The 263,392-nt window shown below is 43.8% G+C and overlaps 4 protein-coding genes and 2 pseudogenes across 11 annotated transcripts; 3 read left to right on the forward strand and 3 right to left on the reverse strand.

Moving 5' to 3' along the window:
• Positions 1-13,149: 13,149 nt before the first annotated feature.
• On the reverse strand, positions 13,150-40,081 carry GTF2H5 (general transcription factor IIH subunit 5). Of its 2 annotated transcripts, none has more exons than XM_061207461.1 (3): positions 40,031-40,081; positions 39,108-39,180; positions 13,150-13,610 (listed from the first exon to the last, which is right to left on the reverse strand). In XM_061207461.1, exons 2-3 carry the CDS (start codon positions 39,140-39,142, stop codon positions 13,430-13,432), a joined length of 216 nt encoding a protein of 71 aa, XP_061063444.1. In that variant the 5' UTR covers positions 39,143-39,180; positions 40,031-40,081; the 3' UTR covers positions 13,150-13,429. The 2 variants fall into 2 exon arrangements, with proteins under 2 accessions (XP_061063444.1, XP_061063443.1); XM_061207460.1 differs by lacking the exon at positions 40,031-40,081 and adding an exon at positions 39,920-40,024.
• A 135-nt stretch (positions 40,082-40,216) lies between these two features.
• On the forward strand, positions 40,217-128,950 carry SERAC1 (serine active site containing 1). Of its 2 annotated transcripts, XM_061207105.1 has the most exons (17): positions 40,217-40,295; positions 86,270-86,368; positions 89,183-89,219; positions 91,802-91,938; positions 94,295-94,384; positions 95,619-95,750; positions 97,491-97,612; positions 98,617-98,745; positions 108,622-108,735; positions 110,569-110,731; positions 119,668-119,818; positions 121,130-121,271; positions 122,320-122,414; positions 123,653-123,750; positions 124,946-125,128; positions 126,290-126,433; positions 128,141-128,950. In XM_061207105.1, exons 2-17 carry the CDS (start codon positions 86,278-86,280, stop codon positions 128,275-128,277), a joined length of 1,965 nt encoding a protein of 654 aa, XP_061063088.1. In that variant the 5' UTR covers positions 40,217-40,295; positions 86,270-86,277; the 3' UTR covers positions 128,278-128,950. The 2 variants fall into 2 exon arrangements, with proteins under 2 accessions (XP_061063088.1, XP_061063087.1); XM_061207104.1 differs by lacking the exon at positions 128,141-128,950 and having other exon boundaries at positions 126,290-126,630.
• A 6,425-nt stretch (positions 128,951-135,375) lies between these two features.
• LOC133102179 (small ribosomal subunit protein eS6-like) lies at positions 135,376-135,904 on the forward strand (annotated as a pseudogene).
• Positions 135,905-144,827: 8,923 nt separating this feature from the next.
• On the reverse strand, positions 144,828-242,478 carry SYNJ2 (synaptojanin 2). Of its 6 annotated transcripts, none has more exons than XM_061206819.1 (27): positions 242,301-242,478; positions 208,578-208,664; positions 199,399-199,669; positions 195,478-195,703; positions 188,115-188,198; positions 180,094-180,155; positions 177,610-177,706; positions 175,749-175,921; positions 174,259-174,340; positions 173,379-173,528; positions 173,132-173,249; positions 170,458-170,649; positions 169,076-169,157; positions 168,285-168,425; positions 166,483-166,675; positions 164,260-164,418; positions 162,385-162,541; positions 161,271-161,388; positions 157,631-157,849; positions 157,465-157,543; positions 156,754-156,922; positions 156,121-156,294; positions 154,096-154,230; positions 152,166-152,278; positions 150,922-151,030; positions 149,202-149,353; positions 144,829-147,644 (listed from the first exon to the last, which is right to left on the reverse strand). In XM_061206819.1, exons 1-27 carry the CDS (start codon positions 242,425-242,427, stop codon positions 146,907-146,909), a joined length of 4,407 nt encoding a protein of 1,468 aa, XP_061062802.1. In that variant the 5' UTR covers positions 242,428-242,478; the 3' UTR covers positions 144,829-146,906. The 6 variants fall into 6 exon arrangements, with proteins under 6 accessions (XP_061062805.1, XP_061062802.1, XP_061062801.1 ...); XM_061206818.1 differs by having other exon boundaries at positions 173,132-173,297; XM_061206821.1 differs by lacking the exon at positions 144,829-147,644 and adding an exon at positions 148,577-148,720 and having other exon boundaries at positions 173,132-173,297.
• Positions 191,432-192,368, reverse strand: LOC133102294 (antho-RFamide neuropeptides-like). The gene is given in 2 exon segments (XM_061207246.1): positions 191,432-191,945; positions 191,977-192,368. Coding segments are annotated over 2 exon segments (906 nt in total).
• Positions 242,479-242,723: 245 nt separating the features above from the next.
• On the forward strand, positions 242,724-244,810 carry LOC133102162 (small ribosomal subunit protein uS7-like; annotated as a pseudogene).
• Positions 244,811-263,392: the final 18,582 nt, after the last annotated feature.

A 263,392-nucleotide genomic window follows, 5' to 3' on the forward strand; every position in this document is an offset into this window, starting at 1 on the left:
CACAGTATCCAGTCTTACATCCTCATAAAATTTTACTGCTTGTAAAATGTTAGAACATTATTATACATATTTTTAATTAATTAATTAATTATATTTTGGACTGCGTTGGGTCTTCGTTGCTGTGCGCAGGCTTTCTCTAGTTGTGGCGAGCAGGGGCTACTCTTCATTGCGGTGTGCGGGCTTCCCATTGTGGTGGCTTCTCTGTTGCGGAGCACGGGCTCTAGGCATGTGGGCTTCAGTAGTTGTGGCTCGCGGGATCTAGAGCGCAGGCTCAGTAGTTGTGGTGCACGGGTTTAGCTGCTCCGCGGCATGTGGGATCTTCCTGGACCAGGACTCGAACCTGTGACCCCTGCATTGGGAGGTGGATTCTTAACCACTGCGCCACCAGGGAAGTCCTAGAACATTATTATATTAAATACAAAGTTCTAAAATATGTTGTGTGAATATTTGTTCATTATTAAAGACAGTTAATTTTGCCATATCAATCTACCAGGCATCTTGAATGGACAGATAGGAACCTTACAGCTATGGGACACAACATTCCCTCTTGAAGTCAAGAGTAAGAAGCAGAGAAAGCTGGTCCTTGGCTAGAAGGAAGATGTGCTTGGAGAGGGGCTGGAAGGTCTCTGGTTTTAGCTTATTTGTGAAGCTCAGCTGCATCCCTGTCCTTGGGTTTTGTGAGTCACCTTGATAATAAATTCCGCTTTTTTTGCTTAATCTAACTGAATTGTATTTCTGTTAATTAGAACTAAAAGAGACTAAATTTATATGCTGGTGAGGAAACTTTCAAGTTGTTCAGTGCTTATTATGTGTCATGCACTGTAGCAATGCATGCTTTATCTTATTTAATCTTTAAAAATAACCCCATGAGGGAGGTATTATGATTATTATTATTACCTGCATTTTATGGATAAAACCACCAAGATTTAGAAATATTTAGTAATTTGTCCCAAATCACCATCTATTAAATGGCAAAACTGAGATTCAAACACAGAATTTTTGATACAAAAACCTATGCTATTAACCATTATGCTATACTTTATAGTTTATTAAAACAAATATAGGCATATTATGTACTAGAACAAAATATTCACATTGTAAAACTTCAAGGATGGAAATCTTCAAGGATATACAAAAGCAGACAAAACACTGTAAGTCCCACTGATCCATGGCCCAGCTTCAACATTTACCAACATTTTGCCAATCTTGGCTCACCTACCCCTCCCCACCCACACCTTCTAACTATGGTTAATGTCTTACAATCTTACAGTAACAGGGTACACTTGTCACAACTGAAAAAATCAAGATTGGTACATTTTATTAACTAAACTGCAGGCTTTACACAGATTTTCTTAGGTTTTACCTAATGTCCCTTTCCTGTTTCCCGATCCCATCAGGGATACTGCTTCACATTTAGTCATGGTGTCTCCTTAGTCTCTCCTGGTCTATAAGTTTCTCAGCCTTGCCTCGTTTTTCTTGGCCTTGATAGTTTTGAAGAGTGCTGATCAGGTATTTTGTAGCATTTCCTTAAATTTGTGTTTGTCTGATGCTCTTCTCATGGTAAGCCGGGGTTATAGTTTTTAAGGAAGAAAACCACAGAGGTGATGTGCCCGTCTCATCACATATAGGGGTACATGGTGTCAACATGACTTTATTTCTGATGTTAATCCTGACCACCTGGCTAAGGCAATATTTTCCAGGCTTCTCCATTGTACAGTTACTTTTTCACCCTGTCCAAATCTATTCTTTGGAATCAAGTCACTAAGTACAACCCACACTCATGATAGGGAATCACCTCCACCTGGACTGGACAGTACCTACATAAATTTTGATTTCTTCTGTAAGAAAGACCCCAAGTGATTTTAAAAGCTGAGAATCACCGATCTAAGCCAGTTATGATTATTCCATTCTCCTTTGCCAGTAAGTGGTCTAGGGATGGACATGTGTGACAATTCTAGGAAAGATTTTTCTCCATGATAAAAAGAAATAATTATACCAGAAGGAAGCTCTTCCTTGTTTCTGCAGGCAAGTGGAGCCTTCCTCTCCTTGTGTGGGTTGCTGCTGTGAGCATGCAATCCTTGGAGTGGCAGCCACCATCTTGTGGCCATGAGGCAATAAGCCAGGGACGGAAAGCCAAAGTTATTGGGATGGCAGAGTTAGAAGAGGGCTGAAACCCTTGAAACCACCTCTAGCCTTCTTGTTATATGGACGATTAAACTTCTTTACTGTTTATGTCACTTAGTTGCTGTTCTGTTACTTGAAGTCAAATGCATTTCCAATTGATGCAGGTGCCTCATCTTTTTTTTACAACTGTAGCTATCCTCCACATCTAGGACTTGTATCCTCCACATCTTACTCATTTTAAATGACTAAGTGAAGGACTAAATGAAGAAGCTATTATAATAACCATAAAACATCAATGTCTTTAATGCCCGTACACTTGGCAATTAGATTCTATACTTCCATTTCTTCTCTCAAACAAATACAATAGAGTTGTACGCATTCTGCCACTGGGGGAAAAATTTATTAGTATGACTAGTTGACAGCGGTAAAAATTTTTGACATTTATCAAGTTCAAATTGAAGTTTAATGCACATATATTTATTAATTTTTAGGATTAACCAAAATATTGCTAGTATGATTGAGGCAAATAATGGAATGCCTACCATATAGCGATGAGAACGAAAAAACTATTATATTATGCAACAGCATGGACGAATCTCACAAGTATAATGTTGAGTAATAGATGCCAGACACACACATACATGTTGCATGATTATATTGATATAAAATTTAAAAATAAGCAAAATTAATCACTGTTCAAAGTCAGGACAGTGTTTACCCTTGAGTGGGTAGTGACAGAAAGGCATTTCTATGAAAGGCTTCTGGGATGGTGATAATTTCCTTCTTCTTGATCATGGTGCTGGTTATAGAGGTATATTCAATTTGTGGCAATTCAGAGATTTGTACATTTATGACATGCACTTTTCTGTATGTATGTTATACTTCAGTAAAGTTTGCTTTAAAAATTTCACCCTGAAAATGTCTATCTCTAGCATCTTATTGATCAACTTTGGGAGCAGATAAACCTCTTAAGCAATGCTTATTTACAAACAGCACAAAATGGTTCACTATTTGTAGTAAAATTTAGACTGCGGTGGAAAGGACTAGCTTATTGCGGGAAGTCCCCAATTTATGACTGTCTTTGTATGTATAATAGCTCACTTGTAATTCAGTTGTTACAAACAATATTTTCCCATAGGTTCAGTGTTAGAATAACGGTTAGGGTAAATGCCGACTGGTAAGAATAATGAAGTGGAAATGCTATATGTTTCCCATTAAATACAGGCATATAATTACCCCTGTCACACATACACAAGACTGAAACAACTTTCAAAAATAAATATAAAATGATAAAAACATAATTGTGATTAAATTCCATTTTAAATCTATCAGATTAGTAAAAGTAAAGTGTTAGCAAGGATGTAGAGAAATAGGAATTTTCACATATTGTTGGTCAGTGCTAACTGATTCAACTATTTTGGAGAATAATCTGGCAAGATTTCTTGAAGTTGAAAATGTGCCTAACCTCTGACTCGATAACTCCACTTCTGGGAAATAATGTAAAAGAACACTTGTACAGGTGCAGGAGGACAGATATATTATATATGTGTGTGCATGCATATATAAACAAAGATGTTTACTGCAGTATTGTTCCTAACATTTGGAAACACCTAAATGTCCATCAAAAAAGGAACAGACATGTAAATTGTATGTATTCATAACTGAACAGTAAATAATAGCTATAATGAACTGAAACCACATGTATAATGTGGATCTCAAAATTAGTGTGAAAAGAATTACAGAATGATGGTTTTCATCGTGATACCATTTATGTATCGTGTATGTATAAAAACGATAGTAGATATCTTTTATGGATACTTACTAAGTAATATAAATTAAAGAAATGTGAATGATGATACATCAGCTTCCTGTTGTACTCGTACTGGGAGAGTGAAAACAGGATTGTGATTGACGAAGAGCACACAAGGGAATTCAATTCTGTACTGTTTTATTTCTTAAAAAAAATCAGAATCAAATATGAATGTTAACATTGACTAGTACATATATTGTTATATGATTCAATATATTTATGTGTGTTTGGATGCTTTCATACAAAGAATAAAAGAAATGAGGAATTTGGAATGAAGGAAAAGTCAGGATATGAAATTAAAAGCCTCAGCTAAATTAACACACTGAGATGCATATTATAAGACCTATATAGTTTATAGGGACAGTTAGCTAATTAGTTCTTTAGCAGTATCTGCAAGATTAAAAAACAAAATAAAGCAATAAAATAGTTTAGGAGGAATGCACCTTTGCTCTTGCAAAGTATTGAGAGGTTTCTCCTCTTCTGGGTCTTCAGTTATTGTGGGACAGAGCTTTGGCACTCAAAAGTGCAATCTGCCAAAGAGTAGCATTGACGCCACCTGGGAGCTTGTTAGAAACGCAGAATGTCAGGCCCCAGCCCAGACCTGCTCAATGAGAATTTGCATTTTAACAAGACTGCCAGATGGCACACTGAGGTCATACAGAAGCAGCAGCCCTCAATAGCATATCTGTCTAGATCATGACCAACATAATTTTATTCTGGAAAATTTTCAGAGTAGCTTTTGAACCAATCACCTAGAACAGCCATAGTTAAAGCTTTAGACACTCAAAGAACATTTACTTTTAGACAAAGGTAGCTTCTACTAAAATTTCCAAGATGTATTAATTGCAAATTGTAGCTGTAAATACCATATGATGTAATGGTTTTATAAGACTGAAACATCTCCTATGGGAAGTTCATCAAGATTTCTGTGATTTCTTCATGTCACTAAATCAATTTTGTTTACACATCTTTCACGGTCCTGCCTCTGCTCTCCCTGCTTTTCTGAATGAGAAACTCAACTTCTCTTCTTAATTTAACAAAATATATATTATATACATCCAGAGACCTTGTGGTAAGTGCAGATGTTATTGAGGGTTTTGGGGAGACAGAGGAGTGACTATTGTAATTACATAAACAGGTTAAAGTTGAATATTGGAGTCCCCCCTCAGCAAGACGCTTCCTGAGAACTGATATACTGACATAGCTTAATAATTTGTTTCACTAAAAAAATTCTGCCACATGTAAATGTAAATAATGACTAAAATATCTTGCAGTGAATTTATATTTAACCAATTAAGAATGCTGCCTTTACTTTCCTCAATCCAACCAAAGGATCTAAACCAGAGGAACTACCATCAATAATAAGATTCTGCAACTACTTTGGAAATCTAATTAGTGGATTTTAACAAAAGCTGGTTCCTTGTTGGATAGGCCCAGCCATTTCCTTGGCAGTAAAAGGAAACAGCTGTGCTGGGTGATTAGCCTACTGAAAACCAAATAAGACACAAAAACAAAACCTCCTACCCAAAGTCTCTTTCATACACACTGGCCAGGGGCTCTCAGCTCTGACTGCATTAGAAACACCACGGAAGGGAGCCTTTAAAAAATGCTGACACTTGGGTCCCATGCCAGAACAATTACATCTGAATAAGGGAGGAGGGGGGCACTAAGGACAGGTATCAGTATTTTTTGAAAGCTCCCCATGTAATTCTAATGTGCTCAAGAAAGCAGGAGAAAAACCTTCCTCTGAAATAGAAGTTCTGCTTCAAGTTTTTAACAAACAAAAGGTCATGAAAGATTAAGTGAAAAAGCCATACAGACTGAAAGTGAGGGGATGGAAAAAGATATTCCATGCAAATGGAAATCAAAAGAAAGCTGGAGTAGCAATTCTCATATCAGACAAAATAGACTTTAAAATAAAGACTACTACAAGAGACAAAGAAGGACACTATACAATGATCAAGGGATCAATCCAAGAGGAAGGTATAACAATTGTAAATATTTATGCACCCAACATAGGAGCACCTCAATACATAAGGCAAATACTAACAGCCATAAAAGGGGAAATTGACAGTAACACAATCATAGTAGGGGACTTTAACACCCCACTTTCACCAATGGACAGATCATCCAAAATGAAAATAAATAAGGAAACACAAGCTTTAAATGATACATTTAACAAGATGGACTTAATTGATATTTATGGAACATTCCACCCAAAAACAACAGAATACACATTTTTCTCAAGTGCTCATGGAACATTCTCCAGGATAGATCATATCTTGGGTCACAAATCAAGCCTTCATAAATTTAAGAAAATTGAAATCGTATCAAGTATCTTTTCCGACCACAATGCTATGAGACTAGATATCAATTACAGGAAAAGATCTGTAAAAAATACAAACACATGGAGGCTACACAATACACTACTTAATAACGAAGTGATCACTGAAGAAATCAAAGGGGAAATCAAAAAATACCTAGAAACAAATGACAATGAAGACACGATGACCCAAAACCTATGGGATGCAGCAAAAGCAGTTCTAAGAGGGAAGTTTATAGCAATACAAGCCTACATCAAGAAACAGGAAACATCTCGAATAAACAACCTAACCTTGCACCTAAAGCAATTAGAGAAAGAAGAACAAAAAAACCCCAAAGCTAGCAGAAGGAAAGAAATCATAAAGATCAGATCAGAAATAAACGAAAAAGAAATGAAGGAAACGACAGCAAAGATCAATAAAACTAAAAGCTGGTTCTTTGAGAAGATAAACAAAATTGATAAACCATTAGCCAGACTCATCAAGAAAAAAAGGGAGCAGACTCAAATCAACAGAATTATGAAACAGAAATGAAACAGAAATGAAAAAAGAGAAGTAACAACTGACACTGCAGAAATACAAAGGATCATGAGAGATTACTACAAGCAACACTATGCCAATAAAATGGACAACCTGGAAGAAATGGACAAATTCTTAGAAAAGCACAACCTTCTGAGACTGAACCAGGAAGAAACAGAAAATATAAACAGACGAATCACAAGCACTGAAACTGAGACTGTGATTAAAAACCTTCCAACAAACAAAAGCCCAGGACCAGATGGCTTCACACACGAATTCTATCCAACATTTAGAGAAGAGCTAACACCTATCCTTCTCAAACTCTTCCAAAATATAGCAGAGGGAGGAACACTAGCAAACTCATTCTACAAGGCCACCATCACCCTGATACCAAAACCAGACAAAGATGTCACAAAGAAAGAAAACTACAGGCCAATATCACTGATGAACATAGATGCAAAAATCCTCAAAAAAATACTAGCAAACAGAATCCAACAGCACATTAAAAGGATCATACACCATGATCAAGTGGGGTTTATCCCAGGAATGCAAGGATTCTTCAATATACGCAAATCAATCAGTGTGATACACCATATTAACAAACTGAAGGAGAAAAACTATGATCATCTCAATAGATGCAGAAAAAGCTTTCGACAAAATTCAACACCCATTTATGATAAAAACTCTCTAGAAAGCAGGCACAGAGGGAACTTACCTCAACATAATAAAGGCCATATATGACAAACGCACAGCCAACATCTTTCGCAAAGGTGAAAAACTGAAAGCATTTCCTCTAAGATCAGGAACAAGACAAGGATGTCCACTCTCACCACTATTATTCAACATAGTTTTGAAAGTTTTAGCCACAGCAATCAGAGAAGAAAAAGAAATAAAAGGAATCCAAATCAGAAAAGAAGAAGTAAAGCTGTCACTGTTTGCAGATGACATGATACTATACATAGAGAATCCAAAAGATGCTACCAGAAAACTACTAGAGCTAATCAATGAATTTGGTAAAGCAGCAGGATACAAAATTAATGCACAGAAATCTCTTGCATTCCTGTACACTAATGATGAAAAATCTGAAAGAGAAATTAAGGAAACACTCCCTTTTACCACTGCAACAAAAAAAATAAAATACTTAGGAATAAACCTACCTAAGGAGACAAAAGACCTGTATGCAGAAAACTATAAGACACTGATGAAAGAAATTAAAGATGATACAAACAGATCGAAAGATATACGTTCTTGGATTGGAAGAATCAACATTGTGAAAATGACTATACTACCCAAAGCAAGCTACAGATTCAATGCAATCCCTATCAAACTACCAATGGCATTTTTCACAGAACTAGAACAAACAATTTCACAATTTGTATGGAAACATGAAAGACCCCGAATAGCCAAAGCAATCTTGAGAAAGAAAAACGGAGCTGGAGGAATCAGGCTCCCAGACTTCAGACTATACTACAAAGCTACAGTAATCAAGACAGTATGGTATTGGCACAAAACTTAAAAGCTTTTGCACAGCAAAGGAAACCATAAACAAGACGAAAAGACAACCCTCAGAATGGGAGAAAATATTTGCAAATGAAGCAACTGACAAAGGATTAATCTCCAAAATTTACAAGCAGCTCATGCAGCTCAATATCAAAAAAACAAACAACCCAATCCAAAAATGGGCAGAAGATCTAAATAGACATTTCTCCCAAGATGATATACAGATTGCCAACAAACACATGAAAGGATGCTCAACATCACTGATCATTAGAGAAATGCAAATCAAAACTACAATGAGATATCTTCTCACACCAGTCAGAATGGCCATCATCAAAAAATCTACAAACAATTAATGCTGGAGAGGGTGTGGAGAAAAGGGAACCCTCTAGCACTGTTGGTGGGAATGTAAATTGATACAGCCACCATGGAGAACAGTATGGAGGTTCCTTAAAAAACTAAAAATAGAACTAACATAGACCCAGCAATCCCACTACTGGGCATATACCCTGAGAAAACCATAATTCAAAAAGAGTCATGTACCACAATGTTCATTGCAGCTATTTACAATAGCCAGGACACGGAAGCAACCTAAGTGTCCATCGACAGATGAATGGATAAAGAAGATATGGCACATATATACAATGGAATATTACTCAGCCATAAAAAGAAATGAAATTGAGTTATTTGTAGTGAGGCAGATGGACCTAGAGTCTGTCATACAGAGTGAAGTAAGTCAGAAAGAGAAAAACAAATACCGTATGCTAACACATATATATGGAATCTAAAAAAAAAAAAAAGGTTCTGAAGAACCTAGGGCAGGACAGGAATAAAGATGCAGACGTGGAGAATAGACTTGAGGACACGGGGAGGGGGAAGGGTAAGCTGGGATGAAGTGAGAGAGTGGTATGGACATATACACAATACCAACTGTAAAATAGCTAGTGGGAAGCAGCCACATAGCACAGGGAGATCAGCTCGGTGCTTTGTGACCACCTGGAGGGGTGGGATAGGGAGGGTGGGAGGGAGACGCAAGAGGGAGGAGATATGGGGATATATGTATATGTATAGCTGATTCACTTTATTATAAAGCAGAAACTAACACACCATTGTCAAGCAATTATACTCCAATAAAGATGTTAAAAAAAAAGATTAAGTGAAAAAGCAAGTGTAAAAGCAGTGTGATCTCACTGGGATGGGAGAGTGGAGACCATTTTTTATACTCTCAGAAAAAGGTTTGAAGATTGTCATTAAAATTTTAATTGTGGTTATTCGTGAATGGTGGGATTGTGGACGAGTTATATTTTTCTTCTTTTGCTTCCCTTTTCCAGTCTACCTGCAATGAATGTGTATTGCTCATAAAAAAGGTAACTTCAATTAAAAATAAAGATACCAGTGGACCTTATCTTCATTAAACAGGCTATGACAGGGAATAGTTTAAAAAGTATAATGTAACCAAAAATGCAGCAGCCAACATAAAGTCTAAGTTGGAAGCAGTAGGAAATAGGTTTTCCATAAAGTAAAATCAAGTTTAGGTTTTCATTAAAGTAAAATCAAGTTGAGTGACAAATTTGAAAAGCATTCCTGGAACAGAGACTAAAAGCAATGAAAATGAGGAGAAAACAACATAAAAAGTATTAATCATGGAGAATCAATTAATGAATAGGTCTTTCTAAAGAAAACAAACAGAATAGAGGTATGAAAGTTGTAACAGAAAATCTGTTCATTTAAAAACTTAAACAGAATCCTCCACAAAGTAAATAAACAAACCACCTGAATTTTGAGAGCTCAGTAAGACACACATATTCCAGGCAAAATTAACAAGGGATATACACCTTGGTTAACTTTTAAAATTTCAAAGAAATAATAAACACTATAGAGGAACAAAACAAAAACAAACAAACAAAAAGGATGGAGGGAGGGATTGGTTAAGAATGAAAGCCAGGTAGAAAAAGAACATTGGGTAAAAAAGAGATGAGTTCAAAGAAACTCCTGCAAACCAAGTGGAAAAAGTTATTCAAAAGAATAAAATCCAAACTGGACTCAGTAAATGCCTGAGGATGATGAGAAAAATGGCTCAGTTTTAAGAGAAATGGATTGTGACCCAGGAATTCTATCTAAGACTAATCATCGTTTAAGGATGGAGAGAGGAATGGTCTCAGAAAAGCTAACTGTTCAGGTATTTCCTGGCAATGCTGCTCAGGGACAGTTCTGAGATCAGTGCAGGTAGGGGGTCCCTGTTAAACTATCTACCTAATGTTCTTTCACAAGGAATTCCCCTCCTCCCCCAGCTGCCTGTTCTCGTGGGACTGTGATCATGCAAAACAAACCAAACGTGTGTGTGTGTGTGTGTGTGTGTGTGTGTGTGTGCGCTGAAAGGTCTTTCTTCCCCCTTTTTCATTGTGCTCTTCTAGATTCAAGGTAACTAAATTTCAGAACCATCTGCTTTACATATTTTAACTTATAATCATCCACACAATTTTTGAGGATAACTATTCCTGTTTTCACAGATGAAGGCTCAGAGGCACAGAACAACTCAATGACGTGTACAAGATCCCAGAGCTAGCAAGCAAGGAGCTGACATTTGGACCCCGGCAGTCTGGACTCAGGCTCTTAATCACTTTTCTGTAGTGAGAACAGTGTTTTTCAAAAGCTTATCAATAATCTTACCAACAGATCTTTCAGTGTGATCTCTGCTACAAATGAAGCAGAGCTATGCACACTTGAGAATATTTATTGACTATATTTGCAAGCTGCACCATTTCTTCATCTTTAAAACATACCCTTTTCCTATCTGTTAAGATGGTTAAGAGGTCGAATGAGTCCAGTATACTAGTTAAATCAGAAGGCATTATATCAAAGGTTTTATTTAGTTTCTTTAGAGCTAAGTGAGGTTTAATGTGTAACTACAAAATAGAGTAAGCACATTATTTACCATATTTCCAGAAAAGAAGTACAATTATGTCAAATCACCTCCATTATACATAATGTTAAGAGCAATATAATCATTAATAATTTTGACTGCCACCTATAGTGTTTATCAGAAATAAAAGAGAGTAGCCTTTGTTGCTTATTATCAGTAATGTTTAGTTAGTGTTCATCAAAACTGATGTCTCAATAAACATTTTTACATTAATTCTTATGCATACTTAGGATGCCTGGAATTTTAAAATAATCACACTAAATTTCACAAGGAAATTGGGGTTCAAAGAATACAGAAGTTTTGACCTTATACGGTATTAAAAAAAAAAAAACCTTTCTCAAGAAGTTAGTATAATTCTAAATATCACAATTTTAGTACATGGATATTTGCGACTGGTCAACTATCTCTCATAAATTAAAGTGACTCTTTTATGCAGTTAGAAAAATTTAAGTTAATACTACCTTTTCACAGTATTAAGGACTTTGTTAAAAATAAAAAGACAGTAGTAAATTTCTCCAGTACCCAGCAGCCAACATATCTCGTTCTAGACATCTAAAGTGTGCTAAATCGAATAATGTCAACCAGATTCCAAGCAGCAGAGCCTGGAGAAAATGTCACTTGGATATTTCCTGTTCTCTCCTAGCTTCTCTCATAGTTGGACGAGCTAACTCAGTGGCTCCAAGTGCGGCTCCCAGCACCACACTGTCCCATCTTTCTAATGTACTTCCAGAGAAAGATATCGAACATTTGCCCTAACTCAACTTTTAAACAATAAGGGCTAATGAAATAAAGATTTTCCTTCACTTAACACTCTTTGTACTCACTGTCCAATAGGCTTTCCAGTACCTTTTAAACTCTGAGATTGTAAGAAAAATTTTCTCTAAGTTTCATGTTAAAAGGTATTAGGTGACAAACGCCTAAGGCATGTTAGAAATTGATTTAGACATGCCTGAAATATAAGAGTAACATTTCAGTACAGCTGGAAATCCTAAAGAAATGTACTGTATTCAGCAAGTTTTAGTACCAGATGTACCAATAACTCATCAAAATTGTTTGCATTGTTATGTGAAAATCAAAATTGGGTAGTTTGAGTTACATGGGTGGGAACCATGATAAATATACCTATGGAAATTTCCAGCTTTAGAGAACGCATATGTAAGTAAGTGACTATGGTTCACAGATGCTCTGAATAAACACACCATAAGGAGGCAGGTAAAGTGGGTTTGATACGACTCCACCTAACATCATGAAAGTTATCTTTTCTCTTGAAAAATTCCCACCATAAGAACCCATCCTAGTACCACTATCTTCAGGAAGGGAAGCAAAGCCCCCATCAGTGTTATTGTTTCTGCCTCGATCAACCATAGAACTAGATGCAACACATTTTAGCCTCCCCCAAGATTGACTTTGCTTCTATCTGTTCCTACCTTTCTTTTTTAGACAAATTTAAACAGGGATTTTCATAGGGAATAAGGCCCAAGGAAAACTGACTTCTTAATAAAAGAGCACTTGCCTTGATGGGAAAATGTGACCAACAAAGTCTGAACAAGGAAAGAGGAAAGCTGCAAAGCAGCACATACCTTTCCCATTGGTTGTTTCTAACCCTCTGTGCTTTTAAAAAACTGTATTTTTAGGGAAATGTAAACTGCAGTTTACATTAATGTTACAGGGTTCTCGTCCACATCTTCTTCACCAACAGAGCTGGCTGGCATGCAGATACTATTTGTAAGGTATAAATATTACTAAAGTTCCCACCTTGGCATATTTATCTAAACAGTCTGTCTGTGAAGTTTCTAGTGGAAACAAAACAAACCATACCTACACTACCAAACCCCCAATTACTAATACGAATAAGCAAAGATAAATATCTAGGTGGTATTTAGGTTAGACTGATGATTTAAAAGCATATTCCATTATATTCTTAATGTATTAAATTGGCATTAAGAGGCAGGAAAACCAATTACATTTATATTTTAATAAAGGTTAATAAAAGCCAAATTACAGCCAACTGTTAAAGCTTTTTTCTTTTTTTTTAAATTCTAGGGTACACACAATGAAAAAAAACAGAACAAGAAAGTCAGTTCAGGGGCTTTCTTATGAACAAATGATATCACAGTCTTCCCTGTCGCATGCTTCTGAGCAATTCTGTAAATCTAATCGGTCACAGAAGACATCGAATGGTGAGTCTCTCACATTTGTTACTTTTAATTCCTAAGTGATCATTATCTAATATTTTCACTTCTGGGTAAGAGAAAAGGCATTTTGGTCCATTAATTCACCTACTCGCTCCTGAAGGACATTAACCAACTCTGCTATTACGAAGATGTGAGTGTCATCAATGTCTTGAATGATGAACTTCTTCCCTAGGGCATTTGACTCATCCAAGTACAGCAGAAATTGCTTCATGGCAGGGTCACTGTTGAGATAAACACATGATGATGAGACACCTTACTGTCAAGTTACCAGAGACCTGAACAATTAGAATTGAGCATGGAGAGTTTTAGGATAAGTTTTAAAGTTCTAAACTGTTAACCAATTCCTCACTCCTTCTCTGCCTCAAGTGTTGACGATTAACAGACACAGCTTCATTTTAGAACTGTTAGTGCAAGTTTAGAAGAAAGAGGCCAATGATGAGATTTTAAAAGAATAATTTGTCACCGACAAATGAAAAAGTAAAGCAATGTTCACAGCTTTGTAATTAATAGGGACTCGAAGCACAGCCCTGTTAACTGATTTAAAAAATGCCAACGATAGTGTTTGGCTTGCAGTAAATATTCAACATTTTTTCCCTTCCTTAAAATTCTGAACCTCCTAAGTCTGAACTATCATTCAGAAGCTTTAAAGGAAATTCTAACCAAATCTCTTTGAGAACAGTGAGTTCAAAAAGAGATCTAAATTCAATTCTATTTATTTGTGGTTTTTAGTTTGGAATGAATAGGACAGCCATAAGGGAAAGAGATAAAATTTCCTAGATTTATAGAAATGAGTCTTTTTTTATAAAAACCTGAATTACAACAAAGGCACACTTTAGATCTAATATAATATACAATACTGTGTTCAGCAAAAGATGAATATAAAAATGTCAAGTTGCATACAGATATTTTTAATTCTTAGAGAAAACATAATCTTACACAATCTTTTGGTTTCTTGAGGGATGTCAACATCAATTACAAAGATAACAATTTAATTCAAAAGAGGTCAGTGTAATTTACTGAAAACCATATACATTTTATTTCTTTCAAGTACAAACATAGGTACAAGTGAAGCTAACAAAGTAAAGGATTTAGTTCAATAGCTAAATGAGTATGGTTCATGGTATATATTAACTATGAATAAAGCCAAGCCTTCCTGAAAAAATGATTGTCTTAATTACTTGCAACAGCTTACCTTTAAAATAATTTTATTAACAATTTACTATGCTGTAAAATAATGTGAATAAATAAGTAGGTCTGCCCATGTCAGAAATGACATATTTTAAATTTAGTTTCTAGTATGTTTGCTATCTTAGGTTCAGAAAAGTTAGGTTCTATTGATCCACTTAAGTTTGGCAAAATTCAGTTAAATTCTATAGTTGCAGTATTAGAATGACCATACTTATGTGGGAAATTGATTTGTTCAGAAGTGGTAAACTTGCTCTTCTAAGTTTTATTCACTCATTCAATAAATTGAGTACCCATCATGTGCCTGGTGCTATTCTGGTCTGGGGGATTCAGCAGTGAAGAAAACTTACATTCTAGTGGTAACACTATGACAAACACACACAAAAACAAAGGAAGCGAATGAGAAATGGCAGTGACGACAGTGATATGATCTTGCAAGTTTAAGCAGGGGACTCGGGGAGGCCTTACTGAGTAGGTGATGTCTGAATACACATCAGAAGGAGGTAGTGAGCAAACCATGAAGTGACGTGGGGTAGGCCATCCTACGCAGAGTGAACGGCAAGGCCACAGAGCTGGAGAGGGGAAAGCGGAGGGGAGAGCAGCGGGATATGGGTTAGAACTCCATCTTGATCTAACTTACAAAATGACTTTAATTTTAAACGTAAGGATCATACTGGCTGCTGGGCTGAGAAGAGGCTGGTGGGTGGTGGAGGCAACGGTGGAAACAGGGAGACCAATTAGAAGGTGACTGCAGTAATCTTGACAAGACATAATGATTTGGACCTAGGTGGTAACAGGGAAGTTGAGGAGTGGCTGAACTCTAGATATACACCAAATGTAAAGCCCACATAACTTGCTGAGACTGGACTTGAGCTTTGAGAGGAATTAAGATTTCTGGTCTGAGCAAACGAAGGGCTGGAGTGGTCTTTCACTGAGATGAGGAGGAACACAGAAGAACAGGTGTGTAGTTAAGATCGAGAGTCTGGTTTTAGGCAAGTTACATCTGAGATGCCACCCAGGTGAAGAATTTGAGCAGGAAGCTGGATATACAATTCTGGACTTCAGCAGTGAAGTCCAGAATGAGGAGTAAGTCAGTCATCAATGTATAGATGGCATTTAAAGCCATGACAAAGGAGTGAGCAGAGCTACAGAGGAGAGTCCAAGCACCAGGCCCTGGATACCCCAACATCAAAAGGTTAGGAAGAAAAGGATGAACCAGCAAAGCAGACTATAAAATGACCACTGAGGTCGGAAGAAAACTTGAAGAGTACTGGAAGCTAAGTAAATGAAGGATCTCCAGGAAGAGGAAGAGATCAGCTGGGCCAAATGTTGTTAAGAGGAATAGCAAGAGAAGGACTGAGAGCTGACTACTGGGTTCAGAAAGTTACTGGACCTTTCCAAGAGCAGCTTCAGGACCATGACTACAGAGGACAGGGCCTGACTGGAGTGCTGTTCTGACTGAGAGGAGTGAAATCGGAGAAAGGGAATACATACACATCTTCTGAGAAATCCTGCTACAAAGAGCAGGAAAATCAAGTGGGAGCTGGAGACGGATGTGGAAGCAAGAGTTCCTGCCCCACACGGCCACCCACCTGGGGAGGGGCAGTGTTACAGCATGTTTGTAGTTCTGCTGGGAATGATCTAATACAGAAAGAAAAGTGGATAAAGTGGGAGAAAAAGAGGAAAACTGCTGAAAAGGTGTCTTTAAATAGGCCAGGGAGGCTGGGATCCGGTTCCCAAGGAGGGAGGCTGGCTTGAGACAAGAGAATAGACAAGTCACCCACAGTAAGTGTGAGGGAGGGAAGAGTATATGGGCCCAGGTCCATGTGATAAAGACTTGAGGACGTTCTCTTCTGGTTGCTTCCGTTTTCTCAGTGAAACGAGGAACAAAGAAATCAGCTGAAGTGAGGACGGGGACGTTTTCTGAGCTAAGAGAAGGTGAAGGTGTAGAATACCATATTCCACCCATTCTAAGAAGCACATTCCTCCCACATCTTAACATCTCCAAAATTGGGATGGGTCTTACATTTAATGGCATGTTACAGTACAACCGGCAGTGATTTTTCTTATAGGTACATAAAATATTGCTAAGTTTTAAAACTGATGAAATCTTAATTTGATGAAATCTAACAGCTTTATTAGGAAAGTGGGACAATAAATGGACTAGGAAATTTAGCTGGTTTGCAGGCTAGCATTAAGGCTCACATGAATTTAATAGTCATGCATTTAAAGTGAGACCAATCAGTATGTTTGTATGTTTTTCTCCAGCCATTAGAGTTGTGGAGGTAAAGGTTCAGAATAGGTAGAGAGCTGGATTGAACCCGACCTGGTTGGTGTGACTGAGAGGGGCAAGGGAGTTGAGTGTCTTTAAGAGAACGAGTATACTGATAGACTGGGTACGGAGGAAAGTGAGGATGCTGGGATGAGTCAGGATGGAAATGCTGGGAGAATCAACAGACTGCAGGTCTGGGAGAATCAAAGGAATTATAGAGCTAGGGTATTAGAGGGAGTGAACTGGAAAGAGGAGGTGGTGGTCAGAGTTAGATGCCTAAAACGGAGATTTTGAAGAGATGGCAGTATTGGTAGGGACGCGGGTAGGTGTGACAATGAGAATGAATGACTATGACAGGACAGAGAAAAGCTCATTGGAAGAAGAGGTCGGGGAACTGAGAGGCCAGGGTACTGAAAGGACTATACATACGAAATCGTTAAGAATTTATGGAGAACTCTTGAAGAGTGACAAGTAGCCTTCAAAGAATAACTTTCAAGGAAAGACTTGGGTGTTTGTAGATGGTTACAAAGAGGAGGATTAGTGGGTGGTCTTGTCAGATTCAGAACTGGGGGGTTTCTGTGGAAGAGGGAGGGAGGATTTCTGGAAGTGGCAATGAGGAACAAGGTAGATACCCATCCCATTTCTTGGCCCAATGGTACAAGAGGTATTAGAGAAAAGTCAACATAGCAGTCTCAGGGGAAAGCTAGGTTTTTATTATAACAACAACAAAAAAGGGGTATTGGGGGAAGATAGAGGGAAAGTTCTGAGAAGAGGCTGAGGATATAGGGGATTCTGCTGCTATCTTACTAGGTTCTAAGGGCAAAGAGGGACATGATGGGGTAGGGGTGAATTTAAAAGTCGATGGAGGGACTGCCCTGGTGGTCCAGTGGTTAAGAATCCACCTTCCAAAGCAGGGAACAGGGGTTCAATCCCTGGTCGGGGAACTAAGATCCCACATGCCACGGGGCAACTAAGCCCAGGTGCTGCAACTAGAGAGCCATGAACTGTGGAGCCCGTGTGCTGCAACTAAGACTCAACGCAGCCAAAAATAAATAAATAAATAAATACTTAAAAAAAAAAAAAAAGAATCCACCTGCCAATGCAGGCGACACGGGTTCAAGCCCTGGTCTGGGAGGATCCCACATGCCATGGAGCAAGTAAGCCTGTGTGCCACAACTACTGAGCCTGCGCTCTAGAGCCCGCGATCCACCAACTACTGAGCCCGTGTGCTGCAACTACTGAAGCCCACATGCCTAGAGCCTGGGTTCCACAACAAGAGAAGCCACTGCAAGGAGAAGCCCGCACACCGCAACGAAGAGTAACCCCCACTCACAGCAACTAGAGAAAGTCCACATGCAGTAACAAAGACCCAATGCAGCCAAGAATAAATAAAAATTAAAAAAAAAATTTTTTTAAGTTGATGGATAGAGCCATAAGGTAATGAGTGTCAAAGGAATGAGGGATGACCTGGAAGTCTGTAGCTTTTCGGGTGACTGAAAACAAGAAAAGTAGGAATACAGGGCCTGGGAATGAGAGTCTAAAGGCTGATAATGACATGAAAGGCAACAACTGCCAGTGAAGGATGGGAGAGACAATAGGGGTCTTTTACAAAGCAAGATAATATGGGACTTCCCTGGTGGTTCAGTGGGTAAGACTGTGCTCCCCATGCAGGGGGCCCGGGTTCGATCCCTGGTCAGGGAACTAGATCCCGCATGCATACCGCAACTAAGACCCGGTGTAGCCAAAATTAAAAAAGAAACAAGACAAAACAAAAATACAACCAAGAAAGATAATGTAATGGTCACAGATTTAAGCAGATACTGAGGATGTTAAAATTTACATTTGCAGTAACTCCCTAATTTTGGCAATTACACAGAATAAAAATTTAAGTAAGAAATTTTTGTAAAGCAACAACACCCTGTACATTGAGAAATTTCACTGAGGTAAACAATTTTATCAGTCATTAATATGCAGGCTGTGAAACATAAAAAGAGTTTAAAGAGCAATTCTAGAAAGAATCTGGGGGTAATGAAGCAGGCTGAACGGGGTTCTTTCAGATATTACAGAACTGAAAAGGGGGAGGCCCATAGGACAGGGAAACAAAGCTTCAGCTTCTTTAAAACTATCGTTTTCCTGCTCAAACAGGTTCTTTTGAACAGGTTCCTGCTCTCAAAGGTTTCTTTCTGAAACCTCAGTTGTTTCCCTATATTGCTCTGTGTCTATACAAATAAAAGGGGGGTGGGTGGGACAGGGGTGGAGAATTAAAGTAGAGCAATTTAAGAGTAGACAGGTGTGGCGGACAGAAAAAACCCCTCTGATTTAGTGCTCTACAACCAGGCTGCTTCCTCCCTTCCCTGCAAGGAGGGACTTGCCTTTGTCTCTCGTGTGGTGCCCACTTTACCCTCACAACCTTTATTGTGCTGAACTGTCTTAGACCCCACAAGAATTTCAATACTTTCTACAAAAATCACACACTCAGAGAGGTTGCTTAGAAAGATATATTTTAGGTGACAGGACAAATGATAGTTTTTTTGTTAACCTTTAATATAAATTTTGGGTTTAAATGGAACAATAATGACAAAAAACAAGGACATTGTAAAATCTGCTGTCCAAATGTGATACATTATCTTGTTACCGTTTGAGCGCAGTGTGTTCAGAGATGACACCAATTTATTCTAGTAATTGGCTGCTACTAGGAGGTATTAGAGATAGCAAGGGTTAAGTGGTTATGAAGACTTTTATCTCCAGAAAGTCTCTAAATAAAATAAATTTACATACTTTCAATTAAGTAAAAGCTGAACAACTGAAACCAAGAAGTGCCAGGGGACTCACATCTGTGCTTTTAACCAACAGGTCAGTGTTTTCAAAATTTTTGCCATTTGCATACTACCCTTGCCATTTTAGCCATCTCTTGTAACATCTGCACTACATATTACTCAATTTTTTTCTTTAAATTGCCTTTAAATCAACTAACTTTTCACCTTAACTTCATCTGGTACAAAATCACCAGTCATCTTGATGTTAGTTTTATTTTTTTCTCAGATAAATTAAGATGGTCATAGAAAAAGTATTTGTGTTCTATCCCTGCAAAATTTGTGCTACTCCAAATCATCTTGTACACCAACTGTACTCCCTATACCTGAGGAAACACTGCTAACACAAATGAGATGAGAACTTAGAAAATGATCAGTGACACACTGAAATAACCGCTTCTAATATCAATTGCTTCAATTAAACTTTTTGAAAGGAGATGGAAAGCAGTCAATTTGAGAATGAATTCTCAAGCATGCATTTGAAATGTAATCTGTAATGATTCAAAAAGACACTCAAAGTTTAAGGGATACTTTGCTAGTATATGTTGAGGGCCTGGACTATCTTGCCTGAATATAGGACTATTCTACATGGGAGTGTCTCTGGGAGAACCTGCTGGCAGGAAAAAACCCAAAACCAAGCGCCCATGTACATACTTGGTTAAAGTCCTGGGATCAGGGCTAGTGAGCGGAAAAAATGTCTTTGCCCTGGAAATGTAAAGGGCAGGTATTATCAACCCCCTCCTAAAGAACCTTAGTATAGAACTAGGGCACCTGCCAGCCGCTGGTGGGGGACTCTGACCCTCAAGGAGACAGGAGGAACCCCACAGTGAACCGGTAGAACGTAGGGGGACCGAGTGGGGGAGGAGAAGTGGAGGCCAGACAAGATCGGGGCCCCTGAGGCTGGGGAGATCAGGAGAGGCAGGTGGGAGGGACTCTCCGGGAAAAGCAGGAGAGGAGCAGAGGGTGATCGCCTGGCCCACTCGGGCCAGGGAGCCTGCTGAGCTCCCAAGCCACTCTCCCCCCCAACCAAAGCCCCACCCAGGCCACGTGGGTCCTGGGGGCATAGGAGGGAGGCCTGGGAGATCAGGAGTGGCAGGCAGAAGGGGCCATCCAGGAGGAGTGGGAGAGGAACGGTGGGCGACTGCCCTGCCCACTGGGGCCAGGGAGCCTGCTGAGCTCCCAGGCTGGTCCCCTGCGATCCAAAGTCCCCTCCAGGCTTCGTGGGTGCTTGGGGGCATAGGAGGGAGGCCGGGGAGATCAGGAGAGGCAGGCGGGAGGGGCCCTGCAGGAGGAGTGCAAGAGGAGCGGAGGGCATTTGCCCCGCCCACTCAGGCCCGGGGAGCCTGCTGAGCTCCCAGGTGAGGTCCCCTGCCCTCTGAGACCAGGGGTGGGGGGCATGCCTGGGGCCCTTCTGTTCCTTGAGCCTAAGCCCCACTCCCCAGAGCCCCCAGAGCCTTTTCCAGCCCTGTGGGTCCTGAGCATTGGCCCCGCCCACCACCCAAACCTCGCCCTTGCTTAGGCCCCGCTCTCCACATCCAAGGCCTTCCCCCCGCTCCCTTTTTTTTTCTTTTCCCTCCTCCTCTTTTTTACTATTGTGGTACTGATGTACCTTCCGGTTGTTGATTCTCCATGTTTTTATTTTTACCTCCTTTCTAACGTATCTGTTAGTTACCTAGTCTAATTTTATTTTTTACTTTGTTATTGTTCTCGATCTTTTTTTTTTTGGCCACCCACTTGGTTTGCGGGATCTTGATTTGTGAGCCTAGGGTCAGGCGGAAGCTCCTGCGGTGGGAGCGCTGAGTTCGAACCACTGGACTAACAGAGAAACTCAGACCCCAGGGAATATTCATCGGAGTGAGGTCTCATGAATATTCATCAGATGAAGTCCTCATCTCAGCACCAAGACCCAGCTCTACCCAACAGCCTACAAACTCCATTGTTGGATGCCTCAGGCCAAACGACCAGTGAAACAGGAAAACAATCCCACTCATTAAAAAAAAAAAAAAAATGAGACAGCAAAAAAATATGTCACAGATGAAGAAACAAGGTAAAAACCTACAAGACCAAATAAATGAAGAGGAAATAGGCAATCTACCTGAAAAAGAATTCAGAGAAATGACAGTACAGATGATCCAGAATCTTGGAAATAGAATGGAGGCACGGATTGAGAAAATACAAGAAATGTTTAACAAAGATCTAGAAGAACTAAAGAACAAACAAACAGAGATGAACAACACAAAAACTGAAATGAAAAATACACTAGAAGGAACCAATAACAGAATAACGGAGGCAAAAGAACGAACAAGTGAGCTGAAAGACAAAGTGGTAGAAATAACTGCCCAGGAGCAGAATAAAGAAAAAAGAATGAAAAGAATTAAAGACAATCTCAGAGACCTCTGGGACAACACTAAACTCAACAACATTCGAATTATAGGGGTCCCAGAGAATAAGAGAAAAAGAAAGGGTCTGAGAAAATATTTGAAGAGATTATAGTGGAAAACTTCCCTAACATGGGAAAGGAAATAATCACCCAAGTCCAGGAGGCACAGAGAGTCCCATACAGTATAAACCCTAGGAAAAACACACCAAGACACATACTAATCAAACTAACAAAAATTACATTCAAAGAAAAAATATTAAAAGCAGCAAGGGAAAAACAAAAAATTACATACAAAGGAATCCTTATAAGGTTATCAGCTGATTTTTCAGTGGAAATTCTGCAGGCCAGAAGGGAGTGGCAGGATATACTTAAAGTGATGAAAGAGAAAAACCTACAACCAAGATTACTCTACCCAGCAATGATCTCATTCAGATTCAACAGAGAAATCAAAAGCTCTTCAGACAAACCAAAGCTAAGAGAATTCAGCACCACCAAACCAGCTTTACAATAAATGCTAAAGAAACTTCTCTAAGTGGGAAACACAAGAGAAGAAAAAGACCCACAAAAACAAACAAAACAATTAAAAAATGGTAATAGAAACATATATATCGATAATAACCTTGAATGTAAACAGATTAAATGCCCCAACCAAAAGACACAGACTGGCTGAATGGATACAGAAACAAGACTCATACATATGCTGTCTACAAGAGACCCACTTCAGACCTAGGGACATATACAGACTGAAAGTGAAGGGATGGAAAAAGATATTCCATGAAAACGGAAATCAAAAGAAAGCTGGAGTAGCAATACTCATATCAGATAAAATAGACTTTAAAATAAAGACTGTTACAAGAGATAAGGAGAGAGACTACATAATGATCAAAGGATCAATCCAAGAAGAAGATATAACAATTATAAATGTTTATGCACCCAACATAGGAGCACCTCAATACATAAGGCCATGAAAGGAGAAATCGACAGTAACACAATAATAGTAGGGGACTTTAACACCTCACTTACACCAATGGACAGATCATCCAAACAGAAAATAACAAAAGAAACACAAGCTTTAAATGACACAATAGACCAGATAGATCTAACTGATATTTAAAGAACATTCCACCCTAAAGTGCCAGAATACACTTTCTTCTCAAGTGCACACGGAACATTCTCCAGGATAGATCACATCTTGGGTCACAAATCAAGCCTCGGAAAATTTAAGAAAATTGAAATCGCATCAAGCATCTTTTCTGACCACAACGCCATGAGATTGGAAATCAATTACAGGAAAAAAAAAAAGTAAAAAACACAAATACATGGAAGCTAAACACTACTAAATAACTAAGAGATCATTGAAGAAATCAAAGAAGAAATAAAAAATACATAGAAACAAATGACAACGAAAACACGATGACCCAAAACCTATGGGACGCAGCAAAAGCAGTTCTAAGAGGGAAGTTTACAGCAATTCAATCTCACCTTAAGAAACAAGAAAAAATCTCAAATAAACAATCTAATCCTACACTTAAAACAACTAGAGAAAGAAGAACAAAGAAAACCCAAAGTCAGCAGAAGGAAAGAAATCATAAAGATCAGAGCAGAAATAAATGAAATAGAAACGAAGAAAACAATAGCAAAGACCAAAAATACTAAAAGCTGGTTCTTTGAGAAGATAAACAAAATTGATAAACCCTTAGCCAGACTCATCAAGAAAAAAAGGGAGGACGCAAATCAATAAAATTAGCAATGAAAAAGGAGAAATCACAACTGACACTGCGGAAATACAAAGGATTATAAGAAGCTACTACAAACAACTATATGCCAATAAAATGGACAACCACAAAGAAATGGACAAATTCTTGGAAAGGTACTATTTTCCAAGACTGAACCAGGAAGAATTAGAAAATATAAACAGACCTATCACAAGTAATGAAATTGAAACCGTAATTAAAAATCTTACAACAAACAAAAGTCCAGGACCAGATGTCTTCACAGGCGAATTCTACCAAACATTTAGAGAAATGCTAACATCGATCCTTCTCAAACTCTTCCAAAAAATTGCAGAGAGAGAAACACTCCCAAATTCATTCTACGAAGCCAACGTCACCCTGATACCAAATTAGACACAAATCAATCAATGTGATGCACCACATTAACAAATTAAGGAATAAAAACTATATGATCATCTCAATAGATGCAGGAAAAGCTTCTGACAAAATTCAACACCCATTTATGATAAAAACTCCAGAAAATGGGCATAGAGGAAACCTACCTCAACATAATAAAGGCCATATATGACAAACCCACAGCAAGCATCATACTCAATGGTGAAAAACTGAGAGCATTTCCACTAGGATCAGGAACAAGAAAAGGATGTCCACTCTCGCCACTCTTATTCAACATAGTTTTGGAAGTCCTAGCCACAGCAATCAGAGAAGAAAAAGAAATGAAAGGAATACAAATTGGAAAGGAAGAAGTAAAACTGTCACTATTTGCCAATGACATGATACTATACATAGAAAATCCTAAAGATGCCACCAGACAACTACTAGAACTAATCAATGAATTTGGTAAGGTTGCAGGACACAAAATCAATGCACAGAAATCTCTGGCATTCCTATACACCAACAACGAAAAATCACTAAGAGAAATTAAGGAAACACTCCCATTAACCATTGCAACAAAAAGAATAAAATACCTAGGAATAAACCTGCCTAAGGAGGTGAAAGACTTGTACTCAGGAAACTATAAAACACTGGTGAAAGAAATCAAAGATGACATAAACAGATGGAGAAATATACCATGTTCTTGGATTGGAAGAATCAATATTGTGAAAATGACTATCCTACCCAAAGCAATCTTCAGATTCAATGCAATCCCTATCAAACTATCAATGGCATTCTTCACAGAATTAGAACAAAAAATCTTACAATTCGTATGGAAACACAAAAGACCCCGAATAGCCAAAGCACTCTTGAGAAGGAAAAACGGAGTTGGAGGAATCAGCCTCCCCAACTTCAAACTGTACCACAAAGCTACAGTAATCAAGACAGTATGGTACTGGCACAAAAACAGAAATATAGATCAATGGTACAGGAAAGAATGCCCAGAGATAAACCCACGCACATATGGGCACCTAATTTACGACAAGGGAGGCAGGAACATACAATGGAGAAAAGACAGCCTCTTCAATAAGTGGTGCTGGGAAAACTGGACAGCTACATGTAAAAGAATGAAATCAGAACACTCCCTAACACCATACACAAATATAAACTCTAAATGGATTAAAGACTTGAACGTAAGACCAGACACCATAAAACTTTTAGAGGAAAACAGGAGAAACACTCTTTGACATAAACCACAGCAAGATCTTTTTTGACCCACCTCCTAGAGTAACAGAATAAAAACAAAAATAAACAAATGGGACTTAATTAAACTTAAAAGCTTCTGCACAGCAAAGGAAACCATAAACAAGACAAAAAGACAACCCTCAGAACAGGAGAAAATACATGCAAATGAAACAACAGACAAGGATTAATCTCCAAAATATACAAACAGCTCATGGAGCTCAATAACAAAAAAACAAACAATCCAGTTAAAAAATGGGTGGAAGACCTAAATAGACATTTCACCAAGGAAGACATGCAGATGGCCAAGAGGCACATGAAAAGATGCTCAATGTCACTAATTATCAGACAAATGCAAATCAAAACTACAATGAGGTATCACCTCATGCTGGTCAGATTGGCCATTATCAAAAAATCTAGAAACAATAAATGCTGGAAAGGGTGTGGTGAAAAGGGAACCCTCCTGCACTGTTGGTAAAAAACTAAAAATAAAACTACCATATGACCCAGCAATCCCACTACTGGGCATATACCCTGAGAAAACTATAATTCAAAAAGAGACATGCACCGCAATGTTCACTGCAGCACTATTTACAATAGCCAGGACATGGAACCAACCTAAATGTCCACTGACAGATGAATGGATAAAGATGTGGCACATATATACAATGGAATATTACTCAGCCATAAAAAAGAAAAGAAATTGAGTTATTTGTAGTGAGGTGGATGGACCTGGAATCTGTCATACAGAGTGAAGTAAGTCAGAAAGAGAAAAACAAATACTGTATGCTAATGCATATATATGGGATCTAAAAAAAAAAAAAAAAAATGGTACTGATGAACCTAGTTGCAGGGCAGGAATAAAGAGATAGATATAGAGAATGGACTTGATGACATGGGGTGGGAGGGTGAAGCTGGGGCGAAGTGAGAGTAGCATCGACATATGTACACTACCGAATGTAAAATAGTTGGCTGTTGGGAAGTAGCAGCATAGCACAGGGAGATCAACTTGGTGCTTTGCGATGACCTAGAAGGGTGGGATAGGGAGGGTGGGAGGGGGGCTCAAGAGGCAGGGGATATGGGGACATATGTATGCATGTGGCTGATTCGCTTTGTTGTGCAACAGAAACTAACATGGTATTGTGAAGCAATTATACTCCAATAAAGATCTATTAAAAAAAAAAAAAGAACCTTAATATAGCTCCTATAAAATATGACTGTTAAAAAAAGTATTACACCATGAGAGGCCTACTAGAATGATGCAGTTAGCTATAAAAGAGACCATAAAATTAATCGGTCAGTTGGATAAAGTTGTCAATACCGTCTGTCCAATCAGAATGATAACCTTGGCTTAGTCAACAGTAAGCTATCCTTCCTGATAGTAAGGATAAAGATAGTAAAGATAGTATTGTGGATAGTATCCTTCCCACATGCCGCAGAGCAAATAGGCCCGTGCGCCACAACTACTGAGCCTGTGCGTCTGGAGCCGTGCTCCGCAACGAGAGGCCGCAACAGTGAGAGGCCCGCGCACCGCGATGAATAGTGGTCCCCGCTCGCCGCAACTGGAGAAAGCCCTCACACAGAAACGAAGACCCAACACAGCCAAAAATAATTAATTAAAAAAAAAAAAAAAAAAAAAGCTACGGACTGGAAGATAACAGTCACCTCATTTAAAAGCTACTCTGGTGGTGGGGGGGGAGGATAAATTAGAAGGCTGGGATTAACATATACACACTACTATATACAAAATACTGGATAGATAATCAACAAGGACCTACTGTATAGCACAGGGAACTCTACTCAGTACTCTGTAATAACCTATATGGGAAAAGAATCTGAAAAAGAATAGATACATGTATAACTAAATCACTTTCCTGTACCCCTGAAACTAATACAACATTGTAAATCAACTATTTTATATACAATAAAAATTTAAAAAGTAAAAACTAAAAGCTACTCTGATGTAACTTGCCAAAAAGGAGGCCTAGTGTATGAAACTTTTCTGTACTGAAACTTGAATTCAATTTATCAAGAAACTATTCTTATCCACTCTGATTCTCACTGTGGTAGTAGAGCTCTAAAGGAACACTAATAATCTGGAATTTAGGGTGAGATTACACTCCTTGGTTCAATTTTATTAACAAAATTCTTTCAGTAAACAAATATTTACTAAGCACCTGTATATGTATCTCAGGCACTGTTCTGGGTGCCCAAGAAACATTCTGCAGTGAATGCAGCCCTGCAAAGAATAAGAAGCAAAGGCTCACAAAAGATATACAAATGCTGTGAAAGAACAGGACAGCAGTTAGACTGGTTTTGCCTTAGTTCTTATTTGCTTTTCACATACAACAGAGGTTTGGAAGCCAAACCCATAAGGGCAAGACTGGTCTAATAATACCTATTTCTCCAGATTCTTTGCTGTTGTGCTGTAAACTGGCTGGAATTTGCAGCTGTACAACAAATCTTCCTTGCTGAAGCACTTGCCAAACCAACTGTGATAAATATCACACCACAGACATTTGTTGAGCATATGCTGCTTGCTTCGGTAACTGCTATGGTTGGCTAGATTCGGGAAAACTCTTGGTGTGAGGCTGGCAGTCGATAGTGGTGGATCCCAACAAAGAGGAAGTTTTCACCAATCTCATTTTGACATAAAAATACAGAAAACGTTAGACTGTGGTATTTGATAAGCCTTGGGAGGAGAGAACCTTATTATATCCAAGTACTTTGATTTTTCAATTCACTGATAGTTGGGCCTAAATGGCCAACATTATACTCTGGTTTATTTGCTTTTTTAACATAGATCTGTATTCCAATACACCTAAATGCTTCATATAATCTATGGATATTACGAGATAAGAAACTGACTTATACTGATACTGTATTATTAACAATTTTCTCTTTGGAATCAAATATAGACATGAGGGAAACTGAAGGACTTTAGTTACCATCATCCCAACATGTGCACCTACACATGAAGGAGGACCCACAGGCCCTGTCCATGCATGCCCTTTATGAATCTATTACTGCTTAGGCCTGGAGTCTTCTTGGAAGATCTGTATCTTTGGGAAGACAGTTACCCTTTAGAAAAATTGTGCAGGCTACACTTTAGACTTCACTTTGAAGGGAAAAATTAGTTTTGCAAGGATACTATCCATCTGAAAAATAAAATTTAAGTACACTGTAGTCTTGCTGCAAAACCATTCTCCATAGGGGAACTGATTATCAAACTTAAGCTGATTAAGTGCTTCTCAAACTTAAAATGCACTGTGTCAAGATCCTTTTTTTATGCACAATTCTGTATGCACAATTTATGCACAATTTAGTAGATACGGGGTGAGGTCTGAAAATTTTCATTTCTAACAAGCTCCAGATGATGCTGTTGCTGCTAGTCTGGAGAATACATGGAAAAGCAAGGTGATTAGCACCCAGGCAGAATTCAGAGGCTGGTAACAAGCAAACTAGCAGAGAGCTTGCCGGATCAGGAAAGAAAACTAAACCTCAGTTCCTCTTACAAATCTGTACTCTTTGTTCTTATGGCTAAACTGACAGTCTACCACTGAAATTCTGAGTTTCCCAAAGTTTTGCTCTTTAAAATGCAGCCTAGCATTATTAAAAAAAAATAAAATATAGGTGTAATACAATCCCAACCATCATTCCAAAAGGATTATTTTGGGACTAGACTAAATTATTCCAAGGATAGTCTCGAATAGGTAACAATAACAAAGAAAAAAATGGATGTGGGATGGGATTAGGAAGAGTAGCAAGGGGAGTGAAACTCTGTGATAAAGGAGTCATCACACATCATTAGGGAAGGAAATAAATGGTGTTGGACAATTATTCAGCTATTTGATCAAAAAAAAAAAAGGCAGCTAATTTAGATCTTCACCTCATAATATGCCCCTCCTCTCAATAAATTCTAGATGAATGAAACTCAAAATATCAATGAAAATAAAAATATGAAAACCCTAGGACAGAGGTGAATATTGATCAAATCCAGAATGAAGATTAACTTTAGAAAAATCAGAAGAAACAAAAGGGAAAAAACTGAGAGCCGACACTGTGTGTGTGTATCCTCTGTGTTAAAAATAACGTTAAAAGACCAACCGGGGGCTTCCCTGGTGGGGCAATGGTTAAGAATCCGCCTGCCAATGCAGGGGACACGGGTTTGAGCCCTGGTCCGGGAAGATCCCATATGCCGCGGAGCAGCTAAGCCTGTGCGCCACAACTACTGAGCCTGCGCTCTACAGCCCGCGAGCCACAACTACTGAAGCACGCGCACCTAGAGCCTGTGCTCCACAATGAGAAGCCACCGCAATGAGAAGCCCGCGCACCGCAACGAAGAGTAGCCCCTGCTCGCCTCAACTAGAGAAAGCCTACGCGCAGCAACGAAGACCCAACTCAGCCAAAAATAAATAAATAAATAAATAAAATTAAAAAAAAACAGACCAACCAGGAAAATGTTTTATTAATTATGACAAAGTAATAAGAAAAATAAAATACAAAAATTAGCTTAGAAGTGTTTTCCAAAAGACAACGGCACAGCATGCTTAGAACTTCTGGGATCTCAATCCGTCTCTTGGCTTTCCCAAGTGAACACCTCTCTCCTCTCTAGCGGTTTATTTTTATCAACATACCTTCTAGTCTCTCACTTTAAAACAATGAAAATAACAAGAACCAGAGTCCCTTAACATATCCTTCTTCAGCTACCGACCCATTTTTTTATTCCTTTGCTCATTATCACAACAAAACTCCTCCACATGGTCTCTACTTCCTTGCCCCCCTTTCCCTGTCCAAAGTACTCCAATCTGGCGTCTATCCCACCTCTCCATTAAAAAGCTCTCATAAAAAACCGATGGGGGGAGGGGCAAGATGGCGGAAGACTAAGACGCGGAGATCACCTTCCTCCCCACAGATACATGAGAAATACATCTACACGTGGAACTGCTCCTACAGAACACCCACTGAACGCTGGCAGAAGACGTCAGACCTCCCAAAAGGCAAGAAACTCCCCACGTACTTGGGTAGGGCAAAAGAAAAAAGAAATAACAGAGACAAAAGAATAGGGACGGGACCTGCACCAGTGGGAGGGAGCTGTGAAGGAGGAAAGGTTTCCACACACTAGGAAGCCCCTTCGTGGGCAGAGACTGCGGGTAGCAGAGGGGGGAAGCTTCGGAGCCACAGAGGAGAGCGCAGCCACATTGGTGCGGAGGGCAAAGCGGAGATTCCCGCACAGAGGAGCGGTGCCGACCAGCACTCACCAGCCCGAGAGGCTTGTCTGCTCAGCTGCCGGGGCGGGCGGGGCCTGGGAGCTGGGGCTCGGGCTTCGGTGCTAGCCGGGAGGGAGTCCGGGAAAAAGACTGCAGCTGCCAAAGAGGCAAGAGAATTTTTCTTGCCTCTTTGTTTCGCGGCGCGCAAGGAGAGGGGATTCAGAGCGCCGCCTAAACGAGCTCCAGAGACGGGCGTGAGCCGCGGCTATCAGCGCGGATCCCACAGCAACAGGGACGCAGAGGGAAAAACGGAGAGATTCCCGCACAGAGGCTCGGCGCCGAGCAGCACTCACCAGCCCGAGAGGCTTGTCTGCTCACCCGCCGGGGCGGGCGGGGGCTGGGAGCTGAGGCGCGGCCTTCGGTCGGATCCCAGGGAGAGGACTGGGGTTGGCTGCGTGAACACAGCCTGAGGGGTCTAGCGCACCACAACTAGCCGGGAGGGTGCACGAGAAGAAGTCTGCAGCTGCCGAAGAGGCAGGAGACTTTTTCTTGCCTCTTTGTTTCGCGGCGCGCAAGGAGAGGGGATTCAGAGCGCCACTTAAACGAACTCCAGAGACAGGCGCGAGCCGCGGCTATCAGCGCGGACCCCAGAGACGGGCATGAGACGCTAAGGCTGCTGCTGCCGCCACCAAACAGCCTGTGGGCGAGCACAGGTCATTCTCCACACCGCCCCTCCCGGGAGCCTGTGCAGCCCGCCACGGCCGGGCTCCCGTAATCCGGGGACAACTTCCCCGGGAGAGCGCACGGCGCGCCTCGGGCTGCTGCAACGTCACGCCGGCTTCTGCCGCCGCAGGCTCGCCCCGCCTCCTCCGTACCGCTCCCTCCCCCCGGCCTGACTGAGCCAGAGCCCCCGAATCATCTGCTCCTTTAACCCCGTTCTGTCTGGGCGGGGAACAGACGCCCTCAGGGGACCTACATGCAGAGGCGGGTCCAAATCCAAAGCTGAACCCCGGGAGCTGTACGAACAAAGAAGAGAAAGGGAAATCTCTCCCAGCAGCCTCAGAAGCAGCGGATTAAAGCTCCACAAACAACTTGATGTGCCTGCATCTGTTGAATACCTGAATAGACAACGAATCATCCCAAATTTAGGAGATGGACTTTGGGAGCAGGATATATTAACTTTTCCCCTTTTCCTTTTTTTTGTGAGTGTAGATGTGTATGCTTCTGGGTGAGATTTTGTCTGTATAGCTTTGCTCTCACCGTTAGTCCTAGGGTTAGGTCCGTCCGTTTTTTTTTTTTTTTTTTTTTTTTTTTGGCTTAAAAATTTTTTTTTCCCTAATAAATGTTTTCTTAATAATTCTTTCCTTATTTTCTATTTTTAAAAAAATTTTTAATAAGTTTTTTCATTTTTTTATTTTAAAAAACTAAAAAATTTTTTTTCTTAATAAATTTTTTCTAAATAATTTTTTTCTTATTTTTAGTATAAAAAATTAATAAATCTATTTTTAAAAATTAAAAAAAAATTTTTTTCTTAATAAATTTACTCTTAATAATTTTTTTTCTTATTTTTTATTATAATTGCTTTATTTTATTTTATTTTATCCTCTTTTTTTCTTTCTTTCCATTTTTTCTCCCTTTTATTCTGAGCCGTGTGGATGAAAGGCTCTTGGTGCTCCAGCCAGGCATCAGGGCTGTGCCTCTGAGGTGGGAGAGCCAACTTCAGGACACTGGTCCACAAGAGACCTCCCAGCTCCACGTAATACCAAACGGCGAAAATCTCTCACAGATCTCCATCTCAACATCAAGACCCAGCTTCACTCAACGACCAGCAAGCTACAGTGCTGGACACCCTATGCCAAACAACTAGCAAGAGAGGAACACAGCCCCATCCATTAACAGAGAGGCTGCCTAAAATCATAATAAGGCCACAGACACCCCAAAACACACCACCAGACGCGGACGAATCCACCAGAAAGACAACATCCAGCCTCATCCACCAGAACACAGGCACTAGTTCCCTCCACCAGGAAACCTACACAACCCACTGAACCAACCTTAGCCACTGGGGACAGATACCAAAAACAACGGGAAATACGAACCTGCACCCTGTGAAAAGGAGACCCCAAACACAGTAAGATAAGCAAAATGAGAAGACAGAAAAACACACAGCAGATGAAGGAGCAGGGTCAAAACACACCAGACCTAACAAATGAAGAGGAAATAGGTAGTCTACCTGAAAAAGAATTCAGAATAATGATAGTAAGGATGATCCAAAGTCTTGGAAATAGAATAGACAAAATGCAAGAAACATTTAACAAGGACGTAGAAGAACTAAAGAGGAACCAAGAAACGATGACAAGCACCATAAATGAAATTAAAAATACTCTAGATGGGATCAATAGCAGAATAACTGAGGCAGAAGAACGGATAAGTGACCTGGAAGATAAAATGGTGGAAATAACTACTGCAGACCAGAATAAAGAAAAAAGAATGAAAAGAACTGAGGACAGTCTCAGAGACCTCTGGGACAACATTAAACGCACCAACATTCGAATTATAGGGGTCCCAGAAGAAGAAGAGAAAAAGAAAGGGACTGAGAAAATATTTGAAGAGATTATAGTTGAAAACTTCCCTAATATGGGAAAGGAAATAGTTAATCAAGTCCTGGAAGCACAGAGAGTCCCATACAGGATAAATCCAAGGAGAAACACACCAAGACACATATTAATCAAACTATCCAAAATTAAATATAAAGAAAACATATTAAAAGCAGCAAGGGAAAAACAACAGATAACACACAAGGGCATCCCCATAAGGTTAACAGCTTATCTTTCAGCAGAAACGCTGCAAGCCAGAAGGGAGTGGCAGGATATACTTAAAGTGATGAAGGAGAAAAACCTACAACCAAGATTACTCTACCCAGCAAGGATCTCATTCAGATTTGATGGAGAAATTAAAACCTTTACAGACAAGCAAAAGCTGAGAGAGTTCAGCACCACCAAACCAGCTTTACAACAAATGCTAAAGGAACTTCTCTAGGCAAGAAACACAAGAGAAGGAAAACACCTACAATAACAAACCCAAAACATTTAAGAAAATGGGAATAGGAACATACGTATCGATAATTACCTTAAATGTAAATGGATTAAATGCTCCCACCAAAAGACACAGACTGGCTGAATGGATACAAAAACAAGACCCATATATATGCTGTCTACAAGAGACCCACTTCAGACCTAGAGACACATACAGACTGAAAGTGAGGGGATGGAAAAAGATATTCCATGCAAATGGAAATCAAAAGAAAGCTGGAGTAGCAATTCTCATATCAGACAAAATAGACTTTAAAATAAAGACAATTACAAGAGACAAAGACGGACACTATATAATGATCAAGGGATCGATCCAAGAGGAAGGTATAACAATTGTAAATATTTATGCACCCAACATAGGAGCACCTCAATACATAAGGCAAATACTAACAGCCATAAAAGGGGAAATCGACAGTAACACAATCATAGTAGGGGACTTTAACACCCCACTTTCACCAATGGACAGATCATCCAAAATGAAAATAAATAAGGAAACACAAGCTTTAAATGATACATTAAACAAGATGGACTTAATTGATATTTATAGGACATTCCACCCAAAAACAACAGAATACACATTTTTCTCAAGTGCTCATGGAACATTCTCCAGGATAGATCATATCTTGGGTCACAAATCAAGCCTTGGTAAATTTAAAAAAATTGAAATCGTATCAAGTATCTTTTCCGACCACAACGCTATGAGACTAGATATCAATTACAGGAAAAGATCTGTAAAAAATACAAACACATGGAGGCTACACAATACACTACTTAATAACGAAGTGATCACTGAAGAAATCAAAGGGGAAATCAAAAAATACCTAGAAACAAATGACAATGGAGACACGACGATCCAAAACCTATGGGATGCAGCAAAAGCAGTTCTAAGAGGGAAGTTTATAGCAATACAAGCCTACATCAAGAAACAGGAAACATCTCGAATAAACAACCTAACCTTGCACCTAAAGCAATTAGAGAAAGAAGAACAAAAAAACCCCAAAGCTAGCAGAACGAAAGAAATCATAAAGATCAGATCAGAAATAAATGAAAAAGAAATGAAGGAAACAATAGCAAAAATCAATGAAACTAAAAGCTGGTTCTTTGAGAAGATAAACAAAATTGATAAACCATTAGCCAGACTCATCAAGAGAAAAAAGGAGAAGACTCAAATTAATAGAATTAGAAATGAAAAAGGAGAAGTAACCACTGACACTGCAGAAATACAAACGATCATAAGAGATTACTACAAGCAACTCTATGCTAATAAAATGGACAATCTGGAAGAAATGGACAGATTCTTAGAAATGCACAACCTGCCGAGACTGAACCAGGAAGAAATAGAAAATATGAACAGACCAATCACAAGCACTGAAATTGAAACTGTGATTAAAAATCTTCCAACACACAAAAGCCCAGGACCAGATGGCTTCACAGGCGAATTCTATCAAACATTTAGAGAAGAGCTAACACCTATCCTTCTCAAACTCTTCCAAAATATTGCAGAGGGAGGAACACTCCCCAACTCATTCTACGAGGCCACCATCACCCTGATACCAAAACCAGGCAAAGATGTCACAAAGAAAGAAAACTACAGGCCAATATCACTGATGAACATAGATGCAAAAATCCTCAACAAAATACTAGCAAACAGAATCCAACAGCACATTAAAAGGATCATACACCATGATCAAGTGGGGTTTATTCCAGGAATGCAAGGATTCTTCAATATACGCAAATCAATCAACGTGATACATCATATTAACAAATTGAAGGAGAAAAACCATATGATCATCTCAATAGATGCAGAGAAAGCTTTCGACAAAATTCAACACCCATTTATGATAAAAGTCCTGCAGAAAGTAGGCATAGAGGGAACTTTCCTCAACATAATAAAGGCCGTATATGACAAACCCACAGCCAACATTGTCCTCAATGGTGAAAAACTGAAACCATTTCCACTAAGATCAGGAACAAGACAAGGTTGCCCACTCTCACCACTATTATTCAACATAGTTTTGGAAGTGTTAGCCACAGCAATCAGAGACGAAAAAGAAATAAAAGGAATCCAAATCGGAAAAGAAGAAGTAAAGCTGTCACTGTTTGCAGATGACATGATACTATACATAGAGAATCCAAAAGATGCTACCAGAAAACTACTAGAGCTAATCAATGAATTTGGTAAAGTAGCAGGATACAAAATTAATGCACAGAAATCTCTTGCATTCCTGTATACTAATGATGAAAAATCTGAAAGTGAAATTAAGAAAACACTCCCGTTTACCATTGCAACAAAAAGAATAAAATACCTAGGAATAAACCTACCTAAGGAGACAAAAGACCTGTATGCAGAAAATTATAGGACACTGATGAAAGAAATTAAAGATGATACAAATAGATGGAGAGATATACCATGTTCTTGGATTGGAAGAATAAACATTGTGAAAATGACTCTGCTACCCAAAGCAATCTACAGATTCAATGCAATCCCTATCAAACTACCACTGGCATTTTTCACAGAACTAGAACAAAAAATTTCACAATTTGTATGGAAACACAAAAGACCCCGAATAGCCAAAGCAATCTTGAGAACGAAAAATGGAGCTGGAGGAATCAGGCTCCCTGACTTCAGACTATATTACAAAGCTACAGTAATCAAGACAGTTTGGTACTGGCACAAAAACAGAAATATAGATCAATGGAACAGGATAGAAAGCCCAGAGATAAGCCCACGCACATATGGTCACCTTATCTTTGATAAAGGAGGCAAGCATATACAGTGGAGAAAAGACAGCCTCTTCAATAAGTGGTGCTGGGAAAATTGGACAGGTACATGTAAAAGTATGAAATTAGAACACTCCCTAACACCATACACAAAAATAAACTCAAAATGGATTAAAGACCTAAGTGTAAGGCCAGACACTATCAAACTCTTAGAGGAAAACATAGGCAGAACACTCTATGACATAAGTCACAGCAAGATCCTTTTTGACCCAGGTCCTAGAGAAATGGAAATAAAAACAAAAATAAACAAATGGGACCTAATGAAACTTAAAAGCTTTTGCACAGCAAAGGAAACCATAAACAAGACCAAAAGACAACCCTCAGAATGGGAGAAAATATTTGCAAATGAAGCAACGGACAAAGGATTAATCTCCAAGATTTACAAGCAGCTCATGCAGCTCAATAACAAAAAAACAAACAACCCAATCCAAAAATGGGCAGAAGACCTAAATAGACATTTCTCCAAAGAAGAGATACAGATTGCCAACAGACACATGAAAGAATGCTCAACATCATTAATCATTAGAGAAATGCAAATCAAAACTACAATGAGGTATCATCTCACACCGGTCAGAATGGCCATCATCAAAAAATCTAGAAACAATAAATGCTGGAGAGGGCGTGGAGAAAAGGGAACACTCTTGCACTGTTGGTGGGAATGTAAATTGATACAGCCACTATGGAGAACAGTATGGAGGTTCCTTAAAAAACTAAAAATAGAACTACCATATGACCCAGCAATCCCACTACTGGGCATATACCCTGAGAAAACCATAATTCAGAAAGAGTCATGTACCAAAATATTCATTGCAGCTCTGTTTACAATAGCCAGGACATGGAAGCAACCTAGGTGTCCATCATCGGATGAATGGATAAAGAAGATGTGGCACATATATACAATGGAATATTACTCAGCCATAAAAAGAAATGAAATGGAGGTGTTTGTAATGAGGTGGATGGAGTTAGAGTCTGTCATACAGAGTGAAGTAAGTCAGAAAGAGAAAAACAAATACAGTATGCTAACACATATATATGGAATCTAAGGGAAAAAAAAAAAAAAAAAAAGAGGTCATGAAGAACCTAGTGGCAAGATGGGAATAAAGACACAGACCTACTAGAGAATGGACTTGAGGATATGGGGAGGGGGAGGGGTGAGATGTGACAGGGTGAGAGAGTGTCATGGACATATATACACTACCAAATGTAAAATAGATAGCTAGTGGGAAGCAGCCGCATAGCACAGGGAGATCAGCTCGGTGCTTTGTGACCACCTAGAGGGGTGGGATAGGGAGGGTGGGAGGGAGGGAGATGCAAGAGGGAAGAGATATGGCAACATATGTATATGTGTAACTGATTCACTTTGTTGTAAAGCAGAAGCTAGCACACCATTGTAAAGCAATTATACTTCAATAAAGATGTTTAAAAAAAAAAAAAAAAAAGAAAAACCGATGACCTCCAGTGTGCCTTCATCTTACCCCACCTCTCATCAGCACTTGACACAGCCCACTCGCTTTCATCAACCATTCCCTTAGTTTCCCTCCTACTTCACTGGCTTCACTGACAATACGATTTATTGTATTGTCTTTTTTCATACTAGAGCTTCAAATTCCAATGTGTATTTTAGTACCTGGCGAAATACTTTGGGTATAGAGTTAAGAAATTAATTTCACCTGTTTCATTTTACTTTTTAGTGTGTCTACTAGAAAATTTAAGACTACATATGTGGCTCACATTACATTTCTACTGGACAGTGCCGCTCTAAATGCCAGAGATTCCTAGGGTTTGGTCTTGCTCCTCCCCCAGCCTTGCCATCACAGAAACAGTACGGTCATCCACATAATGGCTCACATTAGAGGCAGAAAAATGTAGACAGCAGTAATTTCAGACAATGGGAGTGTCCACTGGGCAGGATTCCCAAACGAGACAGAGTTGTTTGGTGGGGCAAACAAATAAGTGGAGACTGAGCAAGACTGGTCCAACAGTTCAGATTCTCAGACTAGGCATAATTAAGCCCTACATTAGCTTTGAGGAGCTCAACTCTGCCCATAGTTTCTAGTTTCTCCTTTGGAATGTGTGCCTAGCTTAAGAAACCTTCAACTCGCTCTCTTGTTTTCTTCTCTTTTTTACAGACCAAAGTTTGTGTGACTTAGGCAGACCCTAAAATTCTAGTCAATCCCTGACGATTTGAGAATACAAACACTGTTCCCCTAAAGAGGGTTAATGTAACAAACATGCTGCCGCTGACCAAAACTTGTTGGAAATAATGCCAGTTACATCAATTCAACAGAAACACTGAAATCTGGCACCAGGAAGAAACTTAGCAACAAAATCTGTCCCACTTGATGAACTGGGAAACTGGGAGATTGGGGTTGACATATATACACTATTATGTATAAAATGGATAACTAATAAGAACCTGCTGTATAAAAAAATAAATAAAATTCTAAAAATCAAAAAAAAAACCCCATCTGTCCCACTTGTTATTAAGTAAGAAAAATGCAGTTGAGAAAGCTGAAAGACTTGATTCATTCAAATCTTAAGAACAAAAGAAAAAAATGGACTTTGGAAGGGATACACATACAAATCAAGATTCAATGTGCAGATTTAAAATTTGTTAAGTATCAAAACTACTAACCATTCTATAAGCACTCCTTTCAAGACGTTGACCATCTTTTCCCAGTCAGAAAGTGCAGATGACCTTAAAAATGCTAATAAAAGGATAAGGTGACAAAATACAAAAGCATCAACTTCAATATCCTTTGGTGATTTACTTCTGAAAAGAGGCAAAAAATTAAATGCCAAGACTAAACATATAAGTCTATGAAAGACATAAAGCTAACATTAGGAAAACATACAGATATTCTGATCTTTTAGCAAAATTAAAATGAGCCTATTGGAATATTAACAATGCATAAATCTTACTTGCAAACAAATTCTGCCTGCTGTCAATCCTAATGAAAGCATGGGCCCTAACTCCACAGCAGTGTCCCCAATCCAGGTTTAAAACATGTCCACTAATCAAAAGATTTCTTTTCCTACTCAGGAGTATGATAAAAGGTAATATCCTTGGAGACAGGAATCACAGGATGGTAGCTCTGAAAGGGGACTTAAAAATTATATGGTGAGTCCGACCACCTAGTTTTACAGATGAAATGGAGCGAAGAGATTAAGCCGCAGCTCCCGGCAAAAAAAAAAAAAAAAAGTACAATCCATGCCTCCAGATCTTGTGTTCCTCTCCCAAATAAAATATGTTCCCCAATGATGTGCGCTTGAAGGAAAAGAACCCACTCAGCGCACGCCAAGTTAACCCTTCTTAAACTTCTACACTTGGGTACCGGGCAATGCCTCCCCGAAGGAAATCCACCATTCAATTCCCGCGGGGCAGCCGCCCGGCCTCGTCAGAAAGGGCCCAGAAAGGGAGCGGAACACCGCCCTATACCCCCGCACCTGTAAGACAGGCTTCTGGGACTTTCCCCCTCCTCCTCTTTTTCTTCGAGACCCCTCGACCTTACAGGTACCCCACTCTCCCCTCTTGCGCCAAGAGCCGACGCCACGAACCTCCACCCACAGCTCCAGCAGCGTTTCAGCATCGCCGACAGACTGCGCTTGCGCCGGTTACGTCATCGCGACAGCGACGGTCTCGCGGGTGGAGCGCGCCGGCGGGAGGCGGGGCGCAGCCTGGGCTGAGGGGGCGGGGCGGCGTGCAGTGAGGGCGGGGTTACGTGCACCCAGCCGCTGGTCGGGGGCGCGCGCGGGCTGGGAGCGGCGGAGAGTGGTGGTCTCCCTGCCGACTTGGGGGCTGGCTGAGTCCGCGTGCCGGCAGGTAGGAAGGGAAGGCTGGGCTCGTGGGGGTGGGCGGGGGCCCTGGCGAAGCCCGGCACGGCGGGGAGTGGGGAGGGCTGCGACGGGGCGCGGCCCCTGACTGACCCGCTGACCCGCCGCTGGGCGTGAGGTGAGGGCCTCTCTCGCAGCCTCGGCAGCCCGACTCTTCTTTCCCGGTTGCCACCCTTCTCTAGTTACAATCCAAGGCCCAAAGAGCACCTGCCGGTACCTTTAGCCCGGGCGCGGTGGTCACGGCAAGACGATGAAAATGAGCAGGAAACAGTCTCCTCGTTTAAATCCGAACCTTTCAGACGGTAGCGTCTAGCTGTGACCCGAGAGGTTGAATAGATTGAATGCTGATAGGTCCTCCAAGACCGGTAATTGTCATATTAAAGTGAAAGACCCAGAGTAAAATAAAATTACTCTCTTCCCCAAATTCGGATCTGTGGTCTAATAGAGCTGTCTGTTTCTCCAGTTGGTTTTACCAGTGGAGAAATGAGGTTCTTGCTTTCTGTTCCTTAGATGAAATTGTACTTCTCTAATTGTGTGTTCATGTGATTTACGAACCTAGCTCTTCGATTTATTTCCCTCTTTGTGTTTCAAATCTTTCCCGTCCGGTTGGTTTCCATATTGTTGTGCATGCTCGCTCCCTCTCTCTTTAATCTGACCCAGGTGTAGTTCTTCCCAAGTATATTTTCTTTTTTTTCCTTCTTGAATGCATTCTCCTCCTTGACGGTCTCATCACTTTCATCACATCAAACCTCCATTCTTGTGCTCCAGGTGCTGGCCTGATGCCTGCACTTTAATGACCTGTGAGAACTCTAAACTTCGCCTCTCAAACTGAACTAGTTCTCACTCCACCCTCACTTCAAAATCTGCTTTTCTTCCTGTATTTTTCCAAATCATCCAGGTTTAAGACCTCATTTATTTATTCAGCAGACATTTTGCGCAATTACGTGTTACACAGACCCTATTCTAGACACTGGGGATACAATCGTGAACAAGCAACTAATTATAGTGGGGGAGAGCGACACTAAAAATCAGTTAACAAGAAGGTTAACTGATGTGAAGTTATAAAGAATGACTGGGAGGGGAGGGCTTCTTTGGTTAGGAGGTCATCAGAAATGGCCTTCAGTTCAAGCAGATTTCTGAGTAAAACAGTAACTTCTACACACCAGCAAAAACTAACTAGGAATTTTAATAATAAAAAAGATACTATTCATAACTATATTAAAAACTGAAGGTATCTGGAAATAGATCAGACTAAAGCTTCATAGTCCTTTAAGGAGAAAATTATAATGCTCTACTGAAACACATAAAAGAAGACCCAGGTAAATGGAGAGATATACCATATTCATGGATAGGAAGACTCAGTATCATAAAGATGTCAGTTTTCTCCAATTCTACAGATTCATTGCAATTCCAATTAAAATTGCTGTATGGTTTTTCATGGAACTTGACATGCTGAACCTAACATGTATATGAAAAGACAAAGCACCCAGAATTGCTAACTCAATTTTGAAGAAAAATAAAGTCTCTTCCTCCCAGATATCAAAACTATAAAGCCATGATAATTGAGACTACTGTCTTAATTACTGGTATTGGTTTAGGGACAGGAAAGTAGACTCATAGAACAGAATAGAGAGCTTAGAAACACGTCCGCATACATATAGAAGCTGAGTATAAAGTTAGCTTTGGTAAGCTTTGGTATTACAAAAGCACAGAGTATTCAATAAATGATGCTGAGATATGTGATATCCATATAGATTGAAGACAAAATTAGATTCCTACTTCACACCATTCACAATAGTAATTTCCAAATGGATTGAAGACCTAAGTGTGAAAGACACACATGAAAAATATTTAGAAAAAAATATAGGAAATATAGGAGGCTATCTTGTCTCTAGGAAAGATTTCTTTTTTGTTTGTTTTATTTGGGTTAAATACATGTAACATAAAATTTACCAATTTAACCACTTTTAGGTGTACAGTTCAGTGATATTCATGTTATCATGCAACCATTACTACTACCTATCTCCAGAACTTTTTCATCTCTCTGGGAAGGATTTTTTAAGCTACAAAAGCACCATTGAGGATGCTGTTGCAAATGAGAGATGATGGTGACTTGCACTAGAGTAGTAACAGTGAGGATGGAAAAAAATGGCTGGATTTGGGATATATTTTGATGGCAGAGAACAAGAATTGTGCATGGTTTGGATACGAGGTGAGGCGAAAGCAAAGAATCAAGGACAACATATGTGTTTTTTGCTTGAGCTCTGAGGTAGATCATTCACCATGTATAAAAAACCATTTACTATTTGTTTGGTGCTGATGAGGAGAATGAGAGGAGGAAGAGTTCGGGGAGAAAAAATAAAGAATTCTGTCTTGGACAGTTAAGTTTGAAAGGCCTGTTTTACATCCAAGTGGAAATGTTCCAGTAGCTGTTGGATAGATGAGTCTGGAAAGATTGTGGCTGGAGGTACAACTTTGGGATCACTAGCATATAGATATTTAAAACCGTGATGTGTTAGAATTGGATTTGGCTGCATTACATAGAAAATATAATAATGGCTTAAATATGCATATGATTCTATAGGTAGGCAGGCCACAGATGGTATGGCAGCAGCTCTGTGATCATCAGGGATTCAGACTCCTCTGTCTTGCTGTTCTGCCATCCTTAGCATGCTACCTCATGATTGAGATGACTGCTTTAATTCCAAATGCCAGCTGCTCATAGCAAGAGGGAAGCTTGATGAAAGGCACATACTTTTCTCTTTAAGGACGCTTCTCAGGTGTTGCATATGACACATCCACTTAAAACCCATTAACCAGTTCTTAGTCAGTGACACACTAACAAGAAGGAAAGATAGGTGATGTAGTCTTTATTCAGCTGTGTGCCCAGTGTTTTATAGAGTTAAACATATATCTGCACTATGACCCAGCAATTCCACTCCTAGATATTTACCCAAGAGAAATGAAAATATATGTCTACAAAATGACTTGTATCAGACTGCTTGTGGTAGGCAGAATACTGGCACCCCAAAGATGTCCATGCCCAAATCCCTGGAACCTGTGAATATGTTACATTACAAGGAAAAGGGGACTTTGCAGATGGAATTAAGGTTACAGATTTTAGGGTAGGGAGATTATTTTAGATGTTCTGGGAGAGCCTAATGTAATCACACAGACCCTTAAAAGTGGAAGAGGAAAACAGAAGAGTCAGAGATGTGGCAATGTGAGAAGGATAAGCTGTTGTTGGTTCTCAGATGTAAGGGGCTACCTGCAAAGACTAGAGGGAGGGCTCTGAGAGTGAAGGGTGGCACTCAGACAACAACTAGCAAGGAAACAAGGACCTCAGTCCTGCAGCTGCATAGAACTGAATTCTGCCAGCAGCCTGAATGAGCCTGGAAGTGCAGTCTCCCTCAGAGCTTTCAAAAAGTGATACAGCCCAGCTAACACCTTGGTTTCAGCCTATGAGACTTAGATAAATTTAATCTAAAATGGTGTCTAGGAATCTGCATTTTAATAATCTGCAGATAATTTTAGGGTGACATTTAGAGAAACACTGGTTTACATGCTGATCTTCAATAACTTCATCCAAAACTATGGTTTCAATTAATAATATGTGCTGATGACATAAATCTATATCTATAGTGTAGACCTCTCTGCCGAGCCCACATAGCTTAATGGACATCTTTCATGAATATTTTACAAGAACTTTCATCTCAGCATGTTGAAATTGTGAATTCATCCTTTCCCTCAAATCCATTTCTCTTCTTGTATTTTTCTATTTTGATAAATGTTATCCCTTATATACTCAGTAATCCAAACCAGAAACAGAATCATACTTACCTCTTCCCTTTTACCCATTCCTCTCCGTCTCTCACCCAGTTGTTTATCAGATTCTTTTCTCTTATTATCTCCTTAAGTCTGTTTTTTCTTGATTATTCTCAGAGCTACTGCCTTAATTCAAGTACATGTTTCTCCTTGATTATTGTTAAAAGCCTCCCTATTGGTTCTCCCCATCTCTACTTTAGCTCTTCTCCAACCTATTTTCAATCTTGTCAAGTTTTCTAAAGAAAATTTTTTAATCTTATTGTTCTATTTCTTAAAGTTAATCTCCCGTCAGCCTCCATAACTCAGGGTAAGCTTCATACTCCTTAATTTAGCTAAAAAGGACTTTCGTGATTGACTGGCCCCTGCTTTCAACACTCCTCTGTTAGTAATCAACAAAATGACTTGACATAAAATCAGTAAGGAAGAAAACACCTGAAAAGCACCATCAACTAGCTTGACCTAATAGTCATTTGTAGGTCCCTCTACCCAGCAACAACAGAATATACATTCTTTTCAAGTGAGTATGGAATATTCATCAAGAGAGACCATATTCTGTGTCATAAAGCAAGCCATGATTTAAAAGAATTGAAAATATACAAAGCCTGTTCTCCAACCACAATGGAATTAAACTAAAAATCAATAATAAAGATACCTGGAAATTCCTAAATATTTGGACATTAAATAAGATACTTCTAAATATCCCATGGGTCAAAGAGGAAGTCACAGTGCAATTAGAAAATATTTTTAATTGAATGAAAGAAAAAAAACAGCATATCAAAATGTGAAGGATGCCGTCAAATCAATGCTTAGAGGGAAATTTTTAGCATTAAATATTTACATTAGCAAAGAGGAGATTTTAGATTAGTGATCTAAGCTTCAATTTTAAGAAGCTTGAGAAAAAAGAGCTATTTCAAATCAAAATAAGCACAAGGCAGAGACTATTAAGAGCACAAAGCAATGAAATTGATAATGGAAAAACAGGAGAGTAACTCAATGAAACTAAAACCTGTGTCTTTGAAAATATCAATGAAATTGAGAAATCTCTAGCTAGACTGGCTGAAAAAAAAAGAGAGAAGAGACACGGATGTAGAGAACAAATGTATGGACACCAAGGGGGTGAAAGCAGAGGGGTGGGGGAGGTGGTGGGATGAATTGGGAGATACTGGGATTGATATATATACACTAATATGTATAAAATAGATGACTAATAAGAACCTGCTGTATAGCACAGGGAACTCCACTTCACTGTACAGTAGAAACTAACACAGCATTGTAAAACAACTATACCCCAATAAAAAAAAAAAAGAAAATGGTGAGAGAAAAAAAAAAAAAGACACAAATCCTCAAAACTCAGGAATGAAAGAGAGCATGTCACTTTAGACCCTAAGACCTTAAAAAGATAATGTGGGAATCCTACTTAAAACTTTTTAAGGAAGAAAGAATACAGTTCTACATAAACTCTTCCAGAACATAAAAGAAGATGGAACACTTGCCTACTTATTTTATGAGACCAGCAATACCTTGATGTGAAAACCAAAGACATCACAAGAAAACTAGAGATTAGTATCTCTTGTGAACATAGACACAAAAAATATTAACAGAATACTAGCAGGGGCTTCCCTGGTGGCTCAGTGGTTAAGAATCCGCCTGCCAATGCAGGGGACATGGGTTTGAGCCCTGGTCCGGGAAGATCCCACATGCCATGGAGCAACTAAGCCTGTGCGCCCCAACTACTGAGCCTGTGCTCTGGAGCCCGCGAGCCACGACTAATGAAGCCTGCGTGCCTAGAGCCCATGCTCCACAGCAAGAGAAGCCACCACAATGAGAAGACAGCGTACCACATGAAGAGTAGCCCCTGCTCACCGCAACTAGAGGAAGTCCGCGCACAGCAACGAAGACCCAATGTAGCCAAAAATTAAAAAAAAAAACAACTAGCAAATCCAAAACAGTATTTAAAAAGGATATTGTATCGTGACTTAGTGAGGTTTATTCTGGGAATATTAATCAAGGAAATGTATTATATTAACAGACTACAGAAACATCATATGTTCACCTTAATTAATGCACAAAATGCTTCTGACAAAATTCAGAATAGAAGGGAATAGAAGGGAATGTCCTCAAAGAGAAAAAGGACAGCTACAAAGAGTCTACAGCTAACATCATCCTTAATGGTGAAAGACTGAATACTTTTCTCCTAAGATCAGGAACAATACAAGGATATTTGCTTTCACTACTTTTATTCAGCATTGTGCTATAGGTCCTAGCCTGTGAAGTAAAGCAAGGTAAAGAAATAGAAGGCATATCGATTGGAAAGGAAGAAATTGAACTGTCTCTATTCACAGGCAACATAACTGTCTATGTAGAAAAATCCAAAACAATCTACAAATAAAGGTCCCAAAATTAATAAGTGAACTTAGCAAGGTCACAGGATACAAGGAAATACACAAAACTCAGTGGTTTTTATGTACTAGTAGTGAAAAACTGGAAATTGAAATTAAAAAAAACCAAATAATTATTTATAATTTTACTAAAAATCATAAAATACTTTGGTATAACTCTTTAGAAGTATATGCAATATTTGTATGCTGGAAATTACCAAACATGTGAAAAACATAATAGATGATTGAACAAATAGATAATCCATATTAATGGATTGGAAGACTCAATCAAAATTTCAGAAGAATTTTTTTGTAGAAATAGACAAGCTGATTCTTAAATTTATATGGAAGGGCAAACTGGAGTAGCAAAAACAATTTTGAAAAAAAACAAAGTTCAAAGATACACACTACCTGATTTCAAGTCTACTGTAAATATACAGTAATCAGGATGAATGTGGCATTGGAAAAAAGGTTGAGTCAAGGTATAGATCAGTGAAACAGTGCAGAAATAGACATGTATACACACGGTCAGTCAATTGATTTTTGGCAAAGATGCAAATGCAATTAAATGGGGAAACAGCAGTCCTTTCAACAAATGATTCTAGAACAATTGCATATGCATATGCAAAAAAAAAGAACCCTAATCTATAACTTTCACTCTATACAAAAATCCACTCAGAATGGATCATAAACCTAAATGTAAAACCTAAAACTGTTAATTTCCTAGAGAAAAGTATGGGAGAATAACTTGGTGACCTTGGATTAAGGAAAGATTTCTTTTATGACACACCAAAATCATGATCCATAAAGTTAAAAGTTGATTAATTTGACTTCATCAAAATTGAGAACTTTTGCTCTTTGCAAACACATTTAAGAGAATGAAAAGACAAGCTGTAGGCTGGAAGAACATACTTACAAATCATATGTCTAACAAAGACCTTTTATCCAGAATATATATAAAGTACTCCCAAAACTCAGTGATAAGGAAACAAACAACCTTATTAAAAATGGGCAGGGGGCTTCCCTGGTGGCGCAGTGGTTGGGAGTCTGCCTGCCAATGCAGGGGACACGGGTTCGAGCCCTGGTCTGGGAGGATCCCACATGCCGCGGAGCAACTGGGCCCATGAGCCACAATTACTGAGCCTGTGCGTCTGGAGCCTGTGCACCGCAAGAAGAGAGGCCGCGATAGTGAGAGGCCCGCGCACCGCCATGAGGAGTGGCCCCCGCTTGCCACAACTGGGGAAAGCCCTCGCACAGAAACGAAGACCCAACACAGCCATAAATAAATTAAAAAAAAAAAAATGGGCAGGGACTTCCCTGGCAGTCCAGTGGTTAAGACTCTGCACTTCCACTGCAGAGGGCATGGGTTTGATCCCTGGTCGGGGAACTAAGATCCCGTGTTCCACGTGGTGCAGCCAAAAAAAAAGGGCAAACATTTTTTTACAGACTCTTCACCAAAGAATAAATAGAGATGGCAGATAAACCCATGAAAAGATGCTCAACATCACTGGTCATTAACAAAATGAAAGTGGGACGTCCCTGGCGGTCCAGTGGTTAGGACTTTGCCTTCTGATGCAGGAGGTACAAGTTCAGTCCCTGGTTGGGGAGCTAAGATCCCACATGCCTCGTGGCTGAAAAACCAAAAACATAAAATAACAGTATTGTAACAAATTCAGTAAAGACTTTAAAAATGGTCCACATCAAAAAAAAAAAAAAAAAGAAATGCAAGTTAAAACCGTAATGAGATATTACTACACACCTATTAGAATGCATAAAATTAAAGTGACTGACCCTGTCAAGTGTGAATGAAGATGCAGTACAACTGGATCTCTAATAATTTACTGGTGGTAATACAAAATGGTATATCCATTTTGGAAAAGTTTGGCAGTTTCTTATAAAGTTAAAATACATTTACCTTATGACTCACATCTAGGTTTTTACCCAAGTGAAGTGAAAACTTATGTTAACACAAAAAAATCTGTATGCAAGTGTTTATAGCTACTTTGTTCATAATCACCAGAAACTGAAAACAAGCCAAATATCCTTCAGCTGGGGAATGTATAAACAAACTAGTATATCCGTACAATGGAATGGTACTAAGCAATAAAAAAAATGAATTACTAATACAACAACATGGATGATTCTCAGTTGCCTTTTGCTAAGTGAAGGAAACCAGACTCATAGGCTTCGTACTGTATGATTTCGTTTATATGACATCCTTGCAAAGGCAAAACTATAGTGACAGAAAACAGATCAGTGGTTTCCAGAACTAGGTGTGGAAGAGATTTGACTACAAAAGGGGACAGAATTGTTTGGGTTGATAAGAATGTTTTAAATTTTGATTTGATGGCATTTATCAAAACCTTAGAGCTGTACATTTAAAGGGTTAATATTACTATGTCTAAAACACCTTAAAAATGGAAAAAAAAGTATATGAACAAAATTTTTTTATCAGGGACTTCCCTGGTGGCACAGTGGTTGAGAATCTGCCTGCCAGTGCAGGGGACACGGGTTCAATCCCTGGTCCGGCAAGATCCCACATGCCACGGAGCAACTAGGCCCAGGCGCCACAACTACTGAGCCTGCGCTCTAGAGCCTGTGTGCCACAACTACTAAAGCCCACGTGCTCTAGGGCCTGCGTGCTGCAACTGCTGAGCCCATGTGCTGCAACTACTGAAGCCCGTGTGCCTAGAGCCCGTGCTCCACAACAAGAGAAGCCACCACAATAAGAAACCTGCACACTGCAACAAAGAGTAACCCCCCACTCGCCGCAACTAGAGAAAGCCCATGCACAGCAGCGAAGACCCAATGCAGCCATAAAAAAAAAATTTATTTTATCACTTTTTCCTCTGAAACTGAGAGGCAAACCTGTAGCACTCTTGATAGACAAGTTAGGGCCACTGATTTTCTAGAGGTCAGTATATTAAGAAACACTGATGTGGGCAATGGGGAATTATTGAAAGATTTGAAGCAGGGGAATAATGTGCTCAGATTTAAGAAGTTACTTTTACTTCCAGGCAGCATCCTCTGCTCCTTCCATACACATGAAACTTTTAGTTAGGATGCAGTGAAAGAACTTGGAATTGTGAGAAGGAAGAGAAGAGGAAACTCAGGAAAAGTTGTAGCACTGAGGGAATGCTTGAAGCAAGTTATAGGATTATCAAAAACTGATAGGAGACCTTAATTACTTGGACCTTATGTGCAACAGAGTTAAAGTCAGCCTAGCTTAAAGGTGATTGTCTTGAAGGTGTACACTTTCAAGGAAATAGGGACTAGCAAATTTTTTCCATTAGACTATAGAAACAGCATGAAAACTTTCTTTTACCAAGAGCATTAAAGAGTGGAAATTGGAACTCTGATTAAAACCACTTATGGTTGTGGGGTTTGAATTCACACTGTCCTCATAGTGCTGGGAACCCAGGTTGAGAAATCCAGAAATTTGTAATACCTGTCATACTTTGACCAAGAAAGTTTAAAACTGCTGTGTGCACAGTTGGCCCAGAGCACATAGGACTCCCACAGAAAATATACCCACTGAAGATGAGCTTTCAATCAAAGATTACAAAGCATATAGACAAACCACCGTGAAGGATAACCAGCCCTAATTATTAGAAATAGTGGTTCCAACAGAGAAACTTTAAAATAAGTATGTTTAAAGTGTAAAGGAAGGTTTAGAAACCACATGTATCAGTTAGCTTTTTGCTGCACTGTAAACTATTCCAAAGCTCAGTTACTAAAACAACCATTTTATTATTGCTTATAAGTCTAAGGGTTGAATATGGGTTTTGTAGGGTCAGCTAGGGGCTGGTTAGCTAGAGAATACCTCATATGCCTGTCAGTTGGTGCTGGCTGTCAGTTTGTACTGGTGTTTGGGCAAATGGGGATATTCAGCAGCATTTCTCTTTTCATTCAGCAGAGTAAGCTGGGCATCTTTTCATGGTGTGGTCACACAGTTCCCAAGAGCAGCAAAGACAGAAGCCTCTGTGTGCAAGTGCTTCTCAAGTCTCTGCCTGCATCACGTTTCTGTTGTCTTATGGCCAAAGTCAGTTGTAAGGCTAGTCCATAGTATGGGAAGGCACTAGCAAGGAACATTCACATAGGAAAAGGAATAACTTGTGGCCATTTTTACAATCTGTCATAATTTAGGACAGAAACAGAATAGTGTGTAAAAAGAGCAGGCAAGTGTGAAAGTAAGCCGAATAGAAGTTTTAGAAGTAAAAGAAAGTTATTGAAATAATCAGTAGATGGATTGAATGGCAAGCTAAATACAGCTAAATAAAGGATGAATTGGAAGATAGATTTGAGGAAACAATCCATAATGCATGTCAGGGACAGAAAAAGGTAGAAAATATGGAAGAAGCTGATATTTGGAGTACAGAGTAAGAAAGTCTAACATACATCTAATAGGAGTAGCAGAAGGAAAAAATAGAATGGAGCACACCAAATCCTGAGCAGTATGTATAAAAACAAACCCATACACAGACATAAAATAGGGACATTTAAGAACATCAGAAACAAAAGATCTTAAAACTGGCGGATGAAATAAAATAATCATGATAATGATAAGTAATATTTATTGAGCACTTAACTTGGAATACGCACTATTCTGTGTGCTTTACATGTATCAACTCATATAATATTTATAGTAACCCTTTAAAGTAGTCATATTACTACTGCCATTTTGTAGATGAGGAAAGTGAGGCACAGAGAGGTTAGTTAGCCCATAATCATATGTCTAGTTGTGTTTTAAAGTGTACTCAGGATTTCTTTTTAATCATGGATGGTAAGGTGACAGACACAAAGACAGCTGCCTTGAAAGAAGAGTTTAGTGTTGTTTCCAAGAAGAGGGGATGTGCCATGCCATGCACAGCCACATGGGGAAACATTAGGGTTCCTCAGTGTAGAAGGAGTGAGGGAAACCATGGGCCAGAGCCTTTGTTGTGATTTTCATGGGAAGGAATGGATAAGACAGGATAGGCAAGCTGAACAAGTTTAGGGTTGGATAGATTGAATAATTTTGGCAGCCTCTAGGCTGTAGGGGAGGTCCCTAGTTGTCTGATACCTGGCCCTGGGTTGATTCAGGGTGAAGGGAATATTGGCATGGTGTATGATAAATAAAGGAGGCGTTGCACAGTAGAGACTAAGGATTGGTTGGTTTGCATGTGAAAGGTGTGCTCAGAAGCAAAATTCTTTGCAGTTTCTAAGACTTAGCTAACCCTGGAAGGGGCAGTCACCTCCTGGGTCCTCAAGGCCCCGAGATGTCAGAGCATCATAAAAGACACAACTAATATAGGTTGTTGGTGGAACTGGACTTGAAACTAGGCAGTTTGGTTCTACAGAGAATATTATAAACCTCTTTATACTTTGCCTGCAAAAAAACAAAAAGTAGACTTACAACAGATTTCTTATGAGCATCAATAAGTATCAGATGAAATGTCACTAGAAGTAGCATGAACATGCTTAAGGAAACCTACTGTTAATTTAGAATTCTAAACCCAGCTAACTATATTTTAGGACAGAGTGAAATGTAAAACATTTAATTAATTTATTTTTATTGAGGTACAGTTGATTTACAATATTATATTTGTTTTAGGTGTACAACATGATTCAAAAATTTTTTTGAATTTTATTTATTTTTCTATACAGCAGGTTCTTATTAGTTATCCATTTTATACATATTAGTTTATATATGTCAATCCCAATCTCCCAATTCATCACACCACCACCATAACCCCACCACTTTCCCCCCTTGGTGTCCATATGTTTGTTCTCTCCATCTGTGTCTCTGTTTCTGCCCTGCAAACCGGTTCATCTGTACCATTTTTCTAGGTTCCACATATATGCGTTAATATACGGTATTTGTTTTTCTCTTTCTGACTTACTTCACTCTGTATGACAGTCTCTAGATTCATCCATGTCTCTACAAATGACCCAATTTCGTTCCTTTTTATGGCTGAGTACTATTCTATTGTATATATGTACCACATCTTCTTTACCCATTCATCTGTAGATGGGCATTTAGGTTGCTTCCATTTAGGTTGCTTCCATGACCTGGCTATTGTAAATAGTGCTGCAGTGAACATTAGGGTGCATGTGTCATTTTGAAATATGCTTTTCTCTGGGTACATGCCCAGTAGTGGGATTGCTGGGTCATATGGTAATTCTATTTTTAGTTTTTTAAGGAACCTCCATACTGTTCTCCATAGTGGCTGTATCCATTTACATTCCCACCAACAGTGCAAGAGGGTTCCCTTTTCTCCACACTCTCTCCAGCATTTATTGTGTGTAGATTTTCTGATGATGGCCATTCTAACTGGTGTGAGGTGATACCTCATTGTAGTTTTGATTTGCATTTCTCTAATAATTAGTGATGTTGAGCAGCTTTTCATGTGCTTCTTGGCCATCTGTATGTCTTCTTTGGAGAAGTGTCTATTTAGGTTTTTGGCCCATTTTTTGATTGGGTTCTTTGTTTTTCTAATATTGAGCGGCATGAACTGTTTACATATTTTGGAGATTAATCCTTTGTCTGTTGATTCATTTGCAAATATTTTCTCCCATTCTGAGGGATGTCTTTTCGTCTTGTTTGTAGTTTCCTTTGCTTTGCAAAGCTTTTAAGTTTCATTAGGTCCCATTTGTTTATTTTTGTTTTTATTTCCATTACTCTAGGAGGTGGATCAAGAAAGATCTTGCTGTGATTTATGTCAAAGAGTGTTCTTCCTATGTTTTCCTCTAAGAGTTTTATAGCGTCCGGTGTTAAATTTAGGTCTCTAATCCATTTTGAGTGTATTTTTGTGTATGGTGTTAGGGAGTGTTCTAATTTCATTCTTCTACATGTAGCTGTCCAATTTTCCCAGCACCACTTATTGAAGAGACTGTCTTTTCTCCATTGTATATCCTTGCCTCCTTTGTCATAGATTACTTTACCATAAGTGCGTGGGTTTATCTCTGGGCTTTCTATCCTGTTCCATTGACCTATATTTATGTTTTTGTGCCAGTACCATATTGTCTTGATTACTGTAGCTTTGTAGTATAGTCTGAGGTCAGGGAGTCTAATTCCTCCAGCTCCGTTTTTTTTCCCTCAAGACCGCTTTGGCTATTTGGGATCTTTTGTGTCTCCATACAAATTTTAAGATTTTTTTGTTCTAGTTCCGTAAAAAATGCCATTGGTAATTTGATAGGGATTGCACTGAATCTGTAGATTGCTTTGGGTAGGATAGTCATTTTCACAGTATTGATTCTTCCAATCCAAGAACATGGAATATTTCTCCATCTGTTTGTATCCTCTTTAATTTCTTTTATCAGTGTCTTATAGTTCTTTGCATACAAGTCTTTTTTCTCCCTAGGCAGGTTTATTCCTAGGTATTTTATTCTTTTTGTTGCAATGGTAAATGGGAGTGTTTCCTTAATTTCTCTTTCAGAATTTTCATCATTAGTGTATAGGACTGCAAGAGATTTCTGTGCATTAATTTTGTATCCTGCTGCTTTACCAAATTCATTGATAAGCTCTAGTAGATTTCTGGTGGCATCCTTAGGATTCTGTATGTATAGTATCATGTCATCTACAGACAGTGACAGTTTTAATTCTTCTTTTCCAATTTGTATTCCTTTAATTTCTTTTCCTTCTTTGATTGCCGTGGCTAGGACTGCCAAAACTATGTTGAATAATAGTGGTGAGAGTGGACATCCTTGTCTTGTTCCTGACCTTAGAGGAAATGGTTGGTTTTTCACCACTGAGAATGATGTTTGCTGTGGGTTTGTCATATATGGCCTTTATTATGTTGAGGTAGGTTCCCTCTATGCCCACTTTCTGGAGAGTTTTTGTCATTAATGGGTGTTGAATTTTGTCAAAAGCTTTTTCTGCATCTATTGAGGTGATCATATGGTTTTTATTCTTCAATTTGTTAATATGGTGTATCACATTGATTGATTTGCGTATATTGAAGAATCCTTGCATCCCTGGGATAAATCCCACTTGATCATGGTGTCTGATCCTTTTAATGTGTTGTTGGATTCTGTTTGCTAGTATTTTGTTGAGCATTTTTGCGTCCATATTCATCAGTGATATTGGTCTGTAATTTTCTGTTTTTGTAGTATCTTTGTCTGGTTTTGGTATCAGGGTGATGGTGGCCTCATAGAATGAGTTTGGGAGTATTCCTTCCTCTGCAATTTTTTGGAAGAGTTTGAGAAGGATGGGTGTTAACTCTTCTCTAAATGTTTGACAGAATTCACCTGTGAAGCCATCTGGTCCTGGACTTCTGTTTGTTGGAAGATTTTTAATCACAGTTTCAATTTCATTACTTGTGTTTGGTCTGTTCATATTTTCTGTTTCTTCCTGCTTCAGTCTTGGAAGGTTGTATCTTTCTAAGAATTTGTCCATTTCTTCCAGTTTGTCCATTTTATTGGCATAGAGTTGCTTGTCGTCGTCTCTTAGGATGCTTTGTATTTCTGTGGTGTCTGTTGTAACTTCTTCTTTTTCATTTCTAATTTTATTGATTTGAGTCCTCTCCCTCTTTTTCTTGATGAGTCTGGGTAATGGTTTGTCAATTTTGTTTATCTCCTCAAAGAACCAGCTTTTAGTTTTATTGATCTTTGTGATTCTTTTCTTTGTTTCTATTTCATTTATTTCTGCTCTGCTCTTTATGATTTCTTTCCTTCTGCTAACTTTGGGTTTTGTTTGTTCTTCTTTCTCTAGTTCCTTTAGGTGTAAGGTTAGATTGTTTATTTGAGATTATTTCTTGTTTCTTGAGGTAGGCTTGTATTGCTATAAACTTCCCTCTTAGAACTGCTTTTGTTGCATCCCATAGGTTTGGGATTGTCGTGTTTTCGTTGTAATTTGTCTGTAGGTATTTTTTGATTTCCTCTTTGATTTCTTCAGTGATCTCTTGGTTATTTAGTAATGTATTGTTTAGCCTCCACGTGTTGGTGTTTTTTACGTTTTTTCCCATGAAATTGATTTCTAATCTCATAGCGCTGTGGTCAGAAAAGATGCTTGATATGATTTCAATTTTCTTAAATTTACTGAGGCTTGATTCGTTACCCAAGATGTGATCTATCCTGGAGAATGTTCCGTGGGCATTTGAGAAGAAAGTGTAATCTGCTGTTTTTGGATGGAGTGTCCTATAAATATCAATTAAATCTATCTCATCAATTGTTTCATTTAAAGCTTGTGTTTGGATGATCTGTGCATTGGTGTAAGTGAGGTGTTAAAGTCCCCCACTGTTATCGGGTTACTGTCAATTTCCTCTTTCATAGGTGTTAGCAGTTGCCTTATGTATTGAGGTGCTCCTATGTTGGGTGCATATATATTTATAATTGTTATATCTTCTTCTTGGATTGATCCCTTGATCATTTTGTAGTGTCCTTTCTTGTCTCTTGTAACATTCTTTATTTTAAGGTTTATTTTATCTGATATGCTACTCCAGCTTTCTTTTGATTTCCATTTGCATGGAATATCTGTTTCCATCCCCTCACTTTTAGTCTGTATGTGTCCCTGGGTCTGAAGTGGGTCTCTTGTAGACCGCATATATATGGGTCTTGTTTTTGTATCCATTCAGTGAGACTGTGTCTTTTGGTTGGAGCATTTAATCCATTCACGTTTAAGGTAGTTATCGATATGTATATTTCTATTACCATTTTCTTAATTGTTATGGATTTGTTTTTGTAGGTCGTTTTCTTCTCTTGTGCTTCCCACTTAGAGAAGTTCCTTTAGCATTTGTTGTAGAGCTGGTTTGGTGGTGCTGAATTCTCTTAGCTTTTGCTTGTCTGTAAAGCTTTTGATTTCTCCATTGAATCTGAATGAGTTCCTTGCTGGGTAGAGTAATCTTGGTTGTAGGTTCTTCCCTTTCATCACTTTAAATATATCATGCCACTCCCTTCTGGCTTGTAGAGTTTCTGCTGAGAAATCAGCTGTTAACCTTATGGGAGTTCCTTTGTATGTTATTTTTCGTTTTTTGCTTGTTGCTTTCAATAATTTGGCTTTGTCTTTAATTTTTGCCAATTTGATTACTATGTGTCTCGGCATGTTTCTCCTTGGGTTTATCCTGCCTGGGACTCTCTGCGCTTCCTGGACTTGGGTGGCTATTTCCTTTCCCATGTTAGGGAAGTTTTCAACTATAATCTCTTCAAATATTTTCTTGGGTCCTTTCTCTCTCTCTTCTCCTTCTGGGACCCCTGTAATGCGAATGTTGTTGCGTTTAATGTTGTCCCAGAGATCTCTTAGGCTGTCTTCATTTCTTTTCATTCTTTTTTCTTTATTCTGTTCCGTGGCAGTGAATTCCACCATTCTGTCTTCCCAGTCACTTATCCGTTCTTCTACCTCAGTTATTCTGCTATTGATTCCTTCTAGTTTATTTTTCATTTCAATTATTGTATTGTTCATCTCTGTTTGTTCTTAAATTCTTCTAGGTGTTTTTTCTTTAATTCTTCTAGGTCTTTGTTAAACATTTTTTGCATCTTCTTGATCTTTGCCTCCATTCTTTTTCCGAGGTCCTGGATCATCTACAGTATCATTATTCTGAATTCTTTTTCTGGAAGGTTGCTTATCTCTACTTCATTTAGTTGTTTTTCTGGGGTTTTATCTTGTTCCTTCATTTGGTACAAAGTCCTTTGCCTTTTCATTTTGTCTATCTTTCTGTCAATGTGGTTTTCCTTCCAGAGGCTGCAGAATTGTAGTTCTTCTTGCTTCTGCTGTTTGCCATCTGTTGGATGAGGCTATCTAAGAGGCTTGTGCACGTTTCCTGATGGGAGCGACTGGTGGTGGTTAGAGCTGGTTGTTGCTCTGGTGGGCAGAGCTCAGTAAAACTTTAATCTGCTTGTCGGCTGATGGGTGGGGCTGGGTTACCTCCCTGTTTGTTGTTTGGCCTGAGGCGACCCAGCACTGGAGCCTACCTGGCTCTTTGATGTGGCTAATGGCAGACTTTGGGAGGGCTCATGCCAAGGAGTACTTCCCAGAACTTCTGCTGCTAGTTTCCTTGTCCCCACAGTGAGCCACAGCCACCCCCTGCCTCTGCAGGAGACCCTCCAGCACTAGCAGGTAGGTCTGGTTCAGTCTCTTATGGGGTCACTGCTCCTTCCCCCTGGGTCTCAATGCGCGCACTACTTTGTGTGTGCCCTCCAAGAGTGGAGTCTGTTTCCCCCAGTCCTGTCGAAGTCCTGCAGTCAAATCCCGCTAGCCTTCAAAGTCTGATTCTCTAGGAATTCCTCCTCCTGTTGCCGGACCCCCAGGTTGGGAAGCCTGACATGGGGCTCAGAACCTTCACTTCAGTGGGTGGACTTCTGTGGTATAAGTGTTCTCCAGTTTTTGAGTCACCTACCCAGCAGTTTTGGGATTTGATTTTATTGTGGTCGCACCCCTCCTACCATCTCATTGTGGCTTCTCCTTTGTCTGTGGATGTGCGGTATCTTTTTTGTTGTGTTCCAGTGTCTTCCTGTCGATGATTGTTCAGCGGTTAGTTGTGATTTGGTGCTCTCGCAAGAGGGAGTGGGCACACGTCCTTCTGCTCTGCCAACTTGTACCAGTCTCAATGATTCAAAATTTTATAGAGGATACTGCACTTATAGTTATAAAATATTGGCTATAATCCCTGTGCTGCACTGTATATACTTGTAGCTTATTTATTTTATATGTGGTAGTTTGTACCTCTTAATCCCCTACCCCTATCTTGCCTCTCCATATTCCCTCTACCCACTGGTAACCACTGGTTTATTCTCTATGTCTGTAAGTCTCTTTTTTGTTATATTCACTAGTTTGTTTTATTTTTTAGATTCTACATACAAGTGATAACATGCAGTAGTTGTCTTTCTGTGTCTGATTTATTTCACTAAGCATAATACCCTCCAGGTCCATCCATGTTGTTGCAAATGGCAAAATTTCATTCTTTCTTAAGGCTGAATATTATTCCATTGTATATATATACCACATCTTCTTTATCCATTCATCTGTTGATGGACACTTAGGTTGCTTCCATATCTTGGCTATTGTAAACAATGCTACTGTGAACATTGGGGTGCATGTATCTTTTTGAATTAGCATTTTAGTTTTATTTGGATATATACCCAGGAGTGTAATTGATGGATCGTATGATAGTTCTGTTTTTAGGTTTTTTAAAAAATATTTATTTATTTGATTGCATGAGGTCTTAGTTGCAGCAGGCAGGCTCCTTAGTTGCTGCTTACCGGCTCCTTAGGTGCGGCCTGTGTGCTCCTTATTTGCGGCAGGTGGGCTTCTTAGTTGTGGCATGCATGTGGGATCTAGTTCCCTGACCAGGGATCTAACCCGGCCCCTCTGTATTGGGAGCACAGAGTCTTAACCACTGCACCACCAGGGAAGCCCCTATTTTAGTTTTTGAGCAACCTCCTGACTGTTTCGACAGTAGCTGCACCAATCTACATTCTCATCAACAGTGTATGAGGGTTCCCTTTTCTCCACTTCCTTGCCAGCACTTATTGTTTGTGTTTTTTTTGATGATAGCCATTCTGACAGGTGTGAGGTGCTATCTCATTGTGGTTTTTATTTACATTCGTCTCATAATTAGCGATGTTGAGAATTTTTTTACATGCCTGTTGGCCATCTGTGTATCTCCTATGGAAGAAACATCTATTCATGTCTTCTGCATTCTTTAACTGGGTGTTTTAAAATGTTGAGCTGTATGAGCTGTGTATATATTTTGGATATTAACCCCTTATAGGTCATATTATTTGCAAATATTTTCTTCCATTCGGTAGGTTGTCTTTTCATTTTGTTGATGTTTTCCTTTGCTGTGCAAAAGCTTTTATATTTAATCAGGTCCCAATTGTTTGTTTTTGCTTTTGTTTCCTTTGCCTTAGGGGACAGATTAAAAAAAAATATTGCTACAATTTATGTCAAAGAGTATTCCGTCAGTGTTTTCTTCTATGGGTTTTATGGTTTCAAGTCTTCCATTTAGGTCTTTAATCCATTTTGGGTTTATTTTGTATATGATGTTAAAAAATGTTCTAATTTCATTCTTTTACATGCCTTTACATTCTTTTACATGTAGTTGTCCAGTTTTCCCAATGCCAATTATTGAAGAGACTGTCTTTTCCCCATTGTATATTCTTGCCATAGATTAATTGACCATAAGTGTGTGGGTTTATTTCTGGGCTCTCTATTCTGTTCCGTTGATCTACATGTCTCTTTTGTGCCAGTACCATACTGCTTTGATTACTGTAGCTTTGTAGTATAGTCTGAAGTCAGGGATGTGATTCCTCCATCTCTGTTTTTCTTTCTCAAGATTGTTTTGGCTATTTGGGGTCTTTTGTTTCCATACAATTTTTAAATTATTTGATCTAGTTCTGTGAAAAATGCCATTGGGATTTTGATAGGGATTTGATTGAATTTGTAGATTGCCTTGGGCAGTATGGTCATTTTAACAATATTAATTTTTCCAGTCCATGAATATGGTATATCTTTCTATCTGTTTGTGTCATCTTATGTTTCTTTCATTAGTGTCTTATAGTTTTCTGAGTACAGGTCTTTTACCTCCTAGGTTTATTCCTAGGTTTTAAATTCTTTTTGATGCTATTGTGAATGGGATTGTTTCCTTAATATCTCTTTCTGACAGTTCATTGTTAGTGGATAGAAATGCAACAGATTTCTGTATATTAGGTTTGTATCCTGCAGCTTTATTGAATTCATTAATGAGCTCTAGTAGGCATCTTAGGAATTTCTATGTCTGAAGTGTCATGTTATCTGTAAACAGTGACAGTTTTACTTCTTCCCTTTAGTTTCGGTTCCCTTTATTTATTTTTCTTATCTGTTTTCTGTGGTTAGGACTTCCAAAACTATGTTGAATAAAAGTGGAGAGAGCAGGCATCCTTGTCTTGTTCCTGATCTTAGAGGAAATGCTTTCAGCTTTTCACCATTGGTGTGATGTTAGATGTGGACTTGTCATATATGGCCTTTATTATGTTGAGGTATGTTCCCTCTATACCCATTTTCTGGAGAGTTTTTTTTTTTAATCATAAATAGATGTTGAATTTTGTCAGAAGCTTTTTCTGCATCTATTGAGATGATCATATTGTTTTTATTCTTCAGTTTGTTAATGTGATGTATCACATTGATTGATTTGTGGGTATTGAAAAATCCTTGCATCCCTGGGATAAATGCCACTTGATCATGGTGTATGATCCTTTTAATGTACTGTTGGATTCGGTTTCCTAATATTTTGTTGAGAATTTTTGCATCTATGTTCATCGGTGATATTGGTCTGTAACATTATTGTTTTGTGATATCTTTGTTTGGTTTTGGTATCAGGGTGATGCTGGCCTTGTAGCATGAGTTGGGAAACATTCCTTCCTCTGCAGTTTTTTGCAATAGTTTGAAAGGGTAGGTGTTAACTCTTCTCTAAATGTTTGGTAGAATTCACCTGTGAAGCTATCTGGTCCTGGACTTTAGTTCATTAAGAGTTTTTTTTTTTTCTTTTTTTTTTAAATTACTGATTCAGTTTCATTACTTATAATTGGTCTGTCCATATTTTCTATTTCTTCCTGGTTCAATCTTGGGAGATTGTACATTACTAGGAATTTGTCTGTTTCTTCTAGGTTGTCCACTTTATTGACATATAGTTGTTCATAGTAGTCTTTTATGATCCTTTGTATTTCTGCAGTGTCAGTTGTAGCATCTGACTTCTGTTTTTATTGAGTTGGACCCTCTTTTTTTCTTGATGAGTCTAGCTAAAGGTTTACTGATTTTGTTTAGCTTTTCTAAGAACCAGCTCTTAGTTTCATTGACTTTGTCTATTGTTTTCTTAGTCTGTATTTCATTTAAACCTGCTGTGATCTTTATGATTTCTTTCCTTCTACTAATTTTGGGTTTTGTTTGTTCTTCTTTATCTAGTTCCTTTAAGTGTAGGGTTAGGTTGTTTATTTGATTTCTTTCTTGTTTCCTGTGGTAATCTTTTATTGCTATAAACTTCCCTGTTAGAATTGCTTTTTCTGCATCTCATGGATTTTGGATCATTGGGTTTTTGTTTTCATTAGTCTCCAGGTATTTTTCTGGTTTCCTCTTTGATTCCTTCAGTGATCCATTGGTTGTTTAGTAGCATATTGTTTAGCCTCCACACATTTGTGGAGGTTTTGTGCAGTTTTTTTTCTTGTAGTTGATTGTTTTTTCTTTTAATAAATTTATTTAGTTATTTATTTTTGGCTGTGTTGGGTCTTTGTTGCTGCATATGGGATTTTTCTAGTTGTGGCGAGCAGGGGCTACTTTTCATTGAGGTGCGTGGGCTTTTTCTAATTGTGGCGAGCAGGGGCTGCTCTTCATTGAGGTGAACGGGCTTCTGATTCCAGTGGCTTCTCTTGTTGTGGAGCATGGGCTCTAGGCGCACGGGCTTCAGTAGTTGTAGCTTGTGTGGACTCTAGAGCGCAGGCTCGGTAGTTGTGGCGCACGGGCTTAGTTACTCTGTGGCATGTGGGATCTTCCCGGACCAGGGCTTAAACCCATGTTCCCTGCATTGGCAGGCATATTCTTAACCACTGCACCACCAGGGAAGTCCCTTGTAGTTGATTTCTAGTCTCATAGAGTTGTGGTCAGAAAAGATGCTTAATCTTTTAAAAAATTCACTGAAGCTTGTTTTCTGGTCTGGCATGTGATCTATCCTGGTGAATGTTCCATGTATACTTGAAAAGAATGTGCATTCTTCTGCTTTTGGATGGAATGTTTTATATATGTATATATAGTCCATCTGGTGTAATGTGTCATTTAAGGCCAGTATTTCCTTATTGATTTTCTGTCTAGATGATCTCTCTATTGATGGAAGTGGGATGTTGAATTCCCCTACTATTATTGTGTTACTGTTGATTTCTCCCTTTATGTCTGTTAATATTTGCTTTATGTATGTAAGTGCCCCTATGTTGGGTGCATATATATTTATAATTGTTAAATGTTCTTGGATTGATTCCCTTATTCATTATGTAATGTCCTTCTTTGTCTCCTGTAACAGTCTTTGTTTTAAAGTCTATTTTGTTTCATATAAATATTGTTACCCTGGCTTTCTTTTCTTTCCATTTGCATGGAATACCTTTTTCTATCCCCTCACTTTCAGTCTTTGCATGTCTTTAGATATGCCATGTGTCTCCTGTAGGCAACATATATACAGGCCTTGTTTTTGAATCCACTCATCCACTCTGTGTCTTTTGATTGGACCACTTAGTTCATTTACATTTCAAGTAATTATTGATACGTATGTCTTTATGGCCATTTTGGTAATTGTTTTTAGATTTTTTTTGTAGTTGTTTTTTGTTCCTTTCTTATTCTCTTCTTGTTATTTGATGACTGTCTTTAGTGTTTTGCTTGGATTCCTTTCTCTTTTTTTGTGTGTGTATCATAGATTTTTGGTTTGTTGTTATCATGTGGTTTATGTATAACAATCTATATATGATGTGTGATTGTTTCAAGTTGCTGATCTCTTCATTTCAAGAGATGTGCCTATGATTAAGCACAGGGCTTGAACCCGTGTCCTCTGCATTGGCAGGCAGATTCTTAACCACTGTGCCACCAGGGAAGTTCAGGGAAGGGGTTTTAAAGGCAAGGTGAGGGAGGGGGCCCTGGGGAATGTGATCAGCTTGTGCACAATTTTCTGTTTGGTAGGTGGTGAGGTGACCAGGTGAGCCCCCAGGGCTTAATCATAGGCCCCTGTGCCTATGATTACTGTTTTTGACATCATATTTTACATCCAGTTGTTTTGTGTATCCCTTAACTGCTTATTGTGGATATAGATGATTTTACTACTTTTGTTTTTTAACCTTCCTATAGCTTTGTGTGTGGATGATCTGCTACCTTTACTGTATATTTGTACCAATGAGCTTTTTCCTTTTGTAATTTTAATGTTTCTAGTTGTGGCGTTTTCTTTTTCGCTTAGAGAAGTCACTTTAACATTTTTTGTAAAGCTGGTTTATATTTTCTGGTTATTATATTATATTATATTTCTCCTGCCTCTGTGGGAGATTCTCCAAGATCAGCAGGTAGGTCTTACCCAGGCTCCCTTCAAATTACTGCTTCTGCCCTGGGTACCAGAGGGCGTGAGACTTTGTATGTGCTGTTTAAGTGTGTGTTACTGAACCAAACTTGGGTCCACTTGCCTCACATACAGCAAACCTAGTCTGCTGACCCAGGTTGTGGTGAAGGAAAGTACAGCATTTATTGCAAGGTACCAAGAAATGGTCAGAAGACCCTAACTCTGTGCTGGCTTTCAGGGAAGGTTTTTTGGGTTTTTTGGGTTTTTTTTTTTTAATTAATTAATTAATTAATTAATTAATTAATTTTTGGCTGTGTTGGGTCTTTGTTGCTGCGCACGGGCTTTCTCTAGTTGCGGCGAGCGGGGGCTACTCTTCATTGTAATGTGTGGACTTCTCATTGCAGTGGCTTCTCTTGTTGTGGAGTGCAGGCTCTAGGCGTGTGGGCTTCAGTAGTTGTGGCACGTGGGCTCAGTAGTTGTGGTGCACAGGCTTAGTTGCTCCATGGCATGTGGGATCTTCCTGCACCAGGGCTCGAACCCGTGTCCCCTGCATTGGCAGGCAGATTCTTAACCACTGTGCTATGAGGGAAGTCCAGGGCAGGGGTTTTAAAGGCAAGGTGAGGGAGGTGGCCCTGGGGAATGTGATCAGCTTGTGCACAATTTTCTGTTTGGTAGGTGGTGAGGTGACCAGGTGATGCCCCAGGGCTTAACATTAAAATATCTTTTTCTTAGCTTGCTATATCCTTCTCTTACAATAACACTTCTGTAAGAAAAATGAGAGAATGACTGTCAGAAAGAGAGCAGCCTTCTCTTTAATAAAAATTTCCCACGGACTGGAAAAGAAGAAAACCAACTGATGATTCCTGAACAGTGTTTGCATAGTCTCTTGTTAGTTGCACTATTCTCTTTCCTCCCTTGTCTACCATTATCTGTACTCAGTGGAATTCTTTAGCACTCTCTTGCAAGACCTGCTGGACTAGTTCAGATTTTTCCTCCAATCTGTCCTCAGGCCAGCTGTTCTCAACTTACACAGTAGAGTGAGGGGTTGGGGGGTTAGTTCCAGTTCCAGTACATATAGTCATCTACATCAGTGTTATCATACATTTATTTTTTTACATTACAGTTTCCTGACTGTACCATAATTGCACCAAATTCCTGTGTCATTCATACTGAAGGCGTTATTGTTACAATACCCATCAGATATAACGACTGTCTCATTACTGAATTTTTCTCAGCAGAACTTTCCTTTTCCCATATACCATATGTTATCTTGTATGGGGGTCTTTCTTGTAGGCCAAGTCAGAGTGGTCTCTGAGTCCCACTGGGTTTGAGGGCAGAACCAAATGTTGCTTTTCAAAGTGCAGCTCAACATGGAGACTGGCGTCCACATGTGGGGCACAGCTTCTTTATTCACCAGGGCCCAGTGGCTTCCCATAGGCAGTATGTGCTGTCTCTGGAAAGTGTTCCTGTCCCCTTTGCCTACCAGTTGTACTACCTGATATGGCCCCTTTTTATTAATCCAGGGAGCTGAGGCCGTCAAAGTGCAGTGGTGTAACTTACAGTTACTGCTCAAAATATCCCATAGCCCAGGGTGGGGCCATAGGTTTCCCAAAGCTTGGCTTCCTGGCTTTCTGCACCCCAGTATAGTGGACCATTGCTTACATGCCACTTTGGCTTCCAGTTGGATCAGCATGCTCAAAAAGCTTTGCTGGGTGTTTACATAGGCCTGTTCCCAGAGGTGGTACTTGGCATTTTTGCCATTATTTTCTAGGTCTAAATGAGAGTGTGAAAGAAATGGGTACTTCAGTTCCAGAGTAGTGTAATTATAGTGAAAGAGCAAAGTAACTTTATCTTGAGAAGGAGTCACAACTAGCCTCCAGGATCAAACAAAGGCAGGGTTTTGGTACACAGATAATATGACTTTCCTCCAGCAACAGAAAAATTACAGTCCTTACCTTAATGTAAGGAGCCATCCCCTTTGTTTCTTACTGTTTCTTCTAAAGAGGACTTTAAGATCTGTTAATGGCTTTCAGCAGCAGTTTTCTCCTTTATTGTGGTGATGGGCAAGAGGGATCACCCCTTCACTTGGGAGTGGATCCAAAGCTTAACATCTTCAAGTTTAACAGAAGAGTTAGTTACTAGCAAAACCTGATAAGGCCCTGCCCACTGGGGTTGTGGTTGGTTTTCTGGGAGTACTTCTTTCCAGGTTTTTCAAAGCTCCCTGTTCCCCAGGTTTTATCTGATGGTGGGGGAAATCTGTAGGGTACTTAATCCTGTTATTGGCAAATCTATGAATAGCATTCAAAACTAATTCCAGTGTTTGTACATAACCTCATAGTATCTAATTCTTTTACTTCTGATCAGAAATTTGGGGCTTCCCTGGTGGCGCAGTGGTTGAGAATCTGCCTGCCAATGCAGGGGACACGGGTTTGAGCCCTTGTCTGGGAAGATCCCACATGCTGCAGAGCAACTAGGCCCGGGAGCCACAACTACTGAGCCTGCGCATCTGGAGCCTGTGCTCCGCAACAAGAGAGGCCGCAATAGTGAGAGGCCTGCGCACCGCGATGAAGACTGGCCCCCACTTGCCGCAACTAGAGAAAGCCCTCGCACAGAAACAAAGACCCAACACAGTCAAAAATAAATAAATAATAAATAAATAAGTTTAAAACTATTAAAAAAAGAAAAAGACTCACTGTTTAAAAAAAAAAAGAAATTTGTCTGCTTAGCAACTCAGAATAGAGGAATGGTCTCTCGTACAGTATCTCGTAAGGACTCAATTGGAGTCTGCTTCTAGGGGCCACCCTGATTCTAAACAGTGCAAATGACAATATTTTGTCCCATGTTAAATCAGTTTTTTGACAGATTTTGTCTATAGTCCTTTCAAAGTATAATTCCTCTTCTCCATTTTCCCAGTTGACTGGGATCTCCAGGATGCATGTAAATTCCATTTTATTCCAGGTTGCTCTGAAACCCCTTGTGTACTACTGGCAACAAAAGCTCATCTGTTGTCACTCTGAATTGAGCTGGGGAGTCCAATCCTGGGAATTATTTCTTTAAGTAGGGACTTCACTCCTCCAGAAGCCCTTTCTGTCTGACACAGGAGTGCTTTCACTCAGCCTGTATAAGTGTCTACCATTACCAGTAGATAACGAAAGTTTCCTTTAATCTTGGGCATAACCATGAAATCTACCTGCCAGTCTTTCCCTGGGCTTCCCCCCTCACCACCCACCCCTCCTGAATTCCATATGAGGGGGAGGAGGCCTATTTCTGGTGTTATTTTTAACACAAGTCGAGTACTTCTGTATAACCCTTTGAACAGTCCTGGACATAATAGGTCCTTGAATAAAATCTTGTATCCATTATAGGGTGGCATCCCTCCCATAGTGGTTGTTCTGATGGAAAGAACTAAGCACTTTCTTCCATTAAGCTTTCAGGAATCAAAACCTTTGCTTGGTTATTAACCAGCCGCATTCCAGGTTCCAAATGGGTAGGGTTGAATCCCTTTTTAACAACACAGTTAACAAGCTTCATATAATGGATATACTAAATTTTGCCCATAACGAAGAGTAAGTTTATGTGATACGTTTATAAATATTGATTGCAACTAGGTAACAAAGCAAGTCTCCATAATTCCAAAGAATCTATGTCATATAGCACAATAAAAAGATAATCTTTAGAAATTTTGTATGTTTAGAGACTAAAAACAAACTAATCCATGGATTAGAGAAAATCACTGTGGAAATATCAGGACTTGTGAAATTGAAGTAAAGCAAAACTTAGAGTGGAATTTATGGTCTTAAATGCATTTATGAAACAGCAGGAAATGCTCATAATATGTTAAGTATTACTGAAGAAGTTGCAAAAAGGACAGAGTGAATCCAAAGAAAGAAAGAAGAAAATAGTGAAGAGCAGAAATAGAAAACAAAACAAAATAAAATAGAGATGCTCAGCAAAAGCAGTAGATGATAAAAATTAATAAATGATTTTTTTCTATTAATAAGCTTTTAGAAGACTGCTCAAAAGTAAAAAAGAAGAGGCACAAATAATGCTAGGAACAAAAAAGATAGGCAATTTTGGGATAGAAAGATCATAGGAATAGCATGAACAGCTTTATGCTAATGATTTTGAAAACTTAAATGCCCATTTTTTTGAAAAATAGATATTATCAAGACTAATTCAAGAAAAAAGAAAATCTAAACTAGTAATTTTAAAAATAAGTGACTCTGGGACTTCCCTGGTAGCGCAGTGGTTAAGAATCTGCCTGCTAATGCAAGGGACACGGGTTCGAACCCTGGTCCGGCAAGATCCCGCATGCTGCAGAGCAACTAAACCCGTGCACCACAGCTACTGAGCCTGCGTTCTAGAGCCACGAGCCACAACTACTGAGCCCACACACCTAGAGTCCGTACTCCACAACAAGAGAAGCCACCGCAATGAGAAGCCCACACACCACAAGGAAGAGTAGCACCCACTCGCCGCAACTAAAGAAAGCCCGCGCACAGCAACGAAGACCCAATGCAGCCATAAACAAACAAACAAATAAATAAATAAAATTAAAATAAAAGTAAAAATAAGTGACTCTAAAAAAGAGGCACATTAGCAACCAAATGCAATATGTGGACCTTGTTTAGATCCTAATTCTAACAGACCAATAGTGCAAAACAAAAGTTTATGAAATAATTGAAACATTCGTTGGATATTTGATGATACTAAGGAATTTTTTTCAAGGGGGACATAATGATGGTTAATTTTTTTTAACAGTAACATTCTACAGTATTTACAGGTTATATATTACATGACATTATGGATTTACTTCAAAATAATTGAGTGTTATGGTGGTGGAAAGTGCATGTGGGTTACAGTATAGATTTCACTGTTCAGTACCATAGCTGCTAGCCATGTGGGTATTTAAATTAAAATTAATTAAAATATAAAAGACTGAAATTTCAGTTCCTCAGTCACATTAGCATATTTTCACACTAGTGGTGCAGATATAGGAAATGTCTACCATGCAGAAGTTCTATTGGATAGAGCAGGTATAGATGAAACAAGATTGACCATGTGTTGATAATTTTTGAAGCTGAGTGATGGGGTTGAGTTTATTATTCTGTCTCTATTTGTGTACATTTGAAATTTTCCATGAAAGGAAGAAACAAAGACAAACCATGCATGACCTTTGTGGAGAAAATTACAAAAGATCTAAAAGAAGAATTGAAGATACACTTTTCGTGAATGGAGGCACTCCACATGATACCAGTTCTCCCCAAATTAATCTGTAAATTCAATTCAGTTCCAATAAAAAACCCAGTAGCGAGGGCAAACAGCAGAAGCAAGAAGAACTACAGTCCTGCAGCCTGTGGAACAAAAAACACATTCACAGAAAGATAAACAAGATGAAAAGGCAGAGGGCTATGTACCAGATGAAGGAACAAGATGAAACCCCAGAAAAACAACTAAATGAAGTGGAGATAGGCAACCTTCCAGAAAAAGAATTCAGAATAATGATAGTGAAGATGATCCAGGACCTCGGAAAAAGAATGAAGGCAAAGATCGAGAAGATGCAAGAAATGTTTAACAGAGACCTAGAAGGATTAAAAAACAAACAAACAGAGATGAACAATACAATAAGTGAAATGAAAACTACACTAGATGGAATCAGTAGCAGAATAACTGAGGCAGAAGGATGGATAAGTGACCTGGAAGACAGAATGGTGGAATTCACTGCCGTGGAACAGAATAAAGAAAAAACAATGAAAAGAAATGAAGACAGCCTAAGAGACCTCTGGGACAACATTAAATGCAACAACATTCGCATTATAGGGGTTGCAGAAGGAGAAGAGAGAAAGGACCTGAGAAAATAATTGAAGAGATTATAGTTGAAAAATTCCCTAACATGGGAAAGGAAATAGCCACCCAAGTCCAGGAAGCGCAGAGAGTCCCATACAGGATAAACCCAAAGAGAAACACGCCGAGACACATAGTAATCAAATTGGCAAAAATTAAAGACAAAGAAAAATTATTGAAAGCAGCAAGGGAAAACCAACAAATAACATACAAGGGAACTCCCATAAGGTTAACAGCTGATTTCTCAGCAGAAACTCTACAAGCCAGAAGGGAGTGGCATGATATATTTAAAGTGATGAAAGTGAAGAACCTACAACCAAGATTACTCTACCCAGCAAGGATATCATTCAGATTTGATGGAGAAATCAAAAGCTTTACAGACAAGCAAAAGCTAAGAGAATTCAGCACCACCAAACCAGCTCTACAACAAATGCTAAAGGAACTTCTCTAGGCAGGAAACACAAGAGAAGAAAAGGACCTACAAAAACAAACCCATAACAATTAAGAAAGTGGTAATAGGAACATACATATCGATAATTACCTTAAACATGAGTGGATTAAATGCTCCAACCAAAAGACACAGGCTCGCTGAATGGATACACAAACAAGACCCTATATATGCTGTCTACAAGAGACCCACTTAAGACCTAGGGACACATACAGACTGAAAGTGAGGGGATGGAAAAAGATATTCCACACAAATGGAGATCAAAAGAAAGCTGGAGTATCAATACTCATATCAGATAAAATAGACTTTAAAGTAAAGAATGTTACAAGAGGCAAGGAAGGACACTACATAATGATCACGGGATCAATCCATGAAGAAGATATAACAATTATAAATATATATGCACCCAATAGGAGCACCTCAATACATAAGGCAACTGCTAAGAGCTATAAAAGAGGAAATCGACAGTAACACAATAATAGTGGGGGACTTTAACACCTCACTTACACCAATGGACAGATCATCCAAACAGAAAATTAATAGGGAAACACAAGCTTTATATGACATAATAGACGAGATAGATTTAGTTGATATTCATAGGACATTTCATCCCAAAACAGCAGATTACACTTTCTTTTCAAGTGCACATGGAACATTCTCCAGGATAGATCACATCTTGGGTCACAAATCAAGCCTCATTGAATTTAAGAAAATTGAAATCATATCAAGCATCTTTTCTGACCACAGTGCTATGAGATTAGAAATCAATTACAGAGAAAAAAATGTAAAAAACACAAACACATGGAGGCTACACAATACGTTACTAAATAACCAAGAGATCACTGAAGAAATCAAAGAGGAAATCAAAAAATACCTAGAGACAAATGACAATGAAAAAACGATGATCCAAAACCTATGGAATGCAGCAAAAGCAGTTCTAAGAGGCAAGTTTATAGCAATACAAGCCTACCTCAAGAAACAAGTAAAATCTCAAATAAACAATCTAATCTTTCACCTAAAGGAACTAGAGAAAGAAGAACAAACAAAACCCAAAGTTACCAGAAGGAAAGAAATCATAAAAATCAGAGCAGAAATAAATGAGATAGAAGCAAAGAAAACAATACCAAAAATCAATAAAACTAAAGGCTTGTTCTTTGAGAAATAAGCAATGTTGATAAACCATTACCCAGACTCATCAAGAAAAATAGGGAGAGGACTCAAATCAATAAAATTAGAAATGAAAAAGGAGAAGTTACAACAGACACCACAGAAATACAAAGCATCCTAAGAGACGACGACAAGCAACTCTATGCCAATAAAATGGACAACCTGGAAGAAATGGACAATTTCTTAGAAAGGTATAACCTTCCAAGACTGAAGCAGGAAGAAATAGAAAATATGAACAGACCAATCACAAGTAATGAAATTGAAACTGTGATTAAAAATCTTCCAACAAACAAAAGTTCAGGACCAGATGGCTTCACAGGTGAATTCTGTCAAACATTTAGAGAAGAGTTAACACCCATCCTTCTCAAACTCTTCCAAAAAATTGCAGAGGAAGGAACACTCCCAAACTCATTCTATGAGGCCACCATCACCCTGATACCAAAACCAGACAAAGATACTACAAAAACAGAAAATTACAGACCAATATCACTGATGAATATGAACGCAAAAATGCTCAACAAACTACCAGCAAACAGAATCCAACAACACATTAAAAGGATCAGACACCATGATCAAGTGGGATTTATCCCAGGGATGCAAGGATTCTTCAATATACGCAAATCAATCAATGTGATACACCATATTAACAAATTGAAGAATAAAAACCATATGATCATCTCAATAGATGCAGAAAAAGCTTTTGACAAAATTCAACACCCATTTATGATAACAACTCTCCAGAAAGTGGGCATAGAGGGAACCTACCTCAACATAATAAAGGCCATATATGACAAACCCACAGCAAACATCATTCTCAATGGTGAAAAACTGAAAGCATTTCCTCTCAGATCAGGAACGAGACAAGGATGTCCACTCTCACCACTATTATTCAACGTAGTTTTGGAAGTCCTAGCCACAGCAATCAGAGAAGAAAAAGAAATAAAAGGAATACAAATTGTAAAAGAAGAAGTAGAACTGTCACTGTTTGCAGATGACATGATACTACACATAGAGAATCCTAAAGATGCCACCAGAAAACTACTAGAGCTAATCAATGAATTTGGTAAAGTTGTGGGATACAAAACTAATGCACAGAAATCTCTTGTATTCCTATACACTAATGATGGAAAATCTGAAAGAGAAATTAAGGAAACACTTCTATTTACCATTGCAACAAAAAGAATAAAATACCTAGGAATAAACCTACCTAGAGAGACAAAAGACCTGTATGCAGAGAACTATAAGACACTGATGAAAGAAATTAAAGATGATACAAACAGATGGAGAGGTATTCCATGTTCTTGGATTGGAAGAATCAATACTGTGAAAATGACTATACTACCCACAGCAATCTACAGATTCAATGCAATCCCTATCAAATTACCAATGGCATTTTTTCCAGAACTAGAACAAAAAATCTTAAAATTTGTATGGAGACACAAAAGACCCCGAATAGCCAAAGCGGTCTTGAGGGAAAAAAACGGAGCTGGAGGAATCAGACTCCCTGACTTCAGCCTATACTACAAAGCTACAGTAATTGAGACAATATGGTACTGGCACAAAAACAGAAATATAGATCAATGGAACAGGATAGAAAGCCCAGAAGTGAACCCACACACCTATGGTCAACTAATCTATGACAAAGGAGGCAAGGATATACAATGGAGAAAAGACAGTCTCTTCAAAAAGTGGTGCTGGGAAAACTGGACAGCTACATGTAAAAGATTGAAATTAGAACTCTCCCTAACACCATACACAAAAATACACTCAAAATGGATTAAAGACCTAAATGTAACACCGGACACTATAAAATTCTTAGAGGAAAACATAGGAAGAACACTCTTTGACATAAATCACAGCAAGATCTTTTTTGATCCACCTCCTAGAGTAATGGAAATAAAAACAAAAATAAACAAATGGGACCTAATGAAACTTAAAAGCTTTTGCAAAGCAAAGGAGACTACAAACAAGACGAAAAGAGAACCCTCAGAATGGGAGAAAATATTTGCAAATGAATCAATGGACAAAGGATTAATCTCCAAAATATATAAACAACTCATGCAGCTCAATATTAAAAAAAGCAAACAACCCAATCAAAAAATGGGCAGAAGACGTAAATAGACTTTTCTCCAAAGAAGACATACAGATGGCCAAGAATCAGATGAAAAGCTGCTCAACATCAGTAATTATTAGAGAAATGCAAATCAAAACTTCAATGAGGTATCACCTCACACCAGTTAGAATGGCCATCATCAGAAAATCTACACACAATAAATGCTGGAGAGGGTGTGGAGAAAAGGCAACCCTCTTGCACTGTTGGTGGGAATGTAAATTGATACAGCCACTATGGAGAACAGTATGGAGATTCCTTAAAAAACTAAAAATAGAATTACCATATGACCCAGCAATCCCACTACTGGGCATATACCCTGAGAAAACTATAATTCAAAAAGACACATGTACCCCGATGTTCATTGCAGTACTATTGACAATAACCAGGTCATGGAAGCAACCTAAATGCCCATCGACAGACGAATGGGTAAAGAATTTGTGGTACATACATACAATGGAATAGTACTCAACCATAAAAAGGAACGAAATTGGGTCATTTGTAGAGTCGTGGATGAATCTAGAGACTGTCATACAGAGTGAAGTAAGTCAGAAAGAGAAAAACAACTATCGTACATTAATGCATATACGTAGAACCTAGAAAAATGGTACAGATGAACCGGTTTGCAGGGCAGAAATTGAGACACAGATGCAGAGAACAAACGTATGGACACCAAGGGGCAAAGCGGCGGGGGTGGTGGTGGTGGTGGTGGTGGTGGTGGTGGTGTGATGAATTGGGAGATTGGGATTGACATATATACACTAATATGTATAAAATGGATAACTAATGAGAACCTGCTGTATAAAAAAATAAGTAAAATAAAATTTAAAAATTTAAAAAAGTAAAAATGTAAAAGATTGCCAAAAAAAAAAAAAAATCCCAATAGCCAAGATAATCCTGAAAAGAATGGGGGCAGGGGTACTCACTCTAGAACCTGTCAAGGCTTATTTTAAAGGTATAAGAATTAAGAAAGGCGTTATATTATTGCTGCAGGGTTAGACAAATGTGTTAGCAGAACAAAATTCTCCAGAAATGGACCCTAGGTAGATTAGACCTTGGTGTAGGGAAAAGTCATTTCTGATCAATGGGGAAACTGGTTTAGTAATAAATGGTCTTGGGATATTTGATTTCTAGAGTATGATGATTTGACTTTAGACATCCTGGGTTTTAGGTGTTTGTGGTGCTTCCAGGTGCAAATGTGCATTAGGCAGTTGAATATATGTGCTTAGCAGAGAGACTTGAATTAGTTATAGAGACTTGGGAATCAAAAGCTTACAGGTAAAGCTTTGTGATGAAAACACTGAAATTACTTAGCACGAGAATATGACATGAGGAAAAAAGAAGAGCACAGGTGGAACCCACTGAAACACTAATATGTAAGGGCTGGGTGGAGGCAGCAGAGACAACTGTAAACTCAGTAAGAGCAGGGAGTTGTGTTGCTTTATTCACATCTCAGGTTTCCATCCCTGACAGGTGGTAGGTGCTCAATAACTGAATAACTGTTTGTTGAATGAGTAATAGGATGGAACAGCCAGTAATAGGGGAATCAAACTAGAAAACCAGGTGTCATAGTAGCTAGAGGAGACAAAGAGGGAGTAGTCAAATGCTTTAGACAAAGACAGTAAAATGGTGACTGAAAAGTGGATTTAGCAGCAAAGATGTCACTGGTGACCTTGGGGAGGGCTGTTTCAGGGCTGGAGGAAGACACACTGGGGAAAGAATTGAATAAGATGAAGTCTCTGTCCTCATGGAGCTTCCTTTTTTTTTTTTTTTTTTTAAATTTATTTATTTATTTATTTTTGGCTGTGTTGGGTCTTCCTTTCTGTGCGAGGATTTTCTCTAGTTGCGGCGAGCGGGGGCCACTCTTCATCGCAGTGCGCGGGCCTCTCACTGTCACGGCCTCTCTTGTTGCGGAGCACAGGCTCCAGACGCACAGGCTCAGTAGTTGTGGCTCACGGGCCTAGTTGCTCTGCGGCATGTGGGATCTTCCCAGACCAGGGCTCGAACCCGTGTCCCCTGCATTGGCAGGCAGATTCTCAACCACTGCGCCACCAGGGAAGCCCGAGCTTCCTTTTTTTTTTAAAAGATCTTTATTGAAGTATAATTGCTTTACAATGGTGTGTTAGTTTCTGCTTTATAACAAAGTGAATCAGTTATACATATACATATGTTCCCATATCTCTTCCCTCTTGCATCTCCCTCCCTCCCACCCTCCCCATCCCACCCCTCTAGGTGGTCACAAAGCACCGAGCTGATCTCCCTGTGCTATGTGGCTGCTTCCCACTAGCTATCTATTGTACATCTGGTAGTGTATATATGTCCATGACACTCTCTCACCCTGTCACATCTCACCCCTCCCCCTCCCCATATCCTCAAGTCCATTCTCTAGTAGGTCTGTGTCTTTATTCCCATCTTGCCACTAGGTTCTTCATGGCCTTTTTTTTTTTCCTTAGATTCCATATATATGTGTTAGCATACTGTATTTGTTTTTCTCTTTCTGACTTACTTCACTCTGTATGACAGACTCTAACTCCATCCACCTCATTACAAACACCTCCATTTCATTTCTTTTTATGGCTGAGTAATATTCCATTGTATATATGTGCCACATCTTCTTTATCCATTCATCCGATGATGGACACTTAGGTTGCTTCCAGGTCCTGGCTATTGTAAATAGAGCTGCAATGAACATTTTGTTACATGACTCTTTTTGAACTATGGTTTTCTCAGGGTATATGCCCAGTAGTGGGATTGCTGGGTCGTATGGTAGTTCTATTTGTAGTTTTTTAAGGAACCTCCATACTGTTCTCCATAGTGGCTGTATCAGTTTACATTCCCACCAACAGTGCAAGAGTGTTCCCTTTTCTCCACACCCTCTCCAGCATTTATTGTTTCTAGATTTTTATTTTATTTTTTTTTATTTATTATTATTTTTTTAAACATCTTTATTGAAGTATAATTGCTTTACAATGGTGTGCTAGCTTCTGCTTTACAACAAAGTGAATCAGTTACACATATACATATGTTGCCATATCTCTTCCCTCTTGCATCTCCCTCCCTCCCACCCTCCCTATCCCACCCCTCTAGGTGGTCACAAAGCACCGAGCTGATCTCCCTGTGCTATGCGGCTGCTTCCCACTAGTTATCTATTTTACATTTGGTAGTGTATATATGTCCATGACACTCTCTCACCCTGTCACATCTCACCCCTCCCCCTCCCCATATCCTCAAGTCCATTCTCTAGTAGGTCTGTGTCTTTATTCCCATCTTGCCACTAGGTTCTTCATGACCTCTTTTTTTTTTTTTTTCCCTTAGATTCCATATATATGTGTTAGCATACTGTATTTGTTTTTCTCTTTCTGACTTACTTCACTCTGTATGACAGACTCTAACTCCATCCACCTCATTACAAACACCTCCATTTCATTTCTTTTTATGGCTGAGTAATATTCCATTGTATATATGTGCCACATCTTCTTTATCCATTCATCCGATGATGGACACCTAGGTTGCTTCCATGTCCTGGCTATTGTAAACAGAGCTGCAATGAATATTTTGGTACATGACTCTTTCTGAATTATGGTTTTCTCAGGGAATATGCCCAGTAGTGGGATTGCTGGGTCATATGGTAGTTCTATTTTTAGTTTTTTAAGGAACCTCCATACTGTTCTCCATAGTGGCTGTATCAATTTACATTCCCACCAACAGTGCAAGAGTGTTCCCTTTTCTCCACACCCTCTCCAGCATTTATTGTGTGTAGATTTTTTGATGATGGCCAATCTGACCGGTGTGAGATGATATCTCATTGTAGTTTTGATTTGCATTTCTCTAATGATTAATGATGTTGAGCATTCTTTTATGTGTCTGTTGGCAATCTGTATATCTTCTTTGGAGAAATGTCTATTTAGGTCTTCTGCCCATTTTTGGATTGGGTTGTTCATTTTTTTGTTATTGAGCTGCATGAGCTGCTTGTAAATCTTGGAGATTAATCCTTTGTCCGTTGCTTCATTTGCAAATATTTTCTCCCATTCTGAGGGTTGTCTTTTGGTCTTGTTTATGGTTTCCTTTGTTGTGCAAAAGCTTTTAAGTTTCATTAGGTCCCATTTGTTTATTTGTGTTTTTATTTCCATTTCTCTAGGAGCTGGGTCAAAAAGAATCTTGCTGTGATTTATGTCATAGAGTGTTCTGCCTATGTTTTCCTCTAAGAGTTTGATAGTGTCTGGCCTTACACTTAGGTCTTTAATCCATTTTGAGTTTATTTTTGTGTATGGTGTCAGGGAGTGTTCTAATTTCATACTTTTACATGTATCTGTCCAATTTTCCCAGCACCACTTATTGAAGAGGCTGTCTTTTCTCCACTGTATATGCTTGTCTCCTTTATCAAAGATAAGGTGACCATATGTGCGTGGGTTTATCTCTGGGCTTTCTATCCTGTTGCATTGATCTATATTTCTGTTTTTGTGCCAGTACCAAACTGTCTTGATTACTGTAGCTTTGTAATATAGTCTGAAGTCAGGGAGCCTGATTCCTCCAGCTCCATTTTTCGTTCTCAAGATCGCTTTGACTATTCGGGGTCTTTTGTGTTTCCATACAAATTGTGAAATTTTTTGTTCTAGTTCTGTGAAAAATGCCAGTGGTAGTTTGATAGGGATTGCATTGAATCTGTAGATTGCTTTGGGTAGTACAGTCATTTTCACAATGTTGATTCTTCCAATCCAAGAACATGGTATATCTCTCCATCTATTTGTATCATCTTTAATTTCTTTCATCAGTGTCTTATAATTTTCTGCATACAGGTCTTTTGTCTCCTTAGGTAGGTTTATTCCTAGATATTTTATTCTTTTTGTTGCTATGGTAAATGGGAGTGTTTTCTTAATTTCACTTTCAGATTTTTCGTCATTAGTGTATAGAAATGCAAGAGATTTCTGTGCATTAATTTTGTATACTGCTACTTTACCAAATTCATTGATTAGCTCTAGTAGTTTTCTGGTAGCATCTTTAGGATTCTCTATGTATAGTATCATGTCATCTGCAAACAGTGACAGCTTTACTTCTTCTTTTCCGATTTGGATTCCTTTTATTTCTTTTTCTTCTCTGATTGCTGTAGCTAACACTTCCAAAACTATGTTGAATAATAGTGGTGAGAGTGGGCAACCTTGTCTTGTTCCTGATCTTAGTGGAAATGGTTTCAGTTTTTCACCATTGAGGACAATGTTGGCTGTGGGTTTGTCATATATGGCCTTTATTATGTTGAGGAAAGTTCCCTCTATGCCTACTTTCTGCAGGGCTTTTATCATAAATGGGTGTTGAATTTTGTCAAAAGCTTTCTCTGCATCTGTTGAGATGATCATATGGTTTTTCTCTTTCAATTTGTTTATATGGTGTATCACGTTGATTGATTTGCATATATTGAAGAATCCTTGCATTCCTGGGATAAATCCCAGTTGATCGTGGTGTATGATCCTTTTAATGTGCTGTTGGATTCAGTTTGCTAGTATTTTGTTGAGGATTTTTGCATCTATGTTCATTAGTGATAGTGGCCTGTAGTTTTCTTTCTTTGTGACATCTTTTTCTGGTTTTGGTATCAGGGTGATGGTGGCCTCATAGAATGAGTTTGGGAGTGTTCCTCCCTCTGCAATATTTTGGAAGAGTTTGAGAAGGATAGGTATTAGCTCTTCTCTAAATGTTTGATAGAATTCGCCTGTGAAGCCATCTGGTCCAGGGCTTTTGTTTGTTGGAAGATTTTTAATCACAGTTTCAATTTCAGTGCTTGTGATTGGTCTGTTCATATTTTCTATTTCTTCCTGGTTCAGTCTCGGCAGGTTGTGCATTTCTAAGAATCTGTCCATTTCTTCCAGGTTGTCCATTTTATTGGCATAGAGTTGCTTGTAGTAATCTCTCATGATCGTTTGTATTTCTGCGGTGTCAGTGGTTACTTCTCCTTTTTCATTTCTAATTCTATTGATTTGAGTCTTCTCCCTTTTTCTCTTGATGAGTCTGGCTAATGGTTTATCAATTTTGTTTATCTTCTCAAAGAACCAGCTTTTAGTTTCATTGATTTTTGCTATTGTTTCCTTCATTTCTTTTTCATTTATTTCTGACCTGATCTTTATGATTTCTTTCCTTCTGCTAGCTTTGGGGTTTTTTTGTTCTTTCTCTAATTGCTTCAGGTGCAAGGTTAGGTTGTTTATTCGAGATGTTTCCTGTTTCTTGAGGTAGGCTTGTATTGCTATAAACTTCCCTCTTAGCACTGCTTTTGCTGCGTCCCATAAGTTTTGGGTCATCGTGTCTCCATTGTCATTTGTTTCTAGGTATTTTTTGATTTCCCCTTTGATTTCTTCAGTGATCACTTCGTTATTAAGTAGTGTATTGTGTAGCCTCCATGTGTTTGTATTTTTTACAGATCTTTTCCTGTAATTGATATCTAGTCTCATAGCGTTGTGGTCGGAAAAGATACTTGATACGATTTCAATTTTCTTAAATTTACCAAGGCTTGATTTGTGTCCCAAGATATGATCTATCCTGGAGAATGTTCCATGAGCACTTGAGAAAAATGTGTATTCTGTTGTTTTTGGGTGGAATGTCCTATAAATATCAATTAAGTCCATCTTGTTTAATGTATCATTTAAAGCTTGTGTTTCCTTATTTATTTTCATTTTGGATGATCTGTCCATTGGTGAAAGTGGGGTGTTAAAGTCCCCTAGTATGATTGTGTTGCTGTCGATTTCCCCTTTTATGGCTGTTAGTATTTGCCTTATGTATTGAGGTGCTCCTATGTTGGGTGCATAAATATTTACAATTGTTATACCTTCCTCTTGGATCGATCCCTTGATCATTATATAGTGTCCTTTGTCTCTTGTAATAGTCTTTATTTTAAAGTCTATTTTGTCTGATATGAGAATTGCTACTCCAGCTTTCTTTTGATTTCCATTTGCATGGAATATCTTTTTCCATCCCCTCACTTTCAGTCTGTATGTGTCTCTAGGTCTGAAGTGGGTCTCTTGTAGGCAGCATATATATGGGTCTTGTTTTTGTATCCATTTAGCCAGTCTGTGTCTTTTGGTGGGAGCATTTAATCCATTTACATTTAAGGTAATTATCGATATGTATGTTCCTATTCCCATTTTCTTAAATGTTTTGGGTTTGTTATTGTAGGTGTTTTCCTTCTCTTGTGTTTCTTGCCTAGAGAAGTTCCTTTAGCATTTGTTGTAAAGCTGGTTTGGTGGTGCTGAACTCTCTCAGCTTTTGCTTGTCTGTAAAGGTTTTAATTTCTCTATCAAATCTGAATGAGATCCTTGCTGGGTAGATTAATCTTGGTTGTAGGTTTTTCTCCTTCATCACTTTAAGTATATCCTGCCACTCCCTTCTGGCTTGCAGAGTTTCTGCTGAAAGATCAACTGTTAACTTGATGGGGATTCCCTTGTGTGTTATTTGTTGTTTTTCCCTTGCTGCTTTTAATATGTTTTCTTTATATTTAGTTTTTGACAGTTTGATTAATATGTGTCTTGGCATGTTTCTCCTTGGATTTATCCTGTATGGGACTCTCTGTGCTTCCAGGACTTGATTAACTATTTCCTTTCCCATATTAGGGAAGTTTTCAACTATAATCTCTTCAAATATTTTCTCAGTCCCTTTCTTTTTCTCTTCTTCTTCTGGGACCCGTATAATTCGAATGTTGGTGCGTTTAATGTTGTCCCAGAGGTCTCTGAGACTGTCCTCAGTTCTTTTCATTCTTTTTTCTTTATTCTGGTCTGCAGTAGTTATTTCCACCATTTTATCTTCCAGGTCACTTATCCGTTCTTCTGCCTCAGTTATTCTGCTATTGATCCCATCTAGAGTATTTTTAATTTCATTTATTGTGTTTTTCATCATTGCTTGGTTCCTCTTTAGTTCTTCTACGTCCTTGTTAAATGTTTCTTGCATTTTGTCTATTCTATTTCCAAGATTTTGGATCATCCTTACTATCATTATTCTGAATTCTTTTTCAGGTAGACTACCTATTTCCTCTTCATTTGTTAGGTCTGGTGTGTTTTGACCCTGCTCCTTCATCTGCTGTGTGTTTTTCTGTCGTCTCATTTTGCTTATCTTACTGTGTTTGGGGTCTCCTTTTCACAGGCTGCAGGTTCGTATTTCCCGTTGTTTTTGGTATCTGTCTCCAGTGGCTAAGGTTGGTTCAGTGGGTTTTGTAGGCTTCCTGGTGGAGGGAACTAGTGCCTGTGTTCTGGTGGATGAGGCTGGATCTTGTCTTTCTGGTGGGCACGTCCACGTCTGGTGGTGTATTTTGGGGTGTCTTTGGCCTTATTATGATTTTAGGCAGCCTCTCTGCTAAAGGATGGGGCTGTGTTCCTGTTTTGCTAGTTGTTTGGCATAGGGTGTCCAGCACTGTAGCTTGCTGGTCGTTGAGTGAAGCTGGGTCTTGATGTTGAGATGGAGATCTGTGAGAGATTTTCGCCGTTTGGTATTACGTGGAGCTGGGAGGTCTCTTGTGGACCAGTGTCCTGAAGTTGGCTCTCCCACCTCAGAGGCACAGCCCTGATGCCTGGCTGGAGCACCAAGAGCCTTTCATCCACACGGCTCAGAGTAGAAGGGAGAAAAAATAGAAAGAAAGAAAGAAAGATAGAGGATAAAATATAGTGAAGTAAAAGAAAGCTATTATAAAGCAAAGCTATACAGACTAAATCTCACCCAGAAGCATATACATATACACTCAAAAAAAAAAGGAAAAGGGGAAAAATTAATATATCCTGCTCCCAAAGTCCACCTCCTGAATTTGGGATGATTCGTTGTCTATTCAGATATTCAACAGATGCAGACACATCAAGTTGTTTGTGCAGTTTTAATCCGCTGCTTCTGAGGCTGCTGGGAGAGATTTCCCTTTCTCTTCTTTGTTCGCACAGCTCCCGGGGTTCAGCTTTGGATTTGGAGCCGCCTCTGCGTGTAGGTCGCCTGAGGGCGTCTGTTCCCCCCCCAGACAGAACGGGGTTAAAGGAGCAGCTGCTTCGGGGGCTCTGGCTCACTCAGGCGTGGGGAGGGAGGGATACAGATGCGGGGCGAGCCTGCGGCGGCAGAAGCCAGCGTGACGTTGCACCAGCCCGAGGCGCACCGTGCGCTCTCCTGGGGAAGTTGTCCCTGATCACGGGAGCCTGGCCGTGGCGGGCTGCACCGGCTCCCGGGAGGGGCGGTGTGGAGAGTGACCTGTGCTCGCACACAGGCTTTTTGGTGGCGGCAGCAGCAGCCTTAGCGTCTCATGCCCGTCTCTGGGGTCCGCGCTGATAGCCGCGGCTCGCGCCCGTCTCTGGAGCTCATTTAGGCGGCGCTCTGAATCCCCTCTCCTTGCGCGCCGCGAAAGAAAGAGGCAAGAAAAAGTCTCTTGCTTCTTCGGCAGCTGCAGACTTTTTCCCGGACTCCCTCCCGGCTAGCTGTGGTGCGCTAGCCCCTTCAGGCTGTGTTCACGCAGCCAACCCCAGTCCTCTCCCTGCGATCCGACCGAAGCCCGAGCCTCAGTTCCCAGCCACCGCCCGCCCAGGCGGGTGAGCAGACAAGCCTCTCGGGCTGGTGAGTGCAGGTCGGCACCGCTCCTCTGTGCGAGAATCTCTCCACTTTTCCCTCTGCGCCCCTGTTGCTGTGGGATCCGCGCTGATAGCCGCGGCTCACGCCCGTCTCTGGAGCTCGTTTAGGCGGCGCTCTGAATCCCCTCTCCTCGCGCACCAGGAAACAAAGAGGGAAGAAAAAGTCTCTTGCCTCTTCGGCAGCTGCAGACTTTTTCCCGGACTCCCTCCCGGCTAGCTGTGGTGCACTAACCCCTTCAGGCTGTGTTCACGCCGTCAACCCCAGTCCTCTCCCTGCGATCCGACTGAAGCCCGAGCCTCAGCTCCCAGCCCCCGCCCGCCCCGGCGGGTGAGCAGACAAGTCTCTCGGGCTGGTGAGTGCTGCTCGGCGCCGAGCCTCTGTGCGGGAGTCTCTCCGCTTTGCCCTCCGCACCCCTGTGGCTGCGCTCTCCTCCGTGGCTCCGAAGCTTCCCCCCTCTGCCACCCGCAGTCTCTGCCCGCGAAGGGGCTTCCTAGTGTGTGGAAACCTTTCCTCCTTCACAGCTCCCTCCCACTGGTGCAGGTCCCGTCCCTATTCTTTTGTCTCTGTTATTTCTTTTTTCTTTTGCCCTACCCAAGTATGTGGGGAGTTTCTTGCCTTTTGGGAGGTCTGACGTTTTCTGCCAGCGTTCAGTGGGTGTTCTGTAGGAGCAGTTCCACGTGTAGATGTATTTCTAATGTATCTGTGGGAAGGAAGGTGATCTCCGCGTCTTACTCTTCCGCCATCTTCTTCTCCCCCCTCCCGAGCTTCCTTTTGATCGTTAAGAAAGATCAGTTTTTAGGATAGACCCTTTTCATCTAGAAAATTCTGTGATTTTGTATTTTAAAAATAAAAAGAGGAGTGGGACAGAGAAGGGAGCTTTTCTTCTCTCATCATTTCTAGCAAAACACACTCAAGAGTAGTAAATACACTTTGGGGTAGGAGAAAAGGCTGTGAGTCTGTATTCTGTTTCCAGGGCTTAGGGAAAAAGAAACATCCTAGTAAGAAGAAACAGATGGCAGCAGTAAAGGGAGGTGAGAGAAGTGGCAGTAGCTGGAGGGCATTTGGGTAGATCGAGTGTTTACTTTTTTTTTTCCAATTGTTTGTTTTTGTGTTTTGATGGGAGAAATTGGACATCCAGTATTTAGTGGGGAGGAGTAGAAAGAGCTGATAGAGAGGGGGGAGTGTGTGAAGATTAAGAAGAGAAAGATAGATAATGAATCAAGGTCCACATGGAAGGGAAAAAAATGATATCTAGAACATAGATGGTACATTTCCCTTCGAGAAAGGGATGAGACCTTTTCTCAGAAATAGGAAAGAACAGTGCAGATAAAAATCCATTTGGAATCTGGAAAAGGCGATGCAGATAAAGATATGAAAGTCAGCCAGGGTAGATTTCCTGTGATATTAGAAAGCTTAGGCTTGAGGGTTCCTTACTTGCATGGGCCCCTGTGAGTGCTAGGAGTTACTAGGAGTTGTAATGTCTTAAGGAGGGAGGAACACCAGAGTGTAATCCTGAAGTATTTCTATGTAAGCATTTCTGACAAATTAGCTAATGAAATCCCAGAAGAAAGGTATCAAAATTTCTGAGACTCCAGTAATTTATTGTGATATCTTTTCTCATTCTAAATCACTTTCATTTTAGTACCTAATTTGATATTTGTGGTTTTGTGGTTTTTTTTTTTAAAGGAACCTCCCCTTCCCCCACTATTTGAATAAATGTTGATTCCTTCAATACCTGGATCAGTCCCTGCTTGTAGGTATGGGGGCAGAAGTTGAGGGAGTTCAGAGTCGTAATTTTCTGAGTGAAATAAGAGACAAGATCATTTGAAAAGGATGCAGGTAGGGTAGGACGCTTGGCAGAGTATGTGGATGTTTAGAGCAGTCATCATGGGGATGAGAAGAGAACTGATTAGGGATGGCAAAAGTCATTCTGAGAGCATGCTCGCAGTTTGCCTTTTGTCCCCCTGCCCCCAGTTTTGGCTGTCCAAGTGTAAGAACAGAGAGAACACATATTTCAGGTTGGGGCTGCAGGATAGTAGAAGGAGGAGGGCTCTGGTATGTTGAGGAAGCAGGTAGAGAGAGAGGTTGAAGTGATGCACCCCAGAGTCGAGGCTGGGTGGGGAAGGAAGTACAACCATGGGACGGATGCTCACCCCCAGAAAGCAAGGATGGATGGTTTGTTGAGGCTGGAGAGCAGTGAACTGGAGATAGTCAAGACGCTGAGAGAGTTGAAAGAGAGTTAGAGTTAGTTTATTCTGGAAAAAGCTGAAAGAGCCAGTGATGTCATTTGAGGAAATCTAGAGGGAAATAAGATGAGGAAGTGTATTTCCACTGTACTCATTCATATCCAGGACTTGGTGGGAGGGGAACCTGCTGGCGGGTGGTTTGTTTAAGTTAATACCGTGAAGGTTTTTAGGCCAGAGAAGTAATAGTAAACAATATTCGTATAATGTTTTATAGTTGACCACTTTCATAGTAGTTGTCGGGATTGAAGGAAGCAGTAGATTTTTGCTCTGCATTTTTGTTTTAGTCAAAAGTTTTCATGTAGTAAGTAAAATGAAAATCTATACATAAACTCTTAGTTTACATTGCATTCTGCCTTGGTTTTATAAGCATCTACTTCGTTGCTGTCTTTGTATTATTTTTACCATTATCCTGTGTCTCATAGAGAAGTAGCGGCAACCCTTTAAACAGTGAGAAAATAAGATACAATGACCTTTAAAACAGTGACCTTTACAAGTTTATGTTGCCTAAACTAGTTTGCTTAGTCATCACTTGAGGTACTAGAATTACAAGAAAAAATGTTTAAGCTTTTTATTTTGTGTTATTGCTAACAGATTTTCTTACACATGTACACCAAGCAGTTTTCCCCTTAATCCCTGTAAAGCTGCCAGAAGTTTTTAATGTATTAAACCAAAGACCATTTCTCACATGAGTTCCTCAAGGCATCTTCTTTTTTTTCTCTTATTGCAAAAGAAAAAAGAAGAAAGAAACGTCTCATCCAAAGACAATCTACGATTCTAGAATACTGAGTTGTTCTAGAAACCATCGCATCATATTTAGATCATCTTTACTCAGTTGATGAAATAGTTGAGCAAAAGGATAGTGATTAAATAGTTGGGCAACATCTCCTTCTTTGACAGGATGCCAACAAGTAACGATTAAATTTCAAAGATTTTAAACAATGTTGGGTACCATCTTGAAGGCGTTGGAGAAAAGCTAAACACTTCTATGGGTCCTAAGTATATCTTCCATTCAGAGCTGCTTTTCATTTCTGTAGGGACTTCAGTCACTAAAGATAAATATATCTATCTATATGCATATATATATTTTTAGAAGGCATTAAAATTTTTTTGATTCCTATATTGATATTCTGGTTAATAATCTCTTTTCCTTTTTCCTACTAATCATTGTTCACAGTTGGACACAGTTTGAAGAATAATCATCGAGGTACTAGCAAAATACTATTCTAATAAGTCTGCTTTAAATTTTTAAGGGAGAAATTTTTTCCTTTAATTGAAAACTTTTTTTCCAGGTCTTGAAAAATCTAACTCTGTGGGCAGTCTACTGTGATTATGACATGTTCTTATAGTTAAGAGAAATGTTTTTAATTACATGCTAAATTAAATGTGTTATAATTGTTCTAAGCACACAGAATGTCCCTGGCTGCTTATTGCATCATCTGTTGCAGAAGAATGGGAACCTCAACTCCTCCGCCAAAAAGCACCACACACTGGAGAGATGTCAGTGAGTACAGTTTAAACAACAATATCTTCTTGTAGAAACAGTGATAGAATTGTGGTTAAGTTTCCAGGGTTGTCCATAAAAACTTATTTAATCCATGATAAATCTCAAAGTTGTTTGTCTTTTCTGTACTAAAGGTTCACCCCAAATTTGTACGCTCAGAGCCATGCATACTTTTTCTTGGGAATCTTTTCCCTCCCCTATGTTTCCTGTCAGATTCATACTCATTCTTTTAAACTCAAGTGCCACTGCATTCTTATTCAGCAGCCATTTATTAAGCTTCTGTAAAACATGGTGCCAGGCACATGTATTAGGTTCTGGGAATTCAGTGGTGAACCAGGAAGATGTTTTGCTTGCCCTACAGGAACTTAGGATCTAGCACTAATCTACTGTCTTTATTTGTAAATCTTTATTTACATTACTTATTACTAATCTTTATTTGTAAAATGAGAATATTGGCCTAGGCCATCTTTCATTCATTCTACTATGTGCCAGGTACTATTACTAGGCCCTGAGGATACAATATTGAATAAGATGAAGTCTCTGTCCTCATGGAGCTTCCTTTTTTTTTTTAAATTTATTTATTTATTTATTTTTGGCTGTGTTGGGTCTTCCTTTCTGTGCGAGGGCTTTCTCTAGTTGCGGCGAGCGGGGGCCACTCTTCATCGCAGTGCACGGGCCTCTCACTGTCACGGCCTCTCTTGTTGCAGAGCACAGGCTCCAGACGCACAGGCTCAGTAGTTGTGGCTCACGGGCCTAGTTGCTCCGCGGCATGTGGGATCCTCCCAGACCAGGGCTCGAACCCGTGTCCCCTGCATTGGCAGGCAGATTCTCAACCACTGCGCCACCAGGGAAGCCCGAGCTTCCTTTTGATCGTTAAGAAAGATCAGTTTTTAGGATAGACTCTTTTCATCTAGAAAATTCTGTGATTTTGTATTTTAAAAATAAAAAGAGGAGTGGGACAGAGAAGGGAGCTTTTCTTCTCTCATCATTTCTAGCAAAACACACTCAAGAGTAGTAAATACACTTTGGGGTAGGAGAAAAGGCTGTGAGTCTGTATTCTGTTTCCAGGGCTTAGTGAAAAAGAAACATCCTAGTAAGAAGAAACAGATGGCAGCAGTATAAGAGGAAATAAACTGGCTGCTTCCGGGGAAGTCCAGGAAGCCATCTTGGAATGAAAAAGGTCCCAGAGGGGTTGCACAGTCAAGAAGCTCTGTGTGTCACAACTTTCGATCTAATCCCTGCAGATTTTCTGGAACTGTCCTCTTTCCTGTGCTGGAACCACTGGGTCCTAGAGTTTGGGAGGAATTTCCATCTCCTTTGGCTGATGCATAGGGAAGTTGATGGAGGAAAGTTCCTTATCCCTCAGTAGGGAGGAGAAATGTGTTCTTGGCAGCATAAGTTGAAGGTCTGAACAAAGGGCTACCTACCTCTATACATCCAACAAATTATAGGTTACATAGATATTCATGGGCTGCCTGCAGTCCCTAACCATCATGGGTAATATATTAGTTAACATTGTGTTCAGTACATATAACAGAAACTAGACTATAATGGCTTAAATTAGTAAGGTTTTCATTTTTCTTACATAACAGGAAGTCAAGATGGAGACAATTTAGGGCAGGAACCACAGTTTAGCAATTCTCTCGTCTTCCTGCTCTATTATCTTATTGTCCTCATAGTCACAAGTTGTTGCTGAATCCCAGGACATCAAGAAGGCAGAAAGACCAAAAGCCATGTTATGAGGCTTTGTCTTTTTATTTGGGGAGGGATCTCTCCCTATAGACTTCCATCTATATCTATATGTTTATATAGATGTATTACATCTATATATATATATATGTATATATATATTGGCTACAGCTGTGTTGCACGGCCAGCCCTAGCTGCAGAGGAGTCTTTAGGTAGTAATCAGGTATCTTTGAATATCTTTAGGTAGTAAAGAAATTTGAATATCTTTAGGTAGTAATCAGGTTGTGTTAGTAAGAATTAAGGGGCTTATGTGTATTGAATAGGCAGCTAGCTGTGTCTGCCACTAGGACATTTTTTTTTTTAATATTAAAAAAAATGTTTTCCAAGTTCCAAACAAAAAATTTATAAATAAATTTGTAGGATGTAACCTATATTTTTTTTAAAGATTTTTTTGATGTGGACCATTTTTAAAGTCTTTATTGAATTTGTTACAGTATTGCTTCTGTTTTATGTTTTGGTTTTTTGGCTGCGAGGCATGTGGGATCTTAGCTCCCCCCCCGAACAGGGATCAAACCCACACCCCCTGCATTGGAAGGAGAAGTCTTAACCACTGGACCACCAGGGAAGTCCCTAACCTATGTTTTAAATGGGACTACCTATATATTGGCACTTAACCACCAATTATAACATAATTTCTTTGGGAAGAATCATTTTGTGTCCCACTTCACAAACATAATTCCTTAATATAGTCTTAGGTAGTGATATGGAGAATTCTTCCCATTCCTTTATTTAACTGGTTGTGAACTAAAAAAAATCAGGACAGTTAGCTGCCTGGACATTGCATTCAGTGAAAGCACTTTAGGCCTGGCAGTATCAGTAGTGCAGCAAAACGAGGGTTTCTTACTGATTTAGTGTGGAGGATGGCAGAGTAAGAAGAGGTGGAGGAAGGGGAGAATTAGTATGAAATATAGATTATATTTTGGACTCAGGGCTTATTGGTTCATTTTTGGTATCTGGGAATAGGAAGCCATGTGTTGATAGTAAATGATTATATTAATGGAAAAATATCAGTTTTTCCAATTGATATTCATCACATTGACTTTTTTTTCCCCTTTCTTTTTGAAGGAAATATAATAAAGTTTACTGGATCACTTATTTTAGGGTAAGTGTCAACTGTAAAATATTAACTGGCTTTATGATACTACTGTTTGAAATCTCAGTGGAAGTGATTTACAGGTAGCATGGGGCAGTGAAAGGGTATAGATTTTGGAATCTGTAAACATGTGGATTCATCACTGGTTAATCACTGGTTCTACCACTTCAGTGTTGTCTTGATCCAGTTACTCTAACTCCTGAGGAGTGTTTTCTCTTGGATCGAGGTGTACGATGGGGATTCTACCCACCTGGCACTGTTTCTCTGAGGGAATCACTTGGCATGTACAGAGCAGGCACTCACTAATTAGCTTTCACACACCTAAAATCACATCTTGTGTTAGGTTATAAAGAGGGTGAAGAAGGTAAAAATCAACTACAGTCGGAATTACTTTTGAACACCCTTTAGGTCACCATAAAGCTCTTATGAAAGGAAGTTGAGGTTGACTGAGAAAACCAATAGATTGACACTCTCGTCTCAGGCTGTTTCAGAGGCACCTGCTTAATGAATGGAGTGACTGTCTTCCCCAAAATCGTTATTTTTTCATTCTCTTTTCTTTCCTTTTTTTGGGGGGGGTGGCGGGGGATATATATGTAAAGTTTATGTCTAATACTGTTCTAGTGTTTTTGTTAATAATATTCTTTTTCATTAGTATAAATATAAAATCAACTCTTAGATGCTAAAATGATAAAGGAGATATAGTTGGCATTTTATCCAAATACATACATTTCTCCATGACATTGTAAGACAAAACATATTTAGATGATTTTTTCCTTTGACTCATTCCAGGCAAAAGATAAATGTATATTCTTTTCTATAATGCAATTTCTTTGTTTATATCACAGTTATATTCAGGAATATAGTGAAAATTAATCACAATTTCTGGTAAAGAATTTTGTCTTTCATGGAAAGCATGATAAAAATACTGAATAGATTTGTTCTTTTTGGCTGCTCAGATAGATTCCCCAGGAGAGGTGATGATTCTTGAGAGCTTTCTCTCTATTCTTCTGGTACTGGCCAGTGTCTGGCCTTTCTGTCTTACTTGCTTTTGCTTTAGGGTGGGAAGCTCAGAAAAAGACTTCATAAAACTGTTGTTTCTAAGTTGTGAATCCAGACAGAGTGCAGCCTTTGTGTCTGGATTTAGTGTAGGTCAATCTGATTAGGGGAAAAATCCTTCATTTTAGGATACACAACATTGTATTTCACTTTTTTTTTTCTTTCCAGTTTTCTTTTTTTTTTTTTTTGGCTGCATCGTGCAGCTAACAGGATTTTAATTCCCCAAACAGGGTTGAACCCGGGCCCTCGGCAGTGAAAGTGCGGAGTCCTAACCACTGCACGGAATTACACTGCAGTAATACAGGAATTCCCTGTATTTCACTTTTTAAAAAAAATAAATTTATATATTTATTTTTGGCTGCGTTGGGTCTTCTTTGCTGCACGCGGGCTTTCTCTAGTTGCGGCGAGCGGGGGCTACTCTTCCTTGCCGTGCGTGGGGCTTCTTATTGCGGTGACTTCTCCTGTTGTGGAGCACGGGCTCTAGGCACACGGCCTTCAGTAGCTGTGGCTCGCGGGCTCTAGAGCACAGGCTCAGTAGTTGTGGTGCACGGGCTTACTTGCCCCGCAGTATGTGGGATCTTCCCAGACCAGGGTTCGAACCCGTGTGCCCTGCGTTGGCAGACAGATTCTTAACCACTGCGACACCACTGCATCCCCTGTATTTCACTTTTAATATTTGATTTTAGGTATAACTCTTAGGAGAGGAGAAATTTTCATATGCTGGTGATAAGGAGTACAAATTGGCTAATCTTTAAAAAAAAACAGTTTGGCATTATCTAGTAAAGTTGAACAATATATACACTTTCAGAAAGTCTGTAATTTTACTTCTAGATATGTATCCTAGAGGAACATATACACATGCATACAGTGTAGATGTATACAATGTGTAACAGTATTATTTGTAATAGACTCAAACTATCAATAGAAATTCCCTAAATTGCCCGTCTGTGGTAGAACGAATAAATAAGTTGTAGTATAGCTATACAATGGATGAATCACATACCATGTGAAAATATAAATGCATGAACTCCAGATACATGTAACAACATGGATGCATCTCACAAACAGAAGGTGAACTAAAGAATACATACAGTGTGATTCCATTCCTGTGAAGTTCACAGACAGACAAAACTAAGCCCCGTTGTTTAAAGGTTCATGTTTAGGTGGTGAACTATAAAGAATAGCAAGGATATTACTATAATAAGACCCAGAATAATAGTTAGCTATAGAGATGAGAGAGTGGGTCAGGATCAGAGAGGGATGCGCTGTGGGCTTCTGGGTACTGTTAATATTTTGTTTTTTTTTTTGCCTGGGTATGGTATTGCAGCTATTTATTATTATTTGTAAGCTGAAATGTGTGTATACATTTATACATATATATGTATAATGTATGTTATATGCACATTACTGTATATACGTTATATTTCCCAATAAAAAAGAAAGAAAAAGTTTTACAAAAAGCTTAATAAAAAAGAGTGGCTCCTGTGTTATATTTAGATCATATATTTATGGTGAATTTTTTGTTTCTTTTTAAGAGGTTCTTTATTTATTACATATGAAGTTCTGGCCTTGAAGAAGTCTTTGACATTAGATACTCAAGTGGTAGAAAGAGAAAAAATGAAGTCATATATATATGTGCACACAGTTTCTTTAGATAAAAGAGAAAATCACGGTAAGTTTATGGTAAAGTAATCCCATTTTTGTGAAAAATGGAAGCTACTTATTGAATTTAAAAATGAGTAGGAATATAAGTTGGTACAAACACTATGGAAAACAGTATTGAGATTCCTTAAAAAATTAAAAATAGAACTACAATAGAACCAGCAATGCCACTCCTGGGTATTTATCCAAAGAAAATTCTAAAAGATTATGCACCCCTCTATTCACCGCAGCATTATTTACAATAGTCAAGATATGAAAGCAACCTAAGTGCCCATCAGTAGATGAATGGATAAAGAGGATGTGGTACATATATACAATGGAATATTACTCAGCCATAAAAAGGAATGAAACCTTGCCATTTGCAGCAACATGGATAAACCCAGAGGATATTATGCTAAGTGAAATAAGTCAGAGAAAGACAAATGCTGTATTATTTCACTTATATGTGGAATCTAAAAATAAAACATGAATAAACATGAATAAACAAAACAGAAACAGAATCGTTTCTACAGAGAACAAACAGGTGGTTGCCAGAGGGATGGGGGTGAGGGGAGGAGAGAAATAGGTGAGGGCGATTAAGAGGTACAGACTTCTGTTTACAAAATAAATGAGTTATGGGTATGAAGTATGGGGAATGTGGTCCATAATTATGCAATACCTTTGTATGGTAACATAATAACTGGACTGAGCGTGGTGATCGTTTTGAAATGTATAGAAATATGGAATCACTGTGTTGTATACCAGGAGCTAACACAGTGTTGTAGGTCATTATACTTCAAAAACAAACAAACTCATAGAAACAGAGATCGGGTTTGTGGTTACAAGAGGTGGGGCATGTGGGGGAAGGGGAATTGGAAGAAGGTGGTCAAAATGTACAAACTTGCAGTTATAAGGTAAATAAGTACTAGGGATGTCATGTATAACATTAATAAATATAAATGTAAATGTAATTAACACTGCTGTATGTTATATATGAAAGTTGTTAAGGGAGTGAATCCTAAGAAGTTCTTATTACAAGGAAAACATTTTTTTTCTTTTTCTTTGATTTTGTATCCATATGAGATGATAGATGTTCACTAAACTTGTTGTGGTAATCATTTCATGATGTTTGTAAGTCAAATCATTATGCTGTTTACCTTATAGTTATACAGAGCTGTATGTCAATTGTATTTCAGGAAAACTGGAAGAAAAAAACTATAAAAAATAAAAAATGAGTATTTAAAGCACAATATTAATAAAATAGGTTCAGCTAACTCTACAAATCACCAAACCCTATGAGAACCAAGTTCCTAAAGAATTAATTGAAGATCAAATTTTGGACTTTCATATTTAACCCAAATTTTCAGCTCTCCTATAACTAAGTCAGTTAAAGACTAGCCAGCTTTTTTAGTCTAAACTTGGAGTTCCTCACCTTCATGAAGACTGTCAGTTCGGAGGCCGGTCCTCAGTTTAGCAAGCATAAAAACATGATTTTGTCACTGAGCTCAGAGGTATTTTTGCTCTAAGGCATTTATTCATGCACACTAAACTCATGAGATGGATTCACAAGTATGAACACCAACTTATTTACAGAGGGAAAAAATCTGTCGTTAAGGCTGGAAAACCTGTCTTTACTAGTCAGAACACTCCCCTTCTCCATATTTTGGTCACATGGAAACCCAATTGGTAATCAGACGATTGCTTGGTGAACATGAAATTTTAGGGCAGAGGAGTATCTTTTCATCAGGATATGGGTAGCTTGGTGAGTCATCACACTAGATTTACAGCTGCCTGTTCTACAGTGTCAGCCAGAATGACCGTGCCTGTGAGCACTTTACATTCCCTGAGTGGGCAGGCTCTTCTGCTCCCCTGTCTACAGCTATTTGTATCACCACTCTCTCCTGTTTGTGTTTATTGTTACTTCACTTTCCTTATTTCAACGTGCCTTTATCGTGTGTTACAATTTCAATTACACAGATAATTTTTATAGCATATAATTTACCTATATAGTAGAGCTTAATCTCATTAGTAAGGTATCTCTAAATTTCACTTTGAGAGTGGTATTTTTAAGTGACATTTTCCTGAATGTAGTTAATCCCATGTTGTATATGAGGATTTTTGTTAGTTTTAGTTAGTGTTTTTGCTTTTGTTTTGATTTTACTTTTTCCCTGACTAGGAAAGCAGTGGTTCTTTTGGGGATCTAGAGTTCTGTGTTCCCCTAATGGTTTTAGTTGCTTTAAATAGTGATAGTAAAAAGAGAAAGATGCTGTTTTATATTTTCTTTTTGAAAAAATTGGGGTTTAGTTTATACATTTTTTTCTTTGAAGTATTGGAGCATAGCATTAAGAATACCTACTTGGTTTTATTTAAATTTGTAATCATTTTAGGAATCACCTACCAGGCAAGAAAAGAGCTTCACAAAGCAGTAAGAAAAGTATTGGCAACATCAGCCAGGATATTACAGGGTCCATTTGCTGGTAAGTGTCACATATTTAACTGAGACTCCTTATCAGTAATCTGAAAGTCATTCGATGATCAACCTGAGATTTTTTTCCCCATTTATTATACTAACATTTATTATAGCTATGGAAAATTGAGGAACATTATTCTCTTGGGCTATATTTAAGGGCTTGATGCCTTGGACTGTTTTCTTCCTTCTATCTTTATGGATGCATTGTTGTTAGATAGTTGTAAGTAAATATTGAGACTCTCTTGATGAATATTTCAAAATTTAAAATTTGTTAGAAAATCACTCCCATGCTTTCTCATAATGAGAATATTGCATCAAAAATGTAGATTTCACAATCAGGCAAATCTGCATTGTGAAGCTAGCTACAAAAGAGCTGACCTGATCTCTTTAAAAAGTTGGCATCATGAAAAAGAAAAGGTGGGAAAACTTTCTAGAATTAAGATACTAAAGAGACTTAATCAAATCCTGTTTTTTAAAAAACCAACTCTAAAGATATTTTGAGGACAATTGGAAAAATTTGAATATGGAGTTGGACTGAATTTTAGATGATTTGGAAGATTTTTGTTAGTATTCTCGGGTGTTAAAATGGCATTGTGATTATATAGGAGAATGCAGGCTTATTCTTAGGAGATGCATGTTGAACTATGAAAGGGTGGAATGTCATTATTTCTGCACCTTTCTTTCACATAGTTCAGAAAAAAATACACACACATCCTGGAGAATTCCCTGGCAGTCCAGTGGTTAGGACTTCACACTTTCACTGCTGAGGGCCCGAGTTCGATCTCTGGTTGGGGAACTAAGATCCCAGAAGCCGTGCAGCATGGCAAAAAAAAAAAAAAAATACACACACATCCATATAGATTAAGCAAATATGGCAAAATAATAACATTTATTAAATCTAGTTGTGGTAAGCATGTGGATGTCAATGTATTATTCTTTTAATCTATCCCATATGCTTGATATTTCTCATAATAAAAAGTTTTTTAGGGAAAAGGAGCCCAAAAAAAAGATCTTATAGTGAAAGCAACATAATATATAAAACAAAAGCACATACATAATATATGTAACAAATAAAATAATATGACAGAACTGAGAACAAACCTATCAGTCATTATCAACACCTGGAGATGGATATAACTTTCCTATTATAGATTTCAAATATTTATAAATTACTGTCTTAAATGTGAGGATGAAAATGTTGTTTTAACTATTCACATTGTCTTTTTTTTTTTTTAACAAAGACACCTTTAGTACAATTGACGTAGAAGATCACGAATGTGCTGTGTGGCTGCTCCTGAGGAAGAGTAAGTCCGATGACAGAGCAGCACGACTGCAGGCTGTGCAGGAAATGTCAGAGACCCATCACTGGCATGGTAATGAAACCATCTGAACACATGGCACACCATCAGCTAGCTCTTGATTTCTGATGTAAAAGAGAAGGGAAGGAGATATAAAGGAAGGAAAATAATTCAGGAAATATTAATATATGTAAAAAATATTTTCAAAAAAATTTAAAAGAAACTCCAGTGATAGAGAAAGTGTAAAACCTGCTGGCCTGGTAGTCGTATTGTGTTTGGTAAGAACACCCTCAAAACTGAGGTAGATATATTTGTATAACTTTCTACCAGAATGAACTTTTACTTGATTGGAGAAACTCTTGATTCTGATAGTTATGGCCTAATGTGTCTGTGTTTTTTTTGGTTCCTATTTAATAAAATATATTTTAATTGCTGGCTGCATCAAAGTTATATTTGCATTCACTTTGACAGTCTGTTTGGCTTTAATACTAATACTTGGTCAAATGTGCCTAATTTGCATGTGTATATTTGTTTTTTAAGGAAGATTTTAAATATTTAGTTGTATTTAAAATCGCAAGTTCTGCAGTAAAAGTACATGAGCAAGAGATCAGATCTGCTCTGAGTACAGGGACTAAAGTATGCTTTGTTAGTAGAGTCATCTTGTAAAAATGGGTAAACAAAAAAGAATAATGTTTTCAAAGAAAAATTTAGTCTCAGAATAAGATCTCTGTCTTCATACAAGTTAATTAGTTTGATTGAGTGGTGGCTATAATAATTTATAATAATTTGTAATGTAAAAATAAGCTTATTTAAGCGAGTGGAGACTTAGAATAAAAATCTGTTTCAAAATCTGCCTTCCAGGACTCCATTTCAGACTTCTACTGTATCAGAAAAATCAAAGTTGGAGCCCTGGCATGTAGATTTTTTAAAAGTCCCCTACTTGATTCTGAAGAACTCACCCAAGTTATATAGTGCTATTATTAAAAAATGTCTCCTTCAGTGGCTGCAGTTTTTTTTTTTGATACATGTCCTTAGTCCATTTGGGATGCTATAACAAAATACCTTAGACCGGGTAGCTGATAAGCAACAGAAATTTATTTCTCACGGTTTTCTGGAAGCTGGGAAATATAAGATCAGGGTGCCGGCAGATTCTGTGTCTGGTGAGGATTGAGGGAGCTCTCTGGGGTCTCTTCTATAAGAGCACTAATCCCAGTCATGAGGGCTCCACCATCTTGACCTAATCACCTCACAAAGGTGCTACCTCCAAATACCGTGACATTGGGGATTAGGTTTCAACACATGAATTTGGGAGGGACACAAACATGCAGTCTATAGCAATACATAAAGAATAGAATGGTGAAATCATGAAGGCTAAAACAAAGTACTACTGTCTGGAACCTCAGATTATTCATGGGCTTCATGGAATGCCAAAGCACCATATAGGTACCAGGGGACGACAGATTTAAACGGAACTCACCTTTTTTGAGTAGTGATCAAAATAGCTTTTGGATGATGGAATTTTTTTTTTTAAGGACAAGTTAAATTGGTTCTGACCTATCAGTTTCCACGTTTGAGGTTTATTTTTTTCAAAAAGGTTAGTTTGATTGTGATATATCTAGATATATGTTGAGAATTATGAGATCAGTCATGGAAATGTTGGATATTTAGCTTACTGGTATTGTAAATGCAGTTGCAGTTAAAAAAAACTTGGGAAATTTTGAATTACAAACTTGTAGTTTAAAAGTTAAGTTGGTCATTTAACCTTTGAAACAACCATAAGCTAATTTGGGTGCTTGCAATATACTTTTACAATAGATTACCAGTATAGGATAATTGCTCAAGCCTGTGATCTGAGAACTCTTATTGGTCTGGCACGAAGCAAAGATAGTGATCTTCGCTTTTTTCTCCGCCCACCTCCTTTACCATCTTTAAAAGAAGTAAGTAAATAAAATAATCCAGTGAGTAAAAAATGTTTAATATATCATCTTCACTTTGGGTGCAAAATAACCATTCAAAAAGCAGTTTGTTGGCTACTTGTCACAAGCAGGTAAACTAGGGTGTAAACCTGCAATTGTAGTTTCCATTCCAAGATTTCTTGATTCCACAGCAGGTGCTGTTTCTCCTAAATTATTTTCCCCTATGTGGAGTTGGGAGTCTCTATACACCAGAGGGTGGCTTCTTAGCATATCAGCATCCATAAATTGGTCCTTTGTTCTAAGGTTGCTATAGAACAGTTTTTCTCAACCTCAACACTACTGACATTTTGGGCCAAATAATTCTTTGTTGTTGGAAGCTGTTCTGTACACTGTAGCAGCATCCCTGGCATCTACTCATTGGATGACAGTAGCACCCCCGAGTTGTAACAACCAAAAATGTCTCAGATATTGCTGAATATTTCCTGGGGTGCAAAACAGTGTCTGGAGAACTACTACATATAGATATTAATGTACTAATATACATGGATATTAACTGTTAACTACTAATATAGATATTAGAGCATGTTCCTTGAGCACTTTTCTCAGACTTTTCTAGAAAATGAAAATCTGAAAACTTGCAATCCGTCTTTGAAAAATAGAAAAGCAAATTATTCTAGATATTAGTTATTAGAAAAAAATCAGATAGGAACAAGTTCTGCATATTAAAAAGCCAGCTTTAGTTAGAAAGAATGTAATAATTGATTTTGAGTCAAGATGTGAAGTAGCCTATGAGGTGAAAATCTTGAGCTATGCTTTGCAATAGGTCTTTCAGATTGAGTTAGCAGACATGAAATTATAGAATTCAAAATTAAATGATTCTCTGCTTACCAGGGTGGTGACTGTTTTCAAGACTAAAAGCACTGATTTACCTCTCCTGTTTTGTTTTGGCTTTGATTCGTTGGGTACTTTTTGTTATACTCAATTGTTGAGTTTAATTATGAAGAATTTCTTTTCCTTTATTTCAGGATTCTTCCATTGAAGAAGAGCTCAGACAGTTGCTGGCTTCTTTACCTCAAACAGACCTAGATGAGTGTATCCAGTATTTTACATCTTTGGCTCTGAGTGAAAGCAGTCAAAGTCTAGCTGCTCAGAAGGTTAGCTCATTTATTCATTCAGTAAATATTTTCGAGTGCCCACTTTTCCAAGATATTGTGCCAGGGGCTCGCACTTAGAACTTCAGAATAGTCATTCATCCATGAACTGAATAAACATACTGATTCCTGGTTGTGTGCCACACAATGGGCTAGGTGTTCAGGATAATGGGGAGACAGGTAAATAAACAAAGTCACAGAGTGTGTAAGAGAGATACAGGTTACTCCAAGAGCCCATCACTCGGTTTAAAAGACCATTTTAAAAAGGCTTCATAGGAAGTACTCTGAAGTCGCATCTTGAAGAATGAATAGTAATTGGCAAGGCTTTAAAATATTACCTCTATGTTGGTGATGCCTAAATTCAATATCTCTAGCCCTGTGTTCTCATCTAAGCTCTAGATTTGAATATTCAACCTCCTTCTTGACATCTCTACTTGGATGTGTAATAGGCATCCCAACTTTACATGCCAAACCCACCCACCCTCTGCAAAGCTCTTCCTCCTCTAGTCTTTTTCATTTCGGTAGAGGGCAGAGCACCCACATAGTTGCTTAAGCTAAAGCCTAGGAATTCTTGATTCCTTTCTTCCAGGTTCACCTAATCAGCAGTTACTGTGAGCTGTTCCTTCAAGTATACCTTGAATCCCTTTGTCTCACCACCTTCACTGTAGCCACTTACTCCTGGCCACCATCATCTCTTCTTCGTAGTGTCCTGTTCTTTCATCTTGCTTTCTCTTCTTCCTTTCACTTAAAAATAATTTTAGAGTCTCTTTCACAGTCTTTTATTATTTCAGTTTATTGGGGGTTAATTCCTGTTTGTGGTGGCACAGACTCCCCCTTATGTTATATTGTAGATTAACATGTGTTAATCATTTTTACCGTGAGCTTATCTTTAGCCAGATTGATTGTTTTCTATGGGAGTCCCAAGCACCTCAAATTCTAAATTTATCTCTACAGAGCAGTTTTTGTGTTCGCTTCTTTTGGATACCCTAGGAGTTCACTGTTAGGGACTAGTTTTTTATATTGATTCCTTAGTTTGGAATTTCTGTAGCACATAGGTAGTATAAATTCAGATATATCTATGGATGGCAGAGTCTTAGGATTGTGATTTCTCACTCAAAGCCCCAAGCAGAAACAGGCTTCTTGCTTTCATGGGCTGCTGGACAGAGTTTTTCTAGACTCTCTTATAGACAAGGAGGCAGTCTTTCCAAGGTTCTGCCTTTATATAGGGATCTCACATCTAGCTCCCATAGAACGTGAGACTCAAAAGCACACCTTCTGCACTGAACAAGTGTTAAAAGCCCATCCTGAGGTGCCTGCGGGAATTTTACATCATCAGCTACGTGCTTATCGCTTCTGCTGAATGTTCTGTTTTCAATTCTAGCACCCAAGGGTTTCCCTTTATTTATTTTTATTTTCTTTAGAGGTTGACTTTGTTATATTTTATTTTATTTTTTTAAAGATTTATTTATTGTTTATTTATTTTTGGCTGCATCGGGTCTTAGTTGCGGCATGCAGGATCTTCATTGAGGCATGCAGGATCTCTCATTGAGGTGCATGGGCTTCTTCTCTAGTCGTGGCGTGCGGGTTTTCTCTTCTCTAGTTGTGGCATGCAGGCTCCAGGGCGCATGGGCTCTGTAGTTTGTGGCATGTGGGCTCTAGCTGAGGCACACGAGCTCAGTAGTTGTGGCACGCGGGCTTAGCTGCACCGCAGCATGTGGGATCTTAGTTCCCTGACCAGGGATCGAACCTGCGTCCCCTGCATTGTCAGGCGGATTCTTTACCACTGGATCACCAGGGAAGTCCCCGAGCTTGACTTTGTTTTAAAATAGCTTTTGTTATATATTATTAAACATGTTTGTCATGGGAGGTGTTCACCTTGTCAACTAAAGAAAAACACACAACCTAAAGTTGTGAGTTAAGTTTTATTCGGGGGACCTTACTTAGGACTGTAGCCCAGGAAACAGTGTCTCATATAACTCTGAGGAACTGCTCCAAAGAGGTAGGGGAAGAGCCAGAAATATTGAGTTTTTGTTGGAAAAAAAAGCCACGTAGTTGAACATCATAGATGACTGCTAATCACAAAGAACAGACATCTCAAGTTAATGATTTTATGTAGGGGAAGATGCAAGAGTCTGGGCTCTGTGAAATTATTCCTTAGGTATGTATCCTAACTACCTAGGGCCAGTATTGAGCACATAATGTTTCACGTTTCCCTCCGTCCTGAATTCCCCTCAGGCACACGGCGGGTGGGGGTGCTGCCGTGGCTGAAGGCTTGATGGCGGGCGCCATTGTTTGTTTTCTGTAATGGCAGGCTACGTTCTTTGTCCACAACTGGAAGCCAAGTTCACCATCTTGCTGGATCCAGAAAGCTTCCTTATCGTGTCTCCATCACCTCTGTGAGCTACAGACACCACATCAACCTCTAGCCTCCAATTTATCTCTCCAGTTCTGTGTCCTCACAGCAGCCAGAGGGATGTTTTTAAAAACACAAGTTAGATCCAGTCATACTCCTGCTTGAAGCCCTCCAAATGGCTTCTCATTACATGTTAAATCTGAGCCCTTTACTTTTTGTGATCCAGGCATGGACTGGCCCTTGTTTACTGGTGTGCCTGCCCCTGGGGGTGGTGAGAAGATTGACGGGAAGGTGCCACTAGGCACAGTTACAGAGTGTAAAGTTTGTTTGGTGGCAAGGAGTCTGAAAACTGAAGGAAACCGTGCATTAGGTGAGGAGGGCACAGTGTCTGCAGTGTCCTCAGAGCTCAGAGTGCTCCACGGGAAGCTCCACTCCTTTGGAATAAGGCTGCCTTCAGATGGGAAAAGGCGCCCCTTCTGATGGAGGTGTTGGTGTTCTCTCCCCACCTCTTACTTCCGTTGACGAGATGTGAATACCCGGCAGACAACTACCCACACATAGCAGAGGGCTTCTGAGTGAATCAGAGCAGCGTCCTAGGCGTAGCATCCTAAACAGACTCCAACCCCAGCCCGCCCGAGGGCGATTACTGAATGCCATTATTCTTGTGGTATCATTTCAGCAAGACTTTTGTCTTCGTAAAATATCTCTTACATCTCTAAGAGAAATCAAAACAAATTATAATCACTATTACTATAATAACTAATCAACTCAGTGAGGAGAAAGTATTTTATCAGTAAAACAAATCATAGTATTTTATATTCTTTTACCAATTGAATTGCCAACTAAAAATTGGCACTTGCAATCTGCCTCTACAAGGATTAAGTCACTGGCCACTGCAGCCACTGACCATCAACACACCCTGAAAGGAGTTCAGGGCGGAGATTGGGAATGAGGTGATCGGTGCTCTGGGAAAAACTGGCAGGACAGGCCTTCAGGTAGTTAGACACTTTCAGGAGAAGATTTTATGAGCCCAAGTTCTTGCATCTCCTCATATCTAGAAAAGCACTGAAATCGTTAGTGGTGACAACTGCTCCTCGTGACGAGCAGCAAGCCTCTGCCAAAATGTGTGCTTGACAGCACGTCCCCCCTTCTCTAAAATCATACATAATACTGACCTTTCCCCCTGACCTCTTTGGAGCAGTTCCTCCGAGCTGTCTGAGACGCTGTCTCCCTGGGCTATAGTCCTCATTTTGCCCCAAATAAAACTCAACTCACAACTCTCATGTTGTTCATTTTCTTCAGTCAACAGAATGATTAGTCTTTTCCTCACCTCTGTTTTTATGAGAAATTAGGGACATATCAGTAGATATGACTTCTCTAGTATACTTTTTATAATTTCTCCTTTCGACCATGTCTTGGAGTCGCTCCAGTGAAGTGTAGTCGTTGTTTTCCTTTTGATGCTCAGAGCGCCACTGCCTGGCCACCAGAACCTGTTCCTTAGGCTGACCTCATTATCCTTTTAAATTCCATCCCCAGGGTGGCTGTGAGAGCACCTTTGTCTTCTGAGAGTAAGATGTCCCTGGCTCTTCTGGATTCTCCTGCCCTACAACGAGCGTCAGCTGCTCCTGCAAGGCATCCCACCCACTGCCCTCTCCCACTGCCGTCACTCACTTCTCTCCTCGCTCCCGTGCCATAGCCCCTGGTACCTGGCCTGATGTTCCTCATTTTCAGCACAGAAGATGTTCTGCTCATTACTATTCAGTTACCATCCCTCTGCCTTTTATAGTGTTCTGTCACCTTCTACAGTGTTTCCTTACCTTTTGCTAAGTGAAGAGGAGAGTGGTTGAATACGCTATGCCACTTCTTTTCTGCCCAGAAGTCATGGCCTCAGCCTGCAGTTTAAAGAAGGAGCACATCTTTAGTTAGTTTAATATTGAAATAAATATTTAATTTCAGTTCTGAGGTCCCATCTCGTCAGATCAGTAAGCAGCTCCATCGTAGTTCCTCTTATTTCCCCACCCCCTCCCCAGTTTAGTCAGGCTCCGGATTTTTTTATATGCCTGTAAGTTGGGGATGAAGGAGTGGGAGGAGCATCCATCTGGTTTTTAGTGATCTGATCAGTTTATGACAGACCTGTCCCGTGATAATCCCCAGGCTCCCTTCGAGTGGAGAGAGCTGCTTCTGTACAAAACTGCTCACGTGAAGAGCTTCCTCTGGGCTTTAGCAGATAGCCTACAGTTATGATTGGGTTTAGAGCAGGGCTTCTTAACCTCTGTACACCCAAAGGTGCATCCCTTTGGTGATTTGGTAAAGTCTATGAACTCATTTCTAGATGCATAAAATACAGTTCATAGCATTACATGGGAAACCAATTATATTGAAATACTGTTATCAAAATAAAAAATTTGTAACATAATTAATATATGTACTTCAATTTCAAACTTAAAGAATTGCAACAACCATACATTTCACTAGATTTGCCAGTGATTCATATTTTATCCCATTTGTTTTATCATTCCCCATTTACTCTCCCTCTTTCTATAGATATATTTTTATATGTCTGTCTACACACATTTGCTGTTTCCACCCTGAACCTTTTGAGAGTTAGACGCAGTGTCGATTTTAGGTCACCAGTGTGAGAAGGTGCAGTTGGCGTGCAAAGGAACGATGAGCATAACGTTCTTTTCAGGTAGCTGCAGCAAGTGATACGTGGTGGGGAAATAGCTGCGCTTTCTGTTGTTGAGAGTCACACAGACTGCTGCTGTTACTGTGGTTTATTGTCTATGTTTATAATTGAATACAATGAAAAATTTTAGTTAAGTGTTAGGAAAATAAAGATGTAATTTTTTCCCAGCCAAGCTTACATCCTCTCTCCCCTGAATTCTATCTACCCAGACCCTTAAGGATGACCTGGGTTACAAACTCATGCTTTAGAATGAACGTCATTTACACCCAGTTAGTTTGCACAAGTTGCAGAGCTCTAAGGTTTTAACTTTTTATGAAGAAACACAGAGATTAGCTCTCACACATATTAAAACAAAGGGACCCACAACCACAACTAGAAGCAGTATCAAAATTCCCCGTCCTCCCTGCTCCCCACCCACCCTGGCAATGATTTGCTTTCCCTCCTTTTATTCTTTCTGTTCATTGGGAGAACTGGGTCAGTGAGAGTGAAAGCACTTCTCCCACATCTGTCACCTACTCCCACATCTAAAGCCTTGGTAGCTCTCCAAGATCTGCCTGGGAATTTGTTGACTGCAGTTCTGGTGGGAGGCCGAGGGACAGGCCGGGGTGGTCCTTGGTCTTCTACTATTCCAGATATTACTATCAAGATCGCTCCTTCTTTGATGTCAGGATCCGGGTTTCAGTCTTGTTTTGGTTTTTGTTACCATCTGGACACTCCCCATCAGTCAGCTTGTCTCCAGTTTCAACATCTGTTAGAGGACCTCAGGTGAATGTGACCTAGAGCCTAAGGATGCAACCAGGGATGCAGAAGTTTAGACATTTTAGATTGTGATTTCTTTTTGATCTAATGTGGCAAACTGCCTGGAGTCAAGAGAACAGTGGGTATGGTGCATTGAAATGATTTCCCATCATAAAGCTTTTGTGGTCTTGGCTAAGGACAATCCAGCTAAAAGCTTGCATTTCTAGTATTATCATCTTCCCTTGTAATTTCCCAAAGTCTCTCTGAAATCAGCTAAGCCATTAAGGTCTGAAGTCCTTGCATCAAGACACTTCTAACATCCATCTGCATAAGTATAGCAATGGGTTGTGATTGAGAGGAAGATGCCAATAGATGGGGTTTAAGGATGGGAGATTTCTTTAATGCCAGAGGATTTGGAAACCTACAGAGATGCTTACACAAAACAGGAGACTATGCAGCTTGCTTTCAGAGGGATGGACAGGCTTCCAAGGTCCTGCAAGTTCCTCATGATGTACAGCTGCGCAGATCAAGGATTCCTTCTGTTGGGATGAACCCATCATTGTCATCTGCGAACTCCCTGTACCTTCCCTCCTTCCGACTTTGGTTATGGGTAAATCTGCTCATCAAGTGTAAGTAACAGAGACAAAGCAAACCCAGCTCATTTCTAAGTGTTTGTAGGAGAATAGATAATTATTTTCAGACGTTGCATCTCTTAGCAGGCCTCAGCGTCAGCTTGCCTGACTCTGTTTCTTTACCACCTTTCTGACCCTCCCCGCCCCTCCCTCTCTCATGCACACTGTGCTCCAGCCACACTGGCCCTTTCTTTCCATTCCTTAAACTTGCTCATTGTGTATCTACTTGCGTTCCCTCTGCCTGGACTGCTTTGCCACCAGCTTGTCACATGGCTGCCTCCTTCTCGTCCTTCAGATCTCTGCTTGTCAACTCCTTCCTCTTTATCTCAAATGTTTATTGCATTTATTGCCCTTCATAACACTTTTCCCATTCTGTAATTATTTTATATATTTATTTGCTTGCTTATTTCTGTTTTCCTCTTCTGTTTTTCTCTTTCTTCTTCTGATTTCTCTTATAATCTCCCCAGTACCAAGTACAGTACCTCAGACACAACATGCTCGCAATAGATATTTATTGAATAATGAATGGATGAATCATGACATTGCTAAAAGAGCCAGCTGTACACAAACTTATATATACTTAAATAACAACTGGCATATTTCTGTTGTGAATCAAAGCATTTTTGTATGACAAAGAAAAAATAGAGATAGCTCTAAGGGTTATGTTTAATTGGAAGGTAGATTATATGGTAAGAAAATACCTATTATGTATTAAATTATTTGGCTGGTATAAACCTGTTGAAATGCATTTGAAAAATACCATGTTAACTCATAGTAATGTTGTGTCTCTGAGTATCATAATAAGAAAATGATACGTAAAAAGCTTTGTTATACACCTATAATTAATATATAATATGGATATAAGTTCTTTTACTAACTTGATTAGTTGACATTTCCTTTTATGCTTTTATTATTATTGTCTCCTTTTAATTTTTATGCCTTACCCATTATTATTGTTTTTAACATTGTCACTCTCTCCATCTCTTCCTATGGATTTCTTGGATCCTTAAGAAATTGTTTTTCAGTATATCTTAATCCAGTGATAAAGAAGCAGTACCCATGTATATTTACTTTTGTGTTAGGAGTTAGAAAATACTTTGTATGACCACACTATGAATTTATACATTTTATTTATTCCTTTTTGCTTATGCTTCTTACTGCCACACAATTTGCCAGTTCATAAATAACTTAAAGCTGTGCCAACAAGGATAAAATTGGAACTGCACTCTTATATCCCACTTTAAAAATGATCAAGAAAAATGAAAATCCTGGATCGTTTTTCTCTTCCTTGGAACATTTAGGTTGGAAAGAGGTCAGATGAGTTGAAGGTGTGATGTGAGGAGAGGGGTTTGGGGGAGGCAGGTTGTGGTGGTTGGTTTTTAAGAAACATTTCCCACCCCCCGAAGCCCACCAGCCCACCCTCTACCCTCGTCTCTGCTGCAGGAGGCAAGGACTGTCAGTGAGTTAGTCCTTCCCAAGCCTCCATTTATTTTATTTTATTTTTTTAAATTTTATTTATTTATTTATTTATGGCTGCGTTGGGTCTTTGTTTTTGTTGCTGCACGCGGGCTTTCTCTAGTTGCGGCGAGCGGGGGCTACTCTTCGTGGCGGTGCGGTGGCTTCTTTTATTGAGGAGCACAGGATCTAGGCGTGCAGGTTTCAGTAGCTGTGGCTCGTGGGCTCTAGAGCGCAGGCTCAGTACTTGTGGCACACGGGCTTAGTTGCTCCGCGGCATGTGGGATCTTCCTGGACCAGGGCTCGAACCCGTGTCCCCTGCATTGGCAGGCAGATTCTTAACCACTGCACCACCAGGGAAGCCCCCAATCCTCCATTTAAATAGCATGAATCTTTGAGATCCAAGCATGTTTAAACTCAGAAAAAAAAGATTATTGTATCAGAGAAGACAGCATGAATAAGAATTATAGAGTGGCCAAACATTTTGAACATTTACTAGGTTTACTGAACCATGAACCCTATAAATTAACTCAGAATGCAGAAACTTATGGACTGTATTTCCTACAGGAAACACTGGGCTTTATATATACATTTTTGAAAGACAGTACCTTGTAGTTGTCCTCTTTTGCCAGCAGGTGGTCTGTGTGCACACAATTATGACCCCTAGTTCAAATACAAAGCACTTCAAAAGAAGATACAGTAATAAATCTTCCTTGTATCTCCCCACCCCAATATACACATGTAGTTAACACACTTTTTTACACAAATGGTAGCATATGGTACACACTCTTCTGCTCCTTCTTTTTCTCACCTAAGGGTTTATCTTAGAGACTGATGTATATCAATATATGAAGAGACTCACATAGCATTCCATTGTATAATTGTACCATCCTTTATTTAACCAACCCCCTATTGAAGGACATTAGGGAGCTTCAATCTTTTGTTCTTACAAACAAAGCTGCAATGAACAAACTTGTACTTGTATCACTTTGCCAGTGTGTGAGTGTCCTGTAGGATAAATTGTTGAAGGGCATGGGCACTTGTAATTTTGACAGCTGTCGCTAAATTGTCCTCTATAGAAGTAGCCTGTTGATATTACCAGCAGCAGGGTAATGAGAATGTCTATTTCCCCACCTGTCTGATAGATGTAAAATATCCTTTCTTATCTATTTTAGAGGCATTATATTTCTTTTCCTAAGAACTGTTTATCACTGTTGCTCATTTTTCCATAGCCTTGTTGGTATTTTCTCACTGATTTGTAGGAGATTATTGCATGTTATTGATCTGTGGTAATAGCTGAAATTTTCTTTTCCCCATTTATTCTTAAAATATGTTTTAATATCTATTAAGACTAGTCCCCACCACTCTTCTGTTTCATAATTTTCCTACCTCTTCTGTTTATTCTTCCATGTGAACTTGAATTTCAATTTAAGAAGAATTAAAAGCTCTCTCTCTTGTTTTTCTGGCCGCGCCACGCGGCCAGGGACTGAACCCGACCAGGGACTGGACCCAAGCCATGGCAGCAAAAGCGCCAAGTCCTAACCACTGGACCGCCAGGGAATTCCCTTTTTTTTTTTAATTAAAAGCTCTCTGATCACTGTTATCATTGTCTTTATTCTAAATTTTTCCAGTAATGCCTTTTCTCTTATTTTGATTGATAGATTTTTAAGTAGACTCAACGGGCATAATCTGACACTAGAACATTATTTGTTCAGCTCTGGGCTTTTCTTACTGGGTAAAGATTTATGTGTTAGTCTCCGTACTTTCAGATAAGAGGACACAGAGGAAAGAATTGAGAAAATCTCAAAGATTGCTCTCTTCTAAGAATAATTCCATATGTTTTCTAGTCTAGCAACAGTTTGCATAATGAAAGTTCCCTGTAAGTTTCCAGAATATTTTGAGTCTTACATATTAGTTCTTTCTAATACTGTATATAGTACAGAGATTTTTTTTTTTGTCAAACAGAAAATATTAGACACTTTTTTCACTAAGAATTTTAATTATCTCACTTTCAGGGTGGTTTATGGTGTTTTGGAGGAAATGGACTTCCTTATGCTGAAAGTTTTGGAGAAGTTCCTTCCGCTACAGTGGAAATGTTCTGTTTGGAAGCTTTAGTAAAACATTCTGAGGTAATTTACATTTTCAAAATATGGTTTACTTTTTATGATCACATTGAAAAAATTATACATGTTGGTTCATTCAAGGGAAATAATTCTCATTTTTTATAAAAGAAAAAAAAGCTTTTCGCTTGTTTTTAAAGTTCTGCTTTTTTCTCAATTGTCAGAATTGATAATCATGATTTAGCACCAATACATGAATTTCACTTTTGCTAAGTATTTCTAAAAATGGATTTAATCTTGATTGCACATAAAGCAACCTGTTGTCTAAATATGGCATTTACCTTTGTGTTATGCTGTCTTGCATTACCTTTCTCAGATAATTTTTACAAATAATATTACCAGGGAGTTAATTTCCAGTGAAATATCTGTGAAAGATGTGTTAAGATAGAAAAAAAGTAAATACTTGGAAAAAGTATTTACTTGACCGTAGTCTTGATTTTTAACCATAGCATACATATGTCAATGATTTAAAAATTTTTTTGGCATTATGACAACTTTTCTAACATGATCATAGTTTGATTTTAAAAAGAAAAAAGCAACAAACTTTGTGGTGCTCAAACATTAGTGCATAAAAATCATCCAGGAAGCATGTTAAAAATGCACATTCCTGCTCACCTCTAGCAATTGTAATTTAGTAGATGTGAGGTGGAGTCCAGGAGTTTGCATTTGTAACAGGCATCCCTGGTGAGGCCGATGTAGTTGGTTGATCCCACATCATGAGAAACACCATCCTAGAGGTTCTAAACGCTCCAGTTTAATTGGGAACCATTAGACATGGCACAAAAGCATGGTGCTTTCTGGTCACCTCAGTTCCCACGGGTGGAATTAGGAATCGAGCACAAAGCAGAGTCATTAGTGTGGTAACACACTAAAAAGGGAATGTGGGAAAGTAAGCTTGATTTTTTGTGACTTATGACTGATTTCTGAAACAATAGGTGCATCTGCAGTAGAATGTCCAGTGCATGGAATGTAATAGTTACCTTTCCAGAAACTTCTCAACATATTACATATCTCACTTGATATATGTCTAAAAGGCATACTTTTAAAATGCATGTAAAATGTGGTAAAATTTAATAAAAATTTAGAGAGTGAAAATCATTGCATATACATGACATGATATCACATAAGTGATAAAACTAAGTGCTGGGGAGAGGCAAGCCTGTGCTGGTGACCTTGGCAGACTGTAATGGCTTGTTGGTCAGTTATGTCACCTTACCTTAATGTATGTATTTCCTTTGGCTTTCTTTTATCTTTTCTCCATTAAAAATTCACATCCCTCTTTCTTTCTTTTTAATTTTTACTTGATCTTCCTCTTTTAAAAAAAAATTCCAACTCTTGAATTTTAGGAGAGCCCCATAGCTGTGGGCTTGTGTGGGGTAGTGTGTAGGGCCACAGATGTTGCTTATCTCTATCTGGGAGTTCTTGTAGGCAGAAGCAAAATCTGCCACTTACACAGGGGGATTATTTCCTGTTATCAGGTGGCACATTTCTCAAGGGTAGAGAACCTTTTAAGGTAGTTTCAAGCCAATCAAAGTATCAGTATAAATTGAACCAATTCTGTAATAACGACATTGTGGTTACATCCAACCAAGAACTAAGCAGAATAACTTTAAGAATAAAAATGTCACAAGTCCTAGTGGCCTTAATTTTTCAGTGATTTTAAAGCACTTCCCACACAGATAGGGGTTTGCTTATTTATTTGAGCTGAGCTGAGAGTTTTGGGGGGTCTCTCTGGGTCTCTTCCTTGAGCAGGAGCCACCTGGCTGCCCACCAGCATGTTGTGTCACCTGGTTAGTGAATTTGTGCAACATAAAGTGAGCTTTCATTAATTTATTGTGCTAGATACCCACACATTGTGATAAAATTGAAGCAAATGGAGGCTTACAACTACTGCAGAAGCTGTACCAACTTCACAAGGACTGTCCTAACGTACAGAGAAATATAATGCGTATCCTTGGAAATATGGCTTTGAATGAACACCTTCATTCTACTATAGTTCGCTCAGGTAACAACTTTACATACTGAGTATTTTGGATCCAGTCCTTTGTTCTTCTCCCACCTCCACTCCTCATTCATGCTATGCTAATTTTTCAATAGGCTTAAGACTTTGCTTAGGGTTAGTTTTGGGTCCTTAGAGCATGTCATTTTAGAAGGGCAAGGAATTGCTTGAGACGTGGATAGTCCACACCTAAGATAATCAGTGTGTGGACAGTCACAGGAGAGCAGTTTTTGCCATGATGACCATCTAATTGTTTATATTATCTTTTATATGATCTGGTTAACCAAGAGGCATAGTAAGACTAAAAAGAAGTCCACTGTATAATTGATTTTCCCCCTTGCAACTAATAAACCACCTGTGGGGAGTACTTTAGATGAAAATTCCTGCCTGATCCAGTCTTTATCATGATGGTTGCACAATGACGATTTTCCAGCTGCAGCATCCCTTCCTCGTTTACTTTTCAGCATTTGGCATTCTACTGTAAGCAAGAGCTCTTCCCTCTCACTCCTTCCTTCTCTCTTTCCTTCCTTTCTTCCCTCTCCTCCCTCCTTTCCTTCTCTCTCCCTCCCTCCCTATCAGTATGGGCACATGGTTTCCTGTTTTTTAATAGTTTACAACTTACTACTGTACTTAATAATTTGATGCCAGGTTGTCTCAGCTTTGGTTAGTAGGAGCCCGGCAAACTGGCTCCTGTGTCCTTTGATATGCCCACATCATTTTGGGAGGCATTCCTTACTTTCCAGTTTAACAAGATGTTCTAGGCTCATTTCTTCAAAGAATCCTATTTCCTTTTAGTAGAGAATGATTTTTAGAGACCAAGATCTGGGTACTGTCTAGATGTGCTTATTGCTCCTGGGGTGTCTTTGCTTCTGGGCTCAGTGGAAAAAGCAGGGTGATATATACAAATATATGTACACATATACACAAATAAATATACATACCTATATGCACATATACATGTATATGTTCAACAATATTTATTAGAAACGATGAATTTACATTTTTTTCTTGTATCGCTCTCTGTTTTTTGGTTTTTTTTGAATTTACATTTAAGAGTGTCTTGATCAGCGGAAGTTTTTAACTTGCTGAAATCTGATTCGGGGATCAGCAGACTTTTCTATAAAGGACCACATACTGTATTGGTTTAATGTTCCTCTTTTTTTATAGATTATTAAGGTAGAAACTTCGATCACTTGATTTTAACCTTTTTTCTTGTTTCAGTTAATCTATTGCTGTGTAACAGACCACCCTAAAACTCACTGGTTAAAACAGTAGTCATATATTTTGTTCATGAATCTGAAAGTGGGGCAAGATTCAGTAGGGAGGGCCTTTATGTGCTATATGCAGCATCAGCTGGGCAGCTCAGCTGTGAGATGGAGGATACATTTTGAAGATTGCTTGCGCACATGGCTTGCAAATTGGTACTGGTTCTCAGCTGGGAGCTCAGCCGGGGCTGGGGGCATTGGCTTCTTTCAACACTCGCCTTGGGCTTCCTTAAAGCCTGATGACTGGGTTCCAAGGGCAAATGTTCCAAGAGAGAGACAGGTATAAGCTCTTTTGCCTTTTATAATCAAGCACTGGAAGTAGGTTTTGCCATAATTTATTGATTAAAAGTTAGTCACTAAGGCTAGCTCATATTTGAGGAGAAGGGATTTAGAAGGGGTTTAGACCCATCGCCTCTTTAAAGGTTTTTTTTTTTTTTGATGTGGACCATTTTTAAATTTATTTATTTATTTATTTATGGCTGTGTTGGATCTTTGTTTCTGTGGGAGGGCTTTCTCTAGTTGCGGCAAGTGGGGGCCACTCTTCATCGCGGTGCGCGGGCCTCTCACTATCGTGGCCTCTCTTGTTGCGGAGCACAGGCTCCAGACGCGCAGGCTCAGTAGTTGTGGCTCACGGGCCTAGTTGCTCCGCGGCATGTGGAATCTTCCCAGACCAGGGCTCGAACCCATGTCCCCTGCATTGGCAGGCAGACTCTCAACCACTGCGCCACCAGGGAAGCCCTACAGTTATTTTCTAATATAAGTATTTAGAGCTGTAAATTTCCTCTAACCTGCTTTAGATGCATCCCTCAAATTTTGGATATATTGTATTTTCATCATTATTCAGTTTGAAATATTTTCTAATTTCCCTTATGATTTCTTCTTTGTCTCATGGGTTACTTAAAAGTGTGCTGCGTAACTTACGGCTTTCTAGATATCGTATGTCTTTGATTTCTAGTTTAATATTCCATGCATTCAAAGAACACACCCTGTAAGATTTTAGTTTTTGGAAATTTGACACTTATTTGATGGCCCATTTTATGGTCTATCTTGGTGAATGTTCTATGTGCACTTGAAACGAAGGAATATTCTGTAGTTGTTGGATGAAGTGTTTTATACATAACAGTTAAACCAAGTTGGTTGATCGTATTATTCAAATCTTCTCCAGATCTTTACCGAGTTTTGTCTAGTTTTATGAATTACTGAGACGTGTTAAATTCTTCAACTGTGATTGTGAATTTGTTTCTCCCTTTAGTTCTATCAGATTTTTCTTCCTGGTGAATTGTTCTTTTTTTATTATTAAGTATTGTCTCTATCACTGGTAATACTCCTTTTCTTCAAGTCTGCTTTCTCAGGTATTAAAATAGCCACACTGGCTTTTTTTTTTATGCTTGCTGTTTGCATTGCATATCTTTTGTCTTTTTCCCTTCTTTTGCTTTCATTTTTCTGTGACTAAAAATAAGTACATCTCTAAGACAGCACATACTTGCATCTTTTAAAAAAAGTTCAGCTTGATAATCCCTTTTAATTGAAGTGTTTTGTCTCTTTACCTCTAATGTAATTACTGATATTGTTTGGTTGTGTCTGTTGTCTTGCTCTTGCAATTTGTCCCCTCTCTGGTTTTTGTTTCTTTTTTTCTCCTTTAGAGTCTATCTTAAATTCATATTATACCATTTTGTATATAACGTGAGAGTCTCACAACAGTATAATTCAGTTTATACCCTCTGCCATCCTTTGTGGTATTGTCATAATTATAGACCATAATATGTTATAGACCACACATGTTATAGACCTCACAATATATTGTTGTTATTTTTGTTTTAACAGTCAAGTGATATTTAAAGAATATAAGAAAACTTTTTATTTACATGTTTATAATATACAGCGCTCTTCCTTCATTTCTATCTAAATTTGCATCTGATATCATTTCACTTCAACCTAAAGACCTGGATCTGCTGGCAACAAATTCTGTCACCTTTCATTTTCTGAAAATGTCTTGACTTTGCCTTTATTTTATTCTCCAGGGAAAGGTTATTTTCCATGGATAAAGAGTACTTTGTTGACAGTGTGTTATTTTTTTCTGTTAGCACTTAAAAAATATCATTCCATTCTCTCTCTCTCTCTTCTTTTTCTTTGACCCAAGCCGAACATCAACCTTTTATTGATAACAAAGCAGCAATTTGGGGGCATGTTTCCAAGACACCAAGAGCAGGCTTCTGTCCCCATGCTCTGTGTTTGTGTGTGTTTGTGTGTGTGTGTGTGTGTTGTCTGATGAGAAGTCTCTTTTTATGCCCACTTTTCTTCTCTTATATGAAATGTGTCTTTTTTCCTGTCTTCTTTTTAGATTGTCAGCAGTTTGACTATGAAGTGCCTAGTCTCTTTTTATATTTATCTTGCTTGGGGTCTGCTGAGCTGACTGAATCTGTGAGTTGACGTGTTTTGATCAAATTTGGAAACTTTCCAGCTTGTCTATCTTTAGATATTCTTTTTTTGTCCCTTTTTCTCTCTTCTTTCCTCTTGGGACTTCAATTATGTATATTAAATCTCTTGATTCTGTTCCACAGGTCATTGAGACTCTGTCCATGTCTTTCCAAAAATTTTCTTTGTGCTTTACCTTTCTTTTTTTAATGTATTTTTTAATTGAGGTGTAGCTGATGTACCATGTTGTATAAGTTTCAGATATACAACATACTAATTCACAATTTTTAAAGATAATACTTCCTTTATAGTTATTGTAAAGTATCAGCTCTAGTCCCTGTGCTGTACAATATATCCTTGTAGCTTATTTATTTTGTACATAGTAATTTGTACCTCTTAATTCCTTACTCCTATCTTGCCCCTCCCCCCTTCCCTCTCTCCACTGGTAACTGCTAGTTTGTTCTCTGTATCCGTAAGTCTCTTTCTTTTTTGTTACATTTGCTAGTTTATTTTTTAGATGCCACATATAAGTGATATCATACAGTGTTTGTCTTTCTGTTGTATCATACAGTGTTTGTCTTTCTGTTGTCTGACTAATTTCACTAAGCATAATACCCTCCAAGTCCATCCATGTTGTTGCAAATGGCAAAATTTCGTTCTTTTTAGGGCTGAGTAGTACTCCATTGTGTATATATATATATATATATATATATATATATATATATATATATATATATATATACGCACACACACTATATCTTCTTTACCCAGTCATCTACTGATGGACACTTAGGTTGCTTCCATATCTTGGCTATTGTAAACAGTGCTTCTATGAACATTGGGGTGCATTTATCTTTTCAAATTAGTATTTTAGTTTTATTTGGATATATACCCAGGAATGGAATTGTGGGGTCATATGGTAATTCTGTTTGTAGTTTCTGAGGAACCTCCGTACTGTTTTTCACAGTGGCTGCACCAATTTACGTTCCCACCAACAATTTAGAAGCGTTCCCTTTTCTCCACATCCCCGCCAGTATTTGTTAGCTGTGTTCTTTTTGATGGTAGCCATTCTGACAGGTGTGGAATGATAATCTCATTGTGGTTTTGATTTGCATTTCCCAATGTTGAGCATTGCTTCATGTACCTGTTGGCCATCTGTATGTCTTCTTTGGAAAAATGTCTATTCATGTCTTCTGCCCATTTTTTAATCAGGTTGTTTTGTTTTTTTTTGATGTTGAGTTGTACGAGCTGTTTATATATTTTGGATATTAACCCCTTATGGGTCACATCATTTGCAAATACTTTCTCCCATTCAGTAGGTTGTCTTTTCGTTTTGCTGATGGTTTCCTTTGCTGTGCAAAAGCTTTTAAGTTTAGTTAGGTCCTGTTTGTTTATTTTTGCTTTTGTTTCCTTTGCCTTAGGGGACAGGTCCAAAAAAAATATTGCTATGATTTATGTCAAAGAGTATTCCACCTATGTTTTCTTCTAGAGGTTTTATGGTTTCAAGTCTTACATTTAGGTCTTTAATCCATTTTGAGTTTATTTTTGTATATGGTGTAAGAAAATGTTCTAATTTCATCCTTTTACATGTAGCTGTCCAGTTTCCCAGCACCACTTATTGAAGAGACTGTCTTTTCTCCATTGAATATTCTTGCCTCCTTTGTCGTAGATTAATTGACCATAATTGTGTGGGTTTATTTCTGGGCTCTCTATTCTGTTCCATTGATCTGTATGTCTCTTTTTGTGCCAGTACCATACTGTTTTGATTAATGTAGCTTTGTAGTAGAGTCTGAAGTCAGGGAGCATGGCTCCTCCAGCTCTGTTTATGTTTCTCAAGATTGTTTTGGCTATTCAGGGTCTTTTGTGTTTCAATACAAATTTTTAAATTATTTGATCTAGTTCTGTGAAAAATGCCATTGGTATTTTGATAGGGATTGGATTGAATGTGTAGATTGCCTTGGGTAGTATGGTCATTTAAACAATATGAATTCTTCCAGTCCCTGAACACGGTATATCTTTCCATCTGTATGTGTCATCTTCAGTTTCTTTCATCAGTGTCTTATATATAGTTTTCCAAGTACAGGTATTTTACCTCCTTAGGTAGGTTTATTTCTAGGTATTTCATACTTTTTGATGCAGTGGTAAATGGTAAGTTGTAAGTGGTAAATCCTTAATTTCTCTGACAGTTCATTGTTAGTGTATAGAATGCAACAGATTTTTGTATATTAATTTCGTATCCTGCAGCTTTATTGAATTCATTGTTGAACTCTTGTAGTTTTTTTGGTGGCACCTTAGGATTTTTTTTTGTATAAAGTATCAAGTCATCTGCAAACAGTGACAGTTTTACTTCTTCCTTTCCAATATGAATTCCTTTTCTTTTTCTTATCTGATTGGTGTGACTAGGACTTCCAAAACTATGTTGAATAAAAGTGGAGAGAGTGGGAATCCTTGTCTTGTTCCTAATCTTAGAGGAAATGCTTTCAGCTTTTCACCATTGAGTATGTTAGATGTGGACTTGTCATATATGGCCTTTATTATGTTGAGGTATGTTCCCTCTATACCCATTTTTTGGAGTTTTTATCATAAATGGATGTTGAATTATTTTTATTTTTTTAAATAAATTTATTTATTTTATTTATTTTTGGCTACGTTGGGTCTTGTTGCACATGGGCTTCTCATTGCGGTGCTTCTCTTGTTGCAGAGCACAGGCTCTAGGCATGTGGGCTTCTGTAGTTGTGGCTTGTGGGCTCTAGAGCACAGGCTCCATAGTTGTGGCACATGGGCTTAGTTGCTCTGCGGCATGTGGGATCTTCCTGGACCAGGGATCGAACCCATGTCCCCTGCACTGGCAGGTGGATCCTTAACCACTGCACCACCAGGGAAGTCCCCTGGATGTTGATTCTGTCAAAAGCTTTTTCTCCATCTTTTGAGATGATCATATTGTTTTTATTCTTCAGTTTGTTAATGTGGTGTATCACACTGATAGATTTGAAGATACTGAACCATCTTTGCATCTCTGGGATAAATCACACTTGATACATGGTGTATGATCCTTTTAATGTATCATCGAATTCAGCTTACTAATATTTTGTTGAGAATTTTTGCTTCTATGTTCATCAGTGATATTGGTCTGTAATTTTATTTTTTTGTGATATCTTTGTCTGGTTTTGGTATCAGGGTGATGCTGGCCTTTTTGCGTGAGTTCAGAAGCGTTCCTTCCTCTGCAATTTTTTGGAACAGATTGAGCAGGATAGGTGTTAATGCTTCTCTGAATGTTTGTTAGAATTCACTTGTGAAGCCGTCTGGTCCTGGACTTTTGTTTGTTGGGAGTTTTTTTTATTACTGATTCAATTTCATTATTGGTAACTGGTCTGTGTACATGGCTGAAGTATAAAATCAAGTCACAGGCCAGTAGGAATAATATAATTCCATTTAGGCAAAAAAAAAAAAAAAAAAAGCATATGGAGCTATAGTGTATATGTATAAATTATAGGTATGTAACTGAATTTTTAAAAAGGTTTGGAAGGGTGTCCAGCAGACTTTTAACTTTGATTACTTCTGAGGATATAAGTGGGAATTGGGAAATGATGGGAGTGCTAAAGTGGGATGTTCATTATTAAATGCTATTTTTGTTTGTTTATTTTTACAATTAAAATGTATTCAGAAGTTATGTAATTAAAAAACAGTAAATATTTAAGAAAGACACAAGTTTTCCAAGGAGCATTAGGTGAAGCATCTCAGGCATTGTAAAAATACTTTGCCAACTAAAAAATGCTGTAGAAATGGCTTGTGCCATGCTTTCTCTTGTGTTTCCTTTCTTGTGACTCCATTAAAAATAAAGCCATATTTTTGTACATACCAGTAACATACTTGTATATCTCTATAGGTAGAATTTTAAAACATTAATTATTATAAAGCATTGTATAACAGATTTTGAAGAGGGATTTTCTAATATTACAAATTAGAATATTGTTAAAGAATTATTGGGTCTGAAATTTCTTTTGGATTATTAAATAATGGCCTCCTGTCATCACAGTGATTCTCAGCACTTTTGCCACAGAAAGTGGGAGGATGACACGAGGACAAGCTGCTCTCTATTGAGCACCTGCTGCGCTTGGAAATGGCAGTTTTTATGTAGATTAACTTATTAGAGCCTTCCTTCAGGTCAAATGAGCCACGTAACGTGACTGAGTTTTCATAGCAAGTAAGCAAGGGACAGAAATTTGAGCCCAAGTCTCTCTGACCTCAACGCCCATATTTTGTTTTATTTTAAATTAAATAATACATGAATAGACTCTCATTGTAAATACTTCGGAGAACACAGATACAGCAAAAAATCAAACCCACCTTTATACAGAGCCCTCCCCAACCCCAACTCCCTCCTAAGAGGCAGTGACTATTTAATAGTTTGGTGCCTCTTTGTAGATCTTTGTGGGTTTGTGTGTGTGTGTGCACGCACGTGCACGCATAAGCTTTGCCTACATATTTATGTTCATAAAGCAGTACATTGTTTTAAACAACAAAAACGTAAAAAATAAATGAAATTGTACTGCACAAAGTATTTCTTTGTCCCCCTTTAAGAAATAGTTTTTCCAAACTGTTACATGTAGAATGGATAAACAACAAGGTCCTACTGTATAGCACAGGGAATTATACCCAATATCCTGAGATAAACCATAATGGAAAAGAATATTAAAAAGAATGTATATGTAGGTATAACTGAGTCACTTTGCTGTACCGCAGAAATTAACACAACATTGTAAATCAACTATACTTCAATTTAAAAAAATGTTTTTCCTTCCTGAACCTCAGGTTTTATAAGATTTTTGTCTGTCAAACAAGTTCATTATTAAGAAACAACTTACTCATGTGTATTAAGGGCTGCTAATATGACTGCCAATCAGAATGAAATAACTAGTGTTAACTCACTGAGTTTAATAATTTTTGCTAAAGCAAAATATGACATTTTCTTACCATTTGTGGCCTCATCTCTAGTAATTACAACTTTTGTTAGATTTTCTAAATAAAGAAAATGGCTCTTAACCTTCGTTGAGATCCCTAAGGAGTACCTGGCTGGGGACATCATGGCATTGTGTTGTGGGACCCAGAGGGCCTTAGGGAAGAATGTAATTGTCGTGGTCGGGCTTTTTCTTGTAGACAGATGCTGAGGTTTGCCTTCGTCCCATCATTTTCAGCCTGAAACCTCTCAACAGTCTGAGACGGATTAGTGCTGGTGTTTAGGGAATATGTTCTTTTCACCAGGCTGGGTTTCCATACTGGTAGAAGCAATAAAGTCCCACGACATTATGGAGGCCTCACATGCCGCCAGAACCCTGGCTAATCTAGACCGAGAGACTGTGCAAGATAAGTACCAGGACGGCGTGTACGTGCTGCACCCCCAGTACCGCACAAGGTAAGAAGGCAGGGTAGAGCCGCTTTGTCCCTGTGGGGACGTAATGCTTCGAGGGCTTAATATTCTAACTTCTTTCTGCATAATTTAGATAAGTTAAATACCTTACAAATAAGTCCAAATACTTTATTTACTGAAACAGTTTGCCCCTAATAACCTCAGAAGAATTGCAAGCTGTCATGAAAGTATGGAACTAGCTAAATTACCAGTGTTATTTTATACCAGCGGCTTACCTTCAGGAAGGCTGCATTCACCTTTTATAACGTGTCTCACATAAACTCTGTAATGCATATTTCTTCTTTGTTTCATTACATTTTTCATATAAATCTAAGTTATTAACTGATTAGGGTTGTAGAGGTTGATCTAGATGAGAAGGAGCTAGGACATTATTATATTCAGGCAACCACATCAGCCTGGGCCTAGAACTCAAGGGACTAGAGAAAGGTTAGGCGAGGTTATAAAAGCATGTATTGGAAGGAATAAGTTGTAATAAATTTGACTCATACGCCTTCTTAAGGTTATTTCTTTTTTTGTTTGTTTTCTTAAGGTTATTTCTGGTCACTATTTCCAGTTGTATCATTGCTAAGACAATAAATATAGAAAGGACCACAATGAAAAAATTACACATTTCTTAGCTTTTTGTCAGGCACTTTAATACCTCAGAAAATAGCAAGAACTTTTTTTTAACTTGAAAAATAGATTTCCTGGTTAATTCTAATTTGTAAATAAAATAATATGGTAATGTATTTTATATGTGTTACATAATTGGGTGTGTATTATAAATAGCTTACAAGTAATATACTATTGCAAATTTTTTAAACGTCATATACAAAGAAAGAATATGTTACTTTAAAATCTCATTTGCTCTGTTTCTGATAAACATCATTTTCCTTGATAAAAACAATCTTTTTCATACATACTGAGTTTGAAACTACACTAGCATATGATTTAATTTCTTAAATACTTCTATTGATTTGTGTAATATTCTCATGGAACTCTTTGGAGGGTAATCTATGACATCTGTCACTTCATTGATCATTAAGCGCATTACAGTTGATTCTGGTTGGTCTGCCTGCCTAGCTGTGTTTCCATCCTTACAGAGAGAGCAGTGAGCACACTGCATATATGTCTTTGCCAGAACTCCTTTAGGGCTCCTCAGCAAACCTGTGCTTATAAAGCTTGCCTTAATCAAGTTTATTTTATGTCATATAACCCTGCTAAAATAAGCACCATCCAAAGAGAGTGCTGTGTAGATTCTTATCAAAGTAACAATGCATTTTTTCTGCTTCTTTTAAAAACTCTCTCCCCTGTTAGTCAGCCCATTAAAGCAGATGTCCTGTTTATTCACGGCCTTATGGGAGCAGCGTTCAAAACGTGGCGCCAGCAGGACAGTGATGAGGATTTAACCGAAAAGGTTTCGGAGGATGAAAGCAAGTACACAACATGTTGGCCCAAGGTAAGGAGGCGGCCACCGCTGGTAGGCCACCCTTGTCCCGACACACTGCTGGGTCCCCGGCCTTTAGAGTCCTCATGGTGACGTGCTTACTTTTCTCTTTTTACCGGGATTTTTTTTCCATGTAGTTTTTCTTTTCCTTAGGGACACTTATGTTACATGAACAACTGGGCTTATCACTCTGTGTTGTATAATTTAGGGTACATTCTATGACTCTAAAGAGTATTCTGTTAAGTAAAAAACGGGCAAAGGGCAAGGGCCAGTAATAGTTCACTTCCATGAAAAATATAATTCAAAAACTATATATATATAATTCAATAAATAATATATTAATAACAGCTGGCTAGTTCTGTGATTTTGATAATTATAAAAATAGAAAGACTTTGAAGAAGTAATTCTGCTTTGGATGTCTTTGACATTATTTCTTCTAAAGAGCCTAAACTTTGGCATTAATTTATTGAATGAAATCTATCTGAAGCTCAGTGAACACTGACGCTGTAAATATGTATCAGTAAGTAGCTCCTGGGGCTTTGCCCCACCGCTGCTTGTCCGCCTGCACAAGGGCTGGTCAGCAGAGAGTGGTTGGCGCTCTTTCTCTGGTGACACTGAAATACGTAGACGACGATAAACCTCGGGTCCACAGAGGCAGAACTGTGACTGTAATTAGTACCTGAGTCCTCAGGTCACATCTCCAGCCTCCGCCACACTCTTCTGTCTCTCCTGAGATCACAGCTTCCTGTTAAACGCTTTCAAAAAGCCAGTTTGATCTAGACTCCAGAAACAGGCCCTGCTTTTGGCTATGGCAGATTAAAATTGAGAATATTCTCTTGAAACCTGCCTAGACCTTATGCAATATCACCTTATGAGCAGAGATATAAAAAGATAAAATGCTGGAGTTATTTTTCTAGTCACCTTTACACTTTACTCCAATGCGGTCTTTTACTAGTTGTCAGTATTACAAGAGTCCTTAAGTTACCAATTTCAATTGCTAGGAAATAAGTGGAACAGTGGAAATTCATATCTTCCCTTTTGTACCTTTTATTTTACGTAGTCGTGGTTAGCAAGAGACTGTCCCGCTCTCCGAATTATATCTGTGGAGTATGACACCAGCCTTAGCGACTGGAGAGCAAGGTGCCCTATGGAAAGGTAACAGAGGGGGAAGGGTCCAGGCCACAAATGGGCCCTCTGGGATGGAGGGGGGTTTTATCTTTGAGGCCACAGACAGGATTTTCTTATGGAAAACTAACCTAACCTTTTTTCTCTTCCTTCTAGAGGAAGTTAGCTATAAATAATGAAACTGTATAAGGCTTAGATATAGTGTCAATGTTGGGCTCCTAACATGGTTCACTTAAAACTATTCTCATAGTAAGGACCATGGATGCGAGAGCAAAGTTTCCTTAATTCCTGGAAGTAAACGTGAGGCTTTTGGCTTTTGTGTTCACAAGCATACCACCTAAAGGAAGCCAAGAGAGACGCTGAGCAATGTAGCCTCCTTATGTCACTTGTACATCGTATGTGCCAATTGCATATACAGGAGAGAGCGCTCGATTTCTGGGCTTCAGGACCTAGACTATAGCCAATTCTGCCTTTGACTCACTAGCCATCTTAGGTCATTAAACTGTTCTGGGAAGTCTGGTCTACAAATGGAGAGAGTTGGTCTGATCTGTGTTATCAAACTGAGTGTTATATATGAATGACCCCACCTAGGTGCCAGAGGAATGGTGCTGAGGGTCAGTGGGCAAGACCCCGGGGCTCCTTCCCCAGTTCACCCAGAGGAGCTCTCATAAACCTTTATTTCAAAGAAAGGATTCTCCAGGTACACAGTTTAAAACTACCAGACCAGACAGCTTTAAAGTTCCCTTTTAGTTTGAAAATTACTTATTTGAAGTCTGATTCTAATAGCTTTGTGCTGTTTCTAAGTAACAAACCAAAATGATGAAAGCTTAGTGTTTGTAACATAAATACAAGTAGAACTAAACAGCAATGACAGCTGACTCCACAGGTGAACTCGCAAAGGACGGCATGGTCTCCGCTGATCCTTGTCTTGTCAGGCCACCAAATGAGGAGGGACGCACACCCTAAGTGGTGGGGGCAATGGGGAAAGACCCAAGTTTGACCCGTGAAAATTGCCCGATACGTATTAGATGCCTAAACAATGCTTGTTTCGTAAATATTCCCACCTATGCCAGTGTGACTAAGTTAGAAATGGGGAATGAGCAATTGCAGGAATCAACGGGAGAGAATAGAGGTATTCCTGACTCCAGAATGTAGCGTGTAGAATTGGTCCAATAAACAAAAGATCTTGCCTTAAAAAGTGGATAGCAAAATTGGGGCAAGGGGAATCAATAGCCTCCTGTCATACCCACTGTTTTCATTTTGTTCAGAAAGTCCATTGCATTCAGGAGCAACGAACTTCTGAGGAAGCTCAGAGCTGCTGGTGTTGGGGATAGGCCAATGATTTGGGTATCCCATAGCATGGGAGGTAAGTATGTTTCATTGTTGCCAAGCAAGCATTGTGAGGTTGTCAGCCATGCGAGCTCTCTGTTTTATTTAATGGTAGCCCTTTTCCTCCCTAAATTAATGTTTTTGGCTATGGCTCCTTCCATGCTATTTGTTTTTCTAGGAGGGGACAACTAGTAAAAAACCATATAAAAAGAAAATGAGTTTGACAACTTAATGCTTTCATTAAGCACTAAGCATGATAACGAGTAAATATCAGAAGCTGTCCATGGCGTATGTAAGCCCAACTTGTAAATATCTCTCAGCATTCCTGGCTGGTCCCAGGGCCCCCCCTTTCTTCCCTGTTTCTCCAACCACCGCAGAGTCCGTCACTGCCCCTGTGCCCACAGCCCCAGCCCCCTGCATGCCTGCTTACCCCTTGCCCAAGCCTCCAGAAGTGGCGGTGTGATCACAGGTGTCCCCTCTTTGGTCCCAGGGCTTGCTTGCTAAGCCACATCCCCTGCTTCTCCCAACCCACTCCCAGTCCAGTGCTAAATGTTCACCATCCACCTTGCAGAGGGCCTTTCAGCAGCCCTTGGCCTAGTTTATCTGATGAAATGCTCAGGACTGCTGACTCTTGAGTCTGGGCTTTTTGCTGAGAGAAAGGTGGAGGTAGCCCTTTGTATCCTCAGAGACCAACTGTTACCATCCATGTTACCTTTGTGTTTCCCTATCAGCTCCAAGCCCAGGTTGGGGGACAGAAAAGAAGGTGCCTTCCTAGGTGCATTTTCCCACAGCAGCTTTGTTTTCTCCCCAGTGGATATGTGAAACTATGTGTTTTTTAAATATTAGTACTGTCCTAATGGAGTGGTCATTAGTGGGCTGCTGTGGGTAGGTGGCGAGGCTGGCTGCTGCGTACACACTTCATTGATGGACACCCAACCTGCAGTGCCTAACTCTCTTCTCTGGGAGAGTGCATCCTGTGATGTAACATCTGCTTTACAAATGAGTTTCTAGAATCTTACCTGTTCGTAGTCTTGTGCTATATATTTTAGAGGATTGGGAGCATTACTAAGTGTTAATATTTTAAGGCCCTGTTTGTTGGACTACAGAGAATTATTGTTTAAACTTTTTTAAAGAAAGCATCTCTTTTTCTGTATTTCTTGTTTGCCTTTTTTTTTTTTTTTTAATAAGGGAAGGAAAATAGCTGATGCATTGTTTTTCTTCTCTATGGCTAGGTCTTCTTGTCAAAAAGATGCTGTTGGAAGCCTCTAAGAAGCCAGAAATGAGTACTATTATAAACAATACCAGAGGAATAATTTTTTATAGCGTCCCTCATCATGGATCCCACCTGGCTGAATACTCTGTTAATATTCGCTATCTTCTCTTTCCCTCTTTGGAAGTCAAAGAACTCAGCAAGGGTAATACTTTTTTTCAAAAGGGAATTGGCATTGTATTAACACCAGTTATACAGGAGAAGGAGGAAAACAGTTTTGACTAACAGTTTTAACTTGACTGTATTACCTCATTTTACTATTTGTACATCAATTGTGTTTAGACTATCATGGAAACTTTTTAGTTTGGGGTTAATTTTTCTTTGATACGTTCCCTTTTTGTTCTTAAGCCATTATCTGCTTAAGAAATATAACAATTTTAACACTATCTTAAATAGTTAAAATTTTAAAAGTTACATAATGTTTTGCATTGTGTTATTCCAAATTACCAAAGAACTGCTCTTTTCCACAAGTTTGGAAAATCATCAACTGTTAAAATATACACGAGCTTTAAAGATATTCATATTAATTATAAGGCACTATACTTGTTTGGGGTTAATAAGCATCTTCTCTTTCTCTGGAACACCTGTTAATCAGAATTTTGGGACCCCTGGCTTGAGCTTTAGTATACCATTGTCTTTTTGCTCCTATGTCCTTTGTTCTGCTTTATGGAGAGTAATTGGACTTTATCTTCAAACCTTTTGTTGAATTTGATTTTTTTGCAGTCAAATTTTATCTTCCACAAGCTCTTTCTTGTTCTGTGATCCATTTTCTTTTGAAATCATTCTAAAGATACTAATTAGAGGGTTTTTTTTTTTTAAAGTGTCTTCTGTGCCCAGGTTTTCTGTTTGCTCACCTGGTCTGTCTCTCTTAGGTGGTAGGCTTTCCTCTAAGACCTGGTGCTTCTTGGTCGCCCTTTGATACTTGAGGATGGGGGACAGGAAGGGGATGGGTGCTCTGTGATTATAGACAGACTCTGTTGATGGGAGGCTGTGCTTCAGAGTGCATGTGGAAGTGCCAGCCAGCACACCAGGGGACCCCCCTCAGTCCCACACACCAAACTGCCCTGGGTACTGCTTCTGGTCAGCCAGCAATGTGAGAAAACTCTCCCGCTGACACTGGCCTCTAAGTTCTAGATTGGTTTTAGCCCTTTTCTCTCATCTTAATGGCTTCTTAGGAAGAAGAGAAAATAAGCCACCGTCTTGAATCAGAACCCTAATTTCCTCTCTAAATTTGGAAGGTTGATGCATTTTATTACTAACTAGATAAACAGAACTTGTTACAATCTCGCTCTCTATAATTTTACAGATTCTCCTGCACTTAAAACACTACAGGATGACTTTCTGGAGTTTGCAAAAGATAAAAACTTCCAGGTGCTGAGTTTTGTAGAAACACTACCAACCTACATTGGTAGCATGATTAAACTCCACGTGGTGCCCCTGGAATCAGCAGGTATTCACTCTTTTGAAACTTGTTTGTCCTTAGTTTTCTGGTTGGTGGTAATCATAAACGTCAACTTTTATATCCAGTTTCTCAGTTTTAGGAGACAGTTCTATGAAGATTTAGATTCTGTTATTCTTTTAAGCCATAGATTAAAACTTCTCTGCAAACGTTTAACCTTGGCATTCCCCTTCCCTCCTCTTATTTAACTGATTAGACAGCAAAGGTTAATTGGCTAACTCTGCCTTAGCTCGCAACAGTGAAATCTGCTGCATTAAGGTAAGAATACAGAGCTTTTCTATCAGCTAGATTAAAAGGAGCATTTCGTTTAACAGATTGACAGCTGCCTGCAGGAACCTTAAAGAAATCAACTACAGGTGTGGAAGCTTAGTAACTAACTGGAAGATTCATGGGGAATATTCAGGCAACAAAGACGCTGAAGGAAAACACTAGTGTTCAAGTTCAGTCTCTTCCTAATCCTGGGACTGAGGGAAATGACCAGTATCTGCTACTGTAGAGCACTGTAGTCTACTGTAGGCTCTTTGAGGGCAGGGCCCAAATCTCAGTTCTCCTTATAGCCTCCTGTGTTACTCTGAGCACAGTAAATAGCCCATACATTTCACTCCCTGAAATGCTTTCCCCTCACCTGGCTAACTCTTTAGTTTGCTTGTCAGACCCTTTTCTGATCACTTCGGGGGCTGGGTCAGGTGCTGTCCTGGTAGCACGCTGCCGTTACTGGGAGCTCCTGGCAGCCAGGCGTGGTGCGTACCTGGAGCGCCTGCCAGATGGTTCTTCTGTCTGCATAACAAGTTTTGTCCTACTTCATTATTTATTATCTATATAAAATGAAAAAGGCTTGATATCCTATAGTGGAACCTGAAGAGACTTTACCTTAAAGCAATATGCCATAGGGTGAGGAATTGCTGTTTGGTAGTTGAAGAACCTGAAGAGTTCAAAGAACAGTGGCCAGTTTTCTTTTTTTAAAGATGACTTTGGGAGCTTAAAGCAAAATTAATATTGTGGACCAGCTGCTGATTGATAGTGACATAGCCTTGTCATAATTCTGTCCACCCCTTCTTCTGTGTCACCAGGTGGCCTGTCTTCCTTCATAACCACCAGCTGCACTTCCTCACCTGGCTGGCCTCACTAGTGCCTCCTGTCACTTCCATCTAGGTGGACTTGGTTAGGCTGAAACATCAAAAACTCAACCAGATCTCTCAAGCACCACATCATCTCCTTCCCTGGTAGAGTGAGCATGGAGGGTTGGGTATAGTAGGGATTCCATGTGAGACGTTCCCATTCGTTTCATCAGGGCAAGGGAGCTCATTATCAAGTTTCTAGTATTAGCTCTAGAAATAGAAGTGGTTCAGAGAAGTGTGGAATAACTTAGTAATAACCTGCAGTGTGTAAACGTTTTGAAGGTGACAGTGCTCAGGCTCTGTTCACTATTGAATTAGGAAGTAGGCAGCACACACACAGACTTTATGAGAAAAGCATAAAATTATAATTACACCTACTGAGACTCCATTCTTTCTTACGTGATTAGTCAAATGCAGTTTAGTTACAGTCAAACTTTAAGTAAGTTCCTTTATCTCTTAAAAGAGGTTCTCTATCATAACCAAATCAACATTTACAGCTACCCATTTGGCCTCTTTCACTGTTGACAGGGGGCAGCTTATATTTTTACCTAAATTTTATTGACATTTTTGTTTTCTTCAGATCTAGGCATTGGAGATCTAATTCCTGTGGACGTTAACCATTTGAACATTTGTAAGCCAAAGAAAAAGGATGCTTTTTTGTACCAACGTACCTTACAATTCATCTGTGACACTTTAGCCAAAGACCTGGAAAATTGACAATTGTCTTCTTCTGTTTTCACACATGAATACAGTGCAAGAAACGTGGTGTTCTCTCTTTTTAAGCTCTACGCAATCATGCAAATGTAGTCATTATGGCATTAATGTGGCCTGGAGTATGTTGCAGGCAACAGAATATTGTTCTGTAAAACACAAACCCAGAAGTGGCAATCACAGAAAGAAGCGCTAGACTGGATTCTTCTGATTTAAAAAACTTCCATATGTGCCAGTTTATGTTTTGCAGTGTTGTTCCTGGTGATTGATTGATTGATAGGGAGCAAGCTGCTATGGCTAAAGGATGTGATCTGTGACTTTTGTCATCTGTGACTGTCCCTGGCTCATGCTGGGAGCAGCACTGATGGCTTCTGCAGGGAGAGCCATCACCAGTTTACCACAGAAATGCCTGTTGGAGGGTACCTAAAATGGAGAGAGAATGAACTTGAACATAAAGACTCCTCTGTTTTGGGTCAGGGTTTCCATGTGCTGTAAGTTTTTAAAACTTGTCAGTGTAAACCTTTGTGTAACATGTTAGCTTTGTTACACGCCTTGTCATCCATGGGTCATTTCCTTGTAAGTTTTTATTTTCATGTTGCTGAGAACAAATATTTCTCTTTTTAAAAAATTTCTAGCCTATAATAATTCTTTTCAGCCTGTAGCTACCTAAACTTTTAATTTTTCCCAGATAAGAATAATAAATCCATTATTGAGCAGAGTGTGAAATAAAACTATTCTAAGCCATTATGTATATATTAGCAATACTTAATATCAAGATTCTCAGATTCTTTTTAGCTAAATAAAGTATACCATTATTTCTTGCTCATTAGGAAATGGTATTAATTCGTCTCCAGCATGTGAGAAATAGGAAATCATACTGATGACTTTTTTTTAAAATAACAGCATTATTGAGATAAATTCACATACCATAAAATTCACCCTTTTAAATGCACAGCTCATTGATTTTCAGTGTGTTTACAGAGTTGTGCAACCATCACCACTATCTAATTTTGGAACATTTCATCATCCCTCCAGATAACCCCACACCCATTAGCAATCAATCACTCCTCCTCTCCTCTCCCCCAGCCCCTGGTAAACACTAATCTTCTTTCTGTCTCTATGGATTTGCCTATTATGGACAATTCATATAAATGACAAGTTTTTAAAAAATTACAATACGTGGCCTGTGTGTCTGTCTGGCTTCTTTCTCTTAGCATAATGTTTTGAAGGTTCATCCATGGTGTAGCATGTGTACATGTAGTAGGACTTCGTTCCTTTTTATGGCCAAATAATATTCCATTGTATGGATGTACCACATTTGTTTATCCATTTATCAGCTGAGGGACATTTAGGTTCTTTCAATGTTGGGGCTGTTATGAATAATGCTGCTGTTAACATTCATGTACAAGTTTTTGTGTGGACATGTTTTCCATTCTCTTGGGTATATACTAGGAGTGGAATTGCTGGGTCATGTTAAGCTTATGTCTACCATTTTGAAAATGACGGACATTTGTAGAATGGGATAGTCAAAGCTAAAACGAGTACAGCATCTGAAGGTAAACTGGGGGCATCAGTGAACCTCAACAACATCTAATTGTTTAATTATGCAAAAACCTAACAAGTGACTTAACTACCTGTTTTGTTATGTAGCTATAGAGTGTGCTAGTTAGCTATCAACAATAAACTCTAGCTTAATGGGATCACGTGGGGAGGGGCGGGTAGATAGGTTTGGTTTGTTTTCTTTTTCTGTTTTCCATGAACCATGGCTGGAACATCTGTTCATTAACTTAGAGTAATGAAATGAAACCCCACTTCGTAAAATCTCAATGTAGCCATTATAGCTGTGCTTTAAAAATAAGGTCTGGGAGAGAGATCCAGTGTACTTCTGAATGACTATAGCTTTTCAGGCAAGTCACTTACCATTTCTGTTCATTCTGTTTATGAAATGGATATGATGTATACAGATTCACTTCATCAGTCTTGTAAGATTTAAGTCAATAATGTTTTAAAAATAATCATCACCTGAAAAACTCTAAGAACACAAAGTATGAAAACATATACATTTGAAATAGTTTTAAACTTAGACCATCAATAAAATGGTTCTCCTAGTTCAATCAATCAGCCTTGTTTAAATATCCTTTCTGGAAAAAATTTCAAATGAAGCTTCCTATTACCTTTCCCCTCATGGGAAAAATCTCTTTAAATGATCTATCCAGGAAGGAAATAAACAGAATACAGGTGTTAGCAGACTACTGAAAGCAAGCTGTAAATAAAATTCAGATGAAAAATTAATTATCCTTATCTATAAGCCCTTCACTTCTTTCTGATTACGTTGCCAATCCTAAAAGTTAAGAGCACTGAGTCCCCCCTTTACTCCAGTGTTTAAATGTCACCACAGAGAGAGTCAGACTACAAACGGAGGATCACGATGCCTTTCTTGACTCCATCTCAACCATTCACCCAAGGTCACAGCAACAGGCATAATATGGTGGAGGACGCGGCCCTCTGCTCAGGTCGGGGCGCCCAGGGTAGTGGATGCCAGCACTGGTTTCCTGTTGTTGAGAAAGACAGCACAGTCACAGAGTGACGTGCGTTCTCTCTTTTGAGCTTGGCTCATAATTTACAGTGCCCCTCAAATTATTTCTAATTCCTAAAATTTGACTTTTAGGCATACCCACCTGAATTTTCATCTCTTTGTAATATTAAATATGTTAATGTATGGTTTGGCTTTTATTGACATTTGGTATAAAAATTATGTCCATGAAAAAAATTTAAACATGTTCAATAAATGCATTTTAATGTACTCAGTACAACTAATTCTGCCCTTATATTAATGTTGAACACTCCCCAAAGCTAATCACTTAAAATCTATTAGAAATTTATTGTATAATTATAAATTGCCTTAATAAAGCAGAAGATATAAAAAGGCAGCTTAATATCCAAGATGTTTCCAAATTTAGAAAAAGCCATTCTTGTAAAAATTCCAGTTCTTAATCCGCTTTTAGCTTGGCCTTGGAGTTTAGAAACAGTGTCATGGAATTCAACACCTGGTTCCAAAGTTTGGAAACACTAAGCTTACTAGAACCTTTGATTTTTAATTTAGTCCAAACTATTTCAGGATTGTTAAAGCTAATTTATAATGAAAGCTGGATACGCACTGATTCCTAGGATCATTAGAGAGTGCTGGATATGAATGTAATCTCTGAGCATAAAAAGCTTTGGGTATGTATACATCTAGATAGGTTTTAGAATATTTTGACATCTGGGATTACCAGATTAAAACATTTTTGAGAGTTCTGGACCAGGATGGTGACATAGGAGGCTCCTGAACTCGCCTGCTCCACAGACACCAAATCTACAGCTACACACGGAACAGTTCCCTCAGAGAGAAGTTCAGAAACCAGCTGAGCAACTCTTACACATTGGGTGAACGAGAAAATGCCCATGTTGAAATGGATAAGAAAGACTGAGACATACTGTCAACCATAAATCTCACCCTTGGCACAGTGAGATACAATCAGGAGGGAACACACAACTCCCAGCTTCTGCCTGAGGAGTGAAGGGTTTGGGCCCAACGTCCAGTGCCCCAACTTTCAAGTCTTCCACCTGAAGGATGGACCCCCCCAAAACACCTAGCTTTGAAAGCCAACAGGGCTTGCATCCACAAGACCCACAAGACTATAGCAAAGAAAGAAACAGTTCTAAATGGGCTTGCAAGGACTCACAGTGGCTCTCCCCCCAGGGCTCAGCACAAGGGCAGCAGACAGAAATGCCCATCTCCCAGCCTTTTCCTGAAAGATGCCCATTTGCTTATCTGAAAAGCTGCAGCCTGAGGGTCAGGCTTCTAATTTAGCACACATCTAGAGGATGACTGTGATCTTCCCTGGAGACCAGGGAGACTGGTGGTTCTGTCTCTGTGTTCTCCCTCTTGCCCACTCGAGGTTGCTGGTGTCTTCCTGGAAGGAGCTTCGACACATCTCTGGTGCCCTGGCTTTTGTGGCTGTTACCCAGGCAGTGCACCTCTTGATTACTTGCCTCTGATGGCCAGCAAGCCTTGTGTTTGTGGATCCCACAGGACTGTACAAAGAAACAGTTCTATCCCCCTATTGCTCAGCACAGAGGAAGCAGACAGAAACACCCATCTTCCAGTCTTTCCCTGGAAGGGGTCTATTTGTATACTTGAAAAACTGCTGCCTGAGGGTCCAGTTTCCAATCAGCCTGCATCTAGGTACTGACTGAGAATGTTCCCTTTGGAACACTGAGAGGTCTTAGCAGAACCTCAACTCCTGGGAGCCACTAAAAACAAAGGCGGCGGTTCAGACAGTCACAGAGTTTGAGAGGTAACCAAGAGCTTGATGGGCTGAATCCTAGGTCTAGGTCCAAGAGCCAAGAGCTTGATGGGCTGAATCCTAGGTCTCCTACACAAGACCACTCTGTCAAGACTGGGGACTTCCCAGGTGGCGCAGTGGTTAAGAATCCGCCTGCCAATGCAGGGGACATGGGTTCGATCCCTGGTCTGGGAAGATCCCACATGCCGTAGAGCAACTAAGCCCATGCGCCACAACTACTGAGCCTGCGCTCTAGAGCCTGCGACCCACAACTACTGAGCCCGTGTGCCGCAACTACTGAGCCTGTGCACCCTAGAGCCCATGTGCTCTAGGGCCCACGTGCCACAACTACTGGGCCTGTGTGCCGCAACTACTGAGCCCGCGCCCTAGAGCCCGCGTGCCACAACTACTGAGCCCATGCGCCGCAACTACTGAAGCCCACGTGCTCTAGGGCCCGCGTGCCACAACTACTGAAGCCCATGCGCCCTAGAGCCCACACGCCGCAACTACTGAAGCCCATATGCTGCAGCTACTGAAGCCTGCGCGCCTAGAGCCCATGCTCCACAACAAGAGAAGCCACTGCAATGAGAAGCCCATGCACTGCAATGAAGAGTAGCCCCTGCTCACCACAACTAGAGAAAGCCTGCATGTAATGAAGAGCCCCCCCCCCAAAAAAAAAGACTGGGAGAGGTGGCTATTTTATCTAAGGCACAGAAGACAACACAGAGAGTCAAGGAAAATGAAGAAACAGAGGCATATGTTGCAAACAAAAGAATAAGATGAAACTCCAAAAACAGACCTTAATGAAATGGAGATAAATAAGTTCCAAATAAAGGTCATAAAGATGCTCACCATGGTCAGGAGAGTAATGCATGAATAATGTGAGAATTTCAGCCAAAACATAGAAAATATAAGAAAGAATCAGAAATCACAGAGCTGAAGAATACTGAACTGAAAAATGTAATAGAGGGGTTCAATGGCAGACCAGATCATGGGGAAGAAAGGATCAGTAAACTCAAAAAGAGGGCAGTGGAATGCATCCAGAGGACAAAAAAAAAGAATGAAAAAGAGTGAAGATAGCTTAAGGGACCTATGGGATACCATCAAGCGGACTTGATACTTGCATTATAGAGGTTCCAGAGGAAGAGAGAAAAAAGGGTCAGAAAGCTTATTCAAAGAAATAAAGGGTAGAGTCTGTCATACAGAGTGAAGTAAGTCAGAAAGAGAAAAACAAATACAGTATGCTAACACATATATATGGAATCTAAGGGAAAAAAAAAAGGTCATGAAGAACCTAGTGGCAAGACGGGAATAAAGACACAGACCTACTAGAGAATGGACTTGAGGATATGGGGAGGGGGAGGGGTGAGATGTGACAGGGTGAGAGAGTGGCATGGACATATATACACTACCAAATGTAAAATAGATAGCTAGTGGGAAGCAGCCGCATAGCACAGGGAGATCAGCTCGGTGCTTTGTGACCACCTGGAGGGGTGGGATGGGGAGGGTAGGAGGGAGGGAGATGCAAGAGGGAGGAGATATGGGAACATATGTATATGTATAACTGATTCACTTTGTTGTAAAGCAGAAACTAGCACACCATTGTAAAGCAATTATACTCCAATAAAGATGTTTTAAAAAAATAAAAAAAAAAAAGAAATAAAGGGTAAAATCTTTCCTTAGCAGGAATCCCAAAGGGTTCCAAATAAGATGAATTCAAAGAGCCCCACAAACTTTGCTGTACACTGGAAACTAACACAACATTGTAAATCAACTATACTCCGATAAAAATTTTTAGAAAAACAAAAAAAGCCCCAGGGAATTCCCTGGCAGTCCAGTGGTTAAGACTCCATGCTTCCACTGCATGGGGCACAGGTTCGATCCCTGGTCAGGGAACTAAGATCCCACAAGCCGCACGGCAGGGCCAAAAAAAAAAAAGAGCCCCACACTAAGACACATTATAATTAAACTGTCAAAACAAGGAGAGAATCTTAAAAACAGCAAGAGAAAAACAACTTGTTACGTACAAGAGGACCCCATAAGACTACCAGCAGATATTTTGCAGAACTTTTGCAGGCCAGAGAGGAGTGACACAATATATTACAAGTACTGAAAGAAACCAAGAATACTCTACCTGGCAAAATTGTTCTTCAGAGCAGAAGGGATGGAGTTTTTCAGACAAGCAAAAGCTGAAGGAGTTCATCACTACCAGACCAGACTTACAAGGAATGTTAAAGGGACTCCTTCATGCTGAAATGAAAGGACACTATTTAGTAACAGGAAAACATATGAAAGCATAAATCTCACTAGTAAATGTAAATATAGATGGTCCCCAACTTACAATGGTTCAACTTAATGATTTTTCGATTTTATGATGGTGCAAAAGTGGTGTGCATTCAGTAGAAACCGTACTTCAAATTTTGATCTCTTCCTGGGCTACCAATACATGGTACGATACTCTCTTATCAGCCACATGATCACTAGGGTAAACAACTGATACACTTAAAACCGTTCTGTACCCATACAATCATTCTGTTTTTCACTTTCAGTATTCCATAAATTACATGAGATATTCAACACTTTATTATAACATAGGCTTTGTGTTAGATGATTTTGCCCAACTGTACGCTAATGTAAGTGTTGCGAGCACACTTAAGGTAGGCTAGGCTAAGCTAGCAGATTTTCAGCAGGTTACGTGTTTTAAATGCATTTTCAAATTACAATATTTTCAATTTACGATGGATTTATCAGGATGTAACCCTGTCATACATTGACCCATGGCCATGTCTGCCTGCTACTAAGTAAGAGGCATTCTTATTACAGATCAAGGAGGACTGGAGAAAGAAAGCACAGATCTGTACAGGGTTGCACTGCAGTTGTCAATCTGAGTGTTCTCAATTTGGTCATCATAAAAAAATGGGGAGAAGGATATTCCTGGACTCATTAATACTACTGTGCCTTGTCACCTGGGGCCCAAAAGAGTTGGTGGAATCCAGAAACTTTTCAGTCTCTCTAAACAAGATAGCGTTTGCCCGTATGTTGAGAGAAAGCCCTTAAACAAAGAAGGTGAGAAACCTGGGACCAAAGCACCCAAGATTCAGTGCCTTGTTACTCCACATGTTGTGCAACACACACATTGGTGTATTGCTCTGAGGAAACAGTGTACTAAGGAAAATAAGGAAGAGGCTGCAGAATATGCTATGCCTTTGGCCAAGAGAATGAAGGAAGCCAAAGCAAAACGCCAGGAACAGATTGCCAAGAGATGGAGGCTGATGTCTCTGAGAGTTTTGATCTCTAAGTCTTGAGTCCAGTCAAAAATGCAATGTTCTAAGAGTAACGAATAAATAAGATCAGACATCAGAAAAAAATTGTATGGAACCACAAAAGACTCTGAATAGCCATAGCAATTTTGTAAAAGAAAAAGCTGGAGGCATCACTCTTCCTGATTTCAAACTACATTTCAAAGCTATAGTAATCAAAACATGGTGGTTTGGCATAAAAACAGACAATAGATCAATGGAACAGAATATAGAGCACAGAAACAAACTCAAGCACATATGGTCAATTAATTTATGACAAAGGAGCCAAGAATACACAGTGGGAAAAGGATGGTTGGGAAAACTGGACAGCCACATGCAAAAGAATAAAACTGGACCACTATCTTACACCATACATAAAAATCAACTAAAAATGGATTAAAGACTTGAACTTAAGACCTGAAACCATAAAACTCCTAGAAGGGAACAAAGGTAAGCCCCTTGACACCAGTCTTGGCAATGATTTTTTAGATTTGACCGTAAAAACAAAGGCAACAAAAACAAAAATAAGCAAGTAGGACTACATCAAACTAAAAAGCTTCTGCACAGCAAAAGGAACCATCAACAGAATGAAAAGGCAACCTACAGAATGGGAGAAAATAATTGCAAATCTTATATTTGATAAGGGGTTAATATTTTAAAAATATAAAGAACTCATTCAACTCAATAGCAAAAATCAAACAATATGATTTAAAAATGGGCAGAGGAACTGAATATTTTTCCAAACAAGATATACAGTGGCCAACAGGTGCTTAACATCACTAATCGTCAGGCAAATGCAAATCAAAACCACAATGAGATACCCCAATACATCTGTTAGAATGGTAATCATCAAAAAGACAAAGGATATCAAGTGTTGGTAAGGATGTAGAGAAAAGGGAACCCTGCACACTGTTGGTAGGAATGTAAATTGCTGCAGCCACTATGGAAAACAGTATGGAGGTTCCTCAAAAAATTAAAAAAGAACTACCATACGATTCAGCAATCCCACTTCTGGGTATATATCCAAAGGAAATGCAAACAGGATATTGAACAGACATCTGCACTCCCATGTTCATTGCTACATTATTCACAATAGCCAAGGTATGGAACCTAAGTGTCCATCGATGGATGAAGGGATAAAGAAGGTGTAGTATATATATACAGTGGAATATTATTCAGCCATGAGAAAGAAGGAAACCCTGCCATTTGCACCATGGTTGGACCTTGAGAGCATTGTGCTAAGTGAAATAAGCCAGACAGAGAAAGACAAATACTGCATATTATTATCACTTATATGTGGAATCTGGGGGAAAAAAAAAGTCAAACACATAGAAACAGAAAGAGTGGTTGCCAGGGCCTGGGTGAGGGGCGGGATGGGAAATGGGGAGAGGTTCATAAAAGGGTACAAAACTTTAAGTTTAAAGTTGAATAAGGTCTGAGGATCTAATATAAAACATGGTGAAATGGTGGCTATTGTTGATAACACTATATTCTATTGTATAATTGAAATTAGCAGAGTATAAAACTTAAATGTTCTTATCAAAAAAGGAAAAGAAAAAGAAAAAATGTGTGAGGTGATTGATGTGTTAGTTAACTAGTGGGAAGTATTCTTCCACAATATATACGTATATCAAATCATCACAATGTACACTTTAAATATCTTAGTTTTATATACCTCAATGAAGCTAAATTTTTAAAATTTTAATTAAAAAAATTTAACACAGTGAAAGCTTCTAAGAATTTTATTCTGTTTATTCTCCCTCAAGTCCATTTCAGGTAATTCATTACATTTCATTTAAGTAGGACCTTTTTCAGTAGTTTTGACTTCTCCTCCCCATATATGATTAATTACCAAATGCTGTCCACTCTACTCCAAAGGTCCCAGAATCCTTTTCCATTTCTACTGCCCAGACTCCAGTTCAGATTTTCACATTTGGCCTGGACTGTAATACCCTCCTAATTGGTTCCTCATCCTAGTGATAAAATAGAACTGTAATTCAATGAACACATTTTGAGTACTTACGCACCAAGTGTTGCTTTATATAAGAATACAAGGTAGCTTTATTAGCCATATTTTAGAGATAGGAAAACCAAGCATTAAAAAAAAATTCATAAAACTGGCCCAAAGTCTCAAAGCTAGTGAGAGTTAAGGTTATACCCAGGTTTTATTTTAAAATCTATGCATGTGCATTGCAATATAGTCACAGAAAGTTTCAAACATTAACTTTAAAAACTGACAAAAAGGGACTTCCCTGGTGGTGCAGTGGTTAAGAATCCGCCTGCCAATGCAGGGGACACGGGTTCGAGCCCGTGTCTGGGAAGATCCCACATGCCGCAGAGCATCTAAGCCCGTGCGCCACAACTACTGAGCCTGCGCTGTAGAGTCCACGAGCCACAGCTACTGAAGCCCGTGCGCCTAGAGCCTGTGCTCCGCAACAAGAGAAGCCACCGCAATGAGAAGCCCACACACCACAACGAAGAATAGCCCCCACTCGCTGCAACTAGAGAAAGCCCGCGCGCAGCAACGAAGACCCAACACAGCCAAAAATAAATAAATAAATAAATTTATAAAAATTAAAAAATTAAAAAAAAAAATACAAGGTTGAAATATCTTCAGAAATAAGAAAATATTCAGTGACTTAGATTTTAGAAAGTGCCAAAAATAGCTTCTCAAAGGAAGGCTGAAATTAGATTAGCTACCACCAAAGATAATTAGTGAACTGGAAGAGAGGTCAGAAAAATTTATCCAGAATGCAGCACAGAGAGACAAAAAAGATGGAAAATACAGAAGACTAAGGATATTGGCAAGTAAGACGATAACAAATTCTATGTTTCATTTGAGTACCAAAAGGAGAAGAGAAAAAGCATGTCCCAGAGGCAATATTTGAAGAGAGAATGGTTGAAAAGTTTCCAGAACTGATGAAAGGCACCAATCCACATATTCAAAAAGTTCAACTAATTCAAAGCAGAGCAAATAAAAATAAATTCACATCTATACACAGCATAGTGAAACTGCAGAAAAGCCAACACAAGAGGAAAACCTTAAAAGTAGAGTAAAAAAGTGTAAAGGAATAATAGTTAAGATTGCTACTGTTGAGAAGTCATCAGTCAATGGAAGCTAGAAGACTCCTGCAATATTGCCAAAAACCACTCCCACCCTAGAATAATACATTCAGTAAAAATAATAAGTCATTTAAAATATTAAGATAAAATAGATATTTTATATAAATTAAAACTGTACCACCAGCAGACCTTCATTAATGGAAATGTTAAGGGATGTACTTCAGGTAGAAGGTAAATGAATGATCTAGCCAGAGGTGCTGAGATTCAAGAAATGTAGAGTGAAAAAAGAGGCAACTATTTGGATAAAATAAATGAACACTGACTGTATAAAACAATAATAATGTCTTGAGTAGGTGTTAAAATATGTAAAATTAAAATACACAGTAACTACAGTTGGGATGGTATAAATAGAGTTAAAGTTTTCCAAAGTCATCACATTATCCAGGAGGAAGGTAAAAATAATGATTAAATTCTGAAAGTATAATGTTAATAACACATGTTGTAATTTCTAATATAACCAATAAAAATGTAACCAACAAAAATAGAGTATAAGGACTTCCAAATTAGGAGAGGACAAAAAGAGGAATGATAAAAATTCAAAAGAAGGCATGAAAAGACGGGAAAAGAAACAAGAAACAGAGTAAAAAGAGAAAACGTAAGATTGGATGTTAAATTTAAGCCCAAATATAGCAATTACTATATTAAATGTAATGGACTAAATACCCTAGTTAGAAGATAAATATGCCAGGCTAGATAAGAAAACAACACTCAATTATATGCTGTTTATAAGAGACCATCTGAAGCATGAGGGCACCAAGAGGTTCAAAATAAAAACTACAGACACAGTTTACTTTCCTGGTGAACTCTACCAAAAATTTAAGGAGGAAATAATTTCAATGTTATCATATTCTTTCAGTTAATAGAAAAGAGTGTACTCCCCAACTCTTGAGGTTAGTGTAACTTTGATACCTAAACCATACAAAGTCAGCACAAAAAAGAGAAAGTTAACAGGCCAATCTCACTTAGTAACATAGTTGGCAAAAATCCTAAACAAAAATATTGACAAACTAAGTGCAGCAATATTTTAAAAGATAATCTTTCCAAGTTGGATTTATACCAAGAATGCAAGGTTGTTTAGCATTGGAGAATTGATCAGTGTAATTCGCCATACTAACAAACAAAAGGAGAAAAAAAATCAATCATTTCAGTACACGTAGAAAACGTCTTTGATAAAATTTAACCACCATTCATGAAAAAGATAAATTTAGTAATCCAGAAAGAGAACTTCCTTAATATAATAAAGGGTGTCTAAAGAACAAAAAACAATAAACATCATACTTACTGGCAAAAATATTAACATTTTCCCTTAGAGAAGAAGAGTAACACAAGAACGCCTATTACCCATGTTTTTATTTAATGTTGTACTAAATGTCCTAGCCAGCTCTGTAAGGCGAGAAAAAGACATAAAAGTTACAAGGATGGGAAAGGAAGAAACAAAACTCATTATTTGCAGGTAACTGTCTACAAAGAAAATCCAAAGAATCCACATACCCCATATTTTATCAATTTAAAGACACATTAAATACATTTAACATCTCTGTGGGTGGGCTACATCTCACAATAGATGAGTCATAATTAAGTTGGAAGCCTTCTGGCTTAGTCTGTTCAGGCTGCTATAACAAAACACCACAGACTGGGTGGCTTATAAACAACAAACATTTCTTTCTCACAGTTTTGGAGGCTGGAGGTCCAACAACAAGACAGCAGCATTGTCACGTTCTGGTGAGGGCCCTCTTCCTGTTTCACAGCTGAGACCTTCTCACTGTGTCCTCACAGGGTGAAAGGGGTGAGGGATCTCATGGGGTCTCTTTTATAAGAACACTAATCCTACTCGTTAGGGCTCTATCCTCATGACTTAGAATGTCCCAAAGGCTCCACCTCCTAATACTATCATCTTTAGGAGTTAAGTTTTCAGCATATGAGTTTTGGGAGGAAACAAACATTCAGACCATAGCACTTTCTTAAGACCTATGTGGGAAAAGAATCCAAAAAAAGAGTGGATATATGTATACGTATAAACTCATTCACTTTGCTATGCAGCAGAAACTAACACAACATTGTAAAAAAACTATACTCCAATAAAAATTAATTTAAAAAAAGAATAGCATGTAAATGTGTATCCCATAATTGATGGTATATTGAAATACAGTAAATTGTTAGATTTTTATGACAGTTTATATAGAAGCAAGGTTGTTTGATGCAGTCAATACACAAAAAGCTTTTATATTTAAGTATACTAGCAAAAAATAGCAAATGAATTTTAAAGTAAGAATTATTGTTAACTGTTAGATAAAACCATGGTATTAAGGTTATAAAAGAAAATGTTATTTAGAGATAAGAAAGTATTTAGGAGTCAAATATCATGATAGCAGAATTTTAAAAAAAATTTCAGCAAAGGAAAAAAATAAACCAAATATTGCAAAATGTTAAATTACTATTAAATCCTGGTGATGGATATATGAGAGTTCAAACTATTCACTCTGATTTCACGTATGTTTGAAAAATTTTGTAAGTTAAAAACTTTGAGAAACATTAATGAAATACTTAAGTGGAGAAAATACCATGTTCTTAGATTGAAGGGTCAATACTGTAAAGATGTCCATTCTATTTCATGAAGTCCCAGTAAAAAATTCCAATAGGTTTTAGTTTTTAAATAGGACTTGATGAATTGATTCCAAAATTTTTATATGAAAATGCTAAGGATCAAGAATAGAAGGGCTTGGGGGCTTCCCTCGTGATGCAGTGGTTAAGAATCCGCCTGCCAAGGCAGGGAACAGGGGTTCAAGTCCTGGTCCGGGAAGATCCCACATGCCACGGAGCAACTAAGCCCGTGCGCCACAACTACTGAGCCTGCGCTCTAGAGCTCACAAGCCACAACTACTGAAGTCCACATGCCTAGAGCCCATGCTCTGCAGCAAGAGAAGCCACTGCAATGAGAAGCCCATGCACCGCAACGAAGAGCAGCCCTGGCTCATTGCAACTAGAGAAAGCCCGCGCACAGCAACAAAGACCCAACACAGCCAAAAATAAAATAAATAAATTTATTAAAAAAAAAAAAAAAAGAATAGAAGGGCTTGTTTTACCAGATATCAAAGAAATAATACAACATGATATTGACACAGAGATTGACAGGTAGACCAGTGGCACAAGAACAGAGAGCCCAGGAAGCAGAGACTCTGTAATGGCAATGTGAGCAGCTAAGGAAACCTCTCCCCCAGAGAAAGAGATCTATTAAACTAGTCAAAGGTAGCAAAGGCAATCATTCAAATGTCTAGAGATTGATCAAAAGACTTAAAACAAATTGAGAAGCCTTTTATTCAACAAAATCTAAGGATTCTCAGTAAGAACAATGGGAGGCCACTGTATTAGAGTTAGAACTAGAGCCTGCACCCATCCCCTGACAGAAGTGCCTTCCAGAAAGACCTGTTCCACTGGGGGACAGTGGAACGAACACATTGTATGTCACACACCACACACTTTTTTACCCTACAACTAAAAAACATTTTTATTTTGTATTGATGAAGTCACTGGAAAACTCAATCCTGCACTTGACCATGGAGCAAACCTCAATAAATTTTAAAAAGTAGATGTTTATCTAGGCCATATTCTCAGGTCACAATCCAATAAAATTAGGAGGAAACAATTTAAAAATGCCAAACAAACTCTTAACTATTGGAAAATTGCACAGTCTCCCTTGAATCAAAGAGAAACTAAAAGCAAATTACAGTCTAGAGATTAATGAAAATGAGACTATTTCATGCTAATATGTGTAGGGTGCAGTTAAAGTTACAATCAGGGGAAGATATATAACCTTAAATGTCTTTATTGTAAAGCAAGACTAAAAATAATGAAACCCAGTGCTAGCTTTAATTAAGAAATTAGGAAAATAACAAAACTAAACAAAAAGTAGAAAAGGATGCAAATTAAAGATAAGTTGAAGTTAATGAAAAATGTTTTAAAAACCGACATAACAAAATAAAAATAAACAATTGAAAGGATATACAAATACCAATGTTGTTATTTGAAAATGTCAAAAAAAAACCCTGGGTAACACCTTGAGAAACCCAATTAAGAGAGAGCAATGGTTTGTTATTTAATAAATGGTATAGTATAACTATCACTGAGGAGGATGTTGGACCCCCTACCTCACACCATTTATAAGTGATGTTCCAGGTGCTCTGAAATACTGCTGTTAGCCCAGGCGAAGCCTGTAATCTTAAGCACGCTAACACTCAGATTTATTTAGGTATTTTTGCCACCTACTACTTCTATTATCTACATACACAGATAAAAATCCTAAAAATAAAATCCTAAACTGTCATTTAAGGTGCTCTGAAAGTCTTTCCCATCGGCTCATTCTGTCCATGTACATAAATCCACTTTGCTACATGTCATATTCTTAATCCTCTTCTCTCAAATCTCCCCTGGCCCTCTGTTCACAATTAATCACTCTCTCATTTGTACTCTCCTACCTCATGGAGATAGAGCTGATTATATAACTGCAAACAGTTTGCCTTGTATGAGAATGAGTTTCAATCCACGACCTTGGGAAAGGAAGGTACTGTAACCAGCCGTTTCCTTCTTCCCCATCCAAGTCCCAGGCACTCAGATTAAATGAATTCAGTATAGTCCTTACTGGTCAGGAAGGACTGGGCATCTTTACAATGTGGAGATTGTCAGTATATTCTTATTCCTGAAAGGCATCAGAGAACATTTATGACCTAAATTTTGTCTATTAATTAGCTAAGAACAAACCTAGACAGAACTGGAAGATCGTTTACTCCTTTCTCCAGTCTTCTATGAAGTAATGTACTCAAGCCACCCCAGCAGTCTAAGTTTGCTATAAGATCCTATAGAAAATGAATCCCAATCTCTCAACATTATAGCATAAAGTTATTATATATGTTATGGCTGTGGTCCCTGCTAGCAGCCTTCAACTCATAAATTCTGAACCAAATTATTACTTTTATGTTGCTTCAACTTAATTTGATGGTTGAAATAACTAGTAATCACACTTCATCCAGAATAAAAGGCTAGCCAAGGAAGATATCCCAAGGTTCTCTTCATATCTGAAAAGAAATAAGCCACATTAAAAAAAAAAAAGATAAAACATTTAATAAGTTTTTTTTTTTTTTTTACAATTTCAGTACAAATTATCACTTCAAATAAACATTAGGGTTTTTATTCATTGCTAGTCATCCAGTAAGATCCAATAAGTAATTTCTACAGTCCTTTCTAATAGAATTACTTCATTATAAAGCAAATGTTTTAATACATTACCTTGCTTATACACAGGTCAGGAGAATTTTAAGTGTCGTGAACTTCAACAACTTTAAACTTTTACAGGACTTTCTTGGGCAGATGTCCTTGTTTCAATAATTTACTGGAACAAATTTTTTTTAATTGGCAAGAAGTCCGGGAAGATTATACTGTAAAAAGAGAATCTAATTGGGGTCAGGGAGACAATGCTGAATTGTAAAGTCTGTGCCTAAAATACTGTGGTGAACTGTAACACCTTACAGAACAGTAATGAAATAAACTGCAAGGTCACAATAAAAAGGCTGGTGTGGGAACATCAAAGAAAGATTAAAAATAAAAACCACGGAATGAAATTCCCAGGATGGCAGCTGTTCATTGTCGAGATCATTCAACCAACTCTACTGCTAACCTAGGAAAGATACCCACTGTTAAGCACTGATTTAAAAAATAAGGCAATTCCAATTGTCCTTTTTTTTTTAAAAAAGTGAACATTAGTACAAGAACCTTACATATTATCAACTCAAAATCCAGTCTGTTATTCATTAAATCTGAACAGCCGTGAGCAAATAATATTCATTTCTTAATGTTAAACTACTTGTAATTTTTCCTGTGACCTGCCTCAATACAGTTCTGTGTGTTAATACTTACTGTCAGATTCTTAAGAACTATTTGAGTGATGAACACCTATCTTAAATGAAATTCTGTTCTCTGTACCATTTATTGGCGATTTGCTATCTAGAACAAAGAAGAAACCTGAAAATTAAGCACTGGAAGCAACTTTTGTGGTGCTTACTTTCCCCCTGCTTTTCTGACTCACTGTTACATAGCTATGCCTTCAAATTCACCTCCTTTTTAGTAGGAAAAGAGGTTATGGAGAAAAGAGTGTTTAAGAAATCTTCGATTCCATTCCCAACCATGCCCTTTAGAAGTGACGCGAATCCTGGTAAATGATTTACCTTTCCAGAGGCTCTTACCCATCTCGCTTCCTTTCTCCTCCTAACGCTCTCAAGGATCACGTTGTTTACTTCTTGCATTTCTCAGAGAGGTAAAAATGATATAAAGCATGTAAGTGCTAGAGAAGGCATCCTAATCAGCTAAGGCTAAAAACACCATCTTTTACTACTGGTTAACTACTCGTATTATCTATTTATCTCTATGGGTCACTAATATCTTTTTCTTTTATTAGTTTTCAGATGAAATGAGATACAGTTTTGTTTTTGTATAATCTGTAATGTATCTTGATAGTGGCAATGAGAGTTAATTCTGAAATCCCAGAGGTCTGATCAGTAAAAGGAGCCTGCCATCCTAACCATTAGCTTTGAGTACAGGAATGCCCTGGTCACATTAGGGATAACACAGAACCGTTGTTGTATGATTCTATGACATGAAAGACTCCTAAACATGGTATGTGGCACACTGAGATTTTGCCAGTAAATTTCTTATCAGCAAAATTATGATATCTGCTCCAAATGAGTTCTAGGCCTTATAACATTCTTTTAAAAATGTAAAGCAGTATGGTGATGTCATTTTTAAAAACTGAATAGGTAAGAAGTGGTGTTGGAAATGTACAGGAAAAAAAAAACCTAATAAAAATGTAGATAAGCTAGCTCAGAATATCCTGAGGTTTCTTATATATGGGGACATGTGGTACTCTCCTTCCTGAAGCCATAGCTAGGTAGACCAGACTAAAACAAATATTCTTCAAATTATAATAATGAAAATCAGTACTTATATGTACCAGTATGAGTTTTCACATTTTGTTCTTTTTCTGAATATGGAATATAAGGAGAAAAAGAAAGCCATGAGGTTTTATTTAATAGGGAATAGAGAGTGTGTAAAAACTGGTAGCACACCAGAGCTCAGGACTGTAGCAATTTACGGGACATGCAAAGTCTAAGACATGGTACAGGAGACTTAGGCAGTTGGAGCTCAGGTGAAGCTAATGGTATATGCTCCGGAACCAAAGCAGGGAATGACACCATCTCCCCCAGGACGCACACATAATCACGGCTAATATACATGTACATAAATAAACACAAGGGCTCCCAGGAATGTACAGTCTAATTTTTTGGTTGACCTATTTGCTGCTTCCTACTCTGATATCTTTTTTAACCTGGTGTCAGCAGCCAGGTACAGCTCTTAATGGTCCCAACCACCTTTTAGTGGAATCCTTACACTATGCATCAACCTTCAGGTGGGTCACCAAAAAGTTATTCCAAATCTGTAAAATACAAACAATATTTAAAAAAAAACTCACCACATACAAACATAACTTGAAAAACCGTTTAAAATTCAATGGGAGGGAACTTCTTGGGCATTATCGGCCAAATTCTCTTTGCTAAAATCCGTATACTGAATCCACCCGGAGGTTTCTCACACCCTGAGAGGAAACTTAACATGCACAAGTCTGGAATAAAACATATTTTGGTGGCTGAATAATAATCTTACTGAATAAGAGACACAATTTTTGGAAACTACACAAGAGTATCAATGTTTTTTCAGTGTGCCTTTAACTAGATGTCTCTTTCAACTGGGGAGTTGAGACCAATGGGCTTTCCCCTGTTAAGGTGAGGCCAGGGGGAGAAGGCACACATCCTGTGGGAGAGCTGCTGTCGGAGTTTCCCAGTCATGTTTTCGCCAGTGGGTCAAACACCTGCAGCACCGTCCTCTTGTCCTTGTCACTGGTTGTCACCCAGGGACCGAAGTCGTTTTGTCTGTGCTCCAGTGGCAGCTCCTGGGCAGGTGAGGCACTGACTTGCTGGGGGGCTGCGTGTGCTCTTCCGAGGTTCCTGTTCCCCGAGTCCAGGGGGTCAGGGCTCTTGGGAAGCCAGGAGGTATTCAACAGGTTACGGTGGTGGAGAAGGCTCCAGAAGGGATCCTGATAATCCTGATAATCGCCGAGGAGGGGGGCGGCCTCTGACTTCGTGTCCTTGGTGCCATCGGCCTCAGGGCTTGCAGGTGATGAAGGGCCAAGGAAAGCCGGCTGGGGGAAGAGCGCGCCCCCAGCAGGCAGGGGTGCGGGGGGACAGTCGCTGCTGGGGCTGCTGCAGGGTGGCCCCTGGAGAAGCTGGCAGTTGCTCTGCAGCCCCTGCAGATGCAAGGCCGCCGGCGCCGCCTTCTTCCTCCGCGGGGGCACCTGGGGCACGAAGGGCGGGGCCTCCGGAGGGGGCGGGGCGGCCGCGGTCGGGGCCTCGTCCGGCGCTGGCTTCCCGGCGGCGGCGGCGGCACCTTTCCCGGGCTGAAGTGTTCTCGGTTTGGGAACGGGAGGGACTGTCGCTAGAGGAGGGGTGTCAAGGCTCGTCTCCGGGGGCCCGATTGTAAAATGTACGGCCTGATGCCCAAACTGTTCTTCCGGTGACGCGGGCTAAGAAAAGGCACGACAGAGAGCGTCAATAAGCAGCCCGCCCCGGGGAGCTGGGAATCAGAGCACACAGACGCTGTCCACAGGCGAACAGAGGAGGGGACAAGCGGACATTCTAGCAAATTCAGGATTTGAGAATGTCTGGGATGCGGGAGTGTGACCAGGCAGGAAAGAGCATGGGAGAAACACACGTATCAAGGAGGACCAGCAGATCCGATGAAATATGAGTGGGAGCTTTCAAACCAGGGCCCCCATGAATAACCTGAAACAAGTTTCTGTTACCTAGGAAACGGGGTGATGCTCTTCCTTTATTAACAGCGAACCTCTCTGAAAACTTTTCTTCGAGGCCGCAGCTTTGATAATTCAGTCTGTACCACACTAAGGTGAAGTAGCTTATGTCACAGCATTAAGCTAATAGAAGGACTAATGGGTATACTTGCTCCTTGAATCTTTGATATTTAAATATAGAAGAATGGAAAATTTCATACAGGAACTTCACTTCCTTGGTTCTGATTCAAAAGGATCACAAAGAAAACAACTGCATGAGGCCAGAGGAAGCTTTTGTAAACACACGGCTTACGGTAGCTTAAGCGTCCGCATTTCAGTATTTCCACTGGTTCTTTAGAAAACTAGCTGCAAAAACAACCCTTTCTCCGACAGCCTTTTACTGCAGCTCCTGTGCAGTGGGTGGGGAAACTGAATCCATTTCTGCCCCTGGCTTTGAAGACAAAGCGAGAATAGGGAAGAGGAGGAAAGAGGTCTGTTGTGTAAGGAGGCGTGGAAAATAGGCAGATGAATGTGCAGACGTGGGGCAGCGAGCAACCCAGAAAACACAAAGCAGGCCCTGTAAGAACCACGCGCCCAAACCACGCTCATGCTTTCTACAGGTGGAAAAGCAGCCATTCTGTAATGACCAGCCAAGGGATTACCAGGTGTCCGTGACTAGCACACTGAGCTCAAACGGAAGATCCAGATGTCTCTAGAGGTGCCAGTCTTTGGGCTGCTACTGTCCTGACAAACTCATGTCTTTGAAGCAGCAAGCAAGGCTGAGAAGCTTGAGAGCGAGAGCAAAAAACAATCTGCAAGAAAAGTGGCAAGAAAAGCTGTCGAGCCTCCAGGGTCCGGGGCCGCACAAGCGCTTGTCAACATGGCCAATCCAGGAACGGGTGATTGTTTTTCTAATGCAAATAAAAATCTGTACACGTCAAACCGTGGGCATAGGACACAGACCACACACAAATGGGAATCACTGGGACACTTGGAATAAAGCACCCCACGGTGGTTCGGTTTGGGAACTGAAATGGAACATTTGGGCAGCGTGATACCGCCAAGCTGTTCCCGTCTTGGTGAGAAATTCCCAATGTTTCTGCTCAGCTTGAGCCAAGAAGCAGCAGGGATGCGAAGAAGAAAGCGATTGCTGGGCATTTTCCTCAAGGATGGGGCTGTGTCTGGGACTCGTGAACACGTATAAAGAGACCAGACCCGTCGGAGATGTAATTCTTATCCAACAAGACACTTGAGCAAGCCAGGAGCAAGAGGCTTGTGCAACCAGCTCCTTACCTTTCCTGTCCTCCTCAAGGCTGGCTTCTTGATGGCAGGAACTCTGGGTGCGGGCCGACGGGGCAGGAGTGGGGCCACCCCCGCTGTGGGCTCTGGTTTGGAAGGTCCCTGGTCCCTCAAGGCTGTGGCATTTAGGGCTTCTCCTGGGGTGCCTGAAACATACAATTGCACGGCTAAAGTGTAAAGGACAAGGCATCGAATTATCCTTATTCTAAGGATAATTTACTAATGCAATGTATTTCTTTGCTATCTAAAAATAAATCTTTGAAGGTTGTCAGGACCCACCAGCTAGGTTTGGCCCCCAGCTTCTCATTCTCACCTTCTCAACAGGGATGGTGATCTAGGGTCTGTGGAGGGGAGGATCAGTGAGGCCCTGACATCACGTGCAAAGTTTAACGTGTCCCTGTGTTTCTCAGGGTAGATGACGCAAAACTCAAAATCTCAGCAGGGCCCATGACCAAGAAAATGTTAAGTTGGGACCCTGGGTAGATTTCAAACCTCAAACCTCTGCATCTATAGACTTAAAAAAAAAAAAGCTTTACTGCAATGTAATTCACATACCGTAAAATCTACCCTTTTTAAGGATATAATTTGGTGGTTATTAGTGTAGTCACAAAGTTGTACAACTATCACCACTATCTAATCACCAGAATATCTTCCATCACCCCAAAAAGAAACCCCACACATTCCCATGCTACTGTGGGTAGCAGTCACTCCCCACACCCTCCTCTCTCCAGCCCCTGGACTGAGAGTCAAATATATTTGACTATTCTGGACACTGCACATAAATGGAATCACACAATACATGGCCTTTTGTGTTTGGTTTCTTTCACTTAGCACACTATTTTCATGATTCACCCATGATTTAGCATGTGTTAGTACTTCATTCTTTTTATGGCTGAATAATATTCCATGGTATGGATATACCCCATTTTATCCATTCATCAGTTGATGGACACTTGGGTTGTTACATCCATACAATTTGAGTTATTTTTGTTAATAAAAAAGAAGCCATGGTGTTATCCTACAACAGTGTTTCTCAGCCTCTTAATCCATGCCCTCCTTAAATGTTGTTTGGGAATTCCAAATAAATTAAATACCTGGACTAAAAGCAAATCAGGCAACTGTAACTGCATCTGGCTTTCCAGAGGGCATAATTTCCCCTCTTCAAAAGAGATTCTAGTATAAAATCGCAACAAAAAACCAAAAAATGTTAGTAACCAGTGATTTTGAATGCACAGAGGAGATTCCAAGTTAAAACATGGTTAACATGGGCTAGGTGAAGTAACAGCAACAAAAAATTAACAGGCAGTATGGCAGAGAAGAGGCCCCTGCCTGATGGTAAAGAATCTACAATTGCTGGCGATTTAAAAAAATAGATGTTTTGCCTGAAAGAGGACGCCTACCTACCTACCTCTTTTTACAGAGCTAGCAAAATGAGTTAGCGCCTCTTCTAAAACTCGTGTTTGTTTATTTCAGTCTCTTCCTTAAGTGCTGCTTAATAATCTTGGGATTATTTTTACATACTTACTGAATTTTAAATATACAGTTTTAAATGGACAATAAGTCTTAGTAGCTGAATTTTATAAAATGTTGCTAAAGGGGACTTTCACTGAATACTGCCTCCAGAAAAAAGAGCGTTTTCCTCTTCTAGGCCCCGTTTAGTAGGAAGACGAAAAGAAAAGCAGAATTGGCAGGAGAGCCCCAGGGGAACGCCCACCTCCTCTGGCTTCCAGGAGACATCGGATTGCTGCTTCCGCCTCCTGAGCGTTGGTAGTTTTGATCTGCTTGACGTTATAAGGCTTACTTATCCCAGTCCTAGCTTTGGGCTTGAGGACAAAATCAGGAAAAAAAAAAGCATATTAGCGCAGGTAGGAAACAGCCTCACCTGGTGAGTTCTCTGCCTACCGATCTGTACAGGAGCGTGAAGTTGACAGAGCTCCTTCAGACGGTGATTAAAACACAATGCCAACCCAAACCGCATCCCTCAAGCCTCTTCCCCCCGCCCAGCACACACATATCAAGCATGGGGGGAACACAATAATGTTTAGACGACCCTCGTCTCCTAAACTGGACGATTCCAGGATTTTGCCATGTGAACAAACCATCCTCTATCTTTATTTCAATAACCAGGTAAAAGCCAGAAAGCATAGTCAGAAGCCACTCCTTCCACGGTCCAGCGGAGTCATTAAAACACTTTTCCAGATGTTTTCTCAAAAGTGCTCTTTCTACCTCTTCGCTTTTCTGCCTCTTAACTGAGACCTCTGAGTCGCCTTTGAGAACCTGCTTTCATTACTACAAACCACTGAGGTCGAGTCAACCGCCTACTTCCGCTGTGACCGTGACCACCGGCTGGCCCAGCTCTCCACACTCTCTTGGGACACGTTAGCTTCCACCCAGCCCCCCTCCCTCACCTCTAGTCCATTGACCTTCACCTACCATCTTCTTTAGATCTCACAGCCATCCTCCGGAACTCCCCGCCTCTAAAACCCTACACGACTGTTATGATTACTAATGTCCCTACTGCGTTATTTAGGTCCCATTAGATCTCTTTTTAGCCTCTTCTCTGAAGACAACTGATCTGAACTTCTCTTATTTCCCCCTTCTATCAGCCCCTGCTCTATACACCAAGGTCAAAGGCAAGCATCGGAAGGGAGAGAAGCAGGTGGGTCTGGAAACCAACAGTCCCTCCCTGAAGGGGCACTTGGGAGTTTTCATCAAACGTGATTTTCTCTCTCACGCTCTGTACAACCATTTAAAAACCCTATAAAGGGCCTGGTACTAAGTTATGGGGTTTGGGGATGAATGGTGGACAGGCAGAGAGTTAAAGAGATAGACATGTATATATTCACTGAAAAGAGGTGATCCTGCACGATGTTAGGGGCTGAGGATGAACCACGGGGCAAATCTCTTGGGTTTGAAATGCTGACCCATTTCGCTATGATCTGAATACAGAGAACTCACTGCTTGCTGAGGTGCTCCTGGCAGAAGTTTTGCTGTCTGCAAAATCGAATACTGCCCGTGGGTGCCAGAGGAGATGGACACATCCGAGGCTGACTTTTTCACCATTAAACCAGCTGTAAAGACCAAGGAGGGCAGAGTCTCAATCTCAGTGAAGTCGCAGCTGCTTCGATGCAAATCCCCAGCCAGCTGAGAGCAAGGTCACAGTTAGGGTCTGAGTACATCCATGGCCTTTGGGGATTCAGAGGCGCTACTGAGTTTCTCTTGTGATTCTCTAATAACTTGGCCTTATTAATGTAGATTCTCTGGAGAAGCACTGTTTGAATGAAAATTTTAACCTAACATCCTGGGGGAGTTAAATCTGATATAAACTCTGATCAATCATTTTTAAGTGGTTTAAAATACACTACTGTTATTAGGACCAAATTTTTAAAATACTTTGTGGGCAAAATCTAACAAAAAAAATCCCAAAGCAGGGGAATAAGTTAGATTAAATAATACCTGCAGCCATTAACAAATCATGTTTTAGAATAACAGTTAATACAGAGACATTAGATGAAACACAAATGACCAAACAAAATGGACACTAATTTTGTAAAAAAAAAAAAAAAAATGAAAAATTGTGTATAGAGGACTTCCCTGGTGGTGCAGTGGTTGAGAGTCTGCCTGCCAACGCAGGGGACATGAGTTCAAGCCCTGCTCCGGAAGATCCCACATGCCGCAGAGCAATGAAGCCCGTGCACCACAACTACTGAGCCTGCGCTCTAGAGCCCATGAGCCACAACTACTGAGCCTGCGCGCCTAGAGCCCATGCTCCGCCACAAAGAGAAGCCACCGCAATGAGAAGCCCGCGCACTGCAACGAAGAATAGCCCCTGCTCGCCACAACTAGAGAAAGCCTGTGCGCAGCAACGAAGACCCAGAAATAAATAAATAAATTTATTTTTAAAAATTGTGTGTAGATATAGATATATCTAATTGGAAAAACGATGGAAATCTTTTGGTTAACAACTATTATCTCTAGGTAGGTGAAATTAAAAACTTTTATTGTTTATATTTATCTCTTTGTAAATCTCTACAATAATATAGGACATAAATTTGTTTTTTATTTATTTAATATTTTCTTTTCTGAGTATCAACTCAGAAAAGTAAAAAAATACGCTTAACAAGTCATGTGTTTCTGGCTTGCCATTGATTACTATTGTGCTGTAAGCCAAGATGAACCCAATTCTGAAAGTATAGTCTTAGAAAAATGTTTACCGTCACACTGGGGGGGCGGGGGACGAGGAGAAGTGAACAGTGGAGGTAAATAGAAACTGATCAAAAGCATGGCATGACTTTATTTCAGATTGCTAAGGAATGTCTCATGGACAAAGCACTGCTTTTTCTGAGGAGCCAGGAAGAAAAGTGCTATCCTGAGACCCGGGCTAGGAAGTGCTGTTCTCAGCAGGCTCGGGCTCACAGACGGCAAGCCTCCTGCTTAGAGGTGGGTGTGTGGTCACCTTATGGGTCAGAGCACCTGGGCTTACTCGAGTCCTCATATGCAGAGAGAGGGTGGGCAGCAGTCCAGGAGAGAAGACATGGAAAGAAGCCATGGGGGGTGGGGGAGGAAGGAGCTCCAAATGTCCCTAGCTTGTCTGTGGCCCCAATTTTCCATCCCATAAGGTTTCAAACTGAAAGCAGCTTAAAGCAAAAGCACAGCTACGGGAGGACGAAGAACAGCTTTATAAAGGACTCATGTGATTTGCCGTGAGAAACATAGCTATCTCTGATATCAAACTTGCCATGGATTTAAGACAAAAAGGAGCCCAAGGAGGGGAAAAAAGCACTGTGGAAACTCAAAGGCTAGATTCAGAGCCGCTTGTGCAGTAGCAGGAAGTACGCAATTATTCCCAGCAGGCATCGTGGTGAGCGGAAAGCAAGCGAAGTCTTACTTGGAGGGGGGGGTCTCTGCGGTGGGTGAGGTGGCCGAGGCCTGTTGGGAACCGACAGAGACCGACTTGGAGAGCGGTGGCGGAAGTCCCCAACTGCTTCCAGCTCCTGCTTTAACTCCACCAGCTCAGCATCATCTGGAGGACATGGCAGGGCGGGAGTCAGATGAGTCAGACTCAGGTCTGCAGGGACCCGGCAGTGGCAGGAACTCCTCCCACAGGACAGCTTCAGGGTCCCTCTCTGCTGGCATGGGGGACGGGGGGAGGGTACCCAATGCCTGCTTGGAACATTCAGTGAACCGTGGACAAGGTGTGCTGTCCAGACACGAGAGACACTGAAATATTTTAAAGTGTAGGCATGCTTTCTTCTGAAATAATCCACAAGACTTGCACACAGAGTAGATAGTTGAAAACCAGAGCCCCTCATTCTTAATACCTCATTCTGAAACAGGACAAGAGTTTTGGACTTGAGAATATTTTCACTTCTCTGCCAGCAGGGCAGCCTGCGAACCCCTTGCCAAGGTCCAGCTCATTCAAGCCCCAAATCCTACAGCCCATGCCAGCTACTGCCCAAGCATTCGCCATCCTGACTCACCCTGCAAAACCCTTCTAATGCTAAGAGGGGTGTGGGGAGGTGACGGCTTCGGTTTTATTACACGTACATTTATTACATTTAAATTCAGGACAACTGTAGGTCTTCTCTCCCACGCTACAACACACTCTGATTCATTTTATTTGGGCTCATACACCCCGTCCCTCAAATCCAATAACTCAGCCTCATGTGTCTCTGGTGTTCTGTTGGGGGCAGGCAGGATTTCTCCTGAAGGGAGTGCCTGAACGCCCTATAGCACTGAGGAGATGTTCCCTTGACGTCCACCAGGGGGCAAGGCTGCTCACATGTGAGAGCCCCATGCTGCTCTATTAATTCTTCATTCCAAGGGGCACATCTGCCCAGCCCTTGAGAGGATGCCTGAATGATGGCCACCCTGGAGACGACGACTGCTTCTCGTCTCAAGAGCACATCCCTCCAGCCACTTTCACTCCAGGGCAGGAGCCCTCTGGACGTGCAATGTGCAGAACCCCCTGGATTCCCTGATGAATCCAGTCCCCAAACCTGGATACACGTTCCCAGTCACCTGCGGAGCTTCATGAGTCGCTAGATTTCCAGGGTCCCAGCTCACACCTGCCAAACCCACATCTCTATGACGGGGCTCAGCAACCTGTAAGTTTAAAAGCCCCCTCTGGTTCAATGCAGCCAGGCTACTGACCAGGTTTGGGACCAAATACAGTCAAAAAGGCTTGGGGGTTCTTTGTACCTGTCCCAGCGAAGTACCTTTTCTGGGAAGCATCTTATTGTCAACTCTGTTCTCAGCCGCAGCTCAAAGGGTCCTGAGACGTGGCTAAGCCCCTGCACCTGCTCTCCTCCAAGGGGGAGACACAATGTCCAGCAGCTGGAAGGCACTCGTGGCTATGGCTGAAACTGAGCTGAAGAGTCTGATGCAGAATATGAAGTACTCTGCTCTAATAATCTAGGGACCTGGAGCTCAATCCCAATGACTTTCAGTCCCTCTTAAGTCTAAAATGACATAATGATGCTAAGGTGTAATATTACTGTATAATAATATAACAGTATATGAATGTAACCAGACACCAGCAACTCAGGACATAGATATTGAATATGTCTCTTATGGGATTGAATCAGAAAAGTTTTGGAGAGGGAAAAAAAATCACAAATGTAAAGCCAGTTCAGAGCTATGACAATTTAAATTGCACAGAGGAAACTAATGATCATGAATCCGGTATGTTATAGGGGTACCAGTTGTTGGAAAAAAATAAAATCACTAGAGGAAATCAGTGTGGCGGCAGCTGGATTCCTTCTCAGAGCCCAGTTTTCACCACTTGCTGTGACCTCTTTTACCCCTTTGTTCATGGGCCATGCATACTTGATGGCGGCATTATGTGATGCCCGGCTGCTGAGACAGTGATCGCTATACCAGAGGTGATTTAGAAAAGGAAGGTCCAAGCTACCTCTGTAGGTTGGATGCTGCTTCTTTTTGGTGAGTGCCGGTGACCGGCTTGGAGGCGCCACTGCCATGGAGCTGGGGGCATCGGCGAGCTCGTCTCCCCCCGCTTCACTATCTGAGACCACAGGCTGACTCAGTTCATCCACCAAATAGTCTTCGTCGTCTTCGAGAATATCCCCTTGGAGAAGGAAATGTCACAGCAAACAATTAGGGGGAAAGGGCCTAGTCTTTTATCTGTGGGTCTGTTTCAACATCGAGGCCTGTGGCTTGTGTCAGGACACACCTGAGGCACGGCCACCAGCAGCCCAGGGCACCCATGTGGCAGCAGGGCTGGGACCCCAATTCCATGGATGCCTGAGACACAGGACAAGCCCACAGCCCTGACATCCTCCAAACTGTCTTCAGTGTAATTTTAGACACCTCCCTTCTTACTTGTCATTGCGTGCATCACTCCTACCTGTGAATACCACCCAACTCTGGCATGGAGAGTAAGCCTGAACTTAAGCATCCTCTCTGACCTTCCCGAGGGAGGGTCTCAGAACAGATCCTGAGGCTCTCGTGTAGGTTGCTGGGAGAACGTCTCGCCTGCCCGCCTCACCCTACGCACCGGGAAGTCCTCACTCGCAGGATGACTCACCTTCTGACTCATAATCCAGACTCGTGAAGTCGAAGTTTTCCTCCAGCAGACAGGAGTTGGCGGTGGGGGACACAGAGGCCACGCTGTCCCGCTTTCCAATGATCTCCTCTTGCAAACCTTTCAGCCAGTCCTTGGTCTTCGGTCTAATCTTCACGGCTCTGCCTTTCACCTGTGAGGACAGAGAGGCCACCTGTGAATGAGCGCAGACGTCAGACCCTCTGACCCCAAAGCGCTTCTCGCTCAAACGCATGCATCGGGAGCCTGGCCCACCTTCACTTTGGCCAAGAAAAGCCGAGGGTCTAGACCTCAGGCAGGCCCAGCACAGCTCACATTTGGCCTGAAGAAAAGTTGAACTGTCACTTTTCATTCCATGTGAACTTAAAACCAGGATATTATCAAAACAGAAACTACCTATGAGCTGCATGTCCCAAACCACATGCTCTGAAGAGAAGGGTCACAACACTCCCATGGGAGGGTGTGAGCGCAGACAGACCCAGTAACACAGGCGGAGCTGTGCTCCAAAACTTGCTTTCTCCCCAGTTCTGCGAGGAGTAGACACCTCGACGAAGCTACCAGAATCAGATGCCGGAATGAAGAGGCCCACCTCCCGCCCTCCTGTGGCGTCTACACCCGCAGACCCGGCCACATGAAAGCACAAGAAGCCCACGGCGACAAGCAGCCCCGCTCCCCCGGTGACCAAGCACAACTCACCTTCATTCCGTCCACATCCAGGACGCTGAGCGCCGAGTGACTGTCTGCAAAAGTCACCAGCATCTGCCCTTGGTTGATCCTGGGAGAAATGAGATTTGCCAGGTCAGCCCCGGGATCGTGCCCTCCAGCGAGGCGCGCACCAGCCCCGCGAGGCGCGCGTCCCTACCTGACAAGCAGGATCGTCCCGTAACTGCCCAAGGTCTGCATGAGCTCCGTGCGCACATCCTCGGGAAACTCGTTTTTCTCTTCGGAGGTTGGCGACTGAAGGTTGACGACGACAGTGGCGTCCCGGGGGCCCTGGAAAGAGGACACTTCCTGGAACACCCTGTCCCGAGCACCCACATCGACTTCTTGCACTTCCACCTCCACGATGGCCAGCACGGGTCTGCGTCAGACACGGAGGGAAGACGGGCACTGTTAACTCGGGACAAGACAGCCCCCAGCCCCGGCTCCGTCCCGACTCCACTGTCAACAGTAAACCTCCACCATGACACAGCCTGTGTGTGTGGCCCCCTGCCCCCGGCCACGGGCCCCGGAACTAAGCTCTCCGGTCCTGGGGTTTCAGTCTGTCTTTCCCTGACCTTGGTATTCTCTTGGCATTTCTATCTAAGGATGATGTGAGAGAAAACCACACCAGCCATGAGCAAAGCTTCTTTACGTGCAACCCCAGGACTGCCGAGGATGCAGAGAAGAGGGGATTCTCCCTGGGCTAGGGGTTCAAGTTTTTTGGGGGGCTGTTTGGCAACTTGTGTTAGGAAACTCAAAAATGTTCATCTTTTGACCAACGAGTCTCAATTCTAGAACTTTGTTCTAAGGAAATGACCAGATGGTCAGACAAAGATTTATACACGAGGTTGATCATTACAGCACTGCTGATGGAAGGGACAAAGCGGAAACAATCTAACTGTCCCAGGATAGGGAAAGCGTTAGGTTACGATGCAGCCACACGACCATATGCCATGCACTCATTAAGAATAATGTTGTAGAAATCTATCTGACATACACAGAAAAACAGATCAGCAGGAAATAATGCAAACCTTGTTGTAATTTTTATACAGGGATGGGTTTACTCTACAAAAAATTTAGAAAATCCTTTCTTACGAAGATTATGTAATCTTATTGAAGACATTTACAATATTAGGTGGAAACAAAGCATAATACAAAATAGCATATAACACGGTGGCAACCTTTAAAACCAGGGAACACTGAAAAAATTAAGAGATATGGGTGGTAAATCAGTAGTATCCCCCCAAGTTCATATTACTATTATTAGATTTTTTTGCCTCTAGAAGCAAGAAAAAAGAAGACGGAGACAAATCTGACACAGTAATATGCGCTGAGGGTTTTTTAAAACTTTTTGTGGGAGAAAAACTTTCCTGAGGAGCCTCATGTGTTAGAAGCGGAGCATCTCTGATGAAAGTGGGTGCGGACACGGGAAGGCAGCCTCACTCACTCAGCAATGAAAAGGGACCAATTACTGACACACCAGCAACTGGAAGAAGCTCCAGAGTATCATGCCAAGTGAAAAAAGCCAGTCCCCCAATTCTGTTCCATTTTATAACATTCTTGAAATGACAAAATGCTGGAAAAGGAGAAAAGAGGAGTGGTTGACAGGGGTTAGGGAGGAGTGGGAGCGAGGGAAATGAGGGTCCCCGTGGTGACAGACGTTTTGTCCCCACCATATCGAAGTCAATATCTGGGTGTGACACTGCGCTGTAGATTACAGGGTCTTACCGCTGTGGGGAGCTGGGTAAACGGTGCACAGGATCCCTACATTATTCCCTATAACTGCATGCGAATCTGTAACTACCTCATAGTAAAAAGCTTAATTAAAAAAATTAATGTAGCAAGTAAGAAAGCAAATGATAACAGTTCACATAACATAATCCTAATTTTCTTATCCACATTTAAACATCTATAAGCTTGTGAGCTTATAGCATGAGCACATACTACACACAGGTTAATGTTTCGGTGCAAAATGTACGTGGAAAATGCAGTGGAAAGACACATAACGAACTGTCACCAGACATGGTCTCAGAGCATGGGACTATGGATGATTTGTCTGTGTGTATTTCCCCTAATTGTCAAGAACCAAGATGTTCTGGTTTTGTAATTAGAAAAATCAATAAATGTCTAAGATGCGTCTCAAACCAGGATGCTCAGATCCGCACTTCCCAGTCTTCCCAGCTAAGTAAATGCTACTTCATCCTTGTAGCTGCTCAGGCCAAAAACTCTGGAGTCATCCTCACCTCGTCTCTCTCACACCCCACATCTACTCCATCAGCCAGTTCTGCTGGCTCCACTTTCAAAACCTATCCAGAACCCACCACTGCTCACCATGGCAACCCACGACCACCCTGGTCCAAAGCCACCCTGTCCCTAGCTTCCTCCCTGCCTCCCTCCTTCCATGCTGGCCCCGCTGGAGTTTCTTCAGGTGACTCTGTTCTAACCTGGCCACACAATGCCACTGTGCTCAGAGTGAAACCCAATGTCCTTTTTATGGCCCACAGGGTTCCACGCAGGCTGATTCTTGCTCATCTCACCTCCTTTTCTGAGACTCTTCCCCTCACTCTTCTCTCTCCAGCCTCTCTATTCTCCGAACTCCTAGGTGTTCACTCCACACTCCGGCTCTGGAATGCTCTCTCCCTGATACCCACATGGCTCACACTCTCATTTCCTTCAGGCCTCGGCTCCAAGGTCACCAGAGGCACCTTCCCTGAACACTGGGTATGTAATAGCACCAACCCCTTGACTGACCCCGGCCACTACTTTTTCTTTCATTCATGGCACTTCTGTTTCTTGTCTGTCTGTCCTCACTAGAAAATTCCTTGAGAGCATGGTATCATCTGTTTTGTTCACTGCTTATCCTCAGTGCCAGGAACAGGGCCTATATATCAATATAAGGCCCCCCAATAAATACTGGTTAAGTGAATACTTCTAAATATACTCCCAAACTAGCAAACCTGAAAGTCATACATCTGTAGATTTCCCCACGCTCATTTCTAGGTATGTATTTGCAACAGCAGCTTTCTCAAGAAATCAGAAGCATCTAAAGATTTCGACCTAGTGACTGACCCACTGCTCACCACCAACTCTCTTTCTTAATTTCTATTCTTGTAAAAGTTGAAACTGACATGATAGTTTTGGTAGCAGCCGTGGGAAGGTCAAATGCCATCTTCTGTCTTTAAAGATGTTCTACAAGAATAACCTCCCTCTGTGGCCAGCCCCGGTGCATGCCGAGCTGACAGACCTCTGCTGCTGTGTTCCATCCTTAATCCACAACGCACTAGGCCAAAGCAACAGCTCAGAGTATCAAAAACCCTGAATGCAACACTGTAAAAACCCTATGGTGTTTGTAACAATAAAACATTGGAAAAAATATTCACCGCTAGATGAATGGGTAAATCGCGTGGATATATTTAGCGGAATACTGGATAGCGGTTACAAATGGAAGAGTCAGATCTCTAAAAATGACGTGACTGTATCTCAAAAATGGTAACAAAAAAAGCAAGTTGCACAATGACATAATTTATCAGAATTTAAAAGACATAAAATACCACAGGTTGTGTCTTTGCAATTTTCATAAAAGATGTTACCTATGACATGGAGCAATGACAAAATGCTAACAGTGATTAATTCTTAGTGGTAAGTACACAGCTACTTGTCATACTGTTCTTTGCTCTTTACTGTGTGTCACACACGCACACACACGCATTCGGATGGGGAAGGCGGGTCCATTCTCTGCGGGGAGCAGCCGACCCTGACTTCCTCAGCAGAGGATGTGCCCACGGTAGCCAGGACCATACCTGTGGTCAGACGCTTGCAGCTCTGCTCGGCCGTAATACTTGAGGGCACCAGGAGACCAGGCGTGTCTGACTTTGGTGTCAGCGTCCAGATCGTTGTCTAGAAGGTTGAGTTCTCCAGCTACTCACGGGGATTCCAATCAAGAGACACACATACAACACAAAATTGTATCAACATACATGAATGCCGATTACAGACATGTGCACCAGGGAGCCACGTCACGGACCACCTCCTGTCTCAGACTCAGTCGTTCTAACCCCTTGGACTTGAAACCCTGTCAAAGTGGCCTTGGGGCCTGGGGTAAAAACTCCTCCCCAGCGGGCAAACTGGGTGAGAACACAGAAATCGCTGCTGTGGGGATTTTGCCTCAGGCCCACGGGAAATAGGAGATCTGTAGCTCTCTGTACAGCAGGAGATGCAGAGACTAAGAACCTGAAGGCATCCAGCCTCTTGCATAGATGTCCACAAAAGTGATCTGAACAAAAATGCATCTTCTCAATCTGCAGGTGAGATTTCTGGGCTTTGAAATCTCAGCATCCGTCTCACCAGAAAAGCTTAGTTGTTTATGTATTAGTTTATAGGCATTCGAATTTTAAACAAACTGCACTTCCTAGCTGGGTATCAATAATTGTTCAAAACATGATAGACCACTAATTGATAAAAAAAAAAAAAAACAACTCTCATCTTTCCTGTGTCTTGCTCATATTTGATTTGGAATTGGGGCTTTAAGCAGATAAGATTTCAGCTGAACAAAACGGGCTGGAAAAAAGGCATGAGTGTGAGAGGCAGAAGTGCCAGAGAGGAAGAGCTGTGGCCTCTCTCCTCATCCCCGCCGGGAACAAAAGGTGGCAGGGTGGTGTAGGGGGACAGCCATGAGGCAGGGATTGCGGGAGCCAGGAGCAGAGTCTCTAGAAAGAAGCCAGAGGGGAGCTCCCCCAAAATACAACTCCTGAAGCTTAGGGCTAACATCTGGGATGACTTTTGTGTAGTTCTGGGTTATCAAGAGAATTGTTATTTATATAACAAAGAGCGCTGGACTAAAGGAAAGTGATCTTCCTTCTATGGTACTGATCACTTGCCCTCTTCCAGCTCTGAAAGCGCACACATCTCAGGCACCTGTTCTGTCAAAAGGATGCCTCTTCCTCCACCACAGGACCCTGTCCGTCCAGGCCGGGGTGCGGCATTTGTCACTTGTGTCATAGGCAGCAGAGCCAACGTCATACTTGTAGGTGGGTCCAAAGTCAATGGTGCCTTCGTGAAAGTCTTTAAAAATCTGTTGGGAGAAGAAGTCACAGGACCATCTTAGTTCTCCTAGATCATGTACATTACATGCCAATAGAAGGCACGTTCCAGAGTGTTTTTTATTCCTAAAGTAACAGAAGCTATATCATATTTGCAAATATGTCAAAAACTGGACATATGTGTGCCTTTTAATTGGCCAAAAAAATGATGATTATCACTTTGTTCTGCTGACTTACACACCATTGGGTCTCCCACCAACCTCAGCACCCTATCTGTCACACGCCTGCTTGTCAGCGCCCGGGTGACACTGACAGGCACAGGCCGAGGGGAACGCCTGGCCCAGCCCCGGCAAGGCCTTGATCCATATTTGTTAACAAAACCAATTGGGTAAAAAGCAGCCCAGAGCTGAAGTCCGGCTCTCCTCCGTCTTCACTTAGCCCTGGTCCAGCCCTGATGCTGCGGGAAGACCCAGGAACAGACATTCATTCAGGGCCCGAGGGGAAGGGTGTGGAGAATATTGGCAGGAGGAAGGAAGAAAGACCCTTTGCAGGAAGGAGTGGTGTGGCTACTCTGCCCTCTGGCCACCCCCAGCGACCCATGTCACTGAGGGGGCATGACAGAAAACCTCGAGGAACATCCAGATCTCGCTGCAGGAGGAGCCTTAACCTCCCTGCCTGCACCATCTAACCCGCTGCATTTTCACCAGGTAAATGGAATTTAGCTGTGCCTCCCTCCTCTCAGCCTGTCCTGCTAGGAAGCAAACATGCACCAAAACAACAAACAGTTTCATGTGGAAGAGAAGATAAGTTTTGAGTCATGTGGAGGCCAGCCAGTGTGACCCTGAAGAACTGAGGACAGATTCTATAGTTGAATCTTCCCTATTACATCATGGCCTAAGGAGGCACTAAGAGACCACACCAGGTCAGGGAGGGGAAGTCTCATCGGAAGCGTGACAGTCTTGGGCTCTGTCATGCCTCTGTTTACTGACTGTGTGACCTTGGACACGTTGGCCTCAGTCTTCTTATCTATAAAATGGGTGTGATACCTAATCTGTAGGATGGTCTTGAGGATTATGTGTACAAATTGGCGTGTAAAGTGTATTAGATCTTGTTAGTGTATTAAATTAACTTATTTGTTAGTATGTTCACTAACAAGAAACAGAGATATCACCAAAATAAAATGTTTTGAGCAGAATCTAGCGTGCCATTTGCTGGTTTGGTGTACCTGACACACAGCCGTCCCTACGAGCGTCACCCTGAGTACAGGGCACGTGGACTGCGTACATCACACCCACCAGCCTCACCGGCCACGTGCTCAGATGCTGACATGCGGCTGTCTGAAGCAGCTTGGACTCAAACTGAGCACAGCTGGACCAGGGCTCAGCTTGTGCGAAGGAGGAAGGGACAGCTGACCCCCCTCCAACCACAGAGCATGGGCAGAGAGGCTCCTGTCGCCCTGAGCTCCTGCGGTGGCTTACGTGTGTCCAGTGTCCTTTCATAGAGCAATGGCCCCTCTGGCCATGAGAAGACACAGACCCTGACCGTGGCCACCGAAAGGAGGAACAGGACGTGAGTGTGGATGGACGCTCACGTTTCTCTAACTTCTTACGCCAGACACCTTTTTTTACCATTATCAGAATCAGTTAAATTCACGCATGAAGCTTAATTCGCGAACGCTAGCGTGTACATTTAGCAGAAGCTATTCCATGTTGGAGCAGGTGTTAAAAACTATTTTAAAAGCACAACTTACTTTTCCACTTGATTTCTGTAGCTGTAGCTGATCAAATTCCAGGAGCTTCTTCCAGTCTTGGCGTTTAACAAAATAGAAGACTTCTTCGTACGTGAGATCAATGCGGTAGTTGAAATCGCCGCACCAAAACACATAATCGTGAGAAAAAATGTTTCTTCCCTAAGTCATAAAAAAAAAAAAATGATGATTCGGCCCATTGCAAGGAAGGTGGGAGAAGGGAGAAAAATAAACGCACCATACAGATGATAAGCAGATGTGTTTTTCTCAAAATGTTACTTAAGAAGAAAAGTCTGCTAGAGCATCTCATTTTTCACTAATCCCATAAACCTATTGAGGGACTTTCACATGGCTTAATTTTTAAATTTTAAATAGTGTTTTCGAGTGGTTTGGAGAAAGCTCCAACTCTAACAGAGGGAGCATGACTACCGATATTGGTATTTACTCTGCCGAGCGGATCTCCACCATCAGGATGTACCCCTGCTTTGTTACATCTGTATCCTAAGAAGAATTGCCCGAACATTCAGTGTTAGGAGAATGAGGTTTAAGAAAATAAGTATAAATGCTCAGGACATGCAACTTCGTAAAACCTGGTGGATTTCATACACTTTCATCCTGTGATCCTCCAGCTCTCTCTCTCTCCCCCTCCCCCATCTTGCCCCGGGCAGCCCTGGAGAGCTGTGGCATCTTCCCCTCCCTTCCCCGGGAATCACAACAACAATAGCAGCACGGTATCAGCTGTCTACAATGCTGGGCTCTGTTCTGGGGCACACTGTCCTCCCAGCAGCCCTGTGAAGCACACACTAATGGCTCTCTTACAGATTAAAAAAAAAAAGTTCAGAAACTTAGCTGAAGGTTACACCGCTAGTACATGATAAAGACAAGACACGAACTCAGATCTGCCAAGCTCCAAAATCTGTTTCTATTATACAAAAGACTGAAATTATCACAGCCAAATAAAATAAATGTGCAGAGCTGCACTGCCTAATAGGACATTCCGCAGCGATGGAAATGTTCTCTACCCGTGCTGTCCAAAACAGGAGCCTCCAGCCACGTGTAGCCATCAAACACTTGAAACGTGGCCAGTGTGACCGAGGGATTTTTAGTTTTATTTAATGTTAGTTATTTTACATTTAAATAGCTACTTGTGGCTAGTGGCTACTCTACTGAACAGGTACAGAGTATTAACTTATAGGTACCGTCAATATTTCTGTTGAAGAAAGCTATAGTATAAACCCTTTAATTATTTTAAATGTGTCCCATGTTTGCTGCTTTGAAATAGCACTTTTTAAGTAAGAAGGGTTGGACTTTTCTTTTTTAACTACACAGACACACAAAGAAAATATTAGCCCTACATAATCTGGAAAACTACAATTGCAAATTTCCCAACTCATTTATTTTTTAATCCAAGAAATAAAAACTCCAAGGATTACAGCACTTCTTAATGAAAACTAAGGAATTTTTGCCTTGAGGGCAGCCCAGTGAACAGGATGTCAGTTTTAAGGGATCTGGCCTCACATGGAAGAGCTCCGTGACCCAGCCAACCTTGTCTCAGGCATGGGCAGAATGTGTGGCAGGAACGGCTAAAGTCTACCCTCACTGCTGGGAAATAGGTGTCCGCACCAGGCTGAAGGTGTGCGGGACCATCATCTATGCACAGAAAGGAAAACATTCAAATCTTAATTTGAAAAGATCCCCCGGCTTCAGAATGAAAACCTCTGGACCACCACTAGAGGGAGGCATGACGCATGGTACTGGCAACCGCGAGACCATACCAGGATCCAGAGCTCCTGAGCCAAGAATTCACTGGTTTCAAAAACGTGTATTCTCTTCTGAGCCACAACAGAATGTATGTGTGAGTCTCAAGAAAACCAAGTCTTATACTGGTTGGATTCAAATGTTCTTCACCAACTTGGACAAAGCATGGACGCACTGGTTTTCTTTCCCCATTCCACACAGTTGCATTAGAATAAGAAAACGCAGGCCACATCAGGACATTCAGGAAACGCACAGAGATACGGGAGGCGGAACACTCCTGGGCCGGACTCCCTGCTCACCGCTCTTGCCGCACCCCTGGTCACATCCCCGCCGCCAGTGCTGAGCCCCCAGGGGCAGGGACCCTCCTACGGTCGTATCGCCACCGCCTGCCCGTATTAGCAGCTCAGAAAACTGTGTGTGGGGCTGACCCGAGCAGGGGGGCCTCACACGCCTCTGCCACGCTCTCACCGTCGGGAAGCTCAGCCTCTGGGTGATCTCCCTGTAGTCCTCGTTCCTCTCCTTCACCTGGGACTGCCCGGCCGTCAGGTGGCTGCACACGAAGCAGAAGCTGCTGCCGTGGAACTGGAAGCGGATGGCCACGGCGCCCTTGTTCCCCGCCTTTCCCCCCATGCCCGTCTTCACTGTGTCAATCGCCACGTCCCTGGAACAGAGAATGCACACGCGGGGGGCCTCTCAGGGGCTCCGAAGGAAAAGCATGAGCAGCTTTGCTACAGAGAAGATCCGGGCGGCGGCACAAGGCTTGCGGATCTGAGAACCTCGAAAGCCTCAGCTCAGAGGCTGGTCCATCCCATCTTCAGCGGCCAGGCCGCACAGGGACAGGGGGACTGCCATCAGCTCCGCATCACTCCTGACCCTCCTTCTCATCGTGGGCAGCTGCCCTGTGGGAGGGCTGGAGCATCCTCTCCACGGCCCCAGCTCCGAGGTGCTCACTTAAGCACCCCACAAAGCACCGTGGAGATGAATCACCTCCACCCTGGCCCTCCGCGTCCGGTCTCGCTGCTGCGGCAGAAGCAGCATGGAGTCCCCCGCCCCCGACCCCATCCCACACGGCTCTTCTGCAAAGTACAGGGCGTGCCATGAGGTAATCAACACATTTTAAAAAACAGGAACCATCCAGTTATCTATGCTGGGCTGGGCGGGTGGTTTCCAAGCAGACGCCTGGCATTAAAATGCCAACTTATAATGCACACAGGTGAGTGCGTAGGTCCACAGGACCAGGGGCCGAAGCCTCCGCCTGCTCCCTGGGACTGTTACCCAACAGACAAGGTACGGGGATAACCTGCCAACAGTGTGTGAGCTTGAGGCTAAAGGGACACAGGTGGTGGGACCTTAGTTGGCACCTGGGAAATCCGGAGCCCCTCGGCATCACTCCCTTCCTCATGTTCTATCTCTGACCTCTACCCTAACCTCACCTTTACTCTGACCGTAACTGACTTTTACCCACTCACTGTGGACACTGCCAGACTGTCACAGCAAACAACTGGGGGACACAGACTTTAACATTTCCCAAAGGTCATAGAAGAGGATTATGAGCACAGAGCACAGTCTTGCTCTCCAAGTATCTCTTTGTCTGGTATCGGCAAAGAGAAAGACCAGAGGACGTTCCAACAACATGAATGAGACCAGGGAGCAATGTGAGGCTATGAGACAGTTGAGGGGAAAGGGATGTTCCTCCCAAACCTTAAAACCCCCATGCACGCACACATGCACACATGCACACACACACACATGCACACACACACACAGAGACACGCACGGGCTTTCCTAAAAGACACGCTTTTCCTAAGCTTTTTCCCTTTCTGACATTCACAAAGCTGTCACTTTGGAGACCCAATAATGGGGTGACAGTGGTAGAGGCTTTCTGCCCACACATCTTATTTAGAATTCTTTTAAAAAGAGACTAAAGAATTGGCATTTCCTGATGAGTTACCCAGCTCTTGGTCAGAGGTTTCCTGTCTAACATTTCAGCAAGGAATCCCTTTCCTTGTGCAAAACTGAGCCCTGGTGACAACGATCGTGAAACACTCTTTCTAAAAGGGTCCAGCTTCCTGAGCTAGAAGGTTCCCACTGTGGCTTTTTAAATGCTAGACAATATTCTATTCAGCTTGGTTTTTCCTTGGGGGTTTTGTTACATTTATCTAAAATAATGGCAGGTCCTGATTCCTGTTGCAGGAAGGGGGTGGGGGGAAGGAAGTCAGAATCAAACAATCCCGTGTTCCCCCAGATGTTCGTAAGCGAAATGTTCTTACCTGATGAAGGGGACGTGGTACGGACGTACAAAGATATAAAGACAGACGCCCACCAGCTGTGCCGAAGTCAAGAGAATATACCTATGAGAGCGTGAGATGGCTTTCTGAAGCTGCTCACCCCACATCTTCCTGTTGGTGGTACTGGAGAAAAGAAGGATGCTGTTTAGCGTGAGCTGGAAGCAGGCTCTCCCACCTATAAACCCCTCTAGCCCTTAGTTGGTTCTTTATTGACGTCATGCTGCCTGCGCGCTCCTGCATTAGTGCCATGTGAGCCTTAATCCCTGCAATGGGCTATCCCCATATTTCTGGTTGTGTTGTACACATCAAACATGTGCCCCACCCAACCCCTGCCACCTGAACCCCAGCACAGGGCCTTGCTCATAAGACCTCCATAGAACCAGGTTTTATTATTTGTTCAGAAAGTGCCTTGAAATGGACTAGGAAAGAAAGAGTCCAGCTGACCTCACACCAAATGTTAATCCAGTGGTTTTCTTTCCTTTGTACTGGTTTCTTTCTTACACTCGCACACAGGAAACGTGAGTCAGCCCCCGCCCAGCCCGGCCCATGCCCTCGGGGCTCACACATGCCAGCTCGCAGCGTGAATCACTGGACACGTGGCCGAGGCAGCAGCACCCATGGAGTACAGAGCCTAACTCCCCCTTCCTTCTATTTCCTTAATCAGCAAAGAGAGAGGAAGGGAGAGGCGTACGTCTGTGAGGACGAGGCGGGAGCAGTCAGAAGTGCAGAGGCTCCCCGCTCAGGATCCCACCCCACCACGCCTGGCCGCCTACCTGGCGTTGACGATATTCCCTGCGCTCAGTTCCACCATCTCTTCAAACCCCACGGCAAATATGTCAGCTGGGCTGCTGTCATCTGCAGAGCAAGCAGGAGACGAAGGAAGTCAGACCCACGGAGGCCTGTGCTGGCCGACTCGTGGGCCGGCCGTCCCATGGCCTGGGTGACGCCTCCAGACCACGTGGTGAGCTCCACGCGCCGACCTCCCTCCAGCTCCCACTGTGCCCACGGCTCTTCCCTGGCTACATCCTGGGCGCGTCACTAACCTCTCCAAATTCTGCTGCTTGCTCTGCAAAAGGGACGGTAGCGGCCACCTCGCAGGGTGGTCGTAAAGCGTAAATCGGAGAACACATGTAGAGTGCCTGGACCGATAACTTCCACACGCAGCCGACCCACCCCCCCAACCAGACCCTAAGTTGCCAGGGCGCAGCACTGGCTCATACTTGTTTGTGTCCCTCAGTACTTTTCACAGCGCTGGGCCAGCCTTGCCGGGATCATGTCTGACTGTGGTCCTGTCCCAGGGCACTGTTGTCCTGGTGGTCAGAGAAGGGGACATCCAGCCCTGCTTGGGACCCGCTCTGATGAACTCTGCCCCAGAAATGCCTGGTTTACAGGAAGCACGGCGAGCAGAAGTGCTGCTCATCCATTCTCTCTTTGTCCCCTTTAACAGGGAATCTTAGGTTAATAGAAGCCCTGCAGCTACCTGCTGCCTGCCTCCAGATGTGTCCTGACACTCAGCTGCCTGAGGCATCCCAGCGACTCCGAACAAGGTACTCGAGCTACCCTGCCCCCAACCCCCTGCCACATGCGGACAGATCACAGAGAGCGGGGACGGGGCTCTGGGCACCGTCCGGACAGCTGTCGATCAAGGTACGTAAGCAGAGCTGACCCCGCCCTCCACCGCACATCAACAGGCAGGGAACCCGACCACGAGTCTTTCCAGAATCCAAGTGAGCGGGAAAAAGCAAAACCCCTACATAAACGCTGACTGGAGAAAAAGTACGTGTTCGAATCCTGACTTCCGAGGCCATTAAATATTACCTTGCACGATATAAGACAAAAGGTGAGGTGTCAGCCTCGGAATTGTTTTATTCTTAAAAGGTACACAGGGAATTCCCTGGCAGTCCAGTGGTTAGGACTCCACACTTTCGCTGCCGAGGGCCTGGGTTCGATTCCTGGTCAGGGAACTAAGATCCCGCAAGCCACGGTCAAAAAAAAAAAAAACCATGTCTGTGGTCTAACTTTCCACAGAGCTTTCTAAACATTCCAAGGAGCGAGAAGGCCAAATACCCAACTTCCCAAGTCCACCTGCGGACGAGGTGAGACGGCGGCCGGGGCCGGGGGTCTGCACCTGTCGTCCTGTCCCGGCCACGCTCACCCTGGGATCCAGAGACTCCGGAAAACACGGGCGCATCCAGCAGCCAGCCAGCCAGCTCGGCAGTGCCCAGCAGGTTGCTCCTGAACTGCTTCCCGCCATTCACATTCCAGGTGCCCACGGCAACGCGCACCGGCTTGAAATTCGTGAACTCTGCCTGGCGCTCTGACATGGCTCGCAGGATCCTGGGAGTCACTGTTGGGGGCACAGAAAGGGCATGTTTGCACCCCAATCCCCATGCACCCCCCCCCCCCGCAGAAACATGGCCAGGCTCTCTGTCAGAGGGGGATGCACGATCCCATCTATACGGACCAATGGATGCTCCTTATAAAGGTGCTAAGAGGCTAAAAACCACCCACGAACACTTTCCTATGGCACTTCTGCCATAACGTCCCCTCCACACCCTTCCCCCAACAGAGCCACAGAGGCTGTGACATCAGATCACAGGGAATCTCATCCTCGGCGGTCACTCCACGATCCCGTGGGAATTTAACTAAGGGGACACTGCAACTTTCCATATTAAATATATACACACAGAACTTTAAGGGTCTGACACCCATCTTTGCATTTTCCACCTTCCAATCCGCATGCCTGAAATGTTTTGTTTTACCTCAGACTTAAGCCTTTAAAAAATCATTACTCTGAGCCAAGTCCCTCCTCTAGATAGCCAAAATATAGTCCATTTTTTAAACTAGGGATTTAGCCCAAATATCTATCACATTTACTTTGCTATGAAATAAGACTCACTGTACTACTCAGAGCTTCTTTCCACATTTATTGAGCTGGCCTTGTTTCCAGGGTTGACACAAATGTCACCTTGGCTACCAGAAGCCAAATAGGGGTTCCCCCAATGATGGAAGAAAAAAAGTAGAAAAGGGGTATGAAGTCATTTTAAGCATGGGCAAACTAATTTTTCAAAAACACCAAAAATTTCTAAACCAAGAGTTATACATTTTTATAAGGAAAAACACTGGGTCTCCCCTTCTTTTCCATGAGCCCTATAATGTTTACAGGCTCTACGGGATAAGATGCCACTAAAATTTTCCCAAACAAACCTCTAGCTCACTTACATGTGGAATCTTACACACACACACACACACACACACACACACACACACACACACACACAATGAACTCATAGATACAGAGAACAGTTGTCAGAGGTTGGGGTGCGGGTGTGGCGAGGTGGGTGAAGGTGGTCGAAAGGTAGAAACTTCCTGTTAAATAAGCCCTGGGAATATAATGTACAGCGTGGTGACTACAGTTAACAATACTGTGTTGTATATTTGAAAGGTGCTAAGAGAGTAGTTCTTAAAAGTTCTCATCGCAAGAGAAAAAATTGTAACTATGTGTGGTGATGATATTAACTAGACTTACTGTGGTAATGATTTTGAAACATATACAAATATCGAATCATTATGTTGTATACCTGAAACTAATGTAATGCTATATATCAAATATATCTCAAGTAAAGAAAAAAGAAAAAAGAAACCTCTAGCGATTGAGGGAACCATGACAGTCTTGCCCCTGAGGAGTGGAAGGTGTCCTCATCCCTGGGAGATTTCTACAGGGTCCTGGGGCCGGAATAGAAACAGGAGGCCACCCTCATAGAAGACTCCCCACAAATGATACCTGACAATGGGAATAAGAACCCTTTCAAGCTGAGAAAGATTCCTGGATGACTTAACACTCAAAGACATTGACTCTGACCCCTGTGAACCCCTCTCCACTTCTCCCCGCCTCTCGGTTTCGAAATGGTGCAAATTAAGAAAGTAGAAGAGTGAGCTCTCACGTGAGTCCAGAAAGCACCGGGAACCACAGTGACAGCTGGTACTGTGGACACATTTTTATCTTCTGTATATTGTGGTGTCTGACCTTCTGGCTGGGGAGAGACTGCCCCTCCCGGGGCTAAGCCAACTCTCAGACTCAGCCAGAGCCTGTTACACGCACACAAGCCACCCAGAGCCGTACCTCCTCCTTCTGGCCGGCACACCCCGGAGGTGATGTTCCTCTGCCTTAATCATCCTAGGACCAGGTCCCATCCAACTAGAGCCCATCACTAGCCCAAAGCCCCCACGGTTACTCAAACTAGCCAGTCCTACACTTTGCCCAGCCTTCCCTATGGAAACCCCAATAAAGGCTGTGGCCTAAGTGCCCTTCTGTCTCCTGACCACCCTGGCGTTTTCCATGTGGTCCCGAGTCACATTTCTAGGACCTGTGAGTGTATTAACTTTGTTTTTTCCTGAGCCTCTCCTCTGCCTCCTCGTGTGGCTGCACCCGGCTGAGCATCTCCTAAAATACGAAACACAGCGGCAAGCTGCTTAGATCAGCTGGTCAGACCATGCGACTGATCACGCTGGGACCGTAATAGAAACAGGAGGCCACCCTCATGGAAGACTCCCCACAAATGAGAGTTGGCAGTGGGACCAAGAACGCTTTCAAGCTGAGAAAGATTCCTGGAGGGGTTAACATTCAAAGACATGGACACTTTGAGAAGTCAAGGATCAGATCTGAGCACAGAAGCTCCCTCCCGCTGCCCCGCAGCTCAGGGGGGTGCCTGCCACCCACCATCTTGGATGACGTGAGGGGTGGGAAGGCTGGCTAGCACCCCCCAACCACCGCCCTCTGGATGGCAGGGCAGCCGGACGCCTCCCCAGGCAGAGCGGGAGCCCCTCACCCAGCAGGGCCTGGTTGTCCAGCAGCATCCTTCCTTTGTCCGCAGACTCTTCAGCGTAGACGTCCCCGACCAGCAGCAGCTTGATGGCCTCCTGCTTCACCCCGTCGAAGAAGTTGGACTGGATTGTGCGAGACACAGACCGGGCCCCGTCCTTCAGCTTCCCCACCTGCCACGGGCCGGACGACAGGCCGTGAGAGGGGCCTGTACAGGCACCACCCGCCCCCCGCCCCCCATGGCCTGCCCCTACCTTGGCCTTCCCTTCCAGGGCCCGGCTGCCCGTGAACATCTTGCTCAGGCTGTGCCCGTTCAGAGACCACATGGCTTTGAAGGACTCCACGAAGCGGTCGGCAATGGGCTTTGAATTCAGCCCTAGGCTCTCAAGCTGCAGGGGGAGGACCTGGGAGAGGAGAGGACAGTGGTCACCAACTTCTCACCCGGAAGCTGCCCCCCAGGCGCCCAGGGGACACCACCAGGCGCCATCCCCATGAGTTCCTCCTCAGAGGATCGCTGTGGGTGACTCTGTGCCCCCCAGAGGACAAGGCACCCTCGCAGCAGAGAACGGGGCTTCTACAACTCACCCAACTTTATCTATACTTCACCCAGCCCTCCTCTGACACCCTCCCCTCTCCCTCCCCTACACTACCCGCAAACAGGACAGCAAGGGATGGACGGCAGGCAGCGCGGACCCCACTCCTCCTCCCAGCGGTGAGCCAGGAGAGGCCACCCAGGCAGCAGACCACAGGCTTCAAACTCCCTCCCAGGCTTCAAACCCAGCCTCATCTCAGGCAGTCTCACCCCGCCTTCCTCTAAGGGAGCATTCACAAAAATCACTACACACGGCTACCGTTTCTCCTTTGGGCCATGGTAGCACCTTTGGGCCACCATGTCTGGGGTGCATTCCAAAGAGTGGTGAAAGCGTGCCTGCGATAGGCCAAAGGCACATCATGGCATTGGCAAGCCAGCTACCCAGGGAGACCTCTCTCTAGATGCCGGACACATCACTGCCCCCTCCCCACAGTGGGAACGTCAGCCCAGCGAGGCCTCCCTCATCTTGCCGACAAGGGTGCTGAGCCCAGCCCATCCCCCTGAAGGCACAGGACAGGACACAGATGGCCCGAGAGACAGACCTCGAGGGCGATGAAGCTCTGCACCGTGTTGGTTCGGTCCAGGCAGTCGAGACAGTTCATCCGCAAAGTGCCTTTCTGAAAACTTCAGGAAACAACACACACAAGTTACAAGTTCTGCTGGAAGGAGCACTGGCCGTGGCACAATGGCCCATCTGAGTGCAGGCCCCCAAGGAACCTCGTCCCGAGAAAGAACCCCCCACCTCCTCCCTGGTAGGCCGCCTGCCAACTACAGCCCACCCGGGCAGCCCAAAGCCACCAGAGTTACTCAGCCCGGTGGATCCTAAGCTGTTTGTCTTTCCCACGGAAACCCCAGCGGGGGCCCCCCAACGGTACCCGGCGCGGTGGGTCCCAGCACTGCTGGAGTGGTGGCCAAGCCCAGAACGCGCTCTCGGCAGCCTGCACACCAGGGCCGTTATAAATAGTCAAATCTCGTTATCACCATAGTTACGTTCTAGAAAGTTGCGTGAACTGTTGGCGAATGAACTTGTTAGCAAAGCAGCAAACGCTGAGTCACTGCTCCTGGGGGGGCTATGTTCCCGTGAGCCTCTGCTCACGTATTTTCATCAGCTAATCAATATATAACCTTGTTTTATGTGTGTCTCTGTTTAAAGACACCTAATTTAATATATATTGTTGATTCATCCACAGTGAAGCCTTGGCCATCAGCGCTGTAACTCGTGCCTGAACGAAACTTCTCGAACACACGTACTCTCTCCGTGAGGCACGTCACACCCTTCTTGGGCTTAGGACCCTGGACAGCACTTAGCACCACACCTGGGGGGCATTTTAAACAGTGAAATCTCCGACAAGATGCACAAAGAAGTGAAAATGTGGCACCAAGCAGATGGCACGGGAACACCCGTTTGCAGGGTGAGTTGAAACAAGCAGGCCGAGCGGGGCCTGGCCCCACCTCAGCCGGGAACACGCACGGCAGGCGCCTCAAATTTCTCACTGCTCTGAGCAGGTCTGGTGAATGACCGTGAATGCTCCAAGAGTTCGATTTTGGGGTCACAAATAAGCTTTAGCAAGTGGGCAAATCTGCAAATATGGAATCTGTGAATAATCAGCATCAACTGTACTGATCTGTGGAAACCGGACTTCCTTCTCCTCCACTCTGAGCAGGGAATCCACACCCCAGTTCCCTTAGGCAATCGGGTTTATGCCAGCTGCCCCCCTTCACTCTTTCTAATTTTCATCACAGTTCGGATGATAAGTTGGATGGTCACCATGGCTCCACCGTTTAACCCGGTCCCCGCCATCAGTACATTTTGCCAGAAAACCGTGATTTATCAACTGCTCACAAAATTCACAAGCATCTCCGATTGTGGGAAGGGAAAGGAGAAGGCCAGAACCCAAGGTGCCCGATATCACCGAGCCTGCGGCCCCAGAAACTGCAAGCGTAGGAGCAGCGAGGGAGGGCATGTTCCCGGGAGAGCCCCTGACACTCGGCAGCTCACCCGGCGGGAGGACAAGATGCAGGCGAGACTCACCGTGGACTTACATTCTCGCCCCTGGCGAACACATCAAAGTCATCCCAGTGCAGCTTCAACTGTGGCCTCAGCAGGTTCTCCAATTTCTCTAGCTTCCCGCCTTTGGCAAACTGATGGAAGTCAAAGTTGATCATAGGCGTGTCGCCGGCGTGGCAAGAAGCCCAGAGCAGCTTCTGAAAGGGGAAGGAAGGGAGAGGGTGGCAGGGCATCTGAGCGGCCAACCGTGTCACTCGACACGGTGCAGGGCTTAGCGTGAAGGCTTACGGTGGACCCGGTGGTTTACCAGCCCTGACCCGGCAAGGGCAGCACAGAACAAAGACCCTCGGGACAAAACCACGAAGAGTATCTTGCCTGCAGAAGGGCAGAAGGTCCACCTTGGACAAAAGACAGCCAGAGTGGGTTACAGGCTGCCCATGCGTGGACCTCAGCGTGGCAGAGCTGACAGGCTGAGGGAGCTCCTTCCATGTGATACCCCAGTTGGGACCATGACCCAGGTCTCTCCAGGTAAGGTCCACCTCTTACCTCCTACCTGCCCAGGAGTCTGGTCTCCCCTGCTGGGCCAGAGGCCTGCAGTCATCTCCTGCCTTTCCTGCGCAGGGGCCCACCAGCTGATGGGGGCGTGCGGAGGACACCTTCTCCCCAAAATCAAGGCATAAAGGGGAAAGATTCTCGAGGGTTTTTTTTTTTTCCCTTCTTCTTCTTTAAAATAAGCTGCCAACACGGCTGCCAAGATGGGTGGCAGTGGAGATACTTCTCAAGCTTGTTGCCAATAGCAACAAACCAAACAGGAAAAGCAGGTCTGGCCAAGTGAAACTGGCCACCAGAAAGTCTCAGCTCCAAGCACATGGCTTTCCTAAACAGAGGGAAATGAGCACCCAGCTGGATTCAGCTTCTACTGGCCAGGGGCCAGGACCACAGGGAACACTCTTCCCGTGAAGTGAGGTGTGACTTCAAACTCTCTCCATAAGGGGCTTCCTTGAGCTCTGAACAACCACAGGGTTTTTTTCCCATTCAGCAGGGAACATGGGCTGCTGGGAAAGGACTGTGGAGGCCCACAGCCCACAGCTCTTTCTGCAGCTTGGTCTACAGTAGACCGAACACACGTGGGAGCACTTGGAACGGAGAGATGCAGGTGAGGTGGGCGGAGTCTTTTGCTCACTGCTCCCTCCCCGCCCAGGGTTTCTCCATGCATCTCCCTTGAACGTGTGCCGGAAGCCGCGGGGAGCCCACAGAAAGCTGGACACAGGAAGCAGCTTTCAGGGGCAGCCCAGACAAGGATGGATGACTTGAAGGCTCCAAGTTCACAGGAGGAAATTATCTAGGGTTGCTTGCTTTAAACCGAGCAGGGGCTCTGAAGAGCCACATAGGCACAAGTGCCCTGCGGGTGTCTATGTGAACGTGCCAGAAGGTGCTGGCCAGCAGCTGGGCCAGACCAACAAGGGAAGAGGGAACTCCGGCTCCCTGAGCAGGTCAGGGATGCACGGGGTGAAGCCCAAACATACGTGTGCACGTGCATGCATGTGTGCGTTCACGCATGTGTGTGCCCGTCCAAGAGAGCCAGGGAAAGGCCTGGCCATCCCAGGTGGTCGATGCCCCAGTGGGGAGCAGTGGAGGAAATGCAGCTGGAGATGGGAGATGCTTTGTTTTCATTTTGAGCAAATTCTCCCAACCATTGCTTTACAGAAATTAAACTTCATTTGTCAGTAGCCCAAATCACCTAATGCTGAAGCTCTGATAGAAAAAGTCTCCCCCAACATGGGGAAAGCAGGGCTGTTGTCCCCAGTCCCCATGGAAGCCCGCCCTGAGCAGGGGCCCTTCGGCTCCCTCATTCCCTGCCCCCCCAGGCAGGGAAGCCAGTTACCTTGAAGGCTCTGTTGAGTACCTCCTCTCCGCCTCTGCTCCCCAGCAGGTTCACGACCACTTGCTTCCCATACTGCTCCTTGAGAAGCACCATGTGCCTGCAACAGAGCAGGGCCGCGCATGATGCCATGTCCCCGCGACACACACTGATGGCCCCGCCCTCGAGGGGACCTGCCAGGCACTGGAGGTCCTGGACGAGCTGTCCCGCACGAAAGGCCAAGAGTACACAGCACATCAGACTTCTACACACACGTGGCATCAGGTGGAGGATATGCTGGACTTTCTATAAAGTCCTCCATTAAATCCAGAACAGCTAATCTGGCCTTTCATTAACAGAGCCTTATAAATGTGACGTGCGTATCTCTGAAGTTAATCCACTTCACTTGGTACCTTTCTCAGAACTAGAAAAACTGGTAGGAGAGGAGGCATCAACCTCAGGGCCCAATGTGCTGCATTTCATGATGTTTAACCTTAACCAGAAGGTATAATGAAATTTCAGTCTTTAGGAAAATTCTTTGTATACCAGAGACTATTTTTAAATACATATGTTGAAATAGCAGGGAGAGACTCTAATATTTATCTTTTACCAGCAGCTTTTGAAAAGTAACTTTATAATTTTAATACTGTTAGAAATATTTAAACGTAGTTTTTAAAAAAAGGGAAAATACACAATGCAAAAAGCAAATGTAAAATTAATTTAATACTGCAATCTTAACGTCTAAAACAAGAAAAAAATAACACACCACAATGTTAAAAGTGGTAGAATTTTATGTGATTTTAAGTTCTTTCCTTCTTTAAGCATTTTTTGTATTTTCCAAATTTCTACAATAACATGTTTCTCTCATAAATGGAATTTTTTAAAGTTAGTTATCACAAAAGAACCATTTTTAGCCCAATAAGAGAAAAAGGGACTCTCTTACTAACTTGGAGGGACAGCACTGTGTAGAGGAATGTGGATTCTGAAGTGGGCAGTTTATGTCCCTCTGCAGACAGCTGAAGATGAGCCGCCCGAGGGCTCCGCCCCCATGAAGAAGAATTCTCCCAGGGCCATGCTCCGGGCAGCCCTGCCCTGTCTGCAGTCCCTCCCAGGGGGAGGATGCAGGGCTGGATCAAATCTGGGAGATCAGGGCCTCCTCACAGCCGGCAGGCTGTGCACCGCCCCTGGAGCCATGCTATGTGGCAGCCCCGGGGGAAGGTGCCGAAGAAACCACACGCGTGGCCTGGCCCCGCCGGGCTCTTTTGGTTCCTCCTCCCCGGAGAAGGTGCATCCTGGCCTGAGGTCTGACAGGTGCAGACAGAGCAGGCCCTGCTCAGTGGGGGAGTCTAAGCTGCTCAGCGCTGAGTGTGCCCTGTGTGTAACATGCTAATTAGGGGGGCACAGGTGGGCTGGTGTCACCAATCTTAAGGTAACTAAGAAGGCTGCAAGCAAATTTAAAGTCCAAATGAAGCTTCAGCTAGAATGATTCAAACATTTAAAAAAATTACTTTGAGAAGTATTTTATACCCATTAAGATTATTTTAAAATTAACATTTAGAGTTAAAAAAACAAATATTTTAAAAAGCTATTAACTATTTCAAGTACAAATTACCAAGAGTTCAGGTTAGCGATGGCTTAAGCGAGTTGTAGAACAGTAAGTGTGTAATGATCCAATTTGTGTTTTAACAAATGAACTACGGGGGACTTTCCTGGTGGCGCACTGGTTAAGAATCGCCTGCCAATGCAGGGGACACGGGTTCGAGCCCTGGTCCGGGAAGATCCCACATACCGCGGAGTGACTAAGCCCGTGCGTCACGACTACTGAGCCTGCGCTCTAGAGCCTGTGAGCCACAACTACTGAGCCCACACGCCACACCTACTGAAGCCCATGCGCCTTGAGCCTGTGTTCCGCAACAAGAGAAGCCACCGCAATGAGAAGCCCACGCACTGCAACGAGGAGTAGCCCCCGCTCGCCGCAACTAGAGAAAGCCCGCGTGCAGCAACGAAGACCCAATGAAGCCAAAAAAAAAAAGAACTATGTATAAGCCAGAATTTTTTCTAGAATGACATATAGAAAACTAACTAACAGTGGGAATTGGCAGTTAGGGTACTTCTACTTCTTCCTTTATACCTTTCCACACTGTGACTTTTTAAAGCCTGGGAATATGTTACCTTAAAAACACAAACAAACCAGCTTAGAAATATCCTATAGTTTAGATGATCCCTTATTAACCAGGACAAATAGATAAAGCTTCAATGCAGAAGGAACTGATAAGATAAAATAATTGCAAAGTGTTACCTGAGCATTTATGAATGAACCTTCAGGGAAACCTGAGAGCAAGTAAAAATTCCATTTTGTAAGCTGCCTCTTTGTATAAAGAACCAAAGTAAAAGGCAGATTCAGATTCCAGATTTGGGGTCTCCCGTTTCCCATGGCACCCTGGCTCCTGTACTACTGTCTGATGGGAGGAAGGACAACAGCCTTAGGATGCGGCCGGACGACCCTACCTGTCGAAAGCAGGGGCGTTGGCTTCCAGGCCTCTGTTGAGTCTCAGATGATGGGAACCCACCTAAATCAAAGAGAAAGGACACCGGTGACTCCTCCCACCCTGCAAACCCAGTACGCGATGGCCTTCCCACTCGCCCTCTTGCTGCCAGCCAGGCCACAAGCAGCAGCCACTCGGCCCCTCCATGGCCCATTCACAGCTCAGGACGGCCGGGCCCTGAACGCAGGTCCTGCAGCCTGAGTCCGGCTCTGCTTCAGCCCCGTCCTAACTGCAGCATGGACCACGCCGGCTGGGTTCTTCTACAAACAGAAGACAAACTTCAGGGTAAGACCATGAGGCCCACATCAGATCCACAAACCCTTCTGTGGTGCAGAGGTGAGGCCAAGCCAACCGGGAGAAAGAAACCGCTTCCAGCCTCTTCTGCAACTCCAGGGATCTTGACTGCCCCTAAAATCTGAGCTGTCATAACTACCTGCAAACGACTTTGCCTTATTGTTTAGAACTACCTATTTAACACTGGAAGCTTAAAAAACAAACTTTAAACTACATATTGTTATTGCTTGAGGGGACTCTCTCTGGACAGATCTGGGACAATTTGAACGTCGAATAATGTAAGGACATAGGGAGGGTGGGAGGGAGGGAGACGCAAGAGGGAAGAGATATGGGGACATATGTATATGTATAACTGATTCACTTTGTTATAAAGCAGAAACTGACACGCCATTGTAAAGCAATTATACTCTAATAAAGATGTTAATAAATAAATAAATAAATAAATAATGTAAGGACAGCAGTGGATTATAACCTGATGAATAAAATAGGAATCCATGAATCTATACAGATCAGAGCTGGATGGATGGGTGGATGAGTGGATGGATAGATGGATGGGTGGGCAGGTGGATGGGTAGGTGGCTGCCTGGGTAGATGGCTAGCTGGGGGGCGCATGGGGGACAGGGAGAAGAGAGGGTTCTTCCTTACAGAAAATACCAACTGATAAACATGGAGGGAGTGGTGGAAAATCATCATCTTGTATCAATCATAGTAAAAAATTATTCAGCAAAAGTCATCCATTGACCATAAATCTTGGGGGAAAATTGATGAGGAGCAGGATACTTGTACGGTCTCAGTGTCTCCATAAATCACCTGTTAGTTGAAAAGTAAAACATATTAAGCATAAGTGGAGAAACTGAAGAACACCTTGCCCAAGTTATCAAAACTAACATCACTAATGAGGGGCAGAGGGCCACTGGGGGCTTCCAGATGGGAAGGACCTCTGAGAAGGACACGGTCGGCTTCCAGATGGGAAGGACCTCTGAGAAGGACATGCTCGATCAGCGTTCTGGCCAGGGATCAGTACCCTGAGCCTGATCATAATGAAACACCGGGAAACTCCCAAATGAGGAACATTCAATTTACAGAAAAAGAAGACCTACATTCTCCAAAAACATCAAGAAAAGACAAGAAGGAAAGACAGAAAGGCAGAGGAACTGGTCCAGATTAAAGGAGACTGGAAATGTAAGAACTAAATGCAGGATGTGATGCTGGCCTGGATCCCGGACTGAAGGGGGAAAGGAGCCACGATGGACACTAATTACTGAGAAAATTGATAAACCTGGAATATGGGCTGCAGATCTGATTAAAGTCTGTGTCCACGTTAAATTTCCTGAATGTGTACCTACCCTGTGGTGATGTAAGAGAATATATTTGCTCCTCGGGAAAACATTCTGAAACATTAACAAGTAAATAGACTGAATAGATGTATGCAACCTACTCTCAGGTGATTCAGAAATAAAGCATAGGTGTGTGTGGCAAGATGTTAACATTTAGTGAATCCGGGTAATGATGTATAAGAGTCCTTTCCGCTGTTCTTACAACTTTTCTGTAGGTCTGAAATTATTTCAAGATAAAAAGTTTCTTCAAATGTACTGCTCAGTTTTGCTTGGTATTGAAGTTTGTAAAAGTGGTGTCCTTGGATTCATCCATATCATCAGATGTAGATATTACTGAACATGTGAGAAGCATTATTTTATGACCCTTAACATCGCAGAGAATACATCTGTCCCTCTCCATACGTGAGGAAAGTACCCATCTAGAAAACTAGTGTCTCAGCAATAGATTTAGAAATTACTGGGATTAGGCTTGTCCATATAAATGACTCTACAAATAAAGTCTGTAGTCCCTTTTGGTCCTAAGAAACCTTGGTCACGAAGGAAATGAGCCAGTAAAATAAGGCATCGAAAAGGAGGCATCTTGCTCTTAACTGTGGGTGTTCCTAAGAAAGGCTCAACCCAAACGCCTTCATTTTGTGTGTATTCTGCCCTCCTTTCCTGATGGCCATTGACACCTGGCTGAGGAAATGCCAGTTACTTAATCCCCAAAACCATCACAGCCCCTGAGTTCCCAGAAGACGGCCATGTCCTGCACCCAAGGCAAGTCAGCTCCTGTCTTTCTTCTGAACTTACAAGGTGCCGGCGGAAAGCGAGTCCACGCTCCTCCAGCCACCCTCTGAGGGGTCCCTGAGTCCCGGGGGCCACTTGCTCCACGTCTGCCTGTCAGTCATCGCAAGAAATCTCCCCTGGCTTCAGGGAGAAGCTACAGCTGTTTTTAGACTCACTCCCATGGGAGCAAGTAAGAGAATCAGAAAATGGTTCAGGGCTCAGAAGCTTGATCTCTGGCTCTAAACTTCCCCTGTGATAAAAATTACCTAAGCCCCGTTACGAACTGCATAACCCGTGCAGGCCTGAGTTAGGGAGCCTGACACCTCGGGTCCACATGGCACTGGGTGCTATGGAGATGGCAAAGGGACGGGAGACCCTGAATTCCCGTCCCTGGCTGACTACCACCAACTGGGTCGCTGTGCAAAGACCCCAAAACACACTTAAGTGTTTCTAACGAGTCTGCACGACAAGCACAAATTAATTTGATGGAAACTGTGCCCCTTCAGACTGAGAACCAGCAGTGTCACAGGGTGAGGTGCAGCAGGCCCTCTACTGCATCAGCAGGACTCGGGGAAGCTGGGGGCCAGACAGGAAGCAGCAGCCCACAGCAGGAGAGGACACGGCCCAGCCCCAGGACAGGGCACGGCCCTTCTGATGCCTCTGCCCTTTCTCCCTCACCCAGACTCTCTGTGTGGACAGGGCAAGGCAGGACCCTTGTAGGCATGTTCCCATCCCCACAGCAGTTAGTCCAACGTCACCGCTGATGACACTAAGGGCACCACCCACAGTGAATGACCAGGGCAGTAAATGGGCAGAAAGGATCCCTGACTCCAATGGTTCTCAAAGTGTGGTCCCCGGACCGGCGGCGTCAGTGTGCCCTGAGAGCTTGTTAGAAATGCAGATTTGAGGGCCCACCTCAGACCTACTGAATGAAAGTCTCCGGGGTTAGGGCCAGGAATCTGTGTTTCAACAAGTCCCCAGGTGACTCCTGCACGAGGTGGTTCACATACGCACACACACGCCCCCCAAGCTAAAGTCTGAGAAGTGCTGGTTTCTACCTACTCATCTTCCTCGTTTCCTTTTTGCTGGGGGTTTGAATGCCTGTGAGGGGACAAGGCAGTGGGACGAGAGCAGCCTGGGGGTCTGTGTCTACACCCGCACAGGGCGCCCTGCCACAGCCATGTCCCCCCACCTCCTAAGTGGACGGGGCGTGGGCAGAAGGGGGGCCTTGGACACTCTCCGGGAGGTCCTTCCTCCATCAGCTCGACAACCCGTTAGTCCAGCTGCCTGAGGCCGCACGTCCTGACACTGACCTGAATCTCTCCTCTCTGGTGTCACCTAGTCCTGAGGCCACAGTCTGTCAGAGCCTCAGGGAGCAGCTTCACGCGGGGCTGAAATGAAACCACTGCTGGCCCCGGCACACAGGAACTGACCGCGCTGCTTTTTTTAGTCTCCCTCCTCCTCCTTCACCCGCCCTCCTCCCCCGGCCAGGTGGACACTCGGCCACTCACTCCTGTCTGGTCCCTAAAGTCAGAGGTTCAATCCTAAAGACTCCAGGCTGAGCCTGAGGGAGTGGCTGGAAGCATAATGCCTGGCTGAGCCCAGGCAGAGCCTCCCCGAGCACCTGAGAGGGTCCCAGGGCCGCAGACGGCATCTCCCAACCTCTCCCTCCCCCTCCACACCCTCCCCTAGTTAAAGCCGCCAGCATCTCTGATCTGGATCCACGCCCTCCCCTAGTTAAAGCCGCCAGCATCTCTGATCTGGATCCATGCAACAGTCCTACCTGGTGTCCTTACCTTTCATCTTCTTCCTCCAAACTCCAAAGCTTACTTAGGCCTCATCACCCACCCCTTGAAACCCTTTAGTGCAGCGTCCAGAGTGTGCAGAGCCAGCTCCTTCCAGCTCACAAGCCACGGTATGCACACCTCTTCCCAGCTCCAGGTTCAAGCTGTTGGCTTGAAATCAGCTGTGATGGGAGTATTTACACCACAGAAATGGGCAAATGCTACAAACCAAAACTTCTCCCTCCTGGCCCTAAAAAACCTGTTTTACCAGCATAATTTTGAGTGATTCCCAAGCCTTCTGCACATTGGAGTCATCTAAGGGTCTTCAAAACAGTACTGATGCCTGCTCCCACCTGCAGACGTGCTGATGTAACTGGGATGGCATGCACCCCGAGTGCCAGGAATTTTATGAGCTGCCCAGGTGATTCTAATGTGCAGCAGTTTGGGCACCACTAGGGTAAAATTCAAACTCCTTAGCGTAACATACAAAGCCCATGTTCATCTGGGCCTCGCCAGCCTCTCCAGTCTCACCTTTCACCACGACCCCTGTTCCCCACGCCCGGGCTGCAGGCAGCGGAGCCAGCACAGGCCCCCAGATGTGCTCTGACGCAGCGGTTGCAACACCTGCATCTGTGGTTCCCTCTGCAGGCTGCCTTCCTGGCCTGGGTGATTCCACCCAATCCCTCCCAGGTCAGTTCAGACACCTACCCCTGCAGCCTGAGTGGACTGTCCATCCCCAGAGCTGCCACAGGGATCTCAGCCTTCCTCTCTCCCAGCTCTATTCGTACAACACTGTCATGTCCTGTCACCTCCACCCCGAAGTCAGGGGCGACATCTGATGTCAGGTGCCTGCATGTACCAGGTGCTTGCTGAGTGTCTGTGGGATGAATAAATGGCTTCCCCTGGGGTGGGTATGAGGGCTGGGAAGTGGAAGAGCCTAGAAGACTGGTGCTCGTGCTGCACGTGAACGCAAAAAGGTGAGGACACTGTCACTACACCGCATGGTGCCCTCATGGGGCCTTCACGGGAAACTCCCACTCCGCTTGCAGGACGCAAAGAGCCGTGCCTCTTCTGATGCAACCTGTGCTTTTTGTCTCTTAGATGCTATAACTTACGTTACTAATACCATTAACAGCCACCATTTTTAGTACTTTTTAGATTCTAGATACTGTGCTAAATTCTAATACATACTATGATATTTAATCCTCTCCATAACCCTACGAGATTGGTATTGTCAATCCCATTTTACAGAAGAGTAAACTAAGGCTATTTATAATCTGCACAACCTATTAACAAGATAAAGACGAACTGCTAAAGGTACATGTTTGCTGGAAATGCAGTCAGGATCCAGGAGTTTGTAATGAAGGCACTATGCCCGTGATAACGTGCAGACAAATCATCATCCCACGGTCCTCTCTGCACACCCCCGTGCCCCAACCCCGGCGGGGCTCATCCATTCCCTTGGGGTAACTGCAAAAGGGCGAAGGCGCAACACTGCAACTTAAAAAGCAAGCTATTTACCCCAAAATCTTTGCACTTTTCATCTAACCTAAGTGAAGAAGGAGGGGGAATTTTTCAAAATAGAGAAAAACAACCAGGATTGATCATCAGGCTTGCTATTGATAGTTCGGGTAGGATGACTGAAAGTTGCCCTCCTGTGCCCTAGGAAGATGACCTCATCTCTCTTTGATGATGGATAGTATTTAGAGGATAAACAAGGGTATTAAACCCAAAGGTTAGCAAATCCTTAAGATTCATGAACGCTAAAGCCTTTTGAAACTTATTTTGAAGAAACCACAGAGGCTGTGGAAGAGCCTTAACAAGTGTTATGAGTCTAAAAGATGCTACAGCTACAGAAAAGCAAGCCACCCAAGGTCCATGGATGCTGACCTAAGTCAGACTGGGGGACAGTTGTTCCAATGCAGGGTCAGGCTGTGTCTGGAGCACCAGGGGAGTCAAGCTGGAGACCAAAATTAAAGAGGGGACTGACAAGTTTTGTTTTGTTTTTAGAAGAGGGAGACCAGAGTGTGGAGAGTCCTAGAAATAAGACAGAAATGGCCAAAGGAAGGCCCTGGAGAAGATGAAATGGAGAAAGGGGGAACCGCGAAGGTTCCTGAAGGTCTGAGAATTCAGACTTTGTGTCGCACGTCCCCTGGAACACCCTGTAGAGACAGACTGTGTGCAAAGCAAGGAGAAACTAGCTAATAATAATAATAATAATAATAATAACAATAATGGAGCCATCCCAAACTGGGTGAGAGGGTAAAACAGATGAATTTCAAAGGGTCCTTCCCAAATTCTAATACTCTATCACGACCATCTCCCAGTTTTGGGGTTTCTTACAAATCAAAGGAAAACTCCAAATCTAAAGAAAATCAAGTTTCAAAACCCCTTTTAGAATGTCCAGAATAGGCAAATTATAGAGACAGAAAGTAGAAGAACAGTTGCCCAGGCCTCGGGGAGGGCTGGGAGGGAATGGGGAGTGACCACTGATGGGTCCATGGTTTTCTTAGTGGTGATGAAAGTGTTCTAAAATTAGATTATGATGATGGTTACACAACTCTGTGAATGCATTAAAAACCATAGAATTGTACACTTTATATGGGTGAGGTTTATGTATGCAAATTATATCTCCATTGAGCTGTTTAAAAACAAAGCTCTCTTGGGATGGCCTCCAGGGGAGTTCTCCACCCATCCTCAGGAGTGCACCTCTCTGCCATCACTTAATGCCATCAGCTGCTGCACACATCTTAGTTGTTCCTTTCTGTTGGAAACACTGAATGTTAATAGAGCTTTTGCCCACAGAACTGAGACACTCATCCACCCATCTCACCTAAGGGCTGACAAGGTTGCTTTCCACGGCTTCCAACTGCACGATGACAGCATGAGGACAAAGTGCCCACGGCTGAGGCTGGGTCAAGTCAAGGGCAGGTGAGGCCCAGCGCGTCAAACACTCCAAGAGCCTGGCAGGTGGCCCTGGGCCTCTTTAGCCACCGGCTGGTGACCCAGCCACTGTCACACAGAGTGCTCGGGAAGAAGAGCCAAAGCGACGCAGGCCCGGGCACAGGGGTCTCCTGAGGGCACCAACGTCCCCTCCAGCCAGGCGGGAAGACCGGGATCGGTGTGGAGGAATCTCAGGTCCCCTCGGCCGTGACCCTCCCAGGTAGGAAAGCAGTGTGCCCCTCCACTGATGACAGACGTGCTCTTGGACCCACACCCTGAACTCGTCCCAGGAGACAGAAGGCCAGATACCTCTGGCACCGGCCAGTGCCCTGTTGGGACGGCAAGGAGTATTTTTAGAAATCACATGAAAGCTCCGTGCAGTTCGCACGCGGTCCCACAACAAGCACCTCCAAATGCCGGACCTGCCGCACGGCCGCTGGGGCCCCCAAAACCTTTCACAGCTTTCCAGGAGAGTCGCGACTCTCTAAAGACATCTTAGGCCACGCTCTCAACACACTGAACTTGGTTGGGTCTAAGTGAAGGTAACTGCACTCACACGATGTGGTCCACTTACTTGCAAAGACCTTCCACCTCACCAGTGTCATCAGTGAGCTCGAGATCGGAAAATCACACAACGTATATGTCTCTGTGTACAACACCACACACACACACGTGCACGCTCACACACACGTGCACACACACTGTGACAACTCAGCTCAATCCAACTGGGCTGGGGAAAAAGACCAGAAACTGTGCCACGAAAGAAATATGACTAAAAGAAACAACTAAAAGAAGCTGTTTAGAAGAGAAGAGTGGGTGAACAATGACACACATGGACAGGCTTTTTTATTACCTACCTGAAGCCCTGGCTGCTCCCAAAACAGCGGAACGGAGCCTCTGATCTGAACAAAAGACGACACGCCATCATCCATGTAAATCGTCTGCACCACAAGGAGACAGAAAGGGAAAGGTATTCTTCAATGAAACCGAATGTCCTGGGGCCGAGTAACGGGATCCGGCTGCCTGAGACCCGACACCAGCCAGAGCGAAGGGCGACGGCGGGCTTGAGCGCCCTCTGCCCCTCTCCCAGCCTGGCCGAGCTGCTCCCCGCCCCGCAGGCGGGCCCGGCGCTCACAGGCTTGCTCCGCGGCCCCCCAGCCTCCGAGGAGGAGGGCGCGGGTGGATGGAAATCCCACAACCTGACTGACCTCCCGGAAAAGCCCAGCAGTCCCCTCCCCACCAATTTTAGGAACAGAAGCAAATGGGCTCTGGGATTTAACTAAGACCTTCCTGGGAGCCCTCTACTGTCACCCTGTCAACTGGCGAAGTAGCAGACAGCGACTGGAAAGGGACTGGAGGAAATGAAATGAACCAGCTATTGCCCAAAGCCCTAGTTAGCTGCACTAGTCAGTCCTGCACTTGACCATGCAAGTCAAGACTTGACCTGAACTCATAGTTGGTCCTGGCCCTACACCACTGTGTTCTTAAACGTGTCAGGGAGTCCACACACACACACACACACACACAGCCTCCACAAACTTCCAGGGTGACAGCACCTGCACAGACACAGACCATCCTTTACAAGTTAAAGAATGTATCTCCTCCCTACCCCACACACAGTTCTTTCAGGCTGTACCAACTCCTCATCCGTCTGCAGGCCCCTACTGACACTCTAGTGCCAGGGAGGTCTAAAAGGACAAAAAGTACAGTCCCGAGCATCACGAGGGTGAGGGCTGCGGCAGTTATCAGATGCTGCCCTTTATCTGAGTAACTCTACCCTGGTCTGGCAGGGCTGGCCCCAGGCGATGCTACTGGCCCTTTCCATTTCTTACCGGCCTGCTCCCTTACAGGGTAGCTTTCCATGCGGCTAGATCACGCTCAGATCACACATGCATTAGTAATTCTGCAGTGGAGGACCTGAACATTAGACCTGAAGGTTCCCTGAACTTCAGGAATTACATGAGCCTGGGAGTTATAATATCGAGCTGAAACTCTATCCTTTAATCTCCAAAGGAAAAAAATGTACTGGGTGAAGAACTCGTCTGTTTCCAGATATTGATCACCAGCAAACTGGTCACGCTCCATTATTCTAGGGACAAAAGCAGAAAAAAGTAGCAGGCTATTTAAGCTACTGCAGGGAGCGCTGGCTACAGCGAGATTAAATGTATACAGCCTCTCTGCCTGTGTCCAGATTGCTGAGAATCACCAATTCAGCCAGTATCTCTATGTAAAGACAACTCATAACAGTGCGCAGGACCTGACGGAAGCTAAGGAACGATTACCCTTCACTTGACTTAATACGTGCTAAAAGCACTACTTGCGGCATTAGACCACGCCCCTCTTGAGCTGGAACTTACACAGAACCAGCTTCAGAAAAACACCGACAAGCAGTCCCAGCACTCCGGACCCCACCCCCAGGGCAGAAAGAAAAGATGCCTCCAAATTTCTCCATTCCTCCTCCCGCATGAAAATATTCTAGTTCTGTGCCCATCCTATCATCAGGAACACCCACCTCTTTGTTCCCAAGGTGGTAGGACAACCCCGATCATCACACAGTAGTGATGGATTTACGGTGCTTTGCTTTCTGGGCAAAAGAACACAGGTTTTAAAACTAGTGGGAGCTTCAACACCTGGCCTGACCTCACAGAGGTAGTTTTAACAGAGGGCACCTGGGGGAGGAGAGACAGGATGGAGAGTGAACGCAGGTCAGCACGTGAGCTCTGGGACACCACCGACCCGGGTCCCACTCCCCTCTGCCCAGCGGGGTGACCCCGGCTCTGTTCCTTAACCACCTCCTGCCTCGGTTTCCCTCTCTCAACGGAGTTAGCGTCACCTGATCACAGAGGGGTGACGTGCCGTGAGGAGCAAAGGAGGGAGCGTTCTGGAGCCCAGGGTGGCCACTCCTTCCCATTCAGGTCGGAAGCCTCCTGCCCCACAGAACACGGGAACAGGGTTCAGGCCGCGGGCAGGAGAGGGCATCTAGGAGGGGACAGAGGTGGGAGGGAAACACAGAGCAGGAGGGGCTTCAGGAAGGCGGAGCCACCGCGGCATGTGGCTCAAGGCCAGGCCTGGCCCCGCTGGACCTGGAACCACTGGACCTGGCCCCGCCGGACCTGGCCCCGCCGGACCTGGCACCGGAGCGCCCCCTTTCACAGAGCGGGGGGAACAGCAGCCCAACAACCGTAACGAGAAAGGGACGAAGCAGGAAGACTCGCCACTGGGTAGAGACACGTTTCTCCCAAAGGCTTTTGGCTGAACTTCTGGTCCAGGATGAGGTGTCTGCAAACCAATCCCTTCCAGGTCTGCATTCTCGGGAGGACACTCACGGTCATCCTAACCTCCCGGATGAATCAGTGGCCTTATCTTCAGTAGCCAAATCTTTATCTTTTGTTTTCTTTGGGTAAATGAGGGGACTTTCTGTGCCGCGAGTCATGGCGGCAGAGCAAGCCCACCAGGTGGGACTCCCAGCAGAGCCGAAAAGACTCCAGACTCCGCCCAGGGAGACCAAGATGCCGTCCACACCTGCGCACACATGCATCTACGCAACACAAATGCGCACACAACATATACGTGTGTGCACACAAGCAAATACACAACACACATATGCCTGCATGCCCACACAAAACCCCCCTACCCGCAAACGTGCACACACACACAGCCTGCCTTGGAGGAGAAAGATTGTTCTCTTAGGGAAAAACATAAAAGCAAGGCAGGACTGAATGGTTTGAAAACACCTCCCTTTTCTGGCTCCCTGAGAGTTAGTCTCCACGTCAGGGATCCAGCCTGCTCCGTCTCGCCGCATCGCTTGTCTGCATGACAGAGGCAAGCAGCCCGTCAGCCGCCCTCGTGCATCTACCACAGGACCTCCCCTCCCCAGTGGCTAAGGTCTCAGTCCTTAGCAGAGGGCACAGGCCAGAGGTGACCTGCGGGCAACACAAGAGGGGCCAAGCTGCCCCAGCCAATGCTCCTTCCTGCCGTGGGCTCAGTACCAATGTCCTCAAGTCGCTGCCTGCACCCTCAGGTGCGGACATGGGGTTTCAGATCCTGCCATTTCTCTAAATGCCAGGTCACGAAGCAGGCAACGCCTTGTGTCTTCCTCTCCCTCCGTGGTTCCCCACTTCCCAGGGTCCTCCTCCAAGACTCCCCACCTCCCAGGATCCTCCTCCAAGACTCCCTACTTCCCAGGGTCCTCCTCCAAGACTCCCCACCTCCCAGCGTCCTCCTCCAAGACTCCCCACCTCCCAGCGTCCTCCCCCAAGACTCCCCACCTCCCAGCGTCCTCCCCCAAGACTCCCCACCTCCCAGCGTCCTCCCCCAAGACTCCCCACCTCCCAGGGTCCTCCTTCAAGACTCCCCACCTCCCAGGGTCCTCCTCCAAGACTCCCCACCTCCCAGCGTCCTCCTCCAAGACTCCCCACCTCCCAGGGTCCTCCTCCAAGACTCCCCACCTCCCAGCGTCCTCCTCCAAGACTCCCCACCTCCCAGCGTCCTCCTGCAAGACTCCCCACCTCCCAGCGTCCTCCTCCAAGACTCCCCACCTCCCAGGGTCCTCCTCCAAGACTCCCCACCTCCCAGGGTCCTCCTCCAAGACTCCCCACCTCCCAGGGTCCTCCTCCAAGACTCCCCACCTCCCAGCGTCCTCCTCCAAGACTCCCCACCTCCCAGGGTCCTCCTCCAAGACTCCCCACCTCCCAGCGTCCTCCTGGCAAGACTCCCCACCTCCCAGGGTCCTCCTCCAAGACTCCCCACCTCCCAGGGTCCTCCTGCAAGACTCCCCACCTCCCAGGGTCCTCCTGCAAGACTCCCCACCTCCCAGCGTCCTCCTCCAAGACTCCCCACCTCTCAGCGTCCTCCTCCAAGACTCCCCACCTCCCAGGGTCCTCCTCCAAGACTCCCCACCTTGCAGGGTCCTCCGCTAGCACACAGGCCTCTACCTGCCCTCACTTGCTCTGCTGTCTTTCCTTCTCTCTCCAGGTAGGAGGCTCACAGCTGAGCACCGACCACTCACCGTGGGAGGCACCCCCGAGGGCCAGCTGGTCTGTCTCCTCCCTGCTGTGACCCCACCCGGCAGGCTCCTGATCAGACTCAGCCGAGGGGCTCAGGATGTGCATCTGTGTTGCCGACGAGGACACCCCTGGATCGGCTCTGGGAAACGACCCCTCCCCTGGGGTCACCTTCTCCTCCACACGCCAGGGCGCTCACGCTGTTTGGCGGCCCCGCTGGCGTGAATCCTCCGGCTCCTCCCTCCCGTGGTGGAGGGCACGGGTTCCGTGGGGAGCAGCCTGAAATGTACGCGCCCCACGAGAAGCTGCTTTGGGTGCAAGCCCACGACCTCCTGCCCCATGTGTGTCTGTGAAAACGAAATCACCGTGGGGCTCAGTTGCAGCCTCTGGGTCCCAGCAGGACAGCAGCTGGTGAGGTCTGGCTGACTGTCTGCTCATCCACTGCTCCCGGGAGCAAGGTCGGGGCGAGGGCCTCATCCAGAGAGCAGCCCGGAGGAGGAAAGGGAGGAAAAACACAAACCCGGAAGCCCACAAAGCTCCCAAGAGCCAAGAAACCCCTCCCCGAGCCAAAGAAGGAAGGCAGGTGCCGGCAATTTAAGTAACAGGGTGGGCTGCAGGGGTTGGGGGGCAGGGCGCTGCGGGCTCTAAGGCCTCGCGGGCCGGCCGCACGCTGCTGGAGGGGACAGGGTCCCTGCCTCTGCGCCCGAGCACGCACACAGGGGGCAGGCAGGAGACAAACACAAGTCACCAGGCACACTGAGACAGAACAACCAGAGCAGAGGCCCAGCCCTAGTCTGCAGAAAAATGAGAAGAGCAAGGACAATAGAGAGATTGTTCATAAAGCTAAATGTGCTGCATTTAAAGCACAGTCCTAATCTGTTAATGTCAGATTATGTCCTTGTGTTGGATTGAATTGTGTCCCCCCTCAAAAAGATATGTTGAAGGCCTAACCCCCAGCACCTGGGAATGTGACCTTACTTGGAGATAAGAGCCATTGCAGATGCAATTAGTTAAGAAAGGTCAGGTTGGAGTAGGATGGGCCCTGAATCCAATATGCCTGGTGTCCTTATGTAAAGGGGAGAAACACACACACAGGGAGAAGATGCCACGTGGTGCTGGAGACAGATGGGAGTGATGCTGCCACAGCCGGGCGTCAGAAGCTGCCGGCGGGAAGGCTCCTCGCCCAGAGGCTTCAGAAGGAGCACGGCGGTGCGCACGCCTTGATCTCGGGCTCTGGCCTCCAGGACTAGGAGACAGTGCAGTTCAGTCCTTTTCAGCACTCCCCCACTCCCACCTTTTGCGGTGCTCGTTACAGCAGTTCCAGGAAACTACTACATCTTACATTTTCAGTGTTAAAATGTCTCATCGTTTAGGAACAGACAGTGATAAGGAGGGCAGTTGCTTTTTCAATGACTTACTTGACAAGACACAGTAGATGGGACCCCAATTTTTAAAAAACTGGTTGAAATCCAAAAAAATCTAAGGAGCACTAAACAAGGTACTCTGCCCAAGGGCGGGATGGGGAACAAGGCGAAGGCTGCCGCAGGGGCTCGCTCCAGGGCTGCCCGCTGGAAACCTCCTAAATCCGGCTCAGTTACCAGGTGCAGGGTCTCTGGTATTTTGATTTGTCCAAAAATGCTTTGCATCTTTGGCCCCCACTTCCCAGCACAGCGCTCAGCCTGTGGCAGGTGAAAAGTAATTAAGATCTGTGGAACGAATTGAATGGTGCAAAGACTAATAACACAAGGATAAAGACCGGGATGGAACGCCGTAAGGAAGGCCCCCATTTGGGGGCCACGTTTTCTCTGTCATTTTTAACCAGGTGTTTATTTACCAGCCTCGTCTATGTCCAGGAGAGCTGCAAGCCACAGGCAAGAAACTGCCCCTGCTGCTCATCTTCAGGCTGCTGACTGACGTCCCCCTACTCAGCATCTGACCCCAAGAGGACCCTCCCCGCTCTGTGCGCTCCGAAAGCCCAGGCAGGTCCAGCTCACACACCGAAGGCAAGTGCTCAAATCTGTGCTGAATTAAACTGGCTAAAGTCCTGGTAGGAAACACCTGTCGCAGCTGCAGCCGTAAGAGGGGATGCAAAGTCCCATCACCACTAAATAAACACGGGCTGTTTGCAGCTTGACACCCACGGCAATACTACACCTGTGCCTTTCATGGGCTTTCCTTTGATTTATTCTGTTAGTCTACACGGTGGTATTATCCTACCGTGTAGGATAATATCGCATGTTAGCATGTTCGCAAAAAAATCACCTGTTAGCAAAAAAATAATAATAATAATAAATAAAGCAGTTGTAAGACAGCATCTCTGGGAATGAGAACAGAATTTAAGGGGGAAAAAAGTCAATGAGAAATTAAGCAGAAGGTTCTATTCCACGGAGCTGAAAGCAACTGCTGCCTCACATGCAGATTTCACAACTCCCAGCTGCTAAGACTTGCTTCCAGGAGGAAGCTTCAGTGGATCTAGAATGAAAAATAACTTCCTTCTCTCATCCTGCCATTATTCATCTACTTACTTTTGTCTTAAAAAGATTTTCAAACCCTATTGGTTCATTTGTCAGCTGCTCTCTGAATAACCGCCACCCTTCGTGATATCACGGCAAAAATTCCTTCTTCTTTTTAGCTGAAAATACCCCTCGGTAAGCAACACTTTTCCAGCATGAGAAGAGAATCAAAAAAGATACAGCATGCAGGGACTTCCCTGGTGGTGCAGTGGTTAAGAATCCGCCTGCCAATGCAGGGGACACGGGTTCGAGCCCTGGTCCGGGAAGATCCCACATGCCGCGAAGCAACTAAGCCCACGAGCCACAAACTACTGAGCCCGTGTGCCACAACTACTGAAGCCCACGCGCCTAGAGCCCGTGCTCCAGAACAAGAAAAGCCACCACCATGAGAAGCCCGCGCACCGCAACGAAGAGTAGCCCCCGCTCGCCACAACTAGAGAAAGCCCGCGCACAGCAACGAAGACCCAACGCAGCCAAAAATAAATAAATAAATAAATAAATTTATTAAAAGAAAAGATACAGCATGCAAACCAGAGGCCACATTTGCAGACAGAGCCCCAGTGACACATTCTGTGCTCCTGGGAGAGTGAGGAGCCACGTTCATGAGAAACTGCCTCCGACACCCCCGCCTCCAACGGAAACAAGTTTGCACAGGTTCCTCTGCTCTGAACCAGTGGGGGCCATGGGCCAGCCTGGGCACTGACCTGCTCCGTCTCCACGAAGTTGGACACATGGCCGTCGTCGTTCACGCCTCGGGTGTGGAAGCGAGCGCCGGCGCGCTCGCAGCTGATACGGGAGATGAGGCAGGCCTTGGCCTGCTTGTGAGAGGCGTACACCGTGCGGACGGCCACCACCCCGCAGATGACCTTCAGCAGCCAGTCACAGCAGCGCACCTGGTGCTGCCTCAGGGGCACGTGCAACAGCTGGTTCCTGCAAAACAGCCCCACAGCGGTTCAGGCCGCCTCACATCCTCCAGGAAACACCGTGCCCAAAGCAAGTCGGGGAGGTGCCTAGGGGCTGCTTTCCCACACTGCATACTCCCCATGAACTCCGCACTCGGGACACACAGCCCGGGACGTTCATGTGCTTTAGAGACACCCCAAACGGCAGGGCCACGGAGACACGTGCAGCAGGAAAGGGCTAGGAGTCCTTTCCTGAAGCTACTCCCAGGCGTCAGTGTTAGTGAATGGAATCCAGGTACGGGTGTGAGTCAGTCACAGGCCTTTCAGGGAATCTCAGAGAAGCCTCTGTTTACACTGGTGGCCTCTGCAGTTTTTGATAGTAAAAATTTAATCATGCTTTTTGATGAAAGGATAGTGATAAATGATAAAATGACAAATCATAAAAATAATTAAATATATGCATGCTTACATGCTTACTTAAATTATATTCAGATCCCACAAGGTGAATGTAATGAGAGCATTACAAAGCAATGGATAATAAATAAACAGGATGAGATGAACATAAAACCTAATGAAAGTTCTAGTACTTCCTCCCCATACCCAGGATTGTTCTGGGTCTCTGACATCCACGATGATGATCATGGGGATAACAGCCAACGTATATCAAGGGCACCGAGCACCGTTCTAAGTGCTTTGGGATGGATCAACTCACTTCATCCTTGAAACAGCCCTATGTACCAGGTGTTATCATTCACCCCATTTTACAGATGAAGAAACTGAGGCACAGAAGAGAAGTACTTGCCCAAGGTCACGGCGCCAGTAAGCGGCAGCGTGGAGTTGGAGCTGTGCTCTTCACCCCGAGCCTCTCCTGCTGAAGGCCGTACCTTGACAGCTGCACCTGTGCATGGCCACACCCTGCTCTCATCTCTCACTCGCTCGGCCTCCCCAGCGCCCCCTGGAGCTTACCAAGCAGGTAAGTGGTTGCTCTGAGAAGTGGGGCTCGGAGGGCGTGCACGGGCCTCAGGCTGCTTCCGGGCTCCACACGGTTCACCCAGGGGGCCCAAGCAGTGCCGTTCTGAGGCCCCTAACATGCTCCCCAGGAGGCAGGAACCACCACAGGGTAGCAAGCTAATCTAGATCACAATGCCCTATTTGTTCAAAAAAGGCAGCACTATTCCTGCCGTAAGCAGCTCTCTCATTTCTGGAGAAGCGTGCTGTGAGCTCTGACGCCTCAGGCGGCTTCTCCAAGTGGCAAGAAGCAGCCACTCCCTGCTCTCAGGCCAGCCTCCCCGACGTGACCGCGTGGGCACTAAGGGACAACCCCACCCCCGGGAGCAGGGCCATGCCTGAGCTCTCACACCAGGGCGCTGGTCTGCCTAAAGAATGATGAGCATGAAGCATTACTTTACAAAAACACCTTCCCCTCTTCTGAAACCCTCTCTAAAATTCAGATGATAAACCATCTTTAGTAATCCACATATGAAATCAGCATCAAGGGAAGGCCTCCAGAATATTCCAGGGTCTTCCAGCCACACGGCTATGGCTGCCGTCAGTCACTAGGGGTCAGGAGAAGGAACCGTTTGCCAAACAGACAACTCTAAATAATCCTGTTTGTAGTCACACTGGCCTGACCGCCTGTGGGAGGACAGCTCATATCCTCGAAGGAAGAAATCCAAACCTATAAAGGAAAACAGCCTGCGTCTCCTTCCAGGACTGGATGGTACTGGGAAGCAACGATCGGTGGGGAACAGTAACCCGCCCAGAAAAATGCCTTCACCACGCTGTACACCAGCCACATTCAGCGTTGACCCCATCTGACTCCAGATGTGGGTTCAGACCTTGAACACTGCACCCCAAATAGTGGGTTCAGGCAATCAAGCCCGTGACCACACAAGCTGGGGCTGACCCAGCTGTGGTCAGCTCCATGGGTGCCGCCCTGAGCCCAAACACCACGCCTGGAGTGTGGGATGGCCCAGCAGCCTAGCACCCTCCAGAGCTCAAGATAGTCTAGTGTCCACTTGGGGCCTCCGCCTTCCCAAGCCCCTCTCAGCCTTCACTCTGTGATTCTCTGCTTTGTCTTCTTTGTGGACCTCAAATCTCCAACCACAGAGCTGGCATCAGGAGGTCTGGAAAGAGCAGGTACAAAGGGCAATCCAGATTCTCCAGGCAGCCAACAAATGTTACAGCCTCTGAGACCTCTAGCCTCTGCTCATCAGACAGTCCCAGCTGAAAATGGCCCCCCGGCCTAACAAAGACCCCTCATAACCCACAGCCCGCGTGTCCCTGAGCTTGGCTGCCTTCAGGGGCACATGCACCTGCAAAATGGAACTAGTGATTCACAGACACACCATCCCCTGGACCTGTTACTCAGAGTGTAACAAACCAGCAGTGCTGGCATCACCATTGGCTCCTTGCTAGAAATGCCGAGTCTCGGGCCCCAGCCCAGCCCTGCTCAGTCAAAATCTGCATTTTAACAAGATCAGCAGGAGATTCACATGCTTGAAGTTTGAGCATGCTACTGCCCCCCAAACTCAACAAACCAGAGAATCTAAGAAGATTTGGGGGGCAGGGAGTATGGGGACACATGGAAGGATATGGTGAACCCCCTTTCTCCAAATGGAAGTCAGGAATTCACTTGTGGGAGTCCCAAGCACCAAGGTAAGTACACTTATCTGGTGATGGAAACCTATGACCTCCTCTGTTTGGGTAAGGGAGGAATGCATAAATAAAGGACACAAAGAAGCCTCATCAGTCCTGACTCAGGGCTGGAAACTGGTGTAGCCCCAAAGGCCAACACTGGAATCTAGGAACGCCTCATTATGTGAGGTGTATTGGAACAATTTCTACAGCAGGATTTTCATCACTTTTGCTTCTGACTCTCATCTCCTGGTAAATCTGAGGGGAACAGCTCCATTGCATGTGAATCACTGTACCCTCCCCCGGCTCTTTCACAGGACTGGTGAGGGTCATGACCCCTGGAGCCCAGAAAGGGAGATAATTTACATATTTATAGGGTCATCCACACCTAGCTAGTCCCTGAAGGAGCGCCCAGATGACCCTAAACATACAGAAACCCAACCACTTTTGCCTGGGCTTCAGGTCTGTCTTATCACATTACTGCACACCACCTTGGCAGGATGACTCAGTTTTGCCGTTGATACAACTGGTTTGGTTTTGTGATTAACAGCATGGGATCTGGAGCCAGATGCCTGGGTTCAAAGCCCTCCGTTATTCAAGCCTCAGTCTCCTTACCTGTAAAATGGGGATAACAGACCCTACCTCATTGGTTACTATGCGGATTATGTGAGTTATGACCCCCAGAGAACTTAGAACAGTGCTTTATAAATGTTGGTGGTAAATGTCTGTACACTGGAGGATAACCAGGAGAACTGAGGGGACCGGGGACCAGGGAAGCACTGAGCACAGGCCCAGGCACTTAGGAGAAACCGGTAGATGCTGGCACTTAGGCTCCTTACTTATGGAGCAGATTTTCCTTCCTAAGTCTGCATTAAACCATGTTGAACACCCTCCCTGACCCCCGGTGGGGAGTGGGGCTTGTTTTCCTCTCATTGTGCGGGGAGTGAGCGGGCACAGATCACAGCTCTCATAGGTGACCCACGTGCCCGGGAATGACGCAAAGTGGAGATCAAGGATGCAGGCGCCCATTGGAGCCCACCCTCCACGTAAGCTGGGGGCAGGAGATCCCGGGCCCCAGGGCCTCACCAGAAGAAGGAGTTGCCCCACTCGGAGCTGTCATCGCCCTGCTTCTGTGCCCGGACAGTGAGGTCGAAGCAAGACCCATCGCTGGGCCACGAGAAGTAGAAGACCCCCGAGTTGAGGATCCTCCTCAAGGCTGTGAGGCGGTCCTCCTCCTTGGCCTCTTCCTGAAGTGGGTAAAAGTCGGTGGCGGTGATTTTGTAGATTTCGGCCTCTGGAATTCTGCCCACAGATGTGCAGCCCGTCACCAAAACCAGGAAGCTCAGGGAGGTGCCACCTGGAAGGGAGTGAGACACGGGGGCTGAGGATCACGGGCGGCAGAGCGGCTGGCGGTGACGCGGGTGATGGGCAGCCGGGCTTTCGGCTGCAACCACGCAACTTCCTGTTCTCGCCTTCGCGTCCCCCAGACCTCGCCTTCCTAAACTCCATGGCTCAGGGGTCCGCCCCGTCACCTGAGCCCGAAGCCTGGAGCCATGGTTCCAGAGCCCGGCCCCTCTCCAGCAGCGGCAGCGTCACCTGCAGCCTGTTAGAAATGTGAATTCTTGGCACCACCCAGGCCTCTGGGGCTGGGCCGGCGGGCTGCGCTTACCAAGCCCAGGTGGTCCTGCTGCCCTCCAGAGTCTAAGGATATGCCTGCCTGGAGCCTTCCCAGCCCCACACCTCAAGCCTCTCAAATCCACCCTCCCCACGAATCCTCAGGGCCCCAGCCGGAGTCAGTCCTCCAAGCTCCATCGCTGGAGCGGCCTCCCAAACCCGCTTGATCGCAGACCTCCCTCCTTTGCTGAAATCCTTCCAGGCTCCCACTTGCCCACAGGGCTGAAGTGGGAACATCTGGGACCTCCGAGCCACTCCTGCCCACCTCCTGCCCCTTCCCACACACAGTGCCCAGGGTCCAGCAGCTTTTACAGGCCGTCTCTGCAGCTCCTCAAATGCGCCCTTGCACCCCTGGGCCTCTGCCAGCGAGGCCTTCCTCAACTCCCTCCCCAGTCACCTTCCCACCCTCAGCCTCTAGACCAGCAAGAGCCTTCCCAACACCTCTACCCAGCCCCCTTCCGTGGAGAACTCCTCTCCACCCTTCTGGGGTCAGGTCGGCAGCACCTCCTCCAGGGAGGCTTCCCTGCTCTCCCAAGACACTGCTAGGTGTCCCTTCTAAGGGCTAAGTGGTAGCCCTCGTCACACACAAAGCTAACAGCCTCCTTCCCTGCGTGTGTCCCCTAGCAGATTGGGGGTTCCTTAGGGGCAGGGCTCTGTTTGGTTGTCATATCCCAGCATCCTGGCATTGCATACGACAAGTGTTTGATGAACACTTCCTAAATAGGCCAATGAGAGAGCAGCTCGAGCCTCCCCTCCCCCGGTGAAAGGTTACCCCAACCAGTGCGGACCCCACTGCCAGGAGGAGGACACACCCCTCTCCGGGGACGCCACCACACCATCCGTGGCTGTTTTCTGTGCCACGGCAATGCTTTACTCTGGGGACAGTGGGGACACTGCCCCATAGTCCTCTTTTTCAGGAGAAGGCCCAGGAGATAACTTGGGTAACTAGCCTTTAGGGGCTGGTGTGATTCTGGTCCAGAGCACACTGCTCCCATCCTACTGAGGTTTAAAGGGCCCGATCCCACCAAGATCTACTCCAAATGCTCAGTGGTCATTATCTGGAGCGATGGTGGTCAGCGTTCTTAGATCTCTGGACACCTTGCTAAGACCCCTAAGACTGCCAATTCCACTGCTCACCTATGCTAGACTCCTTCCTCACACTGAATGGGAAAAAGAGTCCTGCTGGGGGTCGGGTAACATCTGGTTTTTATTAAAGAGCCCTTCATTTGATAAATAGGTCACCACTCGTACCAGGCCTACCGGGGGTTGGGGGGTCACATACAATAGGCAACCATACTGGCTCGTATCCCACCTCTCCAGTCACATGATCAGGAAATCATTTTGAAACAACAAGAATAAGGCAGTTATGCTGTGGCAGTGACAGGTGTCAGGGGGCTGAGTTTCTTAAGTAGAACAGGCGTCGTTTCTGGAAGACAGGTGGGGTTTATGTGGGGTTGACATCCTCAAATTTCAGCCTCACAAATACAAATACTCCCCCAGCCTGTGCTAGAACCAGTGCCCATGCATCCCATCTGCCTCTTCCGATGGGCTCAGCATGGGGTGAAGCAGAGTTCGAGAACTGTCCCCTTGCAGTGGCCAGAGGACAGCCCGGTGGTCTAGGCTGCAAGCCCAAGATTAGACTCTGGAGGGGGTGGGTTCCAGGGGAGGCATGGAAAATTCTACTTTATATCTCTCCATCTGAGTCGTGAAGTGGGTTTCTAGCACCACTTCCTCAACAGCCTCTGCGTTGGGGGACCGAGTCCCTGGCAAGAGTTCCAGGGTGCTCCGAAGACAGCAGGCACTTCCTGCGCAGGGCAGTGGCCTGGGGGAGGCTTGGGGCGGGCGTGCAGCCGCAGGCGTGAAAAGGCTCTTGAAATATGTGAGAGCAAAGGGAAGGGGCCGCCACCGCCGAGGCATCGGGCTCCCGAGTCCTGGGACGAGGGGCTCAGGAGAGAGTGAAGAACAAGAAGAGCCACCATGTGGGAGCACGTTGGAAGCAGATGCTTTAGTGACAGTTAATCCTCAGGGCGATGCTTACCGTGTGCCAGGCGCCATTCCACAAACTTCCTCCCAGCACCCCCATTAGGGAGGTACCATTTTTAGCCCCATTCAAAGGAAGGGAGACAGAGGCACAGAGAGGGTGAGTAGCCTGCCCGAGGTGGCACAGCGGGGAGGTGGGATTCGAATCCACTTTCTGGCTATCCCACCCGGGCAAGTTACCCAAGCCAAGTCTGGTTCCAGAGCTGGTGCTCTTAACCATGTCCTTGCAGAAGTATGGCCAACCTGCCTAACAGCGCTGCTATTTTACACAAGAGACTGTCCCCGGGGAGCTGAATCACCCGCCCAGTGCACAGCTGGTCTGTGTTGGACCAAGATGCAAACGTGGGTCTCACCTTGGCCCAGGCTCCATCTAGCCATAAGGTCCAGCGGCCTTCAACCACTTAGGCTGTTGTCTCTCTAAGAACTGTGGGTGACCAATGCACCTCTCGCTCATTTTCAAATTGACACCAGAAGTGTTCATTATTAGTTTAAATGGTTGTGAGTAATATATTTTCCAGCATGTGCTAAATATTGACATGTAAAAATAAAACTGTTGTGGGCCTCTTTACCAGCATCCAGTGGAATCTAGACGGTGATTCATACTCATCATCAGCTACTGTTTAAAGGAATCCATGAACAAGATCTTCTTTAACAGACGGGATTTTTTCTCCCATTTCCAGTCCACTTTCCCCACAGAACTTCATCCGAATGTAACATTTTGTGCTTCACCTGATCATATTGTACAGCAATTTGATTCTGAAGCTCCAAGTCTCTAAAAAGAGTTTCTTCTGGCTTGAGTTATCACTGCAATGATTTTTAGTACACGATTGGTCAAATGATGTAAACAAAACATTTTTGTTAAATAATTGTTTAATAGAAAAAGTAAAGATTTGTTGGAAAGGCTTCTCTTAATGGGATGGATGGGACTTACAGTTCATGGATAAATATTATTTATTGATGGAATGAAACTATCAATAGATTCTATATCAATTCTAGTTCTATTTTCCATTTTTATAGCTGTAAACACTAAGAGACCGTGTTTACATTAATAAATAGGTGGGAACAGAAAGGGCTTCATTATAGAAATGTCACTCAACTCTTCAAACTCCTTCTGAGCTACACGTTAAAAAAAAAGAAATCACAATAATCTATCAAAATTACTGTTAATGCTGTCAGCTGATGCCCCAATTACTTCTTCCATTTTGTGGAAAGCAAACAGTTGACTATCATCTGGCTTGTCAACAAATTCGTTACCTAGTCATTGAGGTGACTGACTTCCTCAACTGCTGACAGTATTCTGAACTGTCCCTTTGTTTGGCATCCTAGAGGCATTTACTTCTGAAGCAGCTCACCATGGTGAGATTCCGGGCAGGGGAAAGGTAAGAGGGCAGACGGGTGGTTGTGGATGCAACAGAGAGGGTGAGAAACCAGCCCCTCATCACAGGACATTTTTAGGCAAACTGATTACTGGAAGGAGTTGAGGACTTAGAAACTGTTCTCCTCAGATCTAACCATGTCCTGCACCGTGGACAGTCTCTGTGACCCCCAGAAGAAAAGCCCTAGGCCTCCGTCCCTCCAGGAGGGGGACCTGCCCGGCCTGCTCAGCCTGGCAGGGGTCACTCCAGCCCTGGCATCACCCCATCTACCCATGTGTGTAACAGCCCCCGTGCTCTCATGCACTGCAGGAGACAGGGGTTGGGGGGGGGTACCGTGAGGATGGTGTCGGCCTGTGATCCCACACAGAAAGCGTCTCTAGGGGTAAAAGTGAGGCCGGTGGGACGCGCCCCCCCACCTCAGGCGTGTGAGAAATCCCCTCTGCCATCACCTTGAGCACGGGATCCAAGCTGTGTTTCCAGTAACCCAGGATCAATTTTCTCATGGCCCAGAAGTAAACTGGGCCTGGGACGGGGGTGGGGATGTCTCAGAAGTCATTAGTCAAGGCTGAGTCCAGGGGCTTGAAACCAGTTAGGACCTTGTAGCAAGGCAAAGACAAAAGCCAAGCTTGCCTTGGCCTCAGAAGACGGGGCTCTGGGCTCTGCACGCCTCCAGTGGCCTCTGGGGCCTCAGACAAGTCCCAGGCCCCCTCTGGGCACCAGATGGGCTCCCGGTCCCCTCCAGCTCCAACACTCTGGCTCCAGCGCTCTGGCCCAAGCAAGACCATGCCTGGGGGAGAGGTTGCCGGCCAGAGTCAGGTGAGGAGGGGGCAAGGGCAAGAAATGGGTCACAGGCCAAAAAGACACGCCACAACCAGAAGAGGTCACCCGCACGCAGAGGCCGCCTGAGTGTGCAGCGTGGAGCAACGGAATGCAACCACCTCGACATATATACTTGTTCACGGGGACAGGGCTTCAGTTTGGGAAGATGAAAAACGTTCTAGAGACGGATGGTGGTGATGGCTGCACAACAATGTGAATGTCCTTCATGCCACTGACCTGTACGCTTAAAATTGCTTAAAATGGTAAATTTTATCTTATGTATATTTTACTACAATTTTAAAAAGCCTCCAAAACCTCAATATCAATGTAGAAATCCTCTCCCTCAAAACCCAGCTCCAAGTCAGAGCTGCCCAGGAGAAACCCCGACCCCTGCAGTGCCAGGGTCCGAGTCTCATCTGTGGCCACCTGTCGTCCATCATCTGGCTGGGAAGGGCGGGCGCTGGGGTCATGATGAGTCAGGGGCAGACACAGTGGTTCATTCAGGGGCAACGCTGGGCATTTTCTGTGTTGGGTTTTCTCTGTGTTTGCTCGGCCTCGGAGTTCTCTCCCTGGCCAGTTGTGTACTGATCTCAACCCTGGGTGCCTACACACTGTCTTACCTACTCGTCTGCTGGTAGAGGGTGCTCTCAGATCCGTGAACATGGGACTTGGGGAGCCCAGGCTTCCCCAGCTGTGAAGTGATGAGCTGGGGCCAGAGGAGCCCGGAGCTCTGCCCCCGCCCCTTACCAACGAGCTCAGAATTCTAATTACCTGTATCCACCCGCTCATCTCAAGTACCTCTTTATCCTTCCCTGCCAAGAAGATGAGCGCAGTGAAGGCAGCAGTGCACTGGCAGCTTTCACCAGCTCCCGGGAGCCAGCTGAGCACATCACATCCCAATTCCACACTGGCCTGAAGTCAGCCATGGTGGGTGCATTTACACCACAGAAATTGGCAAACGCAACCTGTTAGGGATTTCCCCCCAGAGAGCTGGAAGTCAAACAGTGGAGAGCACACCACTGGGTATAAGTATTAAAATAAATTATTATTATTACAACTGATGGTCATCCCATTTCAAGACTTGCTGGAGAACACTGCCTTCCCCGAATCTCAAAGGCTCAGAGAGACTCAAAATTCCCTCTCCAGAGACGTTCCATTCTGCGGTGACTGCCCAGAGAAGTCAGCCCTCGGCTGGCCTGTGTAGACTAACCACCACCAGGAGTCACCGACCTGAAGGCACTCAGCCTGGGCCGCACACCTAGTTCTCCCAGAAAGACCCACCCCCTGCAGGACGGCCTCCCCCAACACTCAGTACCCAAGTTCAGTCCATGTTCATTCTCTCATGTAAGCCCCTTCAGAACTATGTAAGATAGACTTGAGGCAGTTTTCCTGCTTTTAGAGGAAATTAGAGATCAAATTAACTCAGGTCAGTCTGTTGAGAAGCCGAAACTAGATTCGAGGAGGGCTGTCTGGCGGAAGGTTTACAGGACTGGCATGTACAGTTTCACAGGCTGTGCACTGCACAACTCCAGGAGACGCAATTCATTAGAGTCCTCAGTTTCTTCAACCCCTGAGGCTATGAAATAGGGAGGCCTTGAGAGCTTAGGTGAAAAGGGAGTTAAATCCCTATAATCATTGGGATAAATTCTTTCCAAAACTATACTCTCACTTTCTATGCTTTGTACTGTGTATGTGTCAGGAAGCCCAGCTCCGGGGCTTATTGCGGGGGCTCCACCCCCTTCCTGCTGCCATTTCAGAGAGGAAGGAGGGACTTTGGCTCTCCATGAAAATCTATGAACCTGTATATGTTTCTTAATTTCTAACATAAAAGGCTATTTTCACTGAGGTAGATTGAAACTGAACAACTGCCCCAAGTTAAGAGGCTGAGGGGAAGTCTCTCTCTTTGTACAGAGGCCTTCAGCCTAAGTAAATCAAAAGGGGCGGCCGACTCCCACTCAGCCTGGTTGTCTCGGTAGCAAATGAAAATTGGAATTTCACTCTGTGCTGCTGACATCCTCCACAGGTGGGGAAAAAACAAAACAGACCATAGTCCTGGGGTGGGGACTTGCAGTGGGAAAAGAAATTCAAGTTAAAGCCAAACACTCCTCAGTGTAGCCAAAGGGAATTTGAAAAACTCGATGACAAGGCCCAATCCTTCCATCCTTCAGATACCCTGGGCATTTTCAGAAATGTGTTGAGAAAGGCCAAATAATCCTGACATTCCAAAAGTCAAACGCATTCTCACCATGCTCAGGGAGCCTTCACAGCCCACCCTGCAGGGTAACACTGGTGGGCAGGGCTGAGGGTATTCAGAAGACACCAGAAATGGGGGCTGGGGACCAGAGGTTGTGCTCACTCACCCCTCAGGGGAGGGGGCAGGTGGGTGGAGGGCTGCAGGTGGGGAGGAGGGCCTTTAGGAGTTGGTCACCTCTCTCCACTCCCTGCCCCGGGAAGAACCTGCTGCAGCTGGGCACCCGCAGACACCCTGGCTCACACTGACAATGTCTCTGGGCACTGCCACCCTTCCCAGTTAGGACCAGTTCCCTGGAGCTGATCTCAAATCATAGCCCAGGAAGAAAAGCTTTGCCCTGGGATGTGGGGAAGGTACTGCTTTCCTGGCCTTGAAATCTCAGCCTTTCTGTTCCTTCCAGGACAGAACAGCCTGGTGGTTGAAGGAAGCCCCTGCAGCCAGAAAGCAAGAGTTTAAAACCCAGTCGCCACTTGAGGACTGCCTGACTTTGGGCTAGTGACATATGAGAAATGGACCATTAATTTATGTACAAGAAGAATGTTGCCAAGTATAACTAAGATGCCAACAACTGTAACGTATCTTAAATGTGCAGGTGTTGTAATATAAAAAATGTGTCACAGAATAGATGAAATACAAGTCTTCAGCTCTCCGCCAGTAACAGTCCCTACCTCATAGGTTGTTGGGAGAGCTGAGTTAATAAATTAAAACACTTAAAACAGTGCTAGCACAGAGTGAGCACCATGGAAGGTCAGCTGTCATCCCCATATCCTCATGACTGAGGAAAGGCCACAGGAATTTTTCATAACCTCAGAAAAAAAACTGCTGCAGGGGAAAAAACCTATAGAAACCCTTGGCAGGCAGCACATCTTCATGAAAAAAGCAAGGGTCTGGACACGGCTAGATCCAGGTCTGAATCCTACCTAAGCTTCTTAGGCAAGTTTCTCTTACCCTCTGAGTCTGTTTCCTTTACTGAAAACGAGGATAAAGATACCGTATCACACTGACTTGTTTTTAGGATTAAAGAATCTAATGTATACTTAGCCATTGGCACAAAATAGACATTTAATAAATGCATTTTGTCATGCGGGTACTGAATGCTTTTCCTAAACACTGTTTGGAGACGATCAACGTCATCATCATAGTTCAGAAAAAAACCATCCCACTAAAGAAAAGACCAGAAAAGTAATGGCAAACAACAGGGCTGTTCAGTCAGCTTTCAAAATCCTCAATCCAGGAAAACAGCTGCTCCGTGGATGTGGAGACGCTCCTGCTCAGCTCGGGAAGAGCCTGCGTTTGGTAAACTCACAGCCTGCTCTGGTCTTGGCCCCGTAAGTCCTTGGAGACACTCAGCTGTAAATTAGGCAGCTGCGAGGGGAGGAAGGACACGGGGGCTGCAGCCCCAGAAGTGCACCAGGGCTCCCAAGAGGTCCAGGAGCGCAGAGGTGACCCAGTGGCCCCAACACGGAGGCGGTGACACCCCACCCCAGCCTACGGCTCAGCCCGAGTGTCACGCCGAGCAGGATGCCCACTTGCTCCTGTAATTCTCGGCCCCTTCGAGTCACACTACGCAGCCCAGTTCTGAAGCTCTTTCCCTTGCTCTCGCTCACACCCACCCTTGGTGCCCAACGGTCAGGTGCTGGTGGCTTTTCTCTCCTTGCCAACAACGCCCCGTCCCAGCTCCTCTCCCTCAAGACACACCCAGCAAGTCCAGGGGCTCCGGGCCTCTGACCTCCACCCCCTCTGGAACACAGATCTCTTGTAAACAACAAACAAGCCCCTGGGTTGACCCCTCCACCTCCAGACCAGGCTGGAAAACCTTAGATCCTGGTGGGCGCACGATGAAGGTGAGCTTCCTCTGCATCCAGGGCAGGAGGCAGCAATGGCAGGTGAGGACCAGGAGGTCACCTCTGCGCTCACCTGGACCTCCTCCCCAGCCCGGAGGAGCTGGCTCAGCGAAAGAAACATTTTACAAGATGATAACAGTTAAAATAAAACGCCTAAATCCCAGTCTTTCCACACTAACATAGGAGAGACTCTGCCCGGCACCAGAAATCTATCTAGCCAGGGGGGTCTGACAGCTGCTGCCCCTCGGAGTGGGTACTCACCGGACTTCAACCTGAGCTCCCCCAGGCAGCCATAAGCATCAGTGAGCTTTCCATACTGGCCTTTAATGACCTCCTTTTCTTCTGGAGCTGGGGAAGAAACACAGCACAGACAGCATCAGCCGAGCCTCCTGTTGGAGTTCATTCACTGCAGCTTCCAATGCAGCTCCCACCCACTCGGAAAAGAACACGCAGAGACAATAGCTCGGCCCCAAGTAATATTTGTGTAGGTTTGAGGATCAGCAAATCACTGAGCTGCAGTAACTTAGACCTTCCCACCACAAGCTCGCTCTCTGGAAGCTCCGACATGGAGAGGCAGAGGGGAGTCCCCGGCTGGCAGAGGTGTGAGGGTTTGAGCCAGGGGCAGGTGCCGCAGGCCGGCCCCGTCCCTCTGCGCCGCAGTCCACAGGCTCAGAAACAGCAGTGAGTCATTGCTCCTTGATGGGGAGGACCTTCCTTCTTAACTATCGTCCACTGGAGGCTGCGTCGTTCAAGTGCCCACCTGCCCCCAGGGACCAGCTAACACATGGGGGCTGAGCAGGAGGCCTGCGGCCAGTGAATCCCAAGGCAGGCTGATGAACAGAGGCCCCGGGTCTTCAGCAGTTACTGGAAACGCCCAGGGCGAGACCCAGCCTGGTGCAAAAGCGAAGGAAGAAAAACTGACAGAGATAAAGACTGTTAGAAGCAGGGAGCCCTTGACCTTGACGATGATGCCACAGACGCCATTGGAGATGCCGTTGGCTGTTACAGGGGCCAGGCCTTTGTACCCCTTTCTCAGAAGAATGTTTCTAAATGCACAGAACAAAACATAAACATGGATGAATCCTCAAGTAAGGACCTGGCAAATACTACTAGGGAGACTTACTAGGGAAGCAGTTCCTCAGCCTCAACTGAATTTATCTATTGAGTTGGCCAAAAAGTCCGTTCGGGTTTTTCCATAACATCTTATGGAAAAACCCCAACGAACTTTTGGCCAATCCAATAATACAAGGGCTCTCCATCTGGGGAGACAGAGGAAGGCCTGGGCAGACACCGGAGCTTCATGGATAGCTTTTGGGGGAATCTGTATGATCTCTAAAATTGTATGCAAAATTTTTGATGTATATTTTTATGATGCTAGGATCCATAATTTTCATCAGAATCTCCAAGGAGTTATATGGTTAAGTTATATGGTTAAGAACCAGTTTAATAAATGACATTTTCCTCCAACAGTCGTGTGAATTTTTCTAATTGATTAGGTTTTTTTTTTTGGTGGGGGGGATCAGGGAGAAGAGTAACCTGAAGGTAACTACCATAGCCCTGCCGACTCCATCGACTTGCCTCAGAGGATGTGGGGCAGATGGGAGGTGGTGGAATGATGTATTAGTCTCCACCGCTGCAGTAACAAACGACCGACCACATACTCAGTGGCCCAAGACAACACAAATTTGTGATCTTATAATTCTGCTTGTCCGAAGTCTCTGAAATGGGTTTCACTGGGTTAAAATCAAGGTGTCAGAAGGATGGGGTTGCTTCTGGAGGCTCCAGAAAAGAAGCCATTTCCCTGCCTTTTCCAGCTTCTAGAGTCACCTGCATTCCTTGGCTCCTGGCTGCTTCCTCACTCTCCGAAGCCAGCAATCGCATCACTCCGATCTCTGCTTCCATCTTCATACCTCATTCTCTCTCCTTCTCCTGCCTCCCTCTTCCATCTGTTAAGTACCGTTGTGAGTACACTGGGCCCCCAGATAACCCCAATCTCCCATCTCAAGGCCCTTAACTTAATCACATCTGCAAAGTCCCTCTGCCACGTGTGGTAACATTCACAGGAACTGGGGATTAGGATGTGGACATCCGAGGGGCCCCAGATGGATACAACCCAGTTCCTGGAGCCCACGGGTCTCTAGCTCCCACACTGATGATAATGAGGATGCGGCACCCTCTCCACCCCCGAGTCTGCTCTCTGCCCAGGGTGGTGACAAACCCGCCATTAAGGGACGGGCCCTGTGCCCTGTGCCATGGAGCCCTCCTGGAAGTGGCCTGCTCCCTGCTCTAGGACAGGTGAAGCTCTAGGACAGGTAAGGCCTGTGAAATCGCAACTCCCCAGGTGGAAGCGAACTGCCCCTTGCAGGCCCTGTTCAGGGCCACACATGGTGTCTCCCAGTCTAACCAGGGAGAGGTAAACAGGCAGCTCCTGGTCCTCACCTCGGTGGACAAGTTGCTCAATGCAAGAGAATAATTCTGACATGAAAAAGTCATATTTTAACCCTCAGAGCTTTACAAAGCCTTTGACCAGAACCCTGAAGCCGGAGTATCATCTGGGTCTCACTGTGCTGACCCTAAAACAAGGCCGTCTTTGTGCATTCATGCACCTCTGCAAATAGTCCCGACCGAATAAACAAAACCCTGGGGAACTGCCAGCCAAAGTAACGTGGTCAAATCCACACTTCACGGGTGGGAACAGGGCTTCAGGAGAAGCCGTGGAAACAGACTGACCCCTTGCCCTGCTGGATCACAGAGGACAAGCCCACACACCATGTCCCCCGCCCCCGCGCCAGGAAAATTAAACAAACACAAACAAAAAAGACTTCATCCTATTTTAAAAACAAACAAGCACAACGCCACCAGGCCACTTTGTCCCATTCGAATCCTGTAAATGATTGACTCCTGAATATATAATCAACACCATTATCCCCGACGTTCACACGTGGTAACTCACGGCAGGTCACGACCTTAGTGCACGTGACAGTCCTGGGAGAAGATGCTTTTGCTCCAGCACAAACAGACGGACGGTAAACAAACCAGGTGGCCTAAAACATCGAAACTTTCTCAGCTCTCGGTTCTGGAGCCTGGAAGTCTGGAAGCAAGGTGTCAGCGGGCCACACTTCCTCTGAAGGCCCCAGGGGAGGGTCCTCCCGCCTTGTCCTGGCTTGTGGCGGTGGCCATCAATCTTGGCCTTCCTCGGCCTGTAGCTGCGTCACTCCAACCCCTGCCTGCATCGTCACGTGGCTGTCTTCTCCCTGTGTGGCTCTGTGTTTCTCTCCTCTTGTAAGGGCACCCATCACACTGGATTTGGGGCCCCCCTCCAGGATGACCTCAATTCAACCTAACTAATTACACCTGCAATGACCCTATTTCCAAATAAGGTCACATTCCGGGGTACCGGAAGTTAGGACTTCCATGGATCCTTTTGGGGGACACGGCTGAACCCATAAGACGTGGTACCCTTTTCCTCTGGTGAGCCAGCCCACTTAAAGGCCAGACTCCCGGCAAACCGTCTCTCCTTTTCTCCACGCCTTCCTCTCCGAGGCCCCTTCTGACCCCTGCAACGTGGAGGCAGGATGCGTCCCATCCCTGTGACGCAGGCCCCCTCGCGGCCCTCACAGCCCCACCTCCAGCACTCCCGGAGGCCTGGCCTCCCGGGCAGCCTGTTCCGAAACTGCCCAACATGCCGCCTGCCCCAAGTAACTATTTCCTCACTTAGTGTCGAAGGAAGAAGAAATCCATTTTGCTCTTCAAAAGGGAGCTCATAAATCAAATACGTACGAGCCTCAGGCAGGTAATGAATGAATGAAGCTGCCAGAGGGGCCATGGGCGACCAGAGGACACACGTCCCTTCTGATGGCGGCACACGGTCCATTCCCACCCTTTTACCCCAGGAGGACAGGCCAGCCCGGTGCCAGCAAGCCTCCAGTTTTTCAAGAGAAATAGGACACTTCTGATTTTTCAGTGTTGGCAACCAATCCAGATTTATTTTAAGCATCGTGTGGGCTGCACACCTCTGCAGACCGTATTTGATCTGCCCGTTGGCAACTTCTGTCCTTCCTTACTTAATGTCTCAAAAATAGACTATGCCTGTCTTCCACACTTTTTTTGCATTTCCGGTAGGTTTTTCCATGTGAGAATGTTTTCGCTTCCCCCGCCCACATCCCCCCCTCTCCTCCCCCATTGGCCATAACTTTCCAGAAAGTCCTCTCGTTTACACTCCCCCCCTCGTCCTCGTCCACCTCTTGCCCAGGGATTCAGCCGTTCATTCAGTGGGCGTGTATCTGAGAGCCAAATGCGGCCGGCACTGTCCCAGGCACAGGGACCCAGCAGGGATCCAAAAAGACCCAAACCCACCTACACCAGAGTCAGCCGAGGCAGACACTGGGCAGTGGCAAAGAAGGGACACATGTCATGAACGGATGAGTGATGACACTGGAGGCCAACCCGGTGGGGCTGGGAGCCGGGAGCCGTGGCACTGACGAGGCTGCCACAAAGGTGGTAGAGCAGCAGCACCTACTCGGTGCCAGGAACCACACAAGCTTCCTGCCAAGGGGGACAGATCAGATCAGTAGCACAACACAGACAGTGACGTGAGCTAAGGAGAAGAAGTGAGCAGGGAAGAGGGGTAGGAAGTGGGGGCAGTGTGAACTTTTACACAGTGGGGTCCAACAAGGCCTCACTGCAGGGGCGACCTTTGAAAGTAGATGAAGGAAAAGAGAGAGATGGCTGAGTGGAGGGTCGGGGAGCACTATGGGTCCAGAAGAGCACATGCAAAGGTCCTGAGGCAGAAGCATTCTTGGCATATGCAAGGGTTAGCGAGGTCAGCGTGTCTGATAGAGGAAATGGAGTCGGGGACACATTGCAAAGTGCTTTCTAGGTGATAAAGAGACTTGGGGTTTCACTCTGAGTGAGAGGGAAGCATTGCAGGGTTTTGAGGATCACTCTGGCTGTCCTGTTGAAAACAGATCCTAGAGGGGCAAAGGAAAGGCAAGGAGACCAGTTAGGAGGCCCTACAACGATCGAGGCAAGAGAGGATGCTTGGACCAGGGTGGTAGGACTGGAGGTGCTGGGAAACGGTCAAATTCTGGTAACACGCGCACGTGCACGCACACACACGCACTTTTCTATTATTGAAACTTCCAAAGAAAAGCAGACTAGTGTAATAAACCCTATGTATCCAACAGCTCTGACTGCTATCAATTCACGCCCAACCTTACTTCATTCATACCCGTCACCCACTCTCCTACACCTCAGATCAGTCTCCTCATGTGGGCCTCAGACAATAAGCATCAACCAGCGTCAGGAATAAAAACTATGGGACTCCATCCCAGCCCTACTGAATCAGAAACTCTGGCCTTAAGACCCAGAGATCTGTGTTTTCACAAGTCCTCTGGGTGAGAAGCACTGCCCGAGATGATTCCAAGTAAATCTCAGACTTCACGTCATTTTATCTATAAATATTTCTGTACGAATTTCTAAAAGATAAGGGCTCTTTTTAAAAAGGGAGCACAATACCATGATCAAATCTAAAAAAAAATAAATAAATAACCATAATTCCTTAACATCATCAAATATCTGCAGATATTCTGAAGGCAGAACCAGAAGGGTCTGTGGACAGACCGGATGTGGGACATGAGAGAAAGACAGGGTTCAAGGATGATGCCAAGTCTTGCTCCTGAACAACTGACAGGATGGCGTGGCCACGACCCCCGGTGTCTGTGAAGATGGATGGGCCAGGTCTCGGAAAGGCACTGGGAGCTCAGTTCAGACAGGCCCCACATTTCAAGGACGGAGTTATGCCATCTGGAGCTACACAGAGACATCGGCTGAAGATACAAACTGGATGCCCCCAGCAAACAGAAGGTACTTAAAATCATGAGAGCGGGGGAGATGGTCTGGGGAGTGCGTGGAGGGGACAGCGTGTTTAAAGGCTGGGGAGACGGAGGAGAAGAAGCCAAAAAGGGGCTTCCCTGGTTGCGCATGGTTAAGAATCCGCCTGCCAGTGCAGGGGACACGGGTTCGAGCCCTGGTCCGGGAAGATCCCACATGCCGCGGAGCAGCTGGGCCCGTGCGCCACAACTACTGAGCCTGCGTGTCACAAGTACTGAAGCCTGCACGCCACAAATACTGAAGCCTGCACGCCACAACTACTGAAGCCCGCACGCCTACAGCCCATGCTCCGCAACAAGAGAAGCCACCGCAATGAGAAGCGCACATACCACAACGAAGAGTAGCCCCCGCTCGCTGCAACCAGAGAAGGCCCGCGCGCAGCAACGAAGACCCAACGCAGCCAAAAATAAATAAATTAAATAAATAAATTTAAAAAAAAATCAGTTGTATTTAAAAAAAAAAAAGAAAAAGAAAAAGCCAAAAAGATATAAGAAAAGCCAGCAGTGCGTGATGTCAGGAGCCCAGAGGAGAGTGCTGACAGGAGGCACGAAGGGTCAGTGAGGTTGGATGCTGCCCTGAGTCCCGTCCCCCCAGGACTGAGCATTCATCACTCTAGGTACACACAGGCGAGCCAGGAAAGAGCAGTTTCCGGAAAGTTGAGGGACAAAAACCTGAATGGAGAGGAAGAGAAAAAACAGAGACCGTGAGTAGAGACAATTCCTTGAGGAACTCGTGTGTGTGTGTGTGTGTGTGTGTGTGTGTGTGTGTGTGTATGTGTTTAGAAATGGGAGGCTGTAGAGCGGGAAGTGGGGTCTAAAGATTTCCCTAAGGTTTGCACGCTGGTAGAACTGATCCAAGGGAGGTAAAAACTGCTGGAGGAGGAGAGAGAGGGGACCCGCCAGCAGTGCCCTGGACTGGGTCACGGACCCGACGTGTGAATGGGGGCTGCCTTAACACAGAGTCCATCCACGCAACAGGAGAGGAGGAGGACACAGGGACAGATATGGTGGGTGGGTGGCCACGGTGCAGGCAGCGGGTGGAAATTCTCTCCTCGTTGCTTCAGTTTTCTCAGTGAAATGAGAAGCAACCCGTCAGCTCGAAGCGAGGAGGCGGAGGGGAGGCAGAGCTGCAGGGGGAGGTGTGGAGGAGCTGTCTGGGGAGGCGGGAGGGGGAAGGGGATACAGGAGCATCACTGAAGGGCCTGGGGACCCTGAAGGGGCAATGAGACCCGTCGGTGTGGTGGTGGGTTGTCTCCAGAAACTTCCAGCCACACAGAGGCAGGTACAGGCGAGGAGAGGAGGACCTACCCAGTGGTTTACCAGGTGAGTAGTAGCGAGCAAGAGAGGGGCAGGGGTGGAAGGGAGAAGGCAGGGGTGGTGTGTGAAGGGGTGCAGAGGGAGGAGAGGCATGGGGGTCGGGAAACGACTGGAAGAGGTGGCAGGTTCACCTCCTGCACTGTTGATGGGAATGTAAGTTGGTGCAGCCACTATGGAAAACAGTGTGGAGGTTCCTCAAAAGGCTAAAAATAGAGCTACCATATGATCCAGTGATCCCACTCCTGGGCATATATCCAGACAAAACTCTAATTTGAAAAGATACATGTACCCCAATGTTCATAGCAGCACTGTTCGCGATAGCCAAGACATGGAAGCAACCTAAATGTCCATCGACAGATGAATGGATAATGATGTGGTACACACACACACACACACACACACACACACACACACACACCCCCAAATGGAATACTACTCAGCCATAAAAAAGAATGAAATAATGTCATTTTCAGCAACATGGATGGTGGATTGGGAGTTTGGGGTTAGCAGATGCAAACTATTATATAGAGAATGGTTAAACAACAAGGTCCTACTGTATAGCACAGGGAACTATATTCGATATCCTATGATAAACCATAATGGAAAAGAATATGAAAAAGAGTGCATGTATATGTAAAAACAACATTTTAAAAGAGGTGGCAGGTTCACGGGACCGCAGTCCCAGTGGGGTCAAGGTGGTTGGAATTGGGGAAGTGAGGGATGAGCTGGAAAGATGAAGGTGGAAGATGAAAAGTGGTACGTCTGACACAGAGGGTGGATGGAGTCTCTGGGCCGACAGAGAAGAAGGTAAAATTGTCAAGGAACCAGGCGATTTCAAAGAGGGCCAGGGGGCAACGTGGTTCCTTGGTGTGCATGGACAAAGGGTCAACAGAGCCTGCAAGAGAGTTTGACCCTAGATTAACCTCCAAGTCCTGTTTCCCTGGTAACCTGATAAACCTTGTCTACAATACTAGATAAGATGGCTTATGATAAAAATTGACCTGTCTGGTAGCAGGCATTGGACCGGGAGGAACCACAGGCGACCAGAACAACGATGAGGCCACAGGGACCCTTGGATGGAGCTGTCCTTTGAGGGAACCTGGAAGCTCAGCTGACCACCGACACTAGATCCTATCGGGGAGTGAGGCTTCTCAGCAAGACAGCCCAGGTACCCACGCCACCCTGGCATCCACACCTCCCTAGCGTCCACACCCCGTGAGTGACCTTACAGGGCTGCTGTGAGGATGACTCCAGAGAAGAAGGCTCCGTGCAGCCCCGCCAGCGAGCTCTGGTTCCTGTCCTGGATGCCAAGTGGGGCGCTGACAGTTTGGATGTTTAGATGGGCCTAGGAAGACCTCCTGGTGGGCGCTGGACATGATATTCCTCGTTGACTGCTTTTATGTTGGAGGGAAGGGGGATGACCTGGAGGTGGCAAAGAGGAGCCTGGGGGGACACGCATCCCACCCCTGGGTCCAGTGGGCCAAGGGGAGTGGAAGAGAAAGGGCTCCACTGCAGGGGGAACAGTGCTTGCCCCAAAGCAGAGCAAAGCTGGCCCGGGATTCTGGTTCTCAGGACAGACCTCTGTCATCAGACAGAGCTGGGGCCGGGGCAGGTCTTGTGGGAGCCACAGGCTGTAGCGAGAGTCTGCTCTACTCCAGGCCAAGCAGGCCGTGTTCCTGGTCAGCAGGCCAGCAGTCTGGATCAGTAATCAAACCAACCATGCGTGCTTCTTTCTTCCGTAATATTTTCCACAATAACACACCTTAAGGAAATTCCATCAAAGCCCAGCCCACAGGTCAGAAAAATAAGTAGGTCAATTTAACAGCACAGACGGCCCAAGACTGAGGTACCATTTGTGGCTGCGTTCTTGTGCCCGACGTTACACCAGCTTCTTCTATTTCATGGTCTCAAGAGGACAGAATCATCAAGATCAAGGTCAACGACTTCTTCATGCGCGAATTCTGAGCTCAGCTCAGACTGGCTTGTGGCTGTTCCTTCCAGAGTTATCAGTTGGGAGCTAAAGCAGCTCTCCAGAAAGACAATGGTTTTCCTTGGGCAGGCGGGCGGGTGGATGGAGGCTGCTGGAGGGTTGCTAAGCAACGTGGAAATCAAAACACCAGCCTGAAACAGAAGCTTGAGAGCCCAGACAAAAGCCAACTGGGCAGACACATCGGCCCTGCTAAGAAACCTTCCTGCTCTCCCCACCACCTCTCCCTCTCCGAAAGTCCAAGCCACGTGAAGGGCGGGTTGGGGAGTGCACCCCAAAAACACGACCTAAGCAGAAGCACTGTCTCCCAGCAAAGCTGTGCATACGTGCGCCACCCAGCCAGAGAAAGTAAGAGGACAATGTATGGTCTCCTGTGGCCACAGCTGGAGAAGCAGCTGGATAAACTCCCCTCCCTGCACCAAGGTCAGCAGTGGCTGAGGTGACCAGCCTGGAAGAGGAGGCCGGCTCCTCGGACAAGAGGGCTTGAGCGCTGGGCAGGACACTGAGCCTTTAGAGCTGAGTCTTTTTTTCCCTAAAAAGAAGGGATCCGGGCCTTTAAAAAATACTGACACAGTGCTGACTAGGCTTCTGATGGAGCCAGGTGACGGGGGGCGGCAGAAGTCCTGGTCAGCAGTGCTTACACCGGCAGCATGGGCTGGGTCAGGGCACCTGCAGGGCCTCCCACCCAACAGAGAACAAGAATGAGCATCCATTACCCCCTTTTCCACAAATGCGTGCAAGCTATCTTTAGACATGGGGGAGAGGTAGATCCTTCAGGGCAGAGTTCATGGGCTGACCACAGACCTCACTCCTGGGCCTTCTGTCCCCCTTCCCGGTCCCCACAAGTGACTCCCCCCCGGGGCAAGTCCCCACGTGCCACTCCCTCCTATAACAAACCCTTCAGTGTGCTTCCCTTGACTAACAAATTAGACCCAAGGCCTGGGCCGGGTGCTGAAGGTTCCTCTCCCAGCTACTTTCCCAGTTTCTTCTCTAACTGACCAGCCAAGCCAGTTCCTGAGTATTTTCCCCTCTTTTCTTCCTTACTCAGGAAGAAGTACTTCCTTACTCTACCTGAGTGCCCCTCCCAGCCCTGCTACAACCCCACTGGAGTGCCTCGTCCCTCACCGAGAAGCCCTGATTCCATGCATGTACACACACACACACCCCCCCTTACCTTTAGAAACCATGTCATGTGATCCATATACACCTTCTAATGCTACACGAGGTGCAGGGAGGGAGGGGGAGAGAAGGGGAAAGTCACACCCTTTCACACTTCAATCCCATCACTCAACAAGGATGCTAGATGCCTACTGTGTGCCAGGTGCTGCTCCAGGCACTGGGGGAAGCAGCAGTGAGGCAGGGATATGACCAGCAGGAGAAGCATCCTTCAGGAAGCAGGTGTGATCACCTGGGTGATGCTACGGGCAGACCTGCGTGGGATCCGGCAAGGTAGCCATCTCTGGTGACCCTGATGAAGGGCTTCAGAGTACCAAAGGGCGAGCACCAGAGCCTGCCTGAAACTGTGTCACGGAGAGCAGGAGGAGGGAGAGCGGAGACAGCACCTTCACATGGGGGAACGGAACAGAGAAAGGAGGCGGAGGGTTGGGGTCGAGAGAGGGTGTTTCTAAACATGAACCGTCTGTTGGTGCAATGGTGGAAAGCATCCAGCTAGGAAGGGAAGGGAGGACGCGGGGAGCAGAGTCTTCAGAGGTGAGAGGGGACAGGACCAGTGCAAAGGAGGAAGAACAGGAGCACAGAGGTCACGTGCCCTAACGGAGGGAGGCGGTGCCACCGGCACGGGGCAGGCAGGGGAGGTGACGGGGTCTGTCAGAGTTCTGCTTTAACTACTTGCATTCTCTCAGTGAAACAGGGAGTGAAATCATTAGCGGAGAGGGACAAGGTGTTGAAGGCCTGAGATGAGAAACAGTCATCCCGGAGGGCGGAAGAGAAACCTGACTAGGCAAATGCAACGAGGCGACCGAACCAGCACTGGAAACCCTTAGGAAGCTGTGGCAGACAAATCAGTGTGGTCGGGTTTTTCTCCAGCTGCGTCCAGCAACATGAGGGTGTGCACGTAGTGGGGGGAGAGGACTAACGCAGGGCCAGGGGTTTTGCCTGGCAAGTATGAAGGAGAGAGTGGTTGAAAGAGGGGAGAGCGTGTGCAAGAGGAAACATCAGCATGGATGGGAACTGAAGCAGGACAAGGAGGCAAGAGAGGATGTGAGGGCAGGGAAGGTGCTGGGAAGGTTCGGGGGCCGCAGACTCAAGGTCTGAGTAGGGGTCCTGCGCGGGTTAGGAGGGCAGAAGGTAGCAGAGAGGATGCTTGATGCTGAACTTCCAGGGCGGTATAATGACTGGTGATGAGAAGGCCAGCGGCGTGAAGGGGGATGGAAGGAAAGACTTGGCAGTGAGGAGGTGAGAGCAGCTAATGGGCACGACCATACCTAGGATGGGACAGGAGAGGTGGCGGAAGAGCTGGTTGAGCCAGGAGCCCAGCCCTCCATGAATGGGAGCATGGCCGAGAGGCAGGCAGTCTTCCAGGGAGGGATAGGGACCTGCGGGAGAGCAGCGGTGAGGAACACAGACAATGACCCCGCCTCCAGCAAGGCCGCCGGGTTTGGGGGGATGCATGAAGGTGAGGTCGGGACACAGTTCCAGGAGGCTGGGGTGAGAGTTGATCAATCTCCCCAAGGTCGATTACTACTCTATATTTTAATCCAGAATCCAGACAACAGTCGATAATTCATTTCCTAGGCTTCTCTGGTTTAAAATTTTTTTTGTTTGGTCAGATTCATTAGGGATCTGACAGAGCAGTTTGTTCACCTGTGTTAGATGCTCAGAAACTGTCACAGCACTGCAGCCACGCTCTTTGGGGACCTCTGACCTCTGACAAACTCGGGAGCACACAGGTCCAGGGAAGACGAGGGAAGTTCAGCTCAGCGCAGACACGTTATTATCGCTTTATTACCGACACCCCACACGTAGGTAATATCTAGGGGCGTAGTTTGTGACAGGTGTGGCCTCTTTCTCCATATATGTCTATAAACTAAACACACCTGCTTACTCACAGAGGCCCCACCCAACATCAACGGGAAACGGTCACAGTTTCTTTGTTTTTTTTAACAAAAGGGCGGGAGAAACCTTCTCAAATGAACCTAGTTACAGTGTTTTGTTGATTTGGAAACTGCCTCCTCCAAATTACCCTCCAGCCAAAGGCTTTCTGTACCTGGAATTAGCTCTAGTCTCGAAAACAGAGAAGCCTGTGGCTGGCTCAGAACCTGGCCTTAGAATCTTCATCCCTTCACAGCAGGGATTCCCCAAGTGTACCCTAGGGACACTGGTCACCATCAGGTGTTGGTGTATGTTCTGTGAACTAAAGGTCAAAGGTGTCTGGGGAAGGCAGGGCTGTCTCAGTAGGTGGATTTACTGCAGGGCCTGGCCATCTTTCATATGCTAACTCATGCTGGACATCTCCAAGGGGTCACCGTGTCCAGACTCCCCCAGTCATTTGCCACAAAATCCTTTCGTTTGGGGAGCCCCTCTCTGGGGAAGTTTGCCTTTACAGAATGCCTCTGAAGCCTGTCCCACACTCCTTCCAGGGAGCCAATTCTGTCCTCCCCAACCCTGGCTTTTTTTGACAGGTGCCATACCTCTCACCAGCCCCAACCTCTGGCCATGGTGGCCCTGTCCTACTTACTGCCACTCCTGGCCCTGCCACAGCTGTTGTTCATGTCCCAAGCACCTGAGCCCTGCCCTGACGTTCCCAGCACTGAGCTGGGCTGGAACCTGGGCAGGTGTGTCCCCAGAGGACAAGTTAAATCTGGGCTTGTCTGGGAGCCAGTCATGAGAACCAAACATCTGCTGGGAGAGGGGTGAGCCTAAGGGGACGGACAGGTATGAGGGCACAGCTGCAGGCCAGGGGGGAGGGGTGATGCTGAGGAAGTACATTATCTGTCACCCGGGGCTTCCACTGAATCTCAGGAGGGAGAAGGCAAGAGAAGTGGAGCAAGAGAGAGAAAAGCACTCATCCGTCTAACACGGATGACGGCGCTCAGTAGAGCTGGCAGTGTTGGCTCCACTGCCTGGGCCATTTGTATTTTTCCTCTTGAGAATTACTAAGTATGGCTTTTGCCAGTTTTTCTGTTGAATGATTGGTCCTTCTTCTTCGTGATCTGTAGGCGTGTTTTTATAGCATACAATGATCATCAGTCCTGTATTTGTCCCTGTATATGTTGCAAAGGGCTGTACATAGTTCCCTTCCAGCCTGCTGCTTGTCTTTTAACTATATTTATGGTGTCTTTTGATATCCCAGAGTTTAAAATGTTTCTGTAGTCAAATCTATCAGTCTGACACGGGGTAAAGGAGGAGCAGGGGGCCCTAGGGTGCCACCAACGCTGTTTCCAGATCTTCACGCTGGTTATACGACATGTTCACTTCGTGAAAATTCACAGAACTGTCCACTTAGGATTTGTTCATTTCTCTGTATATGTTATACTTCAATAAAAAACAGTTCTTAAATCTCTCAGGTTATTTTTTCCTTTATGACTTCTGAGTTTTATGCTTTGCTTAAAAGGGCTTTCTGTACCATTACACTGTGGAAGCTTCTCCTATGTTTTTTTCTAAAACTTTAAAAGTGGGATTTCTTTACATTTAACTCTTAAGTACCTCTGGAATTTATATATGATTTAATGTAGGGCTCTAACTTAATTCGTGTCCACATGGGCTTAACAAATCCTTTTTCTGACTCTCCAGCTCTGGTTCCCTGGGAACCCATAATGGTAAAACATAAACCACCAGATAAACCAGATAACACTGCTTATGGTCAAAATGAACTTCATGAATGAGGAAGCCCCAGTGGGGACACCAGGCTTGGGGCTTCCTTAAGTGCGACAACTTTTGTAGCTGAGCATGCCCCTTTGTGAACTCCGGAAACCATACCTATGGGGGTTTTATAAGGGATCCTAGCTCCTGCAGGCACAAGGCTGTAAGCTGGAGAGAAGCTAGCTAGCGACAGACAGCTGTGTGAACAGTCACCTGCGTGAACTGCGGCAAAGACTACTCACTCCCTGGAAGAGGAACCACCCGGCATTGACCTGTGGGGCAAGCCCTTCTCCTTTCTGACCAGACAGCCAAGCGGGACCTGCTCTGAAATATTTGGCTGAACAAAGGAAGTGCCAAGTTGCACAAACACCATTTACGGAGCATCCACCTTTTCCCCCACTGATTTAAATTGTTACCTTAATAATAAACTAAATTACTCTATTTACACGAGTCTGTTTTGAGCCCTCTCCTCTAGTCTATTGATTTTTGCCTATTAAATCATTGTTAAGGCTTTATAGTATGATTTACTCTCTGGTAGATCAAGCCTGTCCGGATCTTTTTCAAAATCTTCTTGGCTATTTTGGCCATTTCTTCATCATTTGGCAGTGTTTCCTGAGCCTCTCCTCACGTCAGACAGTGTTGAGAACACCCCCCCCCCTTATTAGTTTCTTGGGGCTGCCGAACAAAATACCACAAGCTGGAGAATTAAAGCAACTTGCACTTGATTAATCAACTGCAAATCCAGCTGGGGGCAGGGCCAGGCTCCCTCTGGAGGCTCCAGGGAGGATCCTTCCCGCCGGTTCGCGCTTCCAGGAGCCCCAGGCATTCCTTGGCTGGTGGCAGCATCACTTCCATCTCCGCCTGTCTTCATGTGGCCATCTCCCCTCTGTGTGTGTGTGTCTTCACATGACATTCTCCCCTCTGTGAGTACCTGTCTCTGTGTCTCCTCTTCTTACAAGGACACCAGTCCTACAGGATTAAGGGCCCACCCTACTTCAGGATGACCTCATCTTAATTCACACCTTAATTACGGCGACAAAGACCCTATTTCCAAGTAAGGTGACATTCAGTTAGAGGGGTTAGGACTTGAACATATCTTTTTGGGGCGGACAGTGCAACCTACAACATCCTGCTCCCAAGGAGCTGGCATGCTCAAGACCCAACAGATGTTGCAAGCAAATAAATAAGGTAATTTCAGTGACACGTGCTACAGAGACAAGAAAACAGGTGAAGGAACAGAGACAGTTGAGGCGTGGAGGCCGTGGGCTGGTTTGGCTAAGGGTGGTCAGGAACGTCTTGCCAAAGTCACCGAGTTAGGCCTGAACGAGGACAAGGTGGCCAGACAGAGGTCTGGGAAGAGCACTGCGGGCAGAGGGCACAGCCAGGGCAGAGGTGCTGAGGCAGGAGCCGGTCAGGGTCACTCAAGAAGAGTGAGCCCGGGAAATGGAGGGAGACAGGCTGGAGAAAGAGCCAGAGCAGAGGACACAGGCCGTGCAGGCTCGGTCAGGCCGCTGCCTGGGGTCAAGGGGACGGCCCGGGAGTGGCAGCCAAGAGGCCACTTAGGAGGTGGCATGTGGTCCAAGGGAGAGAAGCAGTGGCTGGACTAGTGCCGTAGCAACTGCAACAGGGGAACCGGTGGATTCAGACGTATTTTGGAGGTAGAGTGGTCTGGACGTCCTGGTGGATTGGACGGAATGGAGGAGAAGATAGGGATCTGGATGACTCACAGGTTCTGTCCAGAGCAACTGGCCCACCCACGGGGGGCTGCCTTACTCAGAACGGGAGGATTAAGATAAGCACAAGTTTAAGTGGGGGTGGGGGGGAGTCCCAGATATACTTTAAAGTCAGCCTGTTACGTTTTATATCAAACTCCCGTGGGGGCTTCCCTGGTGGCACAGTGGTTAAGAATCCACCTGCCAATGCAGGGGACACGGGTTCGATCCCTGGTCCAGGAAGATCCCACATGCTGTGGAGCAACTAAGCCCGTGCACCACAACTACTGAGCCTGCGCTCTAGAGCCCGCGAGCCACAACTACTGAGCCCACGTGCCACAACTACTGAACCTGTGCTCTAGCGCCCACGAGCCACAACTACTGAGCCTGTGCTCTAGAGCCCATGAGCCACAACTACTGAGCCCACGTGCCACAACTACTGAGCCTGTGCTCTAGAGCCCACGAGCCACGACTACTGAGCCCACGTGCCACGACTACTGAGCCCACGTGCCACAACTACTGAAGCCTGTGCACCTAGAGCCCGTGCTCCGCAACGAGAAGCCACCACAATGAGAAGCCCGTGCACCGCAACGAAGAGTAGCCCCCGCTCACCACAACTAGAGAAAGCCTGCGTGCAGCAACAAAGACCCAACGCAGCCAAAAAGAAAATAAAATAAATTTATATTAAAAAAAACCAAACACTCCTGTTGATTGCATTTTACACATAGGTACTTGCATTTACAGATTTATTGAGAACATTTTTACAATGTTGATGTTCCTTTCCCAAGAATATGCTGTACCTTTCCACTTATTCAGTGCATCCATAAAGTTTTATAGCTTTACATATTTTATTATGTTTATTCCCAGAAACTGTTGTTACTGCGAGTGGAATCTGTTTTTCCTATTACATACTCTAACTGACTAATGATGGTATATGGGAAAACTACCAATTTTCATCTGTTGAGCTTGAAAAGCAGCCAGTTTATTAATTCACTACGTCTAATGAACTATCACCTGCCTATCACCCAGCTCCAACAGGCATCAACATTTTCCCAATCTTATTTCACCTGTTGTGTCCCCACTGTGTGTGTGCACATGAGTCCATCTGTCTGTCTCCTGGAGGGTTGCCGCACAAGTGCCAGGCGTGATATTGCTGCACTCACAGAGACTTCAGGGACTGTCTCCTGGATTTCCTAAACGCACAATCTTATCATCCGCACCCAAAGACCTGAGAGTGTTCAGGAGAGGGGAAGACAGAAGTCACAAATGTGACGACTTTCCTACAAGACCCAGGAAAAAGGTAGGGACCAAACTGAAGTCACAAAGTTCATCCTCTACAGCTCGCAAACTTTCCTCACAGGATCGCTCCTCAAGTTTTCGTTCTGGGTCTATTTTCTCTTGTAAGACAAAATTCTAATAAGCTCTCAGTAACCTAATTTTCCTAACAGCAAACTGACCCAGAAACCTAAAGGGGGAGCGCTGCTGAAGTCAGACACACACCCAGAAACCCCTGAAGTCTGGAGCCATCCGTGTGCAGGCAGTGGTATTTCATTACAATTTCTCACTCCATATATGTGTCTTAGGTCATTTGTTCCAGTTCTGTGGCTGGACTAAAATTTTATCACTACCACACGAGTTAGAAAAGGCTATGACCTGTCCACCTTTTCCAGACTGCTGGGCAGTCTCCAGCTGGTATGGTGCCTTTTTGTGAATTAGCAAAAAGCATCCCCTCTGGACAGATTCAGACCCACAGTCACAGCTTGGAAAGCAGGGGAGCTTGGGAGGGAACAGGAGTTCAGCCCGCCTCACCCAGCCCTCCCACCCCACCACCTCACCCCAGAACCTGGCACGGAGGCCTGGACCTTCCCCTGTGTTCCCATCCCAGACTCCTGGGGTCTTTGCAAATGTCAATATTTTTAACATCCTAATGGACATCATACCTCTTTCCCTGTCAACAAACAGCAAAACTTAAAGAATAATTAGCAATGAAGTTCTGTTACTTCTGGTTAAAATCAGTTTATACCATCAGACGAAATCTCTGAGTCCTCACTCCAAGCACTGTGTGTCTGGAGAAAGCAGAAAGTAGCCCTTAGAAATGGGAAGTATAAGATTCTGTTTGTCCACTCCAGAGACCTACAGTTTCAACACGGAATTCCATTCCTGCAGCTCTGCTGCTGGCCCTCTTGTGTTACCCCCACAGATGTGCTCTGCCCATGGCTCTCGCCGCCTCGTCCGGCAGCACAGGGTCCTGGTCCACAGGCTCCTCCCCTCCTGGTCCACAGGCTCCTCCCCTCCTAGCGGTCCCAGTGAAAAGAGAAGCAGGTGCCACTAGGCAGATGGACATTGTTATAAGGGCCTGGCTCAGGCCTGGGTGGGTGGCAAGTTACTTCCAGCCCTCGTTTTCCAATATTCCTTTCTCTATCCACACCATTTAAATAAAAACAAACAGGTCCACTGTTGAAACAGGCCGTGAGACGAGTGTCACTGTTGTGTTAGGCCGGAGCATGTGCCCTGCTGCTGCAACTGATAGCCTCCCATCACTCCTCTCTGCCAGCAGGACCCAGCTCGGCTCTGCCTGACCTCAGCTCTGCTTGGCTGGCAAGCCGGGGCGGCAGAGGACTATCCCTGCTTAAAGAGTTTTTCCAACATACAACATTTATCAGCCACGGATAAGATTCATGGTGAAGCTAAGTCCATGCCATGTATAGGCAATAAACACAGACAAACAAGCCCACTCAATCCCAGACACACAACTTGCCCCACTCCAGTCCAGATTGTTAAAAAAAAGTTATTCAATATGAGGAAAGGTATGATTTTCAGAATGCCAGTGGGTATTAATAAGACTCTGCTAAAAGAGCTACTCAATTAGCATAGTTTAGTTTAATAAATACCGTATGTTCCTAATTTAAGCTTAAATTGTTATGGCTTAAAAATTTTTTTTGCTGGTTACAGTAAAGGGGCAGAATCAAGAGAAAGAATTTCATGCATTTTAATTAATTCATAAGTCTCCAGTAAAAAATGTATAGCATCAGATTCCTAGGTTTAGCTCAGACTTAGATCTGAGCCATCTTAGATTTTACTTTGCCAGGTCATTTCTCCTAAGATTCAAATTTCTGGGTAGTTTATAACTTTAACCAGGTGTATAAAGTAGGGGTGTTGCTTATTTGCTTATGCTTAGTGTTTAAGTTTTTGTTTTGTTTTGTTTTTTTAAAGACACATGGAATCTGAAAGTAGGAAAGCCAGAATAGGTTGTCATGCATTTGTTTTCAGATTAGGATTCTGAGGCCTGGGGGAATTAACTCAATTCCCCCAGATAAGGAATAGCTTAAGGAGTCAGGGTTAGAATTCAGGTCTGAGGAAAGGAGTTTGCTTTTTCTGAGTAGAGATTACTACCACCTGTCAGGAATGTCAGTACAAGTTGAATACAAAAAGGCAGCCGGCCAGCAGAGATAAGCTGTACATTGTGCTCACCTTAAATCTGGCCACTTTCCTAGCTCTTGATGGGTGACCGGACCATCCCAGTCCTCCGCTGGGTCTGAGCATCAGTCCTGAACACCCTGCCCTCTCCCTACTCCACCCCCAAATCCCACATCAACACAGTAACTGGGAGAGCATTTGGTGGCCCAAATTCTCCGTGAGACCTCACATGCTTTAAAGGGCATAGGAAAAGTCCCTCTTCCTTTCTTACCACGTGTTTTGCCCTGAGCATCACGTCAGACCTTGTCAAAGAGCAGAAGTGGCAGAAGACGATGCCCTGTTCTCAGGGAGGGTATGGTTTCAGTGAAACACACACGAAAGAGCCGGAGAGTAGAGCACAAGGGTCCAGCAGGTGGGGCAGGGGGGACGGCCCCATCACGCCCCAGCAGCCTGGGGAGGGGAGGGAGAGGGGCGGAAATGGGCACAGAGGCAGGAACAGAATTAAGTACCAGCTCCCGTGATGTTACAGAAGCCTCTCCGGGGGAGTCCCATATCCTCAAAAAACTGCCTTAAAATTAAGTTCAGACTTTTGCATTTGTACTTTGGAATTGCTCCCATGAACTGGGCCACCAGAAGGAGCTGCTCCGCCCGCCCTCCACAGCTAATATGCTCAGAGTGAATCCTCCCACCCGGAGTCATTTTCTGAACCAAGAAGCTATATAAGCAAATGGCAACCCTCCAGCTTCATATGCCCCGAGTTCAGACTGCTGCCCCCCAGCAGCCGGCCAGATGCATCCAGCCTTCCTGGACGGGGCCCTGTGCTCCACAACAGGTGCCCAGTGCCCACCTTGGGTGCAAAGCAGTCTATCCACCCACGTGGCAGAGCCGTCCTCAGGGCCCCAGAACAGAGGACAGGAAGTGTGCAGGGCGCCCAGCACACTCACTCAGGAACCTTTCCCCACTCAAAATCGAGGAGAGGTTCAGGACGACACCAGCGTGTTACCTGTTTGACTGTCCTCACATAGAGATGCACGTCCTTGGGGAGCCTGGGGTCCACTGCCACCTCTACACCGAGAAACCCATCACTTCCTTCAGAGCCTTGAGTCCTAACCAGGCTCTGTTCTAGGTGTCAGGACATCCACTCAGAAGGACGAGACCCGGCACAAGCCTCAGCTCTGCTAGAACACAGGACTGAAGCCCACACACTTCTCTTGAAGATCTCCGCTTTGTAATTATCACACGCACTGCTCAGAACGTGGGTGACTGCTTCCCCAAGCCTGAACACCCCTCTATAAAAGAGTGTCAGATGGAAAGCCAGTCACAGTCGGGATGCTGTGTGATGCTTACACTCGCCAGCAGCCCTCCTCTTCACTGACTACACGTGTGTTTTGAAACCCAAGATAAGCAGAGAGACAACAGGACGCTGCTAGTGTTTTTCATACACACACTGAAATTTCTTTTTTTCTGAGCATGGGATTTTAGCAAACATGCTGCTCTCTGGAGCCTCCTGGGCTTGCTCAAATCACAGCTCGGCCACTAACTAGAAACAGAACCTCATGCAAGTTCTTACACTTCCCTGTGCCTCAGTTTCTCCAAGTGTAAATGGAGATTATTAGGACCTGCCTCTTTGTGAGGACTGAATAAGTCAATACATATAAACCACAAACAGCGCCTGGTACATGGTAAGCACTCCATAAGTGTTAGCTATTATTATCAAGTGAACCAAAGTTTACTTGACCAGCTGAAAATTCAAAACACTTTGCAATACATATCCTTGAAGCAAAATGAGTTCATGTGTGTATTTCCCGAGATAGGCTACCCATAGAATACTGGATCAAGGACGGGCATGTTTTTAAGGGTTTCATTAAACTGTCCTCAATAATGACTTACATTTACATAACAGGGTCCCAGGTCTCCTTCCAGGAAGTCCTTGAAACAGGAAATGCCTGTAACTGGGCTGTTTTGTGTTGACTTTTGCTGAGAATCCGCCATCTAGCAAAGCCCCCACAGTAACTCCAGCCTGGAGATGCCAGCGCAGCGCTGGGGCCTCGCTTTCAAGCCCTCAGCTTACTTGGGTGCACGCACCTTTGCCAGCCTGATTTGATTTTCCCCTGGAGACGGGCTGGCCACCATACACACGCTAATAATAGGGACCCCAATTTAATTCCCAGGTCTGAGCCTGGGGCATTTGCCAGGGCTTTAAGGACACTTTGAGTGGGGAAAAAAACACCATCCTCAGGTGAAAAGGTGACACCGTCCATCAACAGAAGCTGAGCAGCCACAAATCACAAAGGGGTGCCTGGGTGCCCAAGGAACGCCCCAGAGTAAGACCTAGGCACACCTGGCCTGACACCTACAGGGTCTGAGCCAGGTACCATCGGAGCCCTGCACCCCCTGTGTGGAACTATTTGTAAGGTTTCAATCAAGCTCACAAACTGTTAAGTAAAATACGTTTTATCCTTTTGGCTTGAGAAGGACACCCCCGGGACTAACTGGAAGGCCAGGTCCAGAATGTGCCCAGTAGGGAGAGCCGCCCCCAGCCTGGCCCCCTTTTCTTTCCACCGACCCCAGCCCCCTCTGGGCTTCATACCACCTTGTAGGGGCCTCGTGCACACACCTGAGGACACCCCAGCAAGTGTGCGTCCACTTCCACTCACACCCTGCACCCTTGCTACGCCCCTCCTCCAGACCTGGGTAGACTCACCCACTGCACAGTCTGTCGGGGGCCCTGGGAGGAGACCAGAGCAGGCTGGATGCAGGCTGGGCACCACTTACGCAGGAGATTCCAGGATCCTGTGTACCTGGACTGGGGTCCAGGGGTGGTCAGGGAGAGGGCCACAAACAGCAGGGGACACGGCCGCTTGGCCCGACTCCGCATTCTGGTGAGAGACACAGGGCAAGGCCCCCTCTTGCCGTGGTCTAGGGGCAGTGCCTCCACTGGGTCCAGACCATCTCCCTCGAGCCCATCAATGCTGTCCCAAGAGGGGGGACACCCGGCTCTTCCAGGCTGTGGTTTACTCTTCCCGTGTGATCACTTCACTCTTAAAAATGTATCTTGAGGGCTTCCCTGGTGGCGCAGTGGTTGAGAGTCTGCCTGCCAATGCAGGGGACACGGGTTCGAGCCCTGGTCTGGGAAGATCCCACATGCCATGGAGCAACTAAGCCAGTGAGCCACAATTGCTGAGCCTGCGCGTCTGGAGCTTGTGCTCCGCAACGGGAGAGGCCGCGATAGTGAGAGGCCCACACACCGTGATGAAGAGTGGCCCCCACTTGCCGCAACTAGAGAAAGCCCTCGCACAGAAACGAAGACCCAACACAGCCATAAATAAATAAATAAATAAATGGATCATCACATTAAAAAAAAAAAAAAAAAAAATGTATCTTGGCCAGAATCTCAGAATCAATTCACACCACCATTTCTGTTGTTGGTCACATTTCAATCCATCAAGTAAATTTGAACTTACACACACACAAATGCAAGTCAGGAAGAATAAAAAAAAAAAAGCAAAGCCAAATTAATTAAAACCTTGCTGGCAATAAACCAACTAAATTTTAGGAAATTTATTTTTCATATAAAATACAGGGACGGGTGACATAGAATTGAACTGTACTGATAACCATCCACAGTGAGTGACAGGTACAGCAGATTCATTTTTCCTTCCACCTTTGTGTACATCTGAAAATTTTCACAATTAAAGGTTAAAGGAAAAGTTTTGGAGCCACGCAGCCCAAAAAAGGAGCCTGGCGAGATCTGATATCACATTCCTCCGGGTGAGTTACAAAAAAAGCCAGGCGGAAGCACGCTAACTCAGTGTGCCTTCTTGTCAATATTACGCGCAGCAAACCTACAACTGGGAAAGGCCTGTTCATGAGCCACGGACACAACAGGCCGCTGCGACCAGGGGTCACCACCCAGGTTTCTCAAGACCGGAGCCCGAAGCCCCCAGCAGTCCCTACCTGCGCTTCAGTCTTTACCCAGGAGGATTCATTCGACTCTCTCAGATGCCCTTAGGCAGGTCAAACTTCAAGTCACTGACCAAATAAACCCAGGCCACGAAGCCTGACAAAGCGGCCAAGGTGGCAGTTTATACAGAGCCTTGCTCGGCTCCATGGCCACGTCTCCAAGTCAAACAAAACTTGACGCTGTGGCCTCTCCCACAGCAGCTGGGAGAACCCAGGCCTGTGTTTACACAGGACCTCTTCCCCCAGAAGCTCAAGGTAATTTCGGGACACTCACTAATTAGCTTAATTAAGTCTCACGGAGCCTCCTGCCCACCCTGCTCCCTGCTCCACAGCACGCATGGCTGGGGGTGGGAGAGGCAGGGCTGCATGACTCACACCCACGTGTAAACACACGTGCACTTGCAGACCACCCTTCCTGGGGGGCTGTCTGGAGAACACTGAACTCTGGAGCATTGCTGCTGGCTCTAAAAATGGACGAAAGTCATGAACTATAGGCACAGTTCCCTTCATCTGGTCTGCACGACGTCTAAAAGCGACAAAGAGAGAGAAGACAGCAAGCGCTTTTTGTCCCAGTACGCAAATAAGAGAACATCTGTATGTTAACTGTGGACGGCAGACCCAGGGGAACTCATACAGGCTCTGGCTTTGTATCTATACTTGAGACGCCTCCTACTGTTGACTCAGGTCATCGAGAAAACTTGATAAAAACCTTTGAAATTGGTGCCAACCTGTTTGGCTTTTCTGCCTCTGGAATTCCTGTTCCCGCTGACCCACATTAAAGATGGATTCTCAACCTAATTCTTTTAGAAGTTGGAACTTGGAAGTATTCCTCCAGCAAACCTCCTGCTGGCAGGCTAGGTGGCCACCTAAGTCACGTTGGAATAGGACTAACCTAGAAAACGGCCAATCAATGATCATCAGTTTTTCCTAAACTCACCACCCAACTCAAGCCCCTATCTCAGCACTGCCTGAAAACACCAGGCAAAGGTGAGCCCCTTTCAATGGGAAGCCTTTTCAAGTTATGATCCTTACGGGTTGAAATGTGCCTTGAACAGCTGTGCTTATGCCTGTTGTGCCCACCCAGCTCTCCTGCCTGTCCCCGTAAAAGCAGCAGCGTGCACCTGCCGCAGAGCTGCACAGAATTTAGGACCACTCAGGGGCCAGGGAGAAACCACTGCCCTCGACAGTGGGAATAAACCCTCGACTTAAGTCTGCTTGACCCCTCATTCCTCACTGGGGAGACCCATCACAGGAAACCACAGCTGACGTGAAAAGTAAGCTGCCCCCAACCTTGAACCTCATGGAATGGCCAGGGTTCCACTGCCAGCTATGCCGGCTGCCACAGGTGTACTGCCCCTCGCAAAAGTAGAGACTGCAACCTTCTGGGGGGAAAAACAATGAAAGCACTCTTAACCTCATCCAGAAAAGGAAAGCAAAAAGCTAGACCTTTAGAACACAGATGGGAATTTCAAGTTCAGAGCCGGTCTATCCAATTGTGATGTGTTTAGAATACTCTAAAAGTCTGAGACAACAACTTTCTACTAACAGAAGGCTCCTACAATCCTTTTCTGGACCAGCAACATCACCAAATGCTACAGCTGCCTTTTAAAAATAGTTTCACTGGAAGAGACCATTGTTTCCGGGTGCGTGAGGAGAGGGGATTCAGAGTACCGTCTAAACGAGCTCCAGAGACGGGCGCGAGCCACGGCCATCAGTGCGGACCCCAGAGACGGGCATGAGACGCTAAGGCTGCTACTGCAGCCACCAAGAAGCCTGTGTGCAAGCACAGGGCACTATCCACACCTCCCCTCCCGGGAGCCTGTGCAGCCTGCCACTGCCAGGGTCCCATGATACAGGGACAACTTCCCCGGGAGAACACACGGCGCGCCTCAGGCTGGTGCGACGTGCAGGCTCACCCCGTATTCTGTGCCCCTCCCTCCCCCCGGCCTGAGTGAGCCAGAGCCCCCTAATCAGCTGCTCCTTTAACCCGTCCTGTCGGAGGAGGAACAGACGCCCTCAGGTGACCTACACGCAGAGGCGGGGCCAAATCCAAAGCTGAACACCGGGAGCTGTGCGAACAGAGAAGAGAAAGGGAAATCTCTCCCAGCAGCCTCAGGAGCAGTGGATTAAATCTCCACAATCAACTTGATGTACCCTGCATCTGTGGAATACCTGAATAGACACCGAATCATCCCAAAATTGAGGCGGTGGGCTTTGGGAGCAACTGTAGACTTAGGGTTTGCTTTCCGCATCTAATTTGTTTCTGGTTTTATGTTTATCTTAGTTTAGTATTTAGAGTTTATTATCATTGGTAGATTTGTTTATTGATTTGGTTGCTCTCTTCCTTTTTTTTATATATATATATATTTTTTTCCTTTTTCTTTTTGTGAGTGTGTATGTGTATGCTTCTTTATGTGATTTTGTCAGTATAGCCTTGCTTTTACCATTTGTCCTAGGGTTCTGTCTGTCTGTTTTTTGTTTTTTTTGTTTTTTTTGTTTTTTTTTTAGTATAGTTTTTATCGCTTGTTACCATTGGTGGATTTGTTTTTTGCTTTGGTTGCTCTTCTTTCTTTCTTTCCTTTTTTTTTTCTTTTTTTTTATTACTTTCAAAATTTTTTATTTTTAATAATTTTTTTATTTTAATAACTTTATTTATTTTCATTTTTGTTTTCTCCCTTTTATTCTGAGCTATGTGGCTGACAGGGTCTTGGTGCTCCAGCCAGGTGTCAGGCCTGTGCCTCTGAGGCGCGAGAGCCAAGTTCAGGACACTGGTCCACCAGAGACCTCCCAGCTCCACATAATATCAAATGGTGAAAGCTCTCCAGAGATCTCCATCTCAATGCTAAGACCCAGCTCCACTCAACGACCAGCAAGCTACAGTGCTGGACACCCTATGCCAAACAACTAGCAAGACAGGAACACAACCCCACCCATTTGCAGAGAGGCTGCCTAAAATCATAATAAGACCACAGACACCCCAAGACACACCACCGGACGTGGTCCTGCCCACCAGAAAGACAAGATCCAGTGTCATCCACCAGAACACAGGCACCAGTCCCCTAAACCAGGAAGCCTACACAATCCACTGAACCAACCTTAGCCACTGGTGGCAGACACCAAAAACAACGGGAACTACGAACCTGCAGCCTGCGAAAAGGGGACCCCAAACACAGTAAGTTAAGCCAAATGAGAAGACAGAGAAACACAGAGCAGATGAAGGAGCAAGGTAAAAACCCACCAGACCAAACAAATGAAGAGGAAATACGCAGTCTACCTGAAAAAGAATTCAGAGTAATGATAGTAAAGATGATCCAAATTCTTGGAAACAGAATGGAGAAAATACAAGAAACATTTAACAAGGACCTAGAAGAACTAAAGAGCAAACAAACAATGATGAACAACACAATAAATGGAATTAAAAATTCTCTAGAAGGAATCAATAGCAGAATAACTGAGGCAGAAGAACGGATAAGTGACGTGGAATATAAAATAGTGGAAATAACTACCACAGAGCAGAATAAAGAAAAAAGAATGAAAAGAATTGAGGACAGTCTCAGAGACCTCTGGGACAACATTAAACACAGCAACATTCGAATTATAGGGGTCCCAGAAGAAGAAGAGAAAAAGAAAGGGACTGACAAAATATTTGAAGAGATTATAGTTGAAAACCTCCCTAATATGGGAAAGGAAATAGTCAATCAAGTCCAGGAAGCACAGAGAGTCCCATACAGGATAAAACCAAGGAGAAACATGCCAAGACACATGTTAATCAAACTATCAAAAATTAAATACAAAGAAAAAATATTAAAAGCAGAAAGGGAAAAACAAACAAAAAAAAAACATACAAGGGAATGCCCATAGGGTTAACAGCTGATCTTTCAGCAGAAACTCTACAAGCTAGAAGGGAGTGGCAGGACATATTTAAAGTGATGAAAGGGGAAAACCTACAATCAAGATTACTCTACCCAGCAAGGATCTCAGTCAGATTCGATGGAGAAATTAAAACCTTTACAGACAAGCAAAAGCTAAGAGAATTCAGCACCACCAAACCAGCTTTACAACAAATGCTAAAGGAATTTCTCTAGGCAGGAAACACAAGAAAAGGAAAAGACCTGTAGGTCTTTTCAATCCCAAACAAACCCAAAACGATTAAGAAAATGATAATAGGAACATACATATCAATAACTACCTTAAACATAAATGGATTAAATGCTCCAACCAAAAGACATAGACTGGTTGAATGGATACAAAAACAAGACCTGCATATATGCTGTTTACAAGAGACCCACTTCAGACCTAGGAACACATACAGACTGAAAGTGAGGGGATGGAAAAAGATATTCCATGCAAATGGAAATCAAAAGAAAGCTGGAGCAGCAATTCTCCTATCAGACAAAATAGACTTTAAAATAAAGACTATTACAAGAGACAAAGAAAGACACTATATAATGATCAAAGGATCAATCCAAGAAGAAGATATAACAATTGTAAATATTTATGCACCCAACATAGGAGCATCTCAATACATAAGGCAAAGGCTAACAGCCATAAAAGCGGAAATCGACAGTAACACAATCATAGCAGGGGACTTTAACACCCCACTTTCACCAATGGACAGATCATCCAAAATGAAAATAAATATGGAAACACAAGCTCTAAATGATACATTAAACAAGATGGACTTAATTGATATTTACAGGACATTCCATCCAAAAACAACAGAATACACTTTCTTCTCAAGTGCTCATGGAACATTCTCCAGGATAGATCATGCCTTGGGTCACAAATCAAGCCTTGGTAAATTTAAGAAAACTGAAATCGTATCAAGTATCTTTTCCAAACACAACGCTATGAGACTAGATATCAATTACAGGAAAAAAATCTGTAAAAACTACAAACACATGTAGGCTAAACAACACACTACTAAATAACCAAGAGATCACTGAAGGGCTTCCCTGGTGGCACAGTGGTTGAGAATCTGCCTGCCAATGCAGGGGACACGGGTTCGAGCCCTGGTCTGGGAAGATCCCACATGCCGTGGAGCAACTATGCCCATGAGCCACAACTACTGAGCCTGCACATCGGGAGCCTGTGTTCTGCAACAAGAGAGGCTGCGATAGTGAGAGGCCTGCACATCGCGATGAAGAGTGGCCCCCGCTTGCTGCAACTAGAGAAAGCCCTCGCACAGAAACGAAGACCAAACACAGCCAAAAATAAATAATAAATAAATAATAAATAAATTTTTAAAAAAAAGAGATCACTGAAGAAATCAAAGAGGAAATCAAAAAATACCTAGAAACAAATGACAATGAAAACACAACAACCCAAAACCTATGGGAGGCAGCAAAAGCAGTTCTAAGAGGGAAGTTTATAGCAATACAATCCTACCTCAAGAAACAAGAAATACATCAAATAAACAACCTAACCTTACACCTAAAGCAATTAGAGAAAGAAGAACAAAAAACCCCCAAAGTTAGCAGAAGGAAAGAAATCATAAAGATCAGAGCAGAAATAAATGAAAAAGAAATGAAGGAAACAATAGCAAAGATCAATAAAACTAAAAGCTGGTTCTTTGAGAAGATAAAAAAAATTGATAAACCATTAGCCAGACTCATCAAGAAAAAAAGGGAGAAGACTCAAATCAATAGAATTAGAAATGAAAAAGGAGAAGTAACAACTGACACTGCAGAAATAAAAAGGATCATGAGAGATTACTATAAGCAACTATATCCCAATAAAATGGACAACCTGGAAGAAATGGACAAATTCTTAGAAAAGCACAACCTTCCGAGACTGAACCAGGAAGAAATAGAAAATATGAACAGACCAATCACAAGCACTGAAATTGAGACTGTGATTAAAAATCTTCCAGCAAACAAAAGCCCAGGACCAGATGGCTTCACAGGCGAATTCTATCAAACATTTCGAGAAGAGCTAACACCTATCCTTCTCAAACTCTTCCAAAATATAGCACAGGGAGGAACACTCCCAAACTTATTCTATGAGGCCACCATCACCCTGATACCAAAACCAGACAAATACGTCACAAAGAAAACTACAGGCCAATATCACTGATGAACATAGATGCAAAAATCCTCAACAAAATACTAGCAAACAGAATCCAACAGCACATTAAAAGGATCATACAACATGATCAAGTGGGGTTTATCCCAGGAATGCAAGGATTCTTCAATATACGCAAATCAATCAATGTGATACACCATATTCACAAATTGAAGGAGAAAAACCATATGATCATCTCAGTAGATGCAGAAAAAGTTTTCGACAAAATTCAACACCGATTTATGATAAACACCCTCCAGAAAGTAGGAATAGAGGGAACTTACCTCAACATAATAAAGGCCATATATGACAAATCCACAGCAAACATCGTTCACAATGGTGAAAAACTGAAACCATTTCCTCTAAGATCAGGAACAAGACAAGGTTGTCCACTTTCACCACTATTATTCAACATAGTTTTGGAAGTTTAGCCACAGCAATCAGAGAAGAAAAAGAAATAAAAGGAATCAAATCGGAAAAGAAGTAAAGCTGTCACTGTTTGCAGATGACATGATACTATACATAGAGAATCCTAAAGATGCTACTCGAAAACTACTAGAGCTAATCAATGAATTTGGTAAAGTAGCAGGATACAAAATTAATGCACAGAAATCTCTTGCATTCCTATACACTAATGATGAAAAATCTGAAAGAGAAATTAAGGAAACACTCCTATTTACCATTGCAACAAAAAAAATAAAATACCTAGGAATAAACCTACCTAAGGAGACAAAAGACCTGTATGCAGAAAACTATAAGACACTGATGAAAGAAATTAAAGATGATACAAACAGATGGAGAGCTATACCATGTTCTTGGATTGGAAGAATCAACATTGTGAAAATGACTATACTGCCCAAAGCAATCTACAGATTCAGTGTAGTCCCTATCAAACTATCAGTGGCATTTTTCACCGAACTAGAACAAAAAATTTCACAATTTGTATGGAAACACAAAAGACCCTGAATAGCCCAAGCAATCTGGAGAAAGAAAAACAGAGCTGGAGGAATCAGGCTCCTGGACTTCAGACTACACTACAAAGCTACAGTAATCAAGACAGTATGGTTCTGGCACAAAAACAGAAATATAGATCAATGGAACAGGATAGAAAGCCCAGAGATAAACCCATGTACATATGGTCACCTTATTTTTGATAAAGGAAGCAAGAATATACAATGGAGAAAAGACAGCCTCTTCCATAAGTGGTGCTAGGAAAACTGGACAGCTACGTGCAAAAGAATGAAATTAGAACACTCCCTAACACCACACACAAAAATGAACTCAAAATGGATTAAAAACCTAAATGTAAGGCCAGACACTATAAAACTCTTAGAGGAAAACATAGGCAGAACACTCTATGACATAAATCACAGCAAGATCCTTTTTGACCCACCTCCTAGAGAAATGGAAATAAAAACAAAAATAAACAAATGGGACCTAATGAAACTTCAAAGCTTTTGCACAGCAAAGGAAAACATAAACAAGATGAAAAGACAACCCTCAGAATGGGAGAAAATATTTGCAAATGAAGCAACTGACAAAGGACTAATCTCCAAAATTTACAAGCAGCTCATCCAGCTCAATATCAAAAAAAACAAACAACCCAATCCATAAATGGGCAGAAGACCTAAATAGACATTTCTCCAAAGAAGATATACAGATGGCCAACAAACACATGAAAGGATGCTCAACATCACTAATCACTAGAGAAATGCAAATCAAAACTACAATGAGGTATCACCTCACACCAGTCAGAATGGCCATCATCAAAAAATCTACAGGACTTCCCTGGTGGCACAGTGGTTAAGAATCTGCCTGCCAATGCAGGGGACACGGGTTCGAGCTCTGGTCTGGGAAGATCCCACATGCCGCGGAGCAACTAAGCCCGTGAGCCACAACTACTGAGCCTGCCTATCTGGAGCCTGTGCTCCGCAACGGGAGAGGCCGCGACAGTGAGAGGCCCGCGCACCGCAATGAAGAGTGGCCCCCACTCGCTGCAACTGGAGAAAGCCCTCGCACAGAAACGAAGACCCAACACAGCCAAAAATAAATAAAGAAATAAATAAATTTAAAAAAAAAATCTACAAACAATAAATGCTGGAGAGGGTGTGGAGAAAAGGGAACCCTCTAGCACTGTTGGTGGGAATGTAAATTGATACAGCCACTATGGAGAACAGTACAGAGGTTCCTTAAAAAACTAAAAATATAACTAACATAGACCCAGCAATCCCACTACTGGGCATATACCCTGAGAAAACCATAATTCAAAAAGAGTCATGTACCACAATGTTCACTGCAGCTCTATTTACAATAGCCAGGACATGGAAGCAAACTAAGTGTCCATCGACAGATGAATGGATAAAGAAGATGTGGCACATATATACATGGAATATTACTCAGCCATAAAAAGAAACGAAATTAAGTGATTTGTAGTGAGGTGGATGGACCTAGAGTCTGTCATACAGAGTGAAGTAAGTCAGAAAGAGAAAAATAAATACCGTATGCTAACACATATATATGGAATCTAAAAAAAGGTTCTGAAGAACCTAGGGGCAGGACAGGAATAAAGACGCAGACATAGAGAACGGACTTGAGGGCATGGGGAGGGGGAAGGGTAAGTTGGGACAAAGTGAGAGAGTGGCATGGACATAAATACACTACCAAATGTAAAATAGATAGCTACTGGGAAGCAGCCGCATAGCACAGGGAGATCAGCTCGGTGCTTTGTGACCACCTAGAAGGGTGGGATAGGGAGGGTGGGAGGGAGATGCAAGAGGGAGGAGATATGGCGATATAAGTATATGTATAGCTGATTCACTTTGTTATAAAGCAGAAACTAACACACCATTGTAAAGCAATTATACTCCAATAAAGATGTTTAAATAAATAAATAAATAAAAATAAAAATAGTTTCGCTTAATTTAAGAAGACTTCACAAGTTAAGTATTCAGCCCAAAGTCTACTGAAAAATGAATGCTAGGTTAAGTGACAAATGTGGACTGCACGTGAGCTGAGGCCCATTCCTATCATTACACCCTCTGTTCTAGAATCCAGACTACTGTAATCACCAACATAATACACATGATTTCAGCCCAAACCTAATTTCCAATGGAAAATATGCATTGTATTACTTTCATTAATCATTTTAAAATCTTCACTTTTGAAAAAATAAAGTCTTTTTATCCCAGTGGCTTGAAAGGAACTCAAATATATAGGAACCTTGCTTAAAGTTGCTGTCATCCAACTGAATAATATTTTAATCTCTTTGATGAAGCAGTAGTTTTGTACCATGCAATTTAATCTCTCAGCTCTGATACATGTGGTATGAAGTAGACATCTAAAATGGAATGGAGATTTCTGTGGTTTTCTTTCAAGACCTTAGCAAATGACCAAATTTGGACTTTTCGGGACAGAGCACAAATTGGAATAATCTGATAATAATTTAATCCATGACTACTGCACACTTATGGTGCTGACAATACTGGAGATGTTGTTTTAGTAACCAAGTGACTGAAAACAAGCCAGATAACTATATGCTAATGAAATGATTAGGGAAGCAGAAATAGAAGAGATGGTCCTTCCAAGATGTATACCGAAGAATCTAATTGAAGAACTGATGCATACAATCTGAAAAAAAAGATGATTCAATTATAAAATGTGGTGGGCGTGAGTGCACAGGTCATCTACCTAAAGGACTGGTGACCCTCCTCTGAGCTTTGTTTAGCTACAAACAGGGGAGATGCTGGACACCAGTTGTAAGCCTACTCTCTAGTGTTCAGGTTGAAGTTCTAACAATTCTACCTGGTTTCGCTCTCTTTGTTACCTGGCCTTCCTCATGAATGTTAGCCACAAAACAAGGTGATTCCAAGAAGCCGCACACTGTACAACAATACAGAAATAGTCACTGGAAGTAAGGTAGAGCTGTTTGCCACCTTAGGCAAGCACGTTTCTTTGCCTCCTCATGCCTCAGTTTACTCCTCTGTAATATGGGGATAATACTAGTCCTTTTGTAGAATTGTGAAAATTAAATGAGATGGTCTCTAAAGCCCTTGACACAATGTTAGTGTCAAGACTTCCTGGAGCTCATAGGTGAAATACACTGACTTGGCAACTGGCTAATGTCAAATACACCAGCACAGAGTCACCAGGTTTTTTGTGGGTTTTTTTGTCTCCAAGTTCTATACTTTGCAGTACTGACGCTTCTCAGCCAAGTATTTACATGAGGCAAAGGTGCCATCAGCGCTTTCTCCGGAGGCTATGTTATGGTGCTTTTGTCCCCATCCCCCCCGGGAGTGAAGGAGGCCATCACAAGGGAACGGGCATTCACTGGTTTCATCAACAGGTGCCAAAGAAAAACAGCGCCAGGCACTTGGTCGGGCTGCCTCCTAAGTCACCCCTCCTGGATGGTCTTGAATATGTAACGGGTCCCGGGGGAGCGCGGGGCAGAAGAGACCAGAGGCGGCTCTCCAAGAACGGACCCCGCCGGCAGGCGCGCAGACCGCAGACCCCTGTGGGCCGCCTGTGCACCCGGGAGCAGCCACACGTGTCTTCTGGCGTCCCCGGCGTCACTTCATTCAAACTGGCCACCCGCCACCCTGAGCGTGCGACCCCCACGCCTCGGCCACCTCCGCGCCGCCCGGGACCGGTCACCTCGGGGACGGGAGGTGCCCGTTTGTCTAGATCTCAGCAAAGGCAGGCGACCTCCCCTCCAGGCATCCTCCCCGGGACAGGGGACCAGGGCGCGGCCCGAGCCCCGGCGCCGCTGCGGAGTCGCCGGCCCGGAGCCCCGGGCGGCGCCGCCTGCCGCACTCACCGAGCGTGGCCACCGTGCCGGCCTCGAAGAGCAAGCAGTCCCCGCGGCCGCGCGCCTCCAGCAGGATGCTGCTCTCCCCCGAGGCCTCCAGCCGCCCGAGCAGCCGCAGCCCTTTGCTCAAAGCCATGGGCGCGCGGCCCGCCGCCGCGGCTCCCCGCGCTCCCGCAACTTCCAGGAGTTTCACTTCGCGCCCACGCCGCCGCCCGGCGCAGGCTCCTCCCCGGCCTCCTCCCCGGCTCCTCGCCGGCCTCCGCCCCGCCGCCTCCTCTGCGCCCGCGCGCGCCGCCCCGGGCAGGTGAGGGCGCGCGGTCGCCTCCCCGCCTCCCGGCCGGCTCCGCCGAGGCGCCGCGCTCCCCCCAGCGGCCAGGCGGCGGTGGGAGGCCGCCGGGCTCGCTCGGGGGCTAATCCGGGGCCCGGGTGCGGAGGGGAAGTCCTCCTGCGGGGGGCGGCAGCCAGGAAGGAGGATTCCACACATTCCTCGGCGCGGAGGAGGCTGCAGTCCGCGGGGCGTCCTAATGCGCCTGAAACGTTACAGGACGCCCGCGGCCTTATACGGGCAGCCGGGGCCTGGCCGGCGCCGCGAGGCTGGAAACCACCGGGGCCGGGCCCTCCGAAGTCCACCCGGCCCTCCGCTGTCCTCCCTGGTCCTCCCGGTCCCGCTCACGCCTCCCTCTCTCGTCTACTTCTGCGACCCTGGACGAGTCCCTTGTTCTCTGTGCCTCAGTAGCCCTACGGGTGAAGCGGGATTAGTAACTGTAGCTACTTCGTAAAGTTGCGGTGAGGATGGAGTGAATTCGTGTAAAGGGCTTGGTGAGTGCCTGGCGAGTGGAAAGTGTTCCCTAAGTGTTGCCTTCTACTAGCTCTCTGTACGGAGGGTACTGCGGTCCACTGTCCACCCCCAGGTAGAATTTGGATCAGAGGTGTATTTTCTCGGAGAGAACTGAGACCCTGATCTCTAGACCTGCCACTTACCTTGTGACCTTGACTTCTCTGAGCCCGCTTTTCTCCTTTGTCAGATGGTGACCGGTACCTGCCCCACCGGCTTACAGGATGGGTGTGGAGTCAGAGGAGCCGAACGCTCGGGGAGTAACGCGCAGGGCCAACTGTGAGATGCTGATGGGTGTGGGTGTGCCCGTGAGGGGGCTCTTCCCTCTCCCTGCCTGCGCCCTTTCCCTCCATCTTGCAATCCCTCCTCCCACTCTGGTGAGTGTGTACAGTCCTTGACTTAAGGGTAGATACTACAATAAGCCAGTTTGTACTCAGACATGTGGACAGCAGCACATATCCGTGCATCCTCCACTGGAGTACGAGGACCTGGCAGCTAGGCAGGGCCCCTCTTGGCACTGGGTTTTAGCCAGGATGTCGGGACTGGTCTGCAGGGGAGGGGAGAGAGAAAGAAGGAGAGGGCTTCCCGGGAAACGCCCTTTGGGTGGGTTTGGGGGGCCTCGTTTCCTTCTCCTGTAAGGGGTGTGTATGGATGGCCCTGAGACCTCCGTCAGGATGTTCCCATCAGGCCCCACACCCAGTTGGTTCCTCTCACACCCATTCTGCTCACATGGAGAAGGCTGTGGGTTAAGCCATTTGTCTCCCGGGCAAGTTCCAGAAGGAGCAGAGCCCCCAGTGGCAAGCAGGATGGTGGCGCCCTTGCAGAACACTCAAGAATGACCAGGAACGCTTCCTGTCTGTGCCAGGGCGCGCGTGGTCCACGCCGAGCGGCCGAGACGCCTCGGCTGCGTCTTCAGGATGACGGAGTGGGAGACAGCTGCACCTGCAGTAGCAGAGACCCCCGACATCAAGCTCTTTGGGAAGTGGAGCACCAATGATGTGCAGATCAATGGCATTTCCCTGCAGGATTACATCGCAGTGAAAGAGAAGTATGCCAAATACCTGCCCCACAGTGCAGGGCGCTATGCGGCCAAGTGCTTCCACAAGGCACAGTGCCCCATCGTGGAGCGCCTCACCAACGCCATGATGATGCATGGCCGCAACAATGGCAAGAAGCTCATGACTGTGCGCATCGTCAAGCACGCCTTTGAGAGCATCTGTTTGCTCACGGGCGAGAACCCCCTGCAGGTCCTGGTGAATGCCATCATCAACAGTGGCCCCCGGGAGGACTCGACCCGCATTGGGCGAGCTGGAACAGTGAGGCGGCAGGCCGTGGACGTGTCCCCGCTGCTGTCCCCCATGTGAATCAGGCCATCTGGCTGCTGTGCACAGGTGCCCATGAGGCCACCTTCCGGAACATCAAGACCATTGCCGAGTGCCTGGCAGACGAGCTCATCAGCGCTGCCAAGGGCTCCTCCAACTCCTACACTATCAAGAAGAAGGATGAGCTGGAACGTGTGGCCAAGTTCAACCGCTGATTGCCTGGCCACAGCTGCAATAAACCTGTTTTCCCTTTGGGGTGGCCCCCCCAAAAAAAAAGAATGACCAGGAACCACCAGACATTCCATCCTCTGTGGATACCCTCTCAGGGAGTGATTTGGGAAATAAAGGAAATGTGAACAACAGCAGAGATTCAAGTCATTCCTGAGCCTTCTGCCCCCTTGTCACAAATTCAGTTATGTGGTGGATATCCCGGGTATGATGCTCATACGCTATCCAAACATTTGTAAAATGGAGACATTATTTCCTCCTGAGAACAGCGTGCCCATTAAATGAGGCAGAGTCGCCTTTGGCCCACTTTTTCTTTCCTTTTAGATGCAAAGCTCACTTCTTCCAGGAAGCCTTCCTGGGATGCTGAGGTTCCAGACAACATTATTTATGTACCCTCAGACTCACAGATGTTCACTTCAGCTCTCACCCGCTCATATGTTGCTTGAGAAGTGTTTTTAGATTTCTCTTAGCCCTGTTTCACAAATTTGGTCATAAGATCTTAGGAAGGGGACCAAGTCTTTTAAAATTTTCTCTCTCTTCTTTCCTGCCTTTCCTAGTATCACATAATTTACAGCTCTGCACAGTGGCATGCTGAACATATTTTAGAAAATTTCCTATAGTCCAGACCAGCACTTGAGCTTTACAGCTTATGGAATCTAAGACGCAACCAACTGTAAGATGAACCACTATTTTATGCACCACTGAGAAAGAAAAAATGGTGCCAATTAAACCATGTAATTAAATCGTTAGCAATGCCCTGATTTCAGCAATGCTATAACGTGCATCTTAGACACCAATAATGGCTGTTCCCCTACCTCTGAGAATTGGCACCTGCTCTGTTTTCAGGTCATGGTTTGGAGTGGGATGGTCCACAGGGGCAGCAGAGGAAGCCCCATCCTTACATACACACTGCCTTGATAGGCTGAGGGTCACTCGGGCACTGGCACGTTTAGCAGATGGAGAAAGTATCAGATCTTGAGACATTCGAGAAGAAGGTCAGCTCTGATACCTAAACCATGAGTGGAACCTGGGAAGACCAGTGGACCCATGTGAGTGGGGAAAGCTTGGGTACATCCCACTCCTGAGATGCAGAGCTCTTGGAGGTCTATGATTGGAGGGGGAGGAGGTGAGGCCAGAAGGAAAAGCCAGCTCCGTCACCCCTGGAGTAGACAATGGCAGGAAATGCAACGGGGCTGCGGCCCGGGGAGTCAGCCAGGACCTGGGGAGCCAGGGAGCCCAGCAAGTTATCAAAGCAGAGAGAGAAATAGGGGAGAGATACACGAAAGGCTGTACTTGGTGCCTATTGCATGAGAGGCAAAAGGACAGCGAGAAGTCAGAAGGGAGCCCAGCGTTGAGAGAATGGGGTGGTGGTGGCCCCATTGACAGAGACAGGAGAATGAGGGAGGAAGCCAGTGTGACCAGAGACAGGGGGTGTGGGAAGTGGGCCTGGTCTGGCTTGTGCTGAGTTTAAGATGAGGAGGGTCAGCCAGTGGGAAAGGCCAGAAATGAAGAGTGGAGGCTGTGAGGGGAACAGCTCTCTGAAAGGGGGTTGGGGGCCTGAAGGCCAGTCTGAGTGTGGGAGGGGCAGGAAGAAAGAACTAGAAAGAAGTAGCCTGAGATTAGGGAAGCCCAGGTGTGGCAGGGGATGCTCTGGGAAGCAGGATGGTTACTGGTTTGAGACCCTCAGAAAGGTCCCTAACAATGAGGACTCAGGAAAGAGCCTTGGTTTGGTGAGGAGGTAATGGTGACCTCTGAATTAGAGGGTGGGAAAAAAGTCAGCTTGTAAAGAATTAAGGAAGAGGGCTTCCCTGGTGGCGAAGTGGTTAAGAATCCACCTGCCAACGCAGGGGACACGGGTTCGAGCCCTGGACCAGGAAGATCCCACATGCCACGGAGCAACTAAGCCCGTGAGCCACAACTACTGAGCCTGCGTTCTACAGCCCACGAGCCACAACTACTGAAGCCCGTGTGCCACAACTACTGGAGCCCACGCGCCTAGAGCCTGTGCTCCACAACAAGAGAAGCCACTGCAATGAGAAGCCTGCGCACCGCAACAAAGAGTACGCTGCAACTAGAGAAAACCCATGCGTAGCAATGAAGACCCAACACGGCCAAAAGTAAAAAAAAAAGAAAAAAAAAAAAGAATTAAGGAAGAAATGGGGGCAGTGAGCGTAGTCTGCTGACTCTGGAAGCCTGGCTGGGAAAATCACAAAATAAATAGGATGGTGGGCAGAAGGGACAAGAGACCTTTCTAAGACGGACCAGGCCTGCTTAGATGATGTTTATATCAGATCATCCTAGCTGCTGAGTTGAAACTTGAGGGAGCAGTGGCGCCAGAGAGGGGGCGGCTGTGACAACCCGGGGGCGCTGGCGGTACGTGGACAAGGGCGTTGGGAGTGGGGTGGAGAGAAACGGCTGGGTTCGGTATAGGTCTGTGAAGGGTGAGCCCACAGGATTCGCCGTTAGAGCAGATGTGGCATAAGAGGAAAAGGCAGGAGTTTGGATGACGCCATGATCTTGGCCAGAGCACCCGGAAGGATGGAATTGCCATCATCTGAGATAAGGGCAGCCGTGGGAGGAGCAGGTGGATGGGTGGGTGGGCAGATTGGGGCATGTTAATTTTGAGATGCCCGTTAAAAATCCAGGTTGAGAGGGACGCCCAGCCCGAGACCCGGGAGTTAGCGGAGTCTCAGGGCAGCAGGCGACACACCTACCTGTGGCCGCCTTGGAGCCCCAGAAATGCGAGTTGGCCCTGAGGGGACGCGGGTTCGAGCCCTGGTCTGGGAAGATCCCACATGCCGCGGAGCAACTGGGCCCGTGAGCCACAACTACTGAGCCTGCGCGTCTGGAGCCTGTGCTCCGCAACAACAGAGGCCGCGATAGTGAGAGGCCCGCGCACCGCGATGAAGAGTGGCCCCCGCTTGCCGCAACTAGAGAAAGCCCTTGCACAGAAACGAAGACCCAACACAGCTAAAAATAAATAAATAAATAAATAATAAAAATAAAGGAATTCCTTTAAAAAAAAAAAAAATCCAGGTTGAGGTGCCGAGTGGGCAGTAAGTTACGCAAGTCTGCAGTCCAAGGGCGAGGTCTGGGCAGAGAAGTAAATGTGGAAGCTATCAGCATCCCGATGGTGTTTAAAGCCTTGGCCTGGGTGAGTTCACCAAGGGCTGAGTGCTAGTCAGAAAGGGAGGAGTGAGGGCTGAGCCCAGGGGTGCTCCGATCCGGGGCACCGAAGGGGAGGAAGGGGGCCCCAGAGGCTGCTCTGGGTCCAGTAGGACGAGGACTGGTCCTTTGAGTTTCGTCACGTGGAGGTCATGGCTGCCCCTCATGAGAGCAGTTTTGGGACATGGGAGGGGGTACAAGTAGTTCTTTTTTACAGCCCATTTCTTCTTGCATGACCCTCTGTATAGCCAAGGATCTAGGTATTGACTCCAGGTGATTAAAAGCACGCAATACACTTTGAGACCGTGATTTTGAACCCTCTCAGCTTCTCCCCGTAAAACACTCCATCGCTCTAATTACACTTGGACCGTCTTCCAGTTTTCATGCCTCTCAAAGTGTGGCACACACCAGACACCATTCTCTAATAGGGCTCTGACTCATGTAATAATTAAGTGACTGACTCACGCATAATTAAGGTGATGGTAATAGGATTTTTCCGGGTTCGTTTCAGTTTCGTGTACCTTTGAACTTTCCTTAAAAGGGATTCATTAAACGTACAACTAATATGACTTAAATTTGATACCTTAATAACAGTTTTCAATTAAATGCATTCACAAATTGGAAAATATCCTTTTGTCAGACCACACACCCTTTTAGGGGTTTCAGAAGAATGTGATCACCATAAGTATACTGGCAAAGCAAATCAGCCCATCAGCAAACTGAGCTTTATTGATCCCTGTGTGTACTGACAGGCTGGCTTTCAAAGATTCTAGCCCTAATTTTTAGTAAAACTTGAAAGTTTTTCAAAGTACTTTTCATATGCAGTATTTCATTAGATATTAATGACACTGAATATTTAAAGCTAAAAGCTAATATTCTCAAGTCATTAATTAATTCATTCATTTACCCAGACTGCAATCTCCCATAAACTTGTTTAGTGGCCTTTCACTCCCTTAACTCTGAATCCTCAACGTCACCAAAGAAATTGCATAAGCTTGCAGACTGGTGTCATTTTTCTAAACAGTAATTATTTAATATCATCAGATATTCTGTTAGTGTTCACGTTTCTGAGTGTCTTGTAAATGTCATCAATCGCTTTCCATAGTTTGTGTGCATCACACAAGTAATGTTTACGCAATGAGACCGATGTGTCTCTTAACCTCCTTTAAATACATAGGTTTCCCTTCCATTTCTTTTTTCCCCTGCAATTTATTTGCTGAGAAAACTAGGTAGCATGCCCAGCAGCCCTCACAAAGTGCATTCTGCTGAGCGTACCTGTGGTATCGTTTAGCGTGTTCCCTTGCTCTCTGCATGACCTATAATATAGCTCAGTGGTTGGAGACAGAAGCTCTAGCACATTCTGTCTCCTGGGTGGGTGTGTTCTTCCCGTCAGGAAGCACAGGTCTGATTTTTTCTCTTTGTGATGTAGCAGCCATTGAGCCTCAGTGCCATAGTCCTTGCAAAACAGTCATGCTCTATTCTATCATTTTCTTCATTTGTAGCTAAAATTCTTCTAAAAAACCAGAAAATTCCCATCTACTATTTGTTTACCCGATGGTAACACAAACAAAAGAGGTAGAATAGGATTCTTTTCCTTTATTTACTAGTGTTCAAAATAATGAGTCATTTTGAACTCAGTGAATTGGTCCATTAACATCCTCCAATGGTGACCAATTAGTTTTTTTATTTTTCACTTTCATTATGAACTCATATTTGAGTTTAAACGGACTTGATGTGTTCCAGTCCATTGCAGTCTTATCTTTATTGATGCTCAAAATGTTCCCTCTTTGGCCAGTGGGAGCATCTTTGAGTTGGTTCCAGGGTCCTCTTGATAGGACCCCAGTTGGTTGGGATTGATTGGTTCCTTGCCTTCTAGTGTGACAATATCAAGCTCATCGTGTACATTTTTTACTCCTAAGACCTGGAATTAATTGTTTCTTCAAGAAGCCCTGATTCTTTTTGGTGGAAAAAGGAATCTCAAGACCACAGTTGGTCATTTATAAATTTTAGCCTCATGATCTCAGAACTTAACTGCCTGTTAATCCAGGACAGTTTCACCCAGTTAAGCTCATTTCCTCTAAGACAATTGTTTCAACCTTCTCCTCCCTCACACACCCCATCTCCTTCACCCCCTACTCTCAGCAGTTTAGGCCTCAATACTTCCCTGAGAAAGTAGAGCCACAAGAAGAGAATTCGCTCATCTTCCATCACCGAAGCTTCCCCATTGTCTTCTTTCCTGCAGTGACAGGGAGGAAAACCTGAACATTACGTTCTTCTCAATTTTGTGTAAGCTCTGCAGTACGGAAAATATACGAACTTCAAACAGCTGCAAAAATAGTGTCTTGGGGGGAAAATAGAGTTTCTACATCAGTACAAGTCCCTGCTTCCCTCCATGTGCTCGGACCCCGTCCGCCTTCCCTTCCCAAGGACTCTGTTCCTTCTCTTAGCCCTACTGTCCCAGGTCACCCATCTCCCCTTCTCTCCTGGATCGTTCCCCGCAGGGTACAAATGTGCTCCAGTGTCTCCCACTGTAAAGAGGAGACCCTCTCTCCACCCCACGTCTCCCTCACCATGGCCCTTCTCAGAGATCATGAACTTAGAACGAAGCCAGTCTGCAGGATTTGGGCGGGGGGGGGGGGGGCGGTTCCCAGCACGGTTCAGGGGTGTTGAAGCAAGCTGGAGCTGTCCAGCTTGGACAGGTAAGTCTCGCCTGGGCCCACCTCTCCTCTGGACCACTGCGACCACCCTTCACTGGACTATGGCAGTAACTGGCCTACTTCCTCGCCCCACCTCCAGCATGCAGGGTGAGGCGTGTCACCCCCTCGTCCCGGCTTCCAACGGCACTTGGGTGTGGTCCCCCCTCTGCCCCTGCTGTCCTCCCACCCATGCCCCTCCTCCCCTCACCCTCGAGTGGTCCCCCGACCATGCCAAGCCCCAAGTCAAGGAGCCAGTGTGAACTGTTGTCCACTGGCTGCGTCCTTCTCAGCTTGCTTTCTTCAGCCTACACGGGACCCCTCAGGAGGAGCCCACCACACTATTGCCCTCCCTACCAGGTGTCCCTGTTCTTCCCCTCGGTAGCAGGGATTCATGTCTGAATCCTTCACACATCTGTGCTTTGCTTGGGTACTGTCACTCGGACAGAATCCTGTAGGAGTTAAATGCCAGGACTCGGCAGCCTGACGGCCTGGGTTTGAATCCTGGAGCCACGCTTTCCACGCTGGGCGACCTTGAGCAGTTTAATACGTAACTTGCTGCCTCAGATTCCTCACCTTTTATATGTGAGAATGAAGGACATTGTGAGCATTAAGATACACGTAAAGGGCGTGGAGCAGTGCCTGCCCCACAGCGGGGCTCCGCTGGTGTTAGTCAACACCCCGCGTCCCCCACTGTCCCGCAGGCTTCAGGGCCCGTCTGTACAGTTACTGTTGGACGCCCAGCGCCTGGCATCCTGGAGTCCTTGTTGAGTGAGGAATGAAGGACACGTGGACACCTGTGTGGAGCCGGCCGGGAAACTGAGCCTCTTACGTAGACGCTGGGCCAACGGCAGCTTGGGTGATACAGGCCTTCGTCTTTCGTTCCCAGAGGCTAGAACTGAAATACACAAGAGAAAGACAGAGCAGCCACAGTCACGGGAGGAGTGGCAGGTAGCCCCCAGCCCAGGAGAACAGGGCTGCCCAGCTGTGCGGTCCTTTCTAGCTCTCTGGTGTCACCATCACAGAAACAGCTGTGTCTTGGCCGCTGTCCATCCTGCCGGGGTTGGGAAGCCCCGCGGTGCAGGTGAGGTCTGCAGTCACCGGGCTCAGCTCCCCGGGGAAGCTTGCCTGGCTCTGCTGGCCTTGGCTGCGCGGCGGGTGCTGGACACCGTTAATAGGAGGGGTGGCCTCCAAGTTCATTTTCTTAAGGTATTTTCTTTTGTAAACAAGGAGCATGAGGCACCGATCTGTGTATCTACACACACACACACACACACGACTGGACTTACGACCTCAGGTCGGGATAACTGGGTCCAGGCTCTCATCAGCTTTCCTCACAACCCAAGACCATGACCTCTTGGAGGGCTGCCCCCGAGCCTCCCAGGCACCAACTGAACGCCCATCAGAGTGTGCCCAGCAGCTTGGCTACCCGCAGACGTGGTGAGCTCAGCAGCTCCAGCAGCCGCAGTGATGCAGGATCTCGCGCGTGTCTGTGTGGCGCCTGCCCTTCCTCCTGGTCTCCTACTGAAAGCCAGCGACCCCTGATGTTAGATGGGTCGATACAAAGATGGTTCGTGGGGGCACCTGTGGCCCTGGGGGTCAGAGGAGCTTTATTCACTCCTGTGGCCAAGACCAAGCTCCACACACAGGTGTGCCAGCTGCCAGCCGGGCCTTGGGCCGTACCCAGCGCCCCAACTGTAAAAACAACCCAAGGCACACCTGTCACAGGTCGGGGGCGGGGCCTTTCCCATGCCGAGAACAGTTAGGGCCTGCTGGTCCGTTGTTCAGTTCAATTCCACACTCAGGGAGAACCTACCAGGGGTGGGATGATCGTTCAGACTAATGAATAATCTGGCTGTTCGGCCAACTAGAGAAGCTCTGACGACGAAGGTCTGTCCCCCGCACGCCCCAGCCCTGCACAAGAGCTGGGCCAATAGATGGGCGGGGGGGGGGGGGGGAGAGGGGAGGGCATGGCTGCCAAGCCCCTCCTCCCCAGCGTCCCTGCACGAGAGGAAGAGCAGGCCTCCCCAGTGGGCTCCCACTTCAGGATGGGGAGGCCTGTTTCCCCTTCTATCCTTGACTCTTCTCCAGAAATACCCCTTTGCTGAGCGGGTTACTACAGGGATCCCCAACCCCCGGGGCCGCAGACCGGTAGCGGTCCTCGCCTGTTAGGGACCGGGCTGCACAGCAGGAGGGGAGAAGCAGGCCAGCGAGCGAAGCTGCATCTCCCGCTCGCCCCCCATCGCTCGCATTACCGCCTGGACCATCCCACCCCCGCCGTCTGTGGAAAAACTGTCTTCCACGAAACCGGTCCCTGGTGCCAAACAGGTTGGGGACCACTGGTACAAGACCCATCGATGGAGAAAATGCCAAGTGTTTAATAATAAGACCTGTACCTTGTCACTCCAGAGAGCGGAGAAAAAAGTTACAGAGGGGTGAGTTTTGGTTCAACATCCAGGACCTATATAGCAATTAGATGTGTGTTATAGTTTTTGGGGTTTTTTTTGTTTTTTTTAAAAAGGCTGCCTGTGTAAAAGTAAGCTCCCCGTCCTTGGAGGGATGCAGGCAGAGGCTGGATACTGAACCCATCCTGTGGAAGTGTGAGAAAGGAGATACTTTCTTTATGTTTCTATTTTTCTGTATATTTGAAAACTTTCAAAATATAAATTTTTAATGGAATTAAAAATATAATAAAATATAAATTTTAAATAAAATACAAATTTTACAAATAAAATATACATCTAAAATAAACTATGTTCTTTCAACTTTTCTGAATGCTTAAAAATTATCAAAATACAAATTTAAAAAAATTTGCTCTTAAATTTTGCTTTTTTATATAATTAGTTTTAAAAATTAAAGTGAAATTACAGATTACTACATGGTGATTCCCTTTTGAATAAAATTAACTTAGTTAAATCTCTCAGTAACAACATATTATAGCCAGTGTATCACAGGTACTTAGGAATGCTTTGGCTGGAAGTAAGAGAAAACTCAGCTATAAAAGTCTTAAATAAACAAGAAGTCTCAAGGTAGGTCATCTAGAGCTGGGGTAGCAGCTCAGCAATGTCATCAAAGATCAAGGCAAGGTCCTTCTTTCTCTTCCATCATTCTTAACATGGTGCCCTCTTGTCTCATGATCACAAAATGGTTGCTTCAGCTCCAGGCATTACACCAATATTCAAGGTAGAAAGAAGAGAGGAATCTAGGTCAGCTGTATGTGTCCCTTTTATTGAAAAAAAAACAAAAAACAAAAACGGCAAAAGCTTCTCAGACACCCTGAACAAATTTCCACTTAAGACTCATTGGTCAGAGCTGTGTCACATGAACCCCATTAGCTACAATAGAGACTTTTCCAGTCTCTTCAGTTGAAATGGATGAGAGAAAGAGGTTGGGAAGGAACAGGTTTTGGGTTGGATGACCAGCAATGTCTGCCATGTCTAGCACAGCCAGCAGCTGATTGTCTTGTTATTTTAGCACGAGGCTTAATGCTGCCTAGAAAAGTTATAAATTATTTTAATTTTTCCTTATGTCATGTATCTCCTCCCAAGGCAATCATGGTGAAATAGAAAGGACAGGAAAGATTTCTGACTTGCTCACTGAATACTGAAGTCCTGATAGGACTTGCTATTAGATACCAGGTCTCCAAACTTCTCACCCACAGTTTTTTCTGTTGGCTACACTGCCTCTGACTCTCTAATTTCATATTTTATCTATTTGAGAGAACTTGTTTTTCCACTAGGCTGCTGACAAATTTAGCAGGCTTAGGTGGTTTTCTTCGTCTGCTGAGAAACGCACAGATCACCGGTTTTTTCAGCTTAGCCCTGGAGGCCAACTTGTCGCTGTCCCCATGGGCAGGTTTCCACAGGGAGCGTAGAAGAAAAAGGGGGAGTCACATAAAAAGCTGAGCGCGACCGAAAAAATATTACAGCATTTTTGCAGATCAAGCTATGTGACTATTTCAACCACAAAAGTGAACACGAATCTACGTAAGATGTAACAAAAAACGGTGACTAAAAATGGACCTGCCGCGGTTTAGTGAGCACAATAAAAAGAATAAAGGAGCTGTCACCTCAGGTCACCTGGCTCATACCCATCTTAGGAGTCCTTACTTCTGTGGCTTCCTGGTGAATTGAAATTTTTCTGTGAGGCACCACCTGTCTTTGATCCTCTTCTCTTACATGAGGTTAGCTTTGCATTTTTTTAGTGCCAGAGGAAATGTCTTTGTAGTTAAGTTTCCCAACCACCTTTCCCCACCACTATTTTATTGAGATAGAACTGACATATAACATTGCGTGACTTTAAGATTAGAAGAGGTATTCTGCTTGATTCTCCATGAGGACATGGCTTTTGTACTACGAAAATGTCCCAGTGTTTGTGTTTTTAGGCATATTTGTGATGTGTGGGCAGAAGCCTCCGAAGTCACCTCCACGGGAGCAGAGGGTCTTCAGTCACAGTGGCTCTTTTCAGCTTGACTTGCCTGCTGCCTCCTGATGCCCAGCGGACCCCCAGGGGCCTGCACGTAGTTATTTAGACAATAGTATTGACTGGACAGCCAGACTTTTTTCAGTCTCTTTCTATCCGGAAGTTTGCTCACAGTTAGTCTAATAAGCTTTCTCTGCCTCTCAGTGCCAGGACTCACCGGGAAGTAGTGAGGATATATTTACAACTTCCTCTCCCCTCTCTTTTCATTCTCTCTGCCACAACTTTTCCCGCCCATTCCAAAACGCTTTATACAAAAATCTAAAACTCCACACTGAGCCAAATAGGGCAGTCAGCTGTGAAAGGAAGGACTTTCTCTCCTCTCTCCTCAAGGCTCAGTGACGTCCCATTTCTCCCCTCCTTTGGCCAAAGGGTGACAGTAGGTCTTTGCTCTGCCATCACTTACCACGGTGGTTCTGAGTTTCGAGAGCCCCTGAGGACTTTGCACAACGATGGCTCGGATTAAAATCCTGTGTCCCGCTCAGACAGCTGACCTGGGTGATCAGCCAGAACCTCGAGGGCTAAGTGGAAACTACCTCCCGTCCACTTGTGAAATTACTCATCCCTCCCTCTTCAGGACATTCCTTCAGTTCCTGTATTATAAGAAAAACGAAAGAGAAGGAGAAGCAATTACAAGAAAAAGAACAGGACTCGGCTGATGAAATGTGAGATGAGATTCTGTTTAGGTGAGGAAATTGACTTTGTCTTTAAAGTGAGTCACCTAGACCTTTAAGAATCTGATGAAAGGTGCAAATCCTTTTCCCCAGAAAAAATGTAAAATACACACATAATTTGCCTACAATCGCATGCGATTCATTGACACACGCACCCCAGTAATATATGGACCAAAGGTTAAGAATTCCTCTTTTGGAAGCAAGTTAGAAGAAGCGGCTGTCAAAAGTATCTCTTAGAAAGTTCTCATCACAAGAAAAATAAAAAACAAATTGGTAACTATGTGAGGTGATGGATGTTAGCTAAACGTACTGTGGTGATCGTTTCACAATATACACATGTATCAATCACTCTGCTGTACACCTTAAACTCATACGATGTTCTATGTCAATTATATCTCAATATAACTGGGGGAAAAAGCACCTCTACAGGTGGTTGGGAAGTAAATCTTAACCACGAAGGCATTTCCTCTGGCGCCTGAAAAAAGCAAAGCTAACCTCATGTAATAGAAGAGGACGGAGGACAGATGGCTCCTCACAGAAAAATTTTAGTTCACCAGGGTCAAGTCTCCTGTTGTAGACAAATACCTATTGTTTATGCTAATTCGTTTTCCATTCTGTTTAGATTTGTGGCAAGGGAAGTATAAATCCTTCTGAATTACAATGGATTGATCCGTCTGGAAGTGATTTAAACACATCAACAAAAGAACTCAGTCTCAAAAAAATGGTCTGTTTCCTTCTGTCAAGTTCTGCTCGGTTTTGCTTCCTCTGGGTCCTCATTTTCTGGCGGATTGATGGTTTTCCAAATGGTACATTTTCAAAAACTCTTGCTTCATTAAACCAACATATTTGTAGACACGTGTCTAGGGTCAGGGTGAACGCATACTCCAGCTCAATAAAGAGGGGTTATCTCAGGCAGGACATGCTGGTGTAGTTTATGCTGCACAAAAAACAGCTCCAGACCTCAGTGGCTCAATGTGGCAGGAGTCTCCTCCTTGCTTGTGCAAATTCTGCTGTGGGTCCCAGCCGCTCTCCAGGCCACCTCTCCTCTATGTGCTTCAACTCTTCAGCCCCCTTATGTCAACACTTAGTCCCATTGTCATCGCGTGACGGAAAAGAGGGGCTGAGAGATGAGCACTAGGAAGTGTACACGATGCTCCCAACTACATTTCTGTGGCCAAAGCAAGTCCCACAGTGATGCCTAATTCTATGGAGATGGGGAAGCACGATCCCTCAGTGGGCGCAGAGGATGAGAACAAAATGATGATGAAGGTATAATGTCTGCTGCAGGGACCGCTAGAACATGGCTGAAAATTAAAGTACATTTTGAGGAATGTGTGCTGAGATGTTCTCTGTGAATGGGGAACTACCCCCACCTCAGACTTTAAAAATAAATGATAGGCTTTCCACTTCCAGCCTTGATGAAGTAACAGAGGGCAGGTTACCTCTCCTTAAATAGAGAAAAACAGAATATATGAAAAATGGGTTCAGACTTTAGACAACAGGCATCACAGGACTCTGCCCACTGAGAGAAGAGAAATAGGTGAGCCCCATTATGGCCCCAAATTCTGCCTGAATGCAGATTCCAGGCTCAGTACAGGGAGGGGGAAACCACATAGAGTTCTGTGGTCTCACTGAGTTGAAGAGACAGATCAGAGTTCTGGGAGATGAAGGCGGCTAGGATCAGATGGGCAGAGCTCAGGAGAGAAGGGAGCTACAGAGAGAGAGACTGTGTTCTGGAGAGCTGCAGAACAGCTGCAGCTGTTAGCTGTCTCTAACCCCTAGAGACAAGGCTTTCGCTGAATACTGCCCCACGCGCCCCTGTGAGGACACCACGTGAGGACAGTGACGCAACCAGCAGAAATCAATGGGCCAAACAATTCCCAGGACTCACACAGGGCTGGGAATAGGTCACAGAGTCCGCAGCTGGAGTGGGATGACATCCTGCTTCAGGCATCTGGCAGGGTCCTCAGAAAGGCGTCCCCTCCGTAGGGGCTCACGCGTGCCCTCCGTGACCAGTCTCCCGTCTGCACTGGAGGGAGTCCAGTCAGAGCTCTGGTCACTCCAGAAGCAAGGCCGGGATGGTCAGCCCGGAGCCGGGCCGTGGGTCGTCCCTCCTGCTCACGGCCTTTCAGTTCTGTGCGTCCAGCCTGCTTTTCCTGCCTGTGGCCTCTCTGCTTGCTGTCCCTTGGCCTGACCGAGGTCCTCTATGGCTAAGGCACAGCATCTCCTCGAGGTCCAGGTGCATCAGTAATCGTAACAGCCAACGTTACTGAATGAAGGAGTGAACTGAATGCAGCCTGAGATGTTTCTGTATCTGCGTGGGAAGGAGCCGGGGAGCCGGATGACCTGGACCGAGGGAACATCCTACGTGCAACTCCAGGGGCAGCCCTGAGTCCAAACTTTCCGTTATTAACTGCCCCCTTCCCCTCTTCACTTGAGAATTAGCTACATCTGATGGCTAAAAAGCAAAATAGAAAGCCACTATTAGCCAAAAACATACGGGTGCCACTCGGAGAACAGAATCAATTTAAAGAATAATCCACATTAGGCAGCAGGAGTGAGAAGTGGTGAGCTGCCCGCTCAGCCCGGAGGAGGGATGGGCCCTGCCCCCAGCCCCGGGCTCAATTTCAACGAGGCCCCAGGCCTCACTCTGGGCCTGTCACATGCCTCACGTTAGCTTTCCAGCCAAAGTGCATCACATGATATTGGATTTAATGTTCAAATAATAAGCTCACAGTGTCTCCAAGATCCTCTGAGAGACCGTGCTGCTTAGAAGGAAGCTGCATGCCAGCAGTAACTTTTAAAGCCTTGGAGACAACCAGTCTCCCCTCCCGTAGCCAAACTAACGCCCACACTAGGAAGCAGAAAGATTACAGAACTCCTTCATTAGTTTAGAGGCTCATCATTTTATGAAGGCTCAGAGTTTGTCAAGGCAAAGGGCACAAGTGAGTGCTGACTGATGCTTGGAACTCAGAAAGTGCTTGGCAGGTATGGAGCAGAGGGGGGTCACTCCTGCACTTCAATGTACCCATTGGTGACAACAGTGACAACGACCATTATGGAAGAGAGAATCGACATCTGCACCTCCCCTCACCAACTGCTGTGGAGTCGATTCGTGCTGGCTAACCACTTTGAGATCAAGAAGGTTTGTAGGAAAAAAGAGGATAATCCGACACTCACCCTGGATCGCATCTGCTCATGAGCTCACCTGTCTCCTGCCAGGTGAGATGTGCCTAGAGCAGCAGGTGGAAGTTGGGGCCAGGTCCTGCTTTTGAATTGACAGGGTTGATGAGTGATGAAGTTTGGGACACATGCTGCTCTGCCCTTAAACTCACTGTGACTGGGTCCCAAAGGGTCACTCGGGAGGCAGTCCAGGGGTGGCTGCCCCACTGAAGCCACGGGGTTGTGGGCCCACGCCCGCACCCTGCCCTCTTGTGGGCGACTCAAGAAGGGCCCAGGGCTGGGAAGGGCTCTGGGACACATCTGTTCTTAGCCCGGCCACTCCGTGGCTGAGGGGACTAGGGTTAAGAGAGCTCACATGACTTGTTCAAGGTGACAGATGTCGGTGTCAGACTTGGGACCACAGCCCAGGGATCCGACTCACAATTCAGACCTCTTTACGTTACCAAGGGTTTCCTTCACCAGGAGGAAGGTCTTCAAATTTTTGATGATTCCCTCACAAGGTTGAACTAGCAGATGAACTGAGGTCTGTACATACAGCGAGAATCAGCCCAGTTCTAACGGGTGGTACTAACAATGCCCAGGAAACAGATGATTTGGGAAACTAGATCATTCCAACAGCTTTAAAAAAATTTTTTTTAGTAATGTCAAATAAATTTTTATTTATTTTCCCAGTTCTACAGAAAAATAATTGATCTACGTCACTGTATAAGTTTGAAGTGTACAGCCTGATTTACACATATTATGAAATGATTATAATAGGTTGAGCTAACATCCATCATCTCATATGGATACGATAAAAAGAAAAGAAGAAAAGAAAAAAGGAAAAAAATTTTCTCCTTGTGAGGCGAACTCTCTGGATCTACTCTCTTGACAGCCTTCCTGTATATCGTACAGCAGTGTTAGCTAGAGCCACCATGTGGTTCATTACATTTTTTTGAATTATAATACAAGATCATTGTTAAAAAACTCAGAAAAATATAATCTTATATAAAGATCACTCATCGTCTTACCCCCAAAGAACCACTGGAGAAGCTCAGTCTTAGCCCATATGCTGCTTCCTGGTCCAGGTTTTGCGTTCTCGGCCTTAAAGCCTCTCTGGGCACGCTCTATTCCAGCACTACCCTGGGCACTCCTAGGTTTTATTGATAACGGGTTTTTATCCTCATCCACATGCATGTGTTGAGTGCCTTCTGTGTGTCCTGAAAACGCCTATCGGTCCCAAGGCAAATCACAGTTGTCTGCTTTAAAGCAGCGTTTCTCAGTTTGGGTACTGTTGACACTTTGGGTGGATAATTTTTCACGGGGGCTGTTCTGTGCATCGGAGGGTGTTCAGCAGTTGCTCTGGCTTCTACCCACCAGATGACAGTAAGTCCTCAGTAAATGTCCCCAGGCACTGCCAATGTCTCCCGAGGGCAATGTTACCTATGACTGAGAACCGATGCTCTCAGGACAAGTGGCGGGGCTATGTGTTCCCTCTGGGCCCAGGCATCTGACCATGGGCGGCCGCTGTGTCCATGCTCACCACCACATGCCCCGACACTGTTTTATACCCAGAGAAGTGCGGGACTCTGGCTTTCTGGTGAACCAACATCATTTTCAGTTATGTCAGTGGCTTTTCTCTGGAATTGATGACTCACCACCAACCCCACCCCCTGGGCCTCCCCAACTTTGCTCCAGGCACCCCCTCTGCAGGGCAGCTCCCAGACATGAGCCAGGTGAGAAGCCCACACCATTAAAAAACCCAAAAACCCAAAACCAAAAACACCAGTGCTTCAAACTTAAAAGCAGTTGGTCGTGCATGGTCCAGGTTCCCGGTTCATGGTACACACATTTCTCTCTCTCTCCCCCCCAAAGAGTTCTCCAAATCCTACAAACCGATTGCTTAATTGAACCTTTCAACTTTTTTTTTTGGCTTAAGATATGGATGTGTATTCCCACCTAAAGACCTTTGAACTTACTCTTGACTCAGAAGCTAAAAAATCTTTTCTACAGAGGTTTAATGGGCTTCAGACAACCTCGCCCACTGTTGGCCTTTGAATTGTCAACAGCATTCAAACAGCATGTGTACAGTTAAAATACTGTGTTATATATATGAAAGCTATATAAGAGGGTAGATCTTAAAACTTCTCACCTCACACACACAAAATTGTAACTATGTGAGGTGATCGATGTGTTCACTAACCTTACTAAGCTTGGCAATCATTTGCAAATATATACACATATCAAATCATGACGTTGTACACCTTAAGCTCACACAAGGTTATATGTCAATTATAGCTCAATAAAGCTGGGGAAAAAAATCTCCTTCTGCTTTGCTAAAACTTCAGTTTGTTCCCAACTGCACCAATTTACATTCCCACCAACAGTGTAGGAGGGTTTCCTTTTCTCCACACCCCCTCCAGCATTTATTATTTGTAGACTTTCTAATGATGGCCATTCTGACCAGTGTGAGGTGATACCTCATTGTAGTTCTGATTTGCATTTCTCTAATAATTAGCGATGATGAACATCTTTTCATGTACCTATTGGTCATCTACATGTCTTCTTTGGAGAAATGTCTGTTTAGGTCTTTTGCCCATTTTTTGATTGGGTTTCTTATTCTTTGTTTTTAAAAATGTTTTACATTGGTGCAGCCACTATGGAAAACAGTATGGAGGTTCCTCAAAAAGCTAAAAATAGAGTTGCCATATGATCCAGCAATCCCACTCCTGGGCATATATCTGGACAAATCTATAATTCAAAAAGATACATGCACCCCTATGTTCACAGCAGCACTATTCACAATAGTCAAAACATGGAAACAACCTAAATGTCCATCGACAGATGAACGGATAAAGAAGATGTGGTATATATATACACAATGGAATATTACTCAGCCATAAAAAAGAATGAAATAATGCCATTTGCAGCAACATGGATGGACCTAGAGATGATCATACTAAGTGAAGTAAGTCAGAAAGACAAATACCATATGATATCATTTATATGTGGAATCTAAAATATGACACAAATGAATTTATCTACAAAACAGAAACAGACTCACATAGAGAACAGATTTGTGGTTGCCAAGGGGGAGGTGGGGTGGGGGAGGGATGGACTGGGGAGTTTGGGGTTAGCAGATGCCAACTACTGTATATAAAATGTATAAACAACAAGGTCCTACTGTACAGCACATGGAACTATATTCAATATCCTGTGATAAACCATAATGGAAAAGAATATGAAAAAGAATGTCTATATGTATAACTGAATCACTTTGCCGTACAGCAGAAATTAACACAACATTGTAAATCAACTATACTTCAATACATTAAAAAAAAAGTTTTCTTACAGAAGTAACTGCTGGGTCTGGGATTTAATTTTGTTCTATTTACAAGCAAATTAGTTAGTCTGTTGGTGTTTCATGGATGCCCGCAGGAGAATGAAACCCCTGAGTCAGAGACAATGGGCAACTCAATTTCCAGCGGCACAGCCGGCCAGGGAGCTTCAGCTCACGGGGAGCTTCAGCTCACGGGCTGGCTCTCCCCTCCCCGCCTTGCAAGTCCATCAGGGGCAACTAGGGGGCGCCCGAGGAATGCCTTCTTGTGGAAAGGAACGTGGAGCTTGGGAAACCCGCATTTTATAGCAAGCAGTAGGAACACCTGCTCTTCTTCCTAGAAGACCTTTACCTCATCCACCAAGGCTGTTTGCTGCAAACAGTGGTGACAATCAGCCTGGGTAAAAAGCAGTGAGGACTCTGCATTCTTGGCATAGCTGGCAAAGCCAGCTGGAGAGCAAGAGAACCTTGGGAAAGGAACTCAAATTCTTCTTACTTTCCTGGAGAAAAGGATTTTAAATCAAACAGGCTGAAAAAAAGTAAGAAACACACATAGGAAAAAAGTAACTTCCTCCCTCATTATTGTCATTAGTTCCACTCAGCAATTACTCAACCATAGTTACTTGAGGGCTTTTACTACTTTAAATAATCGGCATTCATAGTTTGGATTCCCAACCTTTAAGACAGGATCTCTCGAGTCCCTCCACTGAGGATGTGGACCAGGAGTGTGGGGAAAGGCAGTCTCCCGGGCACAGTCTTTCCACTCCTGCATGGCCACGAAAGCGTGAGCCTGGGACATCTCCATACATGGAGATGAAGAGCCCTCACAGCCTGGGCAAGCCTACCTCTTTATTCAGGAGTATCTTAGCCTGTTCCGGGCTTGGCGTGTACTTCTTTGTTCTGCTTAGTCGCCTGGCCAATCCCACTGCCCCATCTGTTCCCAGTGAGGAGCGTTGGAGTCCGTCACCTGCTGCAGGAGAGGGGCGGGTACAGACCATCTCCCACTGGTCATGGGGACCAACGCTCATTACTGAGGCTGGTCTTACTCTGTCTCTTCTTTACATTCCATCCAGAGCCTGTGTGAGTTGTGTGTTTCTTCGTGACCTCAACACGTGCAAACCTTACAGGGGGTTGACGTCCTGGACCTGGTGCTTCTGGGGATGGGCAACCAGTGTCACATGATCGACAACTGGACTGACCTTTTCC

Source organism: Eubalaena glacialis, chromosome 12, assembly GCF_028564815.1.
Source record: "Eubalaena glacialis isolate mEubGla1 chromosome 12, mEubGla1.1.hap2.+ XY, whole genome shotgun sequence".
NCBI classification, from domain to species: Eukaryota; Metazoa; Chordata; class Mammalia; order Artiodactyla; family Balaenidae; genus Eubalaena; species Eubalaena glacialis.

Bases quoted from the DNA above. Each gene is read 5' to 3' on its own strand.
- GTF2H5 (XM_061207461.1), bottom strand. From the start codon at position 39,142: ATGGTCAACGTCTTGAAAGGAGTGCTTATAGAATG. The intron at 13,611-39,107 runs GTTAGTAGTTTT...TTATCTCAACAG, and splicing joins AAAGGAGTGCTTATAGAATG to TGACCCTGCCATGAAGCAAT.
- SYNJ2 (XM_061206818.1), bottom strand. From the start codon at position 242,427: ATGGCTTTGAGCAAAGGGCTGCGGCTGCTCGGGCGGCTGGAGGCCTCG. The intron at 180,156-188,114 runs GTAGGTAATAAA...TCTTTGATTTAG, and splicing joins GGGAGCAGCCAGGGCTTCAG to GTGGGTTCCCATCATCTGAG. The intron at 169,158-170,457 runs GTGAGCGTGGCC...CTTGCTCTGCAG, and splicing joins CGGAGTCTCTGGATCCCAGG to ATGACAGCAGCCCAGCTGAC.
- SERAC1 (XM_061207104.1), top strand. From the start codon at position 86,278: ATGTCCCTGGCTGCTTATTGCATCATCTGTTGCAGAAGAATGGGAACC. The intron at 89,220-91,801 runs GTAAGTGTCAAC...TTTCTTTTTAAG, and splicing joins ACTGGATCACTTATTTTAGG to AGGTTCTTTATTTATTACAT. The intron at 98,746-108,621 runs GTTAGCTCATTT...TCTCACTTTCAG, and splicing joins AAAGTCTAGCTGCTCAGAAG to GGTGGTTTATGGTGTTTTGG.